At 40.3% G+C, this 288358-nt stretch overlaps 1 protein-coding gene across 4 annotated transcripts; it reads right to left on the bottom strand.

Annotated features, from left to right (window-relative positions):
- Nucleotides 1-71006: 71006 nt before the first annotated feature.
- DISC1 (DISC1 scaffold protein) lies at nt 71007-285496 on the bottom strand. Of its 4 annotated transcripts, XM_071549547.1 has the most exons (15): nt 264548-264629; nt 244737-245725; nt 241344-241413; nt 209903-210053; nt 206461-206590; nt 202007-202242; nt 186959-187013; nt 182407-182509; nt 171035-171223; nt 116283-116343; nt 94422-94665; nt 88381-88425; nt 80743-80859; nt 73555-73720; nt 71007-72554 (listed from the first exon to the last, which is right to left on the bottom strand). In XM_071549547.1, the coding sequence occupies exons 1-14, from the start codon at nt 264591-264593 to the stop codon at nt 73571-73573; spliced, it is 2586 nt and encodes an 861-aa protein (XP_071405648.1). In that variant the 5' UTR covers nt 264594-264629; the 3' UTR covers nt 71007-72554; nt 73555-73570. The 4 variants fall into 4 exon arrangements, with proteins under 4 accessions (XP_071405648.1, XP_071405650.1, XP_071405647.1 ...); XM_071549549.1 differs by lacking the exon at nt 264548-264629 and adding an exon at nt 285418-285496 and having other exon boundaries at nt 71007-73720; XM_071549546.1 differs by having other exon boundaries at nt 71007-73720.
- Nucleotides 285497-288358: the final 2862 nt, after the last annotated feature.

Below are 288358 nucleotides of genomic sequence, written 5' to 3'. Positions count from 1 at the left end.
CTATTGCATCTCCTGCCAACAAGTTTCTGAACTAGTGTTTGCAAATCTAGGGTGTGAATTTACATAGAATATGAATAGATATTATTTACTATGGCTTGTTTTGCAGATGCAATACATTTTCATACTTTTATTTCTTAAACCATATTTCTCATAAAACTGAAAAGCAAATAAGCAGTCTTTCATTCGATTTTTAAACTGATGAATGCAAAGTGACAAAGCTGATCAGTCTTAAACTCCAGAGTAAATCCTCTTTTGAATTGAGAACTTATATCCTTACACAAGTGGTCTTTCCTTTTTGTATGCAAACTGGCAGCTAACTTGCACACAAAAAGGAAGTAACTGCTGCTTCACAAAGGTGACATTTACAGGTTTGTACCAGGAAACATTTGGCTTGATCCTTTATCACCCAACCTATGCAATGAATGAAGATCAAAAGGTAAATGACCATTGAATTAAAGACCAGACATAGTTATACTGTGGTGCTGTAGGAGCAGTGCCACTACTGACCAGTGTCTGTGCAGTGTCTGCACTGTCTGACATGTAACCAGGCTGTGGCTGCATGATGAAAACTGGAGCTATACCCCTTCCTGAGACCTGAATCATAAAGTAGAGGCAGAAGGAAAAATATTAAGACCAACTGATTCATGACCTGTTTCCCATCTCTTTCTGAAGAGATTTATTCCTTGGTGGAAAAAAAGGAGAAGTGGTTCTTACTTCAGGGGTCAGACCTTGGCAAGGCCAAAGAACAGGTTTGGGAAGCCAGTGTGTGCCCATGCCCCATCCTGTGCAATCTGCACAAAAGCTGTGTGTGCTTTAGTCCTTGATAATTGAGACAGACAGAGACAGGATTTTTAGAAATGAATCTGACATATCACATTCCCTTGACGATGGCCAGTGCCAAGTCACATTGACTTCTGATGTTTCCCTCCCAGTCTGGTCCTTATCCTGAGGTTATCTCAAGGGGAAGGGTCCAGGCTTCTCACTTCTCCTCGCCTGAAAAGCTGATCTCTGTGTATGTTTGTTTGTGAAATGACTTCCTCCCTAATTATAGCTGTCCTCTTGGAAGGGTGGCATATTTATTTCAACTGAAAATTGCTGTTATCTGAATCCCCATATTCACTTATTGCTGACTATCAGTTTGTGTTACATATCCCTTGATGACTTCACCTTTGACTTCCAAGCCTGCAACACTGCCTTTTTACTTCCTTCCCCTTGACTATCAGCATCTAGTTTCTGGTCCACTTCACTCACTCTCTGTCCCTTTCCTAATGTCCACTTTGAGGCCCCATCATTTTCACTCCTCCAGTCTAATCCCCAAACAGGCCAGAAGCAGATACACAGGTGACAGACCACAGGGATGGAGTGGGCAAGGGGTTGTCACTGAGCAGAAATCTTACCCTGCATGGTCAGGCAGTGCTGTGGTGCTGCATGAAAATTTTTATTTTAAAATCTCATCCTAGTCAAGGTTGCCTGAAGCACACAAGTCTTGACTCCCTTCAAAAGCTTTTATTACATATGGAGAGCTGCTAGGTCAGGGATCATGAGATGTCTGCTTTACTTGCCTTCATCTGCAGAGCTTTACAGGATGGTGTGCAGCTGTATTGTGCCCCTCGCATCTCCTGGATTTCTTTTCTGTATGAATTTACATATAAACCTGTATACTATTTAAAGGGAAAACATTGATAAAAATAAAACAAACAAACAAACAAAAAAACCACCACAAAAGCAAACTGTACATCAGTAAAGCCACCTGCACTGCCATTGATTTCAAAATCAAATTTACAGGAGAGCAGATTTGTGCAAGTCTCTTACTCCAGTTAGACTTCCAGTTACAGTGACCACTGTCAGCTGAAAAGAAATGTGTTAGCAGTTCAGTAAATGCTGGATCACAGTGGGCACATTATAACTAGCCTATCTCATTCCAGTGTACAGAAATTGGCTGTTGTCATTTTCCCTGTAGTGATGGGTGACATAATATACTAACATCAAGACACAACTGTAAAAAAGTCCAACCGAGAAGAACACAATCTCAGTAAGGGTTAGGTTTGAGGAGGGATTTATAAAACTGTTGCAGCAAACTAGATTATGGTCTTCATTCAATCATCGTGCACAGAGAAAAGCATGTCGCTGAGTATAGCAATGCCTCAGAGTCCACAGCCATGCCTAATGGCAGAGAATAACCCCATCTGCAGGCCAGTGCTACAGATTAGTCTCCAGGTGCTTTATATTGAAACTAGAGGTTTATGCTCCAAGTTTAACGGCAAATGAGAGGAATAATAACTGAAAATGAACAATGCTGTATGAATTTTAATCTGCCTGATATCCCATACCTCAGACCAGCTGTGGACTGTTGAACAAAATTGTGTATTTTCTGCTTAAATGAACCCAACTGGTAGTACCACCCAGAGCAAAGAAGTGGTGCTTCATACCTGTCTTAGGCCTTCAACACAGTCATCATGGCAGGGTATCAATTTGCAGAGAACTAAGGCACAGAACAACTAAGTATCAAGACTTTGTTTGAGGTTGTGCTGGTAAAGAAGAGCAGCAGTTCACATTCAGATTATCTTCCTTATGTCTCTGATCTAAACTCTAACCCCACTCATTGGCAGTGGAAGAAAGTTAATGTTTGATGTCTCTGCTTGGCCTGTGGAAAAAAATGAGGCAATGTGCTTTTCTTTCTGTGAAGACACTGCTTCTATCAGAGGAGTCCTGTTATGCTGTGGCAACGCAACTTGACCCATCCCTTTTCCTGGCAGAGGATGAGATGCCTGCACCATCTGCCCTAGAGAGTCTGGCTCACTCAGGCATAGAGTGGCCAAGGGCTGCTGCAGCCCAGTTACCTCCTCACAGGTCGCTACACCATGCAATCCCAGTCACCTTCTAAACTACACTTTAAACAAGCTCATCCTTTGATCTTCCTATTTTTAAAAGCCCATCAGAGATTTTTACAGCTCTGATTTCATAAAAATCTTGTTTCCCAGCTAAATATATTCCTGACTGGGAAATACTTGACACGAAGAGTAGGTGATGGCCAAGTGTATGTGGTTCCCCTGCTCGCTGCCTCCTCTTACCCTTGCAGAGCTCTGGGCTGTGGGCACTTTGTGCAAAATCCCAGGGATTGCTGGGAGGGAGCTGATAAGAGTTATGATGCCCTACAACAGGACTGCCCACAGAACTCTGGAAAAGGAAGCCTGCCCCTTTGCCAGGACTCTGCTGGTGGCAGAGGGCTGCTGGCCCCCTGGTGCTCCCTCCCCAAGTCAGCCATGTGGTCCTGTGGGGCAGCAAGGTAGGTAGCAGGAACATCCTGGGGGTTGGGACATGTGACATGTTCTGGAGAGAACAAGGGAAAGCTCTTTGCACTGTTATCATCTTTGCACATTTGTTCAGGGATCTGGCTATAAAGATGCACATCAGTGTATCTGTTAGCACATCTGGAGAGAAGAAAAAGATACATTAAGTTCCCATTAAACTGACAAAACAGCAGAAGGTCTGCCATTGCTGACAGTCTGGAACAAAATCTGAAGCTACTCTACTCTCTGTGCAAACAGTAAAGCAATGAGCAGGATTCTGATCACCTCTCCCCGTTTTGCTGGGGGCTGATGCTGGGAAGCTCAGTTGTGCTGCTGCCACTGGTTTACTTAAAGGTAACAGAGATCTGTGCAGAATCCAGAGTGTTTTTAAAGGCTTAAAATAGGCCATATCTTGGCCGAAAATCTAAATTAACGATCTGTTTCCAAGGTTTAGGCCAGCAGGTCCAGCCATCACAGTGGCTGGAAAGCCAGACATGCAGCCGCGCTTGGCTTCCCATGTCCAGGGCCATAGCATTTTAATTGCGGAAGTGTAGGGGAAACTACAGGGACAAGAACCCGTTAAGAAAGAGGAAGGCTTGAGGATTTTGGGAGAGTCTGGGGATTTGCTTTTACAAAAGCAAAACAGTGGGCTGCTGAGCCATCCTGGCCCTGTTGTTAATCAAGGGAAGCATCATAAAGAAACAATCCCACAGTAACAGACACTGTAGCACTGTTTCATTTGCTGCAGGGGTGACCCCTTTCAAATATATATAGAGTGAATGATGTGCAATGCCCGAACAAGTACTTACACACTTTGGTTTTTTGCATGCTCTTTCCCAATGTTTTGTTCATAGCTGAACTCACTGTCGGCACCAAGTAAATTTTGCCCGCTTCCCAGAGCAGTGAATTTGGTCTGTTTATTGCTTCTGTTCTCTTCAGGAGCCTACCTTAAACAATGTCTCCTCAAGCAAATGTTTCAGGCTTCAGTATCATACTGGTTGACTTCAGCTAGAGGAAGTGACTGAAAGCAGTATTATGCTAAGTGGGCACTGTCCGTGGAAGGACCAAATTCTGAGCTTTGATTTGCTGTTAGCCCTGAAGTTATCTGCTGTCTTTCAGACCTAGCAAAGGTGGTATGTGATAGAAACTTTGTGTAAGCTTTTCCAGATGTGCCATTAAGTCTAATAAAAGACTGCCCCACTGCTTGTGGAGCAAAATAGCATTTACAGACAACAGTGAAGTATCCAATTCCCACCACTCCCAATTGCCTCTTTGCTGTGCAACGGGAAGACATGAGCACAAAACAGGGGTGATTATTTGTGAAGGCATTTCTGAACAAATGCCTTGTCTTACCCATGTCCTTGTACTACTGTGGTTATGGCAAGACTCTTGCCCCTTCCTGGGGCCAGGGTGAGGGATATTACCAAAAGACTTCCTAAACTTATCCAACCCTCAGACTATTACCCACTGTTGGTTGTCCAGGTTGGAAGTGATGACATTAATAAAAGGAGTACCAGAGTAATTAAAGAATATTTCAAGGCACTAACCCGATCTCTTCAGGGGACAGGAGCACAGGTAATAATTGCCTCAGTTCCTGTGCTAGCCGGGATGAATGAGGAGAGGTTTAGGAAAGCCCAGCTTACCAACAGGTGGCTTAGGGGATGGTGCTATCGTCAAAATTTTGGGTTTTTTGATCATGGCGCAAACTCTGTGTTGCCCAGTCTCATCAAAGCAGATGGGCTTCATTTATCTAGGAAGGACAAGAGAACTGTAGCCCATAAGTTGGCAGGGTTGGTTAGGAGGGCTTTAAACTAGGTTTGAAGGGGGAAGGGACGGCAACTGGGCTCTCCAGAGATAGGCCTAAGGGCATAGAGCCCGAGTTGAGAATGAAATCAATGGCCCAGCTGAAGTGCATGTACACCAATGCACGCAGTATGGGAAACAAACAAGAGGAGCTGGAAGCCATAGTGCAGCAGGAAAACTATGACATAGTTGCTGTCACAGAAACGTGGTGGGATGACTCACATGACTGGAATGCTGCTATGGGGGGCTACAAGCTCTTCAGAAAAGACAGGCAGGGAAGAAGAGGTGGAGGGGTGGCTTTATATGTTAGAGAGTCTCTTGACTCTGTTGAAGTTGAGGTCAGCAGTGACAAGGTTGAGTGCCTGTGGGCCAGAATCAGGGGCAAGGCCAACAAGGCTGACACCCTTGTGGGTGTCTGTTACAGACCGCCCAACCAGGACGATGAAGGGGATGAATTATTCTACAAGCAGCTGGCAGATGTCTCAAAATCTCCAGCCCTTGTTCTTGTGGGTGACTTTAACCTGCCAGATATCTGCTGGGAGCTTCATACTGCAGAGAAGAGGCAGTAAAGGAGGTTCCTGGAGTGTATAGAGGACAATTTCCTTCATCAACTGGTAAATGAGCCTACCAGGGGTAAGGCCCTGCTAGACCTACTGTTTACAAACAGAGAGGGGCTGGTAGATGATGTAGTGGTTGGAGGCCGCCTGGGGCATAGTGACCATGAAATAATAGAATTTTCAGTCCTCAGAGATGTAAGGAGAGCCACCATTAAAACCCCTACCTTGGACTTCTGGAGAGCAGGTTTTGGCCTATTCAAAGAACTGATTCAGAGCATACCCTGGGAAACAACCCTTAAAGGTAAGGGGGTCCAGGAGGGATGGACATGTTCTAAGAAGGAAATCTTGAGTGCACAGCAACAGGCTATACCAGTGTGCCGAAAGGCCAGCCGGAGGGGAAGACGGCCAGCTTGGTTAAATAGGGAGATTCTGAAAGAAATCAGGGATAAAAAGAAAGTTTACAGACTATGGAAAAAAGGGCTGGCTACTTACGAAGAATTTACAGATAGAGCTAGGTCATGCAGGAAAAAAATTAGGGAAAGAAAAGTGGAATTTGAAGTAAATTTGGCTATTTCAGTTAGGGATAACAAAAAGTCCTTTTATAAATACATTAATAACAAAAGGAAGGGCAAGGAAAACCTCCATTCTCTGTTGGACTTGGAGGGAAATATAGTTAAGGAAGATGAGGAGAAGGCTGAGGTACTTAACACCTACTTTGCCTCAGTTTTCACCAGTAAGACAGGTGGTCCTCAAGACAACTGGCCTCTGGAGCTGGTAGACAGGGAGAGGGAGCTGAATACCCCTCCTGTATTCCAGGAGGAAATAGTGACTGACTTACTGAGCCAGCTGGATCCTAACAAGTCTATGGGACCAGACGGGATCCATCCCAGGGTGATGAAGGAGCTGGCAGAAGAGCTTGCCAAACCGCTCTCCATCATCTTCCAACAGTCCTGGCTCTCTGGGGAGGTCCCAGATGATTGGAGGTTGGCCAATGTCACCCCAATCCACAAAAAGGGCTGCAAGCAGGACCCTGGCAACTACAGGCCTGTCAGCCTGACCTCCGTGCCTGGCAGGGTTATGGAGCAGTTCATCCTGAGTGCAATCACACAGCACCTTCAGGGTGGACAAGGGATTAGACCCAGCCAGCATGGGTTTAGGAGGGGCAGGTCCTGTCTGACCAACCTGATCTCTTTCTACGATCAGGTGACCCACCTGGTGGATGAGGGGAAGGCTGTGGATGTGGTCTATCTGGACTTCAGCAAGGCCTTTGACACTGTCTCCCATAATATACTCCTGAAAAAGCTGGTAGCCCATGGCCTGGACAAGTGTACCCTCTCCTGGATTAAGAGCTGGCTGGAGGGTCGGGCCCAGAGAGTGCTGGTGAACGGAGCTGCATCCAGCTGGCAGCCAGTCACCAGTGGTGTTCCCCAGGGGTCTATATTGGGTCCAGTCCTGTTTAACATCTTTATTGATGATTTAGATGAGGGGATTGAGTCCATCATCAGCAAATTTGCTGATGACACCAAGTTGGGAGGGAGTGTCGACCTGCTGGAAGGCAGGAGGGCTCTGCAGAGGGATCTGGATAGACTTGAGAGATGGGCTGATTCCAATGGGATGAAGTTCAACAAGGCCAAGTGCCGGGTCCTGCACTTTGGCCACAACAACCCCCTGCAGTGCTACAGGCTGGGCACAGAGTGGCTGGAGAGCAGCCAGGCAGAAAGGGACCTTGGAGTACTAATTGACAGGAAGCTCAACATGAGTCAACAGTGTGCCCAGGTGGCCAAGAAGGCCAATGGGATCCTGTCCTGTATCAAAAATAGCGTGACCAGCAGGACCAGGCAAGTGATCCTTCCCCTGTACTCTGCATTGGTGAGGCCACACCTTGAGTACTGTGTTCAGTTCTGGGCCCCTCAGTTCAGGAAAGATATTGAGATGCTGGAGCGGGTCCAGAGAAGAGCAACAAGGCTGGTGAAGGGACTGGAGCACAAGTCCTATGGGGAGAGGCTGAGGGAGCTGGGGTTGTTTAGCCTGGAGAAGAGGAGGCTCAGAGGTGACCTCATCACTGTCTATAACTACCTGAAGGGAAGTTCTAGCCAGGTGGGGGCTGGTCTCTTCTCCCAGGCACTCAGCAATAGAACAAGGGGGCACGGGCTTAAGCTCTGCCAGGGGAAATTTAAGTTGGATATCAGAAAAAAATTTTTTACAGAGAGAGTAATCAGGCATTGGAATGGGCTGCCCGGAGAGGTGGTGGATTCACCATCCCTGGAGGTTTTTAAACACAGATTGGACGTGGCGCTGGGTGCCATGATCTAGTAAATGGACTGGAGTTGGACCAAGGGTTGGACTCGATGATCTTGGAGGTCTTTTCCAACCCAATCGATTCTATGATTCTATGATTCTATGAATATATTTCAGTCATGTCATTCTCTTGCCAATATTCTAATGAAAAAGAAAGGGAGCACTCAGGTTCCCACTGCATGGCTGCAACGTGTGCAATTAGAAATAACTGCATGCATATCAGTGGAAATTTTCAAGGGCAATACACAAGGTGCTTCCTCTTTTCTTTCATAACAAGCCTATCTCTCACAGCTTCCAGGCACAAAGATCAGTGTGAAAATCAAGGCAATCAGTTTTTAACTAATGTCTGTTTTTCTATTAATATTCTCAATAAAAGCAAGAAAGAATCATAAAAGAATCTTCAATAGAATGTAAGCAATCCTTACTGCCTATGAGAACATATATTCAAAAGTGCAGACCTCTTACAATTTATCTGCTTGTACAGGAAGAATCCTTGAAAAGCAACAAAAGTCTGTAAAATGAGCACTACTGCTGAAAAGCAGATCAGTTCAAAAACCTGTGCTGTGTTTCCTGAAGAATTTCATTCACGTCAGTCCAAATATGCAGAGGCATGCACATATACATACACACACAAGTACCTAAATGTTTCTATTGAAACTGCTCCACCAAAAAGCTCTTTTCTAATCAAAGGAAATTGCGAAGATCCCCAACAGTATGAAATGTGTTTGCAACGATGCTTTATTATTGATTCCTGATGGTCCATCTGTTTCATCCTATTCAATAAAGTCTTTTATAGATTTTGCTTCTTCCTTCTTTTGCATCAGATTTACGCTTCTTGCTGTGGGCTTTGGATGTGCACTGTTTTGTTTCTGTGTCCTTCTATGTGCTGTTGCTGTCCTGGAGCCTTCCATCCAGTAATTGCTCTTGTTCCCAACACATCGGTGAAGATCAAACAACCTATTTATTTTTCCTTAACTTTGCCTTTGACTTTGTTTGTGCCCTTAGAAATATTACTAGTAGTTCACTTTACACTGCAGCCCATTTTCATAAAATCTGTCAAGACCAGTGAGATTTTCAGCAGTCACACCTCAGACATATATCTGATTGCCTTCCATCTTCTCTTTAACATGACACTTATTCTCAGCCTTCTACCACTTAAAACAACCTATTCCTTTTTCAGTTTTCACATTATTACCTGTTCATTAGCTTTAAGAATTTCTCAAGAGAAGAACAATTAAAATAATTCTTACCAGCTGTGTAACACCTTTAAAGGCCTCTGTGTTACCATTGCACCCCATTAATATTGGCCTTGAGATACACTGGAACTATTACCCCATCCTGTACTCTGTCTATACATGGGAAAGCCCAAGCTTCAGCACCTAAATGTCCAGAATATGTGCATGGTGGATTTTCAGGTGACCTTGGTGATAAAACCCTTGTTTGAAAAAAACTTCAGCCCTATCTCTGAAAAATCTTGAACATTTAAGTGCTCTGGATTTACCAAGAGGTCTTCTCCAGGAGGGCAAACTCCCTGCAGAAAATATACGTGCTTTAAGCTTCACTGCTAAAGGTTATGAACCTGCTATATACTCTGAGAAAAAAGCATGGCCATGCTGAGTGCATAAGGGCAGATCGTGTTGATATGGAATGGTTCCCACTCAATCCACTCCTCTTTAATATTGTGAGACAGTCATTTTAGCATGGCAGAGGTGTCTAAGCCTCACACCCGTATCTAAACAGAAGTATTTGTCCTAAATTACCTTACTGTGCCACCTGGTTCACCACTACTTCTGGGGACTTGGCTAGGTCTCTTAGCCAGACCAACCACAGTTTTCCTTCCCCACCTAGGCTACGTCCAGGCAGCCTATGGAGGCTTTTGGCATAGACTCAGGCATGCTGAGCAATCAAATTTCAACATAATCATGAATTGTTACTGTAATTGAAGGGACCATTCCTACTGTGAGCTGCAGGAAAGGCCTTTGCCACCAGAAAGATTAGCTTATATTTATCCAGTCCGCAGACAGCTACATCACTTCTATGATGCTCAGTATCTCCACTGAAGAAGGTTATGTGCAAACCAACAAAGTCATTTATAAAGCACTTATAAAGCTGTTCCAAGCAATTGTTATAAATCTTATGTCTCTTGCCTAGATGAGCTGTGCTGGAGATGATTCAGCCCAGTTTGAGAGAAATGACTGTCAAGATCACAGCCAAAGTGGCTGTTAAAACACCCTCTTGGAGAACTCCGTTTCCTGCTACTGATCTCCAGTCTCCCAGAGGCAATGCAGCTACCCTTTGCTAGGAAAACTCCTTCTTCCTAGCTCACCACTAAATCTTTGGTCTGGAAGTATCTAGGTTGACTACATCAAGGGAGTGTGAGATTATTTTGCCAGATCGCTGTGCTATGGCTGCTCTCCTGCTCCCACCCTAGTCTTGCCAGGTGCTCCTGGCCCCAGAAAGAGCTGTTTATCTTCTAGCACTCCCTTTGCATTCAGGTGGACAAGTGAATTTGCTCCTTATGGCAATGTGGAAAAAGTAGCCATGCCTGCATATTAAAAAAAGCACATATTTTCCAGTGTGACGAACACTGACACCAGGTTTTGTGCCACCTTATAAACTCTTCTCTTTAATTTTTTTTTAATCTTTGTTTGATGATGTGTTTTATTTCCTAGACTCTGGATTACCTCAAGAAACTTTTTCCAAGTCTTCCAAGACCTCTCAATGTCATTCACAAGTGACCTTCCAGGGGTCAGAAACAAGCCTCAAATACAGTCATTGACTCTTTCATTATGAGTCCAGTAATTCATAGTCTTAATTCTTCCCTGATTACCTTCATTCTTTCCTCGCTCCTCCAGAGCAATGTTGAAATCCAATTGCTTTGCCTGTGCAGTGCACAGACATGCTGCCAACAGCTTATGAATTGGACCTGGGGGAAGGTGGAGATCACAGACCACAGGGTGCACCATCACCAGGGAAGCTCACTTGGGGGCCAGGCAGTTCTGACAGTGTAAGAAAGGTCTAAGACTGTCAAACAATGTAGTTGGCTCTGCTGGGGAATGGTGTAGACATGGATGAGAAATGAACTGCACAATTTGTGTTCTGCATACCTCTAGGAGCTCTCCCGTCTTCCTGCAATGTTAGAAACCAGCCCTCCAGGTTCAGACAAAGGGGAACAAGAGCAGGAAGTTTCTGGTGATATAGTCTCAGACCCACAGGTTACCCACGTTTGGTGTTTATTGTGGCTGCTCTCAAAACACCTCTGTTTTTCAAGTACATTCTATTCAAGCAGCTTTCTGAAAATGAAAACTTCTACCCAAGGCATAATCTTACCCTAGCAAATTCCCTTTGCACAGAGAGGCTGCAGTTCTGTGTCTGTGTGTGTCCCTTTGTGCCTCTCCTGTGTAAATGTGTCCCTCCAGCTCTGACCCCCGGGTTTAGCTGCAACAGCATTAGGCAATCATTTCTGTGCAGTTTCACAAAGAAGCACTGCTTAAATTTACCTGTCGGCAGCTGCTGAATTTGGTGGTATTGCATAGTAAAAATGTTTGTGTTTTATGAGAGCACAAAGAAACCTTAAGAAATATCCTCGCAGGAATTTTTGCTGATGTAGTTTTTTTTGTTGCTTCCTAATTGGAATGCAGACTTGTCATCAGCATTTGTGCCCAATAACACAGATTGTTTGCCTGCTGTGAGGGAGCTGCAGCCTTCTGTATTTTAAGTCCGAGCTGCTAATACCATAATTTTCTGAGGACACAGCTGACAAAAATATCAAAGCTGCCTGAGGTTAACATGGTGGTCCCTCCCCTCAGCTTTGGCCTCCAACTATAAGAAGCTTTGTGGTTACTCAGGGAAAATCTTCCAGTTCTTGAGAGTTTAAACTTTAGTTTAAGTGGATATGAAGGAGAACAGATTTATGCTACTAGGGGTTATTTCACGAATATGATATTTTCAAGAGCACAGTCCTGTTTTCACTCCCCAAGCCCTTCCAAAAAGCTCTATTTAAACCCCAGGTGACTTTTTTTGAGATGCAGTTGTAAAGGGCTTGGGATACACAACAATATTGATAATTGAGACTGACAAAAATGTGATTCTCTTTTCAGATGTTCCTTGACATTTTCAGCAGGGTACAGGAGGCCAGGATCCCCCCAACCTAAGGTTGAGTGGAAGGTTCAAAGAAGAGGTTCCTGCCCTGGAGGATGGGTGGATCTCAGATCACAAGGCAACAAGGAATGAGGCTCAGTGACTCATCACATTTCCTTGGAGCCACTCAGCTTTATTAGGAATGGCCCATTATAAGGAATGAGAGAAGAAGATATTTCTTGGTATAGAAAGGCTGGGAAGAAGGAAGCTGATATCCTCAGCAACTGAAATTAAGAGAAACTGCAAATAGTCTTGTTTAAAGGGTATCTTCTCAGAAATCTTTGTTTAATTTAATATTATGCATTCATCAGCCTCTTTTTTAATGAATTGTTCTTGGTAAATTTATGATGTTTTCCCTGAAGCATCCAGGAACATGCTGTATTTACATATTCAATGCTTATACATAAAACGGGAAATACGTGTTTACTAACCCATTACATTCTACTTGCAGAGTGATGGTTTGGGGTTTTTTTCCAGTTATCAGGTTGATTGCAGACTTTTAGTTTGAGTACATGTGTCCTGTCTACATCTGTGATGGTAGAGTCCCAAAAGGGGATGTGGTATAGGGAAGTGGCTGGAATTCACTGAAGATCACCTTCTATTCACATGCTTCTGTCTGAAACAGGTGTATCTGGAGGGAGTTATTTTGAGCTTAAGTCAATGCTGACTTCAGCTGAAATAATTTACCCTCTCATCCGATACAGAGTCAAGAGGGAGTTGTCTGACTGCTGCGTGTGATTGTACACATCTGTCAACAGAATCAGAGATCTGAATGAAAAATGTAGCACTTGGGAGCACCGTGTGGGTTTCCAACAATCCCTGAAGGACATGAGGACCATAAAACAGTGAATGGATTACAATAAGGCATAAATAGAGTATTTTTATCTGTGGCAGATGTAATCCTGCTCCAGTATTGCTTATGTTATTTAAAGGGGAATTGTCTTTATTTCAGACCAGCTGTCTTCATTTTGAATGAGAAGTCATAAGCGTTTCTTTTTGTGTGAATAATTGTGAGGCTCCTTTAGAAGTGGTTTGGCAATGCTGTTTTGAAGAGAGCTGGCCATTACCTCTTACAGGGCACCCTTTCCCTGTGAGCACAGTGCCACAGAAGGAACTGCAGGCTTTCACATAGCTTGCCACACCAAGCAGGGAAAGGCCTGCTTTGCTGCCCTGCCTTGCCATTTGAAGCCTGCAGCACTGTAAGCCAGACAGACAGTAAGAGTCTTATGAGAAATAATGTCCCAAAGCCAAGAAGCAGGTGTGAGACAATCTTCTCGTTTGTGCAGACATATGCTACAAAATGTTGCAACCTTTCCTGCATAATATCTTAATGTATAGTCATTAGGCAGGACAGAGTCGAGACCACACATATGGAAAATGTCTCTTCTTTGGAGACAGGAGCATGTATTTTCCCTTTAATGCTGACACATGCAAGAAAAACTGATATGCCAACTCCAAACTGCCGATCATAACCTGATAAGGAGAAAATCTTCAAGAAGGCAGAAATTTAACTAGGTTTTAGGCTAGAAATATTTTTTTTAATTATTTCCATAGTGGCACAGCTGGATTCTGGGTGACTGCGTCTGGATTTCAGTGCACTGCTAAGTCTTGCAGGAGAAATAAGCTGAAAGATGAAGACTGAAAGTTAAGGCTGTGCAAAGTTCAGGTAACAAGGGCATACAGCATTGTGGTAGCTCATTTCTTTGCACAAACTCCAGATACACTCAGTTTTTGAGTCAGGAGGGGAAATGTCCATGTCACATACTGGTGTGAGAGTCTGAAAGTGAGCAGAATACTCATATCAGTTAAAGGCCATATTCTAACACCTTTGTAGTGGTGGATTATTTTAATTTTCCCTAAAAATAGTTCCTGATGAGCTCCAGTGAAATCTAAGATATTCTAGACTCTTTAGCCAGCCAAAAGGCAATCAGACACTGACTTGTCATGGGAAACAGACTTGCAGAGCAGCTGATAGCTGTGGTCTAATGAACTATGCATTGTATTACTAGGCAAAAACTGGTTGAATTCAGGCAGGGCAAAATAACTGTATCACTGGAAAGACTAATTGAAAGAACCATATTGCTATAGGTCTGGACATCTGTAGATTTTTGAAAGATTCAGGCATTAAGTGAGATTAAGAATGATGTGTCTATTCATACTGAAGTGAAATAGTAAGTTGGAAAGGTTGTTTGAAATTAAAAAAATAAAACCATGAGTCTTTGCAATGTCATCTGTAAAATAACTTTTCATAGGAAGTTTTGTTTCTTGAGACATTGAAAAACTAGCCAAAAACTAGAAAATGTGTTGCAGAAGATGGACATCCGTTTTCATGGAGATGAATTAGATGAACTGTGTGGCACAATAGGCATTTTTACACCTGTCTCTGTTCATCTTTAGCTACAGAGACATATCATACTGGTATAAAAATCCAGTGATTTTGTGCACTCAGTCTTTTGAGACAGACACATAAATATATCTCTACAAATTCCTCTCATTCTCTCAGCCATTGTAGTTTAAATTTTTATACAGATCACATCATGTGCTGCTGTTCTCTTCCCAGCTGGGGAGATGATTGGTGACTTCCAGGTCAAATAAATTCAGCGGGGTCCAGCAGCAAAAATAACATACTGACGTAAATCCGTGCACATTTATTCAGCTGCCATTGAGCCCATGCACAGGCTCAGTCCCCTTGCTTGTATTGCCCTTCCTGGGTTTGTACATGCTGGGACAAGACATGGGCACTGAAGCCACACAGCCTCCAGCTGTCACATTTCTCCCCCTTTTCTTCGCCTTTCACTTCCACTGCTCAGATCCCAGACATGTGAAACCTTGGGCTTTTCCTCAGTGGTACCCAGAGAAGCAGAGAATATATTGTGGAGGAAGTATATAGGTCTTTTCCTCTCCAGGGGATCCAGTGGAGCCAGAGGTATATGATTCCTTTCCTCTGCATGGTCCAGAATAAGAACAACTTGCAAAAGAGGGAGTTTTCCTCATTTGTTAAAGATGAGATTTGTGCAGCATGAGTTATAATTTGTGCATTTTCATGGTGGTGTTATTTTTACTAACTGTGAAGCTTTGACACGATGAACTAGGCAGATCTTGCCATACTCATCGACTACCCAAGCTGCTTCTTAGTGTATCTTTAGCAAGTTACACCCCAGTGGCTTTCAGGACGAGGAATTTGTGGATGATTGTTCTTCAAGGGCAGCTCCCAGGTAGGCAATGAAGACATGACACAGGGTGGTCATGGAGAACAATGTTACCCCGTCTCCTGCCACCCATGCAAACCAAAGTACATTTGGGCATCTCCTTTCAGAAAAGTCAGCCCATATCGTGTTTTCTCTACTGTGAGTGTCAATACACTGAAGTCATCCCATAACTATCTGTTGTTTATAGCACTGGTGCATCTTTCCAGCCCCTGCCAGGTAGGAAAGGCTCGCTGGACTTGCCACAATTTGTTAATGGCACAAAATGTTTAATTTGTTCCAAGCACGAGGGCATATTTGGTACAGCCAAGACAAGCTGCAAAATTCTTCTGTTTTTTCAATGACCTGTCATCACCTGCCTTCTAGCCAAGATGTGGTTTGGAAGAATCAGTGGGTAAACAGCATGTGGAACAAATTATATTGGGAAAGAGAAGAAATCTGAAGCAGTGCTGCACACCATGCTGGCTCTCATGCAGGGATCTTCTTGCTGGTCTCTGTAGGCACTTGGTGAGCAAGGAACACTCCTTTTATTAACATTACCCTGTGCTCTTTCATTTTATCTCCCAACTGTACCTGCTAGTAAACAAGTGATGATTTTAGCACACATGATTTAACACACATGGCATGAAATCAGGTTTTGCAGGGGGAATAAAAATGCTTCTCTCAGAAGGAAAGCTCCAAGCCAGTTGCAAATCTCCTCCAGTTTGTTTTCTGTTTGTTACCATGTGGTTATACGTAACCTGTGTATGTAACATGGTTGTATGTAACACAGTAGGGATCAAACTGTTTTTAATTTTATGGATGCAAATAATATGAATTACACTCATATATTTAAGGAAATTATCTACCCATATTACAAATGACACTGACAAGCTTTTAAAATCAAATATTTTTTTTCTTCTGACTGATTATGTTTTACTATTTTATTTCATGAGTGTTGAGTGGGTTTTTTTTAGCTTGGACATTTAAAGCAGGGTTGTTTTCTTTCCTGCTTTTCTGGTTCCTGTATGCCAGAGAAAAGAACTGCCATCGATTTCAAACAATGCAGAACATTTCAGTTCAGAATTATAGTAATAGAATTTAAACTGACATCATTTAGTTAAATGTTAAACATTAAATTCATAACCTAGTCCGTAAAATCCACTTTGAAAACCGCTTCAACCATTTAAACTGCTCAGCAGTGGCAGTATGACAGGAAAGAGGAAAAGAATAAAACCAATGTGCCTGATTTCCCTTGCCCCTGTAAAGGGAATTAAAGTCATGAAGTTTCCCATCACCACCCTACTATCAGGCAACAGTTCCTTTTCCCTGTCAGACACAGCGCAGCAGGGAAAGAGTCCCTGCCTTCCCCCTGTGCCCCACTCCACAGCAGGAAGGGAACACTGCTGAGACAGTAGGTTGTCAGGGACTGAGCGCATGCTGGGGTAGGTGGGAGGGATGGGATGGAGAACTGGCACAGGCCAGGACTGGGTGCTTGGAGGGAGGCACTGAGCTCCATGCAGCATGAGTCACTTGGGAGGAAAGGGTTGGTGGGCCCTGTATAGGTATAAGTAGGTCCAGCCCTGGCCCCACACCCAAAAGGCTGCATGAGGGCATCAAGGGAAGAACACCTGGTACAGGAGGAAGGAAGGGACATGGGAAAAGAGTTCATCCCAACACCTTGCAGGTGCTGTGCCTCCTGCTACTCATTCTCTGCATGACTATTTGGGGTCAAATCTTGAATGGCAGTGGTGTTTTTTCTACAGAGAAGAGATGGGAGCTTGGCTGTCTGTGCTTAGCTATCAGTATTCCCCTACATGGGCTTACACTGTCCTCACCCTGTGCTCCTTTACAAGGAAAGTCAATTAAGTTGTTCAGGAAAGGTGAAAATGCTCAGCTAAGATGAAATACTGGTCTTTCTTGAAATTCAGTTTCCTCCTTGCCTGGTTAGGATCGCAGTGGGAGAGTGACTTTTTCAGCCATGCTCAGTGGTATGTCTGCAATTGTTTCTTAACCTCTCTCTACCTCCAGGACCACGAGATCAACTAATATTGGATCCCTGGGAAGGGCTTGCTCTACGCAGCTGTCCTTTTAACCTTTTAATGCTCTTCTCGTTTAAGCTGTTTGTGGCAAGACCCAGACTTAAATTGCAGAACACAGATGTCACAAATTGTTTTTCAATATGCTCTGGTGATGCCTGGAGCTGCTGACAAGACCTGAAAGGCTGAGTTTTAAAAGAAGGTTTTAGTTTGGACAAGCTTTAGACTGCTTTCTCATAGTTCAGCATCTGGTCCCACATGAGTGATGAACTGATGAGTACAAAGAGAAAAAGGAAAGTGCTTTCCCAAAGAATGGGTTCACGGCCAGTTGAAACTCTGTCAGAACATAAAAGTAAATGTTATAAAGAAATTTAATTCTGAAGAAGGTAGGAAGCCTCATTCCATGGCAATTTTCAAAGAGAAACTGAGAGAAAATGTGAAGCAGAGCAGTTTGCAATTGCCTTCCATGGGATTATTGCTGTATCCCTTTTAAGCAGTCCATGAAGGGGTCTGCCAGATATGGGTAACTGGGCAAGACAGATGCTCCCTCCAGTTGGTTATGACAGTTCCTGTTTCCTGAGGGACCTTTGATGGCTCAACCAGAAGAGAAGGAGCCTACAGAGTGCCATCTGGGAAAGACACTGCTTCTGCAGCACTACCATCACCAGAACCAACAAACCAAGAACATATTCAGGAAAAAAATGTGGCTCTTTGGTGCTCAACAGCCATGTGGCAGAGAACTTAATGGAAAAATCCTCCCTTCAGTACTGTGACACATGCCTTGCCAGTACTGCCACAAAAATTCTCAATCAAATCCTCTGGGCTTTAATGCAAGAAAACATGTGCCAAAAATTGCTTAGACACAATTTCATCTTTTTTCTGTTATTATCTTCTTTATAAGTGTATTCATTTGAGTGTAAATGTCTGTGATACTGGCTATTCAGGTTGTATTCCTCTTTTAATTATGGGAATGTCTGGATCTTATTTTGCAAAGGATGTTTTATTTTCTTCCTTCTCCTGATCTTCTCTTTACACATAAATTTTTAGAGATGCATGGCATTACTGGTCTGCAGCTAGTGACTGAAAGTTTCTACTGTGTTTATTAAATTTTATATTTAATTTTATATCAATACTGATATTGGATATACATCTAGTAGACATGATTCTAGTGGAGATATATATTTATTTGCCATTTTTTCCCCCTGAAATGCACCGATCTTGTTGATTTCCTCACCATCAATTGCAGATCAGTCCAGACTGGGAATACCTTGCTGACATGCATGGAAAGGCATAAGTTTTTCTCTGCTGGCTGCTGCTGGCTCCTAGTGTTGGCATGGCCTCTGCCAGCTTGAGAGAAACAGCATCATGACACATGTGTGACTCAAGAATCTGGGGCTGTTGAAGGGATTATACCTGTAGTTTCCCATTGAAGCAGTGAGACATGAGCCCCTGGGACATGGGGAGGGAGGGCACTCTGACACCCACATCCTGCACAGCAGCTCACGACTGCACCCAGGCACCACAGCCTCAGGGGCCAGAAGGCAATGCAAACTTCAAAGCATACAGCTCAGACATGAGGTTGGAGCAGAAGGAAAGTTGAGGATAAAAGGAGACTGATAATACTTTCACATTTGGATGGGCTACCAAGCAGGAGAAGGGAGCTGCAGGCTAGCAACATAGAGCAGCAAAGTCCATAAATGCATTGGCACAAGCAAGGGAGGCCTCCTTGTCCCTGACAAAACCAGAATTCTATTGTGACCAGAGATCTGTACCTTCTTCCTGACTGATGCTCAGTGGCTGCATGCTTATCTGTCGTTTAAATTCAAAATCTTTGTGATAAACACCAGGTAGCATACAACACTGTGGTTACCATCGCTTCTCCTGTGAACAGACTTCTTAATCATCTCGAGTGATGACTGTACATTGCACTAACGCTCCCAGTCCCCATGAGACCTCACGCTTGCCTGGCTTTCCTGCAGGGGATTGCTCAGAGCAGATGGTTTTGGTCTCAAAGGCTGCATTTTTTTCTAGCAGGAGGAACAGCTATGGGCCAGCAGCTGAGCAGTCCCCAAGGCAGGTGTGAGACTGTCTCTGGAAAGAGCCTTCTGGCAGCAGTGGGAATGGATCATAGCTGGGGCTGCTGCCTAGTGAGAGAGCAAAGGCCCACAGGACAGGAATAAAGCACAGCAGGCTGGGCACAACCCAGTCCCGCAATAGCACATCTGAATCTTCAGTTTATTTAAAACAGTATTTTGCAATAACAAAAAGACATGATGAGTTCTCACTTCATCGGAGTACTGTGTCTTCCTATCTTTCACAACAGCACCAGCTAATCAGGCAATTTTTATGTATAACAATGAACAGCCCTTTCCCAGAAGGTTTTTTCTGTGCTCCTGATGCACTCTGCTTTGTTATATTGGACAGCTCTCAGAGAAACAATTATACCTGCTCTGCCAATGACGAAGATGAGATACAAAAAAGTTATGTGACCAGGTCAAGACACAATTGCATTCACAGAAACAGGTAAGGAAATCCTGACAGCAGCATAAGATTGCTTGTTCTTTTTTCATGGCACTAGCACTAGCTAATTTCCTAGCACATTGCAATGGGTACAAGCACTTATTGTTGATACAGTTTGTTTTCTGTATTTGTTTCTTACAAAATGAGTGCTAACAGAAATCCACCAGTCTTGAGAAGGCACTATGCAAATAATTATTTAACCTATTACCAATAGTTATGGTCATGTTAGCACATACATATTTGTACATCCGACATGAACTCTGCATATGGAAACCACTTTGTGAACACACAAAGCAGCTGCTTTTGAAGTGTCATATTTTAAGTCTTTTTTTAAAAAGCAAATGTCTAAGGAATGTCTACTCAAGCCCCTAAAAAATTCAAGTGCACATATTTTGACTAATCTCTTGCCAAAGTTTGTTTTTAATTGGCATTTTTTATATTTAATTGCCATATATAAGTGCAGAAATACAAGTCAAACCACAAAAATACCCCTATTTTATTTCACACTTGTAATAAATTACAGTAAAATTCTCAAATGCATATATTTTTTAACCAACTTGGAAACACTCTGTCTTGAGCAGAGACAGTTACATTTTTGCATTGAGGCCACTCTGCAATAAAGCTATTTCCCTGAAAACCTCCTATTCTTAGACTAGGGGAAGAACTTAGTGAGATTCTCTTTGTTAAAAATAGTAACCATATGTGCTCAGTAAAGCAGCAGGGGTAACCACCAGAGTTTTTAAAAAAAATGATCTGACTAGTGCATGGCAAAACATTTCCACTAACATTTTGGAGACAAGGTTTTGGGAATAAGTTCAACTTCTGAGTTCCACAAACTTTAAAATTGTAGCTCCACTGAGTGCTAAGCATTACAATGCTCCTGGGACTCATTTCAGGAGTTCCAAACACACCTAGTCCTTGTTGGCACACTGGGAGATAGGGATGCTTTCTGAAGGCTGGGCTGACAGCATCTCAAGAATCAGTTGCCTGCTAATGAGTTGTCACATCTGACAAATTGATCCTGAATTTTTTAAGTCCTTTCAATTACAAAGCTGTTGCCCGCTTGATCCTGTCACTGCTTACAGCATGCCTTACCACTAACTTTAATGGCCTTTGGAGTGGCCCAAGGGAGGGGGTTCTGGACCTTAATGCAAGGACTCCCCTCAGGGAGTCTGTGAGCACATTAGAGGTTTAACACTTTGGTATCCTAAAGGCAAAGCTTGCTATGGAAAACTCCCATGGCTCAGTGGTAAAGAATATATGGAGTGGAGGGCAGTGGGATGCCAGTGTGTTAAACAAGTGTCCTGAGAAACACCAAAGTGTGAAATTGTGAGGCAGGGGCTTTAAGTATGCAGTAATACATGGTAACCTATAGCCAAGCAAGTTAACAGCCTCCAAAGATGCTGTGCAGGGGCTTGTCTGTGACTCCTCTATAGCCTCACACTGCTTCTGTTCAGTGCTCAGAGGGAAAGCTTCACAGAAACATGGGCTTTAAACTGGGTGTGATGAGCAGTGCTCCACAGCCACACTCAGTTCTCCTGACAGAGGGAGGAAAAACCCACTGTTAGAGGTACCAGGCAGCACCATGGCTGTAAGCAGGGTGGAGTACCCCATGCAGATGGGAAGGCAGTGGCCTTGGTGGCATGTTTGATTTGAAGTAGTGGCTTAGTCTCCTGCCTGAGACACACAAATAAAAATAGGCATTGTTTTCTCAGGGCCTTGCCAGCAGCAGACTAAAACCTGCTCCAAGCACCAGTGCATTTATTTTTTTCCCAAAAACTTTAAATGTTTGTCAGTTGCCATGTTATGCTGTGTAAAAAAAAGTGTAGTCCTCTAGCAACTGGACAAAAACATGGTGGGTGACAGATAAGCAAGCTTGCCTACTCCATCCTCCCCATATTTTCTGGACAGATGAGTGTATCTCTAAAACTGTTTCACTCTTATCATGTGTGGGAAGAGAAAGTTGCTTCTCTTGCTCTATAGCATCCTCACTGAGATTAGTGAGAAATGAGCCTGAGCCATGGGGTCCGACAAGGGTTGCAGCACTTCCTTCCCCTTGTTTCTGAGGTGCGGATCCCCAGAGTGCAACACAGCACTGTGAATGATGAGGAGAACCTCCTCAGGATTGCGCTCCTTGGAGGACTTGCTAGCAGCCACTCTGTCCAGTCATTCTCTGCCAGGTGTGATTTAACATGACATCTCATTGTTGCCAGCTCTTATCTTTCTTTCATCCATAGTCTTGTGATAGCTGACGATTTAATGAGAGTATAGCTGCAGAAACAAAAGGTTACCTGAACAGTCAAGGGTTACTTTTTAGTTTCTTTATTTTCCCAGCAAATACATTTCTGATTTTCACAGGAAAACAAACAAACAAACATAAAACAACCCAGTCAACAGAGTTTGAAAATACTGCAGCCTTCTGTTTTGTGGATTTTTAAGCCTAGCTGACTGTTTGGGGGAGATCAAAAGACAGGGTACCAAGACAGGTGTAGAGTCAGGAGGAATGAAGCTAAAAAGTCCTCAGACTTCTGGGGAGAATCTCATGGATTTTGAAAAATAAGCATATTTCACATTAACTGCCCTCACATAATGATTTTATTTAATGCTATGGTGATGTTTAGTGATTCATTGGCTATTTGTCTGGCCTAATGCTTAATCTCAACCTAGCCAATGTGGGTTAGTGGAGATGTAGCAGCAGATGGATACCATTGTTTTAGTAAATCTTTATTACAGTGCTTGTCTTTGTTTATAGTCCAAAGGAAGGGATGCTGAAGGAATCCAGAAAGACAGAGATTTCAAAGATTCTGCAAATTACTCATGGAATAGATTCACCACAAATCTGACTGGAACTGGCAGGTTACCCACCGTAGCTGCTGTAGCTGCTTATCTGTGAAGGTGCCCCAAAGGAAGATGTTCGTGCTGCTGAGCTGTTGGACATCTGTGTTGCACCAGGAGGGACGAGGAAGAAGGAACACAGTGAGACAGGTTGCCCAGAGTATCATCTGCTCTGCTTGATTGAGACTTTTGACATTACATCAAAACCAGATTGCTTAGATGTGATTTTTTTTTATCAGAGTCTGGCTGGAGGTATTCATTCATTGCCCTGCATCCACCATCCATTTCTTTAAAATCTATGCAAAAAAAAAGGCATCAGTGAATAGATAAAGATATATAGGTAGACAAATGAGAGCTGATTGTAATTGCTTTAGCATATTTTTTTCACTCTTCAGACTTTTTATAACAGGATTTAAATAAAACTGGAGAAGTAAATCAAGCTCTGAAGGGAAATTGAAACCTCATAGTGGAAGCTAGCAGCATCAGTCTTAGCTGAAACAAAATGCATTATAACAACTCCCAGAGAGCCAGAGAAGATGAGAGCTGGAATGCTTCCCTCTTTGTACACAAGTTCATTCCAGGCCCAAGACTCCATCACCCTCAGGATCATCAGTACAGGAGATGGCATTGTTTCATACAACAACAAATCTTGTGGCTTGGAAATACCAGATCCAGAAAGATCAAGACAATTTCTGAATGGGGTGCATATGATCCCAATTCCTGTTAGGAATATGTATGGGAAGTGAACTTGCCTGTTTCAATACAAAAGCTGAAGCAAATGTGGCTAAGGCTAAAGCTATTCTCACTTAGAGGCAGTAACAGTCTATAGACACATCGGGATATCTCTAGTTAAACATCCGTGAGGCAGACAGTTACGTATCTGGGTCCCAAAAGCTGTTAGGAGCATCTCTACTCAATGGAAACATGAGTATCACCTTTGTGGCACACAGACCCCACACTGCAGAGTGTGTCCCAGTTTAGCATGTCACAGACACCCATGGGAAAGAGCAAGATCCCTGTGGGTGCACAGGTTGCATCGGCCATGGCTGGTAGACTGGCGGAAGTTGATTTCAAAGCAGCGGAAGATGTTCAGAGACCAAGCAGTGTTTCTAAGTCAGTTTTCTGCTTATAAGCAGATCACACAGATTCCACCTCAGCATGCCCTACCTCCAAGAACCTAGAAGGCTCATTTCAGAGAGATTAACGAGGGCTTTTTCAAGTGGCTGAACTTGCCTTAATGTGTCCTCGAGCTGGCCACAACTTTTTATTTTGTTAGAACTGAGGCAGGTTACTTCCTCCGCCTGTCCTTGGCTGAGAATAACCTCAAAGTGTTCACCAGTACCACCGTCAGGCTGTGTTCGTCATTCCCTAATGCAGCTGACACTGTGATACATTTTCTGTCAGGTGAAATTTAGAGGCACATTAACCTGCTTGATGGGAATACTGAGTCACAAACAGCTCCTGAGGAGAAATGTCCTCACTGTGAAAAAAGTCTCAGGGTTTTCTAGGCAGCAGTTTGACAAGGCTACTGATTATATTCACAGTCTCACAGATATTCCTCCCCCAAGAACCAGAAAAATACATAACCTTCCTAGAAGCACAACTGACTTTGCTGCCTGAATTTTCTAGACATTTCTGTCTTCTTTAAACAACCAAAAGTAAAACCAGCTTTGAGACTCTTTTCATGCCCACTATTCTGTTGGTAATTTCAGAGTTGTTTGGTCTACATCATGAGGGCTGGTGGCGACCAATGCACCTGCTCCAGAGTCAAGTCAAGAGTCAAGAAGAAATGACATTTCCCTGGCTATACTTGCATATACCTGTGTGTCTTGCAGAGTGTCCAGTGCTGGATGTGTTGCCGACTGTGCCTGTGCAGGGGCCTGGCTTGGCAGCTTTGCTTTTAGCAGCTCTGCAGAGCAAGAGGGTGCCCTGGGGACCTGGCTGTGGTATAATGCAGGGACTCCTGTACCCATTTCCATCAAGGACTGGCTCTTTCCCAGTTGGTGTATGAGTGAGACATTGCTACTCAGCTGATTTCTGACAGACTCCCCTGGAGACAGGCCACTTCCAGCAAGCCTTGAGAGGAGCCTGTAAGTGATCTTAGCATACCAGGCAGCTTAGGAAGAGCAATTGGTACTGGTTATCTCTAGTCATTTGCTTTAGAGGATTGCATTCCTATTGGTGGTGATGGCTGCTGTCAGAGGTGTCTGCAGCCAAAGTCAACAGTTCCACTTGTATCTTTAACTTGAAAGTGACCATAGTTGGAAAGAAATATTTCTGTAAAACCTCGTATTTCAGGGTTCAGTTTCAACTTCTAGCCAGCAGCATAGCCAGGTCACATTATTCGCTACTTTCCTTCTCTTGTTCTCATTCTATGTACTTGTATGGCTCTTGTCACACTCATATCTGAGTGCCTCTCCCTCAAAGGAATGTAAGAGTAAAAATAACTCTCTATCTCCTTCCCCCAGTCTCCAGTTTATAGTTTCCTAAAAGAGCATCAAACATACGTTATCCCAAAAGAGCTCTTTTCTTCAACATGAGCGTATGATGGGAAAATTACATTAAACAACAGCTGAAGGTAAAAGAATAGGGAGATGTAGTGGGGCACCATCTGATGTGGGTTACCATCTGCAATGGTTGTGTTGTTCTCCTGGTCCTGGGGCTTAGTCCATTACCTAGGAGAAAATATGCTCCCCCGCTGCCCCTGACCACATGGTTCCAGAGAACCCGAAAAGGACCACACAGAGACCAGAGTAGAGGGAGGAGAGAGAGAGGGTTTATTGCTGCAGGTCAGGGTTTATATGGACCTTGGAGGGATCCAAAACCCACCAATAGGAAACAATAGGGGGTTTGGCTTTGGGCCAATGGGAATAAGGGGATTTACATTCAAGAGCAAGGGGGTTAGGTAACATGCATGTTGCAACTTCCCTCCAGACCACAGACTCAGAAGCTGTCTCAAGGTATCCTGGGAAGGAGAAACAGTGACTTTGCAAAAAGACATTTAAACAACAATTTTGTACATTTAAACAACCATTTTGTACATTTAAACAACATTAAAAACATCAGTTGTTAAGGCATTAGAGATGGCTTATTCATTTTCTTCACAAATCCATTTCTGACGGGACTTTCTCCATTCCAAATATTGTAAATCAATTCCCACATCGAGAAATCCTAGGAACTGGGTCTGGTCCTAGACATATAACACGAATGTGATCTCTGTTATGTTTGTGTAATCTTTAATTACAACACACAAAGTACTAAGGAAATAAATATTTATCTGCAGTAGTGAACCTATTTAATTCAAATGCAGGATGTTTTGGGATGCATTAGTTCATGCTGTAGGTCACTACAAAGATGTAAAATGCTATGTCTGTGCTATGTATTATTACCACTATTATTGTTATTAAAGCTAAATTGAATAACGTAGTAAAGGTGTTTCAAAGTAATTAAAAAGAAACCATTTCTTTTAGTTATTTAGGAGAACAGTGATTAATACCTCCCATAAAGAATCTGCAATTTTCTGTAGCAAGATAAGCAATTATTTCCTGGCAAAATACCCTGTTTTAGATAGCCCCATCCATTAGACACTTCCAATTAAATTGAACATGTTTCTTTTTACAGTTTCTTTATGGCTTGTTACTGATTCTAACAATTTCCATGAAAAGAATTGTCAATCCTAAGTACTTGAAAGTAATGCCACTATAAAGGAAGGTATTTCTCTGCCACTTGGTAAGATCTTCAACCCAAAGATCGGGAGACACATTCAACTACACTTTCAATGTAAGGAAATGCACTTTGATCAATTTATGCCACCACTTTCCTACCCTTACAGTAATTTCTGCCTTGTCACCTTGGCTTCTCAGGAAGTAACACAGACCTTGATGCTGATCCCATGTCCATATATGATCCCACTCATCCCATTTGCATCAGTAGTATATACAAGGCAGGGGAAATGGACACACAATGTGATGAAAACTAAGTCTGTGTTGCCAGTATTTTGTACTAGCACTGACATATTTTTCAGAAGAAGGTGCAAAGAACTGTACATTGAGTGTTTGTGACAATACCTTCAGAGTGGTTAGAGATACAGGCCTCTAGATTGGCTTTTCAAGTGTCCCTCAGTGTGTAACTCATGGACTGCAGCAAGAGGTGAGGAGTTAACAGAACAATTAACGGATGGTTTTGATTGCCCATGTACAACAAGGGTCAAAGAACCTTTGAGTACTTCTCCAGAGCAAAACATGGATGGACCATTGCATACTATTTTATCTATAATGGAAATCCTACTTAGAAAAACATGTGCCCTTTTGTATATGCCCATTTACTAGAAAAAGCTTGCAATGTATGGAAAAGGAATTTTCCTTAGGCGTTTCTGATATGTAGATATCTACTTAGTGCACTGTTTATAAGGCAGCCAAATTCCCAGGTCAGTCAAATTTGAAGGATAAAACTGAGCTGACTGATGTGTGTAAGAGTGCATCTGAAATCAGAGCTCATCCTGGAGAGCTTTGCAATGTATCCCTTTCGGGGAAGGCAGGAGGGAACCCACATTGTTCTCTGGGAGCGCACATCAAGCTCATGAAAATTGAATTAAATCTCTGAAAGCAATCTTTAGCCTCTTATGTCTGAGTGGCTGAGCCCTGTGTAAGGTTACATACAGAAAGAAGTTATTTTGTGTTAGCAAAGTAGATTAGATTTTCATTATTACTCTTTGTTATGACATTGACTATGCATTAAACAATAGCAGGTGAGAACTCACCAGGGTTTGTTCCTTAGGGAGAAATGGAAAGAAGTATGTGATAAAAATCTTGATTCTGCCATTATCTGGGAAAAGACTCTCACAACCAGAACTCCCTCATTCCCACCCATGGTGGCTGTGGGCCAGGGCTCACTTAACCCCTTTCCTTGCTTAAATCACTTATAAAATCAACATAGCAGAAGACGTTTTCAATGTGGACTTGAGCCTCAGTTAGTGCTGATTCAGGGTGCTTGATAAAATGAGATTTTGCTGTTTGCTGCTGAACTGGATTGATGTAATAAATAACAGGAATATATTCAAGAGTAAGGTATAATCTGTAAACTCTCCTCAGGACTTGTCTGCCTAAAAGCCTTAGCATTTCAGTTCGAGGAGGTGGATCCACAGTATTTCATGGGGCTGTTGACCTGAAGGAGTCAGGATAAAGCAAAGCAGCCCCAGAGTATGAGGGCAGCTACACTGGCATGGAATTGTTAGTATACCTATTCCTTAGCACCAGTGTTTACTGAGGCTTTTATTACCATGCATCTCTCAGAGAATTTTGCCCCTCTGCCAGCTCCAGACATGCTTTGGATAACCCAGGCCAGCAAAGAGGACCCTGGCAGCCAGTGCCAGCACCAAGTCTTGTGGTAGGACTTCGCTCCACACTGAACCACTGGCAATAGCTTCTTTCCATGTATCTGCATGTTAAAAGTATCCCATGCACCTGATCCTGTACCAGCAATTAAGCCAAATTTCCCACTGAGATCAGAATTCATTTTGCTTCATCAAGAATGCATGTTTGTCTAGTGTTTCTGTGTATGGATATTCCTTAAATGCATTTTCACTTGGCTTCATGCAATTGCTATTTAATAAAAAACTGACTCCCCCAAATCTTACACTTCCTTAGTTTAGGAATACTCTGGTATCGTTAAGTCATGGGGGTGTGGGCTGACATTCAGGGTCTGCCAGTTTAAGTGAACTCTTAGAAAACACACTATATAAAGTGAAGCTGACTAAGCTGCACAAAAAAAAAAAAAAAAAAAAAAAAAGTAAAAAAGACAGCACAAAGAAAACACATTTTTCCCCAAATAAATAAATTCATACTAGGAATCATTCCAGTAAAACTAAATCAGTTTGAATTCATACCTTTGTTTAATGCCACTGTAAATTTTCTGTGTAGACAACCCCATATAGGGAAGTTACATTTTACATTATAATGAGGTTACAATGTGCTAATCCCTTTGGACTGAAGCAATTATCACCTGACTGCTAGGTGTTAAATGCTGCATTACAAGGGGATTATTTTCTCTTTTCTTCTGACTGAGGCCTGGTCTACCCACAAATTCACACTGCTTAAACTGACTCAGGAGGGAGTTTTGCATTTTGTTGCCTCTGAATCAGTTATGTATTGCATTAATAAAACTGGACTCAATTACAATTCCCTTGATATGCTGTGATTCAATGTAGTAAAATTATTATTTCTGTGCTACCTGGCCATTTATCACTATTCTCTAGGCTCATTTGATTTTATTCATAGCACATTTTATTTTACCTTTGGTCATTTTCTTTTCTGCAGCCTAGCTTTTAACCATGCATTGAAGCACAGTTAAATACTATAAATTAGGCAAGTTTGAGATTTTTCAGTCCTTGGAATAACACACAGCAAATGTTGGTGCCACAAAAAGTAGGTCAACAATTGGCCTTTTTTACCCCTTGTCTTTCAGTGCAATAAAATAATGCCAGGGGACAACTGGTTGTCAGAGGCACAGTCTCTTGAGCAAGCTATAAACATCTAGCTCCCACGTCAATCTTCACAGCAGTAATGAAAGGTTGCTGCCTTGAGTGTCCTGGGTGAGTTCCAGCTACATTATTACAGTTTACATGTCTCAGTTTCCTCATAACTTATTTGTATGAAGAACTGATCACAAACTTTTTGTGCAGACATGCATCAAGTTTAGGGGCATCCATGTACCACTTCAGAGCAGACTGTGGTTTGGTGACGGTTGAGTGAACTGTACGTGTGCACACATCGCACACCAACACACACTGCTCCTCATCTACAGGCTCACTGTTCATAGATGAGGAGAGAAACACCCACTTCAGTATGTGCTTCAGTTCTTGTATCCTGAGCTGGCCCTTTGCTGTTCACTTCAAAGCTGAAAGATGTGTTGTGGCATGAGCCATTACGACCCATTCTGCCGGGTGTGCTCATAATGCTGCTGGGTACAGCTCTTCAGTGCACCTCCTCCTACCTTTCTCTCCTCACACATTATTTCTGTAGCCAGGCAATTCATGGCTGTGCACAGTTGAATTGGTCTTGCCCAACGTTTTGAAAACATAGGCTTATTTGGATGAAAGACACCATTACTACCAATGTTCCCATCATTTTATATTTGCAATGTATCCAAAGACTCCTTGAAGGCTCATTATATTGTGCCTATTGTTCCAAAAACTTGGAAAAACTTATGTGAAGCATCTAAAATAAAAATAGAGTTATTTTGTGGTTGTACAAATGCTCTTCATGAGTCTGAATCCTGCAGACACTGTCAAAAACAAAGCTGATGCCAGAACTCTTCATAAAACCATCTTGAAACCCTCTTCTTTTTTTTACCGGTAAGCTCAGTCCCACACTTAGTGCAATCAGTGTAACACCAGCACATTTTTAAAACAAGGTCTTACTTCAAGTAGATCAGTAATAATAAGTAATAAGCAATAAGTCAGCATTTACCTCATAGATTCCTATTAATTTCATGGTGTGTACAACCCAGGGAATCTACACGTGCTGTTTTTTGTCACTGGATAAGCAATATGGCAAGATTCACCAAAACTTCCTGTTACTGCTGTTCTATGTACTGACTCAAATCAAAAGCCAACCCAAATTAGACAGCAGATTAAGATGCATTTGCAGTTGGTTTGTACTATAAGAGTACAGCAAGCTTCCTGCACTGGCTTGTCTGTCATCCCTGGCTGTGGCACATCAAAATCAGGGACATAGGATCCTCAAACAAGCTCCAGTATTTGGAAAGGCCTTAAGGGTGCAGGGCCATTCAGAAGGAATGCAGTCAGTGTTTTGAATACCTGATGTGCCTTTAACAAAAGTCTAATAGAGAGTTAAAGGACTTTGGCTCAACTCTCTCAGTTATCCCCTTCCACCTTAGCTGCACCATGAAAAGACCAATCTAAAGTAGCTGATGACTTAGCTGAAGTCAGGGAAGGCATGTGGCAACACAGAACCAAAAAACTGGCAATCCATCTAGATACCTCCTTTACCTGCACATTTCGCTGTCACTAGTATTTAACTAGGAGTTGAGCTATTGCAGGTTTCTCACTTACAAAATTAGAACCAATGAGAAACACATCATGTACTGGGTGACCAGCTGGCTCATTGGTTGAGCAGAGGGTAATAGTGAATGGGGTGACATCAGGCTGGTGACCTGTCAGTACTGGGGTTCCACATGGCTCCATCTTGGGCTCTGTGCTCTTCAACAGCTTCATAAATGACTTGGACACAGGATTGGAAGGGATACTAAGCAAGTTTGCAGATGACACAAAATTGGAAGAAGCTGTTGACTCCCTCAGTTTCGGGGAGTCCCTGCAGAGAGACCTTGACAAATTAGGGGGCTGGGCACTTACCAACCATATGCAGTTCAGCAAGGCAAAGTGCCGGATTCTGCACCTGGGATGGGACAAGCCTTGATGTACATACAGACTGGGGAATGAGATGCTGGAAAGCAGGGCCACGGAAAAGGACCTGGCGGTCCTGGTCGATGGCAAGTTGAAGATGAGTCAGCAGAGCCCTGGCATCCAGGAGGGCCAACCATGTCCTGGGAGGCATCAGGCACAGCATCGCCAGCCAGGCAAGGGAGGGGATTGTCCCACTCTGCTCTGCACTGAGGCAGCCTCACCTTAAGTATTGTGTGCAGTTTTGAGCACTGCAATATAAGAAAGGTACTAAGCTATTAGAGAGCATCCAAACAAGGACAACAAAGATGGTGAAGGGTCTAGAGGGAAAACAGTATGAGAAGTGGCTGAGGTCACTTGATCTGTTCATCGTGGAGAAGAGGAGACCTAGAGGAGGCCTCATAGCAGTCTACAGCCTCCTCCTGAGGGATAGAAGAGGGACAGGCACTTATGTTTTCTGTGATGATCAGTGACAGGACTTGAGGGAATGGCCTGAAGTTGTGTCAGGAGAGGTTCATGCTGGATATTAGAAAAAGGTTCTTCACTAAGAGGGTGATTGGGCACTGGAACAGACTCCTCAGTGAAGTGGTCACAGCACCAAGCCTGACGGAGTTCAAGATGCATTTAGAAAATACTCGGAGGCACATGGTGTGACTCTTGGGGATGGTCCTGTGCAGGGCTAAGGGCTGGATTCAATGAGCCTTGTGGTTCTCAATTCAGCATTTTCTGTGATTCTGTGATTATTGGTTTTTTCATATCTGTCTTGTTACTTGAGTCACATCTGGTCTAAATCTAGTAGGAAGCAAAAACCATAATTGTTAGCACTGCTGGATGATTTTTACTTCTACTGATTAATGATGGGAAATGAAACCCTGATGAAGTCCCTGCCTTTTGTCTCAGAATAAAGGCCAGAGTCCTATATATCCTGTATGGTTTCCTTGAAGTGCTGCCCGCTTGGTCCACTATAATGAGGAATGCATTAGTGATGGTCATCTTTGGCGACCAAGCATTTACCAAGGTCCTTAACTTCAACGTGGAAGATGGAAGAGAAGGAAGAAGATGGAGTATGAAAGTCATAGAACCAGCTGTGATGGAGGTGGGAGGGAACGAAAGTCTTTACTGGTTTCCCTTCTGCCTACTCTATGTGTCCCACCACTCTGGGAAAACAGGCTGGCTTCTGGTGCTCCTGCTAGGTAGAGAAGGTAAGAGTGTATGAGAAAGTGACAATTGTTTGGGAAACACTTTTAACAAGGACAGTCATTGCTCTCATCCTGCCTATTTCCCCAGTGGCAGGAGGAGCAATGAGACTGGTTCTATAGATCCCTACATGCCTGGGGACCCTTTGGCCAGTGTTGACTCTGCTTCCTTTCTTTGTTCTCTGCTTCTTCCATGCCTTAAAGCTGCTCTCAGGCTGACTGGAGAACATTGCTGAAGTAAAATCTGGGCTACAGCTAAGTGCTTTTCACTCTGATTAAGAGCAAGGCAGACCATTAGCATACTCCTTTGCTAACTGCCCATTCAGATGGCTGGAATTCCTGGTCAAACATTAACAAATTCATGGCAGTCTGCACATGACATGATCTTCCCAAAGGTCATAATTTTCAAAATGGTTTTGTATGTCTCGCTTGTGGCACTCATGCTCTGTTTTGCAGAGAAAATCTTTAACTTCAGTTGTTGTAAACTTCCTTCAGACTTCTGAGCCTCCGGCACTACTGAGAGACAGGCCATCGTGCCTGAAAATGGAACAGAACAGATGATGGTACCCCAAAGGAAGGAGTAGGCATTCATGGAAATATGACTATAAGCATACAATGAGCCTTATTCCAGGAATGTGAGAAAAATGCTCTAGAAATCCTCAGGTTCTGCCTCTGCAATAGAGTCTCAGGTACTGAGTACTGATCAACAGCTCCTACAGAGCTGTTTTAACCTCTTGAGTTTATTTATTGCTCGGGAAAACCTTCTCCTTGCCCTTTTTCCTTCAAAACTTGTAGTGATTCACTGCTCTGTGACTGCGAACTTTCATCTTTTCAGGGTCATGAACTCCCTGTGCTGCTGCAATATTATTGAAAGAAGCAGTTTTCTTTGCTCATGTCATCTCGCGTGCACTTAGGTCTGAATGAGGGGACTTGCAGTTGGACAGCACATAAATGATACAGCACTAAAACAAGGTGATCACATCTAGCCACTGAGGTACAAAATTATCTGTTTCCAGACTGAAAATGCTGCTTTCTTTTCTTCAATATTGACCATTACAGAACAAGAATGCTGTGGGAGAGCCATAATTGCAATTCATTTAGATGTCTACATTGATGAAATTTTCTTCTGTCAGAAGCAAAAAAGAAAGATGAAATGTGTGGTTGCAGGTGCCCCCAGATATTAACTGAATCAACAACTGGTTTGCATTATATTTCAAAGGCCTGAAATTTCAAAATTGCAGTAGGCCTGAGTTCAAACCTTCTTTTCCTATTACTATTCCTTCTGAAGTATCTCCCAAATGCCTGTGCATAGAGCCCTTTTTTGCCAGAGGAACTTGGAGCTATGTTGTGGATGCCAGTGCTCATCTTTTAAGTCTCTGGTTCAACAGTGTCTGTTCTGCACCATTGGACAGCACATGGATCTACTCTAGGATTAAAAGCAGAGAAGTCCAGAGAAGGAAAGGAGAAATGGCAAGAGATTGTTATCACCTTCTCTGGAACCCACAGGGTTAAGGAGTACTCCCTTCATACATACCTGCATGTTTTCTTTTATGCCTGCTTTCCAAAAGGTCATTCTTCCCTGGTGGAAAGCAGCTCCTGGAGGGGGTCAGCACAGTTTCCATGATCCTGAGCTGCCTTCTCTTCCTGAAAGGTCTGTGTTGAGAAGCAGGACACCCATACCAGGACCCTTGCTCTTTAGGTCACAAAATTTTGACTGAGGAACCTGTTGTCATGTGTCACTTAATTCTGGATAAATTTCACTATTAGATGAGATTTAAGGGGAAAGTCCTTGCAATAATGCAATAGAACACAAACAGATAAAGAACCTACTGTTTAGATTATATTTACTGCTAAATACCCTTTGTGGATCTCAGCCATTTTTTGTATTTCTTTTTTCTTATATTAGGCATCAGAATCTTCCTTTATTGACAGAAGATGGAGTTTCTTTGTCAGAGATGGCTGTTCCCACTACTGTCTCCTGTTAATCCCCATTCACCCAAGGAGGGGAAGGGTAGATGGCAAAAGCTAAAACTGTTTTGCTATCTCATCCCAGTTCAAATATCCCAGTATTCACATAACTTTCAATATCTTCTAAACATCTGAGATTAGTTTCTGGGATCTCCATGACATCATATAAAATGAATTATCTTCTGTCTTCCCTCTCCCTCAAGACCTTCCACTATTATTTTTAATCTATACCTTAGATAGCAAAGTCCTGGCTCTGGAATACTTGTCTTTTTCACTGTCTTCTGCAGACAAACAGACAAACAAACCAGTGTGCCTATGTAATTCTTCTCACTGGGCTTATAACCACTGGGGTGTTTGGTGCTATCTTACAAAAAAAAATGAGATTCTTGCTGAGCAATACCAAACACCACTCTCTACATTTTACTTTTGATAGACACTGTCACATATACTATGTGCAAAGCCATCCCAAGTTATACCACATGCAGAAAAGAAGCAGCCTTGCTTCATTGTCTGCATACAGCTTTTTAAACAAGATGTTACATCTGAGATTGCATTTATGCAAGAACTGATTAGTATGTGAATAAGAGTTACTAACAAGATGGCAGAAATTAAAATCTATTCATACTTTTGAAAGAGTGAGATGTGTAGGCACTGCAGTCCTCCATTCCATGCTCTGACACCTTCTCTATTTCTCCTGAATAATCTAATAATAACTGAAGTTTTCACTCCAAAAAGCTCTCTACATTAATCATTTGGTCTGTCAAGATCTCAGCTCAATTATTGTCAGTCTGCATCTCTGCAACTAGGAAATTACATTAAAAGTTACTTCAAAGTGATGTCAGAGTGCAAGAGTTGAATGGAGAAGTGGTAGCTGGCCTTTACTCTGTTTTAGCAAAGCGACCTCTCCAGGACAGCGCTGAGCTGGTATGCAGTAGTGTTTCCAAGGGGGAAAAAAATTAATGCAATCAATTTACTTCACGTTTTGCCTTGTCTCAAAAATTATTGAGTCATTAATCTTAGCAATGTCATGGTGTTGTCATTCACTGAATTGAATTAAGCAGGAGCTCACCACTGGTAATCTGTGTATTCTTCACATGCAGTAATCGCCTTCTTGACCATAATGAATGGAGCTCCCCTTGTTGAATTAGGGGAAATTTAAAGGAAAGGAGCTAATGAAGATGAATAGAGTAAACTGCTTCAATATACTGCAACTTGCACACATCTAACCCTGATAGTGCAGGGGCAAGTTCTTCTTAATACACATAGGCATTAAATGGAAATGCAAGTTCATAAGTTTCATTTCAGGGTCTCCAGCTCTTGTGCTCTTCCATTCTCTAAATTCTGTTTTCACTGAATTAGTGCACACTTTCTAGTACAAGATTCCAGGGGCTTTCATGCACAAGGGCACCCACCTGCCTTCCCCAGAAAGCTGTGCTGTAGAGTGTCTTTGCGCCCTTGTGCTGTAGTAACCACTGCTGAAACAGCATAGTATTGCAATGCAGAGAAGTGTTCATCAAAGGAACTGAATGCTGATGCTCTGAAGGAAAACTAGCAGGCCTGAAGAGAAATTGGAAAAAACAACATATGTCAAGAGGTTAATTGAGCTGAAGCTAATTTACACTGCATGAGCAAGCAGAAGTTTCTGTGATGCCAGACAAGAGTGAGATTAACATGGAATATCAATGAAACTGAAGTACATTAGATCAATAGATCACCAGGAAAAAAATAAATCTGATCATGTCTAAAGGAAATGCCAAAAAAAAAGTCAGTGGGAAACCTGATTTTGTCCATCAAGCTGAAATTATGTCACTGGGAATGCTAGAAAAGATGACATGCAGATTCTGATGAAGAGAAAGCACTGCTGCTGACCACTAGGGAATGCTTCGTGGGGTTTTGGAGGTCACATCTATTTCACACAAGAGCATAATGCCAGGAATCCCAGGCTAATATTGACTGATCTCAAGCCACCTTACGACACAGGCTGCAGGCTATTAGCAAAAACAAATGTTAGCTTGATTCCCAAAGAACATATAGGTGGAAGATAACAGGGCTGCACATAAGGTAATTAGTCTTGGCTGTCAGTGGAACTAATCAGCTACAGCCACAGTGATAACGTAATGGTATGACAACAGAGCTTCTCGTTTTGGATGGTGTGGGATGGCCTAGATGAGTGTCTGTGATCTACCTGCCAGTATGCAGTACTCCGCCTTCAATGCAGTTCTTATGCTTGGAAGTGCAAATATGTGCTGGATATCATGAGGCGTTTTCTGAGCTGTTACCCAGAATTACCAGTATGAAACAGTATGGGCACATGTACTGGCTGTACTTTCATAGTGTCACAGGGATGTATAGACTCACTTGTAGACAGTGTAGATCCACATGCTGAAAGATGGTTCTGGAATTGATTCTAAAGACCTTCAAAAGAAGCATAAGTGGAAGAAGGGGCAGAGCTCACAGGCACACATGTGAAGCATACAGTGAACATGTAAACATGTGACTTAGTCAATTACTACAAAGCGATTCAACCCAATGTGTGATGTTAATGCACCTAAATTACAGGGTGTTAGATCCTCAGGTGAGCAGATTCATTCAGATGTGTATTACATTTTCACTGCAGCATCCTCTTTAGAGGATGACATTATTCCCAGAGGAGGTCATCTGCATAGGAGCTGAACACGCTTTAACGTTTGCTCATTGACTTTGTACCATTAACCAACTTGGTTTTACTATCCTGAATGCACCTGTGAAGGACCAAAGTTTCTATTACTGCAGCTCTAATCTTCACAACTTAGACCCATCTGTCTTTGGTGTTATGGACCAAAGATACGAGGACAAGTTATTGCTGACACTGTGCTCCTGCAAGCAAGAAGTATGACTTCAGATTTGCAAATGCAGTGGCAGTGTTGTCACTGATGCTGTCCCAGTCCTGTGATAGGAAAGGAATATCAAGACTTGAGGAGCTTTGCTCTATCTCTGACCAGGTGTAACCACTGGAAAGGTACTCAAGAATCGATGTATACATCTTCATCTCTGGTCATTTCCTGGCCTCCTAGGCCAGACACAGTTCCTTTCAGAGGGCAGATTAGGTTCTGATCTAACATTGTGCAGTTACTCAGTGCATGCTTCACTTATTCAAAGTGTTTCAACATGATTTGTAATGACCAAAGGCACTGAATATTGTTCATACAGTAAACAGTTGAAGTGGGTTAATGCCTTACAATTCCCCATCATTTGATTCCTGACCCTTCTTTAGAGATAATTCCTTCATCAGAAGACAATAACTCACAATACAAAATGTAAGGAAATTAAAGGAATAGGTGATGACAATCTTGAGAAGGATAAAAATGGTCTTTATTCACGTGGTTGAGTCTATTTGTAGCTCATAATTTTGAGCAGATTTTTGAAGAACTTGGAAATACTAAGTCCTATGTATTGATGGGTTTATCACCTTACACATTTTTTCTGCATTCTATTCTTGTTTTATCATTGATAAAATGTCTCTGACTAGGAGAATAACTAGAAGGAAAAAACAACTAATGGACATATCTTAAAAATGAATGTTTTTAATTGTGCTTCTGATAGGTTCTCAGTTTGCAATACATTTTTACTGTTTTGTAAAACTTCAGACAACACTTACTATTATTGCAGTAGCCACTGAGTTCTTGCAGTGTACTGCAGGAAATGGGAGAATGGGACTGTAGAAAGAGACCGGCCTGAGCAAAGGCACCAGCACAAGGAACAGGAATTTGAAATTTGGATGAACAGGATGAGATGGCAGGACAAGTGGATTTGGTAGAGGTAGAAAGACTGGGGATGAGAAAGAAGCCTCATTTGCTGCAGAAATCAGCAGTTGCAGGAGGAAGTAGGTGTTGAAGAACAGGAAATTAAAAGCTTATCACAAGGTTGAAGCAACTGATCATTGTTCTAAATGATCCAATTCTGTCCTTACAATCACCAAAGAGATCCGGTGTCATGCTTGACATGCTGCTATTAGTGATCAGTAATACTGCATTTCTTTTCCTACTTTGTGGTGCCTGACTTGAGGCTGGAGCTCTCACATCTGCGAAGGTTGACAACAGACAATGCTAGTGGGTTTGTTTCATGCTCTAAATTGTCAAATAGGCCCAAATCATCACATGTCCATAGCTTCTATGATATGCTGAAATCAGTGCTACTTTTTGACCTTATCCTTTCTATGCCTGAGCTGTGAAACAGGATCAGGTAGCCTGCACCTCTTTTAGCACTGCTGTGGTACAGTCACACATGAACACAGTGGGACTCCAAGTGGGAATCAGCCTGAAGGGAAGTCAGTGGCCTGTGGTACACGCTGCAAGGCTGGTTGCAGAGCTGGAAGCAGTACATCAGAGGATGCTGCATTGTCTCAGCCACAGTGTGAAGGAAGAGGGGTGTTACAGGGCTTACCAGGAAAGCTGGAATGGGAAAAGCAGCCTGGGATTGTTGGACCAACATTTGAGATGTAATGCTCATCTGGCAGACAGTCAGATCAGAAACATAGCTTTCTGGGAAGGTTTTGTATAATGAGCAGAAAAGTAGGTTTCATTTGCAGAATGCTGCATTGGAAACAGAAAATATTGAATATCTGCCCATCAAGGGAGCACAGCCTACCATGCATAGGAACTGCAATAGGCTCTACAATAAAAAAAAAAGAGATGTGGGCAACGTGATCTCAGACATGATGCATTTCTAATTACCTAATTTTTGAGCATGTCATTTGACAACCCTTATAACACTTTCCAGTGCTGGTTTTCCCTGTAATGCCTGGCAACTGGGAAACTTACAGCATCTGACTAGGACAAAAGCAGAATATATGCATCCACACTCTGCAGGACTCTTGGAAATACAAAGACTTCAGACAAAAAATGCTTCAATGAGCCTGTATTGGGCTCAATTAGTCATTTATCACCTTTGGGATGGAATGAGGTTAAAAGTACCAATATTGCTGAATTCCATGTTAAATAATCTAATCTGCTAAAGAAATTCTTCTTATTAATGACAATGCAACAGACTTTAAGCTGAAAAGAGTTCTGATGGAAAACAGAGTCAAAGATTATACCTTTGAGGACAAAGCAAAAACCAGTCTGAAATACTGTCTTAAAGAAAAGCAGATGTTTCTCTCCAGACCCTTTTCTCCTGTGACCTTTGGTATCTGGTAGTAGACACGAAATTTCTTCAGAAAATTACAGCTGTCTCATAGTAGAAAGAAAGGGACCTTTAGATGGGAAAACTGCTATGCAACTAAGGTGACAAATTCTAATTGGGACACTGTAAATAAGGATAATTTAGGCAGGAAAAAAAGGGGTTGAGTCAAAAAATTTGTGATCTTCTTCAGCCATTTTGTCTTTGCACAGCACAAGAGCTAATCTGTCTCTGTGACATCTGTATATGTGGTTCCTATTAAGTGCAGAAAAAGGAAAAGTGAAGACTGGCCAGTGTGAAAACAGTATGAATGTCTTTCAGTATACACATTTTAGGCAACAAAAGCTGAAAGCCCACCACAAAAAAAGTCAAGTTGGAGAAAAATTGCCCTGTGTGCTTAGGGCACATACTACAGTGATGATATTACAACCAGAAAGTAAACAAAACAAAGCCCAGCAGTGAGGTAAAGAAGGCAGTAGTCATGACATGGTATGATGTGAACAGGGAGAGAAAGGGATAGAAAAGCAGTCTGTCCCTGTATGTCCTGCAACAAGAATCAGTGCCACCTCTTTACTGAGTAGCTTTCCAGGATCCAAGGGGCAGCACAGCAAGGATGAGATTTTTGAGTGGGGTTATTTTCTGCCTGCCTCTCTGGAACATGTAGCTACTGCAGTTGGGCATTTGCCACTATATTCCTTTTCTTCCATTCCAAGGGTTTCAGTTTCAGACATTCATAAAATGAGAATAATCCATCATCTTTTTCTTTTCCTTTTTTTTTTTTTTTAATTTCAGAACCATTGTCCTAGTTTCAGCTGAGATAATTTTCTTCCTAGTAGCTGGTACAGAGCCGTATTTTGTATTCAGTTTGAGAATAATGTTGATAACACACTGATACGTTCGTTGTTGCTCAGTAGTGCTTACCCCAAGTCAAGGACTTTTCAGTTTCTCATGCTCCCCCAGCCAGTAGGTCACAAGAAGATGGGAGAGAGCATGGCTGGGACAGCTGATACAAACTGGCCAAAGGGATACCTCATACCACAGAACATCATGCCCAGTAAATAAACTGAGGGCAGTTGGCCAGGAAGGGCTGATTGCTGCTCAGGGAAGGGATGGGCACCAGTCTGCAGGTGGTGAGCATTTGTACTGAGCATCACTTGCCTGTCTTGGGTTGTTCCTCCCTTTTTGTTGTCTACTTTTAAATTACTATTATTTTATTTTATTTAAATTTAATTCTTAAACTGTTCTTATCTTATATATCCTTTTTTTTTCTGATTCTCCTACCCATCCCACCACAGTGAGGGTGAGTGAGGAGGCAGTGCATGGTACTTAGTTGCCAGCTGGGGTTACAACTACACAACTGTTTATATCTATAGTTTGTGAGTAACAGGGAAAACCCAAGGATGTTACCATGTTAAACAAAGCAGTCAAAACACTCTGCTCATCCTTCCAGCCTAGAAAAAAGAAAAATATCACAGCATTTAGTGAAGAGGCAACACAGTCATAATAATGAAGGTACTTATTTTTTAAGGCAGTGATTGAAAATAAGTGGTTCACAAACAAAATAGGTGGAACCAAACACATTAGGCACACAAACCTAGTAACACTAATTGAGGTTATGTTCCTAGGAGGAAGAGTGTGACTAATAGAGATGACATGGAATTTTTTTCAAACAATAGTAAATTGTTAAAAGACCTTTAAGTGGAGTAATACAGCATATGAGTGATCCCTTCTCGTATTTCTTGTTTGGCAAACTGCATTAAGTTTAACAGATACAAAAGTCTACAAGTACATACATGATCTTCCTCTATGGTTATGTAAGCAGGTTTTGACTTTGCAGTAACCTGTGTGCTTCAGCAGAGAGTAAGCAAAACTCAGTTTTGATTCCCATTGAAAAGAAAGTGGGGAAAATGCTTAACTTACGTGGAATCATAGAATGGTGTGGGTTGGAAAGGACTTAAAGATACCTAGTTCCAATTCGCTGCCATGGGCAGGAACACCTTCCAGTAGCCCAGGTTGCTCAGAGACCCATCCAACTTGGCCTTGAACGCTTCAAGAGTGGGACATCATCAACTTTTCTTGACAACATGTTCCACTGCCTCATCACCTTCATAGTAAAGAATTTCTAATATCCAATCTAAATCTACCCTCTTTCAGTTTGAAGTCATTGCCCCTTGTCCTGTCCCTTATAAAAAGACCTTTCTTGTAGGGCCCTTTCAGCACTGGAAGACTGCAATAAAGTCACCCCAGAGCCTTCTTTTCTCCAGGTTGAACAACTCCAACTCCCCAGTTGGAGAGGTGCTCCAGGCCTCTGATCATCTTCCTGGCCCTCCTCTGGACTCACACCAACAGATCATTGTCTCTCTTATGTAAGGAGTCCTGGAGCTGGACACAGAAATGCAGGTAGGGTCTCTTGAGAGCAGATTAGACAAGGGGAATCACCTCCCTTAATCAGTTGGCCATGGTCCTTTTGATTCAGCTCAGGATATGATCAGCTTCTGGGCCGTCAACATGCTTCTGTTGGGTCATGTGGAGCTTCTCATCCACCACACCCTGAAGTCCTTCACCTCAGAGCCACTCTCAATCCATTCTCAATCCTGCCTATATTTGTGCCTGGGATTTCCCCTCCCAAGTACAGCACCTTGTACCTGGCCTTGTTGAACTTCATGAGGTTTGCACAGACCCACCTCTCAAGCCTGCCAAGGTCCCTCTGGATGATATCCTGTCCTGTTTCTGTCCAGAACAAGAGTTAATTTCTGCAGTAGCCATGAGGAGGCAGAGCCTGAAGCAGTGTGGACATGACTAGGAAGTTATTCTATACCACCTCATGTCAATTGCCAAGGGGAGGGGTAAGGGACTCTCTGGCTTCCAAGAAGGGCGTGGGGTTCCAGTGGAGCAAAGTATAGTGGTGCGGAGAATCTGTTCACCATTGTTCATTGTCTCAGAGTCCATAGGGAGTATTTTTGCATGTGAATCACTCTCTTTTTGTATACTTTGTTATTAATACTGTTGCTGTTACTGTTTTCTTATCTCATTGCTGTTTCCAGTAAGTTGTTCTTAGCTTGTGAGCTCTGCCTTTTGTGCTTCCCATGCAGGGGAGGAGGGGAGTGGTTCACGGCCTTTTTAGTGGAAGCACTAAATTCGGGAGTACTATTCCCTGTACCATAACACATCCCTTTCCCTCCACTCTGTTGACTGCACCGCACAGCTTGGTGTCATAAGCAAACTTGCTGAGTGTGCGCTCAATCCCACTGTCCACATCACCAATAAAGATGCTAAACAGTGATGGTCCTAATACAGACCCTTGAGGAGTGCCACTCATCACTGCTTTCCGCTTGAACATTGAGTTGTTGACCACAACTCTTTGAGTGTGACCATCCAACCAATTTCTAATCCATCAAGTGGGCCATCCATCAAATTCATGTCTCGTAAGTTTAGAGATGAGAATGTCATGCTGAGCAGTGTCAAATGCTTTGCAAAGTCCCAGGTAGGTGACATCAGTTTCTTTTCCCTCCTCCACCACCACTGTAAGCCCATCATAGAAGACCACTAAATTTGTCAGCCATGATTTACCTTTAGTGAACCCATGTTGGCTGCCACAAGTCACCTCCTTGTTTTCCATGTGCCTTAACATAATTTCCAGGAGCATCTGCTCAATTATATTGCCAGGCATGGAGGTGAGACTGCCCAGCCTGTCGTTCCCTGGATTTTTCTTTATTTTCTTTTTAAAAAATAGTGGTTATATTTCTTTTCCAGGCAAAATGTTTTCCTTATTAGCCCCCCTTGGAACACAGAAGCCTGGAGTCAGATCCTGAGCTGGTACCAAGGAAGATGGTTCCATTGACTCCAGATGAACTTTCAGGTTTCTAAAGGCTGCAGACCTGGCTGGAAGTTTTGCAGCCCATGCATTCTTTTCAAACTGTTCTTGAAGCTCTAAATAGAAGGAAAAAGAGTAGCCATACAGCCCTTCTCCCTGACTTTATATTTGCCCTTTTTTAAGTGTGAGTAATGTAAAGTACAAATAGTGAAAATCAAATAAATTATTTATATTTTTCAAATGTCAGTGGAAAGTCTGGTGGCCTATGTGAGGCCTCATGCTAGGATGCTTCCACTTCTTCAAAGCTGGGGCAGAGAGGACTTTCTTTTTTAAGAGAATATTTTTAGTGAGGCTGAGTCAGAGTGTGACCTGCTTGAAAAAAAATTGACAAGAAGAAGTGGAAAAATGCTCCTCTATTACTTACTAACATATTTGGCTCCCCTGTTAGAGATGTCTGAATGCCTAGAAGGTGCATCCAGGAGCAGAAGCTGGCCTTCCAGAGATCAGGGCATTGTCAGTGCTCCAGTCCCCTGCCACTCTTCAATAAAATGCCAGGGAAGCTGTGTGTTCCCTGAGGGTAGATTTTCCCTCTGCAGATTCTTCAGGAAAACTTATGCTGTTTATGCTGTCATTCAAAGGCATCAAGCTAGAAAGACCTAGGCATTCTCCATAAATTATCAGCACAATTTAAATTTCTTTCTTAGAAAAACAAAACCAAGAGTCTGTTTCAATCTTAAATGCTTCTGACTCACATATCTGTATTCAGTGCACTGGCTCTGAACATGTAAACAGCTATTCCACAGAGTCATATTAGAGAGAGATTTTACTGTTTCCATTTTTTTCTTAGCTAATTTCTTATAAAATATCCTAAAGCCATGGGCTATAGAACTTCTGATTAATGTGTACAGAATAGGTTGCTTCAGCGCCATAACGAAACCAAAATAAGTTACTGAACAACTAAATTAACACTTTAGCTCTTAGCTAAATATGTAAATGCAATTCTTGATTAACACAGAAGTTCAACACCTTGCCCCAATGGCCATAACAACCACCAACACCTGCAATGCTGTTATGCCTCGCTTTTGTAGTGGGGGCCCATCCCTGACCTAGCCAAGGCAAGTTTCCCAGTAGAAAAAAAAATCATAGCTGACAAATAAACAAAGGCTATTTCCCTCCTTAACAGCCTTGGAGAGGAGAAGGGAAGCTGGTGACAGGCTTGCTGCTGTCATGAGTGAGCATAATGTAAATACCTTGACAAGCAGAATCTGAGATTTTGACAGATGTAACATAGCTGCAAAGCCAGTAATAACCAAGTGTTAAACCCCCATAGAGAGGGCGCAGCCCATCTCTGCTGGTGCTCTTCTTATCCTCTCTCCCCCACCCCGCCTTTGTAAGATCTTTGTGTTTTTTAGCTTTTTCTGCCACTTCTTTTTCCCTTTCTTCCTTTTGTATTTTTCCCCCACCCCTTTCTCCCTCTTGGGAGATGGCAGTTTGGGCCCTGTGATTCTTTATGGTTCATTGGCTTTGCTTTGCAAGGCTTCATTCCTCTGCATCAAACAAAGATTGCGAGGAGGAGAACGGAGGCTATAGAAAGGAGGTTACATCAGACATGTTGTAGACAGCACTGAAATGTGTTTGTAACCTTGCCAGATGGATGGACAGCCCCTGCACAGCAGGGGCTCTCAAAAGCAGATTCAAAGTCATACATACCAGAGGGTAGGGAGGGAGACAGAGAGGCGGGATATCCAATTTCCATATATTTCCATGAGTTTACTGTCATTTCTGCCTAGCATGTCACTACCAGCATATTACAAGGCTTTCCTATAATAGTCTTGCCTATTAAAGGCATATCCTGACCTAGTTGCTTCATTTCCTCCCCAAAAAACAAACCCATACTGTGGAAAGATAGTAGATGCTGCCTGGAGCTGGCAGGAAGCATTCCCTGTCATGGTTTGCTTGTTTATGCTTGTTGCAGTTGCTGTTCTAAGCCATGCAAAACAATCAAACAACTATAGACAGGGATATCCCTGTCACTCTTTGAGCTTATCAAGGATTTGATTTAACATCATCCAGATACAAAGGAATGTGGTGTAAACATGCAGATGCTTGTCATGCCAGCAAGTTGTGCAGATGTTACAGTTCAGATTGCTCCAGTGCCTGCAGCCACTGCCCTCTCTGGAAACCTGCAGGGCCAAGCACCATTGAGGGGTCAACAGGGAAGAGCCTGGATTGAGGAGCTCACATTGTAAGCACATCTGAGCAACAGTCATCATTATAAACAGCAAATAAGAGGATTCAGCTCTGTCTATAAAAGGGACTTTCAGCAGTGACCAGTCCTCAGTACTTCTCTGTCAAAGTCCCAAGAAAGAAGCAGCCTCAGAGATACCTCCCAAATGTGGTCTATCTTGTGCATGGTGGTCAACACAAGCCCAGCCCTCCAACCTGCCACCACCAAGCCACACCATCAGCTTTGCTCCACTGAAAATCAAGGGGATAGATCTATCCAGGAAGACTAGAGAATGAGGTTTACAAAGCAGGGTTTACTATAAACAAGCATTTTTCAGTGTTTCAAATGTGCTGTAGCAACTGAATCCCAAGCAGACAGATGGACTACTTTGCAATTTGTGCTGAAGGCTGAGCAATGCCCTGCCTGCCCCAGTAGCTGTGACTTATAAGGTACAGTCAGAAATCTCCTTTCCCTTCTGACAATTCCACGATACCAGTCCTCACAGAGAGGACTGCTCTCCTCTGTCCCAAGAAGACAATGTCAGCAACACTTCCTCATACCACAGCAATGCACAGCTCCTTCACTGGAGTTTCAGGATGGTGGTTAGGGAACAAGTTTTTCTGATTTGCATAGCCCATTTTGTCCTAAATCACATCTGTTAAACTTTGACCCTAGAGTTTCTTATACCAACTAAGCCTTCCTGCATGGTGATGCCCTGAGGGATGTCATTTAGCTGGTTAGTTGAAGGGTTCCCAGCACTTAGAAGTGCTCAGCCAGACTTCTGCCCACGAATGTTGCCCTTAACTGGAGAAATGCATAGTGAAAATTCATTCTTTCAATGGTTGTGCCCAAGCAGGGCAAGATATTTTTGGAAGAATTCCTGTCTAAGAAAGATTTGAGCAGGTTTTAATATTCAAAAAGAGTATTATATTATGTCTGTCTAGTATGTACTTTAAAATCAAGTCTAGTTCAACTCTCTTAATTTATCTACTTACAAAAGTGAAACTACTTTTGAGATAATTTTTCCTATGTTTAGTCTTATGCCAGTGAAAATTACATGTGCATGCACATGTGTTTAAGTTTAGCCAAAGTCAGCCAATTCTTTATTTTAATTGGAAATAAATAATCCTCTTCCTCTCCATTCTATTGTCTACCTTCCTGCTCCCATCACCACTCCCTGCTCCAGCAGCTGAGGGTCATAACATTTTCAGAGAATTCACAGAATCCTCAGAAACCTGAAGACAGCAGGTTTTATGGAGTGAGAGTGGACGTCCAGCCCATTTTGCCAATGTGCATGGCACTGCATACTCCAGCATGCTCTGGCACACAGCAAGCTGCTTAGCTGCTAGACCACTTCAAGCAGCTTAAAAAAGGAACTTCTCTCAGAAGCTAATGCAGTAGCTGAGAATGAGCAAAAGCATCAGAAGGAGCCTAGTTCTGCTTTTACACACAGTGGTTTCCATTGTTTTTCTAGAGGCATTTCTTCTCTCCTTGGCACTCTCTAAAACAAGGAGTACTGGTCCCCTCAAATGCCTTCAGATGCTGCTGAGACATTTGTCACCAAATGTTAAAGCTGTTGTTTAATCACTTTACTCACAGCCAGTTTCTCCTTTTGCTTATAGAAATTTCTACAGTCTATCATGTGTTTTCAGGCAAGATCAAGCTGTTTTCCAGCAAAAAGGTCTTTTCAAATCTGCAGTCATGTCTTATTTGAACTCCAGCTGGGCTCCTTGTCATGGTCTACTCTTTTTGTAGTTGTTGTCTTACTGTTTGCATTTGCCATTGACTCTGAGCTTCTGCCATTCTGTGCCTACATCACCTGGTAGGAAGCACAGGGAAATCAGGGCCACCGTCATGCCATACTTGGTTTCTTGTAATGCAGAAAATACATAAAGATGCTATGTTACATTACGTTATGCTATATGTTACATTATATGTTTTATGTTTTATGTTTTATGTTTTATATTTTATGTTACATGTTATGTTATGTTATGTTATGTTATGTTATGTTATGTTATGTTATGTTATGTTATGTTATAAGCAGAATGCTGCAGCCATCTGTGCAGAGATACATCCAGAGATTGTATGATGCTGTGCATGATAGACAGCTGGTTTACCCAAATATCTGGTGAATACTTGGGAGTCTGCTAAGATTAGTTATTGTATAACCACTGTTTTCTACATACATTCATTGGTTTAATGACAGTAATAAATAAAGTTATCATTTCAGGGGATTAAAATTTTTCAGATTTTTTTACTTCATGGCTCCATGTTGTCTGATGTTGCAAGTTAAATTATTAGCTCAGGATCTCTCTTAACTTACTGTCATGAGTGAGGTCTGCCTAATCTTTTTTTTTTCTGTGTTGTTTGTAGATTTGGGGTTTTGTTGGTTTCTTTTTTTCCTTGCCACTTAAAATAAGGCAATTCAATCAAAATAATTACCTAGTAAATGTTACAAGAATAGTTTAAATTATCTTTTTTTCTTCTTCCTAATTTCTAAATAATAATAATTTTAAAAAACCCTTCACCTTACTCTGGTTTGTATCAAGTATAGAAGTAAATTTTCAATGATGCTTACAATAAATACTACCTAGGAAATGACAATTTGTTCTGTCTAGGAAATGACAATTCTTTCCAGGGTTGCTCAAACGTGAACTTCACAATGTTCAGAGTAAGCAAAAGTAGACAGGATAGCTCAGGAACTTCCCAAAAATTATTCTAGCTATGTCAGCCGCTGATCTACTACTTATGGGCTCTGGGCACAGCACCTTTTCACTGCACACAGTTTGCAGGAAACTATTCGGTCAATTATCTACTATAGCCCTGTTTGGCTGTAGGCACAAAGGGGGATAATACAGGGGGAAAAATCAGCATACAAAACAGTTAGATAATGATGCTGCGACAGGACCTGTAGGATGGCTGCTAACAGTAGGTAATTTCAGAGCTCACGGATAGTACAGTCTGTTGATTTACTTACAGCTACTATGCAGAAATAGTGGTAAGTGTGGATGGATAGAAAAGGATATGAGAGGGAAAAAAAAATCTCAAAAGTTTATGTGAAGTTTGACAGTGTCAGCAGACAAAAGGGACGCAGCAGAGCAGGTCACAGCCAGGTTAGCTGCAGAGTGCAGGAGGACTACCCATCACTCAGCCACTGCTGCCTCCAAGTGTCTGGACTGGCCTGCTCAGCCAGGGGTGACATGCAGGGAGCAGCATCTCCTTCCATCCACATTCAGGTCCACACCTTATAGGAGAGGGTTTTTCCCCAAATTTCAGTGAATCCTGCTTCAAAAAGTCATAGAGTACCAGTTTGTCCTGATTAGTTATGTATATAGACAAACTGGTCAGTAGAGAGGGAAAACTAAATGGGTTACAAAGCCCTAGAGTTGGGAGATCTCAGTTCCTCCTGAAGCCACCTATTTTTCCTTGGAGGTGATGAATTGAAGTACATTCCACATCTTGTGCAGTTAAAAGAATTCCAAAACAGGAACAGGACTGTAAATCTTGATTTTTAAAAGAAGAGGTGGACATTGTCAAAAAACTCATATTTCATTGAGTGGCCACTCCAGAAATACTCACAGCAGCTGTTGCAGTATCTTGGTTGGAATACCTCTCACCTAACTTTAGTCTTCCCAAGTGAGACTTCCAATCTAAACTTGATCCCTTGGCCTCCCCCGCAGACAGGCAGCTCTTCCAGATGGTGATTCAAAACTCAAAAAATTTAGTAAGGGGAATTTCTGTGGCTTCATAGTTGAATTTACTTCAATCAATTGTTTTATAAAATCCTGCTCTGAGAAAATATCCTTTAACCCATCAAAATTCACTGCATTTTGTTCCGTGGAGCATGAGACACACGGACACCTTGATGTAAAATAAAATGTTTGTGTTTACTCTTTGAGATTTCAACTGCTCAGGAGCTGCAAATCAGCAGGGATCTGGCTGATGATGATTCCCAGGAAGAGGGTGCTGAGCTCCCAGGAATTCCCATGGACCCAAAACCAGAAAAGAACTAAATCTGTGGCCTCATTTCTGTCTTCAAGAATCAGGAGGAGCAGGGCAGGATGCTTTTATTTGAACAGCATTATTATGTTTGTATTGAGAGTGACAAAACCTGTAGTATCACGCTAGCTAGAGCTGGAGTCTTCTGAACCACAGTAAAAAGGCCTTTCCCAGGCACAGGGAAAAAGAAAAGGAAGAGTGAGGGGTTTGCTCTCTGGAGCCCATAACACTCCCAGTACTGCAGAAGTAGTTCTGGGCCAGCCATCAGAGCTGAGACAGCTCCCAGGGAGGCTGTAAATTCTACCTCTTCCCCAGGGTGAAGTCCTCTGTGCCACAGTTTTGTCACATTAGCAAGCTCTACTTGAAAGCAGCACATTCCTCCAGGTGAATATAGACCTTTCTAAAACAGTGATCTCCTACTCTGGGTAAAAAGCAGTTTCTAGAACATGCAGAACTGAATCCTTTGTTGTGCAGAGACACCAAAGAAAAAAAAAATTGAGACAAGCACTAAGACTTTCAGCACTAGGGTAAACTGAATTGCTAATCTGGGCTGCTTCTGTTCTCTTTGTAGAAGGCTTGGGCTTTTTTTGTTGGGTTTGGGTTGGTTTAGAGGGTTTTTTTGATTCTCTATGCTTTGCGTGTATGGGGATGGGACATTTCTGCTCAGTCAGGCCACTTGAAGGAGGTAATTTAATTTACCAATGTGGCAGTCAAAGCTGTAATTAATCTCATGACTTGCAGCTGTGGTGAATGCTCATCAGCTGTCACTACTGATAAGGTTCTTCTGCAGGGACCCTTTGGTTCCTTAGCACAGAGTGAGGAGTTCAGTCCTGTTGAGAAGTGAGGTAGGTCCTGATTGCCTTTGGGTGGCTAATGGTGAAGTGTTGTGAAGCTGTGCCTGCTATAGGTGCTGAGAGCTCTAGAAGCAGTTTTCTGGACTTAGATTTATAGATCTCTGCAAAAAAAAAAAAAAAAAAAGACTGTTGAGTGTTTATTTCTATGTGGCAAAACTCTTATGCATCAGTTTTGCCACAACTAGCAGAACAGAATATGGGAAAAGCTGACTGCTGAAAGTGTTTGTGTCCTTTATATTGGGTATCCCTTTAGCTGCCTGAGCAGGAGAGTTCTCTGAAAATATTGCTTTCAGATGAGGCAGTTGTTTGTTTAGATACTGAAGCTCTGGTGCTCTGATATTTAAGTTTGCAGTAGAGTTAAATCTGAGAGTAGTCTTTTTCTAATCATACTTTTCTTGACCCTGCTGAGGTGTGGACACCTATGCCTTTTGGTTGGAGAGACTGGTCCTAGACAGGCTGAAATAGGTCTGCTGGAAGAACTGTACTTGGTTTGGCCTGAGGTGACTTCTTCCTTCTCCTTTGCAAAGGGAATTACTCCCTTTGAACTGTTTTTTAATCTCTGCTTTCACATCTCTTTCGTGTGAAGAGGCTGTGTTCTCCTGGGACATGGTATTTCCCTTTCCTTAAACCCCACCTCCTATAGTTTTTCTAGCTGGTGCTGCTTCCAGAAACCAGATTTGTCCATGTTGATGAAGAGGGGTTTCAATCTGTTTCTCAGAAAGCAAAACTTCTCCCTCATTCTTGGGGATCTGCCTGTGTAAATGGCGTGAGTTCTCATGCCTTGGCCCAGGGCCATGCAGCAAAGGGGTATTTTCAGGAAGACCTTAAGCTGGGGAAAGGGAGGCATCGAGCTGCTGGTGTGTGACCACTGCCACAGTTGTGCTGTGCATATCTTGGCTCTGTGCTGTGGCTTCTACTCTGTTGGTAATTGAATTGAAATCAAAACATAACCATATCACTCTGATGCTCTGGGTGCTAAATAACAGTATTGTGAGCAAATCAGTGTTACTTCAGAGAATCACTTTAATGTGGCAGAATTGCAGTAATCAGGGTATAAAGTTAGATTTAAGAGCATCAGGTAAAGGAGCTGATTGGCATTCAAAGGAAAGCTGCTTTTGTTCAGTCTTCCTGCAAGTGGAGATAAGCATCATCCAGAGGAATTAGCAGTGCTTGATGGTCAGGGTAACTCCTCATTTCTGCTCGGCCCCTGATTTTTACTTTCTTGGCTTCATGTAGACAATTTTGCTTCATGTCTTGGGGGTTTTTTCTAGCTTTAAAAATACTTATTTCTTTGGTTCTTAGTGCTGTGTGAAACTGCTCATTCCACTGTATAAAGAGCTACCTGGGCAATAAAGTGCTTTCTCCTTCCCAGTGCCAAACTAGCTAGGTTAAAGGACAAGGAATGGAATTGCACCATAACCAAAACGGCAGGGTGATAGTTGGAAGAACTCAGTGGGGTTTCAAACCATCCCTTGAGAAAACCTTACATCTTGCCTTCTGCAATGAAAAATGATGCTACAGTTTAGTATTGCTGCTATGTAGTGCTCCTTTATGTTGATCTTGTGTACATTGCACTGCCTTTGACGTTGTTCCCCTAAATTATCTCCAACATCTGCTGCAGCCTTCGACCAGGCCATGCTCTACAAGTCTTGAACAAAAGAATTAGCTTACCCAGAGAGGGGGTAAGGAGAAAAATGGTAGATCAATCCTAAAAATAAAAACCATTGAAGAGGCTGTTACTGATTGGATCATGAAGGAAATGTGTACTACAGGTGTGATAGGCTGGGGAGGGCAGGGAGGGATGCTTGCTCCCCTGGCTTCTAGCTGTGATAATGGGCAACAAGTGAGCATTGAATAATGAAGCCTGAGTCTTAATGGACTGCATAGTGAAATTTCTGCCTTCAAACTGCCACAGCTATGCAAGGGGTGAAAAGTAAGGTTGATCAGAGGGGTACCTGAACTTGAGTTTAGAAAACAAATTGTCTTCTAAGTATTTTATTTGAGACTAGTTTTTCTAAGGAGGTTGAGTGTCTGTGATCCTACTGGAAATAAATTTGTCAGGTTTTGGAAACTCTGGATGTGTCCACTGTAAACCCATTAGCCAATGACTTTTTTTTTTCCTCCTCCTTTATTAAACCCATAGGTTTGAATTTTTTTTTCTCCACAGTTTGAAATGGTCACAGACACTTTCCATGTAGCATGAATTAGCAGAATGAATGAAATCAAGCCTTGGTCATGATATTGTGGGTACTCACACTTTAATAAGTTCCAGTAAATGGCCCTGTGAACAAATAGTGAAAATAGAATTTGCTTTTTTCAACCTGTTTCATGATAGCAGAAAAAACAGTCCTCAACGTGCCCAATTGAAAATGTTTTTTCTCTTCTAAGCATATGCAAATTACGATTTTGTGGATTTTATCAAGTTATTCTAGTTTTATGAAGAACTGCCTTTAACTACTATAAAGTTACATTAGCATTGCCAGTCAAAACTAAGATCTGTGGCTAGATATGTCCCCTCAAAAATTATACAATGTCAGTTTTTTATTATGTTAAAATAGAGATAATAGATGTTTGATACGTCTTGATTTATGCATTCATTTACAGATGTATGAATAAACTAACACTTTGTTTAATTTCTAATGCTTTTTAGTTTGATCTACAGAAATTGTATAAAAGAACCTTTGTGTGAGCATGTGCAAATTTGTTTCAGTTTTGTCATGGAAAGGATAGCCTGTAGTTTGAGTTCTTGCTGTGCTATGTCAGCACTAATCTGATTCAATCTAGATTGGGAAAAATGAATCCATTGTTTCTGACCTGTAGGTCAAATCTGTTGCCACTTATAATTGCCTATACGACAACTTCTGTGTAAAAGGCCTTTATGTTTCACAGGCTGGTTAAAGATGCTGAGAACAGAATTTTTATTTTTTTAACTAAGGACTTAAATCTTGGGATCTGGCTATCCATAACACTAAGTGTTTTTTCCTCTGCCTAAAGATATTAACCTGTTTTTACCAGAGCATTATGTGCTTTGAAATACATGCTGTTGTCTTCTGTGCTATTTCTCAAGATATAAAACAAAGGTCTAAGGCAAAAGTGGCAATTAATCAAGTGCTGTATGGAGCCACCTACAGAATTCCTTGCACCAGGGTATTCCTGTTGTTCCCCTCGTGTGAGTAAAGAGGGTGTAGAGAGCACACAGGGAAGTAAAGTTCTGCCTTATCAGATTTTCTGTATAACTACAAAGTGATATGACAAATAGTTTCCAGCAGTTTTGGAAGTCTTTCCAAAACACCTTGGCTATACCAATAGCTGTTCATCTTTGCTGATCCAAAAGCTCCTGCCTTACCAGTACAACCATTTCCCTATGTAAAGCTGACAAACTGGTTCTGCCCTTCCTGTGGGGCTCACCTATCCCAGCTTATGAAGCCAGGTGCGAGCTGAAGAATCCCTGAATGTATATGGTGTGAAACTCCCTCTGAAGTTTCATAAGCAAGATGAATAAATTTGAACTGAAATACAGTGGGAATAATAGGGTGGGGCAGTTTTACCTGTCTTCAGGAAGTTATTTCCTATTTTGCATAAGTCTGGTGATCTCTCACACTTTGCTTGTAAACCATGTCCTGGATAACAATCTGGAGTTGTCTGTCAACACCATAGAAGGCTCTTTCATTTTTGTTTTGACGGTTTCCATGGCTCTGAGTTACTCACAAGAAGTGCTCTCAGAACTTCCCTCTCCTGACTCTAGAGCACAGGTCAGGTTCCAGGTGGGTTGCCATTTGCTGGGAATTTTACGTTGTCCAGTACTCCTGAAATTATTGTTAGTGGAGTATCATCAGTCTGGGGACCCATGAGATTATCAGGGATGCAGAAAAAGCAAGACTAAAGCCTTTCTGACTTGGGGAGATGGAGAATTTGAACCTTTCACCAAAGAAATGCACAATTGCTTGTCTACTATAGTGGGAAACTTGGGTGGTTTCTTAATTAATGTGTTTTTTGTTATTTTGTTTTGCTTTCCTTTCCTTGAGTAAGAAGAGTAACAAAGCATGCTTTCCTCAGGAGGGACACAAAATTAAGGGTTTTTTTAATAGGATAGTAAAAACATTTCCTGCACAGCTCTAATAGCAATATAATGTTAGCTCAGACAATATTTCAGGTAAGCAGTGTCTCTGGGCAGATGGGAAATTTTAGGAAAAAAATATATCTCCCTAAAAACATCTGTTTCCAGTATTTTCTGGCTCCTGTTCAAGTCTAGATTTAGTCAAAGATGGCCTCTCATTTACATCCACTCTCTGTTTTTGCAGGATCTAGGGGAAGGCAGAAGTTACACAGGAAGGGAAGTCTCTGTCGTTCATATTTGTGGTTAAGCGGGTTTGAAAGGTGGCTCAGCCTCCATCTGAGCTGAACTTTGTGCTGGCTGATGGCTCTTACTCTGTCAACACTAATTCCCTCATCCAAGTTCAGCAAAGTGATTTATAGGAGCCTGCACCCAGGTGCTCTCCTCAAGGTGGAATGGAAAGCCATCGCCTCCCACAAAGATGACAGGAACTTGGTTGTTACTGCTGTGTGAGAGCAGTACCAGCTAAGCAGAAAGCTTTCTGGAAGGGCAGTGAGTAACAGGGAGGAGAAAGGATGACTTGGCACTTGGAGCTGGTCCTTGCCACTGACTCAGCCTCCTCTGTAGCTTCTCAACACGCTGTTGTGCTGCTCGATGCTCCTCTGCTGCTATGAGGACAGCTGGCTGCAGCATAGGCTGGACAGGGTGTGATATGGCCCCTGCTGAATTGCTCCAGTCAGGTAGGGAAGAGTCTGGAGAAGTCACTGTGTACAGGTTGGTTCCAGCAAGCATTGCCATCCAATACACCTGTAAACAAATCCTGTGCCTCAGTGCTGGGGGATCTTCCTTAAGAGAAAGCCTTGCATTATCCAAAGAAAATATGGTTTAGTTGCTGGATTTAGTTTTTGCTCCTCACTTGAAGCTTAGCCCTGGATAGCAATTCCTAATGTGCACCAAAAATGAGACTAGAACATGACCAATGTCATTAAAGAGAAGTTGTAGTCTTTTCTGAAGTAAATTGAAGCATTAGATGACAGATGAAAGCCTTTAGAGCTAGGCCAACTCGCATCTGTATTACCAGTGAAATGCAAAATGCTATCTGCTGCCTCATTCTGTACAAATTGTCACATGCAAACCTATTGTAAATAGCAGTACTACTGCTGATGCACCTTTTGGTCTTGTTTTTTTTTTTTAGTTGTTGTGTGTTTATTCTTGCTCACTGTGAGCTGCTCTGCAGTCATAAAAGCATAAACACCTGCACTGGGTCACCTCTTGGCCTGCTGGTTTGGTTAAAGAAGGATGAAGCATCTCTCCTCCTTACCTAGCAGAGTTTTCTACTTGCACTGCATCATGAAATACTGGGTGAGAAGTAAACCCCAAATTATGCAAGGTTGTGCTGGAGAAACAGCCAAGAAAGGCGAGTGTGTGGAGGAAGCATTTAGAGGCCTTAATTGTGGGAGCTGAGACTCTGCACATGCTAAAGGAGTAATATGATTCTTGGGTTTTTAGAGGAAATAGATATCCCAGATACTTTGCTTAATGTTTGGGATTTCCTGTCCAGGTTTCATTTATTTCAGGCTTAAGTAAATGAAAAAAGCTTAAGTCCTACTGGGGTCCTGTAACCACAACCTTGAGCATATTGTGATGCTCCAGAGCAACAATTCCTATTGGTGAAAACTGAACAGGCAGACAGAAGTGGAGGAAAGGGCATGTCCTGCCTCAGCGATCAGGGGGAGTGATAATGCTGAGCTCTGGGCCTAAACCCAGCTGAGGCACAGGACTGCAACAAGGGGGACCTAATAGGTGGGCTATCAAGGTGAGCTGGTGTAATTCCCAAGAGCATCAGTTGGCTTGGTGTGAGGCCAAGTTTTGGAGGCAAGTCTTCCTGCCCGTGGGTTTGTGCTCACAGCCCTGGTCTCCAGAGGACTACTTCATGCCACCATAGCCTTTCAGCAAGTGAACACTCTGGTTGTGGATTTTTCTTCTCTTCCCCTGTTTTTCACTAGCTCATTTCCTCCCTTCAAAGTTCCACAGCCACCTCCCAGTGATGATGGCACACTGATGTGCAGAATAGTGACCCCTCACACACCCTTTCTGGAAGGCAAAATCTCATCCCTCTGGCACATAGTGCTGGATGAGTTAATTCCTTACTGAAGCATGTTGCATTGTGTGTGTGACTGTTCCTCTGAGCTGGTGGCAAGGGAAACAAAACAGGGGGGTGCTAACAAAGGAGGAAGAGCCAGTCAGCAGCAGGAAACTTTGAGAAGTAGGAATTTAAGGGATGAAAAGTCATCTGCAGTTGACTTGCTGTAGCTCACGTCAACCTCTGGCAATTCTATGTTTATAGGTCTTGCATCCTCTTCCTGTTTATGTCAGGTTCCTCTAAGCTTTGCATCTTGCATGTGAAAGCATCTTCATAAATTGACACTAAAGCTGAAATTCATGCTTTAAGCTACTACTTCTTTTAAGAAAAAAATATTTATGCAACAGTGTTTTCATGTGTGCTATTTCAAGACCATTGCTCCTTCATAACTTATAGCTGCTGCTCTGTGGAGGTAAAAATGTGTAGATACTGAAATTGTTTACATCCTGCCTTGGGTTTGAAATGGTATAGAAAAGTATGTTTAAAATAACAGCATTCTACAGTAGGGACTTAATCATGTGATCTCCTTAGGAAGATGTAATGCTATGGCTTTTGAAGGGATGTGGGTCCTTTGAAGTTTTGTACCTAGCTTTTCTTGTAGGAAGAGCCAGGTTCAAATTCCCATCTGCACAGTGTATGGAATTAAGCATATAGGTCTTGTCTCAGCTTTGGGTTTGAAGATCCATATTGTACACAGTTGTAAAATACTTTGAAAGTCCAGAGTCACAAGCACTGTGATGGCCGGCTGAAAGCGTGCCACAAATTTGTAAGGAAAGCAGCAGATGCTGACCACAAGGTCTGTGTGCAGCCGGGGGGGTTGCAATGCACCAAGGGGAATTAATTTGTTGCAGGTGCTCTGTCTGTGACTGAGCCAATGAAAGAAGGGAAAGAGGGCTGTATTACCTCTGACCAGCATGTCACAAATGCTCTCTTCTTCACAGACAGCCCCTCCCCCCAGCCCCCCCACTGCATTTTCTGTGTATGTTTGGGACAGATGAGACCTCCAACTTGAAATCTACTACAGTTCTGTATGGTAAAGAATTGGGCTTCCCCTGCATCCTTTCTGCTCTGCCCTTTCTCTCTCTGCCACTGATATCTATAGCAGCAAGACAGACTACTCAATGTCTAAGAGTTGAATGTAGCAGCTAAATAAGGGAGAAGATTCCTGGAGTCCTTAAAGCTGTATAGCAAGAATGTGTTCTGCTAATCTTAGATGGGGTTTGATGTCAGCTTTTCAGAAAAAGCCCCGAAGTATCCCTTTTCACTGCAAGTACAATAAAAGAGAAAATATAAGAGATGACTCTTGAGATGGAACAAAAGCCTGTAATTGAATTTCTTCTCTAGGTGGCAAAAGCAAGTGCAGCAATACCTGGGAAATCAATCTGAAAGGACTCAAAGTCAGATTAAAAGGTTGAAGGCACTTGCAGGATTTTGCCATAACCAATTCATTTAGTATTCACTATGAAATATTTCTTAAAAATGGAGATGTTTCCAGTGTGACACTGGATGGTCAAAAACAGAACCTTGCACTCCACTTGGCTCTGCTCATTCCCAGCCTCTCTGGGGAAAGGTTCTTCCTCGAACAGCCAAGTATTTTTCTGCTCTGCAATCATTTTCTCCCACCCTTCACCACTGACCTCTGGAGCCCTGATCCAGATTGCTGTTAAATTGAACCAACTTGACTCAAAGTATGTATGTAAGCACCTGATCTGAAAGGTCCTCATCTGCACATGCAGCTTCCTCAGAAACTGGTAAGAAGCTTGAGCACTCCTCTCCTTGGACAACCAACAAAGCCTCTTTACCTCCTAGAAGACAAACAGAAGATGACAATATAAGAGAAATACAGCTATCATATCCCTGTTGGGATAGAATCTCCGATGCTAGTGAGGTGTAGCTGAGAAAATATAATCACAGGTGTTCACTGCTGTCTGGGAGGGAAGCAGTGTTTTTCTATTATCATCTGTTTTATCTGTGGAGTTCCACTTCCACAAATAAAAGATAAGCAGAGTTTTTACTCCAGCCCCCTGGTCATGTTATATTTGGCAGCCAGGGGTTCAATAAGGAGCTGCCACAGAGGACAAAGGTAGTCCTGCATTTTCACTTGAAATACTATTACCCAATTGAGTTTTGGTCTGTGGGTTTGTTGTCCAAGCACAATGCGGGGAAAAACTACACTATTCTGGCTTAAAGTGAAATACATGGTAGTCCTAACCTAGCTACCTGGAAAACTGGCTTTCAAGACCTACTTTTCAAAACAAAGTGCTGCCTCAAAGGGGAAAGGAAACATTTTTCATGTGTTGGAAGCCAGCAATACAGGTAAGCCTTGAACTTAGGAAGGAGCAGCTCTTCAGAAACCATGGGTGATTTCTGTTTGGTTTGCTCTGAATGGCCAGTGGGTAGGTAACTAATGAGCCAGTACTCAGACGTAGTCCTTGCTGATAAAGCAACATCAGCTGTTTGGGACCTGGCTGCTCAGTGAAGCCAGGCAGGCTGTTTGTTTTCTGTCCCAAATGCATGTGTTCACATTAGGAGGCAAAATCAGAACTGATATTAAGTGCCACAGCAACAGCCATCTGCATGTGAGGAGAGAGTGAGCAAGCCCTGAGCACATGGGCTCTGAGAAGACTGGACACAAGCAGGGGATGCTCTTGTTTGCTGGCTGTGCTGAAAGCAGAGGAGCCAGGCTGGTACTGAATTTGTTTTAATGACCATTGAGGCTTGCTGGAGATATAATTCATCATGTGAGAAGTTGTAACTGCAGACTGGGGAGACTAGTAAAGACTGGGAAGGGATAAACTTTCACCAGCTGGGAGTGTAACAGAGAATCATAAAATGTTCTGAAATGGAAGGGACCTACAAGTCCAACTTGTGGCCTGGCACAGAACCATGATATTGTTTGTTGAAATTAAGAACTTTCTGCCTGCAGAAAATGTCGGTGGTTCAGGAAAAGTTTTTTGTTCCTGTCCAGCATGCCTTGAGTCCTCTTCTCAGCTGAGGTTTTAGGGCTACTGGCAATTTTGCAACAGGTCTGCAACTCTGGTTCACATGCCAGGGCAGCTCTCCAACTTCTGAGCTGTGAGTCTCTGCTAAAGGAACACTCTGCATCAGATACCCTGACAGGGAATAAGGCCAGTTATTACTGACTCCCTACTCGTTTATCAGGTGAAGCGCACTGTAAGTGTTGCCTCCATCAGCTGGAGGGGAAGGTGGGAATGCTATCTGCGTTTACAGATGCAAGAATCCATATGGAGAAGAGTTTTACAGCTGAGCGAGTAACATTTGTGGTTTACCTATTACCACTAAATGCCTGACGTGCCTGCCACATGTGCAACTCCGCCTCTTCTAAAATCCACCTGGGAAAATAAGTGAATCATTTCTTATCAGGCTACAAGAATTTTGAAACTCCTCTCCAGGGTTCCTTCAACACTCTTCTCCATGCATCTTAATTTCCTGTAACAGTCTTAATCTGCTTCCCATAGGTACCCATGGGAGCCTTGTTATCGACCTCAACTGGAAAAAGGATTGTTTCTCTCCCTCATTATAACTGCTATTAACTGGCATAGGTCTTGTCTGTCTCCATCACAGGGGCCATTAATGTAATAGGTCAGAGGAAATGAGTTCTGCCTCTGTCCCAACACTATGGGGATGGAGCATGTTGGCTGTGTGAGAGGGAGCTGGTCTAGCTCCCCATCTGCTCTGGGAGTGCTAATCGCTGGGGCTGTCAGGAAAGGGCATCCTTTGCCGGCATTTACACCCCCACATGGTGTCTGGGAGAGTGATATAGGTGACAGGTTGGAAACTGCCTCTGATGGCTGCTTTTTAATTGCCTGTTCCTGAAGCAGCCTCTGGCGTGAACTGACACTCGATAGCTTGTTACCTGTGTGGCCCTCATAGGATTCCCACAAAGCTGGTAGGTAAGAGATGCTGAATTGGCCTTGCAGCTTGTCTTCTTCCTCTGCCTTCCCAGAGTAACCAGGCACCAGAACTAGTGTGAGCTGCCAGTGTAATCAGTGTTCTCCCTCCTGCAGTAACATCACAGAGCACAGTGACCTTCCTCTCCAGCACTGGGAATACCCAACTATAAGGCCAGGTCTCAAGTGGAGGAACTGGAAGCAGACTTGGTGGAGAAAATACATGGATAGTGGAGTCCCATGTATATTCTAGGAACAGGTCGCAGATCTGACAACAAAGGTTAGCTGTGGCACCCAAAAACCCTGCCTAAATTTTGGCTACCTAAACTAGATGTATGTAGGGCCAGAGGCAGGTGTTGCACAGGTTTGTCCAGGTCCTGGACTGGCCAATGGAAGGTGTTTCAGATGATGGTGCCTGCTAGGAGAATCTTTTCAAAAAGCAGCCCTTTCCTCCCTCCTCTTCCTAGAAGAGGAAGGGTGTGCTTGTTTTTCTGTGCTTGTGTTCTCATGTTTGCAGTGCCTTGAGCTGCCCTTGCACAAGGCATTTGAGAGGGAAGGACAGGGCAAAGAGACAGTCCTTCTGTCCTGTACACCCTGCTGGCATGGGCCAGCTGCAACCACCTGTTACGGTAGCAATCCTATTGTCCTGGGCCTTGCCAGGTATGCCCACACATGGCACTTATCCTGAGAAGAGCATGGTGTCTATGCTAAGTCTGAGACTGGCCTACTGTTAAAACCTGACTGGTGTTACAGACCTCATTGCCTCATGTCTGTACTGAATGTTTTCTCGTGGCCATAAAAGGAATGTGGAGGAAAAGATAAGAAAAATAAGCTTCTGTGATGGGCAACATATCGCCTTCAGTCCTGAGAGATCAAAAGCATCAAACTTCACTCTGGGAAAAGGAAGACTTGGTGATGTGCTTTTGGGGAGAAAAAATAAAAATCAGAAAATGAGATTACAGAAGTACTCATAGTTCTGCACATGGCCAATACGCACAGCTTGCGAAGAGCACAGAGAGCTATAATTACATTTGTATGGATTATAGTAATCCATGAATTTGTAGCCCATGGGACCTGGCCATGTTGGGCTACAGAAACACAGCATTATCAGGTAGCACTTTGTGATGTGCTAGTATGTGTCTTGTGGCTTTTTTTCCTTGACCCCAGAAGGACCTTTCCAGCTGCCCTACCCCAGTCTGCATTCTGGTTAACAGTGATAATTTGTCTTTTGGGGGAGTGTAGTCTCAATTGTACATTTAGGAGGCAGGAAAACCCTACCACCCTTTGAATTTGCCTTAAGGGACAGCATAATAATGGATTTATTTAAATATAACCCAGGAATTTACTTATGTGTTCTCATTTTCTTACTGTAGTGTTGATTATGCAGATGCAAGCAATCTTAAAATCACAGATCACATTGCTCACCTTTGAGATTAAGCTTACCCCAGCTTCATCTGTTTGACTTCTAACATTCCTCATTCTCTGGCTTAATGCAGCAATTTTGGAGTCCCAGTCCCCACAGGGGATGGTTCAGCTCAGGCTGCTCACTGCCATTTCACTGTTTGAATTTGAGCTCTCCCTCTTGGCTTTAGTAATTGCTTGGATACTCTTGACAGTACCCACTTCTTTGAGAATTTTTTTTAAACTTACTAATGTCTCTGCTGGGACAAAGGGAACACTTTCATGTTCTCATCTGAGAGTACTATTCTCCATAGAGGCTGTTGAGGTGTATGACTACCTAAATATCCACCTGCAACCTGTACTCAAAAGAGGTTATGGACAAGTTGGAACACTTCACATGTTATTAAATAGACTGAAGGACAAATTTAAAAATCATCAACATGGGGGCATGGGTTGAAGTAACTGACTCTTTCACTAAGGTGTTGAGCATCCTCCATGCCTCCTGAAACTGAGGATGCTGGAGGCGCTTGTGAAGTGAATATGTAACACCTCTACTATTGAACACTTCATGCTTAAAGGGCAACAGCGATGGGATAACATCAATTGAAAGTACTAACTCAATATGTGACTGGACAAAGTTTTGTGTTACAGAGTTTGTATTATTAGTGTTGTCTGAAGCCAGATAGCAGAGGTCATATTCCTGTGGGTTCTGCAACCATAATTATTTGGCCCTTGGATCTATTCAAAGTGTTTTCTTTAAAGATGTACAAACTCAGGCAAGACAGGTGAGTTGTGCTGGGAGTAATTCTGCAGACTTTCTGAATAGCCTTTGAGTTTGTAGGATGTTGGGGATTCACTGGTGGAGTGATTTCTAAGGCAGATGTGGACTTTCCTCTGGTCCTGCTCTGTCCCTCTGCATCTCCTGATGGAGAGCACTCTGTTGTTTTGTGCACAGTAGCTCCTTGGCATCGTGGAGTAGTACAGTCCAGCAAAGCCATCCAGCATGTGCCCAGCCACTGTCAGAAGCTTCCCTGGCACAAGAACTGCAGCATTTATGCTAAATAAGAAAATGTAGACCTACCCTTACCAGTTAATTACTGTGTCAGATTCAGTTCATTAGTCATGTCATGATATGAAAACAGGGTCTTGTGAGTGCAGATAGGAATTAGTAGTATCAAAGGGGCTGAGAGGTGGGGAAGGAGGAAATGACCCTGTGGATTAACTGGGAATACTGCACTCTCCAAGGAGGGAATGGACATAGTCTGCCACCTAGTCCTGATGATGTAATGCTGCTACCTTGAAATGCATGACGGCTGCTGAGGTCCTACAAGCCTTTAGTTAAAGGGATCTAAGAAATGAGCTATGTTAAGTTGTGCCCTTTAAAGAGACCTACCTCACATTTCCTGCCTTACTGGATGAAAAGTGTCACTTGTGGGTAGCCTATAGAATTCTGCAGTGTCTGGCCTGAATCCATTTTCTGTTTACTGCAAGAAGACCAAAATTCTATCACCCTCTGAAAGCTTCACATCTGTCCCTGAGCCGAAGGAGCCAGGCTTGTACTTTACTGCTGCAATGTCTGCCTTCTGGTGAAAGTTTGTTTGCCAAATGTCACCATTCCTATTCTTCTATGAGCACAAAAGAGATGAACTAAGAGGGGGCTGTCTTATACCAGTTTGAAAGGAGAAAGACATATGAGGAGCCCAAGCAGAATCCAGATGCTGTAAGGATGTGGTTGCAGATATCAGAGGTCTTTATCTTGTTGTCACCTTAGGTCAAGCTTTCCCTAAGTAGCTCAGCTGTTCCTCCAAAAGGGGCTGTAAATTGTTGCTTGTAGTTAAATTTTGTCTGAGTCAGTGCTGCTTGTAAAGATGCAATTTGGAAATGGACTGGTTTCCATTACAAGAATCCTGTGTCAATATCTGTCTAATCACAGGTTTCTCTAGCATTTTAAGAGCAGAACTTTGGAGCCATGTCAGTGGTGTACCTCTTGCCTGCATTTTTTTCCCTGGTATCAATTTGTGACTCTCCTTGGAGAACTCTACATGATCCTGCACACTTTAATGCTCCCTTCAGCAAAACCTCTTAAAGGATTACTTTGACTTATGATTAAAAGTGGCATGGAACACTTGGCAGATCTGAAACTAAACAAAATAGTGCTGTTTGCTTTCTGGTCTTTTTTTCCCTCCTATCATGGAATGATTGGGTTTGGAAAGGGCCTCTGGAGACCTTCTAATCCCCTCCCCCTGCTAAAGCAAGTTCAACTATTTTAAAGTTGTCAGATTGCATATGACACCTGGAAAGGCAGGTGGGGTGTGGGGTTTGGTTCAACACTCAGTGTTTAGCCTGGGAAAGAGTGGGGTGGGAACGTGTATATTAAAGTGCAGGAGAAGCTCTCCTTTTGACAGCTGTTAATATAAATTCTTGTGCTGTATCCTCTGCTAGACAAGGTGCATATCTGCAAGGGGAAACCTGAAGAAGGAGGGAAGGAGTCCAAGGAGCATCAGAAGGTGGAAAGAGAAGCTGAAAATCAGTATCAGGTTCTTGGGGAGTAGCTGAGGCTGGGAGAAGTAGAGCTGCTCACTGGACTCATCCATGTGAGTGGTTCCTGCTGAAACTCATTGCCTCCCAGATGCAGAGCAATGTTGTTCCTCCAGATGAGAGGTAGTAAAAGTTGTCAAGTCCTTCTTTTATCCCTAAGTACCATGGGAGAAATTTTTCTACCTCTTGGTGAGTCTTGATGTGAGCAGTGGCCAGTGGCTGGGAGTTGAAATACTAGATTCCTGCTGGAGCAACTTGTTTAGTCTGGATGAGAATTAAGCTGCATTCAGTGACACACTGAGACTTACAAGAGCATATGGTTGAAAACTTGCCACCAAGTTGTAAGGACTTTACCTCCAGTGGATGATGACTTCTTCAGTCTATGCAGTCACACAAAGTCTGCCTTTTCCTATGCCACATGCTTCATGGAGGATGTCTCACAAGTTTTATTTCTTTTACAACAATTCAAGGTTATACAAAGCCTTGCCTAACTGCAGGGGACTATGATATCTTTTCAATTACCTCAAGCCTCACTGAAGCACTGTAGGTGTTTTCAAAATCAAGCTGGTGTCCAAAGTCAAGGAGATACATGAAAAAAAGGGTCTGAACATCCTGTGCCAGATGCACAGTGCCTCCTTGCATTGGGGATTCCCATGGACTGGCCAGGAGACCTGACTGGTGAGTGCTGGCTTCAGCAGGAACAGAGAGGCATTTGGATTTCAGCCTAGCCTGACTAAAAAGCTTAACTTGGACAGCCTTGACATTATGCAGTGTTTTTATTGTCAGGGTGTTGGTAAAATTTAGCAAGGACTCAGGTTTGCATTCTCAAAATCACTGATGTGCTTAGAAGCCCTGAGAGATGGAGAACTCTGCCCTTCCAGCTGCCTTCAGTGAAGGTAGCACTGGGCAGCACTGCTAAATTTTTGGGGATAGTTTGGAGTTGTCTATAAGGCATGAGAGATTCATCTTTCCTATTTCTCTGAAGTCTTTCACAACTAGTAACTGAGCTACATAGTAACCACCCAGGACTGATAAGTTAACTCTAGGTGAGACTGGTACAGTGAGGTGCTGAAAGCTTGTGCTCACACAGCCCAGCTTCAGTAGGGTCAGACAGTCAGGCAAACCTTGTCTCTTGACCTTGATTTTGTTGTATTTCCATGCAGATGAGTTTCCTTTGCCCTTGCAAAGATGGGAAAGGTGTGTGAACATACCACTGTAGCTGATAACCCTCTGTGAGAGCCTGGGTCTGTGGTGCCAACAGGGTCCTGTAGCTCTTCCTGTGATTCTGTGATGAGATAGCAGTTCCCCCAGAGGAGCTGTGGCAAGCCCCTGCCTGCCCAAAATGTGTTTTTTCCCTACTACTTCAACCAGTAGAACTAAACTTTCTTGCCTGTCTGGTGGTGTTCTGTCAGGTTTTATTGCAGGGGTAGGGAAAAGATTAGTAGACACTTTGAGTGTGGGGTTAGGGACAAATGGTTCTGCTCTCTGTCTGGCTGGCTTTGGCCTCTGAAGAGGCAGATTTGCGCAAGACTTGGCTGAAAAGAGCTTTCTCTGACCTGAACTCAGGGGATCCTCAATCCTTGATGAGCATGCCTGCCTCCCCTGAGCATCAGGCTTTCAGCAGGCTTTGACCCAAAGGAGTCAGGGTAAAGCATCTGGGCTCTGTTTATTCCCTCAAATGGAGTGTGAGTGCAAGGAGGGGGGGTGTGCCTGCACACATATGCAGAGTGCAGGGGTGAGGACTGCTACAACCACCCATGCCTGAGGTGATGTGCCAGCCCATGGCAGATGCAGGATGCTGTGCAGGGAGATCAAAGAGGAGAGCTGGAATGAAAAGATGACCAGCAGCAGTGGAGGAAAAAAAAACATCCTTGAAGTACAGTATGAAGTTTGCTCCTTTCTTTCAAATGGATGCGCCATTTAGGACATGCACAAGCCATATGTAAAAGGTGTTAGAGGGATGAATGTGAAGCATGTGTGTCTGCCTGAGCCTTTACCTTGGGGGTGGAGTGAATGGAGGGAAGGATAAGCAAACTGGGAGCTCCTGACCACAAGACATCAGACATTTTGCTTAGGTTTCTGTAGTGTACTGTCCATACACAGAAGTTGGGATTATTTCCTTCTATTGATTCAACTCCTAGACCTAAATACCACATTCCCTAGTAAATGACCCAGTGACAGTTAACAGCTGCAGGCCAAACCCAAAGCTTACCAATATCTTTTGCACAAGATAAACAGGTTCAGTTACCAATTTATGGGGAAGGTAAATAAAAAATCCCCTGAATTATTGTTCTGCTGACCTCAGTATATCTTCTGGGAAGAACTTCCTAAAGTTGAAGAACTAAGGCTGCAGAAGAGGAGATATTAACCAGGCCTGGTGAACTAGTTCTCTTTCAGGAGACAACTGCTGGTTGTTTTAGTTTGGTTCTTTTCTTCCCCCTAAAGTAGACCCAATCAATATTACATTTTCAATTCAAAAAATAAATCACACAGTAGAAAGAAGGAAATAAAACTGGTGATGCCTTACTGTTCCCATGACATAACCAGGGAGAGTATGACTGTAGTGGAAGAGCTGTTCTGTGTTACTGCTTTCTGTTCACAATGCTAGGGAGACGTCTGATGGGCAGATGGGGATTTGGTACAGTTGTATCACATATAGATTCAAAGAATTTGGAGTATTTGATGAGGAGACAAAAGAAACATTTCCCATCAGGACTAATTGAGGGAGACTGGCTTCATTTGCTACAGCTCATTATAGAAAATTAGCAAGGACAATGATCATGTATGGCAGTGAGGGGCAGGGTGTTCTTTTCACCTTTTCTTTCTCATTTAATAAAACCAAGTAATCAAATGATGGCACAATGAGCCAAGATAAGCAGTGCCTGATGGCTATGGTGCTGGTTGGGTTTCTTTGGGTTTTCCTTTTTGCAGAGGAGGATGCCCAACCTCATCACTGCAAGTGGTGCTCTGCTGCCTTTCAAGCTGGAGTGCAGTTCAAGTGCTGTGGCACTGCCTTTGCTCCCCAGCCACCAAATCTGGCACTAGCATCACCCTGTCTTGCCTGGTACTACACCATGAAAAATGTCTTTAGTCCATTTAACCTACCTACACCTGGGAGGGAAGAAATTTGCTTCCCTAGTCAGGCTGTGAACCATTTTGTAATAGCTTCAGTCTTTGCTTCTAAGGAAAGATTTACAGTAAGGCCTTTCTTACTGTTTGGTTTCAGTTGCCCTTTGAGTCAAGGTCAAGATCAGAGACTAGATAAATGGGCTTTCCCAACTTGTAGACACCCAGCTGTTCTTTCCTCCAACTCCACCTCTGCAGCTAAACAACAGCTTATGAAAGCATTTCTCCTGTGCGTTTTTTAAGCCATTAAGTAAAATGCATATATTTAAGGTAACGCACTGTGACTACTACTCAGTGCCATTATGTATCATGCAGGCCATACAAACTTGGATTGTGATGTTTTCTGAATCAAGTGTAGAAGGGCATTATTCACAATTTCTGGGGGGGGAAAAATCCCAAACTTCCTTTAAGTTTGAGAGACAGAGTTTCATGCTTCCATGAACAATTACTCTTTCTGCTAAAAATTTGTTTTTTCCTCTCCCTGGTGTAGGGTTCTACCAGATGAATCAATCAGTAGGCATTGAAAATCCTTCTCCATGTAAATACTAAAGGGTATGAGTGGGTCACCTTTTGGGCTTTAGTTAGCAAGTTGTCTGTATACTGAACTTTGCTGGTCTTCTGTTAGAAGGAAGTTAGTTTTTCCTAATCTTCAAAGATGTTCTTGTACCTCTTCTCCTGACACCTTGACTGCTTTTATTTTGTGGAGGCACACCAGAGGTGGCAGTGCTCATAGACTTGTCAGTACTATGTGCAGATAGCAATGCCATGTTCCTGCTCTTCAGTGTTGCCCATCTAAGTGTGGGAAATAGCCTGGTCGATTAGTCAGCTGTTGCTTCAGGAACTCATGTTATTGAAATTAAAGGAGTAAACTGTGACCCAAACTCATCAGACAATAGCTAAGAACAAATAGGTCTGACAGCTTGACCTTACCGTAATTGAGACAGAACAAATAAAACAATCCTGGTACCTCTAAATTTCAGGTTATGGAGGATGCAGAAGGAACTTTCTGAAAACATACTTTAAAGTAAAAACAACATGAAAAATTAAGTTTCTAGAAGCCTACAAAAATGGGAGAAGGTGATAATGATGTATCCACCTCTCTAAGTCCCCAGGAGTGGAACAGCTTATCTCTGGTACCTCTCACCCAGTCCTTGTGACACTGACTCCCAGCACTGAAGAGCTGTGCCCAGCTCCCTGCTGCTGATTCTGAGCCTTGCCCTGGGCTGCTACTACCAGAAAGCCTGAGAGCAGGCACAAAGGTTCTGGGATTGAACTGATGACTTAAAATCTTGAGTCTACTTGACAAGGAAACAGAGATCCTTCCTTTGGTGTTTCAAAGTCTCATTATCAGAAGTAATAAAATTGAGGCTGTTTTCTTCTTATAAATTGGACTGGCACTGCGGAAAGGTATCTTAATTTTCCATTTCTCCAGTGGGATCTATCGTGCATCTCCTAGCTGTGACTGACTAGTTTAATATTCTTTCTCTTTTGCCACTTAGTATTCCTGTACAGCTGCTTATTGTTACCGACTATTTGTTCAGCTTTGGGGGTGATTATAAGAACAAATTGCCAAGTGATGTACTGACACTGTGTGAGTCTTTGACAGTGCCCCAACACCCCCTTCCCAAAGACACTGCTCTTCCAGACAAGAAAACAAGGACAGTGTGACGGAGTGTCATGCATGTGCAGAACTCAAACATTTCCTTACTCACTCAACACCAGATGTTCTTTTCCCAGGCCTCATATTCAAGACTTCATTAGAAATTTGAGAGAAATGCTTTACTGTGGCTGCTGGCTTGGCTGCTTTTCAGGTTCAGGCAGAATTTTCTATATTCCCAGGCCCTTTTTATTTTTTTAATACTTCTCCAGAAACTTCTATTATCATCTTTAGCAAGGCAGAAAAATATTCACATGTGCATAATATTTTAGATCTTCTTTGTAGCATGTTAAGCTCTGAGACTAACTAAAAAAAACCCTCTTGGTCCCAGTCTCATTTTTAATAGGATAGTAAACTAAGAGGATACATGAGGATTATTCTAATCTTACCCTGGAGCTCTCTCCAGTACTACTGCCTATCTGGGACCCATTATTGAACTGCCTTCTCCAGTGGTCTAGAAAAGAGGCACACTTATCTTGATTTAACAAGTAATGGTAGCAAAAGCCTGAGCTGTCATGCTTTAGAAAGAATGGGTTAGCTAATTGATTGTGAAGAAAAGAAATACTGGGCTGGAGCTAATCACCCTTTGGGGTGCTGTCCTTTACTTGCTTTCTCCTTTAGTCCTTTGAGAACATGTTTCTACACTGGGGTGGGGGGAAGGTGTGCGTGTGTATGTGACACAATCAATTACTCCTATGAAGCATGTGCAAGGGACTGCTTGAGGTGAGTTGCTTTCTCATTTTGCAGCTCCCCTCCAGCAGTCCGTTTCATGTGCTTTGGAAGAGCAACAGAGCTGGTGAAGGGGCTGAAGCACAAATATTGAGGAGCATGTGAGAAAATTGTGTTTGTTTAGCTGGGAGAAAAGGAGGTTTGGGGGACATTATTGCCCTCCACAACTATCTGAAAGGATGTTTCAGAATTTGGAAGTCAGTCTCTTCTCTCAGGTAACAAGTGATAGGACAAGAGGACATAACCTTAAGTTGAGCCAGGGGAGGTTTAGGTCGGGTATTAGGAAAAAATTCTTCTGTGAAAGGGTTGTCAAACACTGGAACAGGCTGCCCAGTGAGGTGATGGTGTCACCAATGCTGGAGGTATTTAAAACATGTGTAGATGTGGCAGTTAGGGACATGTTTCAGTGGTGGACATGGTAGTGCTGGGTGAATGGTTTGGCCCAGTCTTAAGGTCTCAATCTAAATGATTATTCCGTTGCTGTGGCAGGTTAATGCTCAAACCCTTATATGCCTATGTACTCTTCAAACCTTTTGAGTCTAGTGTTTTGGATAGGGACAGCACATGTCCTGGGCAGGAAAGGGGCTTATTACTGGTGACATTATTGTTTTAGGGTGGCGGGAGAGCAGTCCACCTGGAAGTGAGAGTTCTAGCAAGCATGTGAGAAACTGGGCCTTGGGACACTATACACACTCTCCTACCTCTATTGGGGCAATAAACGCATTTAAGAGCATTACTTCGACCTCAAATATTGCTGTAGCAAATCCACAGTCTTACTTTCCTTCCCTTGACTCTTAGCAATGGGTGAGGAACTGAGGGAGGGCAGGCAGGATTCAGTTGTGCACAGCAAGACAGAGTAAAGCTGGGACCCAAGTGCAGGTTTTACCTGTCTGTATAGTTCTGCTTGATATTTCTTTCTACCCCTCACACTGAAACAGCTCCATTTCACAGTCAGATTCCAGTCTTGAATATGTCTTTAGATTGTTTCCAAAAGGCATAACAGACTCCCTCACGCAGACGAATTACTGCTGTCAACAGCACAATAATAGTCACACACATGGTTTCTTTCTCCTTTCCTCTCCTCCACTCCACATGATGAAATTTCTAAAATGTTGTACACCGCACAGAATACAGACAGACATTGGGTTAGTTAAAAACATACTTCTCTTTATTTCAAAGTTTTCTATCCTTAGATAAAAGGCAGTTGATACATTGCATAGTACTTTTTTTTAGTATGCTTATTATCAAATGTATCTGAGAAAAGGGATGGTTACTGGCTCTAACTTCCCACAACAAATAGTGAAGTTAATGGAATAATAAATTAAGTAGTAGTAGTCAACATTACATATAAAATAAATGTTAACAGATACAAATATAACATGAATGATGACTGATTCAATTTCCCTTCTCAGGAGTTCAGTGTCTTACTAGAGTGGTTGCGTAAGTCGAGTTTTTATTAAAATGTAGAGGTGTTTCAAAACACAAAAGCCACACAGGCTTTTTTTACTGAACAGGAATGTCTTCAAGAACCCTTGCTAGTGAGAATGAGAGTGCTGTTTTTCTGCCCCTGTGATGGCTGGTCACTATCCCTGTTGCTGAGCCCTTGCTGCTGCAAGAAGGCAGACTTTATACAGCAGCTGTGGCTGATCTGGGCTCTAAGGCACTTCTAGGGCCTACCTACTATTAATACTGCAGGCATTAATTATTCAAAAGACAAAACTCCACACAGGCTGCAGTGTGTCAGAGAGGACTGTCATGCAATCTTAATGGACTGGCCATCATTTCTGGGATTGTCCTCTATAAATGCTCATTGCTAGAAACTCAGTACCCAAGCCCTCTGCAGTATTAACTCATAAGGAGCTTCCAAGGATCTTAAAAAAACCAGTTTCAAGAGTTCTATCTTGTCACTGTGCTCCCTTTCCTGTTACTGAACTCATGTGGGTTTCCATGAGTGCTTTCTGGCAGGCAGGGGTTCCTGTGCATTGCTGGATGTCAGGGTGCTGCAGGCTGCCACCTATGCTTGTTGGGCTGCCTTGAGATGGAGACAAAACACCTTGCTCAGTTGCCAAAGCTGCTGTGGGGAGGTAGGTATTGTGTAGGGACTTGGAGGAAGAAACTTGCCAGACCAGCAGCAGAGCAGCAAGAGACCTCCATTTGAAACAGGATCGAAACAAAGTAGCAGAGTCCACACATGCTCAAGAGCCAAGAGTCTTTATAGCAACATGGATGATGGCCTGTATATTATCTAGTGGGAAAAGTCAACCAGGCTCTGAATTACAGGGTTGTAATTTGACCCTGAAATCTGATGACTACAGAAACTGTCTGAGCTCTGCTACCCTAGTTGACAACTGTGTGCTCCTCAAGGCAATTATAATCCTGTTGTATGTCTTAGCTGCCTGGCACTGCATTCCTCCCTCCTTATGTACTTCACATTGAGGTAGAAGTTTCAACTAGTATTAAAACACACAAGAAAATGAGCACCATCTTAGTGGGCAAGGAGTCCAAACACCTTCAAAATTTACTAAAACATTGACAACATGGCTAAAAATAAGTAATTGAAGTAGCAGTGAAAAGTAATTCTAAATGTCACAGAAAAACAGTATAAAAAAAGTACAGCACTGAGGTGCAAGACATTTTCTTCATCTATTGGATTTAAAACAATTCAGTGGTGTTTTTTTAAAAGAAATCCTCCCTCTGAAACAAATGAGAGAAACAGAATTTATGACATCAGAGATATACTGGTATCAAAGTAAGAGTACACAATGAATTTTTAAAGGCATTAACTCTTTGGAACAGTATCTAATGAAGGTAACTTATAATGGTGTTGGCTTCAGTTCAGCATTGCCTTTATTTCCTATAAAAATACACATTTAAGTAAGTATATATAGACATACGTGTCTTGCAAAAAATCTGCATTCCTTCTTAATTTTATAAGGAAGATCAAAGTAATAGTAATAATCTTTACATGGAAAGTTAAATGTCTTATTTTCAAACAAAATTTAAATGTAAGGAATACATATCAACATAAATTTTTTTTTGTTTGTTTTACAACCCCTCTTAATACTAAAGCAAGTTTATATTACTACCTAAATAAAGCCAGTTAAACTACTGCTATAGGGGCTGCTGTTAGTTACCTCCACTGTACTCAATACCACAGAGTAAATGAGGTCCAAATTTCAGTTGAAAGAACTTGGTTAGCTTGAATTTCATTCTATTGATTTAATTATTGGCAAGAATGTGAAAATACATTCAGTGTAAGAAAGCCGTTAAAGCCAAAGAAAAAAAATCTTACTCTTACAGCTAAGTTTCCAAGAAATATTGGATGTTCCAGCTTTAATGCTGCATTTTTAAATCTGGGGGAAAAAATAAATCCATGAGTAAAGGAAGACAGTGTTTATGAGTCTTCAAGGCGAACATTTCACTGACATTAAAGGCAACTTCGCAGACTCACTTGAAATGTATCAATTTGTAATCTACGCATTTACAGGAGCTGCTCTGTTCTGAAAGCTGTTTCCCAATCTGTGCCAAAACATGTAAGGCTGCGTAGCATACTTCTGATGATAGACCTTCGGGCTCTGTTTCTCCATAATTGATTTAGTTATTAGGTATGCAGGGGAGAGCAGAGATCCCTGAGGCTTAGTAAAACAGTATTCAGTTACTAAAAGCAGCCCTTTGTGAATTAATGTCATCCTACCAGTTCTTTCTGCTCATTATTCCTTCAAGTCTTGTTTTCCTGGACACCAGCTGTCACAGAGGAAGTCTCCAGCCTTTTCTTCTCCTGCCTCCTTGGCTGACTGAAGTTGCACCAGCATGGTCTGGAGTGTCTCCTTCACCACCTGGATCTCCCTCTGCAGAGACTGTGCACACTTTATTAAGGAATAATCTATAGGTGATTGGCAGTCCCTTTCTCTTTCCAAGTTATTAAGCAAATTTCTGTTCTGCTGCTTATGACAGATGGCCACGGCTATCTAATTGTAGCTTCAACTTCTTCCAAATTGTTTGGATTAAATATTAATACATTTCTCACACTTGCTTTCAAAAGAAAAATCCAGGCAAACTCAAGTTCTCAAGTAGTGTTATTTAGCACTTTAAAAAGGGAGGGGATGGGGGATACTGTTCTCATAGGAAGGAAGGAGATAAAGAAATTGTACCATGGAGGCAGCAGCACTAGCTCTGAGTTCCCTGCTGAATGAAGGGTGGATTTTTAAGATAGAGACAGACCCCAGGTGAAGGAAACAAGGCAGTAAGAACAGTCTGAGATGTAAGCCAAGTGACCGCAGCTTGTGTGGCATTAGTGAGCTCAGCAGTATGTGCTATGCAAGGCAGGGTGGTAATCTAGGTAAGCTGCAAAATGAGCTTATAGCAGAGAAAGTGTGCCTGCTCCACTTACCTCCAGAAAACCTTAATGTTAACTGAATTATCGATATAAGTGTAAGGCAGAACATAAAAATATAAAGCTGTACAAGACTCCACAGGGAATGCTTTGAACAAGTTGAAAAGCAAAGAAGGCAGTAGCAAGACTGTACTGTTGTGCACCAAAAGGAAGAGGGCCACCTGAAAAGTATTAAATAATTCAGTAAAAAATGCTTCAATTGGTTAAGAAAGAGTTTTCCATATTTTATTTGCCTCTGTCTAGTTCAGGTTTCCTGCAATGCATTCAGGAAGAATGCATTGATGGCTAATGGCTCAACTTCTGAAAAAGACTTTCCACTTCCTTCTTTCCCCAGCTCCACAATGATAGTGGGAAGGTGTCAGATGCTGGCAACTAGAATCCAACGGGTGCAGCAGTGAACAGACTGGCAGAAGAAGGCAAGACATGAATGGAGACAGTGGCAACTGCTGACATATGCACATGCCTTTAAGTGGCTGGGCTTCCTAGGCAGCATAGCTTTTTGCTATGACTAGCCTCTCCTGGGAAGAAGCACCCTTTGTACTATCAATATATCTTACATCAGCAAGATTATTCATTGTTGAAAGAAGTGCAAGGACTGGGTGTAGCTCAACAAGACAACCAGCCTTATCTTCTCTTCCATAGCTTACACTATGTGGAGAGGAAAGCAAGCAGAGACAAGTCAGAGACTGCTGAAACGCTAAACCAATGACCAAGTCTATGTGAACAAGCCCGAAAGCCTGGCCCAACCACACTGAGGCCTCCTGTACAGGTATGGCTGAAGGGCAAGGACCCCAAAAATCAGAAATAGATTCCTTTCTAGCAGTACATCATGAAATTATCCACTTCCAGGGAAGTGAAATAGGATGACACTGAAACAACTCAGTTTCAGAAATACAATGCACAGAAAGGATAATGCATGAGGACAGGCTTCATCCTTTACAGAGCTCATATGTTATGAAATGTTATTTTGCTTGACCCCAAAGTCAATGCAATGTCATGAAAAAAAGACACCCTAAGGTTATGTGACTGTAAAAAGTGAGCAGCTGCTTTTGAAACATTGCAACTAGAGTAGACTGGTAAAGTTATACAAACCCCTGCTATTTCAAGAAGTCATTATTATGCCTCTGAAAAGTCTTTTGGCTGCTTTTGATTCTGTTGTCAGTTCCTCAGAATTTCATCTTTGTGTATTTATATGCATTTACTAGGATGTTTTGCTCTTAATGTTCATGCATACTTCTAATTTCTGGACTTAGAAAGGTTAATCTAAAGGTTTTCTGTCTTTGATTACAAATAATAGCAGTAAATGCAAAGCTTCTCCTATCCAAGGATCTCAAAGCAGTGTACAAGGACAAATTAATTATGCTTTGCATCTTCTCTGAAGTAAGAAGCATTATTATCCTCTTTATAAGTGGTCCCGGACTCTCCACCTTTCTGCAACTTAATCATGAGACTCTGCTGAAAATCTAACTGGTAAACCAGAAATTCTTCAGCTTATGAACACCATGAAGCTTCTGAAATTTAATTACTTCAGATGTGTAGTCTCTGACTACATGCTGTTACTTGTACTATCCCCAGCAATTAAAAAATTCTTTTCAGGTAGAGAGAAAAAGCAAAATTGAAATGTTTCTCTGTCAGTGGATGAAAAATCTTGAACGTTGGAAGAAAATGAGGAAGACCTGGAAAGAAACTCCTAACCAACAGAAAGATGGAACAACAAGAAAGATGATCTTATAGTCTAATTACAGTGAGTTTCAATAACCTCAAATAACACCTCAATCATCTGTAGGCAAGTAACTGTCAAACAAGCCTTTATGGCTAAGCAAAATCTATGGTATATGGCTGAGCATGGAATCTCTATCCATATACAGAGGTTATAACTGGATTAACAGCTTTACCCATTTTAAACATTCAAATAAGGGGTTTGCATGGGTCCACATGCAAATGTGCCCTTCATGCCTAAATTATCTATCCAGTGCCGCAAATAGTGAGCCAGCATCCAAGGCAGAAGCAAAACTGGGTTTCAGCTAGGAATACTTTCTAGTCCTGCTGTCTTCCTGTGAAAAACTGACATCGTATCCCCAGTGTCTCATAAACTGTAAATGAAACGGCTTCACACAAACACAACCCATATTCAAGGATGCTGCAGCTCTAACATTGTGCTCCATGAAGCTTTTCACCTTCTTCTCTTTGAAAAACTTAAGTATCATGACAGAGTCCATGATTTACAACGAGATAATAAGCAGATCTAATTAGTGTAGGCAGTTATTTAATTTTTGGAAAAAATGAGCCCATTAATGCAGCTACTATTCTTTCAGCCCAGATGTTTAGGGAAAAGGGACAAAAGGTAGACATTATGAATCAGTTGACTTCCTATAGGAGAGGTCAGAAACTAAGAGTGTATACTATAAAACAAAAGATCTTAGAAGGACAACCAAGTACTACACCACTGAGTCGAGGTAAGGGCCTATGGGATTTTGAAGCAGAACAGCAATTTTTAGACATCTGAAGAAAAAATTCTTGAAGAACAGAAATAATCAAAAATGTTGTGGGTTTTTTTGTTGTTGGTTGGTTGTTTTAATTGGTTAACTATTCTGCTTGGTTCCAACAGCTAAAAGTTACGGTGTCTGGAGACAGACACTCTGCTCGATGCACCACCACCTAACTGCAGATGTCAGGCACCAGTACACATGGAGGGGTCAGCCAGCTGGAAAGGGGCTCTGCAGGAAAGGTCGTTGAGGCCACGGGTGACAGAGCCGAACATTTGCCAACAATGCTTCTTGAGGCAAAGGTGGCCAGCAGCCTTTCAGGCTGGATTAAGAAAACACTACCAGCAGGGGGAGGGAGCTGATACTTTCACTATCAGGCATTGGAATTGGCTGCCCAGAGAGGTGGTGGATTCACCATCCCTAGAGATTTTTAAACGCAGATTGGACGTGGTGCTGAGTACCATGATCTAGTAAATGGACTAGAGTTGGACCAAGGGTTGGACTCGATGATCTTGGAGGTCTTTTCCAACTCAATCGATTCTATGATTCTATTCTATACTCAGCACTGGTGAGGTCCCATCTGGATGCTGTGGGCTCCACAGCAAAAGAAAGAGATGAACTCTCAATGTGACTCACAGGGGAAAGGGGTCACACTCCTGTCATTTAAAATAAAATCAAAGAGGGCACCATTCCTACCTCTTACTCCTGTGGGATCCCAAAATTTCTTACAGGTTCACCCAGGGTGAGATTTCACAGTGAGGTACAGACAACAATAAATTCCACACTCACAATTCTGTTGAAAACCTACTCTGGTAGCAAGACTTGTATGAGAGCCTGCCATATGATAAAGGTCAAAGGTTAGCAAAGTGACCTGCAATGCTTAACAAACATTTAGGCACAAAATTCTGTTTCCGAAAAAAACTGATTAAAATGTCCATTTTAAGACGAGGAATGAAGATTGCTTTTATAATAACAGTCCAGCCAGGTTTTCTTCCAACAAAGCATTTTTATGAGGAACTATTATATGCATTCAAATTGTCTATCAAAATGTAACTGCTAATTAAGAACAAAAATGACTGTGAAATTGCAATATAGGCTCCATTTAATTTTAGTGGGAATTCCAGGCCTTTACTGTCAGCGAAGTAACACCTCTCATCAGCTCTGCAGACATCAGAATAAGTCACCTCTGGTTTTTCCAATTAATGATGCAGACTGTTTTCATACACTCACTAATGATTAACCATAATTGAATGTTTTGTGGGTTTATTTGGTTATACTATGTAGAATTTAGCAGATATGTCATAGTGTTACAGAGAGCTCTAACACACCCCACACCCCCCATTGTTTGATGCTTTTTATACAAAAGTAGTTTAATGTTTGCTGTGAAAGATTTCAGTAATAAATTAGAATTGCAAGTGGGTCTGTGCCTATACTCAGGTCCAAGAAATACCACCGAATTTCTCCTTTGTTCAGGTCATACTGGCAATTACAACAAGCAGTATGGTTGATTTAAGGGTGCTATCCCATCAAAACATAGAATGAAAAACAATGACATCTGGGTTTTTCCTTCTAATTCAAACTTAATTATTAATCAAAGCTATGACACACACTAAAGACTGGCAAATGGCTTGCGAGCATCAGGAATTTATTTTTCTCAGTGGAGTCTTTAAAAGTCTTTTAATAATCTGACAACAGGACTAATTTACATCTGTGCAGCCCTTAGTTAGATTTTTGACCTAATACAGTTTGTAACATTCATGTGCAAGGCAGTTTTTTTGGGAATGATGGGAAAGGTGAGAATAACCAGTGAACAAGAGTTTGAAAAACTTACATTGCTTTCATTACAATTTCAGATCTTTAAACTCCTGCTCTGAGTTCTACAGATTTTGAATGAAGACTGCATAATTGTTCAGTATTTGCAACAGGAAACAGTTTATTTAAAGCCAAATAAACTACCATGCAAACAACACATACATCTATTAACAATAAATTCTTCTATGAGGCTAATTGTTGTCTCCTATCTCAGTGGTAGTTCTTGCAATATATTGAAGTTACGAATGAGTGAAAGTTTATTTTATAGGCACTGAGTAGTTTTTATTTAAAAAAAAAAACCACAACAATCTACAGGTCTGGAGCAATGTGGTAGCTATTTTTCTCATTCCTTTTTGAAGTATAGCACAGTGATTACATGTACCAGATGGTAACATTTTATGCACATTGATCTGGACTACTTATGAAATAGCAACTGAATGTTAATGAGGGGTAGCTGAATCGCTGAACTGCTTCTTTGTATGTCCCTATGTTTTAAACACAGTTTCTTATTTTGTGACTGATGGTCTTGCTATTTCCAGGGTATCACACAGCATGCATAAAATGAGCTGAATTTCACTGACAGAGGAAATCAGATCTCTATCAGACAACCGTGGCTTAAAACAAGACTAATGTACAATACTTCTGAAGCATCTTAAGATTAATTTCATTTTTTCAACTAACTCCTGCAGTTTGAACAGCTATGAAGAAATAAGCAAGCCCCACAGAAAGTATACATACTATTTGGTATACTTGTAGTATATTATCTTCTGGAACTAAAAATGCAGTTTTCCAGCATATTTCACCTTACCTAGTAAATTATAATTATGATCAGACCTGACTGTTCAGAAGGCCATTAATTTAAGTTCCCTGCAAACAACCCATAACTCCAACTCCCAGTGTTCTTTAGGGCCAGTAAGAAAAGCTCAGAGTAAATATATGTAAGGGAGAAAGGAATTCGACACTGCACACACAACCAAGTATGTCCACTGTAAATATAATTAAAAGAACACCAAATCTCTCTGTATACTGAAATGCTTAGAAAAGAAAGATTTGTAGTAGTAACAAATTACTGACTGGATTTCTGCCCTCCCATGCAACCTTCCCCCACCCCTTAAAGTTTATCCTTCTGGTACCTTTGAGTAAATTAAATTTTTATAATAGGAATGTTGCAATGACTTGGCAACTGATGCCCAATTATTTTACACATTGTGGCATTTCCTCACACTACTTTTATTCCTTTCTCTAACCTATCCCCACCTCAGCTTAGCAGGAACTATATCCTTTCTAGCACAATCATTACCTCAGCTCACATTCGGGTGTCTGCAAGGGCTCCTCTGCTAATCTACCCAACCTGCACTTACTATCTTTCTTCATTATCCCCTTGACCGACACCTCTTCTTCACAAAAAACCTAACCAGCTAGAGTACTCTCATCTTCCTTGTCCTCACTGGTTCTTACTCTTTTTACCCTTTCTTAGAAGAAAAAAATCTCTTTTATGGTACATTTTTCCTAATAAAGTGGCAAATGAAATGAAACTCTGTGCTCTTAGATTTTGAAATTTTGAAAAATGCCCAGTGAATGCCTCATAAAGAATAAGGAATCTTAAAAAAATACTGACAGAGGAAGCACAGAAAGAGACAAGGGTGCATAAGACAACATCTCATCTGGTTACTTGCTCTGGAGTATTAGAGACTGAATAAATTCTGTAAAATGTCACATGATACATCTGTTGCCCATTGTTTTAAATGAAAAAACTCCAAACTATATGTGACAATATACACAATCTGAGTCAATAATGTAGTATTTAATTTAGCTAAATCATGTTGGGAAATGCAGGTGCATGAACACTTGTATCCATGCAGCTTTTGGTGCACTACGTATTTACTTATACACCATTACAAACAAAATGATTGTAACAGTAAAATAAAGGCTTTTCAGTGCCTAATCTCAATTTACCAAGAGCTAACTTCTATTTAAATCAGTTAAAGCAGGATCCACCACAGTGAAAATGCACTGTAGGAAAACTTACTACACAAAAATGCCAATTTCAGCAAGACAATCATTTCTACCATTCTTAATGTATCAAATCTACAATAAGAACTAGCATTCCATGTGAATCTGAAAGGCAAGTATTTCACATACATACTTACATAGATTGATACATATCTATAGCTATAGCAAAAAGGATATGAATAACTCCTTCATCATCTCTGCAGGTGGAACTTTGCAATTGATCTTCCAGATGCGTCAATTTCTCACTTATTGCTTCACATTTTTCTCCCAACTCTGCAGAAAATATGAAGAACTCCTACAGAAAGTTGAAAAAGGAAAAAAAAAAGCATGTTTGCTGCTGGCTGCCCTTTTCTACATCAAATTTGCATCAAACTAAAGGGAAAACAAAATATTAGTAAGGCGATATGATGCTTTGGAGTGCAAAAGACACTGCCTAAAAGCAAATTCCCATTAAAGAGACAAAAAGCTGTTACTGTATAATAAACTAGCAATTTATATGAAGTGGAATGAGTCTGTCGTCTTAGTCTACTTTCTAGCAGAAAAAAGTCATGATCTCACTTTCAGCAGATGATTAAAGGGGTGTGAAGGCCAAACTGCTCTCCCTCTTCCCTGTTGTCTCACCACAGCAGGGGAGAGAAATCTCATGCCGACCACACCATTGACGTTCCCAAATTTCAAGGTGTTCATGTAAATATGATTTATGCTTTTAGGTAATTTAAATATTTCAAGCAGCATCACTTTTTGTATCTCTTATACACACAAAATGTACTTATATTTTTGAAGAAAAATCTGGCTAGAATACTTAGGGACTTTGATGCATTTTGTTTGATCAGTTGAACAAAGTCTGTAGATTATAAGATGAAACCATACTATTTACTGAGTTTCATTAAACGAACAAAATTTTCAAAAATAATGCTTCTTTGCTTAGAATTTATACAGACAAATACTTATTCTCTTTTATACCAGTTTCAAAGTCCTTTCCATAAGTTTTTTTCAGATATACTGCACAAGAGTAATTTCTATCTTTTACATTTTTCAGTGAATAGCACTTTGAGAAATGACCCAAGTAAGCAGCAAATATGAAGTTAAAAAAAAAATCTGTCTATTTGTGCAGCTCTTTGACAAACCTTTCCTCTCCCCCCCATAGTACCATAGTGCTGCCTACAGTGAATGACAGGTATTATTTGTAAGGAAAAGATTATGGTGTCAAGATGAAGCTCTGCTGGAACCATGTTAAAAAAATTGGAGTAATTTACCAGCTGGAATCCAGAAAACTTGATTTTCTCTAGATCTGGTCTATGCACTCATTCATAAAGCCAGCATGTGGCCATATACAATTTACAGAGAGTTTTTCTCTGCTAAAAGATAGTACTTGGGCTCCTTTGCACTGATATGTTCCTATAAGACCAACCATCAGTGGTTAAGAAAAATCAAGCCTTCGAAGGTCTTCCAAATAAATTGTGCTAATACTTGTTGGAATGCTGCCCACTGTGAAACAATCTGAGCTTTAGAAAACACACTCACCAGGCCTCAGTTCTGTGCTATCCTTTCACTTTGCATCGCACACTGCATAGGCAGAGTCAAACTCGAGGAGAGCTTTGCTTGCTGGCACATCCTCTGTTATGGCACAGAGCTTTGGCCCTTCTGCTTTCCTAGGGCTCTGCCACACATGGCTATCCAGCAGATTGCACAGGTACACAACCAGCTGCAGCTCAAACCCTGGACGGGTGGGCTGGCTAAGAGACGTTATGTTGCAAACATCCGCAGCTCAGACACAGAGGAGCACCAGGGCTGAGCCCCTGGGTCTGTGCACAAGACTTGACATCGCCAGAGACATTACCAAACATGAGAATCTCCAGCAGCACTCCACAGAACTTAGAGATGTGAAAACAACCCACTGTTTTTAAAGAGAGAACAAGGAAGGAGAAAAAAAACCATTCTCCTTGCAGCAACTAGGAAAGTCCTTTTCTCAAGACCAGGGACAGAAGACGAGGAAGAAGTCTTCCATCCAGCAGCTAAATTATTATTCTGAATACCAGCAAGACACCATATGCTGTTATGGAGTAGAATAACCTAGGCAATTTCTATCAACAGAAAGCTCTTAGGGAATCATTCTGTGACTTGCATGCAAGAACAGATTACAGTTTCTAACAGACCTTAGGTGTCTGACTAAAAAAGTCAGTAAATTGCAAAAACCCCAAGTACCCTGAAAGCACATCTAAAATTATGACCGTGTAGAGAAAGCTCCACCTTTGAACACTGATTTTTCTCTAACAGTTCATTACATGCAAGAAAATCAGGTCTTCACATAACCATAATTTCAAAGAGCAGCTTAATTTCTCTTTAATACAGCCATACTAGTGTAGGGATAACCTATTCCTGCATCTATGTACCCCAGCTGCCTTTTTAGTTGAAATGAGAAGTTCCTCCAATACTTTAGACAATCATCCTCTCACAGGAACTTAGTTACACGTGCCATGTGAAAAATGCAGGGGAACCACAACATAAATTATGATTTTCCAGGACACACACATATATACATGAAAATGGAAAAAAAATATACACTCCTCTCAAAAATACGCAACAATAATTCTAAATATTCAACCAATTCCACAGCTTCTGCCCTCAAGGCCTCATTTGAAAAAAGTTTGGTAGCCCAGAGAAGTAGATAGAAAAGATTTCTCTTAGTGCCTTTCATGCCTGGTAACATCACTGGTAACATTTTTATTTGACATTTGTCAATGCAGGCAGGGAAACCACTGTCAGGGACACACAACCATTCAGAACAGCTCCCAAATGGAAAGAGGCACTTTACACTGATTAACAGTATCTCTGAGAGGGGAGTGGACTCTGCCTCAAGCTCAACATATTAATAAAATACAACTCATCCAGGGTTGTAGGTTATGTCAATGCTACAAGATGCTGTAAGTTTTAAGACATCTTTGGTTATTTTTGCACTAACAGCACTTTCAGGAAGCAGCCAGGAGAGATTGCAGGAATCATGAATAGCTGAGATGCAATATTGCTTTATGGATTTTTCTGTGAACAGGGAATGTAGCTGGTTACAATTTTTTTTCTCTAAATCCTTAAGCAGGTAAAACCAGCACAAATACAGGTGTGAATTATTTTTTAAGGTGACATTCTTCTGCCTTCTCACACAAAGCAGAAATTCTTATTTTTTCCCAGAGATGTGAGAATCTGACCTGAAAAACAGTAAGAACGATGTTCCAGCGGATGCACTGCTGGAACATCAGCAAACTGCATCAAGAGCAGAGGGAATGGCCTCTGGTTTATTCTTCTGCATTTCATTTTAGTCACCTATGAGCAACAGCTCCTTGACCGCATTACTCAAGGAAAATGTTTGATCAGCTTTTCCAGTGCAAACACCTTGAATCTAGTTCAGCAATTTTATATAGAAGAATAACTATTGCCGTAGCTAGATTAATCTAATTCTATTAGGGATTAGAGTCTATATTAGAGCCTTTTGTCATTGTGCTGAAAAGTGTGATTTCCAAATATATCCTTAAAATTCATTCTTCCCACAGAGGAACTTTTGTGAAAAGACATCGCCTTACAAACAGCAATATCATAATCGCAGTAAGATACAAGCCTTAGAAGACTTGTTTCTTTCAAAGCCATGTTTCTTTCACCTGCACTAAACTTTCTCTCTCCTTTAACAGTTAAAATAATTCAAAACAACATGAAGAATAAGTAAAAAGTTGCCCTTGCAGACAGATATTTCACATTATGGCACAAGGTTTAGAACAGTGACCTACTGTTGGCAGAAGTGCTGCATGTTTGCCCTTGACCTTTGCAGAAGTTAATGGCAATTCTCAGCTCTTGAAACTCCAGAGCATCTGGCCAGGGCATCTCTTAAATAATTTCTAGAAACAAAATGCAGGCATCCATATGTTTGTCCTGATTGAGCAGATGCTTCAGTCACATGTGGGCCAAGTACAAATGCCCTCAGATAATGAGCTACACAGCTATGAGGTGTCCAAAGCACAGGTGGAGGAATCATTCATTCCTGCTCTGCATCCCAGATTTCCTGCCCCATATGCATTGTCCTGGGCAACTGCTGTAGATGTGGAAGGCAACATGGCCACTGAGAAGGTCTACTCTCTGAGTCTGAAATTAATGCACGGTACTTACGACCAACAGCATCATGGCAAGGTTGACCAGAAAGCAACCAGGGACCACCAAAGCCCACTCTGTGACTTGTAGTGTGAACAAGTCTACTGCGACTGTCCACGGCTGGTGTCTGTATACATGGCTCATAGCAGCTGACAAGGGACGTGGTGGTTCTGGCTGCATGGTACTGCTCCAGGGCTAAACCGCCATTGTGATGAGCAAGTTTTCCTCCAGCAAATTTCTCTTGCTACAAACCAAGATGGTTACATTTGCTTTTGCCCTTAAACAGTACACAACAATAACTATTAGTTGTGCTATTTATCATTATCTTTTATGTGATTGAAGATTTTGACTTCCAACCAGATCAGGATTTCTAAACCTTTTATTTCTATACCTTTCCTTCTTTTATTCACTGTGTTCCTGTCTTCTACAGATTGAGGTGTCCAAACTAGTGCCATAGTCCTCTGGTGGCTTTGGCATTCTCAGCTAAGCACAGCAATTATTTCTGTCTTACAACTGGCATTCCCTTTAATGAGGCTGCAAATGACATTTGCTCTTTCTTCTAACACGATGAAGGTAATGAATCCACTACATTTGTAGTCCACTACAACCCTAGATTCTTCTTCTGCAGTATTGTCATCTTAGTGGCTATTTACCATCTGTACACATAAATCGAACTCTTTTTCTCCCTCAAATGTAATTTGCACCTGTCTTTTAACATATCCCTTTTTATTGATTTCAGGCTATTCTTTCAATCTATCAAGAGCATTTGGAATTCTAATCCTAATTGAAATTATGTTGACTGGCACATAAAACTCCTGGCCTACCTCCTTTCTAAAGGCAAATACCAAGTCTGCCTTTTAGTGACCCCCTGGGACTTCAGGCTTCCTCTAGGAGTTTTCAAAGAAGCTTGTTAATGGTTTGGAGATTGTTTTTCTTGGCTCCTATGCACTCAGAAAAAAATTTCATCAGTCTAGCCAGACTTGAGTACATCTCATTTGCCTTAGGATGCTTTACCGTGCTTGCCTCCTGCTACCTTGTAGCAAATACAAAGAGCACTACATATTTGGACATAACTTACCATTTTTAGAAAGACCAAAAGAAAATAAGGAAGAAAAAAAATAATTCTGATTGCATTTATTTTCTCTTTTCTCTCTCATACACTTTTGTTATTAGAAGACATACATGCTTCTTTTACCTATTCCTTACATTTAACTTATTCCTGAACTCCCCTTGTCATTTCATGTCTTCTGTTTACATAACTTAGTGTTCTCAGTGGTCTTGCTGCTTCACTCATATGCACTACACTACCCCATTAGGGTCATTCTTTGGAATATTTTTGTCCTTTCCTTTTCAACATTCTTTGAAGCCACTGAAAAGCTGCTGACATTGATATGTATTCTGTGACTCTGCTTGCCCTCTTCTACATGAAAAGAAGAGAGTGCTGTACTATAAACCCGATATCTTCTGGACAATACCAAAGAACATCTTTGGTACTTTCCCCATACTCCCTTTGTTTGCCCTGATCCCCTTCCCTACTCCACAGGGATACAAGGACACATGGGAGTGTTAAATGACTCATCAGAATTACAGTCTGATGTTGGCAATTCTTCTCTTCATTTATCTTCCATTACAGCTATGGAGGAGTGTCCTTGGAAAAGTATTTATGCAGGAAAAGAGCTTTGCACTGCCTTCTAGCACCCTGCTGTAGGCTGACAGCAGTCTTCCCATTCTGATCCCTAGCAGACTGAAGATCTTCCCCAATTGCAGACTTCCTAAAATGAGAGCACACCACTGTATAGGCTTATTTAATTAAACTGGGACAATTCCAGTTCCTGCTGCAGGAGGATAAGGCTATTTACTGACTTACCAATAAAAATTCACAGTGGGTCAGGACTTGGAAAAAGAAACAAACACACCACACTGTTTTCCAGTGTCAATACCCTACTGTGCAAGGAGTCAGCATAGCTGGGTATCGGTTATAGGTGGTTCCTAGTATTGTTCACTCCCAACTCTGCTCCTGAGTTACTAAGATGCAACAATCTGGAATGACTAACTGGGTGCTCTCCTGTAGATAGTGAGGAGACTGACAAGAATGGATTAGGGGACCAGAGCGTCAAAGGAATGTTTAGGCAAAGCTTTGAGATGGTACAGGGTGCTGACAGTTTCACAAAGCTTTTATAGAGCTGCCTAAAAGTCAACATCAATCCAGCTGTGGCAGTGTGGTAGGGCCTGGCTTTCTAGAGTATTTCCATTTCTTCATTTGCATTCCTTTTTACTATCTTTATGCATTTCACTCAGCTTGCTCCCTCAAAACTTCTAAAGGGAGAAGCTTCTCCATGTCTGGGGACTCTAAGATATTCAGCTCTTGTTGAATACATCTACAGTGACAGCGCTGTACACCTGTGAGCTCTGGTGTCCTCAGCATTTTGCCCCAATGACAGTAGGGCTTTTTGCTACCTTTATCCCACAGGACTACCTGCCCCTAATTCATGTCATCTGTGGACACAAGCACCTGCACAGTTTTGCTTTAATTCACAGCAAAGTTCACTTATCAGAAAGGCCATTTCCATTTTCTGCAAAATTGACCTTCATTCTCAAGGCTTCCTGTTTTTATTTATGCTGAACTCACACACAGCCAAGCAGTCTGTCCTAGGTGTGCTCTCATGTCACATTCTCCTTGAACACAAGGTCAACAATCTGAATTTGGACTCATAGTTAGGTTATCTATCCTAGAGCATTCCAGCTGCCCCAGACTTTGGATTCACTGTTGAGAATCTAAAATGCCTCATCTGAATAGTTACCCAAACTGCAATATTTATTTATTTAATATTTGCTTGGCTGAGCACTTGTACTTGACATAATAGCATGTATGCTATTATGGAAGGTCAACTGGAGGTTACTTGTTCATGTAATTTATTTGCTGGCTGGATATAATGCTTGGATACTAAATTTGCTTTATAAGTAAGTTGGAACCCAAGGCATACTGGTGTAAAAATGGACCAGCCTGAAAAGTACGGCTCTTAGAACCAGTATAACTGTCCTTAAACATATTACATAAACTCTTTAGTTTGTAGCTCGACAGATTCTTATATGTAAGCAGATTTTTCTCACAGGAAATGCATCTCATTTAACTATCCTAGCATTCTTAAATGCATGGACTAGGATCTGTCATATTTTTGTTAATGAAAATAGTGTAAAATTACAAACCCAGTATTTTTATTCAGATGAAATTCCTGTTACTCTGTATTCTGCCACAGTGTGTATGCTTTCATACTTCAAAAGTAAATTCAAAGATATTTTTAGTGGTACACAAAAAATCAGGTTAAGCATCATGATTTTGTTCCAAGCATAAAGAAAATGCAAAGGAGGACTGGGTAAATATGATTGGTCCTACTTTTCCCAAACATATTCATCCTGTTGGTTGCATGTGTTAAAAATATTAACACAGGATTTAACTATAAACTCCATGAAATACTCAGCAACTTTGCCACTGTTTTCAATTTAAAAAAAAAAAAAAGAAAAAAAATACGCCCACTCTTATTGTGATTGTGTTGCTTTTCTAAGTGCTTACACTCTCCAGCAATTTTTACCCTAAGGTAACACTATAAAAACAAGTGTCATTAATTCCAGCTGAGACAAAGTGTACAATATCACCACTTTATACTGTCTAAGAAACACTTACCTCAGATAAATGACCCTCTGCTGCAAATGAAATGTCTTCCGTGACCTGTTAGAGATAAATTATTAAGTATACAGTAGATACATGCTATATAAACAGTACCATTTCAATGGAAATCATAAAAACCATATAGCACAATAAAAATTTATATAAGCTGAACAACTGCATCCATTTGCTTCATATGCATGAAGGATTTAAACTGCATGTTTAATAGGGCAGTGGCAGTCACCTGATATTTAAAACTATATTTGAATACATTTTATTAAAACCTGTCTTTGGCTTCCCAGTTAAACCCCACAAGGAATACTGCCTCAAACTGAAGGACTAATTACAGATTAAAACAAACTTTTCTATCAAGCTCTTGCAGATCTGCATTCAAGAGTCTACAGAAGTTTTTTTGGCACAAAGCCTGTAAACGATTTTGGGCAGGAGAAATTAGTGACCCCAACAATATTTCTGCTGGTAACACATGCGAACTATAGCAAGTTCCTCTTTCAAAACTTGCTTCATCTGTGAAGTCCACAAGAAATTAACTAACATTTCATTGACTGGATGAGGAGCAAAGAAATTTGCTGTTAACATTAGTGGAAAATCATTTATACTTATCACACATTACAGCATTGATAATCTTTAAATAAACTGAGATAGGCATATTGCTTTGGTAGGGCAATCCTTAGTATCCCAGGCATGTACATATAGATACAATAAAGTGCAAAATCATTAATCTGCCATAAAATCATGGGTTGCCTAGATTTTTTTTGCCTGTAATATTAATTCTCTGATGATATTTTTACTGCAAAATACGTGCAAGCCTTGAGCTCATTAAGATGCTACAAACCCCTGGGTAAAGAGCTACCATTTTCACTACACCACAGTATCAGATGCAGTTGAGGGGTGTCGTGCTACACAACTACACACATGACTCTACAGCGATGATCTGGCTGTACAAACCAGCTGCCTGTTGCTGCTGAAATCCTTTCCAGCTTGGATCATTACAAAACCCACACAAACACTTACTTTCAGTAATGCTTAATACTGACATTTAAAACTAAGATCAAATTTAAAGTTTCCAAATTGTTTTCAAAGCTCCACAAATGCAACATTTAATTAAAACTCAAATGAATGCACAGTTTATTTAGCTTTGTTAAAGATTGCACATTTGCTTCATGGACCAGAGGCTATCTAAATGCAGAGTTACCGACTGCTCACAAGGGCTTTCTTGCTGCTTGCTACCACTAAATTCTGAAAAATGTTGTATCTTGTCCTGTGATAACTTCTTTTTAATGAGACACACCACACTAGATATTATTTTTTCATGATTGTCCATTTGGCATCACTTAGAACACTGAGTACCTTTTAAAAAGTTAATCATATGAAGGCTTTACAATTATAGAACATCTTTGCAACACCAGAGTGATCTTTAAAAGAACCCGAAACATCATCCCCGGTGGCAAAACTGAAGTATGCAGAAGTGAAGAACAAGCAGTAGCCCTTACCCTTATCCTGTTCTCTATTCTTTCATGATGAAAAAGAGAGAAGTGATCTACAAAGAATTCTCATGAAAAACTACCAAAAATGCTGACTCACAAAAGGCAAAACTACTGAATTTTGGATTTTACCTTGTAACTTTAATCACCTGAATTTTCTTGAAATCTAGCAGGTGTTTCTTTCCTTCATAGTGATTAAGAGGGAGCACTGCACAGCATGCCAGAGAGCAGAAGAAGAAGAAAAAAGGATAGGTCAGGAACTCAAGCCTGCAGGGGCACACATACTCAAGTTCATCAAGTTACTTGGTGTTAGGGAGGTCCCAGCACACACACATCTCTCAGTTTATTAGTTTTCATTGGTGTTTCTGCTGTTATAAAAAGCTTTTGCTTTACACATATGTTATCAACAAGCAAAAAATAAAGCAAGTTATCACAAAGAGTGGAACAAGCAAGCACTGTCTGAAGAAAAATGTGTATTTTAGAAATCACCCAGATACATATCTAACCACGTAGTAATGATCATAGTAATTTCCCCCTCATTCACATGTCACCCAGGCAAAATAATCTGCAATCAATTTAAAAGTATGGAACATTTCTGGGATGAAAACTGGAACCCATCTTCAATTCCTCAGAGACTTGGGAGAAAAACAAGCCCAATTAGTCACAAAAAGACAAACTACAACTGCAATGATGGAGTGCACTAATTTCATCAATACAGCCACCATGGAAAGTACATGCTTATATGAAAATTCAGGAATCTATATCAAATACATTAGACAAGCTGACTTTCACATGACTGAAGGTAGCAATATTGTCTGCAACTTTGCTTCAGAGGTTTTTTTAATACTGTAGTCTATTGAGTTTTCTGTAATTGAGAGAAGTACATCTTATTTTTTAAGTAACTCAGAGTGTTCTACAGGATGATTTTTGCTGGTCCCACTTTATTTAGTTTTGACCAAAACAATATTAATGATGCTTCAACAAGCTGAGCTGTCAAAGCATGTGATCGTGTTCCCTGGTTAACAATCAGTGTTATAAAGGAAATCTAATTTACTGAATTATTTTGGGATGCCAGTGTACCACACAAAAACTGGGGAAAAAAATCAGCAGTGTCGTAGAAAACACAGTTATGAAAACTATAAAATAACTCTTGACAGTTAATAAACTTGTGCTCACATGACAGTAGAACATAAAACTTCCAAAGAATTTATACTTCACATATTTTTATTCCAGAACATGTCATATTTTACGATCTAGTGAGGATAGTTAATTAAAAATGATATTTGGCCCCTCTGCAAAGCAATATATGAGGATCTAAGTGAAGGGGTCTTTTGATTCATCTATTTTACTTTTCTTATAATTGGTATGTTTCTTAGTTGTTTTTTTGTTTTCTAAGGAAACACATATAGTAAAGTTACAGTTATATGCAAGAACACTATTTATAGTACACATCAACAAAACCAATATCCACCCAACGCTAATGTTTAACTAGAAATGACACAATAAATAACTGGAGAGCTTCATTTCTAGCATTTCACTGTAAGGTAAATCAATCATCTGGGAATGAAATGTATCTTCCAAGGCATATATGCCATTAGTAGCCCTTCCTATACTATTTTGAAGTAATTCAGTAACCTCTAAATACAAAAAATACCACTTTTTCCTTCTGCTTCAGTGACTGACAGTGCTCCCTAGAAAATCCCCAATGGGGAACAAGGGTTGTGACACAGTTAGAGATTAACTCTTTTTCCTAGTTTTGGCCATGACAAGGTTAATTTTTTACAGTAGCTGGGAAGGGGGCATGACCAAACCCTAATATTATTTAACACCATTACTCTCTCTCAGGGCTGGGGGAAAGCTTGGTGTGGTGGGGAGGAGCTAGTCGGTAGTTTGTTGGTTTTTCCTGTGTAAATTGTTTGTCTTATACCTTTTGTTATTAATATTGTTGCTGTTACTGATTGTCAGCTAATTGCTGTTTTAAGTAAATTATTCTTATCTCAACCTGTAATTTTCACCTTTTGGTGCCTCCAATTCTCAGTTCCATCCCCAAAACAGGGAGTGGGAGGGGGAAGGTGGGAAGGCAGGGAGCAATCATCTTCTTAGTTTGGGAGAGTCTCAGTTGGGGATGGGGCAGTAAATTGGGGAGTGCCATTCCTAAACCATAACACCATTCTAGAAACACAGCAACCCAAGCAAGATACTCCTCTCACAGGGGCCTTGTTAAATAATATCAAACCAAGTATTTTGACAAATTCATGCTTTTCTATTAGGTATTTTCTACTATTCTCTACTAATGGACAACAGTAAGATTTTCCACGAAAGTCATATGAATGGTTAAATTTAGAGACTAAACACCACACCACTATTTTTTTCTTCTTACCACAAATATTAAATTAATTTTTAGATAAAAAAATCACTACTATATAACAGAGCACTTAAATGTTTCAGAAGTGGTTTGTTTTCCAACTAAGACCATTTAAAAATCAAGGCATATTCTCTTTTACACTTCAACAGAATCAAAAGGAGAAGTTAGCATGATTTGTGTCAGGTTTTTCTGCTTGTTTTTATAGTCTGACTTGTGACGAACTACTAGGAATGTTAGGGATGTTATTCTGCTATAGCTCTTCTCTGTCACTCCTACTGAGATCCTATCAGTTTTACAACCTAAAGCATTCATTTTAGGTTAAACTTCTATACCCAACAACAAAGAAAAAAATCTCAGCTTCTTAAAGTATAAAAGCCGGTGGCCCAATCCTAATTCCAGAGTCAGACAACAATTGATACATTGGGGGTTTTTATGTTTGCAATGGGTTGCCATCATCACTGATACATAACTTTGCCTCAATGGTCAAAGCTGCAGGCAGCACTGAAGCAGAGGAAAGCTGTCTGAGTAAGCCATGATAAAATAGAGCTTCAACTCATTCTAGAAGTTGGACAGTACCTGAGTAGTCTCATAACAGCAAAATTGCTGCTTGTTTTTCTTTTATCACTCATAGGAGTGCTGTGGAAACAGATGGAGGAGTACTCCGACAAGTCTTTCCCTGATGGACATTTTCATGTTTACACATCAGCATTTGAATGGATTTTGGCACATTCTAAATATGGAGTTTATTAGGACACCACAGTAGGCCAGACCCCAGGCAAAGGCATTTATACCATGAAATTCAAGCACATAGATGAAGAACTAAAGTTACTTGGTCATCTTCCAAAGTTCCCTCTATGGCTGATAGAGGCAGAGAGGAAATTAGAAAAAAGCCAGTTCAAAAGGAGGAGTTTAATGGAAGCATACTCTTTCCTCTTCCATTTAAGATATAGGGAACTTGTTCCTTGAGTTTTGCACCTGTCTCCAGAACTAGAGATCACGTCACTTCAGCTGCCCAGATATCATTATAGGATAGCAAGGCTGATTTTCAGGGAAACTATGTAATTAAAAATCTACAGTACAAGTCTCAAGAGTGCTGCAGAAAGAGTCACAAAACCCCAAAGCCTCCAGAGCTTCCTAAGGTGCACTTCTGAAAGATGAACACATCTTTCCACAACCAACAGAACTCCTCACATTACTTCAGCAGATTCATCAGAAATATGAGAGAGGTGGGGGTGGAATCAAAACCACAGCTGACCATTTCTAATAAAAACACACTCTCTATGTGGAGTCCATAAACCATTTTCCTTGGGAAAAGACTGCAAGAACTACTAAAGCCTAATGTAAAAACAGAATTTTACTAACAAGAGGAGACAGCAGGCTAAGGGTCTGCCTTCCACTAAGTCTCAGCCAGTATAAATGCAAAATTAGGCATCAGATTTCAAAGCAACACACAGTTCAATGGCTCTTAACGTCAGATGCAATTAAGCACACTTTGAATTTTTGTCAACTAAATTCCATGACAGTAAAAGTAACAACTCCTGTTGGAGGGTCTTTTTGTCACAGTGGTGCTGTTAGATGATGAAGCATTTTTAACATCATGCTTACCTTAGCAGTGCACTTAAAAGACTATTAGATAGTTGTACATTTTTCAAGGAGGGATGGCATTGCAGATCAGAACATGAAAACTTAAAAGAAATTTGTCAAACCTTTTGAGCTTCATAATTTTTTCCTCCTCCTAGTATTTGTTGGATGTTGTAAGCCTATTAGCATCTGAACTCAAAAGTCTTTGACCATTTCTCTAAAGGAGGAAAACTTACTCTCTCCTCATTGTCCACCAACACAGATCCAGGCTAACAAGTCAGCAGAACCAACTCAGTGAAACTTGTCAGCAAGATGAAGAACATCAGATAACTTCAGTTAAATACTTAATAGTTTTTCTTTTAAATCCTGATGTACATTCTGTATTTATTGCCTGAATAATTTCCACATTTTAAAAAGACTGATGGTAAAAGGAAAAAGGGTTGAAGGGCTTCTGAGAAGTTCATAAACTATTTTACTCATGTTCCAGATCAGAGGGCAGATGTTAAGTTCATACTTAACTTGGCCTGCTGACCTTTCACCAAGATTCAACTACTCTCAAAAGGAAAAACAGTAGTATTGCTTGAAATGCAGCTGTAGACTATTTCAAATACCTCTTTCAGCTCACTGTGTTTGCAGCAGGAAACAGTACCCCACTCTATGCCCTTTAGAAAGTGACCTTCTTTTCTTTTTTCAGAGTCAGGTGGGCCATCAGCAGTCATCTCCATCTCATCCATTTGGTTCTCTTCTTCCTCAAAACCACGGCAATTGGTTTCTTTCAGCTGGAACCCTTGGATCAACAGCTGACATGCCTCCAAGTCAGCTTCCCACACTCTTTGGAGCAGCTGGCTCCCACAGCTGAAATAAAAGCCAAAAGAAAATAAAACGGCAGTTCAGGGAAAATAGTTGCTATTTCAAGTAACATTTGGGCTATTTATTATTAGACAGGAAAATAAAAACAACAAAAAAAACCCAACAGCACCTCAAATACCCCCACAGAGATAATGAATGCTGTATCAGACTGAGAAGCAGTAAAATTATTGCCTTATTACAAAGCTGATGACACAAACCCCTTTTAGTGTTAAGGTGTTGTTTCCAACTGTACAGCCTACAGTGTTTCCATGTGACTTTCTCCTGTTTGGACAAATGTCCATGGGTCTTTTGATCACTACCTAAGCTTCCTTCACACTATCAGAAATACAGGCCTGTCACTCTGCAGTCATGTGGCTTTCCTGAATTTGATATAGTAGATCATGTATGAACAATCACAGTACGTACTGCATTAAACCAGTTCTAATTTTTGGAAAATAGGTGCATTAGATTTCTTGTTAGACTAAAGTGTCCTTGCTTCAACACCGGTGAATCCAATTAGGTTAAATTGTAATAGTCTTCCTTTCCTTCAATCTTACTCTTTTGAGTGTTATCTCTGACTAATGTGCTTTGGTTTCATTCTACTTGGTTATGCCACCAATGCAACATCAGTATTAGAGAATTCAAAATACAAAACTTCTACATACATTTAATGCATTATCTTTCAGACATGTCCATGTATGTCACAAACACTGCTCCTGATAGCTGTCCCTGTTCACGAGTTATATTCACCTTAAGCAAATGAGAATTCTAGGCATAGATAGTTTTTCAGAATGAGACACTGAATACTAACATTATTTTGTTTATATGATGTGGTCACATCTCCATTTAATACATGTTGTCTCTAAGGAATCAAAATATTAGGTTGCCTACTAAAATATAGGCCTTGGATGTGATTCAGAAGCAAGAATTCCCATGGCAATACACACTGCCAGACAGATATAAATGCTAATACCTAATAACACTTCTAATATTCTAATAATAATTTTTCACAATTCTTTTTCAAATAGTATCATTTATTATATATGTAATTGGGAGCAATTATAAGTGACTAAAAGAAGAAAAATAACAATTTGATTTCACCTTTTCTTACCAAATTAAATACCAGCTTATCATTTATCCTAAGCGAAGGATAAAGGAGCTGCAGTATTCACAATGAATTCATCAATCTAACAAAGGTGGTATGTTTACAACTCCACAAATTCTACATAATGTCAAGCTGTAAAAATCACACAAATATATAGAGAAGGAAAACCAAATTAGGCTTCAGAAGCTGAGCTCTTTGACCTGTGCTTAGAGTCAGTATACTTGTTTATTAAAGGCATAATGCAGCATGGGGTCTACAAATTGGGTTTCCCCCAAGGAGTTCAGAATATCACTAAGCAGAAAGGGAAAAATTCTTTGCTGGATTACACACCTCTATTCCATCCAGGCAGCATTTCACTTGCAAGGCCAGAAAAATAACCCCCACTGTTTCTCTACTTCTCAGTCCCATCATCATGGTTACACAGTCCAAACATATATTTACAGACATACATAAGCCCATTTACTTGCTTTTTGAAAATGTTTGTTTGCAGCTATATATGGCTTATTAGTAAAGGCTAAAAAAATACTCTAGAGACCTAAATCATAATTTCCAACACATAGGTTGTTTTGACAATTTCATTTAATAAAGAGCACTATTGAAAAAAACAGGGCAGAGATGGTGATGTGTTCACTGTGTTCACAGTGGAGAAGATGAACAGTATACATAAAAGGACAGCCTGGACTGCTGTTATTTGGCCATGACTCAGCTCATCGGTCAACATTTTTTTGACCGTGTCTAAGTTTTACACACATTTTAGTAATCAGCAATTACTGAAAACACTGCTAACAGATGTTTTTTATTTGAAGGCCATCTTTGTTTTATCATGATATCTCTAAAACTCTGATTTGTCTTGAGCTAAGATGTTATGCTGAACTTCTCAACCAAAATCAGTAAACACACATACACTTGGATACTCTGACCTTATCTAAGTCCATCTTATCTAAGCTTCATCTTTTAGTCTGTATTTTGGAATTCAGTGCCTTGAAGCATTTGTCAAACACATCTTTTGAATGAAAATTACTTAAAAGCTGCAAATAGCTGACACAGACACACATACCAAATGATTATTAAAAATTATGTTGTCCCCAGCATGCAAAAACTTTTAGTTTTTACAACAGGTATAAAATGAAACTTAATTTAATTTCATAGTTTGGTTTATTCATGTTCAATTCACATTACAATTGCATTTGCAGTCTCCATGAAGCCTCCATTGTGATTGTACTGAACACAGTGAGATTTTTCAGGTATGCAACTTTTCAAAACGATGGATCAAGTCTGGATCAGATTTCATATTATTCCTATACTTTACAAATATTTTACGATGTATCAAGCTCTAAATTTTATACACCTGTCTATAAAAGTGGCATATGTGGCAAGGAGCTATTTTCTGCAATCCACAATGAATCACAATCCCTCAACCATTTATATAGACCCAGCAACATAAAGTATACCCTAATCAGCTACTGATTGTGAACTGCCAAGGGCCAGAGTATCCATGACTCCAAAGGGCCACGTCAAACATGTTACAACTACAGCTTTTCCTCAAGACGACTTTTAAGTTTCAAACAAGCAACAAAAGCTAGGATACAGACAAAGGTGTTCAAAGGAACACAGTGGACTGAACATGGCATGTTAGTTACAGTACAACAGTTTAATTAGTTACACAAGTACCTGATTAGTCTAAGTGGTGTCAAGCACACTGAGATATCACAGTGAATGAGCATATTAAGGATTCGCAGGAGGCCAATAAAACACGTCATTAGATACACAAGATCTCCATCCCTCCATAAAGGACTCATAAGAAAGGCAAGAGATGTTAGCAGAAGAACACAGTAGGCAAGTGATTTACACTAATGTGTCATCCGCAAATCAAAGTCAGTCTTTGGATACTAAAAAAGAAAAAAACCAAACCCCAAACTGAGCAGGGGGTAAAAGATTGTGAGCAGCCCTGACATTGAAGGCTAATAGTTAGACTTGATGTGACAGAACAGAGGAAGTCAACGGAGAAAAACAAATTGAAATGAACAAGAGGCAGAAATGCTGACTGTCAATGAATGAGAGTGGGGTAAGACTGCTTTTGTCAAGTCACGGCCAGGAAAATGGATGTCAAAATAAGTGAGATGCAAGACTCAACAAAAGTAATTTTTTAGCTGCCTGGATAGCTGGGACAGGTCTTATCTCAAGGATACTATGTAAAAAGAATCTACGAGATCAGGGCTAAGTTGACTTGAAGAATGGCTGAGACATCTCCAGCAACACAAAAGGACACAGCAGAAAGAATTCTGTATTAAGTCAAGTTGATGATGATGAAAGAGCTGTCAGAGAAACAGTTGTTTATGGACAGGAGGAAATTAATGTGGAACAGAGAGCTTTGTCCTTGAGTTCTCTTCATAAAGTGGCAATTGACATTGTAATTGCAGATGCCTTTACCAAGTCCCAAGTAGTTTTCTAGGAAATGCCATGAGAGATCAGAGCGTAAAAGAAAACCAGAGGATATCTTCAATCTGCTCATGATGTTGGGTGAAATTCATGTCAAGAGACATATCCAGCAAGGATTATCTCTCTCTCTTGAAGTCCATAGAAGATTGCTCCTCTGACTTTTCACAAGATTCCAGGAGATACAAATGGGGACTCTCTCTCTGTGGCTCTCAGCACATTATTCTAAAGCTATTTATAGTGCTAATTGGAACTACAAGAACATGACTTTTCTATTGAGGGCTCTGCATACATACAAAAGGCACATTCAGTTCCTGAACATTATTATAGCCTAAATGAAAACATGCCCATGTAAAAATAGTCAAAAGATTTTATGTTAAACCCTTTGAAAAAAAAACCAAACCAAAAACAACAAAAGAAAGTCTCACAAAACCTACTCAAAAGCAAATTGGAATCAACACAGGAAGATGTCACTACTCATAAATCTCATCACCTATAGTTTTCAGGATTGTCCCATAGTAAGTGAATTCTTAAAAGTGGTTTATAACATCCTGAGGTGAACACTGTGTGTTGATAAGATGATGTTTATTTCAAGGGAAATCCCAGTAAAAACCCACACACTGAAAGCCAAGAGAGTGAGACTGAAGCTTAAAAGGTTACATAGTAAGACATCTATTTAGAAACTGCATAATCAAAAACTAACTTAAGAGGGGAGATTACCCATCATTAAGAAAAAATACCCTAGACAACATTCTTCTAATAGGTAAGCCACAATAAGTTGCAGATTCAGGAAACCTTATGGTTTCCCAGTACCCGGCACATGTACTAACACTGACTATAAAGGCAGTTTTCTCTGACACAAAAAAAATAAAAATAAAAAAAAGGCATGCAACAAAAATTGTCAGGCAGAAAGAACAGGAGAACATGCATTTTCATTATGACAATTAAAATTACTGGAAACTTCTGAGGCTTGCAGAAAATTGCAATGTGAACCAAGCCTTTGCTCTATATCCCCTTTCTTTATTGAACTATTGTACATACTAGGGAAAGTTTCTCTATATTTTGGTCACCCACTTCTATTTATATTTTGCACCACAGGGAAGGAATGAGCTCTTCTTACTAAACATTTAGTTATGTCTTTGTTGCCTTTCTTAAAGCAATAGCCATGAACAAAAGAGGCAAGCAAAAGAAAGTAGCCAGGAATAACATTTAGAGGAAAGAAGGCAACCATATTGTTCTACTGTTAGCAGAAACCCACCATTTTATTTGCTTTATCATAAGAATTCACAGGCATGCATTAATAATCCTTCTTATATTTAACAAGAATTTTGCTTCTTTCATTCATCAAAAAAAAAAAAGGTTTCCAGCCTGATCAGTTCTTGTTCTTTAAGCTTGGCTGTTATTTTTTAAGATGCCTTAAAACAACCAACCTGTGGAACAAAACAAGGCCTACAATGTGCCTATCAGTGAGTCAGATGAGGCTCTATGGGGAAGGAGGTACATAACCTGTTTTTCCCCATCTGACTGGCGTGCGATGGCAGAGTAATGAAGGCAAAGGTACAGCAAGGGCCCACCAGATCACAGCTCTCAGCTGATAAACTTAAAAAAGAGAAGAAAGAAGGTGTAGGAAAAAAGACAAAGAAAACTTGGACTCTTCTTGAACAGTAAAACCTTTTTTCCCCTTGACCTGCACACTAGAAAGTCACCTTTCCTAAACATCTGAAATCAATACTTTTTTTCCTCCTTCTTGAAAGTCTCTCTAATCCTATAAACACCTTCAATATAAACTCAATTTCACAATTCAATTCCTTGAATTGTGTCTTTCCATTCTCCTCAGGAGCTGAAAATCTCATGAATTGACTTCATATGGTTACAATCATGTGATTGTCACCCAGTGCAGGAGACATTCTTCCTACTTTCTTATTTTAAAGCTCACTGATAACACTTGTGTGCTGCTCAGCACTATTGTCACATTTCCCCACATGAAAACAAGACTCACTCCCAGAAGGAGACTCCACCTATCCCCCTGTCAGACGAAAACCGACTCTGTCATCTACCTTGAAGACTAACTAAAGCATCCAGGTAAAGTCTGAAGCTTGCCGTACTTTCCTCTGGTACAAGAAATTTGCTTCTCTGACCTTGCCTTCTCCCTTACAAAACATACAAGAGTATCTAGAAAACAACAAGTGGCAGACCCACTTTAAATGTGGAATATTCGGGACCAGAACTACTAAAGACCAAGAAAGCAATTCTCACAATTCCCATCTAACTTCTAGACTTCTACACCTTCAACACCTGAAAAATTTGCTCTGGGCTGATTTTTCTAATATATGCACTTTATAGCTACAGACAAGTTCCCTACACAACAGCCTTAATTCAAAAGACATCCAGTGCACCCAGACAGGACATGATAGTGCAGCACAGAGTGTGGACATTACTTTCATGCATCTGGAAGAACAGGTGATAGCAGTTGCTCTGCTTTCTACAGCATCCCAGGAGCAGAGGCAAACATGCAGAGAGAGGATGATTTGAGGGAAAAGATGAGCTGAGCCCCCAGATCAGCCCTCAGTGTAGCGGCTATGACATCCATATCTCCTCAGGGATACAGCAAGACAGAGTACACCTGGAGGTGCAGTAGACAAGAGTACATAGAGCCAGGTATCTGTGTCTTTGTTGAGTGATCCAACCTCTATGACATTGCTACTGAACTCCCACCACAGTCTAAGTTATGTTGGGATTAGGAGTTCTCACTTGTTGGCTTAGTGAGCAAAAAGAAGACCAACAGTTCAATTCCCTCCTCGCTCACATCTGCAAGTTTCAGACAAGTCCTAGTGGAGAACCCCAAATACATTCCGACACTTGGTCATCTGTGATATTTAACACTATGGTCAACCTAGGCCCAGTATAAAAAACACTATGAGAATGGAACTGAAGTGTAACTGTATGTTAGAAGGAAAAATGCCATGCTAAAACACTGCACCATCTCCTTCAGACTGCTGATGCTGCCTGCTGCCCAGACCTTGCTTCTATCAAATCTCTCCTTATCCATATCTCAACTTCCACTATGGCAATGGTGATTTCTACAGGTCTGGCCACGGGGACAACCCTTACAGGTCTTTATACTCCTTTCAGTTGAAAACTAAACCCTGTTCTTCACTGCCTCTATTTCCTCTCCCTCTCTGTGCTGTTGCCCAGCAGGGAACACTGTCTTTTTATTACTTGTGGTAGCTCCAGGTAGTGTCTTTAAAGACATATTGTACATATGCATAATGAGGTTACACCACCAACTCTACAAATGGTATAATTAAGGAAAAAAGGATAAACAAATTCCAATATGATGGATTCTAAGATTCCTAAGGAATTTTCTCAGACCTTACAAAATCTATTAACCCTTCCAAATCAACATATTATGTGATTTTGCGAACTTGAACTGCTTTCATATTTCTCAAAAAAATTCTTTTCCATTAAGACATTTAGAATTTTTCACAGAAAGAAGCCAATAACAACAAACCAGAAATATATTCATGTAAAAATACATGGCCTCTTACAGTGATCACAGTAAACAGAAAAATAGCAATACCTGACAGTATTTTCTGCCAAATGTTTTTTTAAAAAATTAAGCTTATCAGCTACACTCATTATTCACATTTTTTTCCACTCTAAAACATTACCTACTGCATTCAGCATACTGAAAGATTAGCATCTAAACTGAAAGCTAAAACCAGTCTGCTAATTATGACAGCTTTCTCTTACCCATAAAAAAACCTCCATCCTGACCCAGCACCTTAATGACAGAACTACCACTTTTTATGTTATGTGAAACATACATATGTCTGCTTTTTCTTTCCTAAAAGACCTGTTCAAAACAAAGCAGAACAATTTTTCTAGCATAAAAGAACAATGGCCATTTGATTAATGTTATTAAAAACAAGATACCACAAAATACTGAACAGTATTTTTGCCATTTTCCATTCAACCCTCCAGCCATTTATTTTACCTGTAACAGAACTTTAATCATGGCCTGTCAACTTTCTATCAATATTTAACACCTTGTGTTATCCCTAAATTATCTCCACTGGAAACACAAAATGATAGACTACTGCAGTTGATATTTTCACTTTGATTCTTAACACAGGATGGATGCAGGAATGAGACCAACATGTCAAATGCAGGAAATTCAGTAATTTATAGGGGAAGAAGGGAGGCATTATTGTAGTGAGAATTTACTGTTCAATTTTGCCCCTATATTTACTGTACAGTTTATTTTTACTATACTAGCTAATCTATAATATAAAAATTTACTACTTGCTTTCAGGGCTGTTTATTTCTCTTTAAAAAAAAGGAATGGTCTTCTGCCTACAACTCCACTGAAACATTTATTATAAATAAGCTATTCTAAGAGTAAAAAACTTAACTTTGCTATATGAGGAGAAAGCTACCAGGGAATTCTGGTTATTAAGCAGTCCACATAAAGCCAGCTTCTCAACCCTAGTTCACCATCCACCTCGTTCATAATCTAATAAAGTACCTTCAAATGTGGGACTAACTCTGATAACTCAGTCTGCATCCTGCTTGCCTTTGCCTCCTGCAATAACAGCAAGGCCCCACAATGTCACTAATTTTGGCTGGATTGGAATACCTGAAATGAGACTTTTTTTTCACTATTTAATATTTGATACCAAATCAGATTTAAAGCAAAGGCATGAATTAGGCCCCGATTTTGAAAAACACGCATCTCAGGATCTACATATTCATTAAGCTCTGTTGAGTTGAGCTGCCACACAAGCCTCAATACTTCCTTGAGCTGGAACTTCACAAAGAATTCAACTTCCAGTGAATTCCACTGAAACTGAAGTAATTCAGTGGCTTTCAAAGTCACAACCAGTTCTAATCCATGGAAATAGATTTGTTTCCAAAAGTATGCTACAGGATGAAAGCACACCCTTTGCATTGAGGCCACAGTCTCAGCTGCCACAAATCCACACTGCTGCACTAGCAGCAATGGCTATTTATAAAAAGAGAAGAACACATTATTGCAAAGCAATCGGAATAATGAGCCTGATCTCTTATTGCTTATTACAGTCTACGACCACAAGTGTTAGGAACACATCAAAGGAATTTACAATTCTCCTATCATTTGTATTCACCTGTTCTCTGAATAAAAATTCAGCAGTTCATAACATATTTCTCTCCCTGAGAGGATGAGAGATTCAGACTTTCAGTGTCAAGTGAATTTGGGAACGTGAATCACTCTTTGTACTATTGACTGAACAGGAATTAAGCATACATAACAATTTAAAACAACAGGGCAAAGAAATGCCCTTTTAAAAGAGATGATATATTGTCATCATGTGGGAATGTACACCTTGAAATTCAACTTTTGTAACCAGGAAGACACATCTGGAAAAATAAGAATGTTGGCCAAGTACTGATGTCAATAGCCACATGCTTACGGAATTCCTCTGAAACATCCAAGGGCATCTCTGCTGTAGCCATGCAGAGTCATGAAAGTTCAGAAGCCAAATCCTGTTCTGGATCAAAAAGAGCAACAGAGAAAGTACAAGGTCTACAGATCCTCCCTGGTTGGATGCCGTTACCTATAACAAAGCCTGCATGGCTGCTGACAGCACATTTAAAATTGCTGGGCCCTCTGTGTCTTCCCAGACTGACACAGTACACTCCCAGCAGCAAGTATGTTGAGTAATTAAAGCTTCAAATGCTAGTAGGAAAGACTGTCCCAGTTGCATGCAAGACAGAGCTATGGTACATCTTCATACTCATGCTATGCAGATGGCAATACTTCACTTATTTTCTACATCTTTAATTATCATGATGTTTCTATCTAATTGTTCAGCCAGGGCTTTGTACAAAGTATCATCCCAAAGACAGAACAGGAGAATTTAGCTGCACCACTGGACAGCAGGAAGATGATGTCAGGCACCGATCCTCATCTTCCTTGATTGCTCTACACCCACAACTACTGTTGAGGGCAATCCTCTCAAGAGAGATGACAAAGCCTCTGAGAAATGCACAAACTGATTTTGAATCTTGTCTTCAGGCATACATTCAAAAACAGTAGCAGTAGGAAAATACACATCCACGTCCAAACTGTTTTCTTTCCAAATTCAGAAGGGAGCAGTTCTTTCTCACTACACATACTCACCTACAAACAGCCACCAAGAGGACCTGGTAAGGGAGCAGAAGCTTAATGCCATGGACTCAAAAGTGACAAACTTCTTTGCATATATCCCTCCCTCCCCTCACACAGTCATATCATGACAACTAGGATAGGTTGAGGCTCGCATGAAACCAGCTCACAGAGAAGTCAACAGCAGAGCAAAGCTGAGCAAGGCACAGGTGATGCTGAAGGGCAAAGAGGAGCACTTTGAAGAGTTTATAGTCATTTTTCTGAGTAAGATCGGGAAAAGTCCCATGACTGGAAACAGTCTTCTGTATAAGTGGATTTTTTCATCAATTTCTCACTCAGTCCCTAGTTTTTAGACTGCGTCTCACCTGACACCATGCTTTTATGTTGCTGAACACCTGCCTGTCCATGGGAAGCAGTGAATTAACTCCTTGTTTTGCTGTGCTTGCGTGCGCAACTTTTAATTTCCCTATTAAACTGCCTGTATCTCAATCCATGGATTTTCTCACTTTTACCCTTCCAATTCTCTCCCTGATCCCACTGGTGGGGAAATGAGTGAATGGCTGTGTGTGGCTTGGTGGCTGGCAGGGGTTAAATCACCAGAGTGTGACATTAATGAATTGCATGCAGCAGTGTTGGACTCTGGCTTTGCAGGCATGACTGACCAGCACCAGAACAATGCAGTGTAAGAAAAAGGCATACAGAGAAAACCAAAATCCTAACAAAACACACAATTACTAAGCAGCTACAGAGGCTGTGAACTTTCATCACATTTCCTTTTTAAGCAAGGACAACACTTAATGTTTTTAGAAGGCGCAGCCTTGCCCTCTGATGATTTTTACTATGCTAAGAATAAAATGAATGGAAGACAAAGAGCCTGGAGGGAAGGAGGGGAGGTGGGCAAGTTTTTCCATGAATAAGCAGCAAAATCCCCTGTCATGTTGTCTTTGACAATTCTGCACACTAACTACTGAAGTTAATTCAGTAACATGGAAAAAGCCCTGGATGAAACCTGAATTAATATGGATGGGGAGTTAGTAAAAGCTCTTCAACCATGTGCTTTGTTTTCTCTAAAGCTCTGAGGCACTGGAAAGTGGCCTCATATCTGACCTTTCCCCCCTCCCTCCCCCAGGAAGATCTAGTTTCAGTGCTGAGAACAGCTAAAACCAACACAGCTTTCTGCTACTTCTCATACAACAGTATGCTCATGTGCCACAGTTCCCCCATCTCCCAATTAAAAATCAGTATTTGTGATGCAGTGTCTCCAAACAGACAAAACTCAAAAAAAAAAAAAGACAATAACAGTGCCTAAGCTTGTAATTCTTGTGCCCTTCTTCACTTCTTACCATCTCATATAGAGGCCAAACACTCTTTAAAAAATGTTCAATGCACAATATATACCAAATATACACAGATACACTACTAATTGTCTTCTAGGACAAGTAAATTTATTAATTATGTCCCCTTCTCCCAGACTGCTTTTGGACTGAAAACTTCCCTCTTATCCCTCTCTTTCTGCAAAAATCTCCCTCTGCATCTTCAACCAATAGATGTTTCCTCAGCAATTAAAAAAAAATTCTCCTTCCCTTGCAGCAAGAATTCACTTCATGACTGCAAATTCAGAACATCTTTGCTACTGCCACAAAAGACATGGTGGGTTCTATCAATGCCATTATATCCTATCTTGTGGAGGCCACAGAGAGAAGCAGGAGGGGTTTGTTTGGGGTTTGTTTTGGTTTAGGTTTTTTTGGTACATTGTCTCAGTGAAAGAAGCAGATTGCATTCTTTGCCCCCCTCCATTTACATTGCTCATGCAATATGCATTTCATCCACACATGGGTATAAATATTAGTTCTGTCATTGCTGAAAGACACAAGTTACAGGTTGGGAATCAAAAGTTCCATCCTGGTATGAGTTTATCAAAGGATCTCCACTAGCACATGGTACCAGATACTACTGAAGATAAAATGCATATTATGCTGAAGAAACATGATTACAAACTCTAAACTGCTGCACTGGAGATGATTTCCTTTTGCATCCCCTCTGGGCTTTAGCTACACTTTCCACAGCCAGAAATGAAAGGAATAGTGAGGATTCTTCCCTTTTCCTCCAGACCCAGTTAATCTAGGCTAATCCATTTCTGTGAAGCAATACCATCAAATTTCTTCTGACATTATTTAAATTTACTAAGAGCTTCCAAGATACTATATTCTGTCAGGACACTGAAAACATTTTCAAATAAGTGATTGTGAAGACAACAGGAATATTTAATGAGAACCGGCACTGTGGTCATGCAGTCTAAGATAGCTTGAAAAGTAACCTGATGTGTTTTAAAGGAGAGAATAGGTTTTCTGTGAAGCAAGTGCTTTATTGTATTTGTACTATCCGACTTTCTCCACCTCCAGGATACACAAAGAAGACATGCAAAAATAGGTGTCCTAAGGAATAATGTTGGAAACAAAACAAAGGTAAGAATAACCTACACAAAATGGAAATAAGACAAGTCTAATGAAGGGAGACAGAGGAGGCACAATAAAGGAAAGACAATTATGAGAAATCAGAAAGCCCCCTTTCTAATATTTCTAATATTCTAATATCTTCAAGATAGAGCAATTAAAGAACAGTAAATAAGAAAACATACAAACATTTAAAGGAGAGGGGAAAAATAAAGCAAGAAAGAGTACCTTAGTTTTTGTTAACTGGATTCATCACTGTGAAAATGAGGTTTCCAAAACTATTAAAAAAGGGGTGTATTTCCCACATAAGTCTGGGTCAATACAGTAACCAAAAAATCACCTGTAATTTATTAACACTTAGCAGTTTGCTTCATTATTCACAGCTCCTTTTGTTCACAAGTATTTTGGGCAAGTAAACTTCTCTCACTACTATAGTACCAAAGGATCAGTGGGATCTTGCTAAATTTCCCCTTCCCTATAGAAATCTATTTAAAATGCTACTTTTACTCACAAGTTTCTATGTTCTTGTTACCAGTTACATGGCTGAAGTGCTAATCTCTCAGTTCATGGTACCCTAACCTTTCCATAGCAAACTAAGTAGTATGACAGGGGTTGCCATTTTCAGGCTGGAGAAGGGTATCAAGAAAACACGAGCCTTTAAGAAATAATCCTGTTTTCATGACAGCATCTCTCACACAGACTGAAAAACAAGGTAACTGAAACAAAGCGAATGTCCTTACAGGGAGAACTGATTCTCCAAAGTAGTGTTTGATTGTTCCCGTGAGAATTTGGTGACGCTGCAGTGTTTTTTCAATGTTACTGAAACCCAACAGGTCATTTGGTGGAGGTGGTGTTTGAAGGCTTTTTGGGTGCCCAATGAGTGAAATAAAACTACGCATTATGTTCAAGAGAGACTATTTCACTCTGAAGAACAGCCATAGTTTAGGCAGAATGCCTTCAGTTGTCACAGAAGTGTGAAAATATTTCTTCCAAATTTACAAATCTGGTAAGTTATGTACCATATTCACTTCTAGCAGCATCACCTTCTAACTATATTCCCAATTTTCAGTCCTTAAGTCAATCACAGCAGGCCTAGTCCTGCAGTGCTTTGTTGCAAGGGCAGGCAACACAAGTGATTTGCTGCCGTCCAAAGGCATTTTTTCAGACATAAGGACCATTCATAAATAACAGCCTGAAGTCATGAGCAAACATCACATTTTGGGAAACTACCCCTACATAACCAATGTTATATTATAAAAAAGAAATATATAGACAGGAATAGTAGAGAAAGAGGGCTATGCATCTACAAGGACACACAGCTCTTTTGATGTGCTCTAAGACCATGTTTAAGACCATCGGCAGTGTGAAACTGTCCTTTCAGTGTGCCCTGTCCCTGTTCACAGCATTCATACCCAGCTCTGTTCCCAAAAACATTTCTGAAACTTAGTATGTTATAAAGAAGACTTGAGCAATTCAGTATGTAAGCCAAAAGAATAAGGGAGGAGAATAACTTTTAAGACTGTTTATTTTCACATAAACTGGAATGTGATGTAGTGACATTTAATCCTGACGTCCTCTTAGGGCATGGGACTCTAATAACGTCAGATGTCTTGTCTGAAGGGACAGATCTCAGTGAAGATAACATCTTCAAATACATTAAAAACACTACCTGCATGAGAAAATCTTGTTTCTGATAGAGAATGCACACATGCCATAGCAGCCTGAGCAACCAGGCTGCAGCCATCTCTGATCTGGCCTAATCATGTGACATTTGACTGAAACCCTTTAAAAAAAACTGAACGCACAGATGAGATCAAGCAAAACAGACCTGGGATTCCATTTCTGCTTCTTCAGTAAATGCAAGTTGTCCCAATCATACACAACCACTTTCACATCTCAGTGAACAAGGAACTATGAAGATGAGCACAACTTACATCAGGGTAAGACTACATAGTATTTTCCATATTGTGTATCCATGAGTTTAAAAAAAGGCATAAAAAAAACAATGAACCCAAGACAAACAGTGAAAGAGAGTCAATTCATGAAGAAATGTTTTGCATACATTTGCAAAGTTACCAGGTGCTGTATCATTCAACAATGGCAAAGTACGTTCATTGCAGCATTGCACCTTACTATATTTATTCATTTCCCATTTCTTGCATAATAGCACAGAAAATAACTCAATAAAACACCTTTGTGTAACTGTCACCAGTTATTCCTGAATGATATTATTCCCCCAAGATAATTTCATGATTCCTATCTGGGAATTAGAAAAAGCCACTTAAAAGCCCTGTTTTTGTGATGAATGGAAGTCACAGAACAATCTTTTGAGGCCTAGAAAACAGTACAATCACATTAAATTCCCTCAGCTCAAGAAATGTCATCTTTACATCAGCTGGTACAAAAAAATTGTTTCCAGCCTGAGGCAGTTATGATAAGGGATTTAGAAGTCATCACCATGTGGGCCATGAGATATAAAGGAATGCATCAATGCATATAAAGTGTCTGCTGCTCACAATTTTAGAGCTAATGTTCTCACAGCTGTGCATGACTTAGACCAGCTGGGAAGAAGAAAGGGACTAAGTGAGTCACTAGAAAGATCTAGTATTTTGTCTAACCTGCATTTAGCACTCCAGGAGCAGAACTGCTGGTAAGCAAAATAAGATCAGATCATTATCCAGCAAGGGACAGGGCTGTATGGTCTCTTGAAAGCGCAGCAGAAAACACACAGTCTTGGAAGGAGGCAGGAAAAGATGGCATTTCAGTCCTCTCTGTGCACTCCTAAGATACCACCAGCAGCTGAAACAGCACTCAGTGCAACTGAGGTGGGTCATGGGTCACACAAAATTACCACAGACCATCTGGCACTCCCAAGCACGCCTGCGCTGCTGTGTGTACAAGAGGGAAAAGCTTTTGGAAAGCCTAACTCAGCAGCCTTAGCACAGCAGTTCTATGGCAGCCATCAGGGTTTCTGTAACATGTCATACAGGGCACAAACAGCTCAAGATGAAACCTTACCCTTGTAGCAGATAAGGGTCTGCAAATGGCCAAAGAGGGGCTTTTTCACAAAAATGCTCAATAGTTGCAAGCTCGTGGTTGTAGGCGTTGTTGCTCTTCAACAGCATTGACAGACTGCAGAGTTCTGGGTGGGTGCAAGAGGCTAAAAAGCTCTAGTTGGATGCAGGGACCTCACCTCACTGTAGAAAGTCATTGCAGTCTTGAGAATTGTTGAAGTATGAAGTAACTGGGTTGGAAGAGACCTCCGAGATCACCAAGCCCAACCCTTGATCCAACACCACTGTGATTACTAGATCATGGCACTGAGTGCCACGTCCAGACTCAGCTTAAAAACCTCCAGGGACAGTGAATCCACCATCTCTCTGGGCAGACCACTACAAATTACTCCCTCTGTAAAGAATTTCTTTCTAATATGAAAACTAAACCTCCCTGGCAGAGCTTAAGCCCATGTCCTCTTGTCCTATTGCTGGTTGCCTGAGAGAAGAGACCAACCCCCACCTGCCTCCAACATCCTTTCAGGGAGTTGTAGAGAGTGATAAGGACTCCCCTAAGCCTCCTCTTCTCCAGGTTAAACCACCCCAGCTCCCTCAGCCTCTCCCCATAGGGCTTGTGCTCCAGTCCCTTCACCAGCCTTGTTGCTCTTCTCTGGACTCACTCCAGCACCTCAATATCCTTTCTGAACTGAGGGGCCCAGAACTGAACACAGTACTCAAGGTGTGGCCTCACCAATGCAGAGTACAGGGGAAGGATCACTTCCCTGGTCCTGCTGGCCACGCTATTTTTGATACAGGACAGGATCCCATTGGCCTTCTTGGCACCTGGGCACACTGTTGGCTCATGTTCAGCCTCCTGTCAATCCAAACCCCCAGGTCTCTTTCTACCTGCAGAGCATCCACTCTGTGCCCAGCCTGTAGCGCTGCAGGGGGTTGTTGTGGCCTAAATGCAGTACCTGGCACTTGGCCTTGTTGAACTTCATCCTGTGGGAATCAGCCCGTCTCTCAAGCCTATCCAGGTCTCTCTGCAGAGACCTCCTGCCTTCCAGCAGGTCGACACTCCCTCCCAACTTGGTGTCATCAGCAAATTTGCTAATGGGACTCAATTGCTTCATCTAAATCATCAATAAAGATGTTAAACAAAACTGGGCCCAACACAGACCCCTGGGCAACACCACTGGTGACTGGCTGACAGCTGGAGAGAGGTTTAAATGCCTAATTGATTAGCAATGAAGGCAGCTCCTTCTGGGGTTTCTGCTGCCTCAGGGTGCGGTTCTCCAGGACACATCTCACTCTTGCATTCTGAGTGCCTGCAGAAGGATGAATGACAGACCCAAGATTTTTGGTTCCTCCTGATATTTTATTTGCTCTCTGCATTTCCCTCCCAAGACATAATTTTGCTTCCGGGATGCTCCTTCATTATATATCATACCTATCAATAATTGCTTAGGCTATGGGTCAGGCATAATGTTTCACATTAGCTTGCAATGCCACTGAGGAAATATTAGGTATGCCAAATAAAACCAGTTCTTAGGGCAAATATCAAATCATTTACAGCATACAAAAAGCCCCCACAAAAACCAAACAAAAAAACAAAACAAAACCCACCAAAACCCCCAAAATAAACAAAAAACCCCAAACCCACCAAACTTCAGATTACACTCTCTTCAAACAATTCCATGATATTTATTTCATCTGCTTAACAGTGCAAACTTTCACAGATTATCAGTCTCTAATAAGTTTCACAAGGGCAACATATTCCAAATATATTTCTATGAATATATAGTAGATAGATACTTGAAAATAAAAGCTTTATTATTTCATCCTAAATCTCGTGAAGCTGATTTGCACCACTAGGTTAACCTTAGGTGTCTTAGGTATAAAGCAATCTAAAGCAAGACTCTTTCCCTCTACTACTACAAGAAGAGCACAGCAGTGTCTCCAAAGGTAAGAATGAACTGAAATAAACAGTCTTTTTGTTTCATGTTTCAATGATGTAACTGAATTCCAGTTCTTGCACAGCACTTTTTAAGACAAGTGCATTTACTGTGGAACCTTTATTAGCTTCTGCAAGGGCAATGGTCTGAAAGAGTTTTTAGAATTTTTACCTTGTTCTACACATTTGTTTTCATTTCTCCAGCTATCAAATACAGTTCTCATACAGATCAATCTTCTTACGTGCACATATTCTCACAACCCCTCTGCAATGGAAGGGAATCAAACTGGAGCTAGGACAGAGATTTAGTGAGATACACGGCGCATGTAAAATGTGACAGATGCACAATGCCTCATGTCACATGACTTGCATTGAGATACATAAGAGCTAGAGAATAACTCAGATGATGATGACTTTTCATGCAGAAATACATATCAAAGGTTTCTTCTTCTTTTTTAAAGACAGGCAATTTTATTGGTATCTTCAAAAACAAGTGAATACTTACTAATGCCAAGTCTGGACTTGGATTCCCATATCTGAACAAATTCCACTTAGTACACTCTTTCCACCTACATTTTTTTAAAAGGTGTTTATTGGTACCCCACATTTTTTTTTCAATATCTGTCCACTTTTATCGAAGTATTGCTTTAGGAGATACCATTTAAGCATAGAATCCCAACCAAATCTTCTGCTTTTATGGATTTATAGCACTCTTTCCTAGGTACCATTTACATGAGTTGAGCTCACACATGGCAGAACTTGATGGTTCTTGAGAGAGCTGGAAGGTTAAAACCAACTTTATTCATGGTAATGATGCAAAGTGCCAGCAGAGCCCTGACTTGGTGTGGAAAGAAGCAAAATGAAAAACCATTTTCTGTGAAAGAACAAGGGTCCCACTAGAAGATGCTCAGCTGAATTTTAATGAGCTAGATCAGACTACTATAGTAAACTTCTCCTGTATAATCCCTACTAAATGGCTCAAGTGATGAGCTCAAGTTACCTAAGCAAAACTTCTTGCATTTCATACAGACAGATGTCTCTGCTGAACACACTCTCATTATCCTAATCCTGACTGACCACTTTTGCACATCTCCTACTTACTAACACAAGATAAGTGATTTGCAAGGTCTACCATGGAAGCCATAGCAATGGTATTTACATTCTCAAAAGAGCAGCTAGTGATCTAATATATCAACACATTGGTGACTGGGAAAGAGATAGCCAGCAGCATTATTAAACGTGCCATTTTTTTTCTTGAAGGATACTGTCCTCAACAGCTGTCAATACTGCTCAGAATATAACCTGCATTTTAAAGGGAAAAACAATGTCAATCTGTTCTTGGTGGGTGTTTTGACTTCTTTGGGGTATAACTAGTATATACTGAACATATTTCGGGTTTCTGTCATGCATATTTTCCCTTTTTTCCTTTAGGTGTAAGGCTGTCAGAAGAGAAGTGCTACTAATCAAACATATTCTATTAAGCTACTTGACAAAAGATGCATTTTGTAAGCTGCAGTCAAAAGTATTGTATTCATTTTAAAAGTCAACCAATCAATAAAATCCCACCAAAAAACTCACCTTCCCAAAAGATATTACAGTGAATAATCTAGGTTCCCTCCACCCTGCTCCCTTCCCCCAAACCGCCCCCCCCCCCCCCCCCCCCCAAAACAAAAGAGAAACATATTCCAAACTTTTCTTAAAAAAATAAGCAAAAGACAAAAGAAGGGGGGGGAAATTAACTGATAAAACTGATATTTTTAAAACTCAAATCTTCATTAACGTTGTTTTGGTCTGAATTTTCTTCATTCATTTTCTTCTGTTACAAAAGTGGACAAAATTACATTTCTAAGAATTGTACTTTACTTTGAAGCTATAGGCTGTTTCTGTTTGAAACATTACCTAGGAAAATGGTATGTTTCATCTGGAGAAAAGCTTTAGAGGCTTATTTGAATTCATACTGCCCAGACTTGATCCTCTTTTGGTTTCAAAAGCATCCTCAAAAGTGCATCCATGAGCCAGATGGAAATTCTACCACTGTCAAAAATGTAAACTCAAAACTTATTGTTTGAACTCTCCTCAGGGGCTCCTTCTTTAGTTTACAAAATACATACAGGAGTAATTTGAGCATGTTTATATATGAAGGCCAAAAAAGGAGAAAGACTCTCAAGCTACTTCTCTAAGCAGAAATGGAGAGGGGAAGCCTCTTGGGCTCTGGCTTAGGTTTTTTTCTTTATTCAAGCTGTAAAGCAGGTGCAGTTAATTACTTTAAGACAAAAAAAACCCTTTAAAAAACAAATACCTACAACCACTTCATTAGCATAAATATCTTTTTCAAGACACAGTATCTTAGAGACTTCTTTGTGATAAAAAACTACAGAATTTCTCTTTCCACCAATATTAAAATAATTTTCTTAGCCCTTAATTACTTGAGATGGACTATTTTTAGACTAATACCATTTGCACATATTGAAAAACAGGTTCAGAACTGAATCTTTGCCATCTGGGATTTTGGCCTGAACTGCAATGAGTTTTTTTGGGGGGAGTAATTTGTTGGCTTTATTTGTTGACTTTTAAGGGGTTTTGCTGGGGGAGGGGGAAATGCTGTTACTGGGATTTGGGGTTTGGTTCATTGGTTGGTTTATTTTTTTCTTTTTTTTTTATTCTTAAGTTTGGAAGGGGAATTTCAGAAACTTGGCAACATCAAAACAGTCGTTTAGAGAAGTTGATGGCAAGCTCTGAAGAGCATGTTCAATGCACCAGTACAGCTGCAGCAATATCATTGTTCCTGATGCATTTGTGTCCTCAGTACAGGCTGGGAAGAACATTTACCTCAGGAGTAAAACTTTGAAGCCTGTAGCCCAGCTGCAACAGAGAACCTAGACTAAAACAAGCCCATGTCTGTGTGGTACAGAGGAAGTCAACCCTTACACACAAAAGCAATAAATACATTACAACACTTGACAACTCTGAATCTCCTACAAATTGGCCAACTACTGTTTTAAACTACTGTTTGGAGGCATTAAAAATGCCTCCAAAACAAAGTAGTGCCAAAAAGTGTTTAACTTTGAATCCTTTCCTTGAAATGATACTCCTTACAGAAGCAGGATGAATACTAGCAGTTCAGCATGAAAATTTCTTCCAAAAATAGAAGGAAGAGAAGAAAAAAAGCATGCTGCAAGCTCATTAACACCACCTATAAAGACATATAAAAAGGTGCTGCAATTTAAGAAACTGATGCAGAAAAGTCCAGATAGACAACCCAGAAATACACAACATGCCCCTCTCTCCCAATAAATAAAGTAAAATAAACAACTGCAAATTCTATCTGATAAGTCCCTGGAAGGAGGAAAAAAAATACACATGTTCTCCAAAAATTTAACATTTAAATAGAAATTTACTTCCTTCTGAGAGCCTGATATGTCAATTAAATCCACACAACCTAGAATTATCAAAACATGACACAGAACATACTGGGTTGAAAGAGACCCACAACGATCATCAAGTCCAACTCAGCCCTTCACAGGACCATCCCTAAGAGTCACACCATGTGCCTGAGTATTGTCCAAGCTAAATGAAGACTATGGCTTTCAAAAAGACAATGCGTGGAAAGTCCTTAAGACTTGTCTTAAAATTATGGACTAGAGCATATGGAGAATAAATGTTATTAAGAAGGTGTTAGGCAGCTCACATATACATAGCTTGATCTTCCATCATTTTTCTTTCAGATCTGAATTACTTTTAGAGTTAAGAGTTGAGCAAAATAAATACTTCTACATTCAAAACTATGAGTGAGCAAAACAATATATATAAACCCTCTCTTTATCAATAGAACAAAAAAACAGTGAGGGCAACAATTGATTAATTATACCTACTCAGTAATGGAAATGGTGCTAATTTGGTGCATTGAATTTTATTAAGACTCAAACGCCAATTACTACCTACGAAAGCCTTTTTCAATACAAATACAGGGCAAAGTTCACTAACACAGAAGATTCCTTTACAACAGCATTGTAATATTTTCTAAACGTATTTCAAGGAAAAGCCTAAACTTGGAGGGGGTCATGTAGACCCCCCTTATGCAGTGAGAGGAAGAAATATAAATGTTAGCATTTGTTTAAAAAAAAATCCTAAAGCCATAAAACTACGTAAATTTGATATTGAGGTTTGATTCTTGAAATATCTCTACTGTTGTCTTGGTTTCTATTCACTTTCCACAATACCCTAAACTGGCATTTTTTCAAAACTCTTGGATAGAGCGTCATTACTTGCTAAAGACATCCAGAATTCTGATTAAGGATTCCTTGGCCCTGCTCAGAACTGGGTTTTACATTGTAACAGAGGGAGGATTTTTCAACCAGCTGTCACATCTCCAACCCTTTGGGATTTCTGAGTGCTTAAGAAGTCACACCTCTGGTTACAGGCCCACAGGCAGAGCAGGAGTGAGCCACAATAACGCCATGCACTTTTATGCATATCAGTGCTGCATTAACAAGCATTTTTAAGATTTTAAAGTTTTCCATTACATCATCCTTACCTATGTAGCTTATCCTCCAAAATCTCCATGTACTTCTCAGCATTTTCTTTTACACTGGTCACTACAAAATAAAGGTCAAAGTTAGGTAATGGTATAGCTTTACAGTTCTGTGGGAGGTTTCCTTTTTTTCTTTAAACCAACTCAACTCTTACCCACATATTTTACATATATCAGTTAGGAATAAGAATTCCATTTATCTTTTCACATTCAAATTACAGTGTGGGTGTCTTCACCTTTTTTTCTATTGTAACTGTCTTCCAATAATGTATCTAGTAACGAATGCATTAACCTCTTGGTTGTGCCAGAAAAATGGTAAGACTAACAAAGGCACAGTTTGTAGAAGTTTTCTCTTGATAAAAAAAGAAACACCACCCACTCAGCTAGGGCCTCCCCTTTACCTTTAGGAGAAGAAAGAGAGCCTAACAAATGCATAACAGTCCTTTTAAATGTTATGAATCTTGTATCAAACTTTTTCTGATAAACCAAAAATCTGTAGAATGGAAAGAAATCCAGACAGTTACAAAATTCAAGTTGGCGTTTTTTGTAGTTTGGTGTTTTGGGGCGTTTCATGTGTTTGTTTTGAAGTTCAGACCTAGATATTGCCTGAATGAGTCCCTACAACTTCTTCACCCAGAAGAAACTCCATGGTATAAATCAGGAAAAGGTAAACTTTCTCCAGGAAAACAGAGGCTTTTAGATAATAGCCACTTTCACATTACAGTAACATTTTTCCCCTCCCTAACAGCTGTTTGTCAGCTTCAAGAGTGTAAATCAGTCTGTCTCTTTTAAAGTCTTAACTCATTGTACATCAATTAAATATATATGTTATATGAAGATGCATCCTACAGAGCATCACTGTTTTTACAGGCTAAACTTGCTACATGAATCAGGTACCCTGTGAATTTACCCACTCATCTCCCCCACAATACAATGCCTCCGAGCACAGCTTAAACGTATCAAGTGCTTTGCATATTCTTCACTTTTCCCTTCATTGTTTGTTTGCTGGCATTTTTACTTCACAAAGTAGAATATCACACACACTAAAGCCTAACCTGAAAACTCAGCATTAATCAAATCAGCAGTGCCAAAGTTTAGTTCACACACACACAGGAGCACACCAAGGTAATACCATTAGCAGTGAGCATCAGGGTCAATGTACCATTGACTGTCTGCAGGTGGTGGTGGTCACCTGGTCACACAGCAGTCACACATCACTGAAGCACTCTGCATCCCAATAGCAAGCAAAGAACACATTTTGCAAAGCTGATTTACTTTCTGTTTTGTTGTTGTGTTTATTTTATGAGTTCACTGGATTAGCAAAAAACAAACAAAAAACCAAAGTCACCACAACTCCCAATACTCTGGAAGCAGAATTCTGCAATATTATATTGTACATAGACATTCACAGATTCAACTGACCATTAGAAGAGTGTTGGTAGATGTTATTAAAAAGGTTCTATAGGGAATTCTCCAGTGGCACTGGAGACTCCTAGCTTGTAGCAGTTCTGTAACAACTACAGGGCTTAGTACAAGTTCAGTTTCCTTATCATGCTTTCATTCCTACACTTCCTGCAGAACTGCAGAGAGTTTCCAAGACTGCACGTCTTCCTTTAATGACCAACACTTTTTTCAGACTCCCTATCCATCAAACCCCAAAAGTGCTGACCTGAGACCCATTGCATACTTTGACAGCAAATAGCTTCAAGGTGTACAGGTGCCCCACTTCCCCTTCTCTCACCATTGTCACAGTGTCCTTCAACATTAGCCATCACCACTTAGAGGTTCATTCTTTTGGATAATAGAGTCAGCAGATATTATTAATTTTTGGAGAGGGATGAGAAGAGGTGGAGAATCTGTCTCACACTCACTTTGTTTCTAACCAATATAGTGACTTCTTACATTACATGAAAGATAAACCTTGCTTTCAATTTCTCCTGCTGTGCTTGTCACTTTTTAATTGGGTTTGATCTGATGGAGTAATTCGCACTGTCACAGTTCAGTCCTGCCCCTACATGCAATTTTACAATGCCCTTGAAGCACACAGCTTAATATATCAGCATTATTCAATGACAAAAAGTAATGGACAAGAATACACCACTAGTCAAAAGTAGGTCAGTAAAAAGCTAACACTCATTTGGAAATCACCTCACATCACTAAACCCCACTCTCTCCTGTCAAACGTTTTAACTACATTAAAAGAAATGCAAACTTTGCTGCTGAAAGAGAAAGCTCCCCAGACTAGCTTTGTCTCCTTCCCTTCTTCTGCATGTAATTGGAAAAGCTGTGACCTGGAGATTTTGCTGGAAGGAAAACACAGCTTAAAAATCTGATTAAGGTTCCTTCCCTCGCAACAAACTGCAAACAGCACTGCAACAAATACAGAAATACTTTCAGCCTTTTAGATCATCCATTGAAACAGAAGACAAGCAACAAATTAGCAGATTTTTTGTTCTAATGTAATGAATCTATTCACCAACACTTCAAAGCAAAAAGATGCATACAGGAAGCTGTGTATGCCTTCAATCTGGCCAAGGAAGTACTAGATGACAGGAAAAAAAAAGAAATAATAATGTATGAGATCCTTTTCTGCAAGACAAATGGTTTATTTTTATATTTAAGTGAATGGGATTGCCTTTTTTATCAGTTCTCTGGGGATTTACATGCTTAGCTCATATTGGCCTTGAGAGGAGTTATTAAAATAAAGAAGTATAAATACACTATTAAAATAAATAAATATAAATACTCAGAGAAGATCAGACGCCAGAGAATTAGCAAAGACTAAAAATAAACTTTTCCTCTGATGTCTTAATTGAAGAAAAGTGAGACAGCATTTGTTTCTCTTATTTTATCATAAATTTTTCTTCCTCCTTACAGCAGCAGACAAAGTCCAGTCCAGGAATCAGTCCTGGTCAGACAGAGCTAAGGAGCAGCAGAACTCCCGTTGTGGCCTTTTAGTTGTAACAGAGCATAAATCTGCCATTTTAGAAGCTGCATAAATATCTTCTAATAATTAACCCACATAGTGTCCTTTTAAAGTAACATCACATGTCATTTCTCATCTGAAAGCAGCCCCAGTGGGGTAACGCTATTTCTATTACTTACAAAGATTATTCTAGCCTGCACATGAATGTGTAACATCGCTTTTATTCTTTGGTCTTTCATTCTTTGATCCTCAAAAACTGAGATTTAAAATAAGTGATATACACTTTAGATTCTATGACCAGTATTTTTTAAAACTTTCTGAAAACCGAATATCTGACTGGAGACACCTTGAACCCAGTATTCATATGGACTTTCCAGATGCACTTGGCAACTCAGAAGTCTTTAAAATTGACTTAGGGGCCTAAAAAATGGTAGTCAACATTACAGTAGTTTTTTAAGTGCTACTCTACAGATCTGTAGTTCTCTCCCAGACAAGTGATGCACTGAGTCCCAGAAATACAAAATCTAAAGTTATTTTTTTGCCTTCCACTCTAAAAGGCATTATTTTGAGGTATTTTTTTCTTTCTTTTTCCTTTTTTTTTAATGGGTTGACAGTATGGATGAATAGTATGAACACACTGTTTTACACAAAATTAAAGGTTGGCAGAGCTGCAATGGCTGCTGGAAGATCAAGACCCAGCATGAAAAGAACTGCCAGCCATCACCTGCCTGCACAATGAAGCTAAAGCCTACAAAATTAGCCTCTCTGATCCAGAAGCATTATGTTCCTTCTCAAATACTTTATTAGTCAGGTAGAGCAAAACTCCCACTGGCTTCAATAAGATTTTTGCCTGACTGAAGGATATAGGATGAGATTTGTCTCTTAAGAATAATAAAAAAATAAAAGTAACTGCATGGACATACACTGATCCACCTGAGGCAAACTCTGAGGGCAGAATTCGGTGTGAACAAGGCTGACAGGTTGCTTGTCCTGTCACTATTCTAATTTTTAAATAGAGAAATTGTTATTAATGCTGAAAGAAAAGCAAAAGCAGAAAAGGGTTCTATGAAAATGATTCTGATCTTTCCTCTCATGGAAGATGTACTACATTAATGCGCAAAGTTGGGATCTGAAAAAATGAAGAACGGCTTCAATACATTTAAAAGTAAACTTGAAAAGACAGTCAAACTTCAGAGATAACATGTCAACTGCTCAACTACATGTCAAGACGATTTATCAAGCCCCAGTAAGAAGATTTTGGATTACAGAATGGTAAGGAATTTTGCATCCTGCAGGCAGATAGGAGAAAACCCCAAAGAACAAGCTCTGTGTGAAGAACAATGGCCTCTCTCCAGTGCATTTTTCCCAAGGAACTCAAGTAGAAAGAACAAAACCAGCCAGGATTAAAAAGAGGAAAATAAGTGCTTTGATAAAAAAGTGCAAATACTCAAAAAAGGGGAATGAAATTCTGTGCTGGTTCATTGACTGTCTTTCAGTAATGAAGTAAATAGCAAGACACTTAGTTACTACTTGTCTCTTCCAGGAACTGTGGTTTGTTCTAATCCTCAAAATATCATTGCAGAACAACACAAAATTCTGGAAATTACTGCCATCAGATTTGAGGTGGCTAAAATTCAGGAGTCCAAATGGACTGGTTATTCCATAAATAGAAACAATACATAAAATTGAACTGGAAAGACAAAAATTGGTACTGAACATGAGAGAAATTTAAGCCAGACATTTAAAGACACAACCTAATCTTACTTGATGGAGTTGAAAATACTCTGCCTAATTAGGGATGATTCCATAACTCAACCCCAAGGTTTTTCCCTCCTTCTGAAAACAGCTGGCTTGGAGAACAGGCTTGTCATTCCACACAAATGGCAAGCTGTGCTTTGTGGTGGCACGCCACCAGCAGGCAGTTCAAACAAAGCAGTTCTGCTGGGGCTGAGATGTATGAATGCAGCAGGGCTCAGTCTCAGTCCCTCTGGAGGGAAAAGAGTCTGCAGCAACTGCTAGGTGATTCAGTAATGTTGATCTTATGATAATCCCATCCCACAAGAGAACTGGGGGCTTTCAGGGATCTATTGTCAAATGCCACTTCACTGCTTTCAGAGGTCTCAGATGGATGCAGTATGTTGTGTCTTGTCCATATGAAGATTTCCATTAACATCACTTGCCTCTCCAACACTAGATGGTCAACTGCTTTGACACTGTAGGGCAGCTCCTCTGATAAATAGAAATAAACAATTAAAGGTTCTATCTGGAGCATCACTGTCTTAAAATACTTTGCTCACCTTCGTATTTAAAATCTTATAGCATACCTCCAATTCATACCCTCTAACTGTGGAAAAATATGGAAAGTAATAAAAATATATGAAGACTAATAAAGAAATACAAAATTGGCAGAACACAGGACAGCACAGTATTTTCCCACTTATGGTGCACTGAAACAGGAAAATACTAAAAGTACAGTGTGAACAACTCATCTTCCTCAGGAAATTCCCTTCAGAGCTGTGGATACAGAAAGTCTACTGTTAAATTTCTCTCAAACAGGTTGGTGCATCCTGAATAGGAAGAAGCACGGTCTAACCTCTAGACATGCTGGGAGTGAGTGGGCACTGCAAACCCAGGAGAACCACCTTCTTCTCTCTAGGAGATCCCATAAAGGCCAAGTACCAGCTCATTTGGAGAGATGGTAGTATTTTCCACACTGCAGAAGTAGGCAAGGAACACACTCCATCTGCTTGTGTCTCTGCCTACAAGGCTCTCAACATTTGTCCTAGTTCAGCAGGAAGAACCAGCTAACCCTGTGTGGGGATGATCAAAGCTGTGTATTCTACCCCCTCTATTCATTCCCCAAGGACAATGGACCATTAGCAGCAGCTGCCCAGGGAGCCATTATCACCTTCACACCCAGCCTGAGGGGGGCGGAGCTGCTAATGGGCCATCAACAGCTCAACACCCCCTGGCTCCCAGAGTTAATCACCCATTGTGTGAGTCCCTGCCCAGGGGGAGGGACTGGGTGCTCTCTGAGGGTACATAAGTGGTGGGTAAGAAGACCTCAGGAACTTCTCGTCGGATCCAGAGGAGCAGCAGGACCTCGACAGGAGGAGATCACCACTCTCGCCCAGACCACAGCCCTCGCCTGTACCAACAGGTTTTTCATTTCCTTTTGCTCTGGACTTGGGGGAACCACAGGGGTCTCAGCTCAAGGGCAAACCAACCCCCCCTTGGGTTTGTGCCCCAGGACACTGGGTTATACTGCTGGGGTTTTGTGAGTTGAAAGCAATTTCCCTTTTGTGTCAGTGTTGTTATTGTAATATTATTATTAAATTTTAGGTCTGACTTATAATCTCTCGTGGTGAGTTCATTTCCCCTGTTGGTTCGCCTTTAAACCAGCACAACATTGAATTTGAGCCTGCAGTGAGACAAGTGATACCTTGCCTTTGATGTCAAAAATTAGTTAAACATAGATAATATATAGATAGAAAATACTGATTTTAACTGAGATGCCACATTCTGCTCTCAAGTTAGATGTTAGGGAGGATATCAGGTATGGAAAAATCTCAGCATGAACAGAAATTTGACAAAGAAATAAACCCCAGAAAATAGATCTTACAAAGATAAGTGACAGGAGGTGCTAGCAGCTCTGCCTATAACAACTGACAATTCTGTCTCTCTGTGGAAAGCATAAAAGATTTGCAGAGGTGACAGGGAACAGGGGGAAACCACCCTGCATAAAAAGGCACATTTGAGAAACAGACATTCCCAGAACTTGCTTTCTGAACCTTCTTTGTTGTATGCAGCACTTTTTATCCAAGGAGACAGGTGACCCTTCAAGTTCTGTGATGATTAAATTGCCTAAATTCAAGAGAATTACCACACTTTCTCATGGTTTCTGAGCTTCTTTCAGATTTCTGTAAAATCTGTTGAGCCTGACACAGGGGTTCTTTCCATACTACATGTGGGAGAAAGGAGGCAGAAGGAGGTCAATTACTTTTAGTAAATAATCTACATTAAAAAAAATCAGCTGAAATTTTATAAGTTGTTTTATTATGCAGTATCAAAGCAAGCATAATGATTCTAAACAAAAGGGGAGCAGGTGAGATGTTGTCCCAGCAGTGGCCAGAGCACATAATTACACAACAAAAGACCTGCCTTTATACTTTAAGAGACCATATAAAGTGTAGAGAGGATTACAAACTGAATAGCACAAGACCACCCACCTGCCCAGCCTCAGGTCTTCTTTTCTGCAAAAACCATAGGCTAGGTGCAGATCCCCTATCACAGGTTTGGTTGCTTTCTCACAAAAGATTTGAAAGCTACAAAATTATTGGTGTGCATCAAATGGAGTTTTAAATTGGCTGCAGAAATCCATGGAGAAAATGGTTCCTACTTTTTCATGTGTTTGGTACCAGATGGCAACACACTCACTGCAGGGAAATCTGAACTCAAACCCAAACTCCCTCTCTGCTTTCACACTGCTGACATAAATAAGTCAACTTGCACCACAAAGCTTTTCTTCATTACCTGCAGGTTTTACTTTATTGAAAACTAGTTAAGATGTGGATTCATGCACAATTCCTAGTTCCAGAGTGACTGCATAGTACCACTCCTGGAAGAATGCTGGAGATCCACACTGACAATATCCTGAGGGGATGGATGCTCCTGAATTCTCCTATGGGAAAGGTGAGGGTTGAGTTTTACTCTCCCATCCCATCCCATGGATAGGACCATCCTGTTTTGCTTGCTTCTCTGCAGCCATCCAAATCATTGTTTACATTTTATTACACAATAACTTATTAACCTGCCTTAGCATTGAAAGTATCATGTCTTTTCCAAAACGTAAAAAGAAAGTTTCCTTTCACTTTCCATTCCTATTTCCCTTCCACTCTTCACTGAACAACTGGGAAGAAATAAAGGGAGAGGGAGAGAGAGCAATCTGCTTTCATTTTCTTCACCTTTTCTCTTACCTGGTTTTCTTCTCTGCCTGTTTGCTACCTATTACTTCAATCCTCTGCTAACCATCTGTTCAGACCCACTTCCCAGCCCTCCCCCTCCCCCCCAAAATATTCTTTTCTCCTCACAAAGCAAAGCCTGAACATCAGGGAGAACCATGTGTCCAGCTTGCCCTCTGCAGATTGTCTGCAGTCACAAGACATCATCTGGAAACCATTACACAACCGAACCAGGCAACCAGACTCAACATCTGCATCGACACCAAAAGAGTTCAGACTTGTTACTTGAATTGCCACAAGTTTTTCCTGGAAGTAAGATTTATTTTAACACTGTTAGATAAGATAAAAGGATGCAGAATGAGCCCTTTATATAGCTATCCAAGACAAACAACAGAGAACAATTAGGCTTTATGCAAAAGCTAAGTTCTGTGACAATGACTGACAACACCTAATGCTTATGTAATGAAAAGCGGGAACAGGTCAAATATTTTTGAGGGGACAAACTATAAAAAAGTGAAATCACAATTCAATTTTTTGCTTAAGAGGATACTTTATGGCTAATATGGATGATCTATTGACAACTGGACATGCCATAGCCATTCAACATCATCACAGCTTCTAAAAGACACGGTAGCTGGTTTTGATTGTCCCACTGTGGCTGTTCTACTGAACTTTCAAATATTCAGTATTTCATCTAATGCTTTAGTAACAAAATTTAAACCAAAATTTATCTTAAATTACTACCCATTTTGGCTTGTTAATTTAAGGCCACAAAGGAAAGATGGTCAAAGATTTCTAACCACTACAGAATTTTTTTTTTCCAAGAGGGCTCTGCAAAATTTCGTGCTAGTCTTAATTCTGCTAATTATTTTTTCCCCAACGGAACTTGCTGACTAGTCAGGCCATACAAATTAGCAAGAACTCAGGCACCTAGAGAGATATGGTCCTCAGTCAGAGGATAAAATGTATTTTTTTACTTCAACAAATACAATTATTTAATGCAAAATATGTTTGTGCTCAAAACTTCTTTACAGAACAAAAACACAGTACTGCAGCACAGCCAAAAAAAACCCAAACCAAACCAAAATAAAACAACAAACGGAATTTGCTCCCAAATGCTGCTGTAGAATCTGGTTATTAAAAGAGATTAAAGTGAAAGCAGAGCACAGGCATAAAAGCTTTGAAAAGCAACAACAACAACAAAAAATGGTGTTAAAAAGGGCCAGTGTTATCACTGACAAAGGAAAATCACAAACACTTATCTTCATAGTAGGACAAATTGCTGCTAAGACATCAGTCCTTTAGATTATTTTGAAGAAAGCAAAGGAGAGCTCAAAGGTATATACTGAAGGTTAGAAGTAATACAAATTGCAATAGTGACAAGAAAGAATATTCAGCATTGCAAGCTATTTTTTAACAACCTTGAAATGACATCAAACAAAGCAGGGACTTCCTGTGCCAAGGCTTACAAACGATACCTGCAAATAGCACTACCTTGCGTTTTTGTACTGCTGTTCTCTCCAAGGATCTAGAACAGGTCTTCAAACTTCAGAGAAGCAGCAATTTCTTTTTTGAAGAATAGCTGACAATGAGACAAAAATACAGAGAAGCAAAGTGTCCCACATACACTGAAGTTTTCAGAAACTCTTTGTAAACTACTTGACCACTGCTGGCTATACCAGACATCCTTCCTGCAATGCAACTACAGGCCTCTCAAACAAGAAAAAAATGTGAAGCTGCTCAGCAGAGAGGCTGAGCAGATGCTGTTCTGTAGCCATTTCAGGGACAAGGAGTGAAGCAGACAGCGTTAATTTATCACTTTCCTTAATCCCTAATATCTTTGCCCTGGCTGCTTCCTCCTCCTCCTCCCAGCATTACACAACCTGCACACAATTGCTTATGAGTTTCATTAAATCCATCAATAACATTTGGCTATACTTGAGATATCAATGTAAACATGACACTTCTGGCCATGAACATTCAGTGATGCCTTAAAAACCTCTCTACTGCTTACACACAAAGCTGGGGCAGAGATTTACACAATGTAATTGGGAGAGTTACTGCAGCCAAGCAAAGCAGATGTACCTACAAGAATGTGCACTAAGTGCTTCTACTAATCCTGAGCACCCAAAAGGGCAGAGTCACAGACACAAGGGCACACTGTTCAGTGGGGAGATGTTTTTTAACTGCTTTCAAGACAGCACAATTAATTTAATTGGTTGACTTAAACATGTTGCTTACACTACAAATTTTTTCTTTGTTTTCTTTTTAACTTCCTAGTACAAACCCTATCGTACTAGAGCTCTTGAAAGCAACAGCTTTCATATCTCCAAGTCAAGGTAGTCACAATGAAGACTTAAGATTTCCCACAGGATGATAAAGCACATTTTATAAATGAGTTGTACCCACCACTTTACACTGTGTAATAAACAAGGGATTCCAATGACATTCCAATGGGAGACAAAACCTACTACACTGAAAATTACCATGTAATTTTCATCTACACTACTCTCTATTTCCTATTTTTTTTTCCTCGATACCCTCTTCTGTTACCAGAGCCAGGCATCAACCTGCACCTTCCCCTTATCTGGATCAACTATAAAATATTTGAGCTCCCTGTAACCTTTTTCTTTTTTTGCCTTTGTAAAAAGAAAACCTTAATTCATATTTTGCTTAGAAAGATAATGAAAAAAGCAGTCTTATTACTAGTTCAAAATCTCCTTCCAGATTGAAGCAGACAGTTTCTGCATCAATAGAAAATCTTTTATATGAATTAAACCCTAAGACCTCTGTTTAAGTAATGCCCATAAAAGAAGGAAATTAAAGACCTTGCCCTTTATATCGAGTCTCAGCACTGCTATATTGTAAGTAGGATAAGTGAACTCGTTCTTCAAAGCAGTACAATGCTTTAATACAGTGACTTTTTTTAAAAAACAAATTCCTTGAAAGTAACAGTTTTGGGTGGAGCTGACACTTTTTCTTGACTGTTAACTATGACTTTATTTCCTACAATTTTTCTGCCATATGACCCAAGCTGTCTCCCTTCTCGACTGCTAAGCCTATGCTATTTGTATCTCATTTTCTCCTCCATACTTCCTTTTAGTTTCCACTCCTCTGCCTTTTCAATTCATCTTTTTCAGCTTTTGTCAGCTTTGCTCTTTCACTTAAGGTGTAAATCATTCAATAACACAGGGAATTTTTCTTCTGGTTTTGCTCTCCATATCAAATTTGCAGTTTAATCCACTTCAAGAGAAGAAAGCTTTTACGTACAATCTAGTAAGGATCCCTGAGACAGCAGTTTGTGGAGACTTCACTGGCAGTCCTTGTGATGCTGAAATAATTTCCCAGTGGCTGATGGTGACTCTTACAGTAGCTTAACTGAACATTTTTTAATACCAAATGTTCTTTATGTATGATTTCACATGCTTAGTTGATCTAATCTTCATGATGTACATTAGTTTTCAAGTGTCACCTGAAAAGTTTTCATTTCTTAAGCTCTGAAGACACAAGGTAGAAATTCAATTCTGGTAAAAATCAAGGCTCAAATCTTCAAAACATCCCAAAACCTACTGCAAGAACAGTATTACGAGGCTCTTCCAAAATGTACAGAATTAGGATTTCAGGCCTTCTCAACCTTCTCTTCTCACTAAGGTGCAAGAGCAGCAATAACTTACTTCTGCTGGACTCTCTCAGGACAAACTGAACAGCTCTACAGACAACATCTATCCATTTCACATCATTCCTTGTGGAAAAGGTGGACAGGCAGATGAAATTGTCCACCAGATGGGCCACAACAAACCTGGGCTGTGACACCTAAGGACTGAAATTTTCCACCAGTCCCACGGCCTGAAGACAGAGATGAGCTGCATTTCCTTCCTAGGTATCCGGTCTAATTATTGGGCAGTTAACAGCCTAAGAGACAGACTGCCCCAAAACATATGGGAGTAGTGCCAAAAAGAGAAGTGTAGGGAGTCAAATAGGAAAATTAACTCATAATGAAGAGCAGGTTCAAAAGTGGCACTGAAGAAGGGAGGCCAAAGGAAACTCCATGGGTCTGAACTGGTCTGCAGCAGATGAGCCCATTACAGCTCACTTTCTAGGACACTGCTCAAATCTGAGCAAAGTGCTACAGTTCACCACACCGCACATTAAGTTTTCAGTGAAGCTGCTGCCTCGTTGGCTGGCTGACTCACTGATATGTCAGTTGAATAATTAGAGTGACCTTCCTGCCATTTACCGTCCCCAGATTTAAAGGCTGGGACAAATTGCCCACAGTCTAATAAAAGTGGACTTGTACCAGCCTGTATGTTTATGCAGTTTTCTGTACTTTAAGGTCCCCCACAAATTTTGCTGCTAACACCAGGTCAAGTTGTAGGAATGAGAAATGCTCACATAGCAATGCTTACACAGTGTTGCCTCCTTGCAAGAGGCTTTTCCAAAGAGCTGTTTGTGCATTTTAGCTGTGAAACTTTCAGTGATATCAGTAGGAGTCACACAGCTAAATCCCTAAGCAACACTTTTGGAAGATGACTTATATTTAAAGGAGGATTAGAAGAAAATACTTCTTAAACCATTTTCCATGTAACATTATCTGTATTAAATTCAGAGAAATATGGAATCATTTGGGGGAAATAATGTGATTCACTGGGCATCAATTTTTCCATTCAATTAGGCTGGGCAGCCATGCTGAGTATCCAACACACACCCTTGCTTCCCCCTCCCTTTCCACAGAGTGTATATATTAAACACAAGTTAAGACCTCTGGGTTTTCAACTTTGTTGATTTTACATTCCTTTTGGGAGTTCAAGTACTACTTTGTTTAATTATTTTTCCTCTACTCATCCACAGTATTGAATGACAAGAATAATGAGCTCAGAATCATTGTACAAATCCCAGTAGAAACCACTCATAGTTTGCTAATAGGACATTATATTTGCATTACCAAGTTCAGTTCAGAGCACATTGTGTAAATTAGCTCTGAGGGTTACTACCATGAATCTAAAACCAGAACATCAGGTCAATTAGCACAGCTCCAAAGCATAGTATTTTGGGTGAAAACATAAGGGGTATGATTAGAATTCTAGGAAATCCTCTTCTTGGGCTAAGTGCCTCTCAGAAGATGTCTGGTTTCACTTCTGGGAGAAGTCAGAATGTCTCAGTTCCCAGTAGCATGGTCTGATGCTGCTGACCCTGATGCCTGATAAACAGTACTCGCCTGTTCTAGAGAGGGGAGAAAATTAACTTGCAGGAAGTGTGGAAATCTTCAGAATCCCATAGCAACACTTTTTTTTCCCATCCAAATTAAAACAACAGGTAAGTATGAGGAAGACTGAGAGGATCTGGGAAATTAACATAGAATATACTGCTTACACAAAAATGCAACTAACACACAAAAGCTATTCAGTTTGCTGCACAGAGCCAAACCCAGCATGCACCAACTGCACAGACAGGGACAAAAGTCACAGTTTAATCATGATCAAAGGAAGCCCACAGCAAATAAGGCAGAAAACCCCAGTAACAAGTACTGCAGGACTACTAACTTTTTGGACAAACAGCATACATGCACATACCCACATCCACAACTACGAAAGTAGTTAAGGAGCTTAATGAACTTCGGAGACCACATAGCATCTTTGGATCAAACTATCGCAACAGAGGCATATAGACACAACAGAAAAAGACTTATCCTAACAAAGTTCTGCCTCAGGACTACAACTTTGATTAACCCAGAAGGCGTTATATAAAAATAACAGAAAGGGCCAGTGGGTATTATTTTGGTCAAGTCCATTAATTGGTCTAGACCCTATAGTCAATTCAGGTCAGTCTTATCAAGCCATGAAGTCAAGACAGTACATGGGCTCTAACTCTGCCTGGCCAAAGATGATCTTAAGATTCATTCCTTGGACCATTTTGTGGTAAAGCCTCTGAAATTGTAGCACGACTGCCTTACAAGGTTGCTTATTCTATAAATGCTAGCCCATAATACATCACTACTCTCTGCAGAAACATACTTGAAATAACAGATAACTTCAAAACTATTTTATCTTCAACCAAATTATGGGATTTCAGATTACACAATATAAATCATTAAATGGACAGGTTTCATAGTCAACTGTATACAAATGGTCATTTCTCACACACTAAAATAGCTAGAGCTGGGACACAGAGAGGTATTATATCATTAATATTTATAATTCTTTAATTAATTAGGCAACAGTCTAATGAATCTATAGGAACAGAATTAACCAAAGCTTTTTACAAGCCCTGAAAGAACTTATTCTGACAAATGCACGACCAGGTAGAAAGCTATAAAGAAAAGAGATACTGGAAAACAAATTAGGACGTTTGAGTCAAGTACCTCTGCAAAATACTTTCAGGTCCCAGTGGAAGATGAGATAAACAGCTGTAACCTCCCGGTGGCAGTGGCAAGAATGAAAGGATTTGCCTGTGTGAGACACAGACATGCTTTTTGAGAGAAAATAGCACAACTACATAACAGATTCCAGCCTTGCTACAATGCAAACTGATGTGCGAAACAGAAAATGAGCTTTTAGTGAATTATAAATAGCTGGCAAGGACTCCTGAATACTCAGCTGGTCAAAAAATGCTTTATATGGAAGACAGCAACACATGAAAGATCAGAAGGCATACATAAATTGAAAGAAAATTAATATATTGTCAGAAAACAAACAAACAAAAGGCATATTTTGGAAAGTAAGCACTATAAAATGCTTACTGTTGCATGAAAACTCAGCAGCAAAAAGAGATGGACTAGAGTGCCTGGAAAAGTAAAAGAGATACAGTATAATAAGTGTTTCTGAAACTAAGTAGAGTAACACAAATCAATTGACTGCTTATTATATCTACCTATTTAGTAGCACAGGAAGGGTTAGATTAGCATTAGGAGTCTTAGATTACAAGCACAAATGAATTTTCTGAGGCAGGGAAGCAACATTCAAGTAAGATTCAATAGAATCTACTACAAAAAGAGATCTGTCTTTAAAGGACTATTCAGGTGAATTTTAGTTCTTCAATTTTTTTCAAATCAGCTCCTGAGTTGTTTTCCTTCCTTATTGCACTTACAACTGTGCTTTTCAATCTGCTGTTCTTTTTCACTGTGTTCTTGATGGCTAATGTCTCTTCCATCATATTTCATAATCATTAAAGAGGCAGAGAAACTGTCAAATATTTTGTTCTGAAGAAGATTAAAAAAAACAACAAAAAAAGTCTGTCATTCTGCATTTATATATCCCCACAGAAATATCAGTTAGAAGTTTCCCTTCAAGAAATTCTCTGAGTATTTGTGTCAAACTTCTAGGTGCATCCACTGAGGGTCAGGGCAAAGAAGAGTGGTGAAAAAAAGCTTCTCTTTGCTTTCCCTGTGTTTTGCATGAGACTGCCAGTCTATCACTTCTCTAATGAGTAGTGTAACTATTACTCCTAACTGTGCACTATTCCAATTTTCAGCATTTTTAAAGCTAAATTATCTAAAGAGAAATATGTCCAAAGGGGAATCATTCCCTAAGAAAATGCATTTGAGTAGCAGCAATTAAAAACTTTCTAAAAAGTTAAGGCAGAATGGCTTAATAATGATTCATTTCAAATGAACCCAGAGAAGCTCTGATTTTTAATAACTTCATTTTCCCTGGTCTTCCCCAGAAGATATCTAAACAGGGCACAAGACTGCAATCAGTAGCAGGAAGCAAGTACTCTCTCACTAAATCAAAATGGAGTATGTTAGCATAGGAAAATGCAGCTGCCTACCTTGATTTCTGGCACTGCATCTTTGCTCCAAATACATGTTTGTGGGAAGATAGCTATGATTCTCTGAAAAGCATTAACATACTGATGTTTTCATGATTTTTTAAATTTTTTTTTCTTGTAACAGAGTTTTGAACACTTCTCCCACCAAATGAGATGACCTGTAAGAGCAATTAGTCGGCTGATCTGGTCAAACACACAACAGGCAGCCAGGCACAGTCATTTCACAAAACTCTTGACACTCAGCTTCTATTGCCTGAAGTTGCCACCCCCTTCCTCCTGGGCTTCTAAACAATTTATTAAAATCCACTCTCTGTGGTTTAAGGAGCTCTCCTCTACTTTTTCTGTCATACCTTTCCTGAAAAACAGGAATCTCTGGTTCATGAAAGTTCAGGACCAGAAGCACACACAAGCCCTGCAGAGAGGAAACAGTGCCACCTTCTGCCCCACTGCCCTGAGCTCCTGGGGCATGTCAGCCCTCTACTGCAGCCAGTCAGGCATGTAATGACTTACCAGGTTCAGATGGCAGGACAGACCTGCCAAGCTTGCCTGGTGCAAGGAGGAGTAGAGAGGCAGACAAAACAAAAGGGAATGAAAAGAAATCCTTGTGCAACAGCTTCTGTCACCCTGACATAAAAATCACCTTGCAGTCTAGTAAGAATCATCCTTGATTAACCTTTTATCTTCCACCCTCCTGAGCTAAGAAATTAGCAATGAAGGCATTAAATGACATTGAATTTCTTCTATTTGATTTGCACTGTCTTGAGACTTCATCAGTTCTGAAAGGTGTTAATGTAATTTTCTTTCTACTGGGGCATGGGCAATACAACTCGGATATATCTCACCCCATCTATAACAGAAATAAAAGTCCTTATCCTGTTTTGCCAATTACTTGAATATTTCTTCTTTTGACCTAAACTGTCTGAAAAACAGACTCTGTGGTTTCAGTGTCTACCTATAGTGCCTTTTGTATTTACAGTGATTTCCAGGAAGGGAATGCTACTCTCAAGTACATTTTTATGATGAACTTCGGTTTTCCCTTAGGGCAACTTCATTCTTAGAAATGACGATAATGCAAAAGTTCTTTAGACAGAGAAGATTATACAGGCTCCCTAATAAGCTATAAATCCTTTCCACAAACTTCTGCTGGCTTTTTAAGACTCTTAAACTATCTCTGGTGCTGTGGATTGGGTAATCATGGCATTCCATATGCAGATAAAGGGACCAGATGGACAACAGAGAAAATAAAATCCCTCACTGTTCAGAAAAGCCTCTTTCAGGAAAAAACTTTTTACAAAAAGCATGGAGGCAGCAATCTACTTTGGCTACCCTGATGGGAATTCTAGCTGATGGGAACCACAACTATTTCAGATCAAGAAACTTCAGACCAAAGTGAGAGTCTGTATGGCTGGACTGAATTTAAGAACAAATCTCAGCCTCTCCAAGTGTACTTTGCCCAATGCAGCTGCTAAAATAAAATGAGAATTCTCATTTTTGCCTAAAACAGTGAGCTGATTGTCTTCCAGACTGGTCAGGATAGCTAATAAAGACCCCTTTGGGAATTACTTGCTAGCAAAAAGAGCAGCTCTCGGGATACTTGGGCTTCTCACCAGGATCAGATGTTCCCTGCCCAACAGCCTCCAGATGACATCTGCATGCAATCTCCTCCATGAGGAAGTTCCTGTGCCAAGGAGTGATGGCCCTCAGGAATCAGGACTTGGGCCAATATTGTCCAACATCTTTGTCAGTGACACAGAATTGAGTGCACACTCCAAAAGTTTGCTGAAGGCTCTGAGCTGCATGGTGCAGATGACAAGCTGGAGGGAAGGGATGCCATGCAGAGGGACCTTGATGCACTGCAGAAGTGGGCCAATGCAAACCTCATAAAGTTCAACAAAGCGATGTGCAAGGTCCTACGCCTGTGTTGTGGCAATCCCAGGCACACCTACAGGCAGGGCAGAGAAGTGACTGAGAGCAGCCAAGCAAAGAAAGACTTGGGGCAAAGTTTGATGAAAAACTCAACATGAATTGACAGGGTGCCCTCATAGTCCAGAAAGCCAACCAAATCCTGCGCTGCATCAAAAGGAGTGCAGCCAGCAGGTCAAAGGAGGCAATTCTCACCCTCTATTCTGCTTTTGTGACACCCCACCTGGAGTACTGCATATAGTTCTGGTGTGCACAATGTAAGGAGGGCACAGAACTGTTGGAGCAAGTCCAGACGAGGGCCAGAAAGTTGGTAAGAGGACTGAAGCACTTGCCCTACAAAGGTAGGCTGAAAAAATTGGGGTTGTTCAGTCTGGAGAAGTGAAGGTTGTATGGAGACTCCATAACAACCTTCTAGTATCTGAAGGGGCCTACAGGAGGGCATCTGGAATTGTAGTGACAGGACAAGGGAGAATGGGCACAAATTGACAGAGGGGAGATTTATGCCAGATATTATGAACAAATTGTTTACTGTGAGAGTGGTGAGATACTGGAACAGGTTGCCCAGGGAGGTTGTGGATGCTCAAACATTGGTGGTATTCCAAGACAGGTTGGATAAGGCCTTGAGAACCCTGGTCCAGTGGGAAGTGTCCCTGCCTGTGGCAGGGGGCATTGGGACTAGATGATCTTTAAGATCCATTCCAACCCCTTGCATTCCACTCAGCATCTTGCCTTTCAATAAGCACCATTTGCTGCTAGATCTCAAAATCAAAGTGATGCTCTTCACAGAGAGAGGAACTGTTTCAGCATTTCACAGTTACACAAACAGATCCAGAAAGACATGGGAAATGTGTCAACATCAGCCAACAGTACATGAATCAGAGAGAGGAGATGAATCCAAGTGTCCAACTGCTCAGTTTGTTGCTCCAACTGCACACTGCTTCAACAGACTCACAGCCTAAGTCCATTAAACACAATCAAAATTCAGGCTATTAAAAGCAACACCAAGGTGAAAGCAAGTCCCATCCTCAGCTATAAAAGAGGATATGCTGCATACTGCCAATGCATATTTCACCACAGGTGATGGGCTGGATCATCATGTCACCTGAAGTACCAGAATGATTCAGAAACTCACTGGGGATATCCTTGATACCAGAAATAGCCAGTGCTCAGGCAGGTTGCTTTCCAGGCTCCTGCACAGGGATGTTCCACCCCTCACACCAAAGGAGACCTGGGACATGCCAACAGTTCATGGAGGGCAGAGCACCCTAGGCGGCAGATTTGATGATCGATTGTGATTGACAATGCCCATCAAGGGGGCTCTCAAACTCTCCTCAAAGGGAGACTGTAACTTGCAGAGGTCAAAGCAGAAAGTTGATCAGCTGGTACATACCACAGAAACAAACTCTAAGCTCCTCTCATCCTCTCAGTGGGGCTCTCCTTTTGACCTTTTTTCCTCTTTTTTTTTCTCACTTCCATTCACCTTTCTTCAAAAAGCTGTTAAAAAAGGCATTTCATCTATCTGCAGTCACAACTGTCTCTGTTCCTATAGAGTTAGTGTCAGCACTGGGCTTAACCCAGAAATCAGATGCAGACATCTGCAGCTCAGGTGGGCCTGTAGGGAAGGCAGCCTTTGGGATAGCAGACATGTCAAAGCATATCATAAGCACAGGAAGTGCTGCAGAGGGAGGGGATAAGAGGTACGACAATGCTTCATTTTGTATCCAATAGATGCAATGGATGGGAAGGGAAGGGGAAAGACAGTAAAAGAGAAACGGGAAGATGCCCTGTCACAAAACTATTCCCCTGTCTGTTCTGCATGGATATGAAGGTCTCTGCATCTTTGAAAGCCTAGCTTATTAACAGTAATGTTAGCAAAATCCTCTGCATTACTTAATATGCTTTCAGCTCAACACTACTATCCCCTTACATACTTAAATGGCCAACATATACAAAGGTCCATCTCACTGTGAATAGGTATTTCTAGTGCTGCATCAGCACAACTCATCACAGGCAAGTTACTTGCCACAGAATATAAGAAGGAAAAAATAATGATAATTAAAGACAGCATCATTTTAAATTGTGGTCAGGAACAATGAGCAAAATCTGAATTTATAAAGAAATAAAAATTTTTCATTCCAGGAATTAGAAGATTGTATGCAGGAAAGATTGTATCAGATTTGACATAGAGAACGCTGGAATAAATTACTGATGGGGTGAGGCACTGCAGATTGAATCAAAGAGTTCAAATAGATAGTGCTCACAGTACTGCCATTGGGGAAAAAAAAAAAAAGTGAAAATCTCTTTGCCTCAATCACAGCTCCTTTGTCCACCTACAAAAAACTCCCAGACAGATTCTGGAAGCCTACTGCTTCAACTCCTGATGAGAATTCATGGTTCACAGCAGGTAACTGGCATAAGAAGATATAACAAGGATAGAGCAAGGAGTCATAGGGCTGAACTCCTTCTAATAACAGCTGGTATAGAAGGGGAAGTCAAATACAAAATGTAGTTGTTCTGAGGTTCAACTGGGATACACAGAGTTGACTTAAATGAAATAGTAAAGCTATGGCAAGAAGTTTCTTGTGGAATATCCTTCATGCTACTCTCATACCAGTAATTACAGATGAATTTATGACTGTAATAACTTTAAAAAGTAGGAAGTCAACATTTTCTTTACTGAATAACTGATCTCTGATGATAATTAAAAAACTATGAGTCTTAGTAGCATTAACCTTTTTTTGAAAGAACAGTACTATTTTATTAATATTCCCTTTCCTTCTTAGAGATTTCTTTTAAATTAGACAATAGAAAAACATTAAGATAAAATTATGCTAGTGCAGTTCAAATATACATTTTTTTTTCCATTTAATGTTTTAGAAGTATCCAGAAAAAGCACAGAACAAAGAAAAAATTTCAGGTCAAGTGAGGATAACTTTATCCTTCTTGCTGATAAACAAATCTTCGTACTTATTGCCTCAGAATGTATTTTATCTTGTTAGCACAAACAGCTTTGATATGAGAATTAAGGACAAAAATCATTGCTTGCTAATCTCTTGATGGTTTTCAACTGAGACAAACTAAAAACTGTGATGGGCAGTTTCAAAACACTACCATTTCCTTCTAGAAAACATATCAATTTCAGTCTCAAAACCTAAAGTTGTACTGAAGCAAGGAGTATTTGATAAAGCTTGTTAGAGACAAAATTTTAAAGAAAAAAAAGTGGTTTTGAAGTATAGTCTCATGCACAAATAATGTCACAGTAACAATTCAAAAGCAAGGCTACTTCATAGAAGCCAGATTATTCTTCAAGAAAATAGAAAGGTTATTAATCAGGTTTTCTCTTCCTAATCAAGTCATTCACTGTTCTCGATGCTATTAACAGATTATTTTAGTTTGGCAGTAGAGTTACATAAATCTGAACTAAATATTTTAATGAGCTCAAATCACCTTGAACAGACATGGTCTATTCCAAACTTGGAACATGGTAAAGAACTTACAAAAAATAAACTTCATTGATGCAGAGAAAGCATCAAGGTTGTATGGAAATGACTGGTCCCTCTGTAAGGAAATGACTGGTCCCTCTGTACAGTCCTAGAGCCACAAGACTGGTGTAAGCGTGGTGCTAACCCACGTACTTTATGACATCATATGTAATGTTGACCTCATTCAACCTCAAAGTTTCTGGCTGAAGATGGGGGCTTAGAAAATGGAATTTGTATCTTTCTACCAGACTGACCATGATAACAAGACAGTGTGGAGGCCAGCATACATGTCTCTCTCAGATGAACTAATTCATTAGCCTGCAGCTGGAGACTGAGGTGAGCTGGTTGGTTTTGCTGACCTCAGACATGCAAACTTCTATGAGCACTGTTGGCAGCTGCTGCCCTCAATTCTTCATCAGTGTAAAACTAATGGGTTACCATGACACATTCACATCCAGGGCACAGGAAAGAGAAAAGGAGAGACCTGACTGTAACTCTGGAAGGCAAAAAAAGTGAATGAAATGCGACAATACCTGCTACACTAGGTAAAGAACCAGCTGACTACACACAGGCTTTTAAAACCTATTTTGCCTCTGCACTGTTGGATCACATCCACTGTTCAAAGAGACGGATCTGCTTACAATTTTCCCTTTTATAGTATCACTGTCTGCTAACTTTTCCCAGAAGCTGACTGTACTATCTGAGCACCTCACATCCAACAAAGTCACACAGGGTCAGACCAGAAAAATGCAGACAAGTGGTACAACAACAGGAGGCAGAGAACAGCTGAAATTGCTCTAGGGACCATCTTCTGGAGAAATACAATTAGATCAGTGAAACCATAGAAAAATCAAAGCAGAAAGTATCCTGACACAACAAGAACCAGCCTGGCTGTGAGAGGAAGCCAAGCCACACAAACGAACCATCTGATGGCACAGAAAGAAAAGCAAAGAGAAGAGTAAGAAGAGCTTTATTCTTGCATTCACAGTTGTTACAACAAATAATTAGGGCAGCACAGTGCCTCAAATCACAAGCAGAACATTGTGTACCACTGTTCTCCAATCATACCATATGGAGATGAAATGACGTTCGTTGTAATGCTGCCCTTTGATACTGGTAAGAAAATGCAACACTTTTCAAAGTGAAAAATGGTTCTTGACAGAATAAACCAAAATGGGCAGCATACAGATGAAGTAATTTTATTATAAAGTATTATCTGCCTGGAAAACTCTACAACTGTTTTGGGTTGGGGTTTTTTTAGATAAAAATTCAATATCTATATTTAAAAAAAGGGAAAAAAAATCAGAATTTCCAGTTCACTATTTTACAGCCCCCAGAATCCTCTAGTCCAAGTCAAGATAGAATGTGTGACCTCTTTCTTGCTATGTTACAGAAAATCAATGAATGACGTTTTGAACCATTCACTGTACCTTGTAAGAACTTAAGCAGAAAGGAAAACTGAACAAAAAACTCCCCATTAAACAATCCCACCAATGTTAGCATGCAGCAACGCAGGGCTAAGCAAAGATCTTCCTCCTTCAATGGAAATCAAATAATCTCTCCCTTTTATCGGTGAGCCTCATATTAAAAAAGAATTGCCTCAGTTTATTGGTAAGGATGCTGGGGAGTCTTTTACCGATACTCTACAATTCTCAATTCTTACTTCTTCTGAATCCTAATATTGGCCGAAGGAGACCCAATTAGTATCAAATTCAGGGTTTTTTCTTTGTAATTATACAGGTCATAAAATCCATTGCTTTTACACAAGCATGAGGAAAGTGCCACCATTGCATCTCTCATAGTTCTTTTTCCTTAGTAACCCTGGTATCACTGGGTAAGCTACAAAAGCTTAATATTCACTAAATTCCACAGCAATTGCCATTTCTTCTGGAAAAGAGCTCTATAGTCTTAGTCCAGTTAGAATAATTATTATGTAAATCCCTCAACTCTGCATGGTTACCCACCCTTAGAACTCATTACAGATTCATTAGAAACACAGTTGGTCCATCTTCTCGTTAGATACTTTGAAATTTAATCAGTACCATGAACTAGGGGATAATGCTGCAACATGAACATTATATTCATCAAAAAGCCTTTGTGCTGGTGCACAGAATTTTTTCATGCTTAATTTGTTATTAACTCTAGTTTAGATTATAGTCACTGTTGTGACGGTTTTTTTTAAACACCAAAAAAAAATTCCTTACTTGAAAAAACAGCCTGCATCATCTTCCAAGTAATTCCCACTCTGCTCACAGATTTTACTAAAAATATCAATAGACACAAGCAGAAAGTAATTACTCTTCACAGAGACTAGAGTGTGAGACTACAATTTTTGTTTAGGGAGACACAGTAAAGTTCAGAGGGCAGACAACTTGAAAAGGTGCAACATTAACACCTGCAGTAGTTACTTTTCTCAGGATGCACACGTGCTGAGGAGAGGGAAGCAACAGGGATGCAGGACTGACAGGATGACATACAATATTAGAATATTGTGCCTTGACTTACAGAGGTAAGAAATATGTACTAATCTAAACAAACAGAAAGCACCTCCAAGGTATTTAACCATAAAAGTAAACTGCAAAGACATCTAAAATATAGAAAATTATAATTTGGTTCTTTAATGTTATTTAGACCTGGAGAAGTTCCAGCTTTCATTATTTTACAGGTTATTACTGATTCTTAACATTATTGCACACAGCAATATCTGTATCTCAAAGGTAAACAAGGCATGGGTGATACAAACAAACATTCATAGTAAAATTGGTGCTTTGATACATTGTTTAAAAATGGAGGGCACTGTAATTAGGCAGACTTAACAGTGATGAACAAAAAAGATGAACAAGTTTCCTTCTGTGGACATGAATTCTGCTGAATTAATCAATGCAATCAAAGCTTATGAAGTCTTCACACAGAAGCTGCACACAGCAATTCGTCAGGTTCCCAGGAGAGAAGTAGGGAAATTTCGCCTTAATAATAAGGGAAATATAAAAAGATCTGAGGGGACGGGGAGGGGAAGGGGCTGTGTTATTATTTACTGTCACTCAGGCAGGCAAACACAATGATAGACTTCACCTACTACCCTAGATTAACTCCCCCACAAGAGCTTGCTTCATCTGTTATAAACCCATTTATTGTTCCAGATAAATGAACAAGGTATCACCAAAGGTACCAAAACCCATTATCACAACAAACTGAAGAAGAATAAAGTAAACACTGCACGTTCACTGCAGAACGCTGAGAGCAAGACAAGGTTGGAGTTTACATAATAAACTTCTGCAAAACTTCACAGCAAAGCTGTTTTTCAGGCAATACAAATATGCTGAAGATTGGGGGGGGTAGGGGGGGTGGTAAAGGAAGAGGGAGGAAAGCAGAATGATCTATTCAGTGCCTTTCAAAAGAAAGAAGTACCCTGTAATTGTTCACTGCAGGATAACTCAAAACTCATCCATGCTAAGCTGTGCAGCAAGAGCAAGAATGCAAAAAAACCCTCTACCACTGACAGAATTAAGGCTGAAAATAAAGCATTCAAAAAGAAACCCAAGGTATACATACACACAAATATATAGTATTCTCCTTTTCTTTAGCAGAAAAAAATGAGGGTCTGCAAAAAAATTGCTTGATACATGAACAATACATTCATATCCGTACATGCTGTAGCAATAAGCATACCAAAAGTAGTTTTCTCAGTAACTTAGAGAAGCATGTTTTTGCATTAATAATTCAACTCTGATCTCCTCCTCCTTTAATTTCCCCTAAGAGATTCAATAAAGCAACTTCACTGGAAATACGCCATCTAGAACGACAACTAAAAACGATATAGTAAAAATGAACTACAATAGCAGTGCAGAGGCTGATGTGACCATTTAGTGCAAAGCATGAAAAGATAACTGACACATTAATTTTGAAGTGATAACAAAGCAGTCACCAGCCTATTAGTAGCCACTTGATTGCCCAATACTATAAGAGTTAAAGACCTATCAGCTGTGAAACAAACATTTCAATGAGATTGCCCTGACAGCGACTTCAGAAGTGATTGATCTGAACAAAGCTCCCTAACCCACATACTCAGTAGTTAAAACTAGTGATGCGAGTCTTCAAGTTATAGCTGGGGGGGAAGGAGATCAAGTCTGAATTCCTCTGCCATAAAATCTAACGTTAGACTTCAATGTTTATCAGGAAGCTTGATCTGTTTAGAACAGCCTCCTAGAAGATGACAACAGTTACTTTATAAGAGATCATTTTGCAAGTCCTGACTTTTAATTTCTTACAGAATTAACTGACTGCAATTGGTCATTTACCTTCTCAAGTCGCCATTCTTCACTCATGATGGTATTGATATTTCCACTACACCACTCTTCACTATCACAGATTGGAATGAATAAATAGTAGGGATTGTAAAATCCATTTTGTCACTAAGGTCATTTAAGTTCTCAAAAATAAAAGAATTACAAACTTTGCCTCTTCTGGAACACTACAAAATCATTATGTGACAATTAAAATGACACAATAATAAAAGAGAAAGGAAAAAAAGTAATTAGATGCTGATTTTTGATACAATGCTAACAACATTTTAGACTTGGAAAGCTTCTGAAATATCAGTTATCATCCTGAAAAGTGATGTTGTAATTATTCTGGTAATTTATGGGTTGTCTAAAACACTCAACATGCCTCCGAGATCACTAACCTTCAGGTTTCACCATCAGCAAAAGCCTCAATAGTTTAGTAATGGTATTTTGGCAAGAGCAGGATGTTCAATAGCTGTCTCAGGTATCAAGTTAAACTGCTCCAATGCTCATTATAGAGGAAGATGAAATCACCAGGAAGTATTATTATGCATCATCTTGGTTAGGGACAAAGAGGACTGGCAGTAAACCTAGGCTCCCTTTTCCTCCCTGGCAGTCTGGGTATTCTCCAAAAAAAGTGAAATGTGTCAGTCTCTATCCCTCTACGTGACAAGAGAAATTAAATACTGCCTATACTTTCTTCTGTCTTCCTGAGAAGCCTATGAACTCAAACGGAAAGAAACAATTCCCTTAAGGTCTAGGCTAAATATCTAAAGTTCTGGAGAAACACAAGGCTGAGGACTCATCTCTCTTCCTTAGCCTTTCTTATGGCTAGCCCTGAGCAGTTGCTGCAGATCCCCACCCAAGGCACTAATTCTCACCAAGCACTGTATAGGATGCCCATACCCATGATGGTGTGCTGTACCACGCACTGGAGCATTTAGCATCTAGAAGCATTAATTTCTTATAGACCAGCAGGAAAAGACACACTAGGTTGTCTGTGAGAGACATTAAGAAAGCATTTGCCTGGCACACACAAAGGGCAAAGTCAGACTAAATGATGTAACAGTCTGTCCTGGCCTCAGCCCTGTGTAGAAGCTTTATCTCAGAGGGGCTGAGACACTAATTAATTTGTGCTTTTGAAAACCCTTCAGAATCTTGGAAGAATGATGCTACTCCACTTGCAAAGCATTCATTCTTTTTCAGTTCATTTAATTCAGATTAATTTTCCCTCACCACCTATCAGTGTATCCCCCAGTAAGATACACTGAATACAGCATGGAAGTTGAAGATGCATTGTAGTTCAAGGCTGATATTTGTGTCTGTTGCCTCAACACACTGGTTTCATATTCTGTATATGCAAGGCTGACTGAAAAATTAAGGAATAAATTAAAAAATTAGACTGCAATGAGGCAAGCAGTTTTGCCCTTTGTTCTTCTGTGTTGTCCTCAGCATGCCAGAAGGTTGGAAACAATACATGCCTACTCATCCATGATCACCTACAACAAAAGAGCAAACTGGGTACATCTGGGAGGACTAACTTCCTTTCACATTATCAGGAGATCCAGGCTTGCTCTAAATTAGAGTCAAATACAACATTATACCATGCCTCCTGCTCAAAGCCAGGGTCTGCCTCCAAACAGGTACTTGAGGAAGAGTACTAAACCTTGAAGAATAGCCATCCTGAATACGGGGATACTAACCCAGACACCAGGAATAAACCACCCCAAAGCAGTGCTAGCAAGGGCCATAGCCTGCCAGCCTGGGCATCAGTGAGACACTCTCCACCAATACTTATTTGCTGAAATGAACAATACAAGAAAAATTTATCTTGCAAGATCACAAGTCTTGCACAGGAATGCAAGAACCAAAGATAGAAAGCTCGCCACATCAAATACACAAGTGTGGAGCAAGCAAAGCTACCATGTTGTTCTCTGGGACAGTACTATAATTAGAACATGGCCTGATCTACTTTTTATGTAATTTTCAAAAGATGTGATTCTCTTTGCACAGCAATCATCAAAATAGGTTCATCCACAACCAAATCATATATATCATATACTGATATAAATACTATTTAAACAGTTATAAAAATACAGTTCTGGTAAGTTATATTATCTTCATGTTTCTTTTATTAGAAAATACAAAGATAAGTTTCTACAGTGACTTTAATATATTTACACCAAGCTCAGCTTGAATGAAATTGAGTTCTTTTTAAAAGGCACAAACCCAACCCCCCCCCCCCCCACTGTAAAATGGTAATAATTTCCTAAATAAATTACTTTAAATGACTTGTGTACATATGAAGGAAGTTAGGTTTATTCAAAATTGCATTTTAAATTTATCAGAAGGAAATATTGCTTCAAATTAGACACATTCACTTCTGGGTCCCCAATTATTCCAAGACTACAACCCTGGTAGACTAATGTATCAGAACAAAGCTTTTATTTGCAGATTGGAAGAAGCATAACAAGTTTTTCAGTAGTTTAACTCTGTCAGTTGCTTGTTGTTCAATAAACCAGTCACTAAACTGAATCAGTCAAATAAACTGAAGCAGAAAATGACCTCATAGCTCCTGCAGCAGTGAGAAGAAAGATACAAGTACCTAAATATAAAAAAAATTGCATTTAACACATTGTAGCAAGCTTAGTTTTTTGCTGTTTCACAAGAACAGCAAATCCAGTTTCAGACCATTTGTTTTCACCTGTGGTTCGGAACTCACCCCAACGTACTTGTTGGGGATCTGTAGCTGTATGCTGGGATCTGCTGACAGAAGTGGAGTTGTGCTGAATGGGGTGCTGGCCCCGGAGCACACCACCAGGACAGGCTGCACTTCTCCCTCCCCCCATCACTCTTCCATCTTGTATCTTCTGTTACACACCGGGTATGAATCACAGCACCTTGAAATAATGAGGGCTTACTGCAGGAGCACTCTTCCTTTATCCTTCTCAAGGTCTCACATCCTGATTGCAACTCCCCACCTCACCCAGTGCGAGGATTTATTTATTTGAATCACAAGCAAATAAGGCACAACTACAGAGTACCGGTTCTTCTAGCTGCTCCCCAGGGACACCTCTACTGCCAATATATTCAGTTTGGTGGTAATAAACCATAATGAGTCAGCAGAAATCAGTCCTACCCCAACCATATCACCCCAAGGGCACCAGCAGATGTTCAAAGGAGAGATCAGGAGCAGCACATGGCCAATCACCTCTACATTATTTTAACCTCACTTGTCATTTCAGCTTTTAATTGTCTACATTATAAAGAGGGGACAAGAGAAACAGATCTTTTTGATAAATACAGTTCACTCCTGCACTAGATAACTATCTAGAAAATCCCATTCACGCTTGCATGGAAAAAGACATAAAATTGCTTTACCACATGAAATGATACAAAGTCACTGTCAGTTGAATCAGCTGGTCTCCTGTTTGCTGTACAATTACAGCACAATAGAGCTCAAAGGGTTTTGTCCACATTTGCATATCCACATGGTTCAGTGGTGGCTTGGCAGTGCTAAGTTAGCAGTTGAATCTTAAAGGTCTCTTCTAATCTAAATGATTCTATGAATTCCTGGGCAGAGAGCTGAAAGTCTGCCTTGGCAGAGCTCTTGCACAAGCACATACAAAATAGTACCTTCAGCTTTGGACACCTCATTACCAGAAAGATAACACATTATACAGTTATTAAAGAAGTAACAAAAATGATAAGCGAAGATTGAAGAGAGTTATTATACCAAGACATTAAAAGCTAACTGTATAAAGGTTGGCTACCGAACAACTTGCTGGGGGACACAGTAAAAACCTATAAGTATCTGGAGGAAGGATATGAAGGATATGTATGACAATAAGGAAAATGAATTATTTAGGATGGCAAAAACTAGATACAATTAGGAATAAAACGATGAAATTAAGAAAGGTCTGACTCAAGAAAAAAAAGAAGGGCAATAGGAGCCAGGCTTTGAGAAGCCTATTGCTTGGATGACTTAATAGCTCTTTTGTATCTCTACCTCCTGCAACTCCATGATAATAACGATGGAGCAAAAGAAAGGACTCAAAGTATGAAATCCAATTAATTCTTTGCCAGTAGGCAAACCATCTTTATCAGATATGCTGGCTTAGCAATAAGCTTAAACTTGGCATGATAGATCCTACCTGTCAGTTATTCAGATGTAGCTTTTTGTACAGTCTTCAGGGAAGACAAGAGTATTTTTATACTTTCATTAAAACACAGACTACATCCATCAAAGGAGGAAGTTATATTAAAAAGATCTGTGGCATCTTCAGACTAATCTGTGCATCTGACCAGTGCCACATTTAGCATAATCTAATCTGTTCTGTGCATCTAACAGACTGCAAACCCTTTGGGGCAGAAATCTCATGCTCCTCTTCCTTTATATCACTCAGTGCCAAGTGTGTTGAAAGTGCTCAACAAATAATAGCCATTTCCAAGAGAGGGAAGAAGTCTGTGCTGGCACACACTGTGCAGTATTATTTTCAAGGGATGAACCCTTAGTAGTAACAGGAGTCTTCATGTATGTTCCAGTAGAAGAGTACCTACTTCTCTCAAGAAAAAGAACTTTACAAACCCGGAGGATGCCTCAGAACACACACAAAAAAATGATCATTTGGACAAGTGCAGAAAATGGCAAAAAAGAGAGGATACAAATTACTGAGAAATTGAATAAATTAAATACTAAGACTAAAATTTAGCACTCATGAGGAGTGCTTTAAAGACATATACAGATGATTTGTATGCATAGTGATACCATGTTTAAAAGCACATTCATGCATCACTTCTCAAATAACAATTCATCACTAGAGGTATATTTAAAACAACCCATATCAGTGTACTTTTCTGTTTCTCATGAAAATGTTTCAGTCAGAGCTCCTACTGTTTATTGACACTATTTTGGCTCATGTGAAACTCATGTAGAAGCAGGTTCCATGTGAGAAGCCAACAAGTCTGCTCTCTGTTTTAGTATCTGCCAAAGTTAATTTTTGAAAGATCATATAGGGACAGACATAGTTATACAATGATATGCTGCCCTTTAAGGTGTTCTAAATTAAAATAGAAGCCATAGACTATTTATAAGATCAATGGCAGCATGTTATTGCTGCCAGCCTGCATGGCACACCTGAACACTCCTCTGACAAACTCCACTTTTTAATAATTAATATTTCACACGCATATTAATATATTACAGACATAGAGTTACAAACTCCAGCTTGGAAACACATACCCCTAACAACTTTACTTCCACCATCCTGAACATTTGCTTTTAGGCAGAGATGCTGCTCTTAGATGAACTTTCTTCTAAGAAGTAATGCCAGCACCAAATGAAATACTGATAGCCAAGGAAAAGACATGTTTTACAGAGATGCTTTGTTTTTAAATGATCCCAGTTAAGCATATGAAGCATCTGTTGTGTGCTCCCTGTAGGCAAAATGGATATTCAGGAAAGCAATTTACACTAAAGTAGTACAGTGAGGGAGATGAACACTCCTACCTCATTTTCCACAGGCTTCAAATGCAGTGTGCATTTATAGAGTTGCTAACTTCAGAAACAGTTACACTGTAGCTTCTCTTTCCAAGGATAAATTGGCTAGAAGAATTTAAAATACATATTGAGAAAACTGCATTTCTCTGGCTCAGTTTTGCAATTTTTAATAAGCAAATCAAATGAAATCCAGGCTTTGATGAATAACTTAGGACTTTTTCTGCTCATAGAAATTTATTTTTCCTGTCAAATTTTCATTTAGTATGAGAACTACACTTCTTTCAAAAAATTACTGCAAGACTTTACTGAGATGGAAAAATGCTTTTTTACTCACTTTTCATTAAACAATTAATGATCCAAGATTTTTTAAAAACTGTCCAGAAAGATACAGGAAGCAATATATACACAGTAAGATGTAAAACTTCTATTTATAGTCACTTATGTCATTAAACAGCCTAAATCCTAGTTGAAGTCAAGGGGATTTCAGCACTTGGGATAACTTAGTCCACTGGACAAGCCAAGCAAAGCAAGACACTCAAGACACACAACTGTATCCTAAGTTAACTTGCTGCCAGCTTCACCCCCATAGATGTCAAGTAGCACTTGCAGGCACATATATTTTTTTGCAACTCCTAAAACTCAGGGGCAAAATCGACAACTACAAATAGATTTTGTAACACTGGTGAGAAACAAGCTCTAAATAAAGAAGGATAGGAGAATTTTTGTCATCTCAAGTGATTTTGCATTTGTCTATATCACTTTTATCATACTGTTTTACAGCAGCAAGTAAGGGTGTAGTTCAACAAATCCCAAACAAACCAAAATTGGTACTGTATTGGAAAGCCTATCCTTGCAAGATTCCCATAAATTTTTTTTATTCTTTCTTTAGAAATCAGTTAAAGACGCAAAGAGAATCATCAGTGTCTGAATAAGTTCATTACTGGGGGAAAGAAGGGACAAAAAACTTACCAGTAGGGTGAAGGAAAAGAGACATGGCCACAACTGTGCAAGGTGTTAGATGCTAAGAGTCAATATAGAACTGAAAAGCTCTCACTATGAAGGTCAACATTATTCTGTTACTTTCAATTCCCAACTCTTTAGAATTAAACAAGTAAATGGGACATTGCTTGGGGCTCTCTGGTTTGGAGTTCAACGTACATCCCTTCGCTCCCCACATTGGAATTGTCTGCAGCAACAGCTGCATGCAACATGAACTCCTGGTACAAGGATGTGGTGACCAGCAGCATGGAAAAAAGAGATGCTATCTCTTCTGTCCGTATGTACACATTCTTGCAAAAAACTAGAAGACAATTCATAGATAAAGGGAAAACAATGAGGTCCACACAGTGCCTACACTAACTCTACTGTTTTGACAGCCCTAGAGACTCCCTGCTCACAATTTAGCCCTTCCAAATTCTGAACTATCACAGCATCTTCATTACTAAAATGACAAAAAGCCAAAGATTACTTAAAATTTCAGTTTAGTCTTCTGGGCAAACCCAATCAATACTAATAAGCATTTTCCACAATATTTTGCAGCCCTTTAAACTTACTGTGAGGATCCATGATTTTTAGTTTAAATATAATTTTACAATTGCATGCCTTGTTTGCACCTAGGCTAAGATAATTTATAAGACAGATTCGTTATTGTGCATAATACAGCCTCTCCACAAACTCCTCCTCAAATGAATTTTAGTCATAAAATCTTTCAAGGTGAGTTTAATTTTATTCTGAATTCCAGATATTCTGTAATAGTTTCATAGATTTAATCTTTTCCATATCTGCCAGTGAAAGCAGCAAAACATAATTTGGAATTACTTCTATAAATCTTTACAGAAGACTATCCACCTGGGCAAACTATGAATGAGTGCTGTCTTCACATCAGCTTCATGCATACTTTGCTTTGCCTCATGGTCCTGAGGAATCAGCCTGGCTGAAATGGGGACTGTAACACAGTAGTCTGCTTAAAAAGGGTTTTCATAAAGGACTACCAGACTCTTCTTCTATCCCCTTCTAACATTTCCAGCCTATTGACACCTAATTCCCTCATTTCATCCTGATTCTAGAAGCTCCATACAAATCTATGGCTAAGTGTTTCAGGGGGTCATACTGTAATTGAGGGCTATTTTTTTCCCTAAGCTAAGCTTCTTAAATCATTTTCAGTTGTGTTCACAGCACCACCCTCAAAACTGCAATACAAAAATAGAAATTCTGATTTCTATGACCCTGGTAGAAATCTTGCTGTATGTCAGAGCTCCATCAGCACACCTATAGAAACTCCTGCTAGAGACCTCTGTTTCCCTTGAGAAAGGCACACTGGAAACAGCCAAATCTGCAAAATTACGTTCTACAAAAAAGACCAAAAAAACCAAAACAGTCCTAAACAGTTATGCAGGGTATTGCTGCATCAGCCATTGCACTCTGAACAGACAGGGATGTGGATGCATGCTATGAAGATTCTATGCCAACGTACGCTTCCCAGTAGCCACAGAAAACAACACAAATTTGGCTACATAGTCCTACACTTGTCCAGTCTCAATGTACACTGCAGGCACTAGGGGACAGCAAGGTAGGCATTTTGGATGTGCTAGACTAACTGCATACATGTACACACAAACGAGTACACTTAGAGCAGCTTTTTAAGGATAGTCATCTAAATTAATTTCCATCCACCTAAATAACTTTTCCAGATGAAAGACAAAGATGCGTTCCAACACACACAGACCAAAAAAACCATACCGAGCAAAACACAGCTGTACTAAAAACTCAACAGAAAAAAATGCTTCATGAGAAATTCTTTTACTAAAGACTTAACTCATGACACATCATATAAATCCATGGGAAGAGAAAGTGCTGACTGCAAGGCTTTGGGATCTAGAGCACACAGACTCTAGATCCTGCCTGACATTTTTAAATTCTCTTACGTGATATTTCTAAGATAGCTGGGTGACGATGACTTAACTTTTGTGAACTATTCTCATTCTTTCCCTCGCTATCATTTTAACTGTGCAAAGGTTTCCAAAACCCATGTTCATTAAAATTGTTCACATTTCATCTTACACCAAGCGTTCTTCTCCAAATTAAAAGACGAGAGAAGTCCAGAGAGCAATCTAGTCCAACTGCAAGCCCAGCAGCATATTTTACCATCTTCTTTACAACAGAACCAGGAAAGTGAACTTGTTTAAAAAAAAAAAAAAAAAGGAAAAGGAAAAAGAACATTTTGGTATGGTTGACTACACAATTCAAATTTTCCTTTTATTGCTAAAAAAAAATAAAAGCACTGAAAGGAAAACAGCTGCATACCTCAACGTAACAATCATTCTGAAACACTAATTCGCCTTTAACATTTGTATTGATTCTCACAGATAATAACATCTCCCTCTAAAACTTATTTCACATTACCTTAGCTCCATCGATCAGAGGTATTATATAAATGTTTCAATCAATCCGATGAGGCTTTTAGCTACACATGCGCATCCTGCAATTTCGCTGAGCTCCAAAACACACAGGTAGTGCATGTTAAGTAAGAAGAATCCATGCTTTTCTTATAGGTTGTTTCCTTCTGCAAATCTACTCCCTTGCTAAGATTAAAATACACTGGATTTACCAGCAACTACCAGCTGTTCTTCTACACAACAATCAGCATCTTCTACAAGAGAGGAAGTGTATTGAAAAGGAAGATTTTACCCAACATACTTTACATGTTTGGTAAATTAATGATATTTTTAGGTTCCCTGTTGATACATATCCATATACTTTTCCATCCTAGAACACTGTCACTGAGTTCTAGTTCAAATTGATGGGTACTACATTGACTAACATAGTAAGTCTCACACTGTATCAGCATGATATGTTGCATGGGCATAACAAGATACAGAAGAACAATAACACTCATGAAAACTGAAGATGCATTCGCAATACAAATGCTAGAATCAAAAATTTGTATCAAAGTAAGTAGTCAAGAGACAGTCATTAAAATAATTAACAATATATGTCATCTTAATGGATTACCAAGATGCTACATCTGATAGCCTAAACTCAGTGTACATATACATTACAGCATTCCCCTAATTCCATTTCACTGCTCCAGTGAACCTAAACCTTGACTTTCACGGAGCAAGCCTAAGAGAGAATTCAAGTGTCATGCTTATAATGCTGTGCTAATTCTCATACACAACTCCCATCAAGGTATAAAATACCACTGCAGAGACGTAGAGGTAGGAAAGAAAAGCAGCCAATACTCATTGTACCTAGACTACCCACCACTCAGAAATCTGACACCAGTAAATCCATCCTGAAGACAGAAATCGAGGCATGGAAGGGCCTGCCTTTCATTAGCAGTTACTTGAAGCATTCAACTGTCTTCCTGAAACTAAGCATAGTTCTTAGGAACAAAATAAACCCTCAGCAACTTCAGATTCCACAAGCAAAAGGAAAATAGTATTTCCACATCTGTCAGTAAAAATTATCACAATAGAAGGCTAAATCTGTGCACACAGTGGTTACACAGAAACAAATCTACAGCAGTGTCAGTGCAACCACTTGTTTCCCCCCATTCAAGGAAACGTGTTCTTTATTAGAAAGCACTTTACGTAGGTCAATCACTCATTACTGATGCCAAAGGGGTTTTGTTTTGATTTTCACATTTTGTAGATTTTAGGAACAGAGTAGTTGTGGATTTTTAGAGGGTTAATATTTCTAACAGTTTAAGTTTAATGCCTTTCTATCACTACCCCTGTCCCAGAACAGGGAGCTCAAATTCCTTTAGTTAATTAATCTTGTTTAGACTCCTTTCCAAGGTAAAGAGCTGAAGGATATCAGAAGGCCTACAAAACGAAACATAAACATAAGTCAAAGTGACCCAGAAGTCAAAACTGGATGAACTCCAAGAGACCTTTGTTTGCCCGAGGAAGAAGAGCTGATGAAGACAGAGGGTCTTGACGACCCCAGACCCAATTCCAGTGGTTGGTCCAGGGGTAGGACTGGGGCTGGACTGAGAAATGTGTAAAGCAATGATTGGAGAGATCTTATTTTAAAAGCCATGGAAACTAGAACTGGGGCACATGCATGTCATCATGTATTCCTGTGGGCTGTAGGCCCTGTGATATTGAAGGACCTTTACTTTTTATCTTACCCTACACTAATGTGCTCAGAGTCCTGTTTTGGGGGGAAGGGTCATTTCATGGCATCATTACTCAGCAGGCATTTCAAAATTTGGCTTCATTACATGTTTCAGCATCCCAGCAGTGATCAGACATGATAATTCAGTTTCAAAGCACATTCTGATATTTTCAAGTTAGGTCAGACAATGCCCACACTTGTCTGGTCACTGTCTCAAGGAACATTAATTCTCTCAAGGTGTCTGTTCACAAGTGAGAAGGTGCATCCATGCATCAGAGTTTCGAAATCTGCTGCCAGCGCAAGAAGTGCTAGAGGCTCAGTGTGACCTCTCTACTTCTCTACCACCTCAGTCTGAGGAAATCAGTATACAATATCACTCTGAAACTAACCATGCATGGACCTGCACATAGACAGTTTCCCAGACCACTGTATTTACCATGTTGCGCACCTTTGCTTCAGAAAGTTTTAGTCAAAAGTCTCAGCAAAACATTCTATGATGCTCCAATAAATTTAAAAACTTAGCAAAGTCTTTTACGAAAACCATCTTCTGACTAGTCCTACTTATATTAACTGCCTGTACCATGTGCTTTTCCAGTCAGCATCTAAAAGAAAAAAATTGCCTCACATTTCTCAATACATTTTTTTGAACACATATATAGGAAATGTAGAATATCATTATTCCATTATGCAGCGGTAGCAGCAGCACAAAATGTGTGTTATGCTTGTATGGTATTTTAAGAGTCAATTATTGATGTGTTTAACAAGGTTCTGTTCAGTCATATTGCTTTAGCAGCACACATGAGGTCTGTGAGCACACCTGTTTGTGACACTTTCCTATGCAATTATGTAAGTTGGGTTTCTCTTTCAGAACTGACTCTCAGTGTGCAAACACAATTCAAACAAAATTTTGAGTTTGTGAAGCGTCCTCCTCCATCTGAAACAGCTCCAGCTCTTCCATACTGCACCACTGCTTAAAAAATATTACCATCAGGAAAGGTGCTGACATAATATCCCAATTTAAATGGTTATTTTTCCCCTTGTTAAATCCTCAAGTGTTTTGAATACAGCACCAGGGTATAATAGAATGTGAATAAGTAATGAAAGATAAAGATGTGGATTTAAATAAAATATCCCCTATTACCATTCTTAATTCTTATCTATTGTTAAGATGACAGCCATCTGGAATATTACAGCAAGGTGCTCATTCAGGAAGAACCCAGACAGAATAAAATGCAATTCAAAACCCAGAATAACAGCTTTAAATCAAGTTTTAAGAGGACACCTGGCTACCAAGAAATACTTGCCGGTTTATCTTATTACAGCCTGCGTTTTATCGCAGGACGCAAGGCTGGTGATCCGAAGCTGCGGACAGGATGCCGCGAGGCGCTGCCGGGGGTGTCCGGGAAGAGGGGCTCCCTTCCCTCTCATGGCATCCCATCCCATCCCTCGCGCCTCTCTCGCGGCAATGCCGCCCCCTCGCGCTGCCCGACCGGCAGGGAAAGCCCTCGCCCCCGAAAGGCCATCATCACGCTAAATGCTCATTAATTACAGCCTTTCACCAAGGTCAAAAGGAACATTCAGAGGCAGTATAAATGGTACCATGAGGAAAAAACATCATATTGAAAAAGTCTTGGTTTTTTTACATAAAATCTGATATTTGGTGCTTTACCGAGTGTAGGGCTTGCCTCTCACAGTGTTAACACTGCAGTGAGGCACCTGTCTTGTGTATGGAAATAGTGACACTTTAACCCCACACGCCAAACAAAACTCAGTGAACATGAGGCTTTTCTCCAAATTAAATCATTTTTGAGAATACTTTCTATAGAAATTAATTCTTCCCCAAATGAGACTGGCCAATACTGTTACACTACCCATAATTATATTTATGTGATATTTTTAAGAACATCAAACTTTCAAATGGATCCAATTCAGAAATAATGGAAACAGCAGTGCAGAGCGGCTGTTGAGTGCAAGCAATAAATCATATAAATTGCATAATTACAACTTCCATGACTTCAGAGACAGTCTGCACTAGGAAGAGCAATGAATGATAAAGCAGGATGAGTTTTATAACCCCTAAAACGAGAAGGCTCTAGTACAGTAGTCAGGGCACAGGTGATAGCATAGTCCCTCCTCCAAAGCAAGCACAACTGCTGGGGAACCACCACCCATATCCAGCAGGTCAGAGGTTGCAGAGAGGTAGATTCAAATCCTAGAGAAGGAGAAAATAAATCCAGATACTGCACACCAAGATAGTGCTGGGCCACTGTCATCCCACTTCTCATTTAAGGATGGGGGGGGGGGGGGGGAGGGAATTGAATTCACCTGACTCTGGCGATCTGCAAAAGGACGAGACTTAAGCTTTGCTTTTGGCTGAAGGAAACATTTAATGCATTACTAAATCAAGACCTTCTTCCAATCTACAACATCATCTCTTCAAATACATCCTTGGTTTTTGTGCTTTCTCCCCGCTGCCACTTAAATTCTTCACTGAAGCTTTTTTTCCCCCTTTTCTCTCAATTTTCCAGTTCATTAGATAAAATGAAAAATAAATTATTTGCAGTATCCAAATCACAGCTGCCCCCTCAGGACAAGGGAAGAACAGCCTTTTCCTTTTTGCTTTATTGCAACTGATGTGTTACCAGTCACAAGTGAGCCGAGTCAGTGCTGTACCCTGCCAGGCAGGGAAGTGCCTCTCGGTGTTCTCTGATAACGCAGGCACAAAGTAAGTGGCAATGAATAAACTGGCATAAGGCTTCTCCTAGTACTTTGTTAAGCTGTCGGAGCTCATGGTGCAAGACTCCAGTGAATGCTACAACAGTTTAACTTAATCTTACTTTCTTTCTCCCAGTAAATTGCTCCTGTTTTCCAACCAATTTACTCTGCTGTTACAACTATTTACAGTAAATCAGATTTACCTGTGATTGTTGGAGCAATAACTCTCAGCAAAGGGGGCAAGCATGAACATATTTCAATCTCATAAAATAAATGATGGCAGATTAAGTTCCCTTTTAAAGAATGTCTTATCACAACCTACAGAAAGACTGTCATTTCACAAAGACAAGGGGATGGTTGCCAAAGCTGGGAAGAGTTAAAGAGCTTGCTGTCACTCACACATGGTGTGCCAAAGTAACAAAAATAACGTGTAAAGAAAGCAATCACCTAGAGTAGAAATGGGGAAAAAAAGCTAAATGAGTTTTTCCTGTACTAGTGACCTTTGACTGCTAGACAGTCAGATAACTTTTCCTACCTAACCTCTTATTCTTGGACAGCAACTCTTCTATTACTATGCCTTTTACCTATTTTATAACTTTAAAAGCTCACAATACTCAGTCTCAAACTACGCACTGAAGAATACACCATGTGAAGGAGAATTCTTCACTAAACAAACATGTTCAGTAGGTTATTTCCAGAAATCTTTTTGCCTATTTAAAATTTACAGCTAATGTAATTCCCAGACACATCTGAGGCATACAAGTTTACCATCAGTTCTGCTGTTCAGCAACAAAACACCACAGCAGCAATAAAGACAGACAGAAAAAATAATTCCAATGCCAAGTCGTCTTGGGCTCCCTGCTACTGAATACAGGAGCAATACTCTTCTGTGAGATCATCATACTCTGCCTCAAGAGCTTCATACTTCATCACAGCTCAAAATGAACCTTTACCGAAAGAACAGATGGGAACCTGGAAAACACTGCTGAAGGAAATGCACATCTGTGATGTGTGATGGCACAACTAAGCCAGGGTTACCCCACCACAAACCCTTTCAACACCACATTGAACAGGCGTAACAGGCAGTGTAAGAAAGACTTATGGTAAAGTTTATGATAAGTAAGCTGTACAACAGTGTATGTCCACCTGAGAGCTGCAGAGTGTTGTCTCTAGACTGGTTATTGTTAATGAGAGCAGACCACCTTACAGCAAGGGAGAGCAGTATTTTAACTCAAAGCCCTTGATCACATTATATGTCTGTTCTGGGCCAGGAAAAGAACCTGGCATTATGGAGATAGGTCTCCTGCTTGACAACTCAAATACACTGGGACTGGAGAGGTGGTTAGTACCTGGTGGTTTACGCTGCACAAATAGTAAAATACAGCCTAAAGAATGCTCTTGATGCCAAAAGGGTTTTTGTTCTGATTTTCACATTTTGTAGATTTTAAGAACACAGTAGTTGTAAATTTTTAGAGGGTTAATATTTCTAACAGTTTAAGTTTAATGCCTTTCTATCACTACCCCTGTCCCAGAACAGGGAGCTCAAATTCCTTTAGTTAATTAATCTTGTTTAGACTCCTTTCCAAGGTAAAGAGCTGAAGGATATCAGAAGGCCTACAGAATGAAACATAAACATAGGTCAGAGTGACCCAAAAGCCAGAATTGGATGAACTCCAAGAGACCTTTGTGTGCCTGAGGAAGAAGAGCTGATGAAGACAGAGGGTCCTGACGACCCCAGACCCAATTCCAGGGGGTTGGACCAGGGGTGGGACTGGGGCTGGACTGAGAAATGTGTAAAGCAATGATTGGAGGGATCTTATTATAAAAGCCATAGAAACAAGAACTGAGACACATGCATGTCATCCTGTATTCCTGTGGGCTGTAGGCCCTGTGTTATTAAAGGACCTTTACTTTTTATCTTACCCTACACTAACGTGGCTCGAAGTCCTGGTTTTGGGGGAAAGGGTCATTCACGGCAACACTCTTAGGATAGTGAGGAGGTATATCCACAGGAGAAGAGAAAGACGCATAAATGGCTTCCCATTTGGATTACACATGTAGGCTGGAAAAAACTACTTGTTAGCAAGTATCAGCAATTTTTAGAGCAATCACCTAACTACCAAGCCACAAATCATGCAAATGGTAAGCAACGTCTGTAACTCAGGTTTGAGAGACATGGATTGAAACAAGGAACCAGTCTCCAGTTTTTTCAGCAGAAGTAATGTTAAGCATTGAATGTAGAAAGCTCAGTTAAACTGGGGAAAAATAAAGGTAAGAAAAGTAATTTACAGAACAGAAAATTAAATAAACAACAAAGTGTGCCCATGAAAGTTACTTCAGGAACCATTTGAATTAGAAAATTATTAGAAATGAGAGAGTAGCATAATAAAGTAAATGAAATTATTTTGCACATAGAGAGATATAAAAAAGTGCAGAAAATGCAAATTTTTTGAAGACAAATGAGGAAAAATAAAGATAAAACATAAAGGAAAACTACATGTCAACTGGACTTAGGAAGTTGAAGGCTCACAGTGAAAGTAAATATATAACAAAAGTAAGAACAACAACTAAGGGCAAAGAAAATGAAAAGACATAAACAACTTAATGCCCAGATTTCAGATGCCAAAACTTTGTTTTTCTGCTGCAGAAATGCCTGGCATTTACAGAGATAGAGAAGTACTAAAGTACATGCTTTGTAGAACATTTAATGCTAGAAAGAAGGTAAAACCTAAACATAGGGATGACAAAGATGACTGACTCGGGGGTTCAGAACTTTTAAAACAACTCCCCAAACCCAGGAGAATTTTAAAAGACAGGTTTTTTCTTACTTCTTTTCATTTCTTCGAAAGACATAAGATGATGCCTGGTATGCTACAGGGGAATGCTACAAAAGCAGAACCAAGTAATAAATGTACACCCTGACAGTTCCCAGCTGCAGTTCAGCATTTTAGTGCTGTGACAAAGTATTCTAACACAGGAAAAAAATCCCGCTGCCCTGGTCCTTTATCCTGCAAAACTGTGAATATGTCTTCCATTTAGACCAGTGAATATTGGTCTTCAAGGTCAGGCAGGCAGCTTGTAAAATGCTCTATGCTTTCAGAGTGTTCTATGTTTTCCTACAATCTCCATTTCCCTATCCAATCCACTCATACACCACATAAGTAACCTCAGCAGGGATCAACAAGAGCAGCAAAATGCGAGCTGCAAAAGAATGAGCAAACACCTATGTATTCTGTGCCTTTTGAAGAATGAAACAAGTCAGAAGACTTGTGTGTGGCATCTTCTTTTAAAAATAGATAAATTAGGTAGAGAAAAATGTGGTCTTGGTGAACTGTGCACTGCTCTGGAAAAGGTGTGAAATTCTGCTCCACGTGATTAGGAACTCGGACAAACAGAACTTTGATAAATTACTGAATTGTAAGAAAACAATTTCATACAAGCTGGAGAAGAAAATAAACCATGTAGAGACTGAAAAGTATTGGGAGCTAGTAAATGAAAGAAAAAAGCAGGAAGGAAGAGAACCAGGAATTACTGCAGAACCCAATGGACTGTAACAGTAATAGAAATGTTACCATTCTGCATCATGCTTTATACATCTAAGAAAATACCAAAGTTGGAATAACTTCTTTAGTTATCATTATATTGATAAAACACAGTTCCAAGTCTAGCTGAAGTTATTGTACTTGATGATTCTGTTCATCTGGAAAACACAAGCAGTAAGATTTTTCTGAATTGATTCCAGCTGGAACTAATATGAAAAAAGTCGAAGAGTTACTGGGAATTTACAACAATCTTTTCTGAACTCTGGAAAAAGCTAATCATTCTGTCAGATAAAAGGCAAATTACTGGTTTTGGTTGTTGCTTTGTTTTGTGGTTTGGTGGTTTTTTTTGGTTTTTTGGTTTTTGTTTGGTTTTTTATCTAAAAGATGTCAAGCTCCACTTACTAGCCATTAGAAATTATCACTTCTGCTTTTGTCTATCACCATAATGATCTTTCCACTATCAAGTTCCGGTCTCTGAGCAGGTAGTTGCATACCTCCATCAAACAATCTCAGACTTCTGTTCTTTAAGCTGAACAGAGATGGCTCATTCCCGCAACTGGTTTTAACCAGCACCCTTGGCAAAAGCTATTCAGATGCAGGGACTTTATTCTTCAGTTTCCTGTGGTCTATAACCCATACTTCAGACAGGTTGCAAGCAAAATCTTTTTGAGTATTGGCCAATTTGCTCATGAAGCACCTTCAGGCTATGACACTGACACACCACCCATGGTTTTTCAGGCTGGCAAGAGACTAAGCTGAGTACTTGGCAGAAACTGTCAAAAACTCTGTTCAACACTACAAAGCTGCTGGAATAGTTGGGTTCCTCTCTAGAATTTTTTTATTTTTTATTTTTCCCAAGACTACCATTGCTTAGCAAATAAACAGAAAAGACATGGAGAGGAAAAAAAAAAGCTAAGCTAATAAATACATCTATGCCTTTGCATTGCAATCTAAGGTGCTAAAAAAGACACCACCGTTTTGGATATTTTAGTCAGTGTCTAAGACTTATTTAAAGGGTATCTCTCCAACTGGAATACTGTCCTCCCACCTAGGAATATAGCTGACCACTTCATGAACTAATGAGCAATGATATGTTAAACTGGTACTCACATAGATTTTTTTCACAGGTACTGAATAGAAGGAAGAAACTTTACACTGGAGTTTTAATATTTTTCTGCTGACACAAGCACATTTTATTTTGATATCTAGATCAAAGAACATTTATACATGTCAAGAGCTAGATCAAGAACATGCGTATACCCACAAGATTACACAATGGAAACATGAAAACACAAGAGCAATACATTTCATTCAGGTAATTTTTTACTGCAGTAACAAGAATAAATGCTACACGTGATTTTGTTGGAAGTGCCACGTAGCAAATGCTTTGACTCGTAAAAAATATTTTTCTTCTAACTACACTGAAGCAATATCCTAAAATAACAAATTAAGTGTAAAAGTCAAAGGGCTGTAAGTTCAATGAACTAAAATCAACAGCAATTAACATTTAGCTTAAAAACTACAAAATAAAATAACTGATTCTTCTTTAAAAGGACTACCAACTTCAAAATTTATCATTTTGTGACAAAATTGAAGAATTTTGCACTGAGTTCTGCTCTTTCCTATGTAGACAGCACTTTCACCAAAGTAAGAGGACCTGCATCCAAGCAGTTCAGATCAGAAAGGAATGCTGAGGCTTCCATGGAGGAGAAAGCCAGAAGTGAAACCCTGACCTCTGCTGAAACTGGAGGCAAAGCTCTTACTGATCTCAATGGATCAAAATTTCTGCCTTCATGTATTTTCAAGATTCTTTCTCCAACAAAACATTCAAAAATAAGAATATGAAAGACAATTACTGCTGTTTTCTGCTGGATTTAATATTTTCCAAAGGTTTTTAAAGTCAAGCTTACAGGAGACATGGCTACAGTCTTATTAGCTTTTCTCTGTCACAAAGTACAGATAATTTTTCTCTGTACAATGTTTTAGAACACAGGAACTGGAAAAAAATTAGTAGATAAAAACGTTACTATGACTTCTGATCCAGATACAGAATTGTTTATCTGCACAGAAATACACATAGTTTCAAGCCTGTCATTTCCAGCTCACATTGTTAATTGTGTTTCAATGCACCTCACTAGATAAGAGGAATAGTCCAGCTAAAAGCATATAAAAGTTGTAGTTCAAATTATGCAAGGTGTCTTCCAGCTGATAATTCCAACAGGTAATGAACTGTTTAATCTTATGCAGCTTGGCAAACACTCCTGTTTATCTTTACCTAAGCCTTTGACATGCACATCAAACCAAAGATATCATCCGCAAATACCATGAGTGAATCTTCTTTTCAGTTAGCATTATACAAAGCTTTAATTATATTCTGTCTACTGCAGTATTTTTGTATAAAGAATAAACCAGGGTTCAAATACAACAACAAAAAAGTAGTCTTTTGAATATCCAGTCTGAAGTACTTCTTACATCATCTTCACCTATCAGTTGAAATCTGGCAGGCAAACAGAAATGATATTAATCATGAGCATGTGTTGCACATGGGCCACAGATTCTTTGTAATTATGGGAGACAAAAATCCCTGAGCTTTATAGTATAGCCTACTACTACCATCTCCCGTGCTTAAATATTGAGCCTGCAGACCACAGGGCTCGCAACAGAAATGTAACAACAGCAGTGGTTGCCTCTGCTCTTCATACAAGGAAACCCTGGCCCACACCAACTGAAACATCAGCAAATTCTGTTCCTGCTCTCGTAAGAAGAGAAATCAAACTGAAGGACACAGTTCCAGCTCCTAACTCCAGGCACCTTGGTCTTCTGCCTTTTACTCCAGTGTATATCTCCAAGGACAGAGGAGGGATATTCTTGGATGAAATCTTTCAGTTCCTGAACAGGAGATAGAAGGTACTTCACTCTGCTCCAAATCATAAGCTTTCCATTGCCTCCAAGTAATCAGTTAGGATTTAATGGAAGTACAGAAAAAGACTAAAAGTTTAAGAGAAGAAACCCAGAGAAGAAGAGAAGATTTTCTCCATGGAATCATAGTCAGAACAATAATCTCTCTTTGTTCCATTTAAATTCTCTGTATTTCTACTTTTCTGTTGGAGTAAAAGGTTTCAATTGGAAGATGTTTTCTATTGTAAAGTCTTCCTTAGGAAAATACATGTAGCCTTAAAATAAGTTTAGGGACAAAATCCAGCTGTTCTAGACAGGATTACAACTTCAGTGGTTTTATTAAGGGTTTATCATCAGGTATTACACTTCTCCTATCTTTTGATAAGTATTATCCATTACTGCAGATTTGGTTATACTTTTGCACATATGCAGGTATAAAGCCTGCAGCACGCTTGGAACTCTGTGGTGACTGAAGTAACATGCTATACAGCAGTCATTTCATTCACTTTAAGTATATAATTATTAAGTGAAAAGTCAGTCAAGTCTGATCACCTCTCTGTTTTACAATATCTTAATCATAGAAACCTTAATTTAGCTTGTATCTTTACTACTGTATTTGCAAATACACCTTAAACCATTTGAACAAGATAGAATGACTCAGAAATTACTCTGCATCTGACAATGAAGTGGAACAAAAACTAAGAAAGCAAATCTGTATTTCATGAAGGACATCTTGTATTCCAAGTGGAACAGTGTCCCAAGGGTTTCTTTGCTTAGATATGCATAATCCCAGGTGCTGTGTCTGAATATTGCCAGTCAATATCAAAGCAAAATCTAAAGGTAATGTCTCAGAAAAACAAATACCTGACTTTTTATTCAGTCACTGAGGTGAATTTACCATTGATGTAAGGAAGTACAATTCTTTACAAACTGCATGTATTTATGCAAGAATAGAATTAGACTTGTACACTATCAAAACTTCTGAATGAAAACTTTTGGGTGGAAATGTATTACTGTGCTAAGATTTTGAATCAAAATATATACAGCTGAAAAGTACCTGCAACTAAAAGGTTAAACAGTATTCACTCTCTGCGGTAGCATAACCCTGTTCTAGGACAACGATTTTACATCCGTGATCACAGATGACCCAAACCAACATTTTCTTGCTTATATCTAAAAAAATTAAATAAAATCTGAAGCATTAACTGAAAATAAAATGCTACAGCATTTTTACCTTCAATCTACAGAAATTCTGAATATTTGGAAGGATAACTGCCTGAGATTGGGTTTGCTGAAGTACTACTTGAAAACAAATTGACATTATTTCTTAAATATTCTATCTCTATGCTCATCCTCAAAAGAAACTAAAGGCAAAGTATTCTAAAGAACATTTTGCACACTTCAGGGACCTGAAAATATCATGCCATCTTAACCTAACTTGAATGATGCCAAGAAAAACTAGATAAAACAAAGCAAAATCATGCTGTATGACATTAATAAAAACCAAAAGGAATGTAACTTAAAGAAACCTGTTAATGCTAGACCTGAATGTTCACTGTCTTTTTCAATACAGCTTCAGGTTTCTAAGAGACCAAACACTGTTTTCCTACTTCCAACCTATTAATGTTTCAGGATCAAGTTGTCAAATATGTGCTGTAATCCCATATCCAGCAGTCCTGAGCAAATACACAGAGGCAGTACCTATATGAAATGGCAAAATGAAGAGAACTACAAAACCAATTACCTGAGTGCCTCCATTACCTTGCTATGAGACAAGGAAAGCAGTATTTACCTTTCTTGGAAAATTAATTTGATCCTATCTGTTAAGGGTAACTACACTGGTCATCACTTCTCTTGGTCCTCTTCTGAGCACCTTACCCACAAGACAGAGCTTTCTGTCTACCTCTGAGCAGCTCCAATCACACACAGGATCTTTCCACCAGAAATGGAATTCTCTTAATACGGCATGTAGAAACAGCAGCTGTAGACTATAGGAAGAGACTTAGACAATGAAACAAAACAAATTTCATAGTATGATCTGCTCAAACTCCAAAATCAGCAAACCTGAAAGAATGTTTTTTGGTCATCACCAGGGCTATGTATGTATGTATGACTCGGCTTTGTGAACAAAGATTTGAGAAGGGCTGTCCCCACGTGGGTGTGCCCTTCCAGCCTGCGCAGTGGATTTTTTAGGTGAGGCACAGTGTGCACAGAACTGGCCCCGCCATTTAAGTCCTGAGGTCCATCTGCCACGGCCGAGCAAGCTTGGACAGTGACGGTGAACTCCTCAGGACTAGAACCTACAGCCTCCAGTATTGCCAGGAGGTCTCCCATCCAAGTACTAACCGGGGCTGACCCTGCTTAGCTCCCAAGATCTGACGGGATCAAATGTCAGGGAGGCATTTAACTATTTGAATTGCATGTGTGAACCTGTTTCATCTGTCCAATGAATAGAAGACACTAATTTTTTTCCCTCTCTTTTTTTAATCCTAGTTTTCTGGCATCTTAGCACCACATTCTTTCTGAAACTAGCTATAGTCACTAAGAAAAAAAAATTGTGCAAGTTCAGTCTAAGCCCCATATCTCAGAAGATGCAGCTGCAGAATTACAGTCTAATGAAGAATGATTAAAATTGGTGGTCTACGCTTCCACAGTTAGTCCAAATTTACTCATCTGTGTTGCTTCTTCATGCTTATTCCACCGCAACACAATCAGCTGAAGAAGTTGAACTAAAAAGCAGAGGAATGCAGAAACATAAAGCAGAGATGGCAAACTAAGAATAATTTGATATGACACACACCTCAAAAGTTTAATGCACTGTATATATAGCTGGCAACAGCATTTTAGATGTACAGGGACAAGTTCCCTGGTACACTACCAGAATTTTTTGTTTGCTTGTTTGTATGTACACCAGCACATTAAAGTATGCCCACTGCATTATGGGGGTGAGGTTGCCCATTCCTCATTGCAGCAGGAAGCTGTTCAGAAACACTTTTCACCACTGGATTGCACTTCCATGATTCTAACAGAGCCATTCTATATTTGTTGCACTAAACTTACAAAACCTTGATGTCCTTATGCATAGCCTAGTTAAAGATGAAACCATCATTTTCCCCTAAGGGAATCATCAGCATGAAGCTTCACACCCACCTCTGTTTCTTGCACCTGGCATATAACTACCTCTTACAACTGCAAAATCAGTTTTGAGTAATTTCCAGAGTTATTATGCTGTATGCAATTACATCATACTGCTGTCTACAAAGTACTACAGATACGTAAACCATTTCAGTAAAGTTATCACCATCAGATCTCGAAAGAAAGTGATAAAAGAGAAGCTCACCTTTGAGCATCAACACAAAAGGGTCCCAATCAAAAGATCCCCACAGATATTGATGGGCTTTGAACCAAGTTGCTGTGTCAGTTCAAGGTGCCTGAACAAATATTTCATATTTTCTGCATTACACATATTTGCATCTAATTACACAGAATAAATTTAATACCTCCACTGCATTTATACAAACTAAACCTCTATTTTCCAAGCGAAAAATCCAAGTATTTCACATATTTAAATGAACACCACCTTGACAAGATGACCTTATAATCACCATTATAAGAAATACAATTACAAATGATTCAAGACACATGGCAAACTTAAACATGCCTAAACAGACTGGTTTCCAATCTTTTCAATCCTAACAAAAATGGACATCTGAAATAAACACGCATTTGAGATTTTAGTTACAGGAAATGCCTATCAGAACTTACTCTGCATCTTACTAAATTCTACTGATAATATTTACCAAAAAAAAGCAATTCCATAACACACAAACCCTTCCCCTCTTTTAACTACTTAAATATTATTTAACAGATATGATGTGGATGATTTTGTGGAAGCATGACATGGAATGGAAATCATTCATTTGAATGTAACCCTTCAAATCTGATAATAATTTGATATACAGTTACTACCATTACAGAATTGTAAGACCAAAATACGTAGGAGGGTGTATATAACCTAAAAGATCCCAAGTGCTTTAAAAATGACCCAGGGAAGTGAGACGCATGCTCACAATCAATGAAACACAAACAAGCACAGAATAAGCATAACAGTGCAAGTCCATGCAAATGCAGAAATACCAATTTTACAAATGAAACCACAGAGAAAATATTAACAAGTGGAGGGTAATTACTCATGCTGTATTGGCCAAGACAACACAAAAGGAACTCTGCAAGATTAGGTTTTCTTGGCGGTTTTGTTCTTGTGGTGGTTTTATCCTTTTCTTACATGGACATGACTTTTACATGCTGCCCAACAGAAGTGTGCCAAGTGCTACCTTGGAGCATCACTGAACATCAGCTCAAAATAACAGATACCACCAGCTGCAGTGCCATTCCCTTTCTTGCATCCTCACCAAGGGGTTTATACCTTCTGTGAAAGCTAAATAGAGTGAACGCTGGCTAAATCTGACAAGATCACTGTTTAAGTAGAGATGGCCATAGACACAAGCAATAAGCCATTCCATTTTACCACTCACTGTAATGACAACAAGGATTTCACATGAGTATGACATGCAGAACGTAACAACCTTGCACACATTAGAAGTGGACACACAATGAGCCTCAGAGCAGTTTCTTCCTCATAGAAGCCCATCTGTTACACCCTATGTGGTTCTCCTTTAATGATTTATTTAAACAGAAGCAATCAAAAGGTTCAGCTTTTCAGTTCAGAATCAGATAATCGCTCAGACACAGGATGAACTTCAGAAAAAATATGAAAAGCCTATTTGGTGCAGAAAAACTAGCACAAATAAAATTAAAACCACAAGCTAAATGATCAGTAAAGTAAAACATGGAATCATTTTCACAGATACTGAGTTGGAATTTTGTGCAACAATTTAAAAATGGTGTAAAGTTGTTAATAAATCTTAGATATTTTCAAAAAGCATTACAAAAAGAAAAAGAAGGTTTTGTATAATGGCTATTATTAAAAACAAATATTTAAACAAAAAAACCCAGGAGGTTTCCCAGTGGGAAGCACACTGCATGTGTTTCTGTTATAAGACTTTCATTGTTGAACCTATCAGAATAAAAATATGCCTTTGAAAGCGAATAAAAATGCTTTGCAGTAAATGGCCATTACCAGTTTGACAGATCACATCCCATACAATTCTATGTGGAGCACAGAACCTGCTCTTCATAAATATTTCAGTATGCAATAGCCAGTATTACTCTAAGCAGCACCACGAGTGGTTTCTACTGTCCACACAATATTAAGTTTTAGAATAATTAATTGCATCCTCTGCAACTGTCAAGTATGCAGCTTTTGAAACAATGACTGCAAAAAGATTAGCAGAATTTCTGTTATTCTTGTAAGTACATTCTGAACACATTTTTTCTTAAGTAGCTAATCCAAAACACAGATTTTTTTTTAAATTAATTAAAAATAGATAGTCTTCTGTTATGAGGACAGAAACCTCTAAGATTTTCTGTGCAAGCATGCAGATTGTATTGAAGAAAATAAAGAAAAACTGAGCATGAAGGAAAATTCCAGCTTCTTAAGAAACCCCTCTGCTACATCTAGTTCACTGTTTAATAAACATATCTGTTCAGTTCCAGAAAGTTTTATTGTGCAAGCAGGCTGGTAAGAGCATTAGGACTTATATAAGCAATCTCTAAGACAATAAAACTGAAGGATGTCAACAAGAGTTGAGCAGCAGAGACTGAAGTATCAGCCTTCAAACAAGAGGGTTTTTTAAAAAGAATTAAAGTTATTTTCATTTACATGAAAACCTTTATTTTATATTTCATCTAGAAATTAATTCAGTATAGAAATTCTACTTAGCATGACTTGACAAGCACAACCTAGCAATTTGATCATGGTCCCTCCTAGTTTTGTGCATGCATATACTACTTACCAGGAGATACACTTTCCCAAAATGTAATAGGGACAGAAAAAGGCTAAGCACAGCTAGAAAAGGATTTCAGCCAGATGAGGCAGAAAAACTTGCCCAACACCACTGGTAATGAGAAAACTGCAACAAGAGGGTATGTTTCATTTCCAGACCTGGGTTACACATGCCAATCAACCCAAGCCAGGATTTACAAGTGCAATCCAACAGTTTGGCAGACAGGCAAGTAATTAAGCTTCACTTGTCTGGAACACAAGTTTGGTTGTTTCAGGCTGTAAAGCAGCTCTCTTCCTTGCCATAACAGAACCTTCTGACCTTATAAGGGAGGTCAACAAGCAAGTACAAGACCTTCAGCAATTTCCCCAGAACCATTATGTCTTGGGCTGCCATCTAGAAGAATGTAAAGCTCACACAGAATCACAGTATCCCTTCATTTCACATCTATTTATTGGAAGTGATTGATTCAACCAGGACTGATGCTAGACCATCAATCCGGAAACTGTTTCACCACTATCTCGGGTAAAATTGCATGACCTCTAACAGTCTGGCTTCCCTATCTGTAAAATGGCAATCAAAGTTGATCACTTTTACAGTAGTGTGTTTAATGGCTACCGAAGAAAGTCAGTATCTAAAGGAAAAATTAGTACTATTCATCTTCAAGTGCAAATACATAGAATTACTTGTCAATGCTTCTATTATCCAGTGGGAAAAACATATTTTTGAGCATGTCTAAAAATACCAATGGATTTTTTGTCCAATTTCCTTTATAGAGAGAACTGACAGCTCTCAGCGCAGTAAGCCAAGCCTGATTTTTGCACTACATCTGCAATATCTTTTGTACTCGGGCAGCTGGCACAGAGTGAGAAAATTCATTAACATGCTAATGATGCATCCTATTTAAAATTCCAGCTCTGATTATTGTGTGATTAAGTCTCTTCCCTTGACGTCTGCTTTCTTATATCTGCATTACTGTGAGAAATCAACAATTATTAATGAAGTAAAAAATAGGTGACCAATTTATATACAAGAGAAAGACAAACATACACATATTTTAGCTTTTTTATTATTTAATGCTTTCTATACAAAGCAGTATTATCTTCAGTTTTAAAAAAAGTTTTCAAGAAGCTCACAGGCATGAAACATAACAATTCAAGTTGCAGGTGATGTAGAAATAGACATGTATAGGAATAGTCCTGCAGAGGGGTTTAAGGTGCTATATAAAAAAAGAGGAAGGGCTTCTGATGCAGGGAAAGTAGAGGATTATGCCCTGGAAACAATTCATGAACAAGACTGAGGAGACAATAGTTCTAGTTGATCTGATTACCTCTACTGAAGAAAAATTAAGCTGCTTCTAAGTGAAGGGCTTACAAACCCACTGACTTAAACTAGGATAAGTCTTTAGAGATGAAAATCATAGAATCACAGAATAACTTGGGTTGGAAACGACCTGAAAGATCATCTAGTTCCAACTCCCCTGCCACAGGAAGTGACACTTTTCACTAGACCAGGTTGCTCAAAGCCCTGTCCAATCTGGCCTAGAACACTTCCAGGGATGGAGCATCCAAAGCTTTTCTGGGCAACCTGTTCCAGTGCCTCACTGCTCCCACAGTAAAGAACATCTTTCTAAAAGCTAATCTAAATCTACACTCTTTCAGTTTGAAGCCATTTCCCCTTGTCCCATCACTACAAGAAGATCAAGGGACCTCTTTCTCCACACAGCTTTCAGTAGCCTACGTTTAGTTTATGGACAGACACCTATTTCATAGCAAAGCCAAAGCACAGCACAAGTATGCCACAAGGAGGAATCATAGGTATCCCCCTACTGCACACCAGGACACAGATCAGCCAGTCCAGCCCTGATCATTTTTGCTGTGTAAGTTAGAGAGCCCTTCATGTCAAGTTAATAAATGCTGGCTAGACAAAAATTAACAAAACACAGAGGACATTAACATCTTCAGCTAGTAGAACTAGATGGAGAAAGGATTTCTCTCTCTGGTTTGTAGCTTTAAGAAGTCAAACCAACCAAGAAGCAGTGGTACAATTCACACAAATTTTACTCACAGCCCAGAGCAGCTGAACCTGTGATGCTCTACTCACTCAAGGAACAAGCATTATAGGAGCTGTTTTCCTTCCAGACTACACTCTCCCAAAATTCACACTTTCACCAAAATCAGAGTGTCAATACCCCTTGCCATGGAAGTCCCACAGCCCTGTTGCGCCCTGGTGCCATTGCTGACGCTTCCACCACACACTGGTGGGTCCCATCGGTGTGCTAATGCCCAGCTCACATGAGGTTTCTTGTCTACACTGACCTGGTGCACAGGATGGGTCTGAACATATAAGGTGGCAGGAATGCCCAATTCTGAAAGCAAGAGCTCTCATAGTAAATTTAAGTTTGAGGTAGATTTTAATCAGCTTCTCAAGTCCTGCTCTAATGTAACTGTCAGGACTGTGCTTGGGTTGTAATGTCATTGTGGAACTGGGGGCTGCAACTACTGGAAAACCTACTGACAAGTTACCAAATAGCCAAATCATTCGTAGATTTCTCTTGCTCTCGTCTGCAGTACTCTCTCCTGAACTTAAGCAGATAAAGCTTGCTTAACTTCAAGAGATTCTTGCTGCTTGCTTAAATGAAAAGGCTGAGTAACACTTGACTGACTGCAAATGAACAGTTACTATGGTTACCCCTAAACAGCTAAGTGTAGTTCTGAAAGTTATTTTAAAAGTTTGAAATGTACTTCATTTTTCAGGATCTTACGAACAGTAGGTTGGTTGAAGAGAGTAAGGTGCCTCTGTGTTACAAAAGTATGTGAAGTTTCTTCATAGGCACGTGGATAAGCAGAGCTATCTTAGAGACAAAAATATTTATAGGCAACTGGATACATTTAAGACTGTTTTAAAAATGAATAGAATAGTATATATAGGCACACATTACTAGATAAGAACTTGCCTTTGAAGAATCTAGATGAAAATTGTAAAACAAATTCCTCAAATTTAATGCATTGTGATACAAACCCACAAATGCACATCAGGCAACGCTTTCCCTTTGCTTGGATTTGCAAGAAAGTTGAAAAGGGTTCTAACCTTCTAATCAATCCATTTAGTTTGTCTTTTGTTTCTAGGACAATGAAACTTCCTATAATTCACATTTCTTCAGCAAGGTTTTCAATAAAGCCTGTACAGGACTTTTGCTGAAGGAAGAGAATTTGTAGCAGTTCAGACTTTTTTTTCCCTCTGTTGCATTTATGTAGCAGTAAGGAGATGTCTTCTTGATCTGAACAACTGTCCCACAATTTATGACAATAAATTTCAAAATATTAGGTGTTTACTAAACATTTAATTATATATACTATGTTCCTACTGTCACAGCCAGCCACGCCTATTGCTTCAGCCTACAAGACTACATGTTCCTCTGCATGTGAATACACACAGAGTACCATTAACACTATAATAAAAACAGTTTAGAAAAGAAAGGTTTGGAGAACTAGACTAAGACAGATTTAAAAAAAAACATGTATCTCGCTGGAATACCCCTTCTCCCATACAGTCTCCCTCACCTCCAGTGGAAACAGCTGAGAAGATATTGAACATACTGCTCATCTAGATCCTAGCCAAACTTTCCTCAGAACAATCAGTATGTTTTGTAAAATGCAGAACAATTCATCAAACCCAGCACGCTTCCAGGGGCTCAGGACTGAGCAAAAAGCTGTAACAGTGTGTCAACTACTTACCAAAGGCAGTCTCTCCTTGTTCAAGTTCTTGCTTCAGTCTGGTGTATTCATCCTTAATTCTCTCTAATTTTTGGACATTTCTGGCACTCAGAACTAACAGTTCATTGAGGAGTCCTTCTAGTCCCTCCTTCTCAGAAGTTAGTAATCTTATTTCTTCTGCAAGATCCTTTGCAGTGCCGAAATTACTTCCTGCATGTTTTGTGGGGGCAGGGGGAAGAAAGAGGAAAAAAGACAATGAAGCAGACACTTGCAACATCCGTAGGTTACATAGCAATCCTGGGAAATTAGGCAGTTATACTTCCCAACAGCAACTGGTTTGGGGGCAAAAAAAAAATCTGCTTTGCAAGCATCAATTTAATTAATATTACAAGAAAAATAATAATTGTAACTGATTTAATATTATACACACAAAAATAATATTGTCTTTAATTATTTACACAATTTACATTTCTGCAGGAAACCAATTCCTAACGGTTCATGCTTCAGAAAATGTCATACTGTAATTCACCGATCACTGTGGTATGATCTCTCAGACCATGTTCTTTTGGAGCCCACCTCAACTCACAGTAATTTTGAAATAAAGGCTATCAACCTGCTAGACCCTGAAGTACTTTCTTGAACAAAGGCAGCACTGTGCTGTTCGTAACAAGCACCAGAAGTTAGTTTATAAATGACACACTACATTTCTGAAAATGGGATGCATCTCATGCAGAGACCACTGGGAGATGTTCTTCTCAGAGAACAGATTTAGAAGTCACAGCTCTCCACTTCTGACTCTCCCTGAAGCATGAAACCCCAAAGCAGGTCAGAATACCTCAGTAGCACCAGCTCCCACTGTTTTGGAGGTTTTAAAAATATTTGGACAGGGATCCAGAGTCAGAAGTTCAACCCCTGAGTGGTTTAGAGCATAGTCTAGTAACATTTGCCCACTTAACCACTCTCTAAACCATTTTTACAAGCAGCTGGAGAGGAATGTTTCTTTACTTCACACAGAGGTCTTCTGTAATAAACAGAAAATGACAGCAAGATACTCAGACACTAAATTATTTTTAAATAGCAGTAAACTCTTTCAATGCTACATTTATATAGCTGTACCTCAGCCTTTTCAATGCTTGAGATACTTGGCTGGGAAAAACAAAAACAAGATAAGTGAACAAACAAACAAAATTCCCTACCACACTTTAATGTAAAGAATCCTTGACCAAAATAATTTCCATGCAGAATAGCTCAATAAAAGAAAAAGGACACCTAGCACAAAAGTTAATGTCTGGCATCATCCTAACTTAGAAAAAAATTGCATCTAGTAAGTAAAGGCACTTAAAAGATTTAGCCTTGAAGTAAATATTAACATAAAACACATCCAGTCACACACATCTCACCAGCTTCTGAAGTATGTGTAAAGACTTTAGACTCCTGAAATCACCTTGTAATACCACCAGCATTATTCAGATATAAGGGTTTTCTTTGGGGTTTATTTCAGGAATATAGTAAACTGCTGCTTAGACACAACAGATCAATATAAAAGTTTATATTCAAATATTAAGACATAATCCAAACCATCCAAACCACATCAGAATATCCTAAATTGTGGCATTATGTGCTTTTGACCTGGTGTATCCAAAGCATTGGTCCCAAAGTCATAAAAAGGAATAGTTTGGCTGCTTTCGAGTTTTTTCAAGACAAGAGAGTAGGAATGGGGTGCAAGTATTTACACTCATCAGAAGATGGCAAACCACCACCAGCAGCTGCCAAGAGTGGATTCATTCCTCCAGAGTCCAAGAGTGAACAGGAGTGCTTCCAGCAAATAACTACAACCATTCTCCTGGAGGAAACATGCTGTTGAAAACTCAAGTGAGCATATGAGGGCAGGTGTGCCAAAAGGAGACTGCACTTTCCAAAAGTTTGGAAAATACTGTACCAAATAAGTCAGGTTTAAAAACTGAATATTGCTAAGTAGGGTAGTCTTGCTTTGTTTTTCATGTTTTGGGTTTTATTTTGGTCCCAAGGCTATGGTAGTTTTGGTCAACCTCTCCCTCACTTAAAGCTGACACTTTCTTGTTTCTCTTTAAGAGGTCAAAAGACCCTTATTTCTAAATTCCAGCTAAAACCCTGTTTATCAGTCCTGTCTTACAAAGAACTATACAGTTAAAGAACTATAATATGCTTTACAAATAGTAGGATCTTATGGCTGACTAATGCATTTACTGGGACACAACAGCACAAATTTCATTATCTTAATCTGTCAGGTTTCCAAATGGACAAAACAAAGTAGCAAGATAAGTATGAAAAAAAACCACTGGAAAAATGGCAGATATTCAGATGTTTCTAAGGCAACAAGACTTAAGTCCAGCTTTATTCACCTGAACTCACCCCAAGCATCAAAGCACAGGAGCCTTAATAAAACATGAAGGCAAGAGAATCTTCATTAGAATCTGGAGCCTGCCCTTACATTTCAGAAGACAGCAAGGAAAAAGGTATGATATTGCATATGAAAGTTTTATACATACTGAATGGATCTTTATTCCCAGAGGAGAAGTTTATATCAAAACTGAGACTATAAGGAAATGGCATCAGATACATGCCCAACAGCCAAAAAAAAAATAAATAAAAACAACCCAAACCCTACCTGATGCTGCTTCCCATGACAACGGAGTTCTGACCTCAATCAGAGCAAAGTACCTGCTTTCTACATGCTAAAAGAAGGTTGATTAAAAAATTAATACGTAATCCACAGCTGCCAGTATTAAAAAGCATGCCCTCCTGGGGTTGCTCCTTGAGGGAAAGTCACATTGGATGCCACAGAAACATCCTGAAGACATAGGTCAAGATATTTTATTCTGCTAGTATCCTGAAAATGTTAAAATTCCTATTTTTAACTATAAAATAATTATTTTGCCTATGTGAACACAATAACTATCACTTTGTCAACCACTCAGAGCTATGTTTTATACAGCCATACTAGTGAGAGAGTTCTGGTTGGGTGATATAAGTCAGACCTAACTCATCCCAGGAAACTCAAAAATCACTGGAGCTAATAGAACTGGTTGCTCAGAAGACAGCTGTACAGAGACAGTAAAGTAAAGGAACTAATATTCTAAGACCAAAGCTGAGATTCTGGACTAAATCGAGACATGAGACAAGAATTTTATAAAGGGGACTGAAGAGCAAAATGCCACTTTTCCCCATTTTTCCTCCTATCTCACAGTGAACCTTACTAGAGATGTGCAATTTTAAGTCACTGCATTTATGTTCATATAAACATACCAGGTGAAAACTAGTGCAGCAAATTTGAAGTATCCAGTACTCTAAACAGGCAGAATAACATACTTGTAGTACACTGTCATAAGGAACTAAGCATGCACACTTCACTTTAAGAGACTGAACATTACCAGTATCTAGAAGACAGCAACGAAAATCAGCTAAAACCTCCTCCTTAATCTTGCCCTCTGGGGCTCTCTCCTCGCATGCCTCCTTCATAACCCACTCCCTACAGATAGTGACATCAGGTAAGCCCCAGCGGCTTGATTTGAATGCCAAAAATACCAGCCAAGTCAAGCAAAACAACCCACACTGTAATAAAAAATCCCCAGGCAGAAAGTAGCTATATAATTGCCTTTACTTACTGCAAACATTAGTATATTTACCTTATTTCCACTCCTCCTAAAATTCTACTTGTATGACTACAGCTAAATAGTACTCTGCACATCAAATGTATTTTACAGATATATATAGAGTTACATGCCTCAAACTCCTGCCCATTGTAACAGCTCACTGTCAGATTTTCCTATGTTGGACATAGTAGCTGTGAAGTAAAATATCATTATTCTGATACCATTTGCCAGCAACAAATTGACTAAAAATACATTTTGAAATCCGTCCCCTATTGTAAAAACCAATATGTTAATAATTAAACTTTATTAAATATTTCCCCCTTCAAAATATAAGACAAAGTTAATGGCCTACTAATTTTTTACCTGCATTTTTTCTTATATTCATGGCAGAAATGACATACACTCATAGTTACTATCATTTATGCTTAGAGCAGAGAGATAAGTCCCATCCCTACTGAAACTATGCTCACTGTAGTACAAAGCAAAGGAGCAATTTTTGTATTAATAGGAACTCAGACCTATTGCACACTGGCTTGAATGCAAGAAAGAAGACTGGTCATCCTTTACCATTATCTACAAATTAATTCATCATAGAAAAACATTACCTTGACATTTGCCACCATAGTATTTATTAATGGCACCAGAATTCAAGGTTGAAATCCTCCACCTGGCAATTAACCAGAATACAAAATGTTTCCAACACCAGAAAAGAAATTGAAGAAAAAAATATCATTCATCCACTCACAATTAAAAGAGAAAAAGCTAAACACATGACAAAAAATGTAAGATTCTTGAAGCACTGCCAGTGTCTTTGCACCTCTGAAAAAATAAGCAGCAAACGAGGGACAGTCTACCATCTCCTGAAACATTTTACAGAATTCCAGCATATTTGAATTGCAATTATTGCCTTTAAGCAATAACATGTGCCAACGCTTTTATGAAGCATAACACAACTGAATGATTGATGTGATCCTGAAAGGTAATTGACATCTAGACACAGGCGAGAGACCCCACAGACATACATTTGGAGGAGCAATTCTCATGTAATTCTCAGCCAGAGTGAGTCTTGTACATGGCCTGAATCAGTCGCCACACACCAATGCAGAAAAAAAAATAGAAAAAGAAAATAAAATGTAATAACATTTCAAATCAGTAATAACAACTCAAAGGCTCAAGTGAACATTATCAATAAGGCACAAATACACCACAGAAAAAGGTAGAAGCTTGGAAGATAGCAATTCAGCAATACTGAGACCCAACCTGTGCCAAGGAGCAACAGCTATTGGTGACAGGCCACCCCGCAAGTGCCTGCACTCAGGGTGTAACCCAAGAGCACATTAGTGCCAGCAAATTACTATGTGCATTAGCCAATAAATGGTTATTGCAAGTCATGTATAATTTTCTTTCAACGTGAGGAAGGATGCCCAGCTGAAATGGATGCCAAGGTGCAAGTGTCACACAATAGCACAGACGTGCACACAGGCTTCCCCAAATAATTGTTTCCCTGCCTCTCATAGCTCCCACTCACCTTAGGCCCTTTCAATATCTGGTTCTTTTACATCTCCCCTCTTCTTCTGCCTTTGCACCCAGTCACTACCACTACCACTGGAGATGAAGGGATTAGCTGAGAATAGGCAACAGCCCAGACCTGATCCCCATGATCCTGAGGGCTGCATGAAATCATCAATCCCCTTTTTACCAACCAGGCCAGGAAAGAAAACCAGAGAAAGACCTGGGAAAGAAATATTCATGCCACTTAGGTGTAACCCCCAAAAGTGCATGCACTGAGGTTCAGAAGGTTTGTCACCTTGCCTCTCTGGACACCTTTCCTCTCAGTGGAGAGACATCACTGTCCCCTTCCACAGAGGTTTTCTCATATCCCCTCCAGACCACAGCACAGCCTCTCCATGGGGTGACAGCACCATCCTTTCACAGCTCTCCACATCTAGAATGTCTCCTTTGAGTACATAACCCCAGAAAAGGAACTGCTAAAGAGATAACTTGACCTTCTTTTCCATGCTCCAGGGGTAGCCACTTAGGTAACTGAAGAGGAAGAGACTAAGTTGCTACATGACTGACTTCTACAACAGAAGCAAAGATTTTTCTGCTGTCTGGTCACATATCATGCTGGAACTTCAGTTACAACAAATTACCTTTGAAGCTCACTGGAAGCCAGTAACATCCAGCAGTCTCATTTAGAAATGGGACTAAAAAGACAAACAGCACAGTTTTGGCTGTGATACAGCCTGGTTTTGGCTGGGATACTTTTCTTCCTAGTGGCTGGTTAAGTGCTGTGTTTTAAACTCAGGCTGGGAATAATGTTGATAACAAACTGATGTCGTTGTTCAGTAGTGCCCACCTTGAAGTCAAGGACTTTTCAGTTTCCCATGCTCTGCGAGAGAGCAGGTACACCAGAAGCTGGCAGGAAGCACGACCATGACAGCTGACCCAAGGTAAGTAAAGGGATACTTAGAGATGGGAATCAGACAGTGAGTACTGAACATTGCTTTATAGGTATTGTGCATCACTTGCCTGTCTTGGCACCCTCCTTTTCATTACCATTATTATTGCTATTGTTATTATATTTTATTTTGATTATTGATTTGTTTTTATCTCAACCCACAAGTTTTACTTTTTTTTTCCATTTCTCCTCCCCACTGGGAGCAGAGAGCATCCATGCAGTACTTAATTGCTGGTGGGGGATGAACCACAACACATAGCTCTCTGAAGTCTGAGTGACCATTTAAGAGTTGGTTTGGGGGACTCACTAGCATTATCTTTCAAATGAGTTAATAGTCATGCCAAAAAGTATAGTATATTGCTTGCACTAACACACAATGGCAAATTGTACTTCATTGAGCACAAAGTAACTGTTGTGGGAAGACATGCCAATACACAGTATTGTATGCCGGAGCCAGACATTGCGGCCATGAAGTAGAATTAATCTCAATATGCCTCTGATCCATGAACTCAGACAGTTGTAGGAAAAAGGAATCGGAAAGTATGGAACCAGCTATGTCATCTGACAAGACATACCAAACAACAGTTCTCAGAAACAGAAAAGTTAAAAAAAAAGAAAAAAAAAGAAAAAACCCACAAAGTTAAAAAAAAACCCACAACAAACAACAAAAATCAGGAGCACCATTGCCTTCCAATGAAAGACAACTTAAGTGCTCTATGTGGCACGTCTGGAAAAGAACTCAACACACCAAGAACTGTACGTCCATGCATATTTCTGCATGAAACCACAGACTACAACACAAGCCTGAAAACAAGACATTAATATAAACCACAGATGGAAGGCTGAAAATGTCCTTCAGCCTGCACTAGAACCTCCCACAGCCTAATGACTCTGCCCCCTCTCTAACATACTCATTCCCAACAGCAGTACTTAGCACCAAAGCTGGAGCCTTGTTTTCCACTGCTTTCTGAGCCATGCCAAACTTGCCCTACAGGAGCAAGGAGCAGCCAGAGAGGCAACAGTCCTAACACTAAGTTTTGTGAAAAGTGCTATCTAGAATTTATGTCATGCTATGTGTAAACTACACTTCTACACTGACATAAGGAAAAAATCCTTATTGCTGTACTGCTGGAAATCATCCCACAACAGCATTTCCAAGCAGCTCCCACTTGCCATTATTTAATGAAACAGAGGTAATGCTAATTACAGATGATGACTTAGGATCTCGCACTCATATAGACAGTTTTGAAAAACAAAAACCATTTTTTAAACTACTGACAAGTCACCTCACTCTAACTTCTGTGTTTGGATCTAATTTGTATTTGCAAAGACAGAAGAAAATTAATGACATACATCTCATAGATAATACATAATGAATTCAGTATTTCATTCATGCCTGCTTAGCTCCCTGATAAGCCACTTTCTGGCTATCTCATCCCATGCTACTACACATTTTCAAGAGAAAAAAAAAATTCACACAGAGTCTATGTAAAACATATCAACAAACTTTTATTCAAATATAGGAAACAGACAAAACAGGACTAAAATTCATTTTAGTTTGCATTCTTCCTGGTATTACCAAATTATTTTCTCACTAAGGAAAAAATGAGAAACACACCATTTCTTATATATGATTTGATCTTGCCCAAAGTATGAAAATAAGTTTGAATAATATTTCTACTGTTTATTCACACTTGCTTGCACATTATTCTATTTGAATTTTCTTACCAGCTTCCAATTACTTCATCTGAAGTTTATTCCCTCCAAAAATTTCATGCTAAATAGTCACAGAATGCTAAAAGTAAGGAGTGTCATGTACTGCCACGTTCTTCCCATAACTAATGACAAAAATTTTTAAGTATGTTAAAAGTTACTGTAAGAAGCAACTGTTAGAATAATCACATGCAGGTTTCTAAGCACTGACATTAAAGTATTTGTCATAATTAAGACAAAACAAAACAACAACAACAACAAAACAACCAAAAACCTGCTAGATGCTAAACTATAAGATTACATCAATGAGCCTTTACAAATGTGTATATCAATAGTAAAAGCACGTGCAATCAGGAGTACTTGTTAGCTATAATTACCTAAAGCTACTGATTTAAAAACTGCGAACAATATAAGATTTGACCAATTATCTTTGAAGGAAAATTTTGGACTAGCGTCTCAGCAATATTAACTGCAAGGTATTTGTCACAACAGGCCAATGGGAAGTGAGCTGTTGATATAAAAGATCTGAATTGTAACTGCTTTCTGAAATATCTCTTTAACATGTAAGTATGGGCAGCTTTACTTTATTAAACCCACTGTATTTATTTTATGGCTTTCAATAATCCAAATATTCACAAACCGTCATCTAACATTAACATTATACTTCTTCTCAGAATGAAATAACAAGGAGGAGAGACATTTATGTACATAGTATTGCCTCTTATGTCTTTACAGTGTTATTTATCACATAGCTTTAAAATCCAATGTATTGTATTGACAGGGCTAATAGAATTGTTATGCTTACATTGCATTTATTGTGCCTTTTTCCTCCAAAAATAAACAACTATATCCTTAAATTTTCTGTTGCAAATGCATCAGTAATTTAAGTCAATGCATTTGGATTAAAAAGTACCATCCATGTAGAAGATTAATGTGGTCTGAAGCTGTCAAGAGTAGCCATCAAAGGCTGAAGTATATATCAATGCTTTCCAAGCCATCACATCATTAATTCACCAGATGTAAACTCTGAAAGCTAATTATCACTTAACTATATTCTCAAGCTCATCTAACAACTTTTGGGATAGTTACCTTTTTGCTTTGACACTGTTCCAAAGTCACTTAACTCTCACAGGGTCCTCAAGAAATGCTATGTTAAACAAAAATAATGTGACATCCTTATAGAGAAGAACAGTTCTCAGTATCTATTAGTACTGGTTTTGAGGAAACCGTTTGAATGAATTATTTACCTGCTATGGAAAAAAAGTAGAAGTAACGGACATTTATCCCTGCCTGGTGTCTCCAGACTAACTGTAAACCTCTAACTATGATCACCAAAATTTATTATTACTGCATATTTACATATACACACTATAATTCCATCTGAATGTCATTCTATTCCAAGGCTGTCCTTCAATAATTGCATATTACCCAAATGAACATTCTTCCATCTTCTAATGATTCATTATATTCAGACTGCTCATGGACATTGTTAGCTTACTAACAGATCAGGGGTACATACATACAGTATCTTGCTTAAATCTTAACCAGTATTTAGATGGTTAAGATCTACTTCTTAATTATTACTTATATAAGAGGTGCCATTCATTTACACCTAGCAGGAATACACAAAAATTGAGTAATTCAGCCTTCTTTATATTATCCACTGCTCACTGTTCTTGTCTTAAAAAAAAAAACAAACCCACACCCCACAACACTATTTTTATCCCTTCCTTCTTCTTTCTTCTTCTGCATTTACCAAACCTTTTCTTCCTGACTTGCTTCTCTGCTAGCGGAAATTCACTCTGCCTTCTAGCTTTTCTGTTTTTATTCACATCACGCTCTAAGAATGGAATATTTCTGGGTTTTTGCTTTTTTTTTTAATTTCAGGTCTTTAGAGAAATCATTTTCTTTTTATTCTTATATTTCCCCCGTATTCTCCGCATAGAGCTCTTCATTTAACATGAACTAATGCCAGCACATGAGTAAATGTATCTGTACCTTAAACAGAGGTGAAGAAATTACAGTATCCACCATCACCAAATTACTTTTTGTCCATGATTTTCAACCAGTGCCATCTAGAATTTTGCCTTAGTAACAAGTTATGATTGTACCATTGATAGCCATTACAATTCCCTGAAGTAAAAAGTTTTTAAAAGCAAGAGTAAAAAAAGAAACAGCCCTTCTTATCAGTACAAAGAACTTCTTAAAAACATAGAAAGGCAGTCATAGTCAAGGTATTGTGAAAACAGTTTATAGAAACAGCAGCATTAACTTGCCTTTGGAATTCATTTCTGAAACAAGCAATCTCTTAAGAACTAACAAGTATAAAACACTGCTATGAATGTTTTGGAAACCATCCTCAAGTTGTCATTCAGTCTCTCAAAGTGTCAGACTGAGATACAGCTTTCCTGGCCAAATGTTTCCCACTGGCAGCATGAAGCAGTTGCACGTTTTGTTCTCAAGAAAGCCACAGAAAGGCTGCGCAAAACTTTGACCCCATTTTTGAGAGTGAGAAAATTACCTACATTCCAACAGCCTATGGGTAGAGGAGGAGGATTGCTCAGCTTACCTCTGACATTTGGGCAGGGAAAGGAAGAGCATTTCCATTTCAAAAGGGTATTATGAGAAGTAAGGAAACTGAGCATGCTCAGCAGCAATACAAGACCTGGACCTTAATTTCCTTTCAGATTTTGCTAAAGCCTGACATTATCCACTTCTGGCAAACAAACCATGTGCCACTGCACAAGGTTTCATTTTAAAATAACTTGCATGTGTAGTAAAGATTCTTGTATATAATTGAGGAGATAAATCACCTATGGAGAGCTACAATATCTCACCTCAACAGGTAAAAAAAAAACCCAACCCTTTAGCCTTTCTTTACATGGTCTAACACTGGAAAACTCCTTGTACTCCAACATACATTCCCTTCTACTCGGCTTCCTCTCTTAGGCAGGTGTACAGCAAAGAGACACCTACTTAAACATTTGCAAACCATTTGCTGAATTAGAAAACCCACCTCTTCCAAATTAAGAGAAAGAACTGCGTCATCTTTTTTCCTTGGCAAACAGCACAGTAATCCCAAGCAAGGGGCATGTAAAGCTGGTATGTATCAGACTCCGTAACCACATTTCAGTGTTTTACTGGTTGTAAATAACATGCATGAGTGATCCAAGGACAAAATTGCTCCTTTGCTGCCAACATTAGTTGTTTAATGATCTGAACAGCAGAAGCTGCCAATTATTGTATTCTGGTTTAAAGTGTCATTTAAAGCCACACTTGTAACCTGTACAGTCCAGGAACAGCTATTGATAATTATATACCAATTTCACCTATAAAAACACCATATGTTTGGCATGTTTACTGCCTACCACACAGCATCCCCTCTGCCAGTAGTTCCAAACTACAGAGAGGGGCCTGAAATACCTTAGACAAGACATGACACAGCCTCATTCTGCTGAACTTGCCATGAATGTAAAGCATCTACACAAGCACATCAATATTTCCTAAGAAGTCTGTTATGAAGAGGTTAGTAACTGTTGTAATACATGCCTTATCAATATTAATCCTTCTCATCACTTAAAACTTACCTGAAACAGCGAGCATTTTGGCTTCAAGTAGAGCTGGTAGTTGAGTCTCGATATCACTCACTTTCCTCCTCAAAGTACTGCAAAGTTTCTGACTTGTGCAAACCTAAATTGAGGCAGACAGCCATGATATAGAATTCATTCATGTAAAAGTATAAGGCAGTTGAAATGGGGCTTCAAATGTTCTTGGTTTACAGACATGACATAACATCCTGCAGTAAGGTAAAAAAGCTTAATAAAAAGTGATGTCTTTACAGAAATACCCAACATGAATCAAAATTTCCAGGCTTTTGTGCACATTCTATTATAAAAACAGGCAAAGGTATTAGAATGAGCTCCTGCATGAGAGAGGACACTTTCACCACTAGATACTGAGGCTGCATCTTAAAAATTCTGTACAATTTCAGTATTAACAGTGATGCTCAGAGCGGAGCATAAATAAACCAACATTTGGAGATTAAAATACCATAACACAATGTACAGCAATTTTTAATACAAGGTAAACCATGCTTGATATCTTAACTGGAAAAAAGGCAAAGCAGCCTTATTTTTGCAGAGGCAATAAATAAGGCTATACCAGCTTGATGCTGTACTTCGTTTCACAATGGGGAAACACAGATGACTGGGATTCACATTTCAGACTTTATCTTTTTTTTACCTTTTTAACTGGATGTCCTTCAGCAATGAATCAGGACTGGTATTAAAAACACGGAGAGAGGAGAGAAAAAATATAAAGGAAGTTCAGCTGTTTCTGTACTTTATATTTCAGTGTACATTGCCACCTCAGAAGTGCCGTATGCAGCATCACAATTCATACAACTCCCACATATTCAGAAATGTTGGTGTTTATGCCGTATTGCATCATTTGGGAAGGAAGGCAAAATGAACAAATAGAAAAATCTTCCACTGAAATAAGGAAAAATGCTGGTTCTGAAGGCAGATGTTAAACACTTGCTTAAAATTGTAGCTGACACTCAAGAAAACATTGCATTCATTGGAACCAAGGGTAAAAACAATAGTCAAGACAGGCACTGGCCAGTTCTGAAAATATGTGAAATGAACTCTCCAGAGAGAAGTTTCCCTGCCTTCCTTCACTTTTTATCCTCCTGAAAAACAAGTGCCATGCTTATTAGCAGAAGCACATCTCTCACTTAACTTTTTAAGAGCAAAAGCCTTGTAGTTCTAATGGATTATCCATTTGTACAATTAAAGTATAGCAATTCAGATATGACACTAACTGTAAATCCTTTTAAATTAATAATACCCTCTTGATTTAGTTGAGGTTATCTGTTAATCATAAATGGCTCATATTTTTTCTTGAGTCAACAGAACCATCCTCCAAGCAGTAACTGTTACTAAAAACTTCAGAGTCATCCTACTAATTTAAAAACACATATATCTCATCAATTCTGCACCTACCATAATTTTTCAATTCCCAGATACCCTCAGTATACCTTCAGTACCCTCTTCTAAGTGACTCATCAACTAATTCAGTTAAAATGTTTTTAAAACCCCAAACCTGTCAGAGGTGAATAAATGTGCCCAAAGAACCCAAAGGTCATTTCCGTCTCCAATCTCCAAAATAAATCTGAAAGTTCTTAATGACTTCTTTCCAAGCAGTGCTCTCTCTTTAGGGGCACTGAATGGCTCAGTGAATTGCAATTAGATGGGGAATCTTTCAGCTCCAGGAAAACTACATGAATATATCCCATGCTGCTAGTAACTTAAAGTCATTATGACTAGACAGCTGTTTAGCAATTATGCAAAATAAGCTGGGAGGTTTAATCAGTTTCTAGTGAACACTGTCCACCTTGTAAGCACTACTGTCAGAGCAAAGCTTGCTGGTGCCCTTTATTAATGGACTAAATGAAGGGACCAGAGGCTGAAAAGCAGTTCCTCCAACTCGGAGATGATTCTTCTGGAACACAAGATAAGTACATACCGAGCCTCTGCTTTTATCTATGTCACATGTATTCTGCAGATAAATGAACAACATTAATCTTCAGGCCTATCATATGGCATAGTTCAATGGAACTAAATGAGCAACTGGAAAAGGCATAGTAATATCCCCTAAACTAATAGCATTGCTCCTGTGTTACATCAGGACTACTCTACAAGTTCCAATTCTTGCCATTTTTTCTAATTATTTTATCTTAATAACATGTACTATTACTCATTACAACAGCTTATTCAGCCACTAAGGAAAGGTTATTCTTTAGCTAATAAAGATGGTGAACATTCCCAACGCCAGTGCCTTTTTCTCCCAGTGGACATGCCCTCCTCCTCTAACCAGTCTGACTGCAGGTGCCTGTGGCCCCAGCAGTGACCTTTCTCTGTTTCTCAGAGACCAGCTTTGCTGGGTCCCACACACCAACAAGCTCAAAGTCTGAAAAACTCTCTTTCAGTTTCAGGGAAGTTTTTTTTAAAGCCAAGTATTACTGAATCTATTTTAAAATCCTCTTTGGGGGTTGTGAGATTTTTTTAAAGCAGATAAAAAAAAAAAGAAGAAGAAAAAAAGAGAAAGCTTACAAATCTGTGTTCAGACACAAACACTACTCGAAAAAGCCGTCTATCTGAAACCAGTAGGAAGCTGGTTAGAAAAGATGTGAGGAATCGAGAGAAAAATATCAAAAGCAAATTTGCCCACCATTGTCCTTTTCTATTTTTCCAGCATATGATGTTAATTTAGTGCAGCAATAACAGGGACAAGGACAGCAACTAAAGCAGTGGAATTTACTCTTCCTCCAATCATCTGGAGGAAAAAAGTTCTGAGTAACCTTCACATTTCTTTACAACAGCAGCTTGGAAAAGATACAGAAATTCTGTTAACACTGCCTGAAGAAAGGAACGGTTCACCTGACTTCCCACACAGCATAATCTTGCCATTAGTGAAAGCAGATATTAATTTCTGAAGGAAAGTGGTGAATAAGAGACACTGTTCCTTTCATTAGCAGGCAAAACTTAGCCTTTGCAGCCACAGCTGAAAACAACACAGATGAGGCAGAAAAGGCCATAGAAATGCCAGTGGCACAGGGGGAAAGAAAAGACTTTTGACAAATGAGTGTTTTCTCCATACAATAAAAAGGTTTAAAAGACCAGCTCTATTTATTTTGAGATGAAAATAAAAGGATGAGATGATCTGAATAAACTAAACAGTAAATTATTTGGACAAGTCTCATTACATGCTTCCTGTTTATCTTCTCTAATAAATAAAAGCCATCACATAGGAATAGAAAGAAATTAAAATAATATTTTATCTATTGAAATCTTAAAGAAATAAGCAAGCTGTGAAATTCTACCTCACAGACTTGTCTAATGTTACCCAATGCTTTTATTGAAAAATTCTCCAGATATGGTTGTAAAATAGAACCTCAAGAGGCACATTTTCTGGGGAGAAGGCAAATTCTGTAGCTTACGTTTTAGTTTGCAAATACCTTGAAACAACAAATCACTCTGAGGTACTGAATAAATTGCTCATTTAAGTGATGAGCTGAAGGTCAGTTACAATAATTTCCTTGATACTTTATTCATAGTCATTAAAAAAATACAGGAGGAAGCAGAATGTTATAATGGTCTATCTTAATTTTCCCAAGATGCAGGCATAAGCAAGCAATAGAGAAGATGAGCTCAAAATAAAGCAGAAGAGAAGGAAGGAATGGTATTGACATGCAGTCTTCAAACAATCTTTTTAACAGTGCATACTGAGAGTGTTAGTCAAGATGATTAGGAAGAACAGGTTATAAAGAATAAAACTTTTACTGATTTAGGTGAGTGCTACTAGAGAAAGAACATGAAAAATAAGTTTATTTCAGAGCACAAATTCATTATTGATCAAAACCCAGAAATATTTTCCACTTCCTGTTTCAAACAGAGCTATATGAATTAGCTAGAGGAAAAGGATCTTTTTTTCTAGAGCACTCATGGAGTAAAGATGTTCTGTGGCTCACTGAGCCACTCTGAATGAAAAAAGAAAACTTCAGTATTCTCCTTCTTGAAAGAAGGCAAAGAGAAGTAAGAACATTAAAGGAAAAATACTACATTTTCACTTAGAAACAAAAGTAATGCTAAATATGCTATATCACTTTTCTTTGTGAGTGTGAGAATGAGGTTTTTACCTAGATTATTCATGAAAGCACAGGGAAATGAGATACTTAGCTTATGTTTTTGCCTTCACACCAACAAAGCCAGTTAATAGAGAGCATCTTACTTTCCTACCTAAGACTCAAAACATTCAGCTAGAACCAGAGCTCACCTTTATTTCGTGAAACTAAGGGCTCTGTTCCTGAACAGAGACCTGAGCAAAAGGACTCAACACTAGCAAAAAGCCAAGAAAAAAGAGAATACTCCATCTGCTTCCTTAAGTATTAAATAGTGGCTTGTCTAGATAAAATGTTGGGGAGGGCTTTCCAGTGTATGTTTAAAAATATTTGTGTGCAAAACCTTTTTAGAAGGGAATCCACAAAACAAACTTTCTAAAACAGAGATAATTAATATTAAGATGCAGCCTGAGATCTGTTCCTGTAAATATTCTGAAGAACTGAAAACATGCACTTACTTTGGCAGTAGTTTCTTTAATGGACATGTTGCACAATCGTTCCTTTTCCTGAAGGCTAGAAGGGATTAAAATAAAATAAAGTTGACCTCTGTTCAACACAGTCTACTACACAAGACACATTTTCATACAGAGATAAGGCTTTAAGACAATTCGTGCTAACACAACAGAGCCAATACCAAGATAAAAACTACACCTAGTTTCAGTGTTGCTCGTGACTAACCAACACCACCTTTACAGTTGTTTATTTATGAATATATGGATTTTACTTACCATCTGAGACACAATTATGATTATTTGTGTAATCATGTCTTAGAAGTCCCTGGCAGTGTCCAGGACTGGTGCTTTGCTAGACTGACATCCAAACACCTAATACAATGGCATTTCTGACAGTTTGCAGCTGACTATCCTCTTACAATCCAGTTTTCAGCTCTGCCAGGAAACGTTCAACTACAGTCACTTGTTCTCACAGTAATTTTATGTGAAATGCTACTACTCAGTTTCTCTAGATCCATAAAAACCTACCAAATATTTACTAAATTGATTCAACAGTGGGCTAAAAATGAGACATCACACCTACACTTGTATGAACAAATTCAAGGTTGTCTTCCACATATGATAATCAATTAAGTTTACTACTTTTATATTATCAAATCTGATGTAAACCTGCACATTTGGTTCTTGTAAATAAATTAATTATTTAAATTTTTAACATAAAGTTCAAAAAAAATCCAAGTGAAATCAAGCATCAGAAGTTAGGAAAGAGATTATTTTTGTAACTTTAATGTTTCCCTCCCTCCTACTTAGGAGGCTTATGGTGTTCAATTACTTTATCACATGCTATTTTCTTTTCTCTCACAAACCTCAATTCTCTGTACATGAGGTCAGCACTCCCCATCAACAGCTTTCAATTTTTCTTTTTACCTGCGTTATAAAAAAATGCACTTCTCTCACGACCTACTGTTACTATTCTCCTGAATAAGAACTATTCATTTATTTCTTAGCTTTCCTTTAGTGTTAGGTATTGAAACATCCAAACATTTCAGAAACATCACTGTATTTATTTCAGTGATACTCTTGCATGGTAAGGCGGCATTATATTCGTTTTACAGGTGGAAGAAACAAGTCACTGTTATTTAGAAAGCACATTAAGACGGAGTGCCTGTTTTGACATGCACACAGTTCCTGCTGCCTATCTCTAAGTTTCACTTCTCTTTTGAGAACCTGCTCCTTATTCTCCAAGCACAGCATTTAGCAAGCCCTATTTCAAGAGTCAGTGTTTACATGAGTCTGAATCCCAAAGCACATGAAGTTGGACTTGCACTCAATTAGTGATCACCTACAGAAATGCTGGACCATCTTGCCCAGCTGCACACAGGACTGAAACAGCCTCAGAGGCAGAATTCAGCATGTCATTTAATCACATTAATGAGACAGCTATTTGCATTGCTCTCCCTAATACACTGCTTTATGGAGCATGCACCTTTTGGATCTACAGCCCAGCAAGGCCAGTCAACTCATTCCCACACCAGCACAGGGGGGTCCCTCCAGCTTCAGAAGAGGCAGCCCCCTCAGAAGCAGCTCATGACAGTGTAAGTCAACACCCATGCATGGCAACAAACAGAAATGCAGGTGGCTAGCTATGTAGAAGTAGTTTAATGAAGTTTCCCACACAGCAGTCTCAAATTTCTCTCTTTTCTACAGCAATATATGTGCAAAACAAAAAGTATTACATGTGTAATGATGCCATTATCAACTTTCTGCTTGCCTCTGGGCATGCCAGAGGGAATGAACTATTTAGCCACTTCTGTTATTGTGCTTTGGGGCTCCCAGCCACTTTCAGCATTTTCCACAATTTGCATCTGAGCTGGTCAGGTTATGTAAAAAAAAAGCTGGGCTTTGTGTACAAATGTCAAGGGGGAGCAGCAAGGCTGCAGTGTGTAATTGAATGAATAATGGGTGACTGACCCAATTGTGCTGAAACTGCCTTATGAAATTCAACTCTAAAGATCCAGGCCATAATAGAAAGTAAAGTGCAGTTATAGCCAGAAGAACAACAGTATATAGATGGCAACTCTATTTAACAAATCTCTTCCATGAGCTTTTCTTCTTATCTGTTTACTTCCCTCAAAGAAAGCCCCCCCAGGTTCATACAATGTTTCACTACTCTACAGAACTCACACAGGTAACCAGAAGAGAGATCAACTTTTAACTTCTTTTGAAACAATACATCCAAAACAGCATTACAGACTAAGATCCAGTTGTCAGGTCTGAACAGCTAACAAGAATGCAGACTTTCAGGACCAGGTGCTGACTGGGAAAGAACACCCTCTTTATACTCAGATTTCTTTTTTATGAGTCTCTATCAAGTCACTGAAAAGTAAATAAGGAATCAAATGCTGCCATTTCAATGAAAGCAGAACTATAGTTTTATGGGAATTTTTTATTAAAGTGACTTATATCAATAAAGGATATCATTAGTAAGTAATTAATTTGACCCAAACTAGTGATGGCTGCATTAACCATAGACTTGAATCTAAAGAATCCTTTTGTTACAGTTACAGCATTCACACAGACTCTTAAAAGTGTATTTCTATTATTTATGGTATGAATTTCTCAGTGGTATCCTTTTTTGAACCGTTGTTAGCCTTCAGAGCAATACCACAGAAATCCCTTATCCCTTTTAGAGATCAGCCCATCACGCAGTACACACACAGCAATCAAACCCATGTACAAACCAGCCATAGTTACCAACCACAAACAGCTTTTAACTACGTTTATTCCCAGGTTGTTTTCTTCTACCACAAAACACCACCACAGAGAAGCCCCTCACAAGCTTTCCAATTAACTGACAAGCTAACGACCCGCAAGAGAAACCAGGCAGTCAATACTGATTCACTCTACCGACAAAGAGCTTTAATAGCCATGATATGTTACATGTGACTTGAACCAGAAAGAGTGTTTTCTTTACAAGCACCCTGGAGCATCATATTTCATTTTAAGAGGGGTATTCTGTCTGCTTAAAAGCTGCTTTAGGTATTACTACAAGGGTAAATGGCTTTAGAAAGAGCTCCTTGGCATAACATTAAATTCTTGCCTGGGAAGACGTCCACAGTTTTGACTCATTGCTATTCTTCTCTGACAGAACAGCTAATCAGGACTTTGACAGCTTGTCCTCACAATCTTAGTAATCCATTCTAAGGACCATTTAGAACTTCTCAAATTCGATATAAGCTAACTCCATCACAGAGAATGCAAAGTTCTTGACCCAGCTGATGGAAGGACTAGAATAAGACAGAAATTCAATTAACACAAAATTAACTGACTACAAATGCAGGAAAAGAAAAGTTTTTAACACTTGCAGAACCTACAGCAATCCATACACCATGTGCAATTTCTTCATTCATGCAGATGCCACATAGGCCTTTCATTCAAATGACTTGCAGTGGACTTACACACATTAGGATCCTTAAGGAGGACAGAAGAAAAGGAATATATATTTGCTGTATCCTAGGGTCTCATTGTATACATGCTAGACCAGAACAGGAAAGCAGGAGCTGAGGAATGATATAATTCCTGGATGATGAATGAAGTAACACTTTGACAAAACATGGACTTAGCTGGAGAGCTGCAGGAGAATGTGGGAATTCTGCATGTTCAGGAACTGAGGCTGATCTGGCATGTAACAATAGATTATGGGAAAGATCTTAAGATTCAAATACTTCAGGCAAGCCAGTGCCCTTTACATATCTCACTTTACTGACCTTAAAGAAAAATAGCTACTGAGTATGTTGAATTGTAATAACACAATTGGAAGCTCAAAGGATGACAATGTTCCTAACTGGGAATGGTGTACAAGCAAAATAAAGGAAGCCAATTCAATGCAAAAGGAGACAGATGTAAGACTAGGAATCGAGTGGTCTGGTTCACACATTCCTCGCACTATCACAGGCCCACATGACTGCAGAGAACATTAAATGTCATGATATAATAGATACTATTTCAAATCCCTTTTAAAGAATATTCTGTGAAGTTCTGATTTGCATGCAGGAATTACAGATACTATGCAAGTGGCTTTGTTCAGAGGAAGGCTGACTAGCACAATACTGGGAAGAATGGCTTTCTACTCAAGGAAGGCATGTTTCTGAATGTCTTTCCTTTCACTTTGCTAGTATACTTCCCTTTGCATACCAGGCTATTATGTATTTATGCTTTGCTTCCTAAGAAAAAAAATTCAAAGAATGCAAATGAGGAAAAGGCAAGTCATGCTATTCTACACATTAAAGATATATAAATAAACACACTGCTTAAACAGTAACAGTTCCTGTATTAATAATAAAATAACATACAGTAAGAAAAAAATGTAGCCAGAATGTAGTTTTCACATCTGCACAATAGAACATGCTACACACATGGTACCAGTGTAAAAGAAATAAATCCTGTACTGAAAATTCTTGTTTTCCATAGAGAAACTGAGCTGTCATCTCTGGTCCCTGCCTGAAGATACTGAAACACAGGAATCCTTTAACAGTAAATATTCTCTTTTACATTACTGTCACCCAAAAAACTATTATAGATCTTGTTATTTAACTCCCTATCTTCCCATCACAATACAGTGCTTAAGCAAAAAGCATTTTCATTTCTTTAAAACTAAGCACAAGTCAGAACAATTTAAAATTACCTCCATTTGAATTTCTAATTCAAGAGCAACAACCTAGAAGTCCACGCTCAGATTGTATGCATATGAGAAAGCATGATGGGCTGAACCCTCAATTTATATGAATATGCATTCCCTCCTAGATAAAATCGGCAGACTTAAACAGTCTACAGTTTGAATTTGACCCAGAGTAATGAGACTGCCTGCAAAGAACAACCTTATTCTAATGATCACAGCCTGCACAGAGCATGGCTTTTACAACTTTATGTCTTCTAACATGATTCCTCCTCTGATTCTGGTCACAAGAAGCTGTACTGTCTTAGAAGATGAAAAAATCTAAACCAAGCCCTACACTTGTAATGTTGCTTTCAACAGCAAACAGAAGCTGACCTTCAAAAAAAGCTTTTGTCCAGTCCTTTCCAAAAGAAACCAGAAGTGCTACTTTAGGAACATTTGGTGTAAACATCTGTGAGTCTACATGAAGGCAAAAATCCACCAAAAACCTTAGGTGTAAGGAGTTCACTGGGCCTTTGGCGAAGAAATCCACAATAAAAAAAAAATCAAATCAATCAATAGCTTCCTTGCATTTTTACAGTTCCCTCAATGGGTATATCTCAGAAAGTTTTGAAGAAAAATCTTTGATGAAAAAGCTTTAGAACAAAACTATACGTAAGAAGAGGTAGCTTTAAGATAAACATGCACAACTAGGACTAAAGAAAAAAAAACAACCAAGGAAACATACCTGTACCCAAAGTTTTCTTAAGTAAAAATCAACAGATTCATTATTTACAGATACCATGTGTAGCTTTTTACCAGGACAAGACCAACGGGGTGTTGCTGATCCTATACCTCTGCACAGTTAGGAACATTCAGTGCTAGATTGCATGAAACGTACTAAGGTAAACCAGCACTTTTTGTTTACTTCTGAAATTCTCAACCACAAAGTTTGATTCTATCCAATCAAAGTAGACATTGGATAACAAGATTTTCATTCTATGTGATCTGCCCATAAGCCTATCTGGGCTACATATCTAAGTATCACCATATCAGGAAAGCAATTTTTCAGTCAAGCACACAAGCTCCTTTTTATTTCTGTGCAATGATCCATGGGACTTTAAACAATGAGATTTTCACAGGAGCATGTAATGGGAAGCAAAATCATTCTTTAAACATAGTTCAGGGGTTTCTAAACAAACTCTGATTTTTCCTTGGATAATGCAGCCCACAGAAAACTACTATACTATGAGAAAGCTAGTTAAACAATGATAAAAATACAGAATGTCTGAACTGATGTGCTGAAAATCCAATTTCTCTGTCCAAACCTGACAGTGCTCTTGAGAGATGAACTTCTGACACTACATAGAAGAAGAGTTGTGTTTAACTCATACAGAAAATGAAAATTCTGTCCGTCGCAAGGACTAGTCACCTGAACTAGAAGTAAAATGCAAAGTCTCACCTTGGAAAGCTGTCAACTTCAAAAATTAATCCAATCTGAGTCAAAAAATATCAAGAGATGTATTTTAAGGTACAGACTCATTGGACCTTCTGCACATTTCAATCTACAGAGTTCTCCAAGGAATACAAATGAGAACTCAGAATTATGCGTCAAGCTCTGAACCACCAGAGAGCACATTTTGCTTCAGCAATTTGCTCTCCCTTCTAGCTATCATTTGCAGGACCCACATTTCTTCACTGTTGCTTTATGTTAAGGATTGCTTCAACACATGTGCTTCACCCTCCTCACAATTTATCACAAGTCAGAGTGGCAGCACATTTTACCAATGTTTGTATAACCTCAGCTCACCAATAACATTTCTCACTGACTCATGGGTTGCTGGATGATTGCACTTGTCTTTGTTGACTCTGAAAGAGTTATACCTACAGGACTATAAAAACCTCACCATCCTGCCCAGCTCTTACGTACACCAAGAACTCCAAACTGAGATGCCTCTTATTTGCTGTGGTGCTGCCAGACACGAGCCCCAGTTAGGAGTCAGGCAGAAAAATCAGAACATTAGATGAGACTTCATAATTTTTTGTAAGAATAATGAATAAGTTTTTCTTTTTAACACCTGCAATAGGACTAAGGCAGGACTCAGTATGGTTTTGCATTTTCTAATATAAAATCACTCCAACAGAAACAATTAGTTCACAGCCACTTGGGAATGCTGATGGCATCTCTAATGATTCCAAGCTCAATTTTCATTGCCATGTATTGGGAAATCCGGTCCTGAAACACATCATTCAGACAGCCATACTGGCTGTCTGCTCCAACCAACCACTCACATGGTGCCATATTTCCCACCACTCCTGTGCCAGCTGATGCTGCAGGGCAGTTGAGGCAGTTGTTGCTTCAGCTGCTACCTGAAACAGGAGCATCAGACTGAAAACAAAGGCAGTCAAACAGCTATCTGCAGGAGCAGTTCATCACATCCTATCCAATATTTTCCCCAGATTTTCTGATGTATCAATAGATCCCCATTCTTCTGCTACATCTGTCTGGTGTGCACAAAAACTAGAGCATGCCCACAGCAGCTGCAGTTATTCCCCTAAGAATAACACCCACTTTACTTCACTGACTGAAAGAGTCTATCCCTGGATGTTGTTGCTAGCTGTTTCTCTTCATTATATACAAACTAATTCAATATCATACATTGACTGGGGCAGCTGGTCATTTTTCTCTAAACAGAAATAAATCTCATTGTGCGCATACCCAGAGGAATCAGGACATATCTGGCCTGGGCTTTATAGGCTGCTATGTCCCACTGGATGCTGTTCAAGCAAGCAGGGGGAACCAGATGCTCAGCAGGGAAAACTAGATTCCTCATTACACTGCACACATGGGTATTCGAGCAAGTGAACTCATCTTTCTGCTGGGACTTTTTCCCTTCTTGTAACGCTGTTTGGAAGGACAAAAACCAGCCTCCAAAATTCCTCCAAAATGTTTCAGGTTGCCAGCAGCGGCTCTGCCCTCCAAGTTGGAAGACTTGCTTTCTCCTTTTCCTGCTGTGTTTTTAACCCCTTCTGATCTTCCCAGGGAAGGCCAGTGCCTACAGTGTGGGAGCAGACTTTGCAGAAGCCCTTTTTCCTCCCTCCAGCAGAGGTCCCAAACAGCCCCAGTGGGATCAGAGTCACTATGTACTTCTGAGTCACATTCACACCTTCACAGGAAGCCAATTCACTTCATGTGCTTAAGCACAGGCATTGTATGTCATGCCAAGCTCTCAGGACACAGTTCCTCCTAGAGTTGCTGCCACAAGTAAGAATAAAAGAAACAAAGCCACTTGTCCATGGAGTCTACCTCTTCAATCTGAGGCAGAGAAAAAAGGAATGAAATTAATCCTAGGTAGACAAAATGGAGTGGAAAACACTTATCTATGTATAAAAAGAAAGCTGAGCCTCCTAAACAGTCAAATAAAAGATGAAGCAGATTCTCTTCTTTCACCTATGACTTGTCTTAGCCTCTCACAAAAGACTACAGCCAACTTCTTTGAGAATGCTGAGATGATGACCTCATCAAAATACAAACCCAGCTGTGAGAGTAGCTGAAAACAAGGCAATTCTATTATCAAGGCTCCAGTTTGGTTATGACATTTGATAAGAACTTTGGAGTTTCCCTTCAAAAGCCCCTTGTGGCAGAGGAAGCTGGCTGTGAGGAGGGTTCCCCTGAGGGCTGGAGGTCTTTTCAGGGCACAGTCTTCCTCAGATACCAGGGAACATCCTCTCTAGTTCTGCTTCTCAGCTGCAAGTCCACTGCTGCATGTTCTGTGGAGCTGCAGCACACAGAATAAAATGGATCAAATAAACAAAAAAAACAAACAATAAAATTAAAAAAAAAACCCAAACAATAAACAAACACAAAAAAACCCCACCAGATCTCCATACCATCTTTGTTGTATCTAGCTATAATAGCAGCAGTGGTATCAGCTGTATTTTAAGAACCCTGTAATCATATTTTGGCTCATCTCACGTAGCATAGTCAAAGACAGATTTCCTACCACAAAGAACAGCGTTAAAATTCTGTGTTAAGCTCTCAAAAAAATAAAATCAGAGCAGTATAAAAGGGCCCTAAGTAAGGCAGTATGGCACATATTCAAAATGACCTGTGCATTGTCCTCACATCATAGAACATGATCTGTCATTGACTGAAATTAAGTCAACCAAACAGACCTTAGGGGGCAACTGAAACTGCCAAAAGGTTCCAAAGCCCAGAGCTTACAACTGGGACAGAAATTAACAACATGGAGTGCAGTTTCTGGTGCTGTGCAGGATCTCTTCATCTGGTGCAGTTTTACAATTCCTGCAGACCTGCAAAGCTAAAATAACTGAACTAGTGAGGTGACTGAGAGCTCTCTCTTCTTCATTCCTATTATGTGATGATGAAGTTCTAGCTGTGGTGAATGTTACACAAGTTACCTGTCTTGGCTGCATATCCAACAACTCAAGACAGTCATTTCATCATGCATATCCATAAAAAGGAAACAAAGGAGGGAAAGCTCTCATCTCTCATTTGTCTATTTTACTCATTCGCATTCCTTTTTAATATTTGTCTTTCCCTAGGCTTTTGATATATTAGAGGACAGATAGCATGCTGCAGATGTGACAGAGAGGTATTTTTTAAGAAAGTGAAAAAGAAAAAAATTTGCTATACAAAGTAGGGAACAATATAAAGGATGGAACCCAGAAGCTTTATCCTCTCACACAGCACAGAAGCAAGAGTTGTACAGAGATTAGACACACATGCACACAAACACACGCTTACACCACCATCAGTGAAATACAACATCATCTGGAAAGGCAAGTGGCTGCTGGGTAGGGACAAGTGACAGCAGGAGGAGCAAAGTCTGGTCAAAAGGGCAGAAAGTCTTTCTGCCAAGGGAGCACCACAGGATTGCTGACATCCTCCCAGGGCAGAGATCTGATGATGTAGCACAGGAACATCACCCACCAAGTGAAAGATCCAGAAGTAAATAAAGTTGTGACTTGCTGAAATTGGCTCCATGTAAAGCCAGTCCAAGGACCAGCCAAAACCTCCCCAGCACCAAATGAGGCCAGAAGTTAGATAACGATGCACTGTGCTTAGAGGTCTACTAAACCATCAGCATCTTCATAGACCAAACTCATAACATAGCATAGGAGTCTCTCCTGAAAAAAAATGGAGTATCTTAAAAAAACCAAAAGGTTTAGATTATTTTTGCTTCTAGCCTACTTACTAACATACTTTTTACTTGCAATTCAGCACTACTATACTTGTAGTATCAGGAAAAAGTGAAGACAACAAAAAAAAACCTTCACACAACTCAAGAAGTACATCAAGAATCAAAAACTCCACGAGTATCTGGCATTAAAAGTACAATTCAGTTCTCTGCTGTTCCACACACAAGCCCAGTAAAGAGTCAGAATATTACCAGCCTGTGCACTGTAATATGAACTTTTTGATACCATAAAGCCATTTCATCCCTCTGCTCTTTGTATTTGCACTACTCTTCTATTCCCAAAGGAGATTTTTGATATGTACACATTGTCACAGAAATAGTCAAAGAAAAATTCAAACCATATAGTTAAAAAGGACTTTCCGGTATAAGACTGCACGTTATCTAGTAAATAACTGATAATGTTTTGAAAGGATAGATTGCAATTTGGTGGCTACTTTAAAGCTAAAATTTTTGTTGAAAGGCTGATGTCAATAAACAAAGCTGCATTCAGACTTACTCAGTAATTTCACACAGCTTGACAACCTCTAATTTGACTGGAAATTTCATGTGGACATAGATTTTGAAGACCAAAAAAACTTGTACAAAGCAGTCTCTCCTAATGACAAAATAGGACAGCCCATTCTAAATGCTACTTTTCCAAATTTTTATGTGAAACTACCTAAAGCCTTTTCCACAACTTTTTCCAGGTAAACCAAGTATCTTAAAAAAAAAAAAAAAAAAAAAACAAAACAAACCACAAAAACACCTTTTATCTGGCTTTGCCCTCAACTGACATTGCTGAATGTTTTGAGTGTATGCCAACTAAAAAGGTTTGCACATCTCGGAGCATTTGTACTTCACTTTGAATTGATCATTCTCAAATGAGCTCCAGGTATCACAAAAGCAAGACTGAACTGGCTGCATAAACCTTCAAGTTTAGTTCCTTGCACAACTGGTCATACTATAATAAGAAAAACACATAAATAGAAAATTTCCGTATCTTCAGAAATCCCACACTCCCACTATAGAACAAATTCCCACTAATTAAAAATTGTTTCATGAAAAAGGTGGAAGAGGTGGAACATTCAAATATTTTGAAAGGTTTTTAATTGAATTTCTTTCAACCAGCAATCAGTGGCTAGACAATACTCCAGATGGAACTTTGCAATGTACAGACATATGCATCTGTAGATATTGATAAAGCAAAGAAAGTGCTAAATAAAACTAAATATGAACTGAAGTATAACAGATTTCCCCAGTTTTTATTGTGAAATGAAAAGAAATAAAGGAAACAACAGGCACTGAAGTAAGTCAAATAATTAACATGGTCTTATTTTTACAATTAGAAAAACTCAACTTACACTTGTTAAAAACATGTATTTTAAATGGGGTCCACTTCAGTAGTGAATAAGGAAATTATATATTTTTATACCTTTTGCAATCTTCAGGAGAAAGTACCTCAACACTCAGGCCTATTTTCCTCCAATTTCAGTATGCTGCCTTTGGTTAAAACACAGGCATGTGTCACAGTGCACCCAACACCAACTGCTCCTACCTTTTAAACACATCTCCACACAACCCTGCAATTTCCTCGGTTTATAATGATTACATCCTTTAGCTTAACAAGAGCAATTAAGCCCGTCTGGATAAGCAAAACTACATTCTGTGGTCTCAGCCTCAATGACTATTCCCTGTCAAAACATATTTCTTTGTCCATTAACCTGCAGGTTTTAACCTCATCTTCCAACAGCCCTCAAGAAAGGTCCCAGGGTAACGTGCCTAACATTTCTCAATTCTTCAAACACAAAGCTTGCTACAGTTATTAACAAATCACTATGGTGAACTATAGGATGATGCACAGCAAGGCTGCAAAATCTCCATCCTTGAAGATATGCAAAACTTGGACAGATGAAGCCCTGAGCAGCCTGATCTTACATGGAATTGTGGTCCTGCTTTGAGCAGAAGTTTAACAAGATGACCTCTCAAATTATTCTATAATTGCATGACAGTGTAGGGAATGTCCACAGGCACATAGAAAATACCCAATCCAAATGTCTTACTACCTGCATGCTGCTCTTTCATATTATAGAGAGAACAGAACATGACTGGATGAAGATATAAGATCACTGTTCCTGAGGTATAATGGACTGCACAGCTTTAAAAGTAAGTTACTCATTGTTTAAGCTCACTGTTAAACTAAACAAACCCTCACTCTTAAATAACTGTAACCATTGCAAGAGCACTTTCTTCTCCTCAGCCCTTCTGAACATATAGTCTGCCCTGAAAGAAAGAAATAGAGAACTCATGCTGGAAATGTGGCTGCTGACCACCAAGCCAGGATGCTTTCAGCTACCTAAAGTAGTAAGTGGTTTGGGGAAAGAGATTTGAGAACCAAAAGACAAAGAAGTGGTCAAATGATAAAGTCAAGTGATTGAGTCTCACAGCAGGACTAAAGATTTCAGTCTACGCTACCAATACAGCTTGTGCACTTTTGAGTAGAGCAGAAAACACAGCATATATGCAACACTCGGGCAGAGTTCAATTCAGAGACAGTCACCACCTTCTGCAGAGAGGAGAGGAGCTGTTGAATAGACAATAAGTGGTATCTTTGAAAGGCTGCATCAGCCAGATTACGACATATTCCTAGCAGCTCACTTTCCTTATAAATTGTGAAGAAGGAAAAAAGAAAAAAAAACCAAACTCAAACCATTAGCACTTAATCGATGGACTGTTGCAAACTCCCTCAAAAACTACAACTACCAGGTCTCTCATCTAGCTGAGTGCCATAACCATTAAAGTTTTCCACTTTCCCAGAGTCAGTCTCCTCTTGCCTGTCAGCCTTCTGGCCTTTTGCTAGATTTCTGCTTTTGCATTCCTAGATACAGTAAGACCCAGCCTAGGAACTGTGATGGAGCACACTCCCTGCCAGGACACAGAAATTCTTGGCAGGTAAGAGCTTGCTCTGAGTCTGTAGGTCCAGATCCAGTCAGGCTACAGAGGACCTCAAATGCAAAGCTTCCACATTCTGAACCAAGGACTCTGTCCCTGTTATACATGAGCATTTACACCACTGCCATTAGTTCTGGTCACAAAAGGGTTTTGGGGTTTGACACAAACACCCAACTATAACCTAACATGGAAGACTTAAACTGTTCCTAAAGGCTGTGACAGATGCCTAAGTATGCTTACTTGTGCAGCCCAAGTTTGCATCCTGTATTGGGCCTAGCTGAGATGGAGTTAACTTAGCAGCCCTCACAGTGCTGTACTTTGCGCTGGGAGCTAGAATTGTATTGATAACACACCAGTGTTTTGGCTACTGTTGAGCAGTGCTGGCACAGCATCAGCACTGTCTGTCCAACATTCAGCCCTCCCCCACATCGGTAGACTGGGGGTGGGCAAAATTTTGGGAGGGGACACATCCAGGCCAGCTGACTCAAACTACCAAAGGGATAATCCATACCATAGGATGTCTGCTCAGATAGAAAAGCTAAGAACAGGAGGAGGAAGTGGAGGCATTTGTTATTTACATTTGTTCATCTTCCAGACCAACCACTACATGTGCTGAAGTCCTGCTTTCTGAAATATGGCCAGACATCACCTAATGACGAAAAGCAGAGAATAAATCTTTGGGGTTTATCCCTTTATTAAAGCAAATGTGAGAGATCACATGCGCACAAGCAATTTGCTTTACCTCAACCTCTGAGTTGTTTTCCATCTTACTTTCCATTCCCTGTCCAGTTGAGAAGTAGTGATAGAGTGGCTTGGTGGGCACCTGATGTCCACCACAGTCTCCACTTGCAACAACTATGCATAGCTCCAGCTATGGTAATGAGACCAGAAGCACCTGACCATTGGCCCTGTTGACCCAAAGCCAATCAACAAACAAAACTAAACCATAAAAGTTACATTTTTGGAATCTTTTAAAAATGAACAGAAAGGAAAGAAATTAATTCTAAACTTTCATTAAAGTTATGAACCAACTTTGAATAATGAATGCCTGTTTTTCCTCAAGTGACTGTGTTATTCATGGTGCTAGTAAGTGAACAACTCAGCAAATTCCTCCTGAACCAGTACTAATTTAACTCATCTTTAAGAAATTTAAAAGAGGTAGGTGCAACCCAAATGAAAAAAATCAAAACAAACTAATATTCTTCCTTAGGCAAATCCAATACTAAGTAAACTCAAATCAAAGAAAGGTTTCTCAGATAGGCTGTTTGAGACCCTTTATTCCTCAATCTTTGAAACACAAGTATAATATTATATGTTAAAACAACTTAAACTTAATTCAAGAAAACTATTTCCCATAACCTAATTTAAAATTTTAAACAAATGTCAAAAGAGAGGAACATGTCCTCTACAAAATGTTCTGCTGACATTAAAAAAAATTCTGTATAAATTAGCACATGTGAGCAGCAATTTCTCATGAATGTTAATATCATAAAACTAAACCCAATAAACATGAAGGGAGAAAAGAAATTGCAAGCAACAGAGTTATTGCTTATCTGGGAGAAATGCAAGTTAGGATTAACAAGAATTTTATTTTCTCACCAGCAGTATCATTTTCAAAGTCCCATCACCAGCCTTCAACACAGTCTAGGCCTCAAATGCTTCTATTGCTTTTGTAAATAATAATGAGGTTATTTCCAAAATGTTACCAAGAGTAGCTACTTTTCCATTTAAGGAACCACATGCAATGCCTGTAACTGTAGGTGTCCCAGAAGTATTCATCCTGCTACGTTGACTCCACTGTCTGAGCTGAAGACTCATCATATCGGACTTTATTATAAGTTCACTGAAGCAAGAAGCATCTCTAATATTTATTTGAATGGTGCCTAGTACACATTTTCAGATTGTGCGATATGCTTTCATTACTGCATTACCAACTGGGGGAAAAATCCACCAGTTAGTACGAAGAAATAGTGCAAACTGATGATAGGTGTTAACAGTTATGGATACATACGCTTTCTATAGGTGGCTCTTTATCCTAAAAAAACATTAAGTGCAAGACCTTCAAATAACTACAAACTCTTCCTTCCTGAGGAAGTACATCAATATTAGAACCTCAATATCTCCTCTTAGAAAATTTTAAAGTGCCTGAATGCAGCTAATTAGCTGGCACAATGATGAAGAAAGCAACTCACAGTCAATTAAACAGAACACTGAGGAAGATACAAGACATGTAAACTGAAATTTAGATACCTTTTTATTGTTCCTGGAAGATCTAGACTGAATGGAATTTGACAGGAGGATCCTAAAGTGTCATCCACAGCCTTGCTTATTTCCTGCAGTTCTCTCAAAGAAATGCAGCCAAGTAAAGCAGCGAGTTCACAGTCCTGTGACTGAATAAGTCTATCTTGTTCTTCAATTTCTCTTCTTAGCTGTTGATCTTTTTCTTCTAATACAGTCAGCCTTGTTCGGAGGTCTTCAATTTCTTTCTGCATAGAACAGGAACCAGAGTTTACTGTATAAACTGTGTTCAAGAAACCCCACTGTCCCTAAAATCCCCAGTAAAAGTCTTCAAGAGTTAGCAGGAATTAAGCTTGTCCAATTTAGCACAACATTAAACAAGAAAACATCCTTTTGCTGACACATAAAATTGTTATGTTGGTTGACAGACCACCTCTATCATAACCTCAAATTTCAGGTTTCTCTTCTGACACCCACTGGCAGTCACCCTTTACTTCTAGCACACATGGGTATTTCCCAAGTTAAAAACTTACAAAAAACCCTCAAATTTCAGTTCATCCATGACAACAGAACCTTGCTCTACAGACTGGTAGCTGAAGTGATCAAGTATCTATCTGTCCTCCTGCAGAATATGCTTGCAATGGTTCGTCTAGGCTTCCAGTCCAACATCAGGCTCAGGATGTAAGTGGAGAATCACTGACTACCTGGATAGATCTTTTAATAATTTACATTTCACTTTAAATAAGGGCACAAAATCCCTCCCTTGGCTTAAAACAGCCAGAACTTCAACCTCAGTTGCACCCATCTTGCTAGAAGTTTGAATGTCATGCATTATGACACTTGCAAGAACACATTATAATTTTTAGAATCATAGACTTGTAGAATCATTAATGTTGGAAAAGATCTCCAGGATCAGCCCATCCAGCCTCTTACTGAACACCACCTTGTCAACTAAACCATAGCACAAAGTGCCACATCCAGTCGTGTCTTGAAGAATTTCAGGGATAGTAACTCCACCACCTGAGTCTCCTCTGGTACAGCTACAGGCCATTTCCTCTAGTCCTGTCACTAGTTACCTGTGAGAACAGGCTGACTCCCACCTGGCTACAACCTCCTTCCAGGTAGTTATAGAGTGCTAAGAACTCCCCTGAGCCTCCTCTTCTCCAGGCTAAACAAACCAAGCTCCTTCAAATGCTCCTCATAAGACTTACTCTAGACCCTTCACCAGCTTCATTGTCCTTTTCTGAACATGCTCCAGCACTTCAAGGTCATCTTTGAAGGGAGGGGCTACCCCCCAAAAAACTTCACAAATTTGAATGTCATCCTTGCACAGGTTTTTTTCTTGAAAACCCAACAGATAACTTGCATTGAGGGAAGGAACACTTCTTCAGAAGACTCTGGGTTGCTGAGTAAAAAGTACTTAATATTAAAACCTTGATTCAATCCCAGAACCTGAGAAGTGAGTAGGAAATAAAATAAATAAAATAAATAGAAGTACTTGTCAAACTAGTTGAATGCCCTACTGGAGAATCTGCTTCTATTTCTACATTTCTTATGGTCTCTGCCACTTAAACTATTATCTTCCCATGCAGCCACAGACTGCGTTCACCATTTTCTACACAACCTGCAAGAGAGGCCATCTATAGACTCTCAACAGAAATCAAAGCTCAATTCCATGCTCTGACCACATTCAATCCAATTAAAAATAAAAATGAAAAATAAAAACAAAGCCACAACCCCAAAACTGAAGCTTTAACAGGTAAATAATAGGCATTACAAAACTGACATAAGAAACAATCTTGACTTTTTATGGCAATTCACTTCTTCACTCGCCATTTGTAAAATGGCAATATCTCTTCACTTAAAGTGGTGTTACACAGATAAAAATGTTTTGAATTACTAAGATGGCATGTTGATTACTACTGTAAAGAGTCCACTCACAAATTAATAAATTTGTATTCAAAACAAGGTTTGAGTGGCATAGAGTAAAAGGGTTCAGGGACCAAATACTGAATAACGAAGATAAAATAGTATTCTGAATATCTGAACAGACACTTTCCATCTTCAGCAATGTATGAGGCAGCCTTATAAAATCAAAGACTCATAAAAACCTATATACTTTACACAGATAACCTTAACATTATCGGAATGTTTTCAATGTAATTTATGTGAAGTTTAGTTCATTCATGCTAATTTTGCCACTAAACACACATTCAGGTTCGCTGCACTGTAATTAGCTTCTCCTGTACCACCTAAAACAAGAAGAAACAGTCCTTGCATGTTTAAAGGTTGGTTGGCTCAAAAATTTCAACTTAGTGTTGTGCAGTAAATTCATCAATTATTTTCCTCTTTTTTTGTTTCAGATTTACCAACAAAAGCATGGTGTGGCCCATGTTTCAACCCACAGGCATTTGTCAAGGACAGAAAGGTTAGCAGATCAAAACCATCAGTTTTGTTTCTTTCTGTCTCAAATTAGGCTTTTAGTGTGCACAAAGGACAATTCTGTCTGTGTTACTGGTTTGGGAATACTGCCAAAATCTTAATAGGCCCTACTTAATACAAAGACCTTCATATTCTGTGAAAATGTAGTGCAATCACTATAATAAGCAGCCTACATGGGAACAGAAAGGATGATGAACAGAATCTGGTTTTACAAAACTTTTAGTACCAAAGGATTTTTGCAACATAAATAGATACCATAAGTACATAGTCTGCACTTTCATAGAGAAAGCTGCTCTGCTTGGGAATAGTTCACAGGCATTCTTGGGAGCGTGGAAATTTTAGTCAGTAAACTGGAATTCTCCTGCTTTCTTTTCCAGAAATGCCAAGAAGCCTTTAACGTACTCTTGGTCAGCCTCCAGGGACAGATAAAAAGGACTTAAGTCTCAGCATGGAGCAGCAGACAATATTCATCCCACTAAACATAAGCTGAAGGTTTTTTTCATGGATTTGAGCTTAAACCAATATTTCTAACACGACAGCTAATCAATACTGATGGTAAACCTGCAGCTTCACTTACAGGCTAGTGTTCTCCCTGAAGTACAGATTGTAGTAGAAACATTAATATGCAGATTTCAGTTACTGTCACAGGTTTTCAAATCCCTGAAGACAAATGCAGAAGCAAAAGGAGAGAGGGTAGAAGGGAAAGTAAAGAAACATGGGGCTGAGGAGAAAAAAACCCCAAAACAAATATTATTTCTGATCATCAAAATTTTGGACAGGAGCAATCCTTAAGGGGCATTAGGAGCAACCAATCCTAACAGGTTAGCCTTCCCCAGAACCTTGAATCCCTAATAATTTTTATTAAATGCTAATAAATAGCATGCCTGTACAATGATGAGGCTAATTTTTCCCTAATAACACAGAAATAAAGATTCAGCTGGAGCAAGTATAAAACATTAGCTATTGTGGAGTTTTAAGTAAAGCATTTTCCAGTTCAACATCTTGAGGTGGCTGCTGGATGTCTAGATTAAAAATAGTTTTCTGCATACCAATACTGTTGAATTACACTATGTCTTCTCTTATATGTTGACAAAATAAATCTAAACAGTACAAAGGTGGTGGCTAGGACAGAAAAGACATTTCTTCATGTAAGACTTGGCAATGACCACCTAAGATGCTTTTCTCTATTTCTTTCTGGGTTTTACATATATACGTGAGCATGCATATATTTGTGAGTATGCAAACACAGATTATTGTACTACTGGATTCACCAAAGGAAGAAAAGTATCCAAAAAAAATTACATTTCAACATAAGACAACAGGGAAAAAAAGAAAAACTAGGTCTACTAGCTCTCTAAAGTCACACATTGCTGAATATGAGCACCAAGGTCTGAAAGACACACAACTAGACTGCAAACTGATATTTTTGAAGATCAGTGGAAAAAAAAGAGCTAAATTTTGCTTAAAAGGCTTGCAGATTTAATATTGGACAGAGGCCATCTTAAAAACATTCCACTTGCCAAGCTACCACATTGTGACATCACATGTCAGTGTAAAGCTATTGTTAGCAAATGCTGGTTCGTGATCATTCCTTCATCCTTATGAAAAGCATCAATCACCTTTCAGGAATAAAAGCTAGTAAATCATGTATTTATAGCAAATTCTAACCAGAAGCAGATGAAAACTTCTTGTCTTCAAATAAAAACTTCTGAAGATCAATTTAATATTAAAATGGCAAATTATAACATAAAGAGCACACTTAAAAAGAAAATGAGGAAAGCTTAAGCACACATACAAGCCACCAACCCTTCCAGCTCTGCTTCTCTGTAATGAAATTAACACAACTCCTGTGGCTGCCTTCTCCAATCATCACTTAGATTATCAACTGGACTACAGCCAAGGCTCTAATTACAACACAGAAGCACAGTTCCTACTATAATAAATTTATTTAATTCTGTGTGACAGCTTACAAGCTTTTCCCCACACAGCACTGGTTCTTACAGGCAACTCTGCAGTCCAGTTACCTGTAACAGTTTCTTTTCTTCAGAAAGCTGGTTTCGTTTTGTGGCTGAAACCTGCATCCTCTCCTGGTAGGTTGTTCTCAAAAGTTTATGTTCTTTTTCATGACAAAGGTCATTTTCTTCACGTCTAACCCTTTGAAAAAAGCATGACGAAAGCTAAAAATTAGTGTTATCAACAAGTACCAATGTTTCAAAGATTAAACAGATTAGAATGCTACATGGTACCTTTAGAGTCATAACACTCCATCACCAGAATGATTACATCTTAAACAGATACAGTTAAAAAACAAGAGATTTTTCCTTGGCATATCTTCCTTTGTTATCTCAAACATTTACACTGTTTTTACAACATGCTGAAGAAAGAAAATGGAAAACTTGTATAGCTTCAGGCTTTCCCCAGCTTTTTCATATTTCAGAAATTTATCCATCATTGCCTTGAAAGAGACAAAACTAAGGCATCTAGTTTCTATCAATACAGAAAAATATCTCTTAGACAGAAGTTTAGAAACTTGCCAAAGACATTTTTGCAGCTTCTGTCAGCTTTCGGAGACTACATTAGAGATCATCTGGAGTGTTCGCTCCACGATGCCAAATTTTACTTGTCTCTTGCACAGTGAGTTCTTTCAAAATCACAGTCAGTGGGTTTCCTCACAGTGGTCCTATATAACCCTCAGTTCGAAAGCTTTGCATGACTGGACTCCAAGGAAATCAGTGAATTTTGTTAAGTATCAATTTTATAATCACCTCTCAAAATGCACCTGCAAACAATGCAAACCTATCTTGCCTTACACGTTCCTGCATAAGGGCATGTGCACTTGCAAGGTCAATTGCCTTTCTGTATCCATCTCTAGAGACAAGTGTGTGCATTTCCACCTAAAGGGTACAGGTATCTTTCAATATCTTGTTTCAAAAATACTACGACTCAAACAAAGAATGTTTTTGAAGCATGATTTCCCACTGTAATCTTGCAAAGCAAATACATCCATGCCACATACAAAACATGCATCATAAATCTGTTTTAAGCATGATTAATCACATAATTATCATCTCCACGCACAGCTGTTTAACAACTGTGTAGAACAAGAGGTTCGCATCTATTCTGTGGGACCATCAAAAGGCACATGCTTTACTCCCTTTCAATATGGGCTGAAGAAGGTACTGAAGAAACAAAATAAAACCTTGGAATTAAAACAAACATCATTAAGCAAAATAGACATGATGACAGTGTAACTGCATTTCTGTAATAACAGCTCAGATCAAACAGACATCTGTATTAGGAGGTGCTAGGCCATCACTGTGCCTTCCAGTCACTACAAGTTCCTGTGGATCCAGCCAACCACATGTCCCAGCAGCTCTGAAACCACCTTCTTTAAGCTGGAACTGCATCTTTCCTAGAAAAATATGTAATAAATTTCCAAGGAACTGCTCAAAGTTCAGGAAAAATTCCATGATAAACATAGATTATTATCAGAACCTTCTTGGAAATCCCATGTGTATCTGCCTATTTGGTAGTGATGGAAGGTAACATCTCTCTGATCTCAGCAAACCTGGGTGATTGCATGGACACAGTGTTGTGCATAAACTAAACATAACCAAATCTGGCTCCTACCACCTGCCCCCAATATCCTCTGTCAACATCAAATGCATTCACTGAAAAAACTCATTTCATAATTTAATGAAGTAAAACCAAGGCATGATTTTCAGCTTTATATATTAAACAATCTGCCGTACGCACTTTTCATTTTAGAATATTGCAAGAAGATGAGACTGCCCTAATGACATTAAAACTGCAATTATCTGGTCTTCTTGGGCTAGTCTGATCACCTTTTTAATGTTATGGGTTGGAAAAAAAAAAGAAAACAAAACAAAATCAAACAAAAAGTTTTAGTATACTGGTTTTGTTCCAATTCAAAATGAAAATAAAAACTGAAGGCTACAAATTTTCCTTGAAGAAGAAGTCATGTTTTCCATGTTCTATCTAAAAAGACTTGGAAAAGTCTTAAAACCCTTTACAGAAGACAAAGTGTATACTTGCTGTATCAACCAGAGAATCAGACCACAGAAAAAGCAGTATAAAAAGCTATAAGAATCAAGCAAGGGAAAAAAAAAGGATGTTACAACAACAGTCAATCTCAAGCTCAAAGAAAGGGTGTGCAAAAGACAGAAAAGAAGATATTCATCTGACTGTGAAGAATGGCACTGCTCAGACCTGTGCAAAGAGAAGAGTTACAGATCCAATCATACAAAGAACAGGAACACTTTCATAAATATAGCATCTATTTTATATTAAAAAATATTGTATAAACACTATATACAGACAAAAATAAGCAGACAGTGTATCTGAAGGATGCTTTAGTGACACAATTTCTGTGATACCAAAGACAAAACCACCTCTAAAGCCAAAGTCATTACTAAAAATTAATGCACATACTGAACACAACTTAATGACAAAATACAGAATGTTGTATCCCAACCTTTTATGGAATGGTAAAATAGCCTCTTAGACCCTTAGAAGGTAGAAGGAAACAGCTCTGAAGGAGCGCAGTTTTTTTTAAACCTGCCTTATTATTAGATGCTATAAATAGAGGCTAAAAATATCTTCAAACTCTCAAATTTCACAAGAAAAACGTATTATCTATACTGATTTTATCTAATTTTCATGTCTACTGAAAATTACACTCAAAATGTATTGACTAGCACACTGCAGCCTTTATAAGTACAAGGCGCCAGAAAACAAATGGTTTTTCTTCCTTCATTTGTGCTATTGCATTTGAGAATAGCTTTCAAAACCTATAAAGCATCCTCTCACTTGTAACAGTAACTAGGAGCATAGATAAAGGCAGGCAGAGAAACTGAGACAACTTTTTTTTCCTAAGCTAACTACCCCCCTTGGGTTATCCAACACATCTCGCGTTCCCTCAGCCTTTGAAGCTCTTATTCCTCCAAGACAAGACTGAGAATCTATTTTTGTGACTTTGTACAGTTCTGAGCACAATACTGCCACCTAACAAGTGGCACACAAAAGGAATCTCCCAAAGATCTATTCACATCAAAAAATAATCTGGTTTTACTTTATATTTAAATATCCTTTCATTGCCTGAAAGGGAGCATCAGAATTAACTCCATGGGGAACCGTTGCTCAAGCTGCGTTGCTGTTGTATGCTCAAGCTGCCGTGTCAAGGATTCAATCCCATTCCCACTCAACATCAATGAAAAACATTCCATTTAATTTGCCAATTCGTCATGATCAATGTTTTTCAGGGCAATTCTGAGAGAATTGCAGAAAGAACAAAAGAGGAGGCAGGGTGGGATTTCCATAAACAAGCTTCATATTGATATGTTAAAGGTTATTAAAACTCTTTATTAAAATTATTCATAAAGCATTTTCTACATTTTGAGAAAACCAAAAGCATCATTTTACATGATAATGAATCAACAAACTTACCGATGATCAGCAGCCCAGCACAATGCTGCCTGAACTTGGGTAATGAACCTGTCCAAAAAACTGCTAACTGAAGGGTGCCTTGAAGGAAGCTGAAATTTTAAAGAATTTTTCTCTTTCTCCAGTTCTTCCAGTTTTCGTCTAAATTTATCAGCTAAAAATTAAATAATAAAAAAGAAAAGAAGATTAAACAATGACAAAACAGTTGTGTTTTACCTGAAGAAAAATATACGTCTCCACAAAATGTAAAATCCACCTCACAGACAGTTCTTCTTCCTCCCCTTTTGATAAAATCTATCAGTCTGTTTTGCTCAAGGACAACATCAAATAACCAAGATGCTGAGCTACTCTACTCTATAAACAAGGACAAAACTGCAGGCTACCCAGCACTTTCACAGTGTTTTAATTTGAGAGGGCTTCAAAGAATTGGCTCAAAGTTATCATCCATGCTCTTCTCCTAGAGTAACACTTGAAAATTCAATTCTAGTAAAACCACTACTCTTTTCTGCTTTGGTTTGCCTTAAAACTTAGATGGCAGTCACACATTTCCATTCTGACCTTTTAAAACCCTGTATTGTTATTAGATCAAGAACTGAAGAATCATATATGCTCTTGCAGCAATATATTTCAGCACAGAACATACATGCAATTGTAGCAATAAACAATTGCCACATTCCAGGCTCTCCTGAATTATGCTTAGTTTATCGCCCCAAAAAAGTTTTACTTTCAACTTTACACAGTAACAGTGGTCCCTAAGAGATTGCTTTGATTCTACCATAACTCTAGACATTTCCTAGAGTAACTCTATGTAAGTTACTTATTTGTTTTCTGTCCCTGTGTAGACAACAAAGGAACATTGTTTCAACTGCTCATTGTTATTTCCAGTATATATATCTTCTATGCCAGTAAACTAGCAAAATCGCATATATAACAAGTAACAAGACCGCCTGGTCCAAGACAGAATACCTTTGACAATACATTAGTAAAATCAGAGAGCTTTGAGCTGACAAATGAAAAACCTTTACAGTTCAGTACTTTCCTCATGACCTTGCTGCCTATAACTCTGTGCAATTAGCAATCCTTCTAACATTTTCAATACAGTACTTTCAGACTAAGATCCATGTATGCTTTTTATTGCTTATTTTCTTTCTTTATCCTCAAAGGGGATTTAAGAATGTTTTAAGAATTTAAGAATAATTGCTGGTTTAGTGAAATGATGCATTTTTACAATAATCTATTGTTAGTATTGATCTCCATTCTGCTTCTGTGTCAACGGGGTGAAACAAAGACACAGAACTTACTAATGAGACTTCATCTTCTGGGCCAGCAGACTATTCCAGGGTAAACTCACTTTGTTGTTATCACAGGAGTGCAAAATGTTTGCAGAAGACTCTTGCTGAAATGGGCACCCCATCCCAAGTTACAACCATGAGTACCCATGTAAATGTTATTCTTGCAAAGCAGAAACACTTTTTCAGCAGTAGAGGGGAACCACATCTGTGGTGCATTTCTCAGGGACCACAGCTGGACAGATTCATCTTATCCCAATTGCCACAAGGAAACTGAAATCTGGGCCAAGATGAGACTCCCAATCCTGTATTTTGACCAGAAAAATGTGTCAGCATTTGCATGCTGGTTTGTCACTTGGCATTTCAAGCTCACCCATCAAAAATACCACTGCTGCAAATAGAAGAGTGAGGGTTGAAATGACTGGATTATGACCAATGACCACTGAATGCCAAACCACACGGAAACACCTCTTTTAACTCACTCAATTCACCACTAGGCTTTCTGGGAGTTGTGGCAACCCTCTACAGCCATTTAACAATGTCATCATTGTTCTTCAGCATAATTGTGTTCATAGTGTTTGCATGTCCAGTTGTTTCATCACTCTACTCCTACCCATCCTGGCCCTAGAAACAGGCTATTTTGGGAAGGACAACAGATGAGGGGATCCACATGCCAATTCATTCTCTCTCTCATTAATTCTTGGCTGCATTCTGGTTTATATATTCCAATCTACACAGTATTCAATTAGTTTCTAGTAACAGACGTTTCTAAGTAATTTGTTCCACTGGCATTTTATAAGTAATATTGCTGGTCCTATCCACTTAGCTCTCTGCACTAAATGATTTTTTTTAATCCTTTCAGCACTGCAGTTAAGGGTCATGTCTCAAGAATCTTCAGCACCACTGAGCTGAACACTGCAACATTCAGATGGTAGGATCCTCTCCTGGAAAAGAGACCCTCATTGTTTCACCTGACTAGTATCTTCATTGCATGGATAGACAGAAGAACTTCAGTGCCAGCTGCAGAGCAGGGAACCATGCAAATAAGGCTTAACTCAATCCAGCTTCCAATATTGCAGCTCAACAGAAACTGGGATCAAGCAGAAGTAGTGGAAATTATCAGAAGTCTAGCAAACACAGGGGGGAAAAAGAGCAAATAATCTGAATCACCTAATCTGAACTAAAAATGCTATTTGGGCCAGAGTCCACGGAATACTTCCATCAGTCAGTGGAAAAAGCAGATCCTGGGCAGGCCAGTAAGCAGAGGCTAAAACTTTCTATGACAAGGCTATAAACTCCTAGGGTACCACAGCTAAACATTCACATTTAGCTCATAAAAGGCTAAAGCAAAACACACATGAAATTATGCTGCTTACTCATCACATAAAACTTTTTCCATTCCAATCAGAAAGGCAACTTTGTGAAATTTCACACTCTACCTGTGCTCCTGAACTATCAAAACTACCTTGAGGTACAGCAAAGCAATCCAAACTCCTGGCTGCTGTACATCCACTGGAGTCAGAAGCTACTGACACAAAACTCACCCTAAAGCAGCAGGGACACCGCACTCTGCAGTTTCTAATACCCTCGTTTGTTCGTATTCCTCAGTTTTGTCACTCTTAGTACAGACAACAAACTCTTCTAATTCCTGCTGAGATGCTAGAGGGATGTTTGCCTCCAATTCTAGTCCTATTTTAATTTGACAGACTAGTAACCTGAAGAGTACAAGAAAATAGTCTCCTACATTCCCTGACTGACTCAAGGCACCACAATAGCCAAAACACACAGCAATGTCCTGATGTAGCATTTGATGCCTCAAGCTTCCCCTGGCTGCAGTCAACATCAGCTTTCTATCCTCTCTCTAATTCCTTTTCCTTTCCTGGCAATGAGATGCCACTATACAAAAATCAGATGGGGAAGGAAAGGGAAGGAAACCTGGTACTCAAAACAGTCACTTCAAGAGAAGCAACAGAGAACAGCATCTAAGAGACTTCTTAAAACTACTTCTCCAGCCTGTTCTCTGCCTCCCAGCAAGATCTACATTTTCCACCCATTAGGTCATACCAACTGCAAATCAGGAAACTGCTGCCTCCTTAAAACATAGAAAGTTTCAGAATTTAATGTACTGAACATCAGTGTTGCATCAGAGTTGGGAAGTCAGAACTTCAAAAAATAAAAGAACAGGCATTTCAGCTGTTATTACATAAAGAAGCTTGACACATTGGAAGATATTAATTTCCCTCCTCTAATTCCTATTGAATTTAGGAGCCTTCATTTAGGTTTGAACTAAAAGCTAATTTCTCAGAAGTTTCACAGATACTTCCTCTAAAGCACAACATCAAGTCTTCTACCTACAGTTTACATTTTAAAGTTGAAAAGTCTATGCTGTACATGAAATTTCTTCCCAGAAGGGCACTAGTGCAAAGCCTAGGGTAGACTTTCAGCAAAAATTCTGACCAGTGCCCCTACTTCACAGAACATTCACAGCAGGAGTATCACTGACAGATTGTCACTCAGATCTGTAATGTGTTCTCTGACTCTTAATAACAACAGTTAAATGGATTTATGGCAACAAGTTGTAGAACTCTGTGGGTTTTGAGGTGTTTTTACAGTTACTTTCAACATCAGTAGGGACATAAGCAAGAAACCACAAAGCCACAAAGGTTCTTCTAGCACACCTCTGGGAAATATGGGGGGTGAGAGCACAGCAAGAAAAATGTCAGTCCTGACATGTACAATTAAATTACTAGGCTGAGGTTAGAAAAATTTTGCTTTCCATGTTACTTTCTCCTCAACTGGAAATGATAAAGGCTGAACTATGCTACCAGCTGTTCTTTCTGGGCTGAGTTTAAGGACATGAGGACTACCTGGATAAACTTACAATTCCTGTAACATCACTATCCTGCAAGCAAAGTAGTTATTATTGGTGATGCCGAAAGGGTTTTTTTAATTTTTCAATTTTCATATTTTGTAGATTTTAGAGACACAGTAGATGCAATGCTGTAGATTTTAGTGAATTAATATTTAGCAGCTTGTAGCACAAAATCCCTCTATCTCTACCCCTGCTCCAGAACAGGCAGCTGAGATCTGTCAGCTGTTTAGTCTCTCCCTCAAGGTACCTGATTAAAGCATATCAGAAGAGAACATAAACATGGAGCAGTGTGACCCGAAGCCCTGGAGAGCGTCCAAGAGACCTTTGTGTGCTGAAGAAGAGGAGGTGGATGAAGAGAGAGGGTCCCAACGACCCCAGCCCCAATTCAACAGGGGTGGGAACTGGGAGGGAACAGAGGTGGCACTGGACATGTGGACAGTAGTGATTGGATAGGTTATATTATAAACGCTATAGAACTTAGAGCTTGCGGGCGCGCGCGTCGATGTATTCCTGGATGAGCGGGGTTGCTCATTAAAGTGCCTGCCCATTATCTTATCTCCTACAAAACTTGGCTCAGAGTCTTTTTTACAGACTTCTACGGCAACATTGGTCACTATCATCTCACAGAGGAGCCTTCAATGGTACTAAGCACAGATAACAGGTGTTAAAAAACCAACAAACACAAAAAAAACCCTGCTCCAATAAATTTACAATCCTTAAAACAAATTACAGACAAAAGGGCAAATGGAGAGGACTGTGTATTAGACTACACTCTAGGTGAAAATTAGGGGCAATAATTGTGATGTACCAGAAGCAGCTTAACCTTCATTGCTTATAATCTGACACTTCTGAAAAACATTCAGTTCTTACAGTATTTTAATAGTGAAGGTTTTGATATTAAGAGCTTCAAAAGTATTTCACATAAGAGCATAAAATATCTACCTCCGTAACTTTCTAAATACTTCAGCAATCACATTTTTTTAAGTGCCTGACATGCATAAGAGTTACTGACATAGTGGGCAATTTTTCATACATAGCAACTGGTGTCATTCATCCTTGTAACTTCACTAAAAGTACAATTCCATCCAGTGTCTATCCCATATAGTAATTCTCTTCAGATTTGCTGCATTTGTAAATTCCTTCAAACACCACAAGAGTTCACATATAGGCCTGATTTGGAGCCATCATTTCTCCTTTGGCCAATTCACAATACAAAATAGACAATGCCCCACTGACTGTTTGCTTTTCATAATCTTTCATAAACATCAAGCTTCCAATGAAACCACCAAGACGCCAACATTTCCAACATGACTTTCAAATAGAAATAATTTACAGTAACATCAAAAGATACATTAAAGGGGAAAAGAAAGCTGATAGCTGGCGCACTTTATTTGATCCCAACATTACGCTGTAAGCAGTGCTGACAGTACTGTCACTACATATGAAAATTTACAGAAATAGAGAAAAACACGTACTGCTGATTCCAGGCAAAATCTGTATCTTTGAAAAAGTCAGGTTATGCAGCACAATAGCACAGACAACTATTGTGAATTAAATTCTACTCTGAAAAAGATCTCTCAAGACAAGGAAGCTGTCAGAAACCAATGCAAAGCTCCTTGGCTTGCAATACAGCTCCTTCTTTTATTTGCGATGGTAGAGGAAAAGCTTTGGTAGAGGTCTCCAATCAGTGCAGTTCACATCCATGAACTGTAAGCAGTATACAAATGTCAGCTGTGGATGATTCCATCCCAGCTCACTATGTCTGTTTCCTTCCTCCAAAAATCTCTAAGCCAACAGCTTTTTCTTTGCTGCCTCTGAATAAACGCAATGGGTTGATTAGAACACAGGTGAGTCAACAGAGAAACAATGCAATATTCTACAACTAATTGCACTATATTGTGAGGTACCTGTCATTTTTATAAAGCAAATTCTAAACACTCTAAAAAGAAATTTAAAAATCTCATGGTCTATATCTGGGCTTTTATATCAAGGATTTTGTGACTAGAGATAGTCAGCTTATGTTGGGACTTTTTTTGTACCAGGCTCTATCTAAGCACATACTGTGAATATAAAGTGCTTTGTTCCAGCTGTCAAACAAAGAAAAGGATCTTTTATTATTGCCTAACTTGAACATATTGAGAATACCATCCTGAAGCACACCATTTGAAAGACTTTTTGATGATAGAAGTCACAAACTAGTATAGATAACATTAAGCAGTGTTCCACAAAGATTTATCTTCATAGTTTGAAAAGTCATGTTGCAAAAAACACACAATAATGCAGGATAAATTCTAAGCTAAGAAACACCATTGAGTAGATGCAGAGTTGCTTTAAGCTGAATTTTGAAAGAAAATAGTATATATTTTGAAGTGTGGTATATTAAATATTGTATATTATTTCACAATGTTTCCTGAGGACCATAATATGTGAAAAAAAATCAGATTGTAGTTCTGCTTAAGCCATCAGCTACAGATCAATACCATCAAAACCAAAATGCAATTAGACAGCATTATCTTCCTTCTGTGGCAAGGCACTCTGATGAAAAGGTATAAAATATTATTTCTTATGGAACGACTATTACACACAGAGAACTATAAAGAGAACATAAATGCATGCATGCAACCCCAAAGCAACTGCTCTGAAAACTGCAGTGGGTAACTCTACAAGGATACTTAAGCTTCTAAAAACAAAAGGGGAGAGAGAAGGTAAAGTCCTTATGGTAACAAAGCTGACAACAATACATCCATTCATTATGGATGAGTACCTGGATGCCAGAATTTTACATCTGGTTAAAGCAAATCTTTCTTTCTGCCTCTCTTGCTCTATGCATTCTCCTTTATAATTTTCAACAATACTGCTCAATGTTTGCTTGCATTCTAGGTCTCCACTCTCGCATTTAGTAGTCTACGTAATCTCAAATACATAAATCTAATTTTATTGCTTCTTCCTTATCCCCAGTGCTCTTCAAGAATTAAAACTTTACCATCAAATTAAGATGATCCCCTTTCCCAAGCATTCTGAATCAGTAGCTGCAAAATCAAAAACTGTTTAAAAACTATTAAACTTGGTTCAGCCTAGCCACTTTTCCCATTTCTACAATTCATCACTGTTCTAGCACCCAAAGTTACACTGTTCTACTTTATCCAGAAAAGGCCATATTCTAAGAAAGCAAGTAGTGAGAGAACAGTTTACAAAATTTACTATTTGATCTCGGACTATTTTGCTTGTCATAATCAAAAACAGTTTCATGCATTTTAAATTTCATAGAATCATACCATGGTTTAAGTTGGAAGGGACCTTTAAGGTCATCGAGTCCAACATGCCTTCAATGAGCAGGGACATCTTCAACTAGATCAGGTTGCTCAAAACTCCATCCAGCCTGACCTTGAATGTTTCCAATAGATGGGACATCCACCACCTCTCTGTGCAACCTCTCCCAGTGTTTCAATCACCCTCATCATAAAAAATTTCTGCCATGTATCTAGTCGGGTCAGGTAACTTCCACCAGCTCCAGAAATCTGAACTCAATGGCAAAGGAAATCATTTAAGTACAGAATAGCTTCTGACTGTTAGTATCTGCTGACTTATTTTCTGCCCTTCCTTTTCAGCTTGGCCTCACTAATCAATTTCCTCTCCTCAGTAACTGACAGTCTTACAACCCCAGGTTCTCCCCCTTCATCCTCTTCCCTTCCCACATCCTTCCCACCTCAGCTAGCATCTACTCCACTGGTCTCCTTTCTTTTCCAAAAACAGACAAAAGAAAGCTTTTAAAGTATTTCATTTATACCTGCAGTTCACCTGGCTTACACGTACACAAATACTGACCTCTTGCCTGTTTCCTGACTATAATCTTCAACATTGCTTTTCCAAGTCTGTTTTTTGGTACCAAGGCATATAAGCAAAACAATTTAAGTAATTTTGGGCAGTGACAACTGTAATTGGATCCTGCAACTTCCTATGGGAGAAAAAAAAATTATAAAATATCAAGTGTAAAATCTGCAAATCCTTCCCGTCCCCTCTCCCCCCCCGCCCCAGAAACTATTTCCTGCACACTTTGTCCTATTGATTCTGAATTTCAATATATCCTATATTTGCTGATATTCCCCAAAGGGCACCAAATTCTGTTTAAAAAAATAAAATCAAAGTTTGTGAGGCTCAGAATACTGCATGAAGTAAACTTGTCTACAGAAAGAGGTTCCCAAGCTGAACTGGATCAAAGCCGCATCTCCCTGCAATAACCTCAAAGGAGGTACTGCCTCTGATACCAAGTCATACTGGCAGCCTTGCAGCAGTTTAACATTTTGGACTGCAAGTCACCACTTTCCGACAGAGCACTGCCTTGAAACAAAGACTTCTCCTGCTCCCAACACGTGTTACACTCCTCCCACTACAGACATGCTGCTGTGAATTGTTCCACTGTGTGAAAATTGGAGGACCTCCCCTAAACTGACACAGAAACACAAACTGCCTTCAAGCAAAGGTGTCAGGTATCCCTCTCAGGATCTGGAAATGATATACATTCAGACATACACAGGCAAGTTCATTTAGATTCATCTAAAAAACTCAAAAAAAACCCTAATCAAACTGAACAAAAAATCCCAACCCAGCAGGTTCTTATTCTAGTAATTACTTTGGTTTTGTTGAGCTATTTGCCCTTCCATGGCCTGCAAGACTCTCTTACTGAGAATGAGTAGACAGAACACACTTCCCTCAAAACTGCAGCCATGTCTTCTGCATGTGAAGAACAAAGTCTTCAAATACCAAGATCTCCACCAGAACACTAATTTATAAGTTATCCACACTGGGGCAATTGGGTGCAAATGGAGCTGACAATTCAGAGGAATCACTTCTGAAACAGACCTAACCAACACATCATAGCAGCAAGAGAGTCAATGTACCCACCACATTCAACTTGTTATGGAGGCTTCCAGACACAACAAAGGTGGCAATTTTGACAGATGCTTAAATTCCATCACCAGAGAAAAAGAATACAACAACTAAATGCCAGGCAGGCAACCATGCCACACCATGTGACGTATGGTTAGAAGACAATGAAAAGCTTAGATGACCTGCTCAAAAATCCAAAGTTGTATAAACCAAGCAGTGTAGGAGTATCTCAAAATTCCCTGTTTCCCCATCCTCATCCATCCACCAACACTTTTACAGAATTTTTTTTTGCACAATTATCAACAGCTCAGGAGTACCACAGGAAGAAAAACAACAATTAAGACTTGATTGATTTCCCTATAGAAGCTGACAAAACAATCTGTCTGCTATGCATTGAAAAGATTTACATGAACACGTGAAAGGAATTTATATAAAAACGTCACCAACATCAGTATATTTTCCTTATTGCTTGTTCCCATAAGCCTCTCAAAACACTGAATAGTAACGAAAATATCACGGACACCCAAAAATCACAAGCATAGCATTAGAAAAAACAAAAATGGAAGGAAGAACCCAGAACTAGTTAAAGGCATAATCAAGATGGTTCATCTAGAAAGAGCAACTTTTCTTAGTCCACCGTTTCTTTTTATGCATCTACACGTACCTAGACTTTCAGGCCAAAAAAAAATCCTCAAAAAACAAAACCACCACACTGTTGTAGTTTGGATGTAAATTCTCTCCCTGCCAGTAACTCCCCATGCCATTAGTTAACAAAAGAAGTAGTTAACTACTACCAATTCCTTCTTGATCATTTTGGGTGGGGGAGGCTGGGGAAAGGTGTGGTGGGAAACGGGCTTGTACTGTCTCTTTTGTTCTTGGGGACTACACACAGCTCTGGCTCTCTGTGTGCTGCTGTGTGAGAGAAGCCATTGCTCCTGCTTCTTGCTGCTACCGTGGAGTAAGCCAGTTTTTTCCTGCCACTGCTGTCGCTCCTGGTTTCGGCACCGGGGTCCCTGTTGCCGCTCCGGCCTCGCCGTCGCTGGCAGTGGCACGGTCGCCTACCCCACCGCGGTAGTGACCTGAGAAGGAGGAGTCACCTGGCTTTTTCCTGGGAACTATCATCATCCTTCCACTTCCATCTTTCCTTCTTCGTTTGGGACAAAGGACACAGAGAGAGAGAATTCATCTGAGTGCTCACCGCTCATCTCTGCAAAGACTGAGAACTCACCCTGCAGCTAGCCCAGGTGTTACACTGTCTCTGTCCATAAATATAACTTTTCCAGGAGGAACATACTGTTTTGGGGGTTGTTCTCTTTTGTTTTTTACTTGTGGTGTTGGGGGAGGAATTTGCTCTGGTCTGTTTACAGTTTTATCTATATCTACATATATATACACACACACAGTAATTAAGAATAGTTATCCTTCTTTTATCTGTTTTCTAATTAAAGTTCCTTTTCTTAAATTTAATAAAGAGTGACGTGATTATTGTGGAGGAATCCTCTCCTCTGCTTTTTGGTAAACATTTCAGTTTCTTCCCTCAAACTAAGACACACACCAAACCCAAAACCACAAAGAAAGAAAAAAATCAACAAAAGAAACAAACAAAACCACTACACAACTGCAGGAATATACAACAGCATGGCTTCATGGAAAGGGTTCTGCCATGGCTGCAGCAGATGGCTTGAAATCACACTGTGTATTCTCCCATGAACACCAGTCCTACAGTGCTACATTACAGGATCTCAAGCCAATAACCCAGTTTCTTTCAGCTTCTAGGTCCTCTGTAAAAACATAGATAGTAACAATTGCTCCATAGGGGCCTCATTAGGCTTAATTAACACCTGTGTGAGATTCTCAGAGGAAAATATTGCTGTAATTACACAATTTGAACTGCTTCTTGCATAAGAAACCTTGTATTAACCCTTTCATAATCTGACCTTTTTAGACTCTCTTCTGTATAAAAGACTATCACCTGCTGGAGTCGCCTCTTTAATTTCAAAAGCCGATGAAGCCCATCACCTTTCTTATTTGAATGGAATACTGGAATCCCCCCTTATTTTTAAAATCATTATTCCCCACCTTCTTTCCTTTCACATATGCACTTCAGTTTTTTCACATATACAAAACTCCTTTCATCCTGGCTCTGAGCTCCTGGAAGTGTTTCATGTGTAAGAATTACTCCTCAAGCACACAGGACAGTGGGTAGAGCTGCACAGGAGGGTGCTGGCAGAGGTCAATAGGGAGAATACCAAAGCCTCTCTAAGGAGGTTCTACAGTCCTTTAATTCTACTTTGATGTCCCCTTCTGCAAAGCAGTTATGAATGAGACAACGTCCTATCCACCACCAAATGCATCTGGAGGCCTGGCTGGATTGTATTCACATGGGAACAGCAGCAACCACCCAATGACAGCCACTGCAAAGAAGTCTGACCTCCTCCAGCATGCAGATCCAGAGAAGCGCCTCTGCATGTGCAACATGAGTGGAAAGCAGCAGTGCCAAAGGCACCTTCACCAGCAGTCCTCTTACTTGAAGCTAAGAGACTTTAAAATTTTACATACAGGCTCACTGCCTTAACCAGCCTGAGCCCATGAAAGTTCACCACCTCCAGCAGCCTCTCCCGCTCTGTTTATCAGAGCCTTCTCAGGCTGGAAATTAAAGCTGCCGGACCAGTATTTGTGTTGACTACAACCCTGGTGAGAAGGGGAAGGAGAAGGAGGAGCAGAGTGGGACTCTGATGGCAGCATCTGCCAGAAAACAAGCTCAGCGAGAGGTCTGGCTGTTGCCATGCTCTCCAGAACGGGTTCAGAAAAGCAGGTACTCCAGAAAGGATTAGAGATTTGTCATTTTTATATGAATCCACATAAAAAAAGACAGAACATCTTTCAAGTGTGATTGCGTTGTAGGCCCCAGAATGGCAGATCACCAGATGCAGATTCTGCTTCCAGCTCCTGCAGCTGAGCTTGCTACGCATCTCCTGCAAGCATGTAAAATCAGTGCATTAAAGCCCACTATCTTTTGTAGCATGTACTAACTACAAATGAAAACATTGCAAGAAAACACTTTTTATTAGCAGCTTCACAATAACTAATCTTTATTTTCTTCATGAGTTACAATCAAATATATTGCTGCAGTAGTGAATCTTGCTATGAATTTTACTCTATGTCAGTACACCCACATGACTTATTTTACCATAGCAAAATAAGCATTTCTATTCAGCTTCCCACATTGATTCTGTCCAGCAGCATCCCCTGTTGCTGAAATTGTTTGAGCAGATTGTCTGTAAGGTAATACTTGTTACTTCAATGTATGTAAACAGCAACCTTTAAAAACACCTTTTTTTCTCCCTTCCAAAACCTCCTGCAAATGCAACAGAAAATAGCTGAGCTGCTTCTCCCTCCCACACCCTATTCAGCTCCTTTTTACTTTACCTCAACTGGACAGCTTGGGAAGAATTGTGGTAAAATATGTAGATCAAACAGATGGCATTTGCTGCTCTTTTATCAGTCCTGCTGCTCAGTGGTTTTAAAAAGGCATGATAATTCATTACTTCAATAGTCTCAGGTAGATCCTGGCTTCCACTACAACTTTTTCCTAGCCATTTTGGAAATGGAATTATTTTATTCACAGGAAGTATCAAAACCTTCCACCAGAGCAGAGATAACTGTATTATAACAAGATACCTGAAATAACTAGCTTTTGTTGTTTGCTTTCTCCTCAACAAGCACAATCCTCTTCCTACTTCATTTCAACAGATCTGAAAAGCAGCTGACCCCTGCACTTCCATTCTGGAGCAGTGGGGCAGAATGGTTTGGTTCTTCTTTTACAGTTCTCTTTACACTGTATACTCTCACTCTAGAGTGTGCTTACAACTCCTCCCCATAACCAGAACTTCCCTCTTTCCAGAATACCTGACCATTATTTCCTTAATATATCAATAAATAACAGAAAAAGCTGTTTAGACATATATATATTTATATCCATCTTTGGGTGGCATGCATATACATACATATACACACATCTCCTGCTATCTTCTTGAAAGATATGTCCTTCCTTATCACACACTGAAAACTGTTATCTGACTTTTATTCCTCTGCCTTTTATAAGGCAAGTAGCAAGGTTAAAATATAGAAAACTATTGCTATTTAGTTACAAAGCAATACAACAATAAAATAAAAAACTAAACCAATAGATTTTACTCTGAACTATCACTATTTGATAAGGTTTCACTAGAATCTCAGTTAACTAGTGTTCAAATTGCAATTTCGTCAGTGATCATTTCTAAGCAAGCTGTTCCTTAGTGATGGAAGATATGCAAATAACTTTCATCACATTATTTACTAGAGGGTCCACACTTCAACACACATCTACTTCCAAACAATAAGCTCCCGCCAAGTGTTCCATCACATCTGTCAATTGGAACTCATTTGTTGCTACAGGACAAGCTGACACACTGCATAAAGGTCAAGTGGAAAAATGTCCCTTCTGCTACATCAATGTCTAAATTGGTAAAGGTCACTCCATCCCAATAATTGCTACTACAGAAAATAACTTTGTTGTAATCTACATGATAGAGGAAAAAAAAAAGCAGTGCAAGTACTTCATTTTTTCCCAAGACATGACAAACCAACATTACTGTAATTTCATGATTGGAATTCAAGGGGCTCCAGAGTCTTTCATTAAAACTCCAAGGACTGTAGTATGGCAAGTGATGATACAGCCACTTCACGGACAAGCTCACCTGAGGCAGACAGAAGAGAGTAGCCTAAAGTTAAAATAACAAAAAGCAAATATGACCATGTAGCAAAAAAAAAAAAAAAAAAAAAAGGAAATCTGTTTTGCATTTGGTGTTGTTCTGTTGTTTGGGTTTTTTTTTTCTTTTAGCTCCCTATTCCTGTTTAAAAATTCATTCTCTGTCATCAGAACTTTTTTCTTTTCTTCACACAGTATCACTTTAATCATTTGTAACAACACAGGGTGCTGTAAAATATAAAATAAACATATAGAAATACAGAAGTTAACACTAGGCCACTTAAATGCTAGAGCTGAAATCCTAAAGCAACAGCCCAACCTACACAGATACATGTGCCTTGTCCACCAAGGAAGCCTGAGGTTGTGTTGTGCAATGATGGAAGAGAAAGGAAAGGAAGATGTTCAGGTTCATCTAATCTTACTACATCAATCCAAGTGCAAATCATACAACTCTGTATTCTCAGCTTGTGTTACCAACAAAAGATTAAAAATTGAACGCTAGCACGTAAGATTCAGGTCCTGTATCATGAAGACTAGTTTGGAAGAAATTTTGCAGTGACTGGAAGAGTGATAGAAATATTTTACACGCTGGACTCTAAAATCATCCTGTCTTTAACTACACTAAGAGATACAGTACCAGGTAACTGAAGTCACATACCCTCTCATTCAAATCATTATTGCTCCATTAAGAAAAATCTGGCATAGGACAGTAACATACACCTTCTTTCATAGGTTTTTATTTCCACAGGGGAGAGGAGGCCTGGAAGCTGGCCAAGGGACAGAGTAGCATTCTTCAGACCTCTTCACTTCCATTTTAGCTGCCACATGCAAGAACGGGAGTGATGTTTGTTTTACCTTCTGGCAGGTTTCAGTTGTGCAGTAGCAGACAGGAAATATATTTTTTACATCTTTTAGGTTAACAAAGCACCTGTGTGTGAGGAATGTTCCTCAAGATGTGGATGCATTAACTGTAACTTCATTGACACAGTACAATATTCTGGGAAATAACCTTCTCCATTCTGGGAAATGTTACTTGTTTACTTAGAAGCTTCATCAAATACACACCTTACCGTGTAAATAAAATTTGCCCTTGGCAAGTTGTCTCCTGTTGGAAGAGGTGCAAGCTTGAAGTTACATAATCTAAATAAAAAGAAGCTGATATCCACTGAAGTCAGTGAGATTCTCAGGTGTGAGGTCTGTTGGCAGGCTGGAGTGGTTACATGACCCGCAGTTGTGGAAAAAAAAATTGTTTTATAAAGGACTGGAAAGAAAAGTTTACAAATGTTACCTTATACCTTTCCCAGCACAAGAAGTACATAAAACATGGGCATATTTACATCAGCAGAAGAAACAAACATGGTCTTGAAATGACAAGAATTGCCAGACTAGATCAGACCCAGGTCCACTGAGCACAGGATCCTGCCTGCAGCAGTGGCAACTGGATGTTTCAACACTTCAAAGAGCACAGAGACAGGCCTACTGGGGCAGCCTTCCACTCTCTGAATGCTGCACACACCTCTGGTGCTGGGAAATCCTGCTGACCTCTTCAGCAGGCTCCAGCAATTACCACACTTTATATTTAATGCCATTATGCTATGATAAACATCAAGAAATAAACCCTCAGACAAAATTCCCTCATGCTAACTTTCAAAAAATTTTCCAGAAATTCTTTTTTAAACAGATTTAAGCAGAAAGCAAAATCAGGTACTTAGGCAATATATCAAATACATGAAAGAATATACTAAAAAATGCAACAATGTATTTACATAGAGTTCAAAGAAAGTAGAAGTCTGTTATTCTTTCAGAACACTCCTATGGAATATTTCCCTGTGTACAACTGCTTTGTCTCTTATGCTATAGTCTAGTTATTAAATTTCACTGATGATCAAAACCCTGCATTATTTTTTCAAACAAATTCCACAGAAGTTCTCCCTGATGCCACAAAATTTACACTGTCATCACTCTAACTTATATTCGCTTTTTCCTCCACTGTTATTAAACAAGAGAATAAGCATAAAATTTAAAAAATGAAAAATAAATTCTGTTATAAGCAGCGCAATATCTCTTGTTCAATTCAGGCATTCCTGGTCACTCCATTCAGCTTCATAAATCTTTTTTTGGAAACCAAACAAACCATTATTTGTCCTTGTACTTAACCCAACTCTTTAAATTACTTATTTTCCAAGGAAAGGATTAAGATATCCCCTAGCACTATGGCTTCTTCTCCTTTCCTAGCTTGGCTGGATTTTCTTCACAAATAAAGAAGACTTTGGCTTATTTACCTCAGTCCATTAACAATTAGCCCTAGCTGTGAAACGATACAGATATCCTCAAATTTTGGCAAAAAGGATTGAAACAGGATTACAATCTTGTTGGTGGCTGGTCAGGAGGTTCTCATCAGGGTGGAGCGTAAAGTTCACCCAAGATGGTAAGGTGTGACTCCTGCTGAACCCCTAGACCTGCAGCCTGCCAGCAGTCACACAGGACTAGGGAAGCTTTAGCTCCAGGCAGCAACTTGGAAAAAAGACACAAAGATATGCATTCTCAATACTAAAGGCAGCCTGGGAATTTCCTAGAAATACTGGGGGCAGCAAGACTCACTGCAATGGACTAATACAGAGAGAGAAGAGAAAGGGAAATACAGAACAGTGATGCAAATGATTAAGGTGCAAATACTGACAGCTGCAGCAGAGTATGGCAGAAACCATAAAAGAGGTCGACTGCAGGGAGTGGGCAGAGAAGTCTCAAGGAATGTGCTCTGTGATGTGAAGTGAGACTGGGAAATAACAGAAAGCAGCAAGAAAGATATAGGCAGAGTAGAGTATTTGAGGCCAGGGATTTAACACGTCCTCCACCATCTCTTGGAAAAAAGAGAAAGCAAAATGTATATGGCTGAATGCAAATATTTTGCTAAAAAAAATAAAAAAACCCCAACAACAACAAAAAAAACCCCCACCAAACCACAAACCAAAACTAAATCACAAAAACACAATCCCACCGTTCTTCCAAAATGGGAAGCTCTAGCAAACCAAGACAAAAGGTATAGGCAGAGAGCAAGCCAGAAATACAGTCCAGTTCTCTCACTCCCAACAGACCAAGACAGCAAAGGGTAAGTTTAACCCACTCTCTTCCTGTTACACTTTTTTTTTACCAGAATTCTGCTGCAATCACACATTGAAGCCTGAAGCCTGAGGAAGGGACAACTTTGTTAGGAGCAAAGGGTGGCCTTCCAAAATTTAACCCAAACCACTCACAGCCAGCAGAAAAACAATACATAGAAACACACACCACCACCTCCCAAATCCTTTTTACTGGTTTCCAGAAAGCAGAGATTTAAAGCACCAGCATCTAATTTTGATTCAATTAGATATACTGTGTGAGAGGCTCCCTCCCACACAAAAGAGCACACTGGCTTGAACTCCAGTTTCTTTCATACATGCACTTTTGTTCCTGCAAATAGAGCAGTGCAGGAAAACACCACCTGCTAAGAAAAGTCATTAGCTGTCTAGTCTGGTAAAAACTCATTGAGACAAAGGGACAAGAAAAATGCACCTAGTTATCATGCCCCTAATCTGGATTTCAGTTTACAGGAGGCAGCAGAGTGACTATATTGCACCAGGCTGGAGCCTGCAGCCCAGAGGACAGATACAACCACAAAAATGTATCACAGTAGCAGGCTGATAATATCCACTCCCATCCCCTGAAGACCACAATTAGCAGGTGAGGAGCAAATTCAGGCCCTGCTCACCAGGTGACAAGCAGAAACAGCAGCAGCACAGGCTAATGAAACCTGCTGGCTGAGTAAATACGTAAGAAGGGCACAGGAAAGGAAGAACCTGTAACTCAGGGGCGGAGACAAGAGACATCTGTCAAGCACCTTCCTAAAACATGAAAGTATAGGGAAACAAAGTTACTGCTAGAGATGTCCTAATATTGTAAAATGAGGGCATGGGAACAGATGACGTCAGAGTGGGAGACATAGGAAAGCAGTCTTACACTCACTGAAGTTCCTCACATAGTCCTGTGCAAGCAGGATGCACTCCTCTTTGTGTGCAATTTCCAGACCTGAAAGACTGCACATCTTCATTTCTAAAACAGCATCTGCTGGGGCTGAATTTGCACAGTAGGAGCCCTGGCAACTCCTCATGACCAAGGTCAAGGCAGTAAAGAAATAGTTGTTTAATAGCCCTTTTGCTAGAAGAAGCCCCAAGCAGAGTATTTGTGAATGAGTAAGTGCAAAACGCCAGAGGATAAAATCCACTCAGAGACAACAGTTCTGACAGATCTGTATTTCCTACTGAGGTCACCCTGTAAATTAGCACTTCCTCCTTCACTATGGCCATTCTCACAAATGTCAGTAACAAGCAGCTGCCTATGCTTGGAAGCAGATGATCAATAAAGGAAGAGGATATTTAAATACTTATCAGAAAACCAAACATAGAGCATCATCTGTACAAGACTATGCACAGGCAATATAGCACTGAATACATATTAATACTGCTAAACATATCCCACATCCAAATGATGTTTCTTAAACAGGTATTTGAGGCCAATTTGGCCTTCTTACCCACAGAAGGAAGCAGAATCAATAACAGAATACCATGTTGGAAGGTACCTCAAGCATCACCTTGCCCAGCCTCTCTTGGTGATGCACAGTCTAGACAAAATGGGCCAGCACCCTGCCTAGCTGAATCTTAAAGGTATTCAACACTGGGAAATCCACCACTTGCCTAAGGAGATTATTCCAATGACTACTGGGCTCCTTCTGAAAAATTTTCCTGCTGTGTCCAATAAATCTCTCCAAGGGTAACTAGTGCCCACTACCCCTTGTCTTCTCACGTGACTCCTTGCAGAACGAGAGCCTCCATCTTCTTTGTAGCCACCTTTCAAATACACAAATATAGTCACAAGGTTCCTCCCCCCTCCCCAAACTTTCTTTTCTCAAGACTATACACAGTTCTCTCAGCCTTCCCAGTCCTTTGGTAATCTTTGAGGCCCTTACCTGTACCCTCTCCAGCCTGTCCATGTCTTTTTTTGTATAGCAGGGACCAAAACTGAACACAGAATTCCACATGTGGCCAGACAAGTGCTGAGTGGAGTGATAAAGCAGGACAAAAAAAAGTTCTGAAGCAGGAAAGCCATGAACTTCATGAGAGCTGGGAATGCTGAAACAATAATTCAACATTTGACCCTATCCTGAGTTCACAAGAACACTCTTTGACTGGAAATAAGCATTGTACCAGTTTCATCATAGCATTCAAAAGAAGTCTCCAACAGTTAAATCATAGCTGAGCAGAACATTAACTTCAAGGAGGATCCTACCTCTCTGTATCTCTCTATCACAAATTTGTTTGGATTGTTGTTTTAAACCTCTTTGCATAGAAGGGGTGATTGGTAACTTTTGTGACTTTTAACTGCCCTCAGCATCATCTGTCTACTTGCCTGGAAACTGAGATGATAGGTTTGAGTGCTATAGATCTCTTCAAAAAAGATTTCCAACTGTCAAGAGTAAATTGGCCTGCAGATGAGAATTGGAAAAAAGAAAAAAAATCTAGTATTTCACACTGTTTTCTTGATTTTTTTCACAGGTTATCCAGTCTGCTTTGGTAAATGTAGCCTTTGTGGTTGCCTGTGTGGGCTCTATAAATGCTTTCTTTGCTTTCCCAAGGGTACTGGGAAATTCTGCAGCACAGGTAACATTTAGCAGTATTTGTTTTATGTAGGCATTGCAGATATTAGAAACAATGTGTGCTGTTACATTACATGACTGAGAAATCTTGGATATTAAAATGGACATTAGTAATTACAGGTAGACATGAAGTGTAACTTTGTAGCAGATGGGGAAAATAAAATAAGATTGTATGAAAACACATGAGAAAGAAGACCTTCCTTAGAAGTGGTAAGCATCAGCCATACATACCTGAACAACCAACCATGCAAACAAGTCTTTCAGTCTTCCTACAGACAAAGCAATGTGAACCCTACAGGCACCTCCCTTACATGACAGAAATTGTAAAAACCCTCATTTATCTCAGCTAACATGCCAGCTTCTGGGATCCCTGCTCCAGTAGTGGGGAAGGCACACAAACCACTGACCTACACACAACTGTTACAGAAAGAACAAACTTAGGAAAGCATAGAGAAGGGCAGGCAGCACACTGAACTCCAGAGAAGGAATGGGGAGCACAGAGGTTCACCTTCCTAACAGAAACAGAAGAAGGTTGCCTCTTAGGAAAGGGAGAGCCAGTAAAGTGTTTAGAAGCAAGGAGGGTACACTTCCCTGAAGAACTAATTTTCTATCCCTCCTAACTTCTGAAATCAAAACTGATTTTGTAAGCAAACATTCAGTTCATTATTAGCTGCTCTTCTCTAAACAATAATTAGAGACATTCACAAGGAAGTTTCTATTAAGGAATTAGAGGCAATAAAATTAAAGCAGAGAATAAAAGGGCTTCTAGACAAATTAAAAGCAGATGCAGCATGCAAGGCAGACTTGCCCCGTTACTCTTGAGAGACAGGAGAAACTACGCTGTTGCTTGTACAGAAGGGAGACCAGAAATGCAGCGGACACCTCTAATAGCACAGTCCCTACAGGAGGATACATGGAGGTACAAGAAACCTCTCAACATAGGCCTGTTAAAGTTTGCTTTCTTAAAGCTACCACACAGGGGATGCTTGTCTGGCAGAACAAGAGGCCTGCTGCATTATCCCCTTGAATGACTCCAGCCCTCACATGACCTACATCTCCTGCAGCCACTGCGTAAGTGAGCTCTGGCTTGAAGGAGAACTGAATTCATCTGAGTATTTTAATCTGAGCTAAAGCAGCATTTTTCAGGACACTTCAACAAGCCAGAAAAGGTTTGTTTCACATTCTTTGACATAACGAGTAATTTTTTTCCTGCATTCAACAAACAAGTGTGTCACAAGTAAAGAAAGTCAAATACAGCTCAGCTGCTTTGCTGCCCACACTGTTCCCAAGTAACTCCCATCTGTTTGCACTGGGGAGGCATTAGCCATTCACACACAGACATGCATCTTGCCTTCTCCTGGCTTGATTTCCTTTCTTTTTTTTTTTCAGAGAAGTAACACTAACAGAATAGTTTTACTGAGCATGTAAGGCTGCCCCTACATATTCAGCCTGAATGGGTCAGTCAATACCCCTCTAAGTAAGAAGAGCCTAAGTATTTTGAAAGCAAGAGAAGGGCACAGAGAAACACCCCTCATATACAGTGACAGATTCACTCAACAAGCAAACTGGCACCAGTGCTTGACACGGGGAGCGAAGATTATTTGTTTCTCAACAGATTTCTCTCCTCCTCATTTGGAACTGCATGATCATTTTCAAAAATGTCCAAAAGAAGAAATGAAAGAGTCATTTAAATGAAATAAGAGAATCCTACCGAATCCTGTGTATTCCTCCTTATATGCCCTGGGAGTTACAGGTGAGAGAAAAAGCACCTGAGATGGGAAATATAAAACTGCACAAAACTCAGACTTATCTACTGGCACACATGAACAGAGTTGTGATGGCAGAATAATTATAGCAGAAAGCTATTCTAGTAGCAGTGCTTCTGCAGGCACAGTGTTCTGAAGCAGAATTAAATTTTAATTCTAGAGTTATTCTACTTTGGATTTTCATCTTCCTTTCCCCAAATATTTCTTCTTTTTTCTCCTCCTCAGCATCTTCAGTTTTATTTTCCCTGGAAGATTTTGCCATTTTATACAATATTATGAAAAAAAAATGCTCGTTTGGGTTTTGGGGTTTTTTGTTTTGTTTTATGCACTTATATATCTTGAGTCTTCTTACCCTACGTTCTGTGAGGCAGGTGATGGCTGACATAGCATGACCAGAAGCTTTCTGTTCAGAACACTAGAATAATGAGCCTATCCCCTATGTGTTCTCACTCAGTGTAACTCAAGCACACCACCTCTTTCGAATACATCAGTTAGTGCCTCCTTGCAACATGCCCTTTGAAAGTTTTTTCAGGCAAGAGGCAGAAATGGAAATGTCTGCCATTTAAATACTACAATTCTAGATCTTAGACTGGCATCTATTCCAAGTTTAGGGTTGGATATTAGGAGACCATAAAAACATTATAGGTACAGCACATCACGAAAAAAATAAATCAGATAGAAACACACTCATTTATAAGCAGGTTTTATTGTTGAGACCATTATTCCAAGTGTTTCAATATACAACATGCTCCCTGACATTTTGGTGCAATGCAACAGATTTTTCATGCGGTGCCACAGCACACAAACACAAAGTGGTTTTGATCTTTACTTCCACTAACTTTCTCAAGAAGCTGAATGAACCCTGGAGAGCTTCTAGCAATCCCAATGTTAAAACCTCTTCTCCAAGATATTATTTCTCCATAGAGTTATCATTAGCAGGGAGGCATCCCAAGGGGCACTTGGCAATGCCAGAGGAATACATGAATGAACACCAACAAATAAATCAGATCAGTAGTACACTCTGCAATGACCTAGACAAAGAAAGTCTGTACATCTTTATGTCTGAGTTATGCCTTCAGCGCACAGCACCTCTCCTTGCTTTCTGTTCAACTTTGCCACACATAAAACCAATTCAACTCAGTAATTTCATCAACTTTATCATGCTTTTAAAAAAAAAAATCTCAGTGAGCATGAAGATATCCCAGTCACTTCCCATTCTTCAAATCAAAACCTACCACAAATCCTGAGCAGTATTAGAGTGGTAGGATGATATCAACAGCAGAAGTTCAAAACTCACATTACTTGGCATCAGTTTGGATGTTCCCACAGTCAGTATTTGCTATAGACTCACTAAATCTTTGTCCACCACATGTTATTGTACAAGAATATGAGAAATTTGAAATTTCCCCACTTTGCCTTTTGAATTAACACTCATTGCCACAACCCTATCACTGTAGTAAGAGCGCTAAAGATGTCAATAAAACAGCATATTCAGTACTTTTACCTTCCATAGGCTAATGATAAAAAAGAAATGCACAAAGGCTTGGCTACACCAAAGGTAGGACAGTGAAGCATTGGAGAGCACACACACATCTGCAGCACTATGAGCACACCCAGCACGGACATGTGGACATGGAAGAGAGGAGAGAAATCTGAGAGAAAAGAGAAGTTAATTGACTTAAGGCAAATCCACTTTGCAGAGGAATTTGGAAGACAATGGAAGGGCTGCAGAGATCTCCAATAAAAACATCCTAGTAAAGAATTTGACCAGACACCATCCAACAACCAGTAAGGAGCGTTAGCAGTTTTCCACAGAGGACTCTCACTAGAAGACTTTTATATCTGCTTTCAAATGCTAGTCACATGCATTGAGTATCTTTTTAACCCCCAATTACAAAAAATGTGCATTACTGTGACACCAAGATGTTTCTACTCCTGTTCAGTCATTATTAAGCAGATAATAATTGAAAAGAGCAGGTGTCCCACTTCCCTTAAAATTTTTATGTCCTAAGTGTAAGACAAGGGCAGTAAAATCAATTTTTAGTTGTTGGTTGAATTAATAGCCATGCTATCTCTAGTGGTCATATTGCAAATGAACTGCAATTTTTAGAAATATTAACTCCAGATAAGAAGAGCAAGGGAACGATAAGTCTGTCCTGAATATAAAATTTGTATTCAAGTGCAAAGTAAGCAGATGGGCTGGCTGGGTATCAGGAGAGCCATGTCACTCACTCTCTCAGCGGGTACTGTCCAGATAACACATCAACACTTCTCCCAAGTTACACCCATCAGATCCCTATGCTTCAAATAGTAATTCAGCAAGTAAGATCTTAAATTACCCATAATTGCTTATTTTGCTCATATTTCTTCATTGCTTGTTTGTTTGTAAAAGACTAGCCAGGCTGTCTGGGAACAGCTTGACTGCATCATGGACTGAGAAACAGGGCCCAGCTATCATAGGAGGGGTGGCCAGCAGCGTCAGTTTTAGACAGCAGATGGCCAGGAGCAGAGAAAGCTTCCAAGCACTCAGTATGCCAAAACTTCAGCAATTTTCTTTCTGTCAAGCAGCTTCCAGAAACACTAGATGTAGCTGAACCTCTTCACACTGGCCAAGATTAAAATACGAGAGCATAGTAGAATCCCACAAAATACTACCACTTCCTAAAAATACTTAGGCTTCATAGTTTAAGCAAGATATTGCATGACTACAGCAGTTTCCTCTTCAATCCTGGCTAAGGACTTAGAGATGTAGAACACAGGACTGCATTTTCAATGTGAGTGCATAAGCAGACCAACAGCAAGATCCTGTTCTACCTCAATGACACACCATGATGTGATGGAAACCAAACAACTGGGCTAAAATGAGAATTCATATCAATAGCATTTCAAGGAGCTGCTGAAGATGTTTGTGCTTCATATACAATGAGTAAACTCAAGTTATAGTACCCAGAAAAGCATACCAGAAATCCCTTTCCCAAGCATTCATCATTGCTGTACTACTTTAGTATTAAAAAAAGTTTTTCCAGTTGTCTGACAGCAAGGTAAGAAAATCCATACCTTTAAACTGTGACTCCTGCTCAGTTTTGTGATTTAAAAAAAAAAAAAAAAGAAAAGAAACCACAGTAGCAATTCAATAAGCCTAAGATTGCATAAAAAGAAATAGTGATATCATTACTGCTGCTAGTAGACAGAAGCCAAGACAAAGCATTTGAACAACAGCACCTTGGTCCACAGTTTCAGCTAGCACCAAACAATAAATGGGTATGTACAAAAAAGACTTTTATTTTTCATTTCAGCCTGGTATCTTAGGGAAACACAGACAAGGTGTAAGAGTTGCAAGGGTTATGCTACCTCTGTTTTGTTGCAGGGTAAATTAAGTCTAATTTATACTTCACCTAAGCATTTACAATCCTTAACCACACAAACTCTCTTGTTGAGGTTATCTGAATTTGTCAAAGTAAGACAAGATAAACAAGTTCCATGCAATAAAGACTTGGGTTTAGGAATTTGTATAGGCCCTTTCCCCCATCCTCTTAAAAGCTTTAGTGGAAAGTTGTAAAGATGAAAATGAAACCCAAAAAGACTTATCCACAGATTTCAGGAAGCTTCTACAAGCTTGTAATGAAACAAAGCTCTGACAGTACGGCATAACAGAAAGTCCTATTTCTTCCATCAACTCGCTAACCCACTAACAAGTCAATGACCTGCAAATCCAAGTTAGGAGCTCACAGTAAGTCTGTTGTGTCACAGAAGCCCTGTTCCTCCAGTATCCATCACTTTTTAAGTCAGCAGCCTCAGATACAGAGCTTCACTCAATATACAGCTAAGGTTTAAGGATTTCACTTCCAAAGGTATATGACACACTGAAACAGGACCAATCCAAAGTAACATATTCTTCCAGAGTTATTTCCTACAGCTCCTCTCAAATTCACTGTCCTTCCTCAGAAAGAAGCCATCTTGCCTTCATTTCCATGTCCTGTTATAGAAGCCATCTGTCAAGCAAGCATCTTACTTCAATATAATAGAAGCACAGTAAAGCAGGGATTCTGTCCAACCCTCATCTACAAATAGCTCTTCCAGGAAAACACAAAATTAAAAATCAAATAAAGACAACAAAAAGTACAACACACTGTCAATTGCTTAAATATCAAGTTAGTTCAAATGTTTAAGGGTTATGACTAAAAATAGTACTTTAAAGTGGGAAAAATATTGCTCCGGTTTAAACTACAAAAAGAAATTTGGAAAGATCAAACAGCTATACTGTAGCAATGCATTCACAATATGAGGCATGGAGGTTGTCGTGTCAGAAATGGGCTGATGAAGAAAATCAGCCAGCCACCGAGAATGCTTTAACAACTGATGTTTTTAATGTACCTCTTGCCAGGAGTTTGGAGTTTTTGCAAAATTCAGCATTTGCAAGTACCACTATAAGAAGTGTCCAAGGCTGCCCTCTCAGTGCCACTTAACACAACATTTTCAACCCCGGCACTACTTAACATGATACTCTATTTTTTTCTCTCTGCAGTTGCCTTAAAACAAACAGCTGGTTCAAGTGCGCTTATGGTATAAACCTACAGGAGAGCAACAGCCACAGTGTCTTTCCTTTCCCTCATACCCTTGAAATTAATAGAAAATGTGCAAAATGAGACTCAAACTCCTAAATAGCACAGAGTTCTGTCCTTGATGCCTTGCAGATCCTGAGCCATGGAAAGGACAGTTGGTATTAAGAGGTTTCAAAAAAAAAAAAGAAAAAATAGAAAACGATGTGAATATTTCTGCAAAGCACATAAGTCCATGGCAGCTTACCAATTCACACAGCTCATGCTTTGAGAGCTCACCTAAAACAACTGAAGGCTCACCTGATGCTTAATGTAGCCTGAATTTTTATTGCTGAGATAGGATAAATTTTGTCATAACAGGCATAGATGTTTTTGTGTTCTACCTGACATGCTGGACTGATGAGAACTTGCCCTGATCTAATGAATGACCTTCTCTGAAGAACCCTAACTCTGAATACAATCTGATTGCACAGGGAAATTTGCATTCCCAATCAGTTGTAAGGAATTAAACTGTATGCTCACATTCCTGCTTATAAGAATTTTCTTTAAAAAATAAGTAAAAATTCCCAAACAAACAAAAAACCCCAGTAGCTCTGTAGAGACACTTTTCTGAGTAACAAGATGGCATGTGAACCACTAGTGGAGTTCAGCAGCAAAACTCAGTCCTGACAGTTACCAATCCATCTGTCTCTTGCACCAGGCAAGGTTGAGAAGCTCAAGAAGCAAAGAATAGGAAAAAGGCTTTCAATTGTTTGGGCAGTAGATTCGTATTGAGGAAAACACACTTGCTTCCACTGCAAGCACAACTCCCATAGACACAAAATATACTGTCTTTTTATTTTTTTTTCCCCTCCTGTATTCAGCAGTGTGTTTAACCTTGGAGCTGTCAAGCTCCATCATGAATAATGAGCCATGACAACACTCCAAGTGATCCTTGGAGAACAGACCAATTTTTCCTATACACTATGCAAGGCAAAATGGTTATATTCCCATGGCACTGTATCTGCTTTGAAAATATACAGTAATGTGGCCATCAAGAGGAGACCAGAGGTAAATACAGAAAAAAAAATCATTTATTTCCTGCACCTACAAACAGAAAGAGCAGTAAAACAATAACATCCTAATGGTTCCTACTTTAAATTATACTAGGGCTGAGGAGATTTGTCTCACAGAATATGCATTTCACAGCCAAGGAACATCTGCATTTGAAACAACCCATGACAGCTACAGTATGAAAAGAGAACACCCTGGAGGTCTCACAGCACTGTGCAGTGTTGGCCTCCAGCAGAGGAGCACCAACATGGGACAGGGGGGTGGCCTCTGCTGTGAGCAGCCCCCCAGCACTCTCAGACAAACAGGGGGGTGGCCTCTGCTGTGAGCAGCCCCCCAGCACTCTCAGACAAACAGGGGGGTGGCCTCTGCTGTGAGCAGCCCCCCAGCACTCTCAGACAAACATATCCCTCACCCCATCCCAGGACACTGCCAAAAAGTATGCAGGGAAAACATAATTATTTGAATGACTGACTAAAACTCCTCCACCAACACCCTAACTGTGACAAGGCAGGTCTTTCAGAAGGCACAGCACAGGAGTGGCTAAGCAATGGCAAGAACCATTTGTGCTGCACACCTCTCAAGCCCAAGGTGAGGAGGAAGACAAGAGCAAATAGATTCACGTAAATAAAGGAAAAATCTAAGAAGAAGCAAGCTGAAGATTTGATCAGGTATTCCCTTGCCTCAAACAACAACAGAGGGTTGTGGTTGCAAAAAGCCCTTAAAAAAAAATCACTTGTTCAGGAAATAAATGCTAGCTCATTAACATGAACCTGGAAAACACTGTGTTCTCCAACAGATCCCAACAGCACACATTGGTTCTGTGTTTCTGCAAAGGGGAAAAACAAATATATCCTTATTTCTGACCTGTTTCCAGCAAGGTATTTGTCTCTGTGCCTTGGTGAACCCATAACACTCTGGCTTTGTGACTGAAAAAAACTTGCCTTTATTCTGTCATTTCCTATTCTTGTTGCCACAACTGAAAACACAGTGGATCACTTTCCCCTCTCTGTAGGGGCACCTCTTTATCTACATTTCTGTTTCAAATGTTACCATACACTACAGGAGCTTTCAAAAAGTTCTGGAGAGCAGGAAAACAACAGTCTCAAACCTGGGATGCTTGCCTTTCCATAAGGCCTGAAGTCTGCAGTGTCAGACAGCAGAAACCAGTCCTGAGCACTCTCAGGAGTTTTAAGTAGTAAAACATCTCCCTCCCACCAAACTGCTGTAAAAACACTAATGCCTTTCCTGCAAGACTAGATGATTCTTAGAGATCTGAAGTCATAAAAATCTCTTGAGTTTCTTGACTATGGTTGAAGCTGGAGAGGAGCCTCTACCACCAAAGCAGTAGTTACACATGATAAGGTATTCATAGACAATTTAATTTTCCACTTGCTCTACTACCTTCTACTCACCTCTTTCATGTAAAGGGCATTTCACAGCCATTCACATTACACTAGATCTACCCTTCCCCTGCAGAACTTCCAAATGAGCAAGACCCATGTTATCACCACACACAGCACTATCATCATCTCCAGTTCAAAACAGTTCTGCTCTACACCAAGAACTCACTCTATACTCAAGGTCACTCCCAAAATTACAGGGACCATAATTTTCTTTCTAGCTCTATAGTGAAAATGTCCTTAGCCCTCTGCATGTTGGTTTCTTCTATTCCCCGAAAATACGCTGCCATTTAAGCCCCAAATCACAGCTCTGCCCATTTAGCAACTCCATTCCCTGCTAGCAATATTTGGCAATAGGATCCATATAAAGACGGCTAATTAGAGGTTTCACTTGAACAGAAATTGGTACTGGGCTGTCGGAGTAGACCTGGGATTTATACAGTGGCAAAAATACTACGAGAGATGGATAGATGAGGACGCCGAAGTCCAGGAACCCGGCTCCCCGAATATGGAAGCTCTGCGAGAGATTTATAAGGACTCTAATAAGTTCACACCCTATATTGATGTTTCCCCAGTTTGAATGTTATACATCCCAATATGTCTACCCTAGTCACTTTCCCTTAGTCGTTCCTTATCCAAGTTTCCTCTTCCCACAAAACCCTCCGGGTCGCAGCCCCTGGTCCTGGCACGCCCCGGCCATGAGGCACCGCTGGAGCCCGGACCGGGGCTGTCCCTGCCTCGGAGTGCCGGAAGCTAGGGCGCGGCATTAAACTGGGCTTTTCCTCGTGGACTGCCAGCTGGTGTGGACTTATTCTGTTCAGGGTGGTCGCTGGGCCGGGGGTGGGAGGAGCCGACCTCGCTTCTAAGGGGCCTGATCCTAGGGAGCTCCGCTGGCCGCTTTCCTAGACTTGCTCCTGGAAGCAGAAACCTCTCCACCGTATCGGTGGTTATTTACAATCCGCTGATACTGGGCCAACCTGTAAGCTCTTTAATAAGCTTTCAAACTTCACACCAGGGAAGACTTTGTTTTCCAGGAGGGGCAGAGAAATATCTCTAAAAGCAAAGGTGGAAAGCTTGCCATTGCAAGATTAGGAGGGAAGGTCACAGCTCTGATTCTCCTTGCCACACTGCACTCTCTCCACAAGAGTCTTTCCCTGGAGATACGCTGCCCATGTTTCACAAAAGGAAAATTAAGGCATCCAGTTCAGATAACACGAAAATAATGAAAAGCAGTCACAAAAAAGCCCTGATTGACAGTTGTATCAGAAGAGGAACAAGGACCAGTATGACAGAAAGCAGGTCAAGGACTCAAAAGCTAGGAATTGATAAAATTAAGAATGCATGTTCACATGCATGCACGAAGCATGGCATTTTCTGAGAACAACAATGTCTCAAAATGGACTCCCAGTTTTCAAAGGGATGAAAGAACCCAAGGCAAAGCCTCTCAAGCATCTCAGCATCTAGTTCCATATCAGGACAAGTGTTTTCTGCCTTTATATGCCAGATTTAGGACACAAAACAGCAATCCCACCTGTGGATGCTCTTCACACCTTTGCACTGCTGCCACCTTTTTGTTCTGTGCCCATAACACCTGGTGAAATAACATTTCAGCCAGACCATTTTTCTGAAGGAAATTAATGCAAGATTCTACAAACTGGCCTTCATGTTACCTGCCTAATAACTATTAAGGAACTGAAAAGGGCAATTGATAAAGTGTTGGTCAACAGAATGCTGGTCCTGTTTTAAGGGTACAAGACTAGCACCCAGGAAAACTACACAAAGGCTTTCTGTGCAAGATTTAAGACAAGCATCATCTTTTCCTGTGGTAAATGACTATGTGACATCACACAGAGATGTCACACCTGACACACTGAAATACTGCTGTCAGAGGGGCTGACTGCCCAGAGAATCTCAGCTGGAATCTGTGGTAATCATGTTCACCAAGTACACAGCTGTTGGGAAGTCTCCAACTGTGAGCTCAACCCACAGGCACTTGAAAAAGAAGCTTTATGACTGTGACACACATAAAGCACACATATGAATAATGGTTGTTTGACAGAGATAAAGCCCATGAATATCTAAAGCATCCTTAGCTTTTCATATACCTAAAGGTTTTCCCCACTAAGAGATGCCACACTAAAAGAATGACTTATGACAGTAGGAGACTTTTCCCATATTCCTGTACACTTTAAGAGGCCAACAGAACCACTCTTGCAAAAAGACTCCACACCTACTCCCCACACACTATTAAAACAGATTTTCATCATTTTGGAGACATCTTTTGAGTCATGGTACAACTGCAAAGATCACACATTCATTTTGAAAGGCAAACCACAAGTCTGACCACTGCCCACTCCCTAAAAGCTGAGAATGAAAAAGTGGCAGGAAAGGAGCTATCTTTTTCCAGCGTTACTCTCTGAAGTATTCATGCAGATTTTACTGAAATGTTTGCAAGGTTTTCCAACTGATTACAGATCTAGAGGGAAAAATTTAATCTAGAACCTTAAGACTACCAAAATATGAACACAGAATCCCAGAGCAGGAAACAACAAGCAATCTGATATATGTGTTAATAAATGCTCTAATTATTAATGTGTGCACACACAGAGCTTAAGGGAAGTGCCAAGGCATTGGAAAAGAAGAGCTCTATTCAAAGATAGCTATTTGCCAGTAACTGTATCATCACCATACTGTCTAGTTGGTTTTGATTGAATTCAGTGGACATCAACTTAATCCCACACGACAGTATCATTTACTTTTATGATAGCTACTGACCTTATCTCCGTGTTTGAACCTTGTTACAGTGTCATGACTAAACATGGCAAGCAGCAAATCTCACTCTTGTCAACAGCCAGTGCCTGTCGTTTCTCCTTTTAAAGCTTTCATTCATTTCTGCATTTTTTTTAAAGTCATGCTGCTTCAAAACAGCTGATCCAGATGGTGGATATTTGGATTTCAACCTTCCCACATGGTGATGTGGCTCAAGAAAATAAAAACTGTTGCTACCTGCTGCTGACCTACTTTAATTTGTTTCCTGCCATAAAACAGAACAAACAATACAGGTCATTGAACTAGTCTTCTACATCTACCCACTGCTATGTATGAAATACAAAATAAAGAAGAAAAGAAGAAAAACAGGCAGCATGATCCAGTGGATAACAAGGAGGAGCATTTCTCACCTCTATCATAGTCATCCTCCTCTATTGCTTTTTCCTGCAGCCTCCGAAGCCGTAAAATCAAGGACTTTATCTATGCAAAGAAAAAAAAAGTTAATTATAAAGAAGCTGCATTTAAAAATATTTAGACTATTAACCTCTACATAATGTAAATGTAATGGATTACTACATCACTACAATGGCCAAATTTTAATAGTTAAGCCTGGTATTCATTAATTAGACAGATCTATTTGGAAGTCAGTTGAACTGCAGTTACTTGAGCCAAGCATGGCTTCAGTCCAAATACATACAGAGAATAACAAATGATATTTCTTGAAAAGTAAAGGAGATCACGTGGTCACAGGGTATTTTTTCACCCTTTGAATAAATCACAGTAGGATTATTAGAGGAGTCTGTCAGCATGACATATACTTCTGATCACACTGTACTCAACAGTGTGTTCCTGAGCCCATTCTGACAACTTTTACCTGAGTTTTGCACAGAATACAAAATTTCCATATACAAACTACATTTTATTCTGTAACTAGAAAGAGAAATGCAGTATGAATGCAGTTTTGGAACGGGTATACTCTTATGTTATGGGTCAGAAGAGAGTGTTCATATGCAGCCAATGAAGTTTCACTGAAATACAATTTAGGCTCATCTACATAATGTTAATGTTTACATTTTCAGTTCACAATGCAAACGCTAGAGGAGGAAAAAAAGCAGAACACCAAGAATACCTAAACTTTTCACATCCAAAAAGAAACTTCTACCATAATAAATTTTTATTTCAAAAACTAATGCTTCTCTTTGTTAACACCAAAAAGCCTGGACCAAGGTCCCATATTTACTAAATATTTTTAACGTTATGTGTGCATTTACAAGTTTTTACTGTTAAAGGAAATTGGTTAGAAGGCATGTTTATTCCTCTCCTCATTGCCATGCCAGCCACAGCCTAACATGGTGTAGTGGGTTGACCCTGGCTGGGTGCCAGGTACCCACTATAGCTGCTCTCTCCCTCCCCTTTGCAACTAGACAGAGGAAAGAAAATACAATGAGGGATTCATGAGTTAAGAGCTGGGAGAGGTCACTCACTGATCAACATCATGGGCAAAATAGACTCAAAATGGGGATACTAATTAAATTTATTACTGACAGGATCAGAGTGAGAAGTAAAATAATCTTAGAAACACCTTCCTACCTCTCCTTCCTCCTCCCCCACAGTGGTGCAGGGAGACAGGGAATGGGGGTTACAGTCAGTTGCTGTTTCTGCCCTGTCAGGGAGAGGATTCCTTCCCCTGCTCCCTGTGGGGTCCTTCCCATAGGAGACAGTACTGCATCAACCCCTCTGGCGTGAGTCCATCCCGCAGGCAAGTTCTGTACAAACTGCTGTCTTGTGGGCCACTTCTCTGTGGGGTGCAGTCCTTCACAAACAAGCTGCTCCAGTGTGGGTCCCCCACAGGGCCACAAGTCCCACCAGAGAAACCTGCTCCAGCACAGGCTCCTCATCCATGGGCTGCAGGTCCCTGCCAGTACTCTGCTTCATCATGGGCCTCCCAGGGGATCACAGCTCCTTTGGGCATCCACCTGCGGCAGGTGGATCTCTGGACCCCAATGGTCCTCCATGGACTGCAGGGACACAGCTGCTCCACCATGGTCTGCACCATGGGCTGTAGGAGAACCTCAGCTCCAACACCTGGAACACCTCCTCCTTCTGCACTGACCTTGGTGTGCACATTGTTGTTCACGTGTTCTCACTCTGCTCTTCCCTTGCTGCAATTTTCAACTGCTCAACAGAAAGTTATCACAGGGCAATACTATCATTCCTAACTGGCTTGGCCTTGGCCAGCAGCAGGAAGCCCATCCTGGAGCCAGCTGGCATTGGTTCCATCAGACACTGGGGAAGCTTCTGGCAGCTTCTGACAGAAACCCCCCTTGCAGCTCCCCCTGGTACCAAAACCTGGCCACAGAAACCCAACACACATGGCTATAGTTACAAGACTGAAATGTGTTTATTTCTTAGAAAATTTAGACATGATCTGTACCAAACAGCACTGAAAAAGGTAAGCCTGGAAAAAGAAGCAGCATATATTTTCAAAGTCCAAAGCCTGAAAGTGCTTGGGAAAGCATTTTCTAACACAAGAAAATCCATGCTTTAGACATTCTGCATTTACTAAAGATTTCACTCCTTCCTGAAGCTCTTCTATATTTAATCCCTAAATTTAAACTCTCAATTGCATAGAGGAAAATAGGTACAGCCAGTCAATAACTAAACAGATGCACTCAGTTATCCAAACTATGCAATCAACACACAAATTATGCAAGATCTTTGAATTCAGGATATCCCTTTCAAATATGGTATGTGAAAGTGGACTAGTCAGAAAAGAACTATAAAAAATAAAGTCAGAAAAGTATTCAAAAGTGTCTGATTAATAGTAGGTTATAGGATGCCCCAGAAAAAAACCCAAACAAATAAAACCCATTGTACATGTTCAAGTTTCCCCAAGGCTTTCTTTTATTTTGGTTTTCACATCCTGAAACTTCAATCTTTTTTCTCTGAGGCTTGTGAGGAATGTGTAAGATACTGAAGGGAGGAGCTCTGACCCCTCACCATAAATTATCTTCTGTATTTTATTCCTGACTTTTAATAGAGTTTTAAAGAAGCCTGCAGTATGAACAATTCGAATGACACTTTTTTCATATATATGATGTATAACAACCACCTAGACTGAGAGTACAGCTTTGCTGCTGTTTGCAGTGTTTATTCCATCATGCAGCAGGTCATTTAAGGTCTGCTTGGGTACCACAGTTCAGGCTTGCCCACAGCAAACTGAGTGATGATGCCACAGTAAAGTGCTTTCTATTTGCAGACTGGTAAGATATTTGGAGCCTGGCCTGTCCTGTATCTGTACCAGGTGATGATGTGGGGAGAGTACCCATCTATTAGATTGCACATGACTTTCACACAGTTACCTCGCTCCAAGAAATCTCTGGCCAAACTTAAACATTTGCAACTATAAAGTTCAGTGTTGTTAAATCATGATACTTCAATTCTTACTACCCCCAAATTTTGTACTACATAGACCTCAAACTGCAGACAAAACAGTCACCTGCAAAAGAAAGTGGTACTTAGTGAATTCAGAAACTGACGTGTGACGTTAGAAGTGAAAGTATCACAGTTTCACGGTAGAACAGAGAATAGGGTACTGCAACAAAATCATCTTTTTTTAAAGAGCCAAACAAAACCTGTTACCTCAACTTTATCATGCAGAGCACTACTGTAAAACTCTTTGAACAAATGTTACAAAAGCCATTAGTATCTGAACTATGACATAAACTTTGATTTTGGCACTGAAAATAAAAATGTTTTGAGGGCCAGGGAAAGGGAACCGAAACCAAAGTGAGATTACTGACCTTTAATGTACTGCGGTTACCAAGCAAGCAATCCTGTAGCACTGGTTCATATTGTTTCATCAAAGCATCCCAGATATGGTCACTAACAGTAAAGCTACTATCATAGCCTGAGGTGACAGAGGAGCCAGCAGATGCTCCATCTGAGGAATCTGTAGAATATGAAAATGTTGCATCTATATCTGAGAGAGAGACAGTCTCACAGTCCTGTAATTTATCATTCATTGGGCTCTCATGTTCATGCTCCAAATCCTCACCAGACGTGGAGAAACAACACAAATCTCCCAATTTCTCATGAGTCTGTAACATCTCTTCTGGCTTCTGCAGATTTCCTGCGGTTTTGGGATGCAGAACAATCTCAGCTTCCTCAACAGTGGATTTGCCTTCAACATCATTTACTCTAGAGGCTGAGTTCAGGGAGAGTTGTATGAAGCTGAAACTTGAACGAAAGCTATCATGTGCACCAGCGGAATGAGAAGTATCATCCCTGTTTTGATATTCACAGTTGTTATTCACTTCTGTCTGATCGAAAGCATACATGTTTGGGGGCTTGCTCACTTTAGCGCTGTGGCTTTTCTGCCGTGTACAGCATATGCCAGATGTGTCTCCTTTGCTCATTGCAGCAGCAGGGTAAGCTACTGCCACTGTGTTTTCTGACCATGGACTCTTGCAACACAACAGCTTTTTGCAGTGTCCTGGCATATTTCCAGTAGCGGCCAATGTTGTTACCCCACCAACAGGAACTGCAGCACTACTCACTGCACTACACTGCAGGAATTCAAAGTGATTTTGGCACTGTCTGAGTAGAGCACAGTTCTCAAAGTCTCCACGATCCTGCCTGCCATGCTGGAGCTCTTCTGGGCTGAATGGTTTGCAAGCATCAGGGGACAGAAACTCTATCTGTCGCTGAGCTTCCGGCCTCATGTATCCAGGTCTTTTTGCCAGTTTCTTTTTAGGAAGACAGCCTTCAGGCATTAATTGCTGGTGATCATCTGGGGGAGGGAAGAAAAGTTAGTGAAGTGTTTCTGCAGTTTTATAGGTTTAACACATTGTAGCATCTGAAATTAGCTGTTTCTGAAATTCAAAAAGAGCACATTCCTTTCCATTTCAACAAAGACACCTACCATACTACAGATAGAGAACATTGCATGTATTCATTCACTTTCTAAAAGAGTTTGCACCTGTTTTTAAGTGAACTCACTAACACGTAATCTCATCCATCAGAACACAAACCTGGGTACAATGAATCACATTATCTTCCCTATTCACAATACCACTCTTGTTTTCTCATTCTCAACTTGCTTAACAGCATGTTAAAGCACAGACTTAAAGTCTCTTTGATTCAGAATGATTTAAGATGTACAAGCACATCTAAGATAGGACTAAATCTGCATTCAAAAAGGTAAGAACCATACTCAAAATGAAAATTTGTTCATAACCTGTTGTTGCTTGCATTCAGTTTCTTGTGTCTATATCCACACTTTAATGGTATGAGTAGCAAGTGGTTCAGATCCTGTTTCCAGAGCAGATGCAATTCTGTAACACCCTGTGGTTGCAGATGTTGGTCTAATGAGATACTGTAGAAGTTGTCATTAAGATTTATGGTACCACCAATTGTCCAAAATGTAAAGTTAAAGGAGAAGTTTTGCATGCAGAACCATCAGTCCCAGAAAACTAATGCTTCATAGCATTACTGAAGTATTAAAATCATTACGGAAGAGTCTTTGCTCAATAACTATTTCCCCACATAGACCTTACTTATATAAAGATAAATTTGCTGTTTGCAGAGAATAGAAAACAAACAAACAAAGAACAAAAAAAACCCCAAATACTACAGTGAAGATTAAAAGTGGGACATCAGAATGTGATGTCCTTTCTGTATACTTCTATATATATCATGGGTGAAAGATCACACATGACAACTTCCAGTTTTTCATGGATTTACTGTAAGTTAAAAGGTATTCCATTTGTCTGTCCTGCACACAATCAGTGGGAATACAAGCTCTGCATTATCACCCATTTTGTAACATGAAAACACATTGACTGGACCGATTTGCTTGAATCACCCTTCAAGGAGATCTGGTAACTAGCTGAATTATGCCCATTATTAGCTGCCCTCTACTCACTGAAACAAAATCAATTGCCAGAGTCTCAAGTATTAGAAATATCCCTATCATCCACACAGAGCTCTTCCAAAACCACAAGTTTCAGATTTTTTTCTTTACATTTAGTGTTCATCTCTCATCACAACCTGTTGTCAATTTTTACATTCATAGATGTGCTCATAATCTAAACTCCTCAGCAGCTCCTAACACAGGTCTCATACACACCTCAGTACAATGATGCTATACAAGAATTTAAGCATTAGGCCTGAAACTTCCCAGGAGAATTTCCCCAACATTCATTACATTCTCTCCAAATAACCTTCAACAAAAGCAATTTATACATTTTCTATATACTACAATAGTGGCACATCTCACCATGGGACTACAGTTAAGCTTCTGCTTTCTGCTTCCTATCACCATCTATTAGAATATCCCAGCTGTCTCTTAAATTCTCTTTTGTCTGAGGAAAAAAGCATCACAGAAATCAGACATAAAAAAGGTCAGAGTCTATCAGACTGTCTACTATAAAAACACAGTGAAATGCTGTACTGTGAGTAATTTAATAGAAGTCTTAACAAACAGGAACTGCTCTTGGAGCACGGGAACAAAAAGTTTTTTAGAATTTAATTCTTTTAGTTTATATAGAAAACAGTCTAAATTTGACTGAAGAAATCAGTCATGCAGAAAAAAGTCATCCTAAGACTGCATATACTTCAACACCATTTAAAAAGGCAAGTCACAGGTCGCATCTGAAAAATGTAAAAGGTTCCCCGGTTTAATTAAAATCAGTTTAAAGTTAATCTCACTAAATCACTATGAATTTCTAAAGCAGACAGATAATTACAGCTCTTTAAACATTAAACTTAAACTAAGCTAATGTAAATAGGGTTTAAATTGGCCAAAGTGTTAGATATTCACACCAAGTGAACTGGATGTAATTCTAAGTATTATTAGAGCCAAAGAAGTACAATTCCAGTATCCTCAACAAGCTCACACAAAACCCCACATATCTCTGCAGTCCTCACATTTGCAGGGAGCCCTCTAGACACATTTGGCATTCAGCTCTTTTTTGGACTTCAGGTGTGTCTCCTGGTGAGTCCAACAGCACAAGGCACTCACTTGGATACCAGAGCAGTCCACTGCCTAAATTATACTCATGATTATAGTCCAAGCCACGAGTCTCACAGAAGAAAGCTGCAGGTCCTTCACTCTGGTGTAGCTGCCTCTGAGTGCAAGGCAGAGTGGACAGAGCTGGGACCAACACTGACACTCACATCTTCCCCCAAAGGATAATGGAGAAGGCAGCAGTCATAGCGTGATCAGCAGCTCCAGCTAGAGAACAGTCACAGTGCCCTTAGCCATCATAAAACCCAGCCAGGACGTTACTATGGCTTTGGGTGTACTGTTTGGGCACTGTTTACCCTTCCACCATGTCCCTTTTCTCAAAGTTAGAATAATTTCAGTTGTTTATCATCACATATCTAAAATTTAGTTACAGAGACTGTCTTTCTCTGCATAGCCTTCCAACCATAGCTTTCTTTGGCTGCACATCAGATACAAAAACTACACTGAAGCAATTCAGATAGCTTGTTAAAAAAAGACAAGCCTCAAATCCTTCCTATAATTCCCTCAATTTCAAGAACATCAAATAACTGCTGGCAATTAACTACAAGACTATCAGAATGGAAACAAGAGAAGGTAATTTTAAAATCCTACATTATACTGTGCCATGCATGCATTGTATGAGACTCATGTTTGGAAAAAGAATTAAGTGCCAAATGGAAGAGCCTTTCAATTGTAATATTACAAACCAACTTTTTAAAAATGTTTTACAATCTTAGAAGATGATGCATCATATATTCTAATGGCAGATATGTGCAAAGTATTTCAAATTATGAAAGCCCAGAAATAATCATAACAACTGTTTCACCACAGCAATCTTTCCTGATGACCAATATTTCATAAAAACTAATGGTTCAGACCCAGAGCAGAGGGAAAAAGAAAATAGCCTACTGCTGTAAAGCAATGTTGTTCACATCTCAGTTGCACCAGTGAGATGAAAGAGGGAGAGGTGAAGCCAAAGACTATTTCCCACTGGTGAAAAGAGCACATTCTCTTGTACCCAGCCTGACACTAAAGGGCACCAATCACGTAATCTATTTTAGATCATCAGTCCTTGTTTTCAGCCACAGAAGTGGCAGTTCAGTTATTTTGATCAGATTCTCCTGTAGCATCTGTAGACTGAAAGGTGTAACTACCTTACATTTTTGTAAAGTCCACTAGAATTTTGTAGATCAGTACAGAAACTCTGAAGCAATCACTTCCTCGCTCCTGCTCTAAGCACATAATGCAAAATGCTTACAAGCTCATTAAATCCTTCCTGAAAGTGAGAAATTCTATGCACAGTTTTAGAGATAGCTCAAGTATCTGAATACACCTATATTACACACAGATGATTTTTATTAGAATAAAAAAATCACCTTCAAAGCATTTGTGGGTGGTACCTGTGGTGTGGAGGAAAAGATACTTGGTCATATTCAAAGTCAACTATCAAAGCACTGCTCCAAGCGATTTCTGTAGTGCTGCTTCTGTTAAGGAAGCCTTAAACACCTGCATCAAACTGTACACAAACAAAGTAAGTGAGATGAAAACATTTATTATTTACAGACACACACAAAAATGTTTAACCTACCAGAACAAAAATGAACCATTCCGAGGGATTAATCAATCTGACATGACAATAACCATTACTGTTTTGACTCACTTGATGAATTTCAAGGATACCACCAAATATTCAAAATAAAACAGCACTGACTCAACACAGACTATGCTAAAACAAACAAGCACCCTCTCTTTGCAGAAGCAAGCTTTCAAAAAAAGTTACTTTTGAATAAAGATTTTCATAACTCTTACAATGAAACAGTCTCATTTAGCTTTTTCATCCTACTTACCAAATGTTAACTACTGGTTTATCTGCCATTTTCTAAACTGTACCTATAGAAGGCCAGTGATGGCTGAGCTACATTGTATTTGATATAACGATACAAATTATTTTCTCACCAAGGGTTTCCATGACTTTTAAGGTCACAGTCTGGGTTCAAATATTCAACTGTTAAATTTCCAAGACATCACAAATAAAATATTCTCTGAAGTCATTAAATGCATGACAGTTTCTACTCTTCATTAAAAAACACTTCAAAGAGTTGTGCATTGTAGAAGTTAGACTGCTCTTCTTTAGACAGTGTTTAAATTACTGTGTTTTTATTTGCACACTCCCATCACCTGCATCATTGATTTGTTACAACTGAGCCACTTATCTTCTTAATGCAGTAACTCCTTTTAAGCTATTTGATGAAATTGCAGCACATCTCTCTAGAATTAGTCATATCAGGTGATACTAATATGCCCATCAGTAACAATCACCTATTTAGTCAAGGGAGTAAGAGAAACAGCCCCTTATTTAATTACATATCATACTTGTGTTCGAAACTACAAAGACTATAAAACACATCTGCACCTAACAGTATTCAGTAGTGCACTGACTCTGCACAAAAGCAGGCTTTTTCTTAAGTGCATTACACCACTCAACTTCTCCACTGAACATTACAAGGAAAGTGATTTTCTTGGTCTAAAAAGAGTGGTCAAAGGGCCACCTGTGATGATTCAATAACATAGGAAAACATGACACTATCAAAACCCCCAAAAACCAGAAAACACTTTTGCTGGTTTTTGTTCTCATGCAGTCAACTACTGTTACTGAAATCCCAAGCCAAAGGGAAAAAAAAAAAATCAGCGAAGCCCAGGACCTTTGCAATACATTTCAGTGTAATCCTATTACAGACACTCTTCACACTTCTCGTTCTCCAGCTGTTATTACATCTCACTTCCCAAACTCATCTGTGGTTGATGAGCCTCAACCCAAATGACTCCACACCTCCTTACACAACTCACTTTGTATTTCACCCAACACACTGATATCCCTTGGCTAGCTGGAACTGCCAAAATCACATAACCAGCTGCCTAATGTTACAGTTCTCAGGCTCCCCAGCCACCACTTCCCCTCCACCCAGCTCAGCAATCCATCCTGTCGACCACCTGAAGGACAACAAAACACTCTGGGGAGAACACAAGTAGGTCTGAAAAAACAAATCAGTACCAGCACTGGGTGCCTTTAGCGCAGTCAGTAACAGACGACACTTCCCCACAAATATCCAGCCCATTTTTTTCCAAATTTGTAAGTATAATTCTTTAAACTTATAATTCAATAATTGAAAATAATTTATCTACTTTTTGAAGAGGCAGATGGACACACAAAGTTGCAAGCCTACAAAGAATATTGACAACTGAAAAATAAATACCTATTTCAAGAGCTGAAGTTGTATGTATGTTTGTATGTAGTTTATTGTTCTTTTCCTTGAGAAAAACCCTTTTGTTCTCAGTTTCAATGCAAATTTATGTCAAGGCAGTCCATGCAAATGTCTAAAGTGTAGAGAACACCCTGTTCTTTCAGTCAAGATCTGATAAGAGCTTTAAGTGTTATACAGAAATATGGGAGCAGGAGCATTGCATAGAAATGGAAGTTTGCTTAGGTCATAAATTAATTTGCAAACAACACTTAATGGGTTTCCAGTCATAGCCCATAAAAGCATTTCACCAAACACGCATGAAACTATGAAATTAGTACACAGCAGTCCTTTTCAAGAATGGTCTATTTAACACAACACACTTCTCTTTCATCACTCTGTCTACAGAGTGACAGCATGGATTCCCACTACTTCTGCTCAGTCAGATCATCTACAGCAAGACTAATATAAAACTCATCAGGGGAGAGGGGAGGGAGGAATTTAAAAAAAAAAAAAGTGAAGTGTGAGAGCACATTGACAGCAGTCAATTTCTAATTCAAGCACAGTTTGAGTGCTCCAGCTTGGAGATTTGAATTTTTAATTTCACCAAGACAGTGAGCTCCAAATTAAGCATCTGATGCACAGTCAGTCTGAAATCAGAATTGAGCTTACTGAAATAGAAAGTAATTTTCTCTTAACAGCTCAGTAGTGATCACATATAATGAAAATAAAACAATGTGGCAGTTCCTATGTTGCCAAGGGTGAGGAGTCAGAATGCTTTTCGTTTTACAATTTGATATGAAAATCCCAGGACAAATGCCCCTCCCTTGCTTGCAGAAAGACATTCACTTTTTAACCCCAGACAGACTGTCAGATACAATGTCCGTGCTTGTCTAGGCCACAGTGGAGATGGAATAGAGCTCCAGACATCAGGAAACCTGAGCATTAACTTCCCACAGAAAGCACAGCACCTCAGGTTGCAGCTTAAATACAAGCTATGGCAAAAGCCAAGTGTGTACACAAACTACAGTTACAGCAACACACAGGACACAAGGCCAATCTGTAGCTAGGAGGAAGGCAAAAAAGTGATGCTGGTCCCTCGTCCTGCTCCCCTGAGAAGAAAGTCTCAGGGCTTCACATGAAGCCCTGCAACTCTTTATGCTCCAACAAAATTTTTGTATTCAGGCAGATGTTATAACCCATGAGGGGTCAACCTTTGTGCTCCAGCAAGCAGAGCGCAGTTCCCCTTGGACACCTCCACTGCTAAGCAGGAAAGGCACACAATATCCCTTTTGAGACCTTCAATGATAATGTGGCTTGACCTTTACAACCCTCACCCAAGGCTGTAGACAGACAAAACAAAAGCTGGAAGTTTGTTTTATTAGGCCTGAGAACACAAAAGTGAAGACATTAACTATATTCTTTTCATCTAGTATGGAGGAAAAAAGTAGATCAGAAAATTCTGAGATTATCTATGAACAAGCTACAGAAGAAGTACTGCAGCAGATATTGCTGCAACTGTAGCAGAACACTAACCACATGCAGGAACACCTCTCTTCTAGCAGAAATCACAGCTCCTTCTAAATACAGTGGGACAGAAGTCACTCTGCCTAGAGCAAGTCAGATACCTTTAATTTTTTTTAAAAATTAACATTCCAGGAGAGAATATTTTCTCTCTAGAAGGCCATGGCAATGAATTACAGAATTTAGCAGATGTGGCAGCACAGAGCGACAACAGCAGTCAAGGCAGAGAATAAGAACACCCCAACGAAGGCACACACCAGCATTAGACAGCTAGCTGTCCATTCCTTCCCAGCTAAGTGCCCTGGCATGAGAGGACAAACCTGGTGCTTCCAACCCACATCACCAGATCCTGCAAGAACAATGACAGCCAAGCAACTGCCTACTCAGCTCCAGGCAGGAGTTGAAAGTTATCCAATATGCTACTCATACCATGACCAGAGAACGAAGACTCAACAGGACCAAAGCATGTTCATGCACATGCAAAAGCCATGCCCACTAGAAGCAAACAAGGATCAGGGGATACAGTCAAGCAGCAGCTGGCCAGACTCTAGACTGAGGGAGCACATCACCAACACAAAAAAATTTACTTTGGCTGTCATTTACTCATTTTTGTCTCCATCCCAACTCTCTGATACCAACACTGCACATATTTTTTGCTGCTCCAATCAAACCCTGCCTTCTTTTACACCAGCTTCCACTGCATTTCAATCCTCACTCCCCAGTTACCTCTCTCAAACCAAGTGCTCATTTCTCTAAGAGTAAGTGAAAAAGAGAGTTGATCCCAAAATCATTCCACTTGCTGCTCTGGATTCTTGACCAAATTCTACATGGGTCATACTTCAGAGTCTAGAGTGATAACCATTCACAAAGCTCCCAAAAAGTGTTCAAAGCCGCAGAGAGATACCCTCTTTCCCAATATCATTCCTCAATACCTCCTTCCTGGTCCTTTCCAGCTTACCCTTTTTGTCATGACCCTGACACGCACAAGCCTCCCCCCAGCCCCCTTATCAGTATTCTGCTCACAACAGCTAACAAACACGTCTCCACCTACCTCCAAAAATCCTCCTGATATTGAGCCTCCAAGCTCTTTAGCTCCTCAGACCACCCCATCCATTCCTAGGTGGAGAGCCTTCCTACTTCACACTTCCCATTAGCAGGGCTCAGAAGTTTCTAGGCTTCTCCAGGTGAATTTAAAAGGAGCCCAACCCCACTTCAGCTTTGTGCACTGATTTCATCAATTCTCTCCAGGTGCTCAGCCCTTTAGCTACAAGGGCTTCAGCCAGTTCTCAGGGCTCCTTTTACCTCTTTCACAGTACACACAAGAGTTTGTATGACGATCTAAACCAAACCTCACTCTAAAGGCACACTGACTCCATTCATCCCCTTTGAGACCATCTCAATGAAAACACTCTTGAAAAAGTTTCTTTCCCATGACTGTAAATCACTACTATTCATGTCTAGGAAATCAAGACAATTACCTGCCACAATTTACTCTGACAGTCTCCCTGGACTTACATATATTACCTAATCATACAGGCTACACTTCACTTATTAACATATGTCTATTTTGCTCATCAAAAGCACGAACTTTTGCCATAAGTTTTTTAAATATATTTCTGTCACATGCTATTTGTAATTCACTAAAGTACTACTACCTAAGTACAAAGTCACAGGATCTGCCACCTTTCACCGAATCTTGCCTGTCTGCTTTTGTTACCCAAGTAAATTAAAGTACAGTATTAACCTTCAAAGAAATTGTACCCTTATGAGAGATAGCTTGCAGATGCTTTTTGGGTGCCAAGGACTCTGTGTGATACTGTGGTGAAACAGGCTTAAGCAAAATACTTTCAAGTTAAAAAAATAATGAGAAGTAAACACAAAAATCAGACTGGCCTTTCAAAAATATTCTCTGTATTAAAAGAATAAGCCAATGAAACAGTTTTTCAGGTCAGCATATTCCAGATTCAGCTTAGCATTTTAAGTGGATAAAAAAAGGTGCAGATTGTACCATAAGACATTGAACACACACACCTAAACGGATGTGCTTCAGTAACAAAAAGCTTGGCAGAAGAAACCTCTGAGTGTCATTCAAATTGTTCTCCAGAACAGATAGTTAACTCATTACCTCCAATACTTTTTTTAATGTATTATTTGCTTTAGAAAACATGAATTCTGAATCCAGGAGTAGCAGGGTCCTGTGCATGGTAGCTCACATCTGCCTACCCCTTCCAGGTGTGTAGGATAAGTACCTGGGCACTACAAGCATAGTAAGCAGCAGCTGTGGATTTCTTTCCCTGCTTCTTTCAGGTTTACACCTGACAAGTATTATTATTAAGAGGTAACAGGCAGAACTGCTGTAGGTTCCTATCAAGGAAAGCAATGCATTTTCAGACATTAGATCTCATCAGGTCCAAGGTAGAGCAGGAGTCTGAGGCATTGCTTTGGGGTTAATGCAGGTCATGGGAGAAGCTACACAATTTACCTGAGTCGCAAAGCATGCCCAAGACAGAACAAAGAACTAACACAGGACCCCTGAAAGACAGTTAGAAAATAAGTATTTTTACTGTCAGAATATACCTAAGGCTTTATACCTCTAAAACTCTTGTCTTCATGAAAAAGATTGGAGATTTAAAAGCAGCATTTAGAGGGAATTTTATCTTTATATTATCCAAACTATCAGACCCTGGAGTTGCAGGTCCCCCCAAGGCATATTCTGCAATAATGCTATCCTGTCCAGGGAATTTTTACTGGAAACTTGAGGTTTAACTTACATTTTCACCAGAAATTTGAAACAAATACATACACCATATTTAGATGGCTCTTGAAATGTCTGTGACAACTTTTGTCCTCCTACACTTTTGTAGTCCAAATCTAAACAAGTCTGTAGCAATCCACAGACTGGAATTTATAAAATATCTGTGTTGAGTAGGTCCACTGAGATAGTCCATAGACATAAGTAGTTAACTGACAGACTCCTTTAATTCCTGAGGGTAACAGTGCTACCTTAATGCTGGAAACCTTTTAACTTTTCTCCTGTCTAGGGGCAAAGGAAAATTCACAATATTTTGAACACACTAGCAAAAGTTTCACAACATAGAAAGCATCCTCTCTTGCCAGTCCTCTGTGATCAGGAACACCTTTCATGATTAGCTGTACAAAAACAAAGAGGTGACAATAAAACTGTGAGATACATTGAGAAGACACATGGATTTTCATTTCTCTACAATAAAAGTGTCATAGCGCTTTATTGAACAAGAACATATGAAATGTCTTAAACTTAAATTACCTTAAAGTCTGAGAAATAAGCAAGGACTTTGTACCAGAGAAAGCCATGAAGGCAGAACTAAGAACATCTTTAAGGTTAGAATGCCCTCTTTGGGTATAAAGATATATTTGCAGCAATGGTAAATTTCATTAAGTACAGTGCTATTTTATGCCATAGAAAGGAAAGTAAATCAAAGAATGCCAAGTGTGCTACTCTAAGATTTCTAAAGATGTTAGAAGTGACCCTCTAATTACTCTCTACTAGTAACAACTCTCTGAAGATGCTACATACCAGTAGTGAGGATGACAGCAATCCATACACAGCAGTGCACAAGGACAAGACAAGAAAGAAGCAGCCATAATTTAAAATAAGAAGGGTTCCACATGGATACTAAGAAAACCTTTTGCCTCCTGAGGGCAGCCAAGAAATGGAGCAGGCTGCACTGTCCTTTGACCTTTTCAAGGCCCAACAGTACAAAGCCGTAACAACCTGACACACCTTCAGAGTCAGTCCTGCATTGAACATGGAACTGGACCAGAGCCTATCTGAGGTTCCCTCCAACCCAAACTATCCTATTATACCTCTATGATTTAAATATATATCTCAGGATTTCAGTATTGCACTAGTTAACTATAGACACACAAAAGATCAAAGTTTCATCTGTGAGGATGCATCCAGCCTTGCAAGACAGCAACTTACTTGATTTACCTCCACAAAGGAGTAACAATTAAATTAGCAATCAATAGTTCCATCACATCCTGGAAGCTGAAAACAACTGACTTTCTATGAATAAAATTAAGAATAAACTTCAGTACTAGAAATAAATAAGTTCTCAAACAGCATGTAAGCATCCATCATCCAAACACAGACACAGAAATCACAAGCTTTGGTGATGGTCAGGGCCTTAAGCAAGGCAGACACCGAAAGGCATAACATAGAAACTACAATTGTTCCACAGCAGCAGGCCTGCAGTAGTTAGCTGGTGATTAAATGATGCTCATGAGCATCACTTAAGTGTCACTTTGGTCTACTGCAGTTATTTCACAAAATCTTTATTACTGAGGCTTTTTTATTGGCTGTAACAAATATTGGAGAGCATTTCTCTCAAGGCATTATTCGGTTTACTACAGTAAAAATTATTTTGATACCTTTCCTAGGCTGCTTGCCAACTGGAGGACAAGATGGAGCCATCTGTGAGACTGTAACTCTCTGAAGATGCTTGCCTTTCAAAAACATAATCCCTTAAATGGTGCCAAGGGTATTACATACACAAAAAAAATCTAATATCACGTCTGAACAGCTGCAACAAAACCTGGCTCTCACACAAATTTCCTAGCAAGGCATCGAGGAAGACTGTCTCTGCCCAGGGAATAGTGCTGCTACCCTATCCAATCCATAAAGTCTGACTATGACATGAGCAGGGAAAAAGTAAAACTTGAATACTCCACCACAAAGCTGTATCAGGCAGCCACAAATGTGCCAGAGGTGTGTATGTTCTGCATAACTGAATTAACTATTTCTATATCTCCTCTTCTCTTTCTTGGTTTGATTTAAATCTGAGGGATTTCTCAGGTTGCTCTTGTTCTTCTTCCACTACTTAGCAATGTTGGTGCTCAAAATACACATACAGGCTGCTACTCAGAGTTCCTTATGTCCTCTGCACTGTCTTCACCTGGTCTGTTTGATTTTGATTATTATTACTACAAGTATTATTCCCGACTTGCTCCCTGCATTGTAATCCTCCTTTTAAAAAATCCTCTTATTTTATATTATGATTTTTAAGTCATTAGAGATCACTTTTAGACAGCTAACATGTAGAACAGTTATTCCTAAGTGACCTAGAATAAAGATAGCAACCCCATGTACTTCTCATGGCTTGCACTGAACAGTCATATTGGCCTCTCAGCAGTAAAACCACAGCCAACTTAAACTTGCTAAGGCCACACTAAATGCCTAGACTTCCAACTTGATGCTTAGGCAAAGCACACAGAGTTTCACTAAGGGCAGCACGCAAAGCATTAAAGTAAGAAGTATATGTGCATTCAGATTCAGAAGAAAGGTCTTATTGGGGTTACCCTTTGTCTGGGTAAAGTAGGTTAGCTTAGCAGCACTCAGAGGATGCAGAGACAACTCAGGTTGCAGTGTGATCAGAAGGCTTCACCGAAGACAAAGGACTTTATTTTTAGTAACAGCTTCACTTTTATCTACTCCTGTATATAACATGCCAGTACACTATTGGTCAGTAGTTCACCTAACATACATGGAGAGATTCTACTGGTTACAAGGCATCCACATTCCACAGGTGGTTCTCTGGTCCTTCAGGATGCATTCATCAATCACCTCAGACCTCAAGAGATACACACACACACTGTCACCCCTACAAAGTCTGGACTCTCAGGAAGAAATCCAGTGCCATACCAGACTCTACAGAAACACAGCATAAGGGTTGCTACACACCATCACTAGTCATAAAAAAGCTAAATTAATTTAAAATTATACGAAATTAATTCAGAAAGTGAATAGCATGAATATACACAGCCTCTTCAACACAAAGATGGACAACCTTACTAAATGCACTCTAAAGGATAAAGAGAAGGCCTGAAGAACAGGGCAAGCCACCACTTTTCATAAGGAACAACCAACACTTTTACGGATTGTTCTTCCCAAAACAGCAACACCAGCTACTAGTTCCCAATCCTACCTCATACAAGAAAAAAAGAGTTGTAACAAATGCCACTTCTGAAAAACAACACAGTGTAACTATATTCAATATGGGCAGAAAACACTTCCTTAGCTAACATGAAATGGTTCCTAACTTGACTCTAGAACAGATGACCCCATGGAAAATTCTGTCATTGGGAAAAGCTGGCACCATAACGGGAAAATTCTCAATCTGTTAGAAGAACAAATACCCTATGGCTAATGCTTACTGCATACAAAGAAAGAAGTAGAAGCTGATCTTTTCTTACCCTAAAGTAACCTGAGAACCCCTGGCAAAACTGAATTTTCCCTTGTCTTCATTCTCACAGGAAGCAGACCTCCAGCTCTGACGCACCACTCAGAGGTAACTGAGTCTGTAAGAGACCCCAGCAGGCCACAAGCATGGGAACTCTACAGCAGCTGTCTCACCATGACCAGGTTCAGGTTCCCCAGGGAAAAGGGAAACAATACCTGTTGATTATTAACTAGATTGGGATTAAAACCATACAGAGGATCAGCTGCTCTGGTCCTGCATGCAAGGCAACAGTGACCAGGCCCTTCTCACACAATTTCCATGAAGCTCTCCTTGAGATTTTCACTGCTTTAAGCAAATAAAAATGTACTGCTCTCCTAAACAAGGGCACTGGCAGGATGGGGGCAATGTTTCAACATAGCGCCCTGCCTAAAGAGTGCTGCCCCACTGCAGTGGGACCATCCAGGGTGTCCAGGAGCATCCCACACTCCTGAGACTCCACACCACTGCTGACACACAGACATCAGCACCCTATCTGCATCACTCCCAGTGGGGCACAGCAACCCAAAAGATGTATAATATTAAGGAAACCTTACTACAGAAGTATAAAACATCACCAAACTCAGCTGGTGTTTGTTACACTCTCCCAAGAATGATGTGCCTATGGCTCTGCAAGAGGAGAGTTGGGAATGTAAAACAGCCAGAGTTCAGCCTGAGCTATTAGTGCAAATACTGACAGGTTAGTGCACTACTCACTGAATGGGAACAGCCAGCCCCCTTCATCACTTCGGTCTCCATGGGCCATTAGCAACAGGAAGCACCTGGAACTTAGACCAGCGCAATGAAATTCAAGCTCATTCCTACCTCAGTTACCATTCTTGTCCAAAATCCTAACAGAGAATGGAAAGGTCTTATCCCCAAATCCCTACTCTCCAATAAGAGGGGAAAACTAATTTGATACAATCAGCTTAGCCTTTGCAACACAAAGTCAGATATTTTATGGAGCTGAGGCTGCCTGGATTTACCACACTGAACAGCCTCAGTGATGTTTCCTACTTGGAACACCACAGTGACTCTCTGAAGTAAAACATTTATGTGTGTGGGAAGGGGAACAACCAGATCACAAGAACTGGATAGCCATAGCATAATGGAAAAGCCTGTGGCTATAAGCATTTGGCCTTGCAAGTGGTCTCTCCCAGTACCATTCCAGCTGCCTGCATTATCTTCAGTAGTGGTAACCAATAAGACTAGGATGGTATGTCAATGGAAAGGATGCTTACCAACATACCATTAAAGATTGGTAACAAAATACTGTAAGTATCCCACTAAAACAGCACAAAACCAGTTTATTAGCATGAAAAAACTATTCCTCCCCTTCCCAAGCTCTCTGGAGACTTTATGGCTTTCAAAAACAAAACAAAAAGATCCTAAGAAAGGTTTCCTTCAATGTTTAAAACATTTTTCAGACCAAAAAACCTGACTGGTGATTTAAACTCAAAGTGCTGTCAGAGGGATGAGATGAGCTAGGGACTATGCTGCTCACCCCATTAATCAGCAAAGTCACAAAGACATTGACAAACTTCATTATCTACAGACACATTCAAAACATCACTGTCATTTGATTCTAATTTTCCATTATTATTGTGATTATTCGCAATTAAGCAAGGTCCTGGAAAGCTACATGAATGCCACATGTCTCACCTTACACAAATCAAGAGACTTGCAAAACAATTCCACAGATCTAATTATATCAACTTCCAGTTCCTGACTCTCCACATATACTAACCCTTCCATTCTTATTCAGCTTTGCAATACTACCAGTCTCTTGACTTTTCACTCCACAGGTTGCCTCAAAGTTTCCCTACTAAAAGACATTCCTATCAACAAGAGCACACTAAACCCCTCCAAATATCCCACTCTTCAGCCATGGCAGAGAACAAGGAAAGTTCACACACATGACATTTATTCTGCTCTTAGTTTCGAGGAGCCACTCTTCCTACAGAGCTCTTTTCCAGGACTTTGTAATCTGTACGCACATTACAGTGTGTTTGGCAAACTTCTAAAGTACTTCTGACCTGGTTGCTGTTTCATTCAATCCATAAATACAGGAAATGCATACAACTTTGAAACTAAAGGAGCTACTAAGAAAATTCATTTTCAACTTTCCATCCCTAATTCTGACTACAGAGCTGTTTATGCGGTAAATATTTACTTTTCAAGGTAAAATCTAATTTAGTTGGGTTTTTCTACACTTGCCACTGTTGCAAATAAAGAGAGTGACAGAGGGCAAAAATAGGAGAAGAACTAGGCAATTTACACTGACACTAGGGTCACACAACTAACACATCTATTTGTAAGGCAGCAAGAGGGGAAGGGAGGAGGGCTTGAGAAAGGAGAGAAAGTGCCATCGATCATACTCATTAGACAGCAAAGTTCCAATTAGAAATTTATCACACTGAGACAACATGAGCTGTTCTGGAAGGAAACATGGCTGTAAGATGGAGGGACTGAAAGAGAGCAAGCAGCATTTTACAGTTCGTACAAAAAGGAGGCAAAATCCAAACTCTGCATGTCCCAAAGGAATCACACTGAACAAAGAAACCCTACTTGAGGGAAGCACATGATCTCACCCCTCTGCCTGCAGACTTCAGATTACTCATTAAGCCACTTCAAATTCTCAGCATCAATAAATAGGGAAGTAACTCCATGTCAATTGCTAATTCAATTTCCATACAGAAGACTCATGTTTAACAAACAAAGTATGTCCACAGCAAATCTCAGCTCCCACAGCAGCAGTAGCTAGCAGGCTTGAAAAAGAAACATTTCTCCCTGAAAGCACTTTTCAGAGGAGCTGTTAATGGAATCCATGCCCGTATGCTAAAGGAGAAGAAAAAAGAAAATTAAATGGAGTGTTAAATAATGTTAACATTACACAGAATTAAGGAAACACCTCCAAATTAGGATACTACTATGCTTAATGTAGGCACAGCAGCTTTTGTTCAGTGCCAGAGGGCCAAGTTTTATCTTGTGTGACTGCTGATTTACAAAGGGCACATTCATTTCAAATACATAAGGGTTTTGCAGCAGTTTTCCTTCAAGAATATTGAATAGTATTACAACATATCCTGGGTTCAATTCTAATCTAAGTGACACAGCATGAAAGGACTGCTTTCTGGAAAAAGACAGAGGATGTTAAGGATGAACTTGGAAATCACTATGGCAACTCTGCAGGTTCCTTTCTGTTCACCTTGGAGGCCAATACTCCAAAGGAAGAAACTCCCTTTCCACAGGCATTGTTAATATGCATTATAGCCAAAAGCAGAAAAGGTCACAGCCTGTCTATGCTCAATTAGAAAGACAGTTTGCTTAAAGAAACACAGTACTAAAATGGCGGGGGGGGGGGGGAGCAGGGAAACGTCCTCTCTCCCAAGGAGCACTTGTCAGGTGTCATGCACTGGAGTAAATCTCACTTGAAAGGTCAGGTGGTCCAGTAGTTGTCAAAGGTCCAAGCTACGGCGAGCAAAAAAAGCCTAGCCGAGTGTGCCTAATTTGTGAACAAAGTCAGAATTAACCTTTAGGGTTTTTGCTTTTGTCAGTACAAAACATTGTTTGCAGTGCTTTCTGTCCTCCTGTTCATTACAATTAATTTATCCTGGTACTAATAAATCCTCTTTTCTTACACAGCCCTACTACAACTGCAGCAGCAGCAGCTTAGGCCCAAAGTTTTGACTTCACTTTACTGACTAGAACAAGGGATTAGTTATCTAAATTTAAAGAGGGAGGAAGCCAGTGGCAATACAATACTTGCCTCTGACCACTGCTTAGAGTGCTGCTGCACTGTAATTATCACTATTGCATATGAGAACATGTCATTTGCAGTGTCCAGTCCCAAAGAGCTACAAAAAAAAATTATAACTCTGACAGTATCAATCACTAGGAAGAAAAAAAGACATAACTGGACACGGTCCTAATCTGAAGTGTACAAAACACTGTGCATAAGCATTTGAGGGTTGACGTACATTGCTTTGACTAGCCACGATTACAATATTTAAGTAACCACAAACCTCAAAACTCACCTTTTTTTTCCTTTATAATCAAATATTTAAACACCCTTACTTTTCAGCTTCATAAGGGCCTAAAAGTCCTATCAGTAGTAAAAAAATGCACTGTAGCTTCAACTGGAAAACCACTGTTAATGCCTTCCTAGAAGGAATCAACTTCAGCAACAAGGGGGAATACCCATACAGCATAATTAAAGGGACTTTAGTATTTAAACACCAAGAAAAGTTTAATAAAGTAGAAATTCTCCCATTTTCAGGAGTTACTGTAAGGTCAAATGCAAATTAGCATGTAAATGAACAAATAAGAAAGGACAAAACCAGAAATAATGCATCCCAGTGTACTTCACTCACTTCTCTGAAAACTCATTTACTTTTAATTACCAGCAGAACTTCCTAATATACCTTCTGCAGTGTATTTTGTGAAAGCCTTTATTATAAAAGCACTTCACAGCAGAACTCTTAAACTGCTACTCAAAACCATAGCAAGAAGTTACTCAAGCACTTGTACACAATGACATGGATTACCAAAACACGACCAAGCTGTTTTCTGTTAAACCGTTGGCAAGAAAGACTGAAGCATTTGCTGTCTTGGTGGACTAACAGAGCTCAGAGAACCAAATACCCCAAAAGACCCAAAAGATAGCAGACACACACAGTGAGCCATACACCTTTCTTTCCCAGCTGTCCTGGGAAAGGTGAAGTGTTTTTGTCCAGAATTCCCCTCGGCACTGGTTGCCAGCGCCAGTGTAGGTAAGGTAGGCAGTCCTAGCTCGGGACAGCTGATTGCTGCTGCTCTGAGGGAGGAGGAAAGCAGTTGATTCACATTAGAGGTCACGGTCTTATAAAATTCAGTTATTTATAAGTATATATGCACAGAGTCTCTGTGGGGATTGCAGTTTCCTTTTTCTTCCTTGAGCCAAGATTGGAGATATTATGTTGCTGACTTTTCTGAGAGCACCATTACTTCCCTCTTTGCAGCTGGTTGTTAAAAAAATCACACAAATAAATCACACATCTTTGCATCAATATAGCTGCCTTCACACTGGCCAAAGTGAAAATCGAGTTTTTTTTTATTTAAAAAACAATAGTTACACGTTATTTAAAAGCTGCAAGACCGTTTCTTAGACTACAGTTGCTGTGTGTGAAACAAACGTCAACATCACCGGGGGCTTAAAAAAAAAGTTTGAAAATTCCTGAAACTTTCAGACTGTGAAATTAAAGATCAGGAGAAAAACAAAGGAGGAAAAACCCAAACAAAAAAACAAAAAACAAGAACAAGAACAAACACCCACACAACTAAATTCCCCGCATACTCATCAGGACTCCCCGGAGCTGCCGACTCTCCCAGCCCGAGGGCAGCGTCCACTCGAACCTCCTGGTCCCTCCAGCGGGGGAGAAGCGCTGCCGGCCCCACCTGGGGGTCCCCCACGCCCTCTGCCCGCCCCCGGGCTGCGCTGGAGCTCCCCTCCCGCCCCGCCGTTCCCCGTCCCCTCCCGCCCCGCCGCTCCCGCGGGTCCTTCGGACCGCGCCGCTCACCTGCGCCCGCCGCGTCCCCCAGCTCACCTGAGCGCCGCCCCGCGCCGCCCGCCCGGGGCTGCGGCCGCCACATCCCGCTCCCCCCGTCCCATACAGCGGCGGAAAGCGGCCGTGGCGCCGGCCCCTCCCCGCCGGGGGCGGGCCGCGGGCAGCCCCGCCGCCCTGGGGAAGGAGCGTACGGCAGGCGGGACCGGCTCTGGAGTTGGCGGCGGGAGCGGCGGTGCGGGCAGGGCTGTTCGCACGCACAGCCCCGGAGAACGAAGGTCCTCCAGCTCCTGGTCCTGCTCGCGCGGTGGGCTCAGCCTGCCCGGGCTCGGGTCTGCGGGGCATCGGCGCTGAGTTCGGAGGGAAGAGGAGTTGCAGAAACCATCAGATTGAAAGGGACCACTGTGAGTCATCTGGTCCAACTGCCCTGCTCAAGAAGGGTCATCCCAGAGCTCATGGCATAGGTTTGCATCCAGGTGATTCTTGTGTATCTTCGGTGAGGGAGACTTTACAACCTCTCTGGCCAATCTATTCAAGTGTGCAGTCACCCCCACAAGTTCTTCCTCATCCTCAGGTGGACTTCCTGTACATCAGTTCCTGACCATTGCCCTTGTCCTCGTGATTGGCATCACCACGAAGAGCCTGGCTCCATCTTCTTGGCATTCCCACTTTAGTGGGGGCATTCCTTCCTTATTATTCCTTCCATCCATTGATGCCCATCTCAATTGTCTCTTCTCAAGGCTGAACAGACTCAACTCCCTCAACCTTTCCTGGTGAAGTGCTCCAGTACCTTAATAAACTTTGTTGCCCTCCACTGGACCCACTCCAGGATCTCCACGTCTCTCTTGTACTAAGGAGCTCAGAATTGGACACTACTCCAGAAGCGGCCTCACCAGGGCTGGGTAGAGGGGCAAGATCACATACCTTGACCTGCTGGCAGTGCTTTTACTAAGGCATCCCAGGATTCCGCTGGTCTTAGCCACAGGGGCACACTGCTGGCTCATGGACAGCTTGTTGTCCACCAGGACCCCCAGATCCATCTTCTCAGAGCTATTGTCCGGTAGGTCAGCCCTCAACCTGTACTGATGCTCAGGATTATTCTGCCCCAGGTGCAGGATGTACAGAGGTGTACAGCCTCCCTCTTGCACATCCCAGCATCACAGAGGTATGGCTACACCAAATATATGTACCAAGCATACTCTTGGGAAGTCATTTCTTTTCAAATTTAGCTGTATTGGGCATTGCTTGGGTCTCAGAGCCATCCTGTATCTGTTGCTGAGCCCTACTCTGGCACTGCATTGGGTGTCAGATACTCACTGAATTTAACAAGACAAGTGTACAGTTATTATGGTATTCATTTGCTTTAAGTAGCCATAAATTACTTGGACAAAGGACTTGAAGGAATACAAAGCAAGTTTGCAGATGATATAAAATTGGAAGGAGCTGTTGACTCCCTCAAAGGCAGAGAGACCGAGAAAAATCAGAGAACTGGGCAAATGAGAGAAAGTTCCAGATTCTGCACCTGCGATGAGACAACCTTGGATGTACGTGCAGGCTGGGGAGTTGAATGCTGGAGAGCAATGCCAGGAAAGGGACCTGAGGGTCCTGGTCGACGTCAAGTTGAATATGAGTCAGCAGTGCCCTGGCAGCCAGGAGGGTCAACCATGTCCTGGGACATCAAGCAAAGCATCACTACCCACTCAAGGGAGGGGATTGTCTAGCTCTGCTCTGCACTGGTGCGGCCTTACCTTCAATATTGTGTGCAGTTTTGGGCACCACAATATAAGAAAGATATTAAGCTATTGGAGAGTGTCCAGAGGAGGGCTATGAAGATGATGAAGGGCCTTGAGGGGAAGCCGTGCAAGGAGTGGCTGAGGTCACTAGTTTTGTTCAACCTGCAGAAAAGGAGGCTGAGGGCAGACCTCACTGCAGTTTACAACTTCCTTGTAAGGGGCAGTGGAGGGACAGGGACTGATATCTTCTCTCTCATGACCAGTGACAGGACCCAAGGGAATGGCCTGAAGTTGTGTTAGAGGAGGTTTAGGTTAAATATTAAGAAAATGTTCTTTACCCAGAGTGTGATTGGGCACTGGAACAGGCTGCCCAGGGAAGTGGTCATAGCACCAAGCCTGACAGAGTTCAAGAAGTGTTTGGACAACACTCTCAAGCACATGGTGTGACTCTTGAGGCCATCCTGTGCAGGACCAGGAGTTAGACCCCATGAGCTGTGCGGGTCCCTTCCAACTCAGAATATTCTCTGATTCTGTGAATGCTGTGTATGTGTTTTCATTGCTTTTGTGACTCCACATCTCTTGATGTCACGGAGCTTTTCAATTTTATTGCAAGGTGTTATGGTTTATATATGTGTATGGATTTTGGCAGGATAAAGGCAATTTTCTTCATCGTAGCTTGTTAAGGACTCTGTTGGGTTTGTGACCATTGTATAGCACAGGGATGTTTTAGTTGCTGCCAAGCAGTGCTTACACTGCCTCTCACACTGCCCTGCCATCAGGTAGGCTGGGATATACAAGAAGTTGAGAGGGGATGCAGCTTAGACAGCTGACCTCAGCAACCCAAGGGACATTCCAGACCTTATGTCCATGTGGTGTCATGCCCAACAGTAAAGGGGGAAAGGAGGAAGAAGGGAGTACATTCAAAGTTACAACATTTGTCTTCTCAAGTCACCGTTATGCATGATGGAGCCCTGAGATGACTGAACACCTGCCTGCCTGTGGGAAGTGCTGATTTCCTTGTTTTGCTTTGCTTGAGCACATAGCTTTTGTTTTACCTATTGAACTGTCTCTACCTCAGCTCATGAGTTTTTCTTTTACTTTTCTAATTCTCTCTGCCATCCTACTGGAGGAGGAAAGTGAGTAAGCAAGTGGCTGCATGGGGATTAGCTGCCCATCAGAGTTAAGCCATAATATACAGTAAATATTATCAAGTCCTTTTTTGAAGATCACTGTACCTTTCCCAAGACTGTCCCCTTGAACTTACATTGTACATTGTTACATTGTAACAACATTATTTTCTGCTAAAATCCCCTTTCCTGTTTTGTGTTTTACATAATTTTAGTCCTCCATAATTTCCTGTGTATTTTCTCCTCCCTAGTTAACACATGCATCACATTTTGTTACCCCTAGTATTTCTCTGCCAACAGTTTTATTTCTATTGTTATCCATAAGATTATGAATGTCCACCGACTACAGCTTTTATTAACTTTGCTAAAGTAGTACCTGCTTCAATCATAGATCATTGTATCCACTATATTAACCATGTACATGAAATCAGCATTTTTCAAGATGACCTCTGTCCTAGTCCTCAAGAATGGTCTTGCCTTCTCAGATGCAGGAAATGCAACTGTATGTTAAATATAGCATCCTGTGCATAAAGAAGTTTTCACAACATTCAGAAAAGTTACTTAAAAAATGCCCAGGTTTATCTAACAACTCTCAGCTTACTGATGTCTGGTTTCAGTCCATTTACTAAGAAATACAGGACATGCTAAAGGAGTTTTGACCTCCTGCTCCAGTCTGTGCCCTTCCTGACTTGTGAGAGGAGATAGCAAGCAGCTGGGCCTCACAGGCCAAAAATAGCCCCACATCCTCCTTCTTCTTCCTTCAGCCTTGCTGCTATACATCTGATTCAGATGATGTCAGTGTTGGCTCCCATCAGTCAGACAGAAATTTGTTGTAAAAGGGCAGCATACGGGTGCAGACAAAGGGCCCATCTAGCACAGCCTTGCCTCCAGCTCAAAGCCTGAGCAGTTGTCTCAGCAAGAGCAGGAACAAGGCAGCACACAGACCACTTCCCCTTTGGGCTCTCCCACCCTCTGACCAATATCTGGTCAGGGGTTTTCTCAGTTCAGTTTCATTTGTTGAGTCAAAAACCTGCAGTGACTCTCATAACCTCCAAGGGCTTGCCCAAGCCCCGCCTTGAACCCACTTCAGTTTTTGGCCCACACAGCATCTGTGGGTGAGGGTTCCCCAGGTCTACCTGCTGCACAAGGCACCAGCTCCTGATACATGCTCTCAGTGTGGCTATGGTTCCTTGCCTCTGAGAGCTGTTTGATTTTCGTGCTTGAAGAAACAGGTTTTTCCAACTGTGTCTGTGCCTCTGGTGATTTCCGATGTGTTAACACATCATGTAATCCCTTCTCCAAACTACACAGCCAATAAGAGTGATCTTGTACAAAAGCTGCTCCAAAATTTTGATGATCTTTTTCTCTCCACTCTAATTTTTTTCTGTTTCTACTTTTTGGGAATGAGAGGGCTAAGTAAGGGTGCAGGTTATCTATGGATTCCTGCAGTGACATCTTCATGTTTCCTATTGTGTTTGGTGTTACTTTATCAATGGTCTGCAACATTTGATTGTCTGAGCACTGCCACATACTTAACTTACATTTTCTGATATGCAACCAATGCCACAGTTTCCTTCTCCGTGGCAGTGATCATCTCAGAGCTTTCTAACTTACATGAGGATAGGATTTTTCTTCCTGGTAGGTGTCAATTCAATTTATATCAGTAAATTTCAATTTATAAGAGTAAATTTCAATTATACGAGTAAATTTCAATTTATAAGAGTAAATTTCACCTGCTGTTTCATTGCTCAGTCATTCAACCTCACAAGATCCTTCCGCAGTTCTTTGCAGCCAGTTCTTGTTCATGCTGCCTCAAATAACTCAGCATCAGCAGCAGACTTGTTTCAGCTGCTTCTATGCTGAACAGTAGAGGTTCAAGAGACACTAGTCAATCCAAAGCTACCTATTCTTTAAAAGAATATTCAAAAGAAGCACAGCATGATTTGTACTCAGAAAGATAGTGAGTTCTTTGCATTTGCTCTGAATCTGAATCTACTCCAGAGCTAAAGTTTATCCCAGACTTCATCACTCCTGTTTCAGGTGAGTTTGCCTTACCTCCTAGAATATTCAGCAGTCCGTAATTCGTTAACCCGGAAGATAATCAGGAGTGTGTGTGAATGTATGTGTGTGTGTGTGTGTGTACACAGAACATGCCAGTCTGTTCCTTTATCCAGAAAAGCAGTACTTTTGGGCCATAATGCTTGTTTCATTGTCAGACCATTGGAAAGGAGATAGAGGGAGATAGCAGATAGTTTTTACTGAAGACCTTAAGCATACCTGGAGAAAGAGGTGCAGGAAGCAGGTAGACTTCTGAAGCAAATACTTGTAGGTGAAAATAGTACTGTTGAGTTTTAAGCTGTTTGAATTGTGCTCTTCATGTAAGATCTGCTCCAAATGACATGGTAAGACATCAAGAGCTTACAAAGAAATCTACCCCCCTACAGTTTGCCCTCCTAGTGCACTTTTAGGCGGTAGTCTGGTATTTAGATTGAGATGGATGGTGTAAGATACTACACAGAAGAGCATACCTAACAATGGATACTAGAAGTCTATCTTCTAGTTCAGGTTAGTCGTGAGGGAGCTGGAGCATTTTGCTATTTCTTAATTTCCAGTTTTCATTATAATGGCATATACAGACACAGCTGCCAAAAGAAATGGTCTTGTCTGCTCCCTCCACTACTTCTTCTCCAGTTCTTCCTTCCTTCCCTTCCCCCATGCTACTGCCTGCTTTGTGCTGGCAGGAGAGTTTCTCTGGCTCTGCGATAAACTAGGAACAGATGTGGGTTTAAACCTTTATTTTTAACCAAAAACTTTTCTCCAGTTGAAAGCAACTGTGAAGCTACAGCATTACATGCTGCTTCAGAAATCCCACCAAATTTTAACAAACTCTCTCTGTATCGAAGGCAGTGCTGCTGCCTCTTTCCTTCTCAAACAACTTCCTGAGCCCTCATGCAAGCTCCAAATTGATCCTTGTTTTCTACTGCTTGTCTTGGCCTCTCAGCCTCTCACTGTCTACACATAGCTGCTTCTTTGTGTGGTACCTTTGCTTCTAATTGACATCAGTGTATGAGAGCTCCCCCCTGCACCTGCTGCCGTAGTGAACAGATTTTCTGTAGCTCTGTCCCTTATGACCTCTGGTTTGTCTCATAGCTCAGCTGCAAAATCTGCTTTTCTTCTTCTTGCATTCATCTTTGTTTTTCACTCTTCGCCCCATCACTGCTACACTAGAGACCTTTTCTGTTTCAGTACTAAATAATAAATAAATAAAATAAATAATAAATAAATAAAATCAGGTTTTCCCTAGCACAAGAATGAGGAAATCCTAGATATGTTGGACTTCCATAATCACCTTTTTCATTTTTCATCCACAACTGTAACAGAGGAGCTGTTTGACTTTACTGGCACCACTTTCTGATCCCGTTCCAAACATAATGCCTCAGCTGGTGTCAGGGTAGTCTTCAAAACAAGAGCAAAGATGATAGCTCATTATCACTCAGTTCAAAATATTTAAGGGATGAACAAAGATATATTATGGATAAATCAAAATGTTTGAAGTCCTAATCCAGTGGATATACAAGTCAAAAGAGTTAAGCCTTTTGATGTTTATTTTGATTGAATGGCTTCCCATAAACTTAATTTAGTCTAAGGAAATAATTAGATTCCCTAGAGATACCTGATCACTAGCAAACAAGCTGGGTATTCATATTGCTGTTCTCCAGGCTTTAAAAATGCATTGTAGTCATAACAGTGTGAACCAGCCACAATTCTAAGTCAATTGATCAACTAAGAACAATACTGTGAGAAACAGGAACACTGGTGGTTTAAAAAGCAGAGTAAGCAACTGTCCTTTTTACTGAACTAATCCCTCCAAATCCCAAATTTGCTCACATTTATTTCTCACACTCCTCAGTATCTACTGCTTGTCACAGGCTGGAATTTAAAGATTACAGTACAGTCACTAAGTAAACAAACATTCCTGCATTTATTTTTTTTACATCTGGATATGGCATTATTTTCTATTGAATTGTCATTATTATGGTGGGGGTTTTTCACAACGTATGTGTATTTGGATTTGAACTTGACATTATTTGGCTGTAGCATTCATTTAAATAGACCTTACTCCTTTAACATGTCATCTTATACCCATAAGATGGTCATTGTATTCAACCATTTTCCTGTGTGGATTGAGTGGATCCCACAGGGAGGAAGGTCTGGCATCTGTGCAGTCGCAGTGACTCTGGCACAGAGTCCCTCACGAGTGCCTCCCACCATCACAGAGCTGTGGCGATAGCTTATGCCACCATCCTGCAGCACTGGGACACAGCTGCTCTTGCTGACTTTCCTACACTCCTATCACTCCCTGCCTGACTGCATCAGTGCTATTGAGTGACCTCCTGATGCTGTGATCCAGGTAACAATACTGGCTGAGGAATGATGCTATGACTTGCCCACAGCTGGTCACCATGGCTGCCATGGGAAGGGACTGCCCTGGGCTGTGTGTGGGCTCTCAGAGCTGCTTGTGTAGACAGCCATGAAGAGCATTTAAGCATGTTAGCTTTAGTAATGAGTTCCTGCTGCCTTAATTTTTCCCATTTTCACGCCAATATACCTTATAACTGTAGAATCATTTAAATGATGTCTTAAGTAGGAATAAATGATATTAAAAGTGCAAATATGTAAAGCATGTTCCCTGCATGCCAGAAATCCAAGGGGTGCTAGAGCAGGATTGCCATCTGGGGATTGAAAGCCCAGTGCATTGGATCTCCAGTTGGAGGATGGAGTATAGCTTCAGCTTCAACTTCATAGAATTATAGATTCTTGATCCATGTATGTCAATGCTGAGAATGTCTTTGGAGTTTATATCAGGAACTGCAGATCTAATTGCATGTGATTGTTAGCAGTAATTGCAGGGGTGGGGGAGTTGCTGCTCTGTTAAAACAACTCTTCTGTTACCTGCAGAGCTTGCAGAGCAGCTGGGGGAGCACACTGACATGAGAAGACTGAAGGGCTTAGTACAGGGTGGTACACCATGCCTAACTCTGAGCTTGTGGTGTATCCAGCAGACTCCCATATGCAGGATTGAGCAGGGCTTAGAGTTTATCTCAGCTTTCCCCTTGCCCAAAAGGAGGAGTCGCACATCGGTCATCCAACATGCTGCAAGTGACTGTGTTTGGGTAATTGAATCGCACCCTGGCATTTTACCCTAATATAAGAATTTACATCCTGGGTGATGAAGACTGATATCTTCTTCCTTTGAATAAATGAAATAAGGTGAACTCTACAGCAGCTGATGAAAAGGCTCTTTTTTCCTGTTCTTGAATTGTTTCATCAATTCTTTGATGTGCCTTCGGTGTTCTTTTTGAGTGGGAACATTTCAGCAGGATGTATATTCCAGTAAAGGTTTCATGTGGAGCTTTTGATAATTTCCCACTTCTCACCAATCCTATATCCAGAGACAGTCCACACCTTTTCTCCCATCACACTGGGAGCTACTACTGAATTACTACTCTGTTCTGACCTTTCCAAAGTATTTCAGTCACTACTTGCTTCCTGAAACTCATCTCCTGTAAGCTTCTATTACCCCCTTTTTAGATAACTAATTTAGAAATATACCTTGAGACTGCACTTGGCTGGATGGGCTCTCCACTGAGCAATCCTGGCCCCTCTAGGTGACTCTTCTTTTCATCTTTATTCCTACCCGGCCAGTGTTCACACTATACAGTTTCTTAGCAGAAATGTTATGATCACTTTCAGATCTTGATGAAAACATTGAACATCAATACGTCTTCTACTGCTCTATACAGACTTCACTACACTATTTCCCATTCCTTAGCAGTTCTCGAACAGCTGTACCTTTTCAATCCAGCAGGTCTCATACCATTGAATATTTCGTTCTTACACCATTCTACCTTTTCTTAAAAAAAATCAAGCTGTTGTGTGATACTTGTTCAAATAACTGACAGAAAACTCTTACATTTATGATGGTCCATATCTACCAACCTTGAGCTCTCATCAACAATATGAGACTCAGGCCTGATAAATCTTGTTTTCATTACTGTCTTCCACATTTACTACATCAGCACCTTCAGTTTACAATTGATTGGATTCTTTACCAGTAATAAATTTATTTTTAGTGACTTTGTTGAGGGCAGAAATTAAGCTGGCCTACCTAGAGTTCCCTGAGGCTAGTCACCATTACTGGGGTTGTGCTGGGACTCAATTGTCACCTAATCCAAACACTGGGTTAGAGAATTTTTTGGCCAAGATGTGAGACTGGGCAGGGAGCAGGCAACCCAGATCAACCAATTTCTTAATATTGATGACATCTTCCCAAGTTACCAAAGGACTGGAAGGCACCCGAGATATTTTCCTACGTCCTGTGTACCATCCTCCTGCTTTCTGTTTGTGCTGGGCTTTGCTGAGATAAAGTTAATTTTCTTCATGGTAGATGGTATGGGGCTTTGCTTTGTATTTGTGCTGGAAATTATGTTGATAACACAGGGATGCTTTAGTTATTGCTAAGAAGTCCTTATACAGAGTCAAGTCCTCTCACACCACCCCACTAGCAAATAGCCTGAGGGTGCACACAAAGTTGGGAGGGGACACAGTCAAGACAACTGCCCCCAGCTGACCCAAAGAATATCCCATATCACATGGCATCACACTCAGCATATAAAACTGAGCAGGGGGAAGAAGGAAGGGGAGAACATTGAGTGATGGTGCTGGTCTTCCCTGGTCCCCATTATGGGTGATGAAGCCCTGCTGCCCTGGGGATGGCTGAACACCTGCCTATGGAGAGCAGTGAATGAAGTCCTTGGTTTCCTTCGGTTGGGTGCACAGCTTTTGCTTTAACTGCTATACTGCCTTTATGTCAAGCCACAAGTTTTCTTACTTCTCTTTGATTCTCTCTCGATCTCACCAGAGCAGAGTGAGCGAGCAGGTGTGAGAGACTTACTTGCCAGCTGGGGTTAAACCACAACACTCTTTCTTTGTCATCACCAGCAGATGGAACAGCTACATTGAGTAGCCAGCATGACCCATCACTAAGATTTGTCTCTGCCTAAGATTTCTAAAACATACTCTTATTAGTCTTCCTAATCATTGGCTTCACGTCCTCACTACTGTAGGATTTCCCTGAGAATGTGCATATGGGCAATGTAACAGGCATCCAGGCATTTCTGAGGAAACAGGAAAAAATATACGCTCTTCCATGATCTTCACATGCCTTGCCTGATCACAGATATTTTCCTGACTGTTCTAAGCCAGGAGCCAGTCCTGCTAGTGGTACTGTTGTTTCTGCTTAATTAGAATGGCAAAGGAAATATTTCTCTGGTTGGTGATGCAAACCACACATAACAATTCTAGGAAACTTGGTTGTCAAAAATAGATTTACTTTTTAAGAAGTAAACTATGTGAATTAAAAATCCTCCTCATTTTATTCTCCAATTCAGGAAATGCCTTGAGATGACACAATTTTTTCATTTATTAATGCCTGGAAAGAGGAAAGCTGGTTCCATTTCAGACACCATCAGAGAGTACCTTTGCCAGAGGATGTTATTATAGTTTTAGGCTAAATATACAATATAAATAACCTGTCTCCTGCTGCACAAAAAATCTCCACTGGCTGGAAACAATTATTGTGAGATAATACATGGAAGTTTGCCAGCTGGGCTTGTTACATTTTCTAACTCTACATTTATGATTTACATTAGTGCACAGCATTATCTCCGAGCACAGCAAAGGCTCTATTGCTCTATTTGTGAACCTATTTATGTATCAGTGGTAAAATTATAAGGCTGAAGTAAACCATGCAGTGAAGTAATCTAAACCAAATCCTTAGAAGAGATTAATTTCCATTCAGGAAATAAGCACCAGCTCTAAGTGGACCACACTCAATATGAGTGAATTATTATTCCAATTATTCAGCCAGCTTTAAAGCTTGCCAGTGGCTGAGTGCCAGCAATTTATTTAACAGGCTATTAAAAATTTGATTATCAAAGCCACCAGGTCAGATGCACACACAACAGCAGTTGGGGGGCAGAGAATGAGCTGTAGGAAACATTGCTGCAGCAGCCACCTTGGTGAGACACAAGGCCAAGGAAATGTTTGTTATATCATGTCCTGCACTCAGTAATAACATCAGCAAAAAATACTCCCAAGAGCTATCTGGGCCAAAGAATAGGGGGACATGAACACAGTTTTCCCTCCACCAGTGATCTGCAGAGAAAGATTAAGTGTGGCAAAGCGTCCTTCTGAGCCTGTCCTGGGAGAAGAGATGTTCATGGGGAGAGCAGTCATCCCTCCTCTGCCCACAAGTGTTTAAAAGGGAATGCAGGGCAGAGATAGACAGGGAAAGGGAGGGAGCATCAAAATTCCACAATTTTTTGCATTCCTGGATCAGCATGCTGTGACTGCACTGGAGGTGAAATCCTAGGAAAACCAGTGACAGAATCTCACACGCCGATCGTGGGACCAGATTTCTACAGAGAAAACAGACCTTTACCATGTAACAGCTTGTCAACAACCTCAGTATGCAACAGAATGTGCCTACTGAAAAGTTCTAGGAGGGTTGTTTTAATGTGACCCATATTTTCTTGGTCTGATCACAGAGAACTGGAAAAATCTCTTTGGGAACAAATGTCTGGGTGGAGATAAGGCTGCATTTGCAGTTCATGGTTGCTGTGTGATTTGCTACGGAAACGGCTAAACGTGGTTCCATTCAAAATGTCGAAGTTAGCCCCTGGGAAACATTCTCCCGGTAAAATGAAAGACATGGAAACTGTGGATGCCTGCTTTTAAATGGCTGGGTGAGAGTGAAAGTTTTGTTTCCTTTTTCACTTTCATTTCCTTATTCCTTGTGTGATAATTATTTGAGAGTGAAAAAAGGAATAGGAGGGAAAATGCTTGCTTGGCTTTTTAAAATCCGACGAAATGCTTTGTCTGTGGCAGAAAGGTTGTTGCAAGGCTCTGTCAGCTGCTGTGCTCCAGTGCAGCTTGTGCTGACTGCCAGGGTGTGGGCAGAAGCCTGGTATCTGGAAGGGCAATGTTGGTTAGAGGGGAGATAGTCTTATTTGTGCTCCCCATTCATCTGACATGTGCCAAAGACTGTGCAAAAGCAGGATTTTTACTAAATAACTTGAGTCCCTAATTCCAAGCTCATAAGTTAGGATATTTGTCTGTCTTACTGGAAGATTATGGCAGGAGGTCCGTCTTCACAAAGTCTTAAAACAGCCTTAAATCTGAGTCACCTCCTGGAGGCTTCCAATTGACTGCAGAGGGAACGAAGGAAGGTCACCTTCCTCACCTTAGAACACAAGACTGTGGGAGACAACTCTGGCATACACAAATGGCCATGCGAACAGAACTGCTGTGATTCAGCCCTTGGGAAAATAACCAGAAAGGGAGAAAGCGATAGCATTATCACTTGGCAGGAAACAAGAGGGCAAAGCAAGAGAAATAGGGAAGCTAAAACAGGAAAAGGGGAAGAAGTGGAAAGGAGTGAACATGAGTGGTAGAAGAGAAAGAAACTGGTGAAAGGGAAATAACAGAGAGACTAAAAGGGGCGAAAGGGTCTGAGAGGTCAAAAAGAGAAGAAGTGAGAAGCCAGAGCATTACGTGGAGCAGCCCTCATCCCTGTATGCTGGCAGATGACCAGCAGCTGCCTGTGGCCACCGGAGTCACTGGCCTGGAGGGAGCCCTGCATGAAGGACATTGCAGTTTGCTCTGTCAGGGTCACTCCTGAAATGGCCCCTTCTGCCACTCCTGCTAACAGCAGAAATTTAGCACCTGGTTGTCAGCAGCCAGAGAATGAAATTTTCTTTTTCTCATGACAAACTTACAGCACTGTTCAGCAGACACAGGGCAGGGCTTCTGATATGTGGTGCCAGTAGGAGGAATTTTACAGTTTTCAGTTTTCAGTTCTCTTTTAGATGTGAAATACTTGGCAAATTATTCAGGGCATTTGCCTTGCTCGGCTGCCAAAATTATCACAGCATGACCAAAGTAAGGTAAGCACAGAGAAGCCTCCAACCATATTCAGTTGGTGCTGGGAATCTTTGAAAGCACTTTTGGTTTATTTGTTAAATGTCTTTCATACTTAACATGTACTTGGAAAATTACACGAATATGTATGTGATACAAATCCAGTGATTAAAAGTCATTTACTAGTTCAGAACAGTAAATATACTGCTGACTGGCAAAGTTAAATACAGTTAATAGAAAAGAATGTGGGAGACATTAGCCAGTGTAATTACTTTAATAGTGTCTTATTTTCTTTTATGGTGTTTTTACAAATATGCACACACATGTACCCCCTGTGAAGATACCAAATTAGAAATAAAACTCTGGTAGAGCCAAGCCACAATGTAACTATCTAGACCATTGATAAAAGGACTGCCCTTGCAGCTGGATTATTAAGTACTGTCCAACGTAATGAGATGCATTTTTCCTTTGAGAAACCTCCCTGACCACTGCTTGATACCGCGAGGGAGCGTTCCCGAAGGGTGAGCCTGCAGCTCCGCGGTGGCAGCATCCAGGCTGCGGTCACGGCGCTGCGGTACCAAGTGCCGCAGAGCTGCCACGGGAGGCCGAGGGAGGGAGAAAGGAAATTCTCACAATTGCCTGTTTCCCCGCGACGCATTAAACGACTGAGTGATCACAGGCCACAACTGAATTACAGGAGTGAGTCACAGAGTTCAAAACAAGAGCATCCACTAATTGTTTCATGGAAGAGGCTCAGGGAAGTCTGAAGAAGGATTTTGTAGGATATTCTTTTACCAACTGTCAGCTTTGTAGTCTTTTGTACCAAAGCCAGCCGTTCCGATCTGGGAGTTTATTTTACAACTCACAGACCAGGGAGGGCTGTGTTCCAGGGCTGGGCATCCATCCCTCATGGGCAGCTTTTACTGCTGTGAGCCTGGAATAGCTTTGAAGCTGTCTTCTGGAGCTCTCAGACACCACCAGAAGGCAAACGGGAGGAGGGGATAAATGGCCTTATTCTCAGTCTAGCTGTCCCATCCACCCTGTGCAAATGTATTGGTCAGTTTTGTTAAGATTTGTTCACCTACGATTCAGGTGTTCAAGGCAAGAAGATGATGCTGTAACTTTTATTTGACAAATATCTCTATCCCCAAGCCTCTGGACTAGGATGTCTCAATGATCAGCCTCTGAGCCTTGCTCTGTGGGGCTGTAGAGCCACATAGAAGATGGGGAAAAGTTCCTGGCTTTTTGTGGAAGTTTGCTTTATTGGGTAATGAAAGGGAATGAATGGGGTTCCAGGAGGCATGTGAATGCAGGCCCCTGTTTTGCCATAGTCTGTATCCACATCCTAAGTGTGTAGTGGAATGTCAGCTCCTTTCTCGTCATATAAAGTCAATTCATTAGTGCTCCTGTGATGCTATTACACCCTGGTCATGGACTTTGAGGATGTCTGTGAGAGGGATGAGTGCAGTTGCAGACCCAGGGGTTGCACAGACATCTGGGGACATGCTGCAGGTTAGAAAAAGGGGCAAAAAGGCATTCATCCACTGGCAGATCACTCTGGTGAGGTGGTCACTGCAGATGAAGATGGCTTCCACAGTGCTTATTACTGCGGGGTTACAAGCAGACTCCAATTTTATGGCTGTGGGACTGCCTCGTGGCTGTGCTTCCGCCCTTTCCTACCCCTCCCTGACCACCACTCCCAGCAAGCTGCTGCGGTTGAGTCACACATAACACACTTGCTTTTACAGTGCTGATTCCCTTGATCTCTTTAGCCTGTGTCTGGGGCAAATAATCAGCTTGTTACTCCTTCTGGGAAACTCAGCTTCTCCAAAAAAGCTCTAGCCCCTGATTTACCTGATTTGTGTCATGTCCTTCTCTCACATCCTCACTTCTATGTGTGCTCCAAGTTATTGGCATCCAGTTTCCAAAACCCAGGAATGCAGAAAACAGTCCAGGATCCAACCTGCACTAGTGGTATAAAAACCTCAGCCAACATTTTTTCTTAGTGCATGCTGGGTTACCACATACTCATTTCTCTAGGTAATTCAGATTCTTGGTCTCCAACTGCTGTCCACCTGGTAACCCTGAGTTTTTCTTTCCTCCTCTTCTCTCTGTCCTTTGAGGCTTGACATCTCCTCTCAATCCTGCCACCAGCTTTCTGGTTCTATATACCTGTCTAAGACAGAAAAGGATCACAGCCTACCTCCTGGGCTGTTGTTTTCAGAGCTGAAGCTTATTCAGTGCCTCAGTAGGCTTCCTTGCAAATCAAAGCTAACCAAGGCTCAGTGACTCTTTTGTCTGAAGTCACATTCTTTTAAAATTTCAGTCCCAAACTGAAGATAAACTATCAACAGAGAAAGCAGATGAATCAAAATGGGATTTGTAGTTCTGTGGAGAAAAGACCTATGAAGACAGATTTGCTTGGCAGAAGGTCAGCTGGTGGGATCAGAGGCAGGCAGGAAACACTTTATGGAGATACAGTGATTTTTCCCTATTGAGATGATATTGGCACAAAAACTGTAATGCCCTAGAGCTAAAGTCCCTTCCAATACAAGCCACTCCAAGATTCTATGATGATCTCACCCTTGTTTTATTCTGAGTGAAAAAATTAAGCAGTGGCTGCTTCTGGACTTGTCCTTCTCTCAGGGCTCACTTGCAAAGAAACATTCCTGCTGTTGGCAGGAGCTGGGCTCCTTTGCATTTTTCCTTTTATCAAAAATGAAGACAAACTTTTTTTCCATTGTCAAAAAAGTGAAAAAATTAGCAGGCTGGGAAGGTGATCAAAAATTAGAAAATCTTGCCAAAAATTGGAAATTTCCCATGTTTCCATTTGGAGTAAATGTACTTGCCAAATTATTATCAGAAAACTGAAAGTTAACAAAGAAATCTGCCAGGATTCAGAAGAAGCCCCAGTTAGCAGAAAACTATCATATTTGAGGACCATTTACTAGAATAGTAACACTTATGGTCTTACATTTAAAACAACAGCTTGGTTGCAGTTGTCTAAAAAAACTCATTGCATTACTGCCAAGTCATTAGCTTACAAAGCTCCAGGCCCTGTCTACACACAAGCCTGCCATCAGTTTAACTAAAATCACTATTTAATCCATTTAGAGCAATCAGCACAACCCTTTTTTGGGTAACCAAATTAACCTAAATCAATACAAGCCTGTTGGAAACAGAGACAAACAATTTAAAGACATTGACATCAAAACCTGTGTTAGCTCAGGCAGTGTGAGTTTTGTGGCAAGGCAGGAGCTCAGGTCAAGCCAGGGAATTGCTGTGATGGTCCTTTTTGCACCATAGAGCTGTGTCTGAAGCACATCCAGCAGCAGCTTTGTGTTGAGGTGTGCCCAAGTGATCTCCCTTGCATGTTGCTATATGCATGGTCCAGATTTCCATAACTTCTCAGGGCCATGCCCTGCTGTGTTTAGGAGCTGAGGCTGCCCTCACCCTGTCCTTTTCCCAGCCCTGAGCCCTGCATGACAAACCCAACCATTTTGCTGGAGGAGCTTGAGGTGAAAGGTGTAAGACATGGCTGGCTCAATCAGAGAGTGTTCAGCTTCAGTGATCCAGGAAACCTCATCTAACCTCTATTCTCAGCTGAAACGCATGAGAGCCTAAGGACGGACACAGCCCTTTATGCCAACATCCTCCCTTCTCATGTTTGCGGCTGCCTGAGCAGGAAACCAGGTCTCTTTTCAGGAGTCCTCCTGCATCCTTCTCCTGGGAAGCAAGGAGGAAAACACCAACAGCAGCAGCTGGCCCAGAGGACAGGCTGCTTCCCTTGGTGTGCAGGGTCCTGGCTGCAGTGGCTGTGCTCAGCCCTGTAGGGGCTGCTCAGTGCTCGCCCATGGTGAGGCAGGAGGGCAAAGCTCCCAGCAGGGCCACCCTCCAGCAAACACAGCACTCACCTGAAAGGAGCCTGGTCCCAAAGTGGGCTCAGGGGCTTCCTCAGCTCAGTTTGGGTTTTAAGTCAGTAACCTGCAGTGGCTTTCACACTCTCCAAGGGCTTGCCCAGGCTCTACCTAAGCCACTTCAGCTTTTGGCCCACACAGCATCCATGGGTTCCCCACATCTCCACCCACTGGCATCCAGTGCAGGCATCAGCTCCTGGTGCTCGCTCTGAGCCAGGCTATGGCCAGTCTCAGTGGTTGGTATCTACTTTTTCTCTTGCCAGAGACAGTGAATGGTTGCTCCATATCCACATTCTTTATGTCACACAGAACTCTGTAGACCTCTATCAAACCCTCCCTATCCAGTCCACTGGACTTCCATAGTTTCCTTTCACAGAGAAACTATTCCCTGCCTTTAGTCACCCTTTCTGCCCTTCTCTGGACCTTTACCAGTTCCGCTATATCCTTTTTGAGATATGGGATCAGAGTCACACTCAAAAGCAGGTGACCCAGGGATTCATACAGTGACATTTATATAGCATATTCTTGTCTTTATTCCTAGTCTTCATAATTCCTAACATATGACTGCCTTTTTTTGCTTACTGACAGACATTGAGTTGATATTTTCTTGGAAAAAAATCACAGTATTTTGAAGACTGTACACAGGGATTGTTTTTCCCTGGGTTATTGCTTCATATCTACCTGTATTCAGTCTGTTTCCTCATCTTGTCGCTCTGCTGGTCTGTATTGCTCTTCTGCTTTTTTTTTATTCACATACTGGCTTTACTACAGTGAGTATCTCACCATGAGCAAACTCACAAACTCAAACAAACCTCACAGCTCACCTCATTTTCCACATCTTGATGTGTACACTCCATGTGCGTGCACAGGGCAGCAGAGAGGGAAGTGTACAGGAAATAAGGAAAAAATACAAGCATGTACTCATATACCAGTTATTCCATTTTCAGATGTTGCATCAGCAAACCCCCATGGTAACACCCTAGAGCAAAATGTGACTCCCAAAAGCAAAGGAGACCAGCATCAGAAAAGAAGCAGAGCCACAGGCAGGTCAGGGAATGGCTGCCAAGGTTGAGACACCTTTGTAGCTGCCTCTGTGTTTTCCTGTTGCCCAAAAGGAGCATCAAGTTCAGCTCTCAGAGCTCTTGATGACCTCAGGGAGAGCTTTGAGCTTTAACCTGAGGCAGAGCTGTGGGATGTAGCTGCTGAGTTTCAGCAGGTTAGGGATGCCACCAACTTCCCCACCAGAGACAGGGATTTCAAAATGGTTTTACTGAAGACACCTTATGGAATTTCACTTGAGTTTATCATAACAACTGAGAGGACTCTACTGTCTCCCATCTTTATACACAGTTGGGTCCTGTACATTCAGAGGTTCATATGAAATCTCAGTGTTTGTTAAGCTGTGGCAGAAAAAGACGGAAATCCCTCTGAAACCTGTGATCTTCCAGAGGCAAAGGAACCGCTCTAAAACAAACCAGCATCTCCTTCCTCCCATGGCTGTAATCCAGAAAGCAGTTTACATTAATGAGTATCTGGCCCCTAGCTAATCTACATAAAGCCAAAGATGCTCAGATATGACTGTGACACTATAATGTAAAACAGGGCTAATTTTATATTGCAGAATGCCTGGGTAGCAGCAGATGTCTGCAGCCACATGTCCAGACACATGAGCCTCACCCAATCATTTCCATTGTGCCAGCCCACCACCCTGGAGCTGGGTACAGGAAGGGCAGGAACCTTGGGTGTGAAAACAGGACATCTATGCTTTTCTGTGGCTTTCAATCCCAGAACGGATATCCTGTGAAAGGTACCATATAGAAGAAGGACCCTTAAATTACCTTTGAATGACCTTTAGAAGAATAAAGAAGAATCTCTGTGGTGACAGGGACACCATTTTTAGGTCTGTTGATGCAATTTTGTAACTGTTATTGGTGCCTTTCCACTGGGACAACCCAAGAGACAACTGTGGCTTTGTCATGCCCTTAACAAGCCTGCTGTGGCGTTTCACCCTCCCTCTGCTGTGGTGCATGCCAGGTCTCTCCTGGGCAGGGCACCCCTGAGCAGCACAGAGCAAGGGAGAGACAATGGACCAGGACAACGCAAGAGACCAACACATCTTTAGAATTCACTGGACAATGTCCCAGGGCTCAAACACCAACACCAGCCCCCTTCTTTTATCCTACACACACACACAGTCGGTTTGAAAGCTCTTGTACTTTATACCTGAGCGTTTTCTGTGGCAACCGTACTCAGGGCAGGGAAGCACACAGGCACAATTGACACATGCAGAAGCATTTGATTTTATATCAGGAGTTCAACAGCTAAAAAAAGCTTCCATTTTTTTGTTTAGGTAGTATAATTAGAATATAAATTAAAGAATTTAAGACTCCAGTCTATGAATCCTCATTAGCACTGGTACTCCTTAAAAGTACTAGATCAGGTAAGAGCATTTGTATAATTCATAAATCTGCAAAAACATTTTGAGTCAAAGCTTCTCATGGTTTTTTATTTATTTGTCTTCAAAATACCATATACACATACAATGAGAAATAAACATATGCTATTCTCTGGTATTCCCCACACTTTCAAGTAGTAGAACATGCCAATTATAAATTGTTACTATCAGAGGTCTACCTAAGTCTAGAAGTGAAGTTTATACCACCCCACTTATCCTATTTAGAAGAACTTAAAGAGAAAACAACAAATAACTTGTAACTCAAAACCAAAACCTTGAGCTTTCCAAGAGCTGGACACTAGGTGGCAGAAGTATTATACATGCTCTAATAATTGGCAAATACTCACCCTTTTACTAAGAAGGCAGGCCCAGAGAAGTTATAGCATGTATCTCAAAAAACCTGAAAGTTTATAGCTGCTCTGTGTTTCCTGATCAGTCCTGTAAGAGGCTGAGTTGAAACCGTTTATGTTCTTTACAACAAGCACGACCATTGAGTCACAAACCCAGGTCTCTTGCCACAAATGCCCATGGCTTCCCTTTCCCCATATAGCACATTTTTAAAGTAGCACTCAGTCAAACCCTGCCCCAACATTTAAGAGATGATAAATTTTTTATAGTGAAGTAATAATCTCAAATGAGGAGAAGTGATTTAGGAACCTCAGTGTAGCAGCAGGTTGGTAGGACAACCACAAGTAGCTCAAATTAAGAAATAAGGATCTACATTATTTGCTAATTATCACTTTGCTCCTGTAAAGCAGCATTTCTCCAGCAGCCCATCAACCATGCACCACCACAGGCAGAGGCTGAGCTGAGAAGGCTGGAAAAAGGGCTTGGGAAAGAAGAAAAGGACACGGGTGTCAGCACATGTCCAGCCTGCACCCTGCCCCCTCTTTGTGCCCTGCCAGCAGATACATAAAATACATATAAAACAATTAATAAATACAAAATAACAGGCATTAGGACTTTATGAAGGCCAGCAGGAGGTTCTGCATCAGTGTTTCTGACACCACTCCTTGCTCACTGGACATGTGTAAAAATGTGCAGGTCACAGACCTGCACGTACAAGTGACCTTGGCATTTTGGTGGTGCAGCTTCTGGCCTTGGCTGACTCTGGGGAGCAGAAGGAGGTGAGGCTCACAGCAGTGGGAGCTGGGCTGGAGCTTAAAGAGATGCATCTAATTCCAGGCTCCTGACTGTTTTGCTGTATGGCCTGACACAACTCCATCTGACTCAGCTTCCCTCACAGCCCTGGCACCTACTGCCTGTTACCTTTCTCTTGAGGTGTGAGGTGCAAAGTAAAACATACCTTCCAACAGTACTTGCTGCAAGGAGAGAAACAACTCCTGCTCCCTCCTAAAACAAGAGTCCTGGGGCTTAACAATGTTCCTGTGACATCCAAACTCCCAGGACTGGCTATTCAAGCCCCTCTGGTTTTAGTCCTCAAGCATGACAAAGCTCCTTTTAACAAAAATCAGGACTATTTCTAGCTCAGCTTTTTCAGTTGCTCTTGCTGAGGCCATCCAAGGACAGAACCTTGAGGAAGAATTAGATACAACTAGCAGGACCCTTCCAGATTAAAAGGGACTTGCAAGCCTGCAGGAAAGTCAGGGCTGTGGGAGAAGTGCACAAAGACAGGTAATGTTCCAAAAAACCTGCATGGTACCAGTAGTAAGGAAATGAGCTCAAGAAGTCATCTGACCTGTGTTGTGGCAGTGGAGCAGAGCACACACAACAGCGCCTTTCTTTGGGAGGAATGAACATCTGCATGACACGAAAACAACACTAGGGGGAAAAAAAAAAGTGGATGAACCCCATGACACTGGTCTGCAAAATCCAATAGTGAGGGCTGAGTGTTCATTCCCCCCGAGTGGCCAAAGGGACACCAAAGCCAGCCTGTCCAGCCTGTGGGAGGAGTTGAGAAAGGAGCCATCACATCACTTTTGGCCAGTGTTCAGGGAGGCACCGACTGGCTCCAGAAGAAGTCATCACCAAGTCTCTTCTTCTACATTCTGCAAATAGACCTTTCAAAGGGATGATGGGTGAGGTAAAAAGAGGTAGAGTTGATGGGAAATTATATTTCTCAAAGACAACCTTCCTCAGAACTGGAGAAGAAACTTTTTTCATGTTGTAGGTAATTTTCCTTGGCTTGTGATGATTGCAAACCTTAGAATACCTATGGTTTGCTCACCTGCAAGAGCAACATGAGGTGCGCCCACCCACCCATCCTGCCACACAGCACCATGGCTGCCGTAGGACATACGCACCAGGCCTTATCCAAGTGCAGGAATACCAGACCGCTCCCCTCAGAGTCAGAGCACTACTTCCAAATTTGGAGGTGCAAGTAGACAAACCTACCTAAGAAACTGACCGATTCCTCCTCCTGCATGGAAATGTTTTACCCCAGGATTCCAGCTAAACGTGAAAAGGACTGAACCATGGGAAGGACATGGGCAATGGCTCAAAGAACGGTACAGACTAAGAAAGGAAAAGAAAAGAAAGGGAAGAAACAAAGAGGGTGTTGAAGCAGCAATGACAGCGAAATGGACATGTAAACAGCACACAAGGGGAAAACTGTGGTCACCGTAAGCATTCCTTTATGTTAAAACCTGTATCTAACCATGTTTCTAACAACTGCAGATGACTGTAATTCACACATCAAGGTTTGTGGCTACCAATATGGGAGTGAAGGGAATGTGGACGGGAAATTGGGTCATATGAAAACTGAGAGCTTTTGTTGATTTGTGACAGCATGACTGGAAGTCTGCAAAACCTGCTCAGTCCAGGACCTGCAGGTTCTCAGCTGCTCAGGAAATCAAGCCCCTTATTTATGGCCCAAGGCTAGATCAATGTTTTGGGGACCTTGTGGTAATTTTAAATTCAGTTCCTGTGGTCATCTCCAGGTCTTTTATAGCTGAGTCACCTGGTTTCGAAGTGTTGTTTCCAACTTCTCGCAGGGCTGTCTTCCTGTCCCACGTCCTCCCCAGTCCCACCCTAATCGCATGTGCACTCGCTGTCCTGTGGCTCTTCCTCCATGCTGTCCCACTCCTTGCCACTCTTCCCCCCTTTGTCTCTACCTCACTTCCTTCCATTTTGCCTCTCCACTGCCTTTGCCCTTCCCAACTAACCCTTTACTGTCACACTCCAGACCTTCTGCAGTTTTGACAAGTTTCTTTTCCAAAATGGGAAGTGGTAAACCAACCTACTACCACACATTATCTTCTGGTAAAAACCCTGTGACTTTATCTTCCCTGCCTTCTAATATCTTCCATCTTCCTTTTGTTTGTCTTGGCCTCCCTTTTCCCTACTCTTAAATGGCAAACTCTTTGAGGGCAGTGCCACAAATTGGTCTGGATTCCATAAGGCACTTAATATGCTAAATATTATAAAAGATCCTTTATTTTTTTTAATTTTCAATAAACTCACTGAAAATCCAAGTAAGCAGGACTTTAAGTAGGCAGACATACGTGTCTTGTCAACAGGAAATTTCTCTTGCATAACTTTTCTGGCAGTTCTGGAAAGCTAAATGCGGGTGGGTTTATTTTCCTCACTGCAACTTAACAGGCAGGAAAAAGAAGTGAACCCATAAAGAAAAAACATTTCTGAGAAAGGAGATTCTAGAAAAGCAGATGATTTTTAGCACGCCGAGCTGCCCTTGTGAAACATCTGCCATGATGTAGTCCTGTTTTGGCTGTAGACCAAGCGTATCAATAGCTCCACAGAGTAATGGGATAAGAAATGGGAAAATTGCCATTGCTTATTTAGCAGCTTGTTTTGCTGATAAATGTCTGTCACTTTTCAAATAGCTACAGAGCAATTGTTTTTTGGGGAAAATATTTCCTTGAGCAGGAGGTTTGCAGGCCATTAGCTACTTCCCATCTGTGCTGATGTTTTGATACACTGCACATACACTTTGCTCCCTATTAGAAATTATTCACAGCTTTTGATTACGGGCAGGCAGCCCGAAGTTTAGAAATCATGTCTGTCATTAAACACATTTCTCTTACCTTACTGAAAATTTAAATCTCAAAATCATTAGAACCAGTATGCATTTTTTGAAAGAGCATCTACTTTTAAAGATTGCAGGGGGGAAAAAGTATTCTTTTTAGTTTTAAAATAATGACTGACTGTAGAAAAGCAGGAGCTGACTAAAGTGGTGGTCACTGTGTGGTTGTTCCATGGCCAGAGGCAAAATGTCACTCAGCCAAGCACTGCTATGTGCTGGAATTCATCTCATCACTTTTCAAACTGTGCCATGAACATTTTTTAATTCCACCTGATAGCTGCTAGGACAGACAAGAGACAGACCTCTGTTTAGCATCACATGATACCTCTAATAATATCTGCTTTCACTTCACACACCTACACTCAACAAGCAATTACTTGCAATAAATTTAGCTGTACCAAAAAACCACAGAACTATACTCTTAGCTGCATCAACTTACTAGATGGGGAGAAGACCCTGCAAAATTATTCCTATTAGCAAGTATCCTTCCTTCTTTCCCTTCTTCCCATTAGAGGGAAAAAAAAGCAGAAAAACCCAAAGAGATATGTAAAAACGTGGGTACTGTTGCAGATTTACTCCAGGGATACACTTGCTTTGTCATCTGAATCCTTTGCTTTGTTTTTTTTTTAATTCAAGA

The sequence above is a fragment of the Pithys albifrons genome, chromosome 2 (assembly GCF_047495875.1).
Source record: "Pithys albifrons albifrons isolate INPA30051 chromosome 2, PitAlb_v1, whole genome shotgun sequence".
In the NCBI taxonomy this organism is placed as follows: domain Eukaryota; kingdom Metazoa; phylum Chordata; class Aves; order Passeriformes; family Thamnophilidae; genus Pithys; species Pithys albifrons.
This window is presented reverse-complemented; position numbering and strand designations above follow the sequence as displayed.

Coding starts and splice junctions, on each gene's coding strand:
- DISC1 (XM_071549546.1), bottom strand. CDS start 264,593: ATGTGGCGGCCGCAGCCCCGGGCGGGCGGCGCGGGGCGGCGCTCAG. Junction 182,510..186,958: donor TTAAAGAAACTACTGCCAAA/GTAAGTGCATGT, acceptor GCCTCAATTTAG/GTTTGCACAAGTCAGAAACT. Junction 73,721..80,742: donor GAGATGATGAAGGAGTTATT/CATATCCTTTTT, acceptor ATAAAGTGTGCA/CAGTCTCTGCAGAGGGAGAT.